Genomic DNA, 288,358 nt, shown 5'->3' on the forward strand with positions numbered 1-288,358 from the left:
AAGACCCAGTCTCCAAATAAGGTGACATTCTGAGGTACTGGGGATTAGGACTTCAATATATAAATTTGGAGGGAACATAATTCAACCATAACACAATTATCAATGTTAACCTTGGATAAGAATAGCATAAATTGGCAGATAAATTTATTTAACACTTATTTATTGAATTCCATTTATATGTCAGACATAAAGTATATCTTTAAGGGTCTTGTAGCCTTTTGGTTGAAACAGATAAATAAGTAACTAATTACAACACAATGTGTTCAGAGTTATAATAATGATTATAATTTACATATAATAATGATTATAATTTACAAAGTGCTAGCTAAGATGAAAAAGAGGGAGATGAAAAGAATAAGGAAAAGCATCTGCGAGAAGACTACTTTTAGGTTAAATCTTTGATGATGTGAAACAGCTTAGAAGATAAAATGGCAAATCAAATTCTAGCAGAGGGAACAATAAGAGTTATTTTGAGTCACATCAAGTTGTTGAGTGTGAAGTGCACTTCGAAGTAAAAGATGAAAAGCTTGAAAGATAGGTAGGGAGCCCATCAAGAAAGTCATGCAAATGAATCATTGAATCATTTGCAGTAGGAAAGTGAAATACAATGACTACCCCGAAGGCTGTTTCAATGATAGTTTGGAAAGGAATAAAGCAGGAGCCGAGGCGATCCAAGTAAGAAAGCATTGTACTAGTCAAATGAGAGACCCTGAGGGCCTTGATGAAAACTGTAATAGATGGAGAACAAGATATGGAAAAGAGAGAAGTTAATACTAGGTGGAGATGACAAGATTTAATGAGCAAAGTGTGGAATTGCAAGGTTGTTTAAAATGACTCCCAGATTTCTAAATTGAGTAACTGGGTAGATATGTTGGTATTAAATAAGATAAGGGATATAAGAATCAAGATTTGAAGATAAAGATAATTAACAGTTTTTAAAAAGATTTTTATTAAAAATAGCTAATATACAATATTATATTAAATTCACATGTTGAGTTTGAGATGCTTGTGAGGCAATTAAATGGAGATGTTTAGTAGGGAGTAAGAAACACATATTAAGTAGATCGGGGAGAGATATAGAGTAGAGATTAAGATTTGGCAATCATCAGCATACATATTCACTTACTTATACAGCAAACATGTATTGCGTACCTACTAGATACCAAGTTCTGTGCTTTTGGTGAGTATTAAATCTAAGAGACTGGATTGCGATATCCTAGTGAAAACATGAAAACAAAATATGACCCAAGCTCTGGAAAACACCAGTATAAAGAATAACACAGAAAGAGGGCCTGATAACATAGATTGAGGATGGGCAGTCAAAAAGTTAAGAATCCAAGAAATTATAGAATATCAAGAAGGAAGAGATGTTTAAGAGAATAAATTCCATTGTAAGACAAGTTTGACAAGGACTTGAATCAGTCAGAGTTCTGCCAGGAAATAAATGGCCCCTTCAAATGGGATAATTAAGAAGCGTGTGTGTGTGTGTGTGTGTGTGTGTGTGTGTGTGTGTGAGAGAGAGAGAGAGAGAGAGAGAGAGAGAGAGAGCTGTAGAAGAGGGACTCCTGATGTATACTTCTCAGATTCTGATATTCTGGCCTCCTACATTTCATCCAACTGGTTGCCAGAATTAAAAAAGGAACTGTTGATGTAGTTTATATAGGTCAGCTTCCCTGAGTAGTAAGCAGGATGGGGAAGAGTGGAGAGTAGATCTGGTGGGGTAAATGGAGACTATTCTGCTTAGGTTTTAAAAGAGATTATTATACTTGGCAATTTGGTGATCAAAAGTATCAAGGGTATTGTGAGAGAAATGTTGTGGAATGAAAATAAGAGCCAGCTTACAGTAGGCTGAGGGGTTAATGAGAGGTGTGAAATATAGATATTTCTGTAGGCTTTCAAAATGCCTAAGAAAGAAAGGAAATAAGTTTATTAGCTATAGGAAGATGCAGTCCTCAAGAGTTAAGATAGGAGAGATTTAATGACATATCTAGGTTGAGTGAAAAAAGTGAGTGGGGAGATGCATATTTGATACAGTAATGTCTAAGGGGACCTGAGGGTTTGGTGGCCCTGAATAGGAGGAAAGAGTTACTTATGACCTCTTCCTGGCCAGGTTCTATATTTATGAGATAGATAATTATGAAAATATAATAGAAAATAGGACAATGGAAAGCTCCTGGCCCCATGGATGGCTGTGGCTACCTCCTTGGAGCACTTTACAGCCAGGCAAACGTGGTCATTGTGGTCCCCAATGATGACAAGTGCCTGGAACCTGACCCACTGCCTAGCACAGGTCTTCTTTTGCACAGACATAACTTTCGAAACCTCATTCTTAAGTGGCATCCCCAGGACAAAGTCAGTGATCTCAGGTTCCTTGATGAGCAGAGAGATGCAACTACTCTATTTTAGATGCTGCTCAGTCATCTGCTTTTCTCTATGCCCTTGTTCTCTCTCTCTCTCTCTCTCTCTCTCTCTCTCTCTCTTCCCCCCACTCCCCACCTTTCTGTGCTGCTCTCAAAATTTACCTTTTGTTGCTTATCTTACTCATGTTACACAATGGCTGTTCTAACCCTTGAGTCCACCTGACCTTACAGCTTCACGGCTCACCACCAACTGGCATTTTCTTCTATACCTATTGTTTTTTAGCTTTCTAAGATAAATCTGACTGGCTTGGCTATCTGCTTTCTAGGTGGAGTCTTTCATACCAAGTCAAGGCTCAATGTGGTATTACCTTAGAATTAACTGTTGACCCATTCTAGTTATCTGTAGGGTGGGGAGGTGGAAGCATAGGGCCCTATTGTTCACTCAGAAAAATCTGTGAGCAACAGAAGATTTTCCCAGGGGGTATGACTAGAGAAGGCATTTCAAAGCACCATTTTTTTTTTTTTTCGAAGGAGAGTTTTAATTTCTGCTTCAGTTTATCCATTTTACTCTGTGAACAGTGTTATTTTTATTTAAGAAGTTTCACTAATACTCATATTAACGAATTGATTGAATTCGATATTGTGTTTTCAGGCTTGGTGCTGTGGTATATACATTCTAATGCATCTCAATTTTATATGCTGAGCAGTGTTTTAAAATGGTCACATTCACAAAATCTCTGTGTAGTCAAAGCCATGAATGTGTAAGATTTTGTTACTGCAAAATAGTAATGTAGCACTGTGGACAGTAACATAACAATTCAAACAGCCTAGCATATATTTAAAGTTGGCATTGCATATTGGGTCTCTTTCTGCCTCACTTAACGCTGGAATTAAGATTTGAACTTGATCTCCTTGTCCTTGAGTTTATCTACCTCTTTTCAAGAAAACAAATGATTTCTTTCTAAAGTTAATTATAATTTACATGCAGTAAATTTTACTAAATTGCTTCCAGATCTGCCTGTTTGTTTTTTTTGTTTATTTTGTTTTATTTTTAAAGAAGCAGACTAAGAGGAAATATTTGTTCTTTAAAAAGAATCTTTGTGTTTATCTAAATGTACATTTTTTAAAGCTACATATGTTCAGTTAATTCTCTTTATGGCTGAAAATGGTGCATAGAAAACCTTGAAAGACTTAGAATGGATATCGCTTTCTCAGTCAGCAAATTGGTTTGTAAAAATTGGCAAAAACAGAACTTTCTGGGAAAGCTTTTGCCATGACCCAAACTTTGGCAAATATAATTCATCTCCTGTTTCGATTCTGATTAATTGGCAGTGGCTGCCTCAAAGCTGTGTTGAGAAGAATTTTGAAGGTGGAGGAAATGGCTTACAAGGAGCTGTTCTGTTAATGATCTCTGCTATATGCAAGGAGTGCTGAGTGGCATTCATCCCAATATCAATGCCATATCAGAAACAGGTGAGTAGCATTTCTGCTAAAAATAAGCATGTCTGTAACAAATGAAATTTAGAATAGGAAAAAAAAAGCATGTATGACTATATATAATTTTCTGATCCATTTAATTATTGGCTATCCAATAAGTTATCAGAGGTATTTGAAGTTAGACAAACATACCCTCACATATCCTACCTCCACTCCTGGGGTTATTTGGAGATGAGGATCATAGGGTCTTGCTCTACTCCTTTTCCAAGTGCAGAGGTTAAAACAGGACTCCCAATAGCATACCAAGACCCCAAAGTTGACCTGATCCCAAATGCAAAGGAAAAATAGTCTGTTTAGCAATGGGAAGGTAGAGTGATACCTACCTTCTATAGAATAGATCCTAATGTTCATGTATCAGCTCTTGGGCAAGAAATTGAAAAAATGAAAGTTTGCACTGTACTGTATAAGATATAAACAGGAATGTGATGATTAGGGCAGGTAACCTAAAAGCGAATATAGGAGAAAGCAAAGAGACCAGGCACCATGTTAGGGGCCTGCACCTTAAAGATAAATGTAGTCAACGGAGAATTCCTGATTTTGGGGGCAGTAGAAGAACTTTTAACAATTCTAGTTTTTTTATTCAATGATGTAATGTAAACTCTCTTCATCTTCATCTTTATAAACAATCAATGTAAAACTACCAATACATTTTTTTGGGGAAAAGAAATTTGTTTGTGTAAGCTCTATAAAAAACCCCAACTGTAGTTGTTTTTTTGTTTGCTTTTAGTTATATTTGGTCCACCAGTTACTTTGCTTCTGATCACTGCCTAGAAAAGTTAGATTTGTCTTTCTTATGATATGGTGCAACTGTTACCCCATGGATGTCAATGCAGTGGTAAATTTGGGAAGTCACATTTTCCCAGCATTCCCCACAGAATCCCTCCACGCAAGAGTAGACAGGTATGGCATACTTTTTTTCCTTTTATTTGTCTAACATACTATGCATTGTACTAACTTTAAAAAAATGTATTTTTCTCCTTCAACCCATTTAAAAAGACAAGTATGCATGTTCATTACTATATTTTCCATAATCTAAAACAGTCTTTGACACATAATGAGTATTCAGAAATATTTGTTGAATAAAAACCAAGTAAAAATTGTATAAAATAAGTTACTGTTTTTTTTACATGCAATATAATCTGATATAATCTAGTCTAGTCCCTAGACACTTAATTTTAAAAACGTGAATCAATAATTCATTAATTTGGTTATATGACCCACAAGTGGTCTTGACCCACAGTTTGAGAAACACTAATTTAAACAATAAGGACAGGAGTTCTGGGTCCGGCATTTTCATGTGAGCAGACAGTAGCCCATATTTCCCACTAATTACAACAAAAATATCTGGGGGAAATAAAAAAGACTACCTGAGGACTCTGAAAAATAACCAAATTAGGAAGAAGGGAGTCAAAAGTAAATGCATAGGCTGTTTTCCTTTTTTTATTTTTGTTTTTTTGTTTTATACTTTGCCCCAACTGTGGGCCCCACCATATCAGCAGCAGATGCCTGAGGGGCAAAACTTCAATAGAAAGCTCATTTTTAGAATCAAAGAAATCAGCAAGGGAGTCTCTAGGAGCTAGAGAATGAGGAGAGATTCTCAGAACAAAGAGATCAATAGAAGAGGATCCCTTAGTTCTGTTATGAACCTGCAGATATCTCTGTCTCATGTTTTTTTGTGGATAGAGAAAGTGTTTTTTTAAAACTGAACCAAGATTTGAACCACAACCTACAAAAAACAAAACAGAATTTGTGGTCTGAACCTAACCATGTTGATTGCTTCCTAAATAAAAATCAACATGCTCCAGAGGATTATAAGAGGAAGTAGAGTCTAGACAACATTCACAATGTCCAGTATATAATCCAAAATTATTCAGCATAGAACCAGGAAAATGTGGGCAATTATCTACAGGAAATAATCAACAGATGCTAAGATACTGGAATTATTAGACAAAGTTTTTAATGCAGCCATTATAACTATGTTTTATGAAAAAAACCTACTTCAAATAAATCAAAATATAAAATTTGGCAGCAGAAAAATAGAAACTTTAAAAGAATTCAATGGAAAGATCATAACTTAAAAAAATAGAATCTAAAATTAAAAAAAAAAAAATACTGAGTGGGCTCCATAACAGAATGTAGATGACAGAGGAAGTTGACAATAGATAAGTAAATATTGTTCAATTTGAAGAACAGAAAGAAGAGTAATTAAAAAAAACCATGTGTGACAATAACAAAATATCAAACATGTGATTGGAGTTCCAGAAGGAGAGGAAAATGAGAATGGGGTAATAAAAACTTTTGAAGAAATAATGGCTGGAAATTTTCCAAATATGGGGAAAGATAAAAATACACATATTTAATAAATTCAGAAAATCCCTAAACAAGATAAAATCAAAGAAAATAAAATTTAAACAGATTATACTCAAACTTCAGGAAACCAAAGATTTGTTTAAAAACCTTATAAGTAACTGGACAAAAATGACACATTTCATATAGGGAACACATTTGAGTGATGGCAATTTCTCAATAAAAACATGAGGTCCGAAGACAATAAAACAAGTTTAAAGTGTTTAAGCAACTATCAATCTAGATTTCTATATCCAGTGACAATATCCTTCAAAAATACTGGTAAAATAGGAGACTTCCAGTTTCTGATCTGGCATGTAAGGAGCTCAGACGTGCCACTGTGTCTTAACAAGAAGGAAAAAAAACCAAACACAAAAAAACTGAATGTGGGGACAGAGCCATAAGTGCAGTTTCCAGGCTCTCAGCCTCACATAGAAAGGTACTGGCTCAGGTAGTAAATGGCCATCAACTGTGATTGGATGGCCATCAGCTGTGGCTTGTTGGTTGTCAGCTGTAACCAGTGAGCCATTGGCCACTAATACAACTGCTGTGGCTATACTAGCAGAAAAATGGGGGCTAGCAAGAAGATGGGGGCTCAGCTAGCAAGCACGCATTGCAGTTAGCACGGCAGATTGCAGCTAGCAAGGGGAGTCAGTCAGTTGGCAGAAAAGCAGACAGCAGGTCTCATGTCGTGTGAATCCAGCCTCCAGTGAGACTATGGTGGTGTGACACCCCAACCTATGGCTCCGTGGGTGTTCCTTTTTGGCCTCACCATATCCTGTGTTCTTATGTGGGGAGCGGGACTAGAGACCCCAGAAGAGACCCCACAGACCGCCCCACATGACACTGAACAAACTGAAAAATCAACAACTCTTCTTAGATCCATCAGAGAAGTGAGGTCACAAGGCAAACTGATGTCCCCAGAATTGTAGAGATAGACAGGCAGATACAGAGAATCATAATTTACTGGAGCATAAGCCAGTGAGCAGAAACTTCCACAGATATTAGTGCCAGGGTAAGAAAACTTGAACTTTAATTGACATATTGCTGCAGACTCATTGTAAATAAGTCTGAGAATTAAAATATCCATGAGAACCCAGTCATAATGGAGCCCCATGCTTTTGTCAATTTTATCTTCAAGAGCTCTACCAGGTCCTCACAGTAACTACTTCCAGTAGGGGGATAAGAAAATATACCATTTTGAAATACATCAGAGTACTCTCAAATAAACTATTTTACTAGGGAGTCAACTTATGTGGGTTTTATCAGAATTTAACCTAGCTGGGGGAAGGAAATACACAAGTCCAGTCAGCTCTAGCCTTTCATTTGAAAGAAAGGAAATGCCCTGTTTTAGATTACTTTATCCTTCAAAGTGGGGAAAGGGAAAAACCCCACTCCTGACTTCTCTAACTATCCTGTCCCATCTAAGGGTGTGTGTATGAGGGGGGATTGAAAAGCATTGGTGAAGTTCAGAGGCCAGGAACACAGACTCACCAAAACACTGAGACCTAATCATAGGACAATAGGATTCTTCCCCTTCCCCCATACCTTAACACCATATTACTAAAGACCTATTTACCAGAATTCCTTTCATCCAGTACATAATTTACACTTCAACAACAATTACAAGCAATTTTAAAGGGCAAAAACACAATTTAAGTGACTGAAAAAGCATTAGAACCTGAGTCTGATATAGCAGGAATGTTGCAATTATCAGGGCAGGAATTTTTTAAATGTATGGTTAATATGTTAAGGGCTTTAATGGAAAAAGTAAACAACATGCAAGAATAGATGGATAATGTAAGCAGAGAGATAAAAATTCTAAGCAAGATTATAAAAGAAATGCTTGAGATGCAAAACACTGGAACAAAAATGAAAAATGCTTTGATAACCTCATTGGTGCACTAGACACAGCTGAGGAAAGACTGTCTGAGCTTCAGGACAGCAGAAACTTGCAAAACTGAAAAACAAAGACAGAAAAAAACAGCACAGTGGGACAACCACAAAAGATATATAACGTATGTGTAAAGGGAATACCATTAGAAGCAAGAGAGAAAGGAACAGAAGAAATAATGACTGAAAATTCCTACAAATTAATGGAAGGCTCCAAACCACACATCCAGAAACTCAGAGAACACCAAGTAGGATAAATGCCAAAACAAACAAGCAACTCAACCCCTAGGCATATTATATTCCAATTCCAGAAAATCGAAGATAAAGAAAAAAATTCTTGAAAATATCCAGACGGAAAAGAACACCTTACCTAAAGGAGTGAAAGTAAGAATAACATCCAAGTTTTCCTTAGAAATTGCACAAGCAAGAACAGTAGAGTGAAATATTTAAAGTAGCAAGAGAAAAAATACACCAACCTAGAATTCTGTACCCTGCAAACCTGTCTTTCAAAAGAGGAGAAAAACTTTCTCAGCCAACCAAAAAACGAGAGAATTTGTTACAAATAGACCAGCCTTGCAGAAATATTAAAATAAATTATTTAGAGAGAAGGAAAATAATATAGACCAGAAACTCAGTTCTTCATAAAGAAAGGAAGAGCATTAAAGAAGGAATAAGTGAAAGTAAAATATTAATTTTTATTTTTCTTACTCTTAATTGATCTAACAGATAATATGTTCAAAATAATAATAGCAATAATGTTTTCTAGTACAAGTATGTGTGCTATGTAATATATATATATATATATATATATATATATATATATATATATATATATATATATGTATACATATAAGTGAAATGAATGACAGCAATAATACAAAGGACAAGAGGGTGAAATTAGGATTATGTTGTTTTTATGAGATACTTGCACTCCTTGTGAAGTGGTATACAGTATTATTTGAAAGTGAACTTAGATTAGTTGTAAATGTGTATTGCAAACTCTAGAGTAACACTAAAAAAGTGAAAATAAAAGAATAATTGATATACTACAAAATAAGAAAAATGAAATCATATAAAATGCTCAATTAAACCTCCCCTCCTCCCCCAAAAAAGGCAGAGAAAGTGTGGAAGACAAAAATACAAAAGAACAAAGAAAAAGGACAAAAAATAGGAAAGAGTAACAAACACGGTAGTTATTAATCCAACTATATCAGTAATCACTTTAAACCTAGTTGTCTAAAGACACCAATTAAAGCATTGATATTGTCAGAGTGGATAAAAAAAAAAACATAACCCAGTTATATATTGTCTACAAGAAACCCCTCTTTCAATATAAAGATACATAGAGATTAAAGTAAAGGATGGAAGAGATATACCATGATACCCTCAACCCAAGGAAAGCAGCAGTACGTATGTTAATTTCAGACAGATTATATTTCAAAACAAGAAAAGTTATCAGGGATAAAGAGGCAATTGCATGATGATTAAGGGGTCAATTCTCCACGAAGGCAGAACAATCCTTAATACTGGGGGTGCCAAAAAATGTATACACATGACTTGTGTTCATGTTTTGTTATAGGAATATATTATTACAATTTTAATACAGTTTTTTTCTTTCTTAAAGTGTGTATACATTTTTTTGGCACGCTCTATATGTATGTACCTAACAACAGTGCACCTAAATATGTGAAGCAAAAACTGTTGGAACTGTAAGGAGAAATAGGTGAATCCACTGTAATAGTTGGAGACTTGAACAACTCTGTATCAGAAATGGACAGATCCAGCAAGCAGAAAATCAGTAAGGACATAGTTGAACTCAACAACACCATCCCTGAACTGAGTATTATTGACCTGTAAAGACAACTTCATCCAGCAACAGTAGAATATACATTCTTCTCAAGCTTACATGGAACATTCACCAAGATAGATTACATCCTGGACCACAAAACACACCTTAACAAACATAAAAGAACAGAAATTATGCAATGTTGGCTCTCAGATCTCAATGGAGTTAACATAAGAAATTAGTAACAGAAAGATAGCAGGAAATCCCAAAATACATGGAGATTAAACAACACATTTCAAAATAACATATGAATCAAAGAAGAACTCTCAAGAGAAATTGAAACAAATATTTTGAACTAAATGAAAATGAAAACACAACCTATCAAAATGTGTGGGATGCACTGGAAATAGTGCTTGGAAGGAAATTTATAGCATTGAATGCACATACAAGTATTAGAAAAGAAGAAACATCTAAAATCAATAATCTAAGTTTCCACCTTAGGAAACTAGAAGAAGAAGGGCAAATTAAATCAAAAGCAAGCAGAAAAGGAGAAATAAGAATTAGAGCAGAAATCAATGAAATTGAAAACAAAATTAATAGAGAAAATCAATGAAACCAAAAGCTGGTTCTTTAAAAAGTTGAATAAAATCTATAAGCCTCTTGCCAGACTTTACATACTGTATGATTCCAACTATATGACATTTTGGAAAAGGCAAAACTATGAAACATTTCGGAAAAGACGCAACTATGGAAACTATAATAAAAGGGCCTAATGGAAGGTGAAAAGATGCTCAAAGTTATTAGTCAGAAGAGAAGTGTAAATTAAAACTACAATGAGATAACCTAACCCACATAGTATAATGTCTAGCATTTTAAAAACTGATCTTAGTAAGTTGGTGAGATGTGGCTTAAATGAACTTCTAATATATTGCTGCAGGGGATGTAAATGGTAAAACTACTCTGGAACAGTTTGGTACTTTTCTTAAATGAACATACGCATACACATACAATATCACCTGATCTTTTAATTCCTAAGGATATAATCAACAAAAGGTATATGTCCATAAAAAGACTTACACATGACTATTCATAACAGTTTTATTTGTAAAAGCCCTAAACTAGAAACAACCCAAATGCCCATCAAAAGAATGGATCAACAAATTGTTGTATAGCCAGACAATGAATACTACTGGACAATAAAAAGAAACTGTTACTAATACACACTGCCACATTGGTGAATCACAAAATCATTATGCTAAGTGAAAAAAGATGGAAAAAAATAGAGTATATACTCTATGATTCCATTTATGTAAAATCCTAGAAAATGCAAACTAATCTATAGGGACAGAAAGATCAATGATTGCCTGGAACCAGGTGAAGGATTGGATGGATTACCAAGTGGCACATGGAAACTCTTGGAAGTGATGGACATGTTTATCTTGAGTGTGGTAGGGGTTTCACAGGTGTATACTTATGTCAAAACTGATCAAATGATGAACTTTTAATATGTGAAGTTTATATACTTCACTTATACCTTAATATAGTTATAAAATAAAACAATATGGATGGATATTCCCTATAGTTCTAAGCAAAAGCAAAACCTGTTTTCTCCCTTAGAAAATGAAATGGAACTTGATATTAAAATGTTAATTTGACCTGACTTTCCTCCCCTAAAAATATACATACACATGCATGTCTGAATATATATATGTGTGAATATATATATATATATATATATATATACACACATATATATATATATATATTCCCTATTAATATAAATATGTGTATTTTTTAGTGTTTACCTTGTACATAAAGTTCTGAACCTCCTGGGAGGTAAGAACCATAACATTTGCATCTGTATCTTCTGCTGGCTTTGTGCAGTGAGAATAATGGGCTCTTAATCCTTTTTTTATGAAAAGATCATTTCTTAGACTCTAGAAATGTTGGGGCAGATTCTCCCACCTTCTCTGTTTAAGCTGTGCTGAAAATTGTTTAAAAGAGGGAAAATGCATAAAACACATGTTAAGATGAAGAAAGAATGAGGAATTACCCAAAGCATATCAATAGAACAAAAATATATCTCTGCTAAGAAGACCATTAGTATACTCTCAGGACATACCCTTATAAGAGACTTTCAACTGAAATGCACACACACACACACACACACACACACACACACACCACTTTTATCTTTGCAATAAACGAAAAAGAGAATCATAAATTGAAGACCCTTTACACTGTATTTAAAAGCAACCTACAATTAAGTTTGGAGCAAGTTACTTTATCCAGACTAACTGAAGGGTAAAAGCTTTGAAAAAACCCAGCTGCTCCAGTCTGTGCTTCCATGCAGTTAAGTAATGGGACATGCTTAGAGATGCTCTGTGTTCTGCCCTACGCCAAGAAAACCTGTGTTACACTGCTATGTGAAACGCTAGAACACTTGCTAAGTTTGAATTTCAGTTGGAGATCTCTTAGTCACTTGAAATTTTCTCCTAAATTTTTTGTTGTTACCCTTTGGCTGATGGTCCCCAAATTCAAACTCCTATAGAAACTCTGGAGCAGAAAATTTCCACCTAATACTGACTGGAGACATTATCCATTTGTTGATTTTTAATTCCTCTGGGTGGCAGTGGAGAGGCTGAGGCTACTGGATTTGTCTCAAAACAGAGGGTATTTGTATACCGTTTAGTGGTACATCAGACACTTCAAATTCCAAAGTGCTGTTATAATTTTTAAATAATACATCACTGATATTTAGTGTTAGCTAGAACATTCCAGTCCTCCACAAACATTTATAAGCTCCATTTATTTCTGCTTATTAAACAGCAATCTTTCTGGCACGTACATAGTACTATGCATCCTAGCCAAATAAAGCACTGTCAGATACAATGAGTGAAATCAAATGCATATTTCATGGAAGGTTGCAAACAAATTAAGTATGCACCTTCTATTTATAAGATCATTTGAGGTTAGCATGTGAAACTTCAGACATCTTGAATTTTTGAGTCTCAATAATTCAATTAAATGTAGATTTGTTAAGGTATTGCACATTTTGATTGTCATTCAATCTAATGATATCATACACAGAGGCTATTTTGCAGCTGTGGAAAGGATTATCAATAGTTTTGCCCTGCCAACAACTACTGAAAGAGCATGAAATATTGCAGTTCATTGCTCTGTGTGAACACAATCATGTTATACTGAGCTGCCTTGTAAAGAATTATGATCTTTGAACTTTGGGAGTTGCTCAGGCTCTGCAGAAATGAAAGAGCCATTAAGAGGGAAAGTTTTAAAATCAGCATTGCAAAATAATTTTCCTAAAATAATCACACTGAAAGAAAAAAGAAAAGGAAGGAGCAACACCCTTCCCATTCAATTCTCATTCTTCTGAGACTCTAAGAATAAAATTACAAAATTAAAAACTTAATTTTTCTATCAAACTGTAAGCATCTAGTTTGGAGTTATTAACAGAGTTCTCACTTATGCTTTCTATTTCCTCGGCTCCCCTCATTCACATAGAAAATATGAGAAAAGGCAAGTGGTATGCTCTGTGCTCATGGATTTGCTGCCAAGCAGCTTCTGTGTAAAAACAGAGAAGTCTTCTCTCTCTGGTGAGGGCTCCCAGGAGTCCACAATGTCTCCTGAAAACACCCTTCATATACTGTGGAATCCCAAGCTCACTGCTGAAATTTAGCCTTCCTTGTTACCAGAGGAGGTTCTGATCTGCCTATGGGAAAATACTGACTCACTTAGAATGCTCACATAGCAGGAACCACAACCATGGCAGGAATTTGTCAGTTAAACTGATCTCATTTGTTTATAAAGAAATAGCTGCATTTATTCAATCAAGCAGTTTGGAACTATTACATCCCACCCTTCACCTCAGATCCCTTCATATTCCTCCTTTTCCTATTCATTTATTTCATTTAACCCTGATGTTATTTTTCTCTTTAAAATCGTTGTCATGATGAACCATAGAACAAAGAGTTGGAAGGGACTTTAAAGATCATCTAATCCAATATTCTCATTTCAGCTGAAGAAATGAGGGTCAGAGACATGAAGTAACTCACTTATTATTTGCTAGATAGTGGCAGAACGCAGGACTACCTCTTGAGTCCCCAACTTGTAGTTTAGTGTTCTTTCTATCACATTCTACTTGCTCTCAAGAAACATGACTTCTTCTTTTTTTGTTATTTGGACTAGTTTTTTATGTAAGCAGCCTTATGTGGTATGATTGAAAGCATCAATAATTCTGCTTGAAGCAACATATCTTCACTGCTGGCCAGCATGTGGGGAATTCCCACCGTTAGACCATCAAAAGAGATCTACTGTTACTTATGAATGGACACTAGGTCCAACACAAAGATTTGCCCTATTGAAAACTCCTACAATGATTTTGGCAAGTGGATGTTCTATCCTTTCATCCCAACTCTTTGGCATTCCTTAATCCTGACTCATTACGTAAGATACAAGGAAAATTGTACTCACACTTGCTTAGGATACTGGTTGCCAATCCTGAAGAATACACAAAAGAATTTCTTATATTATACTTCCTAAGTATGTAGATTGCACAATGGTTTCAACAAAGAGATATTTATGTGATATTGTATTAATGGTTTACAAGTAGAAGGAAGGAAGGGAAGGAGGGAGGGAGGAAGTAAAGAAAGAAAAGCAGTATGAAAAACTCTTAGGAAAGAAGGATGACTATATAAGAAGGAAGAAAGAGAGGGAGAAACCAAACCATTGAAAGTCTAAACACCATCAATTGTTATAGAGTTGAGTTTTTCCCAATCCATAGATAGCCAAGCTGACAAGTTCTGTGGACAGATAGAGCCATAGAAGATTTGTACAAACTAATAAAGGAGCTCAGAATTGGAGCAAAATTTTATTAGATTATCAAATGAGACTCTCCTGAGTTCATAAGGATAAAGGAACTGGAATAAGGGTTTTTCTAAAAAAAGGAAAAACCGTATAGAGTGAACAGAGAACTCATGAGCTGTAAGCATTGCTAGAAGATGCCCTTATGTGGTACAGAAGTGTCTTTTGGTCATAAATGGGTTTATGAATCCTCATTGCTACCCTCCTTAGAATAGGTTGAATGGCAAGCACAGATGCTTAGGTAGGATGAGCTCCAATAGGAATAACCTTGTCAATGCAAATACTTTAAGATTGACTTTCTTTCCCCTAAACTATACTGGGATAGGCTGCTCATTTTCTTCTGAGACTATCATTAATACTTCATGATTGATCAATCTTCATTTAGTTTGATAATTTATTGCTTAATATAATTTAATACAGTGCTTCTCAAACTTTAAAATGCATTAGAATCACCTAGGGATCTTGTTAAAATACAGACTGTAATGCAATATGTCTGGGATGGAGCCCCAGATTCTGCATTCCTAACAAGCTCCCAGTTACAATTCTGATCAATTTTGCATAGCACTATTTGAAGTATCTTACAGATGAGATGTTTGGAAGATATAGAACTTGTTCACCAAATCAATAAAGAGAAGAATGACTTCAGGGATTTCTTGATTTTAATTTTTTAAAATAACTTTATTGAAGTATAATTATGATTTAAAACATAGACTTGATTTTTATTTTTAAAAAATGACAATCACACTATAGTTACATTTTGCATGCTTTCAAAATTCACCCTAACAAAGTTCCACTTGACTGTTAGTACATATTCAGGTGGTTTTAGGGGTGATATTCCTTCTGTAAACTCAATATGCACATGGCAGCAAATAGTGTCTCAAATTCAGGGAAATTATAAATATGTGTTTATGTCCTGTATATGAAATAAAAAGGGACCAATTGTTCTGTCATTTAATGAAAGAAAAAATTGAAACATAGATGCTCATAATCTAGGGAAAGTTATATAAGGAAACCTGGGACTCAAAGTCTTCTTGGTTTACTCTTGTGACTTTGAGTTACTCTTCTGGACATGGTAAGTGTTACCCACTTTTTGATCTATCATGGAGCCCTGAGAAGGAATAAGTGAATGATCCTCTCCTCATCTCCTTTGTGCTTAGTTATCTTTTAAAGTTCACATTAATATTCTCTCCAGATTAAAATTATATATTAAAAGGGATTTTGCCTAAGTTGGGCCACTAATCTATAAAGAACAATATATGAAGTATTCTAATATAAGCATCATGTAAACATATGATATTTAATATAAGCTTATGCCATACCAATATATTTACATAAGCTTATGCATTTATATAAGCCTCTTATTTTTGCTATTTGTGCCAGTGGGTAATTTAATTGCAAGAAACATTACCCAAATATGAAGCACCACAGGGCAAAGTACGTTCTGCATTGTACATTAATTTGTATACATGAACCAAAACCAAAGCCTAGTTCCTTCCTCACAGATAATCTTAATCATATTGCCAGCGTTTATAAATATCTGAAATGATCTCCTTTATTGTTGGTTTATTTTTGTCTCCTACCATGCTCATGTAAGTTCCTCAGTGCAGGGTCTTATGATGGTCTTGTCCCCAGCTGTATCCCCAGGGACTATACCTACACAGACTAAACACCTAGTAAATATCAGCTGAATAGATAAATAAATAAATGAATATATGAATGAATGGATAAACGAATGAATGTTACTTCTCAGGATTTCAGCATCTGGAGCCTGGAAGATACCTACATCTTCCTTCCAACCCTTTCATTTTATGGTTGGAAAAATGGAGCCTGAAAGAGGTATAGGTTTCCCTGTTGTCCAAAAACAGAGCATCCCTGTGAAACCTTTTGTAAGCCTAAATGGCATTAAAGCAAAGAAGCAGTTACCATTAATTTATATGGAAAAAGTTTTGAGCATTCCATGACGCCCCAAATAACCCACCAAATCATACCTAGTAACACATAAAACCTGAAATAACACTAATATATAGTAAAAGCTGTAATGATATAATAAATACACACCACGCTTTGTACACCCATAAACCCATTCAAGCAATAGGCTTTCCCTTTCATCCATTACTGGATGCCATCTAAAAGAGGCCACTTTGCTACTAGCAGAACCAGTAGTAACTTTGGCAGCTTTCAAGATTCTTTCTCTCTGCATGTAAATAGCACAAATTGTGAACTCAGGCAAGTTTAACACATGCACAGTGTCTTTATTTCAGTCCCCACGATTGAAATGCTTAATTAGGTTCAGTTTTATGCTAAGGATAACACCTTTATAAGACCTCTTAGGTTTTTCTGATACCTTAGGACACATCTTGCTAATGGATGCACAAAATAAATTGAGATAAAGCACAGATGCTCACAGACATGGTTCAGAACTCTGGTGCCTTGATTCTGAGATGCTGAGTGTAATTCCAGGGGAAAGAGCTTGGCAGTGTCACTGTCACTGCCTGGGGTGGGCTGCCTCTCTAATGGTTCACTGCAAAACAAGTGCTGAAAGCTATTTTTGCCTTTTGTTTCTTTTCATCAAAGAAAAATCTTCTTTGGGTTTCTTTTGGTTAGCGAAAACAAGTGTATGTTCATGTAGGTCTTTCATAAAAGTGAAATGGCCTAAAGGGATCTTTTGAAAAGCAGGGGATACCTGTAATATCGTTTGCAGCAGGCTCCTTGGGATATTAAAGGTACAGCTGGGACTAAAATATGGTCTTTTGATTCCTGGTCTAGTGTACTTTCAGATGCAATTCAACTAGATTATGAAAAGTAGTGATTTTTGATTTATAGGTGGTAAAAATTCCTTCTCACATCCATCATTGGTCCAACAAGAGATCCTAATTAGAATACATGTAGAATTAGAAAGACTATACAGGAATATAAGCATATGGAGAAATAGTAAATAAAAATACAAATTTGAATGTACAGCCTAATAGCTATGCAAAACATATCTATGTCAATTAATAGGAACCACTGGTTATAAATGTTTATAAGTTGAAATATATTTGATTTTTTTCTATTAAATTAAAATTGATAAAAAAGATCATTCTTATTTTAACTCTTAGAACTTCTGACATTGACATTTCAAAAATTCATGATCTCTTCTGCTTCCTCTTCTTCCTCTCTGATCTGACATTTTGAAAATCAATCTACTTCAGATTTGTATTCCTTCTCTCAACATTCTTACTTCTTTTTAAAGAGTTGTTTTAAATATTGCTTGGAATTATTTGTTATTTAGTCAAAGACCTGTACCACAATATAAACCTCCACATAAACATCTGCTCCCACTGTCTTCTGAAAAATCAGTCCCTGGCCTCTTTGATATTCTGATCCTGTTACTTTTAGGCTTTCTGTGCAGATGTCACTCCCCCAACCCCAACCAAGAAATATACTGTTCTTATAAGTTTTGAAATATTCATTTATATTTTTTACAGGAATGGATCATTAAAAATATTATTTTATTGATTTTTTTCAGTCACTAATTATAGGTAAGATGGAAGGAAAAGACTCTGGAGTCTTTCAAGTCTAAATCTTTCCACGGTGGAATAACCGAGAGAGAACCTCATGCTGGAAGCAGGGTTCTATTCTGAGCTTACTCCAAGACTTGCATCAGTTAAAACTTCTTTACTTTGAACTCTTGCTATATAGTTTACTAGCAGACCTTACAGATATATTCCGAATTGGCTGGAAACATAGTATAATACTGTAGTGCCCGGGTTCAAGACAGGAAAATATGCATTATATATCATTTTATTTGATTTTTACTTTTGGATATTTGCGCTAAATCAGTAATTTGAAAATAAATACTTGAAGGATCCTATGCTGAGAAAACAAAGTCCAAATTCTTCTGAATGTCTTTCCAAACTTTACCTGCTGTGTTTCTTCCCTCTGTTCCTTAGGTTCCCACCCAGGGGAGTCATTTGCCTTCATCCATCATATCTCATAGTTTTTTCCACAATCTCTGCCACTGTTTGTGCGATTTTCTCTGCTTAAATTGTGCTTCTACTATTTCTGTCTGAGACGCTCCTATTTATCTTATAATACCCAATTGAAATATCACCTCCATGATACCACTATTTTATAACTTCTCTCTGTTCCCCACAAAATATTTATTACTTCCTTTCTTGCCATATTTATCTCTGATCATACTGTGTCGGGATTGGGAAAAAAATGTAGTAGTACCCTGGTAATAGATTTAATAAATCTATTAGAATCAGAAACTGAGCTGTTTCTCTTTCTGCAGGGTCTAGAATAATACTTGGCACACAGTAGGATCTCAGTAATTACTGAGTGAGTATGGGCATGTGAGGGAATTGGTTAGCAACATGAGTCAAATGACTTATTATTTGTATTAATTTGCTAAATGAGAAAAGCTTGGTAAATAGTTTTTACCATATGGGAGATTCCCCCCCCCCCATTTGATTTAAATAGCCTTATTTAGGAAAACAATAAAAACCTTTGAGGAATATATACAATGCCAAGAAAAACTTAAAATTGTTCCAGCTTTGCACATTTAAGCATAACAAACACATGCTATGATTTAGTAACTTAAAATAAGGTGAAAATTAGACAGGATACAACCATCTGTTTTTATGAGAAACTTTAGAAAATTGTTAGAACTCACTGTCCTCAGAAGTTTTAGTATTGTTTTTATAGTAAGAATAAAGGTCAAGATAGTTCATTTCAGTTTTCTTGACATCATATAGATTATTCAAGCATATCTGTTGGTAGATCTAAAATTGGAATGTGAATGAGATTTTGCACAGTTAATTTATAGAGTGTCTGCTTTATTTCATGGAACCTTTCCTCACTCAATACCTCTCTGTCTCTTTCACTCCACTTCCCACTCCCTATTATATAGATGAATTTCATTCTCTTTCACATATGTGTTCAATATGGAAACTAATTATTTTTCATGATATATGTAACAGATGATGTATAAGGATATGTATTCATACACACACGTTTGTACACATACATGTCTGTGAATTGAATACTATGAGTAATATGTAATAACAATAGCTTTTATTTATTAAGTACTTAATATATGCTAAAATTTGTGTCAAGAGAATATTACACTGAATCTCATTTATTTCTTATAATACCCCTTCAAGAATGGTATTATCCCCATTTCATAAACTGATGCTCAGAGGCACTATATAACCTCCATGGGGGAGGTGCATTATATAGGCATGTCAGTGGTATAGGCAATAGCACGTCTGGTTGAACTTTAAAATTTTTTTAACTAGAGAAGAATTCTTTAAAAGTTTCTCACAGTTTTCTCTATCTGGAGGTGGAGCTGTCATTCCACTAGTGGGAGAAACTCTGATTTGGTGGTGGAGATTGTGGGAGTCACCAGAAATGGAGCTTAAGATACACAAGTGTAGACAATATTGACCTATTATTCTTAGAGAAAAACGTGAAGCAACCATGAACTTGAAATGCTTTAGATGAAATGTTAGAGCTTTTATTTAGTAGTAAGTATTCAGTAGTTTTTAGCAGGACCATTCCACACCAAAGACAGAGAATATCTCCTCTCTCCCATCAAGTTTGGTTTTAAGCTGCCAAATGTCTGAAATCATTGATTATTCTTGGGAGAGATAACTATTCTTTATTATTATTATTTTTTTATTTTTTAGTGTGTGTGTGTGTGTGTGTGTGTGTGTGTGAGTGTGTGTGTGTCAGAGAGAGGAAGAGGCAGAGACAGAGAGAGAAGGAGGTGGAAACAGACGAAGAAGAAGAGGAGGAGAAGGAGGAGGAGAAGCAGAAGGAGCAGGAAGAATTGTTATTATTTTCTTTTTGCCCAAGCATTGTTGTTAGGTAGTCATGATACTAGCTTGCAGCAGAGAAGAAGTGCAGACGCAATGTCTTCATCTTACTGAAGGAGAAGCTAACAAAGTAAGCAGGCTACACATCACACAACACTATCTTGACTTCACTTTGGCATCCCACAAAGGGTGTTACTTAAGACTAATTTAGCTGGCTGTGGGAAATGTGCTGGATTGAGCGCTGTTATTTCCTCGCCTGGGCCATGGGGGCCAAAGCACATTTGGTAGGTGCAAGAGGAGGTTTATTCCTGAAGGAATATGTTCCCACTGTCATGTTCCCATGGGGAGCTTGAGGGAAGAGAAGGCAGAGGCAGATATGAAAGCTGGGTGTGGAGGTAGGAATTTGAAATCTTTCTGTTCTCCCTTGTACTATGGGTTGACTTAGGAACTGAAGGTGACATTGACATCTAGAGTCTCCTGTTGGTGGGTGGGAGTAAAAGGAGGTCTGTTTGCCTTAGCCTCTTCCAGTGCTGTGTCACATTCCGCTACTTCAAGGAATTGAACAGTTCTGTGGAGACCTAGCTATGCCTCCCCTCGAATGGAAACAGAATGATGTGAGCACTTTGCCAACAACCTGGGAGGAAAAGAGGGGTGATCTGCAGAGCCCTGGAGCACAAGAGGGTCTGAGGGAAGGGCAAACACAAATTTGCAGAGCATGTAAGCATTGCTTAGTACGATGGTCTTACATTGTGTCAATGCAGCCAATCTGAAACAACATCCAAAATCCCCTTTTCTGTATGGCTCCAGGTTAGACTTGCCCGGGTAGAAATTTGTGTGAGTTTTGGAAGGCATAAGGGAAGCAGCAGTAATTATGCTCTAAATATCAGTGAAGGGTACACTGGGGAAGCTGTGTGCACTGTTGATGATCTGCTCACCCCATTTGTTGCTGTGGGGCCAGCTGGCCTGCAGCTCCTATGGCTCCCCCCACCAAGTCTTCCTTCAGCTTCTTAGAGTCCTGGGCTAGGCAGCTTTGCAGCTCCATGGGGAAGGGGATGATCCCTTTCCTCAGGTCACCATCATCTCAAGTTTGGAGACAGTAAGAGACAGATGTGGGTTCTAGTCTGTACTCATGATTTCCAGTTTGTCCTTTCAGGTACCAGTTTGTCCTCACACACCCCCACTTCACGTGTAGGCTATCAGCAACGTTCCCCCACAGTGACTTCAGGCTGACTAGCAGAGGCAGGCAGAAACAACGACCTTCCCCAAAGTTCTTCATCAGCTCCCACAATTTTATAAGGCACAATCGCTATCAGTGATAGCATTTCAACTTCCCTGATCAAATCCTTACCCTTGGGGAAACCTGAAGACTAGAGAGAGGCATCTGGACTGCATGTGTATTCAGTCAAAATGTTTGGGAATACTGTGGCTGTCTGCAATTAAAAAGAATGATTAATAAATTTATGAATTGTGATTCTATTATTCCCTTTGAAGGGTAATCATTTATCATCTTGAATATGACCCTATATTATATGTGTCAGTAATATCCAATGATAAGCCAGGGACATACTGCAAATTCAAGTGACATTATAGCACAATTATCAAGTTCAAATCCAGATATGCTATAACTTAAATAGTCACTAATCAGTCTGAGTAAAGATTTTAGTTCAAATCCACAGATGATTAGTGTTCCATTCTATTCGATATTTTTTAACACATTTTCTATTCCAGGAACCGTGTCAGATGCTAGGAATGTAATTATAGATAAAAAGACATAGCCCCTGACCCCAAGATGCTCACTACCTAGAGAAATTGACCCCTCACAGCCCTTGAAACTAGCCAGTTTGGCCATTCATCACCATGATTGATAGCTAGAAATGAGATGCAGAAAGCCACATCTGTTGAGATCATTTCTACAGGCTCGAGCTCTTGACTCCCAGGATTTCAAATCCCTGTCTCTATACTCTTGTATTCCAAACCTGCTTCTGCTCCTCCCATTTGTTTGGGGACCTTTGATTTTTAGCTTGTTGGATTCCAACTTTGCACTGAGCTCTTCTTCTTCCTTGCCTCTGACATCTTCTGAAGCCTTTTCCAGTTCTGGCTGAAGGAATTCAAGGTCATCCCCAGCCTCTCTCCTTGCTGAAGGCATGGAATTCAGATAAATGAGGAGACAAGAGTGAAATACAGAATTGAATACAATGAAACAAGTGCTATACTATTCATGTATGAAGTGCTACACATTCATAGGTGGTGATGTAATCAGCTCCATAAAGTGTGCCCTCCATCAACTTCCTGCCCTTATAGCTAACGCATCTATCTCTGCATGCTGTTACTCTTTCATTCATCCTACAAATATTTATTACGCAACCACCATGTGCCACCCACACTCAGTGCTTTCCCTCCATCTTACAGATGTTTCTTCTGCTGTTTCGGGCTACCACCCAGGCTTCGGAGAAGCAACATACAGCAGTTATGAAGCAAGTGGAGTTTATCTGCCTGGGTTCAAATCTTGACTCTCACTGCTATATGCCTTAGTTTCTTCATCCATAAAATGAAGATAATCACAACACATACTTCCTAGGAGTGTTAAAGTTAATGCATAGAATGCATTGGAGCCCTACCCCAGTGCCTGGAATGGTTAGGTAAATACTCAATGTGTGCAACTATTATTACCATTAATGATCTCATCTTTTCGTTTCCTCTAAGACCAGTTTTTCATTTTGCCATATTTTCAATCTTTCTTTACTGGTTCCTTCTGCCCATATAGTCTACAAATATATGCTTATGTCTCATATATCATTGAATGTCCTTAATTTTATATATTTTTCTAGCTTCTACACTGATCATTCTCCTTTTCTTTAGAATAGGATGCTCAGAAGTTTTGACACTCACTGCTTTGATTTTTCTTACATCTGATTTGCTTCCCAGCCAATCCAATTATGCTGCTGTTCCTGTCTAATAACCCTATTAATTTCCAAGTCCAAATATCATTGTGGTCCTCAGGTATTGAACTTACTCCAGCATCCCTGAGACTTCTTCTTTCTTTGGCTTTGGCACACTGCTCTTTTTGGTTCTTCTTCCACATTTTCAACCATTTCTTCTCCGTCACATTTGCAGATTCCTCTCATCCGTATAAAATTGGTTATAGAATTCTGCCATTTCTAAGTTCTTAACATATCTTTTATCTTTCCCTTCTATTGCTTTTGCACCATAGTTGCCTTAGCCCAGATCCTTATATCTTATCTGAATCATTTCAACAGACCTCAAGCTGACCATACTGCTTAGTTTTTGCCTCCACTCTGTATTTCCTCTACAGTGGTGATCTCTCCAAAGTTCAAATGTAATACATTGTCCATTTCCCAGCAGAATGGAGATAAAAATGAGCTCAGTATCAATATCAAAATAGCATTTCTCTCCCCAAACTCATAACCCAGTCTAATCATGAGAAAAATATCAGAAAATGTTCCACAGGGGGTACTCCTATGACATGCTTCTCAAAGCTGTCAGGGTCCCTGAAAATAAGGAAACATCTGAGAAAATGTCACAGCCAAGAGGAGACATGCCAACTAATTGTAATGTGGCATCCTGGATGAGAGCCTAGAGCAGAAAAAGGACATTAAGTAAATACTAAGGAAATCTGAATGAACTATGCACTTTACCTAATCATCGTGCTTTAAGATTAGTTCATTAATTATAACATGCACCATACTAACCACTGCAGGGCGTGGGTACGTAGGAACTCTGTACTATGTGCTCAATTTTTCTGTAAACTGTAGTATTACTTTTATTTTTTTTTAATTGCTTTCCTCTCCATTGAGGAATGTCTAGGTCTCTCAAATTCTTCTCCAGTATGGGAGCCTGCGGGGTTGATGATGTGTCATGTGTTTCTGAAGTAGTCTTTTCTTCTCTTTTGTTCTGGTTCGTAAAGGAAAAGAGAAATGGAAAAAAAAAAATAAACTTCTGCTGAAATATCTGGCATCCTTGCCAGAGCACTGATGCCAATGCTGGTGGCCAGTGTTTCAGGGGCCAATGTCCTTGCAAGGCAGCCAGTACTTTTCTTCCTGCCAAATCTACTGACTCCATTGCTGTTGATTTGATGATATTGTCTTGGGATCTGAGATTCTCATGGGAATCTTGTGAAATAGTCCTTTTAGATTCCTTGCTTGTTACTGCAGTTCTTTCTTGTTGGGGCTCTGGCATCAATCCATAGGGACTGGGAAGAAGGTTAATCACAGGGGCAGACTCTGCCTTGCTAAGTTTAAAGGACCTGTTCTTCTGTTACTGTCTCCACAAGGCCTAGAACTCTTGCTTCTTATAGACTGACATATTTTCCAGGACATTTCTTGACTCTTCATGCAAACCTACTACGGAGGGCCTGGGCCACTAGCCCTTAAAACCTGTCCAGACATGTACGGATCTGAGAAAGCAAATAGCACAGACTCAAGTTACAAACGTAGGATCATGTTGTGCTGTTTAGAATTCTCCAATGACTCCTGTCTGCCATTTACATGGCCTTACAAGGCACCCTCATATCCTGCTTTAGTAAATCTCTCCTGGCTCAGCCAGAGACAAATTCTCCTCAGTATCTCTAGTCTAGCCACATTGAATTATTTTAAGTACCTCTATTTCTTGAATTTGCCAGGCTTCTCATGTCTCCATGCTTTACCTGTAATGCCCAGGTTAGGTGGCTACTCATCCTTACTACCACCCCAAAGTATCATGCTATTTTTTGTGTGTTTTCACCACTGCAATTCTCCATCTATCGACGTTTAACAAATTACCCCCAAACCTAGTGGCTTAACAAACATTTGCTGTATGACATGGGTCATGGCTTAATAGGGTCGTCTATCTCAGGGCCTCTTCTAAGGCTGCAGTCAAGGTGTTGGTCAATGCAGTGGTGTCATATGAAGGTTCAACTGGGGGTATGTCCACTTCGAAACTTGCTGACATTGGTGTTGGTGAGATTCAGTTCCACATAGGCTCGTGGACTGAGAGCCTCAGTTGCTGCTGGCTATTGATGACAGGCTGCCCTTAGCTCCTTGTTATGTGGCCCTCATAGGATACCTCACAATATGGTAACTGGTTTCCATCAAAGTGAGGAAGAGAACAATAGAGAATGTGCGAGAGGTAAACTGGAGTCTTTTGCAATCTGATCTCACACTCATATCCCTTAAAAGTGATAGAATAGGTCACTTCTGATGTATCCTATTTGTCTGAAGCAAATCATTAGCCTTAGCCCACATTCAAATAGAGGGGATCATACAAGGTACAAGGCCATGAGCATCAGGAGGCCGGGATCACTGAGGTTTGTTTTGTGGCTGCCCTGTGGAGGGCAAGAAACCCCTGTCACGTAATGGTTCACATGTCAAGACCGATGATGCCACACATAAAACAAGATGGTATGAAAATATTTATTACTCACATAATGAGACTTTCTGAAGGAAGTAGGGCAGGCAAATAAAAGCCAGTCTAATATGTCTTGAAAAAAGAGAGAATCTAGTGGCTTTGATTTTTATTGTAGTGAGGGGTCAGGGTCTCCGTGAGAGTTCCTGCGGAAATCGATTTTGGGCGTTTGAAGTTTCCCACAAGCAACAATGGATGGAGCCCCAAGGCTTTATTATTGTCTTGCCTGATATGGGCAAAAGAGAAAAGGGGAGTTTAGGGGGTCAAACATCAACAATGTAGTTGGAGTCAGACTCCTTATTGCATGTGGCTATTTTAGAGGCTGTTTACTACATACATTGTAAGAACCTTTCTTACTTGCGTGAATGTCTTTTACAAGATAAAGAATGCACTTTACTTGTCTTTATGTTCTCAGCACCTAGTACAGTGCCTGACATATAATGGTACTCAATAAATGTTGGTTGAATGAATAACTGAATAGACAGACTCTGCTTCCCCTCTTGATTATTATTTATGCCTTATTGTATATCTAGTGATCTTCCAAGATTCAGCTCAAGTATTATTTCATATCTAATGCCTTTCTTGATCCATGTCCCCACCTCTCTGACAGAATCGACCACCCTCTCCTTTCTTTGTGCTCAGTTGCACTGGATACAGATTTCTGTCATAGAGCTGTCATAACTAAGTGGCATTTATTGCTTTATAAGACTATATCCTTTACTAGTCTGAAAGCTCACGGAGGGAGAAAACTTCTTTGGTTATAAACATTTGTACCCTCATATTTAGTATGATATCATATACAGATATTCAGTTAATGTTGCACAAAGGATTAATCAATTCGACTATGGAGAAAGGAGTAAGATAAAGGAAAATATAGAAGGGGATATTTTATCTGGATCTTGAAGAATAAGTAAAAGCTTCACAGGAAGAGGCGCAGGGATGGGGAGGCTTTCGAGAAAGAATGATCTAGATACAATTAAGTACCAAAAGCAAAGACAATGAGTTACAAAAAATAAAAAATAAAAAATCGTGGTGCATTCAGGTAAGATCTAGTTGGTTAGAGATGAGGCTCAAAAGGCAGATTCACGTTCAGTTTGTGAAAGTTGGTAAGTTATGCTAAGTAAGGTGGACCTTCGCTTTAAGAGAATGGGAGCTAATTTAAATTTTTAAAAAGACTTGGGTGAGGTTGGTAGTCTAAGTAAGTCTATTCTGGACAAATTCTGATGGCAGTGTAGAATGGATTTGAGTAGGGAGTGACCTGGAATCAATCAGGGATGGGAAATGGGTGGTTTTACTGGAACAACATGAACTCTACCTGGGAGAGATCAGAGTGTAAACAGAAGGTAAGTTTTAGCATTCTGAATGTTGCTGATAGGGAACCAGAGGTTTGAGATTTGGGCGCAGTGAAAAACTGAGAAACTTCCAGTGGAAGGATGATGAGGCTGTGAAGACCACAGAGATAAAGACAATGGAAGTATCAACCAAAGAAAGATTAACTCTAAATATATTGATGATTAATCAATTGCTATCCCTTAGCCTACTTTCAGTTTGGGGCACATATATTTTAATGTAATGCTAATGAAAGAAAAAAAGAGTAAAGAAAACAAAGCCTATCATACATTACAATGGATACAGAAAATAATTTTTCCTGTCTTTCATGGACTAACTGCATGGAATTATATTATCTCCCAATACTACTGTGTGTTTTTTTAATTCTAAAAGAATAATCACAAATTTTATTTATGTCAAATCTCAAAACTATTTTCTAACATGGAATTTCATAGCTTACACTTGATGTTCAAAGAAGAATGTGGCAGTTGTTACAGAATAGACTATCTTCCTAGGTAATTCTGAGAAAGAAAAAAATATACCTTTTAAGGTCTTTAGTGATCCTAGTTTAACTTGAGTCTGCAGGCATTATGGTTAAAATGCGTACTCTTATATACAGTAATGGTCACCCTTGGCTGGTGAGGCAGGAAAGAGGCCACAGGACAAAGAGGTACCTATTAGCGCTATTTTAAAATTTCTATAACCCTTCGAAAGAGCAACCTAAGAATTTTCATGGAATTTGTTTTCCAAGGATTGTTAGAATTTAGAGCTGGCAGTAATCTCCTATGTCACCTAACATTTTAAGTGAGACCTCTCACGTAATACCAGTTGCAATTTTGCTATTGGATGATTAATAAAAATGCAAAGTAACAAAATGCTTTTTTGAATTCAATAGCCTTTGAAATGAACTTATATTTTATTAACAGCAATAGCATCTGCACACAGTTGAAGACATTAGTATTACATGTGTTAGTGTGATAGTATTAGTATTTATCCTGTTGTATGTTTGGCTTATCTGACCCTTTTTAGTAACTCCATGGCCCTGAATAGGTTTTTGTTGTTGTTGTTGTTGTTTGTTTGTTTGTTTTAGTTTCAGGTGTACAGAACTATGTAATAGACATTTCACTTCTCACAAAGTAATAACCCTCTTCCCTAATCTATTGCCCCTCTGACATCGTATATATCTATTACAATTCCATTGACTCTATTCCCTATGCTGTACTCCATATCCCGTGACTATATATATATATATAAAATTATAGTTGACATACAATATTATTCAGCTCCAGCTTCAGGTGTACAGTGCAGTGGTCAGGCATCTACTCTGTCCAGGAAGTGGTCTCCCTAATAAGACCAGTGCCCATCTGACACCCTACAAAATCTTTACAACATTATTGATTATATTATCCAAATTGCCTTTCATATCCCCGTGGCAATTTGTAGTCACCATTTTATGCTTTCTAATCCCCTCACCTTCTCCTGCATCTCTACCCTACTCCCATCTAGCAACTATCAGTTTTCCCTCTATATCTCTAAGACTACTTCTGTTTACTTTGCTCATTTCCTGAATAGGTTTTTGACCCACACTTTAAACATGGATTTGGTTCAACTTCCGTGATTTACAGGTGAGGGAACAAGTGATTTGGAACAGGTCATTTACATGAATTGCTCAAGGATACACAGAGTTCTAAGGGCAGGGTAGAACCTAGAACACTGACTTTTACACCAATTAATACAATTCCAAAATAGCCAAAAGCATTAGACCTAATAACACAAAGGCAAAATTAAATTATAATGCAAATGCTAAATGCTGTGGTTTATGAATTCCACTCTTCCAAAGGCACTCTCAGACTTCGAAGTTTCTGGCATATTTGACATACAGTATTGAGCTGTGTATTACTATTAAAAGTTAAAAATTATTTTCCCAACTTTCATTATTTGAAATAAACAATGCAGAGTTTAGAATCTTATGTAGGATAGATTATATCTATCTGTTTATCTAGATATGCCCAAGCACTTGGTACCATGGTTCAATTTCTTTCACATTACTTCTTCCTCACTGAAAGTAGAAAAGATGGAATAAAGAAAATAAAAGCCACAGTGGCTTGGCATGCAGGAAGAGGAACTAAGAAGGGTCAGGAGGGTAGACGTTTGAGATGGGTGCAGATGGCTGTGTTCCACCGATCCAGCCGAAGGGGTGTATTTGAAGTGGCATAATAATTAGGCTCAAAAATTCACCCTCAGTGTGCCCTTCAAAGAAAAAGCTTGGGTTGAACCTTGGGGCAATTCATTTCTGAGTTTTCGGCCTCTGTAGAGTACAGCTGCAGATGAGCCATCTCAAGGAATCGGTTTTCTCCCCTTTTAGAACTAATATGTCATACTTTCAGTTTAATCAGCGCTGGTGAAAGCAACTTCCCTTTAAATTCATATCAGCTATTCATTCTTTATAATTACAGCCATTACTCTCAAAACTACAGAATAAAATTATAATTAGGCCTCATTTTCCTGAACTTACATATTTCTTAAAAACTGTATTATTGTAAAATAAAATATCTGTGGACAGAAATTTAAAGTTATCATACATAGATTTGAAACTCTGTGTATCTTTTCTTTCAAATAATGCAAACCAGGAAAATGATGAACACATTGAATAATTAAAATGCAGTTACCCCTTCTTTCATTAAATATACACATTTTTTTTCTTGATCTGTGGATGAGTTTTATAATTAATATAAGTTTGATTCAGATGAGATAAAGCTTTGGATGCTATTGTTTGAGAGCACATTTAACATATAATCTCATATACAACAGACACTCCATTTTGTCAATCAAAAGGACTTTAAATATTGTTAAAGGAGATGGATTTAAACAAACAGCCACTTGCTGACACTTAAGATAAGCACTTTAGAAGTGTATAAGGGAGTGTAATGTTATGTTCTGGCATGGAGCCAGAATGTTTTATTTTCTTACCAACATTTTATTTCCCTGAACTCTAAAAGAAGTGACAGGTTATTTTGTCTGTAATGGTGGTTATTTTCAACTTCAAAAACTTTTCTGTGATCTTAAAACCTTATAATTTGTTCACAGTTACAAGTTAATACAGGCACTGAGCAGCATCTGTATGTAATTTTAGCTGAGAGATATAGTGGGAACTTCTAGCCCTTCCAAACTTATTTCATTAGACATGCATTGTCTAGAACAAGTCTGCTGCAAGTGGAGTACTGAGTTAGCTTTAAGTCCAATTTATTGTTGGAAAGGTGAACACTTAATGTCTGTTGGGGTCTTAGCGGCATCTCACATCAGTCTTATTCTCTGTTACACAGTGAACTCGGAAGGTGGAAAGAAAGGGAAGAAACACTTGGAGAAGAGCTTGTGATGCCAGGCTCTGTAGTAGTGCTTTCTTAAGTCTGAAGAAAAGCTCACTTCTCCTTTGACACTACACCTTTTCAGTTATCCCTTTGTGGGGTATCGCCATGACACTCTCTCTTTGGGTCTGCCCTTCCTGGACAGGGCTGGCCCCTTCTGGCTTCTCCCCTCATCTCTCTTCTTCCAGGCATTTCCCTGCAGCATGACTGGCTATCTAGAGATGCAGAATTTAATATAAAGTAGTCTGAGAAGAGAAAAAATAATAAGTATTGTGGGCAGGGCTCCTCAGATTACACCAAGAGGAGCCTGGCTTCACGTAAGAAATTAATCCCACAGATAGTCCTGTTGAAGTGAGGATAGAAAATTTTGAAAAGAAACAAAGGAGTTTCTTTGCAAATAAGAGTTAATTCAGTTTATGTTGAAATCTCAAATATATATGTATATGTATATATATATATATATATATATATATATATATATATATATATATATATATATATATATATGGAACGAGTTAGAAGGTATTAAAGTTTGTAATAAAGTTAAAATTGGAGAGAGTCTATTATTTATGTGACTTTAGAATATATGTGGGCAGTATCAATTTAAAGATTACAAGTTAGAGAGAAATGACAGGAATTGTATGCATTTTCAAGCTATCTGCTTTATAATAGCTAGTATTTATATTTGCAATTGTGCCTAACTGTGAAAAAAATTATTAAAGCAAGTCTTACCTGATGCATTATTAGACAAATTGATTAGATAAAAACCCTGGATGGAGTAGCTTTTTTGTAGAAGTGGAAAGGTGACTATTTACCACTTAAAAGCAAACGCAGGGACTCTGCCTGTTATTTTCCATGCAAGGTTCTTGCCGACTGGCAATAGGGACAGAGAGTGGGGTGCTTTGTGGTGGCAGCAGAAGGCTGGCAGAGAAAAATATATAACAATGCCTCTGTTATCTGTTTCCAATTCTTGCAGCATAGAGCTGGAATCCAGAAAATTTGCCGCCTAGAATAATTCAACTTTTAAATCTGTTAGTGGTTCATGACAATTGTGATTTACTTTTCTTTAGTATTTCATTCTTTGCCTAGTTTTCATCCCTAGGTTTTTGGTTTTTTTTTCCCTCTGCCTTAATTTCTTTGATTTTAGAAACAGAGTAGAGCTCTGCTTTAGAAATTATTAAATAAGACTAGTCAGAAACAGGACATACAAAGAAAGATATATGAGAAAGAATAAAAAACAATTTCTAAAATAAGGAGAAGTCAGCCTGAATTTTACAGAGCTTTATGATTTTATGACTCTCTGACCCCACTCCAATGTTCTAGAAGAGCTTTAAAGCTCACTTCTTGCTCAGACTCTCCTTTGTAGATAACAGGCTTGACATGCTTTAAATATTTATAGTGGGACTCAAAACAATGCAGCTTCTAGCATATGGACTATGAAGCTAGAATCTCCATTAGTGTCACACATGGTGCTAGAGTGGAAATAAACAGTCCAATATAGGCAAGCCTGGCAAGGCTGAATCAGCTAAATGATGAGAAACATTCACGTGTGTCTTCTCAATATGTGTTGTATTATGTGTGTGTGTGTGTGTGTGTGTGTGTGTGTGTTAGTGTGTGTGTGTTTTAACGATTTAAGAAAATAATGTTTGTTTAAACAGCCTGAAAACGTTAATAAAGAAAACGTAAACTGAAAAATATAGTTACTACTTCTTAATAAAAGTGTTCTGCCTCTGCTTCTCCCTGTGTCTCTTTGTCTCTCTCTGACAAACCCCCCCCCCCACACACACACACCCTGCTGAGCTTGTCTTTGCCTTCAGTCTCTCCTCCTTCAAACTGTCTTTCTCTGCATGACAGTGAACATGGCTGAGAGCAGCAGCCCCAGAGTTGTAAACATGATAGTTTCATGAATTTGAAGAAAGACAGGCTTTCTCTCTGCCTGCTTCTGTATATAAAACACGCCTATGGAATGATGCTGATTAGCCAAGTTTCAGTCTCGGGGGGCACTCCTTCACACCAATCCCTGTTGCAAAAACAATGGGACCCTTTGAATGGTGAGTCTGGTTCATGTGCCCGTGACTGGCAGCCTCGCTAGTGTCAAAAAGTTAGAGCAGGGAAGATCAGTTCCCCATCAGAAGAGGTTGCATTTACAACAGGAAGGAGAAGGGGGCATGTTCAGCAAACAAAGATATCAATATCTACTCTATGAAAAATTAAGGAGATAGTGAGAATTACCAGATACGTTGTTTTACAAGAACTGGTAATGAGATCTTCTACAGAAGATGACAATGTGTTTATATGTATTCAGTAGACTTAATAGTGTCTACATCTGTAATTTTTTACATGCAGTTTTTCCTGTGCTGGGATATAGGAGTAAGAAGTAGGGGAAACTCAGATCCAAACCCCTTTTCTTGGTGGAGTGGTTTACACATGCTTCCGGTGACTTTTAGTGTGTCCTCCTGCAGCCACAAGGGGTTATTTCTGTAATTTTGAATTAATTCTGTAATTCATCAGAGGCCACTGCTGCTGACACTTCACAACGTCACATCCCAGCTACCCTGGCAATTCCATTTTCTCTGTGCCTGTGCACACACCCACCCCACACACAGTTTGCCACTCAGCCTTTCACCTCATTCATTTGGGCTGATCTAATCATGACTTGGGGGATCCCATCCTCCCTTTGCTATGATGCACATATTCTCATGCTTGCTAATACTTCCACTTTTTCTGTCACTTTGATAGTTAGCTGAAGTAGGAAACAGCCTTCTTTTCTCCAATGAAGTAACTCTTAACTGGTTGCCAAATAGCATCCTTTGCAGTGTCCTAGAGATAAAATCCTTTATTAGTCTCACTTTCTTAAAATGCTTCACCTGAGGCTTCTAAACACAATTGTTGGTAGGAGTTGGTATTACTTACTGTTGATCTCACAAGTTGTTTCTAGGACACTTCTGCCAGAGCCCCGGGAATGAGTCCTAGTACCTCTGCACTGATTGCTCAGGTTTATCTCAAGACCTTACTCCTCACAGCTTGACCCTGGAGTTGTTCAAGGATCTTAGTCACTGCTCTTTCAAGCAGAGTCTTTGAGCTTGCACACAATTAGAATCTCAAAGTCCTTTTCTTTTATTCTTTGATATGTCAGAAATTTACAGTGGATGTAAATTTTGGTAGTTTTGTCTTGCACCCTTTTGCTACATGACTAACTATAATATGAAACAGAATGAAATAAGATCAAAAACAAAAGAATACAGAAAAGGTCAGGGGAATGCAGACAAAGGACTAACTGATTCCAACTGGGGGAATCAGGTAACAATTTTAAGAAGAGGTGATATCTGAGCTGAGCTTTGAAGTGTGGATTAGATTTTGATCGGAGTTATGGAACGTTTCAGATTGAAAGACTTCTATCAGACATAGAGTGGTGACATCCATAGTAAGTTTGGAGAAATAAGAGTATACAACCACAGAACACTGGGGGACCAAAATATATTCTCAGAGATCCATTAAATTTTGTTCCTTCATAGTGGGTCCAAACATTAGTCAAAATGGAATAATTGGAGAGTGAATACAGAGCGAGGATTATTGAATCCCCTCACTGAATACTGAAGAGATCAGTCTTAATTGGGAGAGAGCAGGTATCATAAAAAAAAAAAACCTGAGCAAAGAAGTAATATGTTTTAGAAAAATGTTGAAAGCAATGTAAATGTGGATAAAGAACTGCTAGATTGAGGATATGGTAACCAGCTAAGAAACTACTGCAGGTTGAGAGCAGACCAGTTTATTAAGTCATCCAAATTCAGAGGAAATGGATCATGAAATAATTTTTGAGGTCAGGAGGAAGGAAAGGGCTGTTCTTCTTTGACTCATACTGCTGTTGTCACCTGGCTGCTGGTGCCTCCTGTAAGGCACCTGCTCAAATGTGGCTCTTCCTCTGATGGAGGCTCTTTTGTGGCTGCCTCTGAGACCCACCCCCATAGGTCTGAGGACTTCTACATTGTACCATTCTCTGTCATGGACAATGATCTCTCCAGTTTACCCTTCAGGCTTCTTCCTGGAAGTAGACCCCACTAGTCTTTTTCTGCTGGATCTTCTTCCCCCGTCAGCTAACACTCTTAGGCAGGGGCTAGGCAGACAACTCTCTTAGTCTGGAATCTGGCTTATTTTATTGATATTTATTTGGTCCACCCAAACTCATGCCTTTGGGTCCTGCCAAAGTTTGGAAATGCAAGCTGGCCTTTCCCACTACTGCCCTCTTCTCTCTACTCACCTGGTAGCCAGAGGCACCTGCAGCCACACATCACCTCCAGACTGCTGCAGGTGAGAGTCACTTACCTAAACTCTCTGCCCCCCAAACGCCACAGATTCGTTAGGTTCTCTCAAGGACTCACACTTCACCCTTGTATTAGCCCAGGATGAGCCAGAGTTTATGCAGATTAAAAAGGAGATGCCAATTGACTTTCCCTATGAGTATGCGACCCCACCGATCTATCCAAAGATTCCCCCTTGCCCTCTATCATTAATGGTTCATCCTACTAATTCCCCTAGAAGGAACTTCTCTTCAATAAATCTCTAGCCTTATCTTCCATAGACTGTTAGAGGTGAGGGCTTCCGGAACAATATGAAACCTCTTACGCAGTTAGTGCCATGACAGTGTGCCTTTTAGCTCGTAGATGTGGCACTTTTTATCCATTGTCCTCAGATCTAAGGCCTCAGCTGAAAATTGAAGAAAATAAGAGAAGTCCTATTCAACATTTTTTATATTAATGAGTGTGAATATGAATACAAAGTTTCTCAGGAGTTTGAGCTATGGAGCCAGAGAGCTGAGATTCATTTCAGAGTCTGCCATTTCCTTTTTTCTCAACCGGAAAAGGGGAATGCTGATTGTATCTATTTTCTGTGGTACAATATTGTGAGCATTACAGGAGTTAATACAATTAAAGAGCTTAGGTATTATGTGTTCATACTAATATTTAGTTAGATACTACTTTTTCTGGTTTTAGTATTCTCCCAAATTCTTCTTGTTGTGGTCTTTGCTTCTGGCTTCTCTCACATTACAATATTGGGGGAATAGTGAAGATTATTTGAGCATGATTTCTCTCAAATAGCTGAGTTAAAATTATATTCTCTACTTATGTGATGAATTAAATAGATCCATTTCAGTTTGGTCAGAAAATTTAAGATGTAACTTAAGGGTAAATTTCATTCATTGAGTCAATGAATTTGAGTTGGGCAAAGTCTCAAATACTAGGAATGAATGTATCTGGGCTTATGGCTTTCAAGAATGGATAAGAGATTGCTAGGCTGGGGATGAAGAGAACTGCTTTCAATTTATGGTTGGACTATTAACAGAGTGTGTGAATATAGATGACTAACTTTATTCCCTGGGCCTTTATTTCCACATTTGACAAACGAAGGGGTTTGACAAATGGATGGGAAGATAATGTGCTGAAGAGTGTGAACTCTAGTCACAGAGAGAACTGGGTCTACATTAGTTCTGCCACTTACCAGATCTGTAATCATGAGCAAGTTATTTCACCTAAGTATCATTTCCCTATATGCAAAAAGAGGATGTTAATAATAATACCTGTCTCTTAGGGTTGTTGTGAAGATTAGAGATTTCACCTAAGTACTCAGCCCAATGACACATAATAAGCACCCTGGCATGTTATTTTAATAATAAATAACTACTATTAGTTTTGGTTTTATGATTAAGTCCAATAAAATCAACTAAGGCTGTGAGATCTGTGTTTGTACTGACTTTATTTCCTGAGGTCAGCCCTCTGTCATTTGCCTACTGTTGCCTTCTACTGCTCACCTGCTACATGAATTAAATATAATGATCTCCTTTTAGTAAGTGTACGTGGGTCTCTTAAATACATATTCTCATGAAAAAATAACCAATTGAAAGTACATTTATGTCTTTCCACATGCAATTTGCCAGTAAGTAATCTAATTTTACTTTATGCTGTATTTTATACTGACTTCTTTTGTCCTAAACACAAAGATGCCAGGGTTATATTTTCACAGTGGATTGAAGAAATCCACCCATTTAGCATTGATTTCAATAAATATTTATCAACATTTATTAAGTCAGCTACGTGCGTAGCCCTATTAGTTCCTTGAGATAAATGTCAGAAACACATGCTCTCAGCCCTCAGTAGGCTTACAGTGATATTATCCATAAATATGAGAAATTTTGGGTGCCCTTTTGAATCTTTAGTATTCATGTATTTAAATTGGTCTTAAAGATTGGCAAAAGCTATGCAATTTCCATTAAGTGGTATAATTTTAGGAATCCTTAGAAGTCCATTTTTTCCTCAATATCTTCTCTGCTAGGTGGCTAAGTCCCACTGAAGAAAATGGCCTAAACATGAGTCTGCTGCTACCACAAACTCTTCCAACCTTAGATGGTTTCTCAAGACTCCATGGCCATCCTAAATATTTTCCCCATTATGTCCCTCTGGACCAAAAGACCTATCAAACCTTCTCAACTTACCTGAAACATATTACCTCCTTCATTGACCTTTCTTTTGAGAAGGTAACTTAGTTACCTACATCACAGAGAAAATAGAAGTCTGAAAGTGGAATTCCTTCAACTTCTGGCCACTGCATTGACATATTTATTTAAATTGTAGCCCACCCTTTTAGTAGCTGGATGTCTCTTCCCCTCCCGACCCTCACCCCGACTCCCACAAACCAATACATCCACCACTTCCCAGGATCCCATCCTTGCTCCCTTTTCTTCTCTCGGTTTTCAACTGCTTGCTCTCTACTGGCTCTGTCTGATCAGCTTTTAAATATGCTCAAGATACTTCTGTCTTTAAAAAGTTTAGAAAACACAAGCCCTTTTCAATCATGTATCTCTTAGAGACAATTCTCTTCATAACAACGTTCCTTGAAAGAGTTGTCTAAGCTTATTGTCTGTACCTTTTCACCCCCCGTTCCACTTTCTTTTTACCAATGGCTCCACCAAGGTCATCAGTGACTTACTTTTTGTGAAATCCAATACATATTTATCACTTCTCATTTTATCTGACCTATCCCCCCTCCTCACTTGACTATACCTGTCCTTCTGGAAATACTTTGACTCTGAAGTAATCTAATTTTGTCTCATATTTCAACATTCTCTCCTGATTCTTTAAAACAACATATTGAAATGAACCATCCTAACAGCTTTCCCCCCGATTCCAGCTGTGATTAATCAATCCCATAGAGGTGGGCATATCTCTATCTTTGCTGTTCCATTAAAAAGAAAAAATATGGCACGTGTGCGCATGAGAGAGCGAGCGAGAGCGAGAGCGAGAGCGAGAGCGAGAGCGAGAGCGAGAGCGAGAGAGAGAGAGAGAGATTTCTTTGAGTTGCTGGGGTCAAGTTTTGAGAGAATTGGCTGGTGGGGATTTGTGGTTACATAGCACTTAGGGACTACTCTGAAAATAATAAAATCCTAAGTATTATATTAAATCAAAAGAGAGACACAGTGAGAGGGGATTAAAATAAGTTCACCTGCAGGGCTTTTTAATAATAATTGCAGAATCATGCTTGCCAGTTCTCACTGATTAATCATAGATGTGGTTTCCATGGTGATTTTATACATAGCTCAGACTCCCAACTCAGCTCCCCCTACCTCCACTATAGCTTATGTTAAATGAAACAAAGCACAAATAAGAATAACTAATAAATATTACAATGTTGTAAATTCTGGTCCAGATCCTGGGAAATCACTGTCATAAATAGATAACTTAGCCTATTATTCCTTACTTTGTATTTATTCAAAGAAATGAGGATCTAGATATTTTCAAATTTTCTGAGTCCATATGGTATAAGCTCAGTCTGCGTGTTAGAATTTTTGTTTCCTTCTGGAAGAGTGGAGAAAAGAGGATGCTAATAGATGATAATATCTGGTCTATATTTCAGCAACAGTTCTATTTTGGATACCACAATCTTTGTTCTTAGCATTATCTCAAAGGAAGATAAAGTTAGAATAGCACTTGTTTGTATTTATTTAAAACGATGTGAAAGAAGAAAGACTATAAAATACATGGTTATGTGACATTTTTCACAAAACTAGAACAAATAATCCTAAAATTTATATGGAACCATAAAAGACTCTGAATAGCCATGGTGATCTTGGGAGATATCATGCTACCCGACATCAAATCATGCTACAAGGCTATAATAATCAAAACAGCATGGTATTGGCATAAGAACATATACATAGATCAATGGAACAGAATAGAGAGCCCAGAAATAAATCCATGCCTATATAGTCATTTAATCTATGACAAAGGAAGCAAGAATTTACACTGGGGTAAAGACAGTCTGTTTAATAAATGGTGCTGGGAAAACTGGACAGATACATGCAAAAATATGAAACTGGACCACCTTCTTCACCTTCTTACACCATATACAAGAATAAACTCAAAATGGATTAAAGACTTAAAAGACCATAAAACTCCTAGAAGAAAATATAGGAAGTAAATTCACAGAATTACCCTTAGTAATATTTTTACTGATACCAGAATATCCCTTCGGGCAAGAAAAGCAAAAGAAAAAATTAACATGTGGTACTACATCAAACTAAAAAGTTTTTTTTACAGCAAAGAAAACCTTCAACAAAACAAAAGACATCCTACTGAATGGGAGAAGATATTTGCCAATGATACATCTGTTGAGGGGTTAATATCCAAAATTTATAAAAAACTCATACAACTCAATACCAAAAAAACAAACAACCCAATTAAAAACTGGGCAGAGGACATTTTTCTAAAGATGACATACAGATGGCCAACAGACATGAAAAAATGTTTGTCACTAATCATTAAAGAAATGCAAATAAAAACCACAATGAGATACCACCTCACTCCTGTCAGAATGGCTCTCATCAATAAATCAACAAACAAAAAATGTTGGTGAGGATGACGAGAAGAGGGAACCCTTGTGCACTGTTGGTGGGATTGCAAATTGATGCAGCCACTATGGAAAACAGTATGGAGATTCCTCAAAAAATTAAAAATAGACTCAGCAATTCCACTCCTGGGTATTTATCCAAAGAAATCCAAAACACTATTTCCAAAAAATATATGCACCCTATGTCTATTGCAGCATTATTCATAATAGCCAAGATATGGAAACAACTGAAATGCCCATCAAAAGACAATTGGATAAAGAAACTGTGGTATATTTATACAATGGAGTATTACTTGGCCATAAAAAAGAATGAAATCTTACCATTTGCAATGACATGGATGGACCTAGAGAATATTATGCTAAGTGAAATAAGTCAGACTGAGAAAGACAAATACCATATAATCTCACTTATATGTGGAATCTAAAGAACACAATAAACAGGCAAAAGAAACAGAAATAGACTCAGCGATATAGAGAAAAAACTGATGGTTGCTAGATGGAAAGGGATGGGGATGGGGAGAAGTTGAAAGGATTAGAAAGTACAAATTGGTAGTCACAAAATAGTCACGGGGATATGAAATACAGTATGGAGAATATAATCAATAATGTTGTAAAGATTATGTAAGGTGCCAAATGGGTACTGGAATTATCAGGGGGATCACTTCTTAGACTGTGTAGGTGCCTGACCACTGCGCTATACACCTGAAGCTGTAGTAGAATAATACTGAATGTCAACATATATATATGTATACATATACATATATCTATATCTATATCTATATCTATATCTATATCTATATCTATATCTATATCTATATCTATATCTATATCTATATCTATATCTATCTATATCTATACACATATATAGTCACGAGACAAAGTACAGCATAGGGAATATGACCAATGGTATTGTAACAGCGTATACGATATTAGAGGGGTAGTAGATGGGGAGGGGTTATCACTTTATGAGAGGTGTAAATGTCTAATTATTACATTGTTTTGTACACCTGAAACTAATAAAAATAAAATAAATGGTTATGATTTTTGAAAAATGTGGTAATGCATATTGGAATTTAAGAGCCCGTATGAATTTTTGCTTGGTGTCACATTCTCCTGAGAGCAGACATTTGCTTGGCTCTTTGCAAACACACGACTAGAGTCTTATATTTAAACCACTCAATCATCATCATGTTAGCCTGATACATTTCCAGGGACCTCTCCAGCTAAAATAGACTTGTATTATTAGCTCCTCCCATTGCTTCCAGAGTTTTGTAATTTAAGCTGGACAAAGAGAGATTGCTTCTTTCTTCTTCTGCTCTTGGAATCATGCCATCCTTCCCTTCATTGGCTTGCCAAATGCTCCTTGCCTTATTTTCACCCCATCTTGGTGGTATTTCACCTTATTTTGTATTCAATAATGTCACTGGGGTAAACTTCAAGCCTGGCTCCTGTGTTGTTTGATTTTCTGCCCCCTCCTTTTTTTCCTGGCAAAGAATTGTACTGGTTAAATGACAGTGTCCATTTTCAATTTCACCCCTCCTTAAAAGAAAGTTATTTTTGCTTTTCCTAAATATAGTATATTATTGCCTTAGTACAGAATTAAAAAAAAAATCTTAGTGGTAATAATTCTTTAGACTTTTTCTATCCCTAATAGATTACTAGAATTTTATCTCATTAGCAAAATGAAATGCAGAATACATTACTTATTAAATATTTTGTTTAGAAGGAAGCATTTTATTTATATGGATCTTAGACCATAAACTATTAAGAACTTGTTTTCAGCAATATTTGGCAAAAAGACCAATTTTCAGGAGCAACACACATCAGTTCATTATATTTTGCAGAATACAAACATAAGACCATTTAAACAGCAACAATTGTGTAATTATTTAGAAAAACTTATTTCCTATTAAAGGTGTTGACTCTTCAAATTATATTTTATTTTCATGGACTATTAACATTATTCTGTATAGAAAGTCAATTGATGTATTCAGTGTGAATTCATTGTATCACAAAAATTCTTCTATCAAATAATTCTATAATATTTGCACATCCAACAGGTTATGGACCTTAATATGCAGTAGAGTATAAAAGGTCAAAATGTTACAAACAAGATGTTAAATGATGATTAGACCCATTGGAATTCTACATTCTCTTGGGTAAACTTAGCACTACATAGTTTAAAAGAAAACCAATGAATTAGTAATGAATCCTTCAAAAATCAAAAGGAAATTATCGTGTTTCCTTTTTCCCTCCCTCCGTCCTTCTCTCTCCTTCCCTCTTCCTTTCCCCTCCCTCCCACTTTCCTTTCCTTTTCTAACTCATGAATTCAATACCATGTAGTATTTTAATTAAATATAAGTATGTTCTTTGGAGGAATATGTATATCTCTTCCCTTCCTTTTTTATTTTTATAAGAACAATTGAATATCTGGTTCAGGGACTGATAATAGCCATGGAAGATATTTTTGTTAGAATTTTCCTGATTTTTTGACTTGTGAGATTTTAGATATAGGCTCTAGTTATTTAATTAAATTGTGTCTGGAAATAAATATTTTCCCCAAAAAGACTATTCCAATATTTAATTACCTGAGGTTCTTTTAAACTTTTTCCATATAGTGAAACAAAACAAAACAAAACAAAACAAATTCAGTTTTTTGTAGTAACATATTTAAATTAAAAAAATGTTTTTATGGCATTATACACACATATACATAGAAAAATGATACATATCATATCATTATGATATGAACATACATAAGAGTGCAGAGGTATTAACTTTCATAAATCAAAACCACCTTTACTACTAGAACCCAGATCAAAAAACGAAATGTTATCAGCATCTTAGAAGCCCACTCATCTTTACTCCAATCTCTATTCTCTCCACTCCAAGGGTTAGCCACTATTTTGACTTCTACCGTGTTTCCCCCAAAATAAAACCTAACCGGAAAATAAACCCTAGCATGGTTTTTCAGGATGACATCTCCTGAAGATAAGCCCTAATGAGTCTTTTGGAGCACAACTTTATATAAGACCCGGTTTTATTTTCGGGGAAACAAGGTAATGACATTGAGTAGTTTTGCCTGCTTTTGTATTATTGCATATAGATTGAATCATGTATTATGTACTCTTATTTTTTTTGGGGGGGCGGGTCTGAGTCTTTCTCTAAAGATCATTTTTGTGATATTCACTTATTATATATATATATATAGTTGTAGAGTATACATTTTCATTCTGTCTAGTATTCCATTGGGTGCATATACCACAATTTGTTAATCTATTTTATTGTTGATAGGCTTTTGGGTAGTTTCTAGTTTACGCTGTTATAAAATAGTGCTGCTGTGAACATTCTTGTACATGTCTCTTCTTAAACTTACAGATGCATTTCTTGTGAGGATATACTCAGGAGTTACACAATGCATATGTTCAGCAGTTTCTAAAGCAGTTGTAGCAATTTGCATCCCCACCAGCAGTGTCTGAGAGCTCCTATTGCACCACGTCCTTGTAACCATTTGGTATTTTCCATCTTTCAAATTTATTCATTCAGTGGGTGTCTGGTTGGATGGATAAATTTAAAAGGGTGTTTTTTATTTGCATTTCCTTGATGACCAATGATGTCAGGCACATTTTCCTATGTTTATTGGCTATTTTGATATTTTCTTTTACCAAATGTATTTCTAGGTCTTTTGACTATTTTTCTATTTGGTAGCCTATCTTTTTCTTATCTGAGGAAGTTTTTTCCAATATATTCTAGATAGAAATTTTTGTGAGATACATGTATTACTAATAATTTCTCCTACATTTTTCATTTCTTAACAGTGTCTTGAGCAGAAGTTCTTAATTTTACTATAATTCCATGTATCATTTTACCCATATACTATATTTAGAAACAAGTTCTTTGTAATATATATGAATTGCAAATAGTTTCTTTCAAATTCTTTACTCTTTTAATGCTATCTTTTGATTAATGGAAATTATTAATTTTACTACAATCCAGTTTATCATTTTTGGTGGACACTTGTATCGTTTTAAAGAAAGTTTTGCCTACTTTATGGTCATATATATGTTATCCTATGTTTTCTTTAAAAACTCTATTGCTTTGTCTTTCACTTTTAGATCTGCCATTGATATGGAATTGATTTTTGGGTATGGGTGAGGTAGAGGATCACAATTCATTATTAATTTTTTATTTAAATTATTTAAAGTATCTATTATTGATAACATTATTGAATATTATTATTTACATTATAATAAAATATAATTATATTAATAATATTAAATATTTATCATTAAATCACCATTTAATTATTAGAACTTAAGGAATACATGCTCATTGGAGAGAAAAATGGAGAATAGATACTACTTATGATCTACAGTCCAAGAACACCACGTGGTGTGCTTCTTTCTACACACTATTTTTGTTATTAATTGTTAGTTTTATTACTTAGTAGTACTACTGTAAAAGTTATTTTTTTTATTCCTCTCAGTTATATAAACTGTGGAAAAGATGTCTAGTTATTTTTCTTGGGACCTCACCTTCATCACCCATGACAAAAAAACAAAACAAATATCCCTAGGATAATATAAGTACCTTTTTATTTTAAGCTTCATGTGTTACAGGCTAACTTCTCAAGTAGACTTTCAGGTTTCCTTCCCCTGTGGCAAATTTTCCCACCAAGGTCAGTGAAACACATTATCTTTAATATAACTTGAGGGCCTACAGTTTGTTTTCTAATTCATTAATTTCTACTTGTATGTTTATTAATTCCTTTATTCTGCTTTCCTTTAATTTCCCCCCAATATTTGAATTATTTGCTAAATTTAATTTTTCATGTCTTTTTGAAAGTGATCTAAAATTTTAAGGTTACAGATTTTCTTCTGAGACCTATTTATCTCCATCCCATATATTCAGATGTATAGCTTTTGTTTTGCTGATCTTCTAAAATATTTTTTCAACATATGTTTACATTTTCTCTTTGACGCAAGCTGGTTTAAAACTTTCTCTGAAAGAACCTTTACTTTTTCTGCTTTTGTTATTTTTTAGTTTTACTATACTATGATCAGAGGATGTTTTTTGAACTAGTTATACTTTTTGGTATTTATGAATGTTACACAAAGACTTTCACAAAAGGTGTATATTCAAGATATAACTATTTTATTAATTATACTACTTACATCTTTTATATTCTCACTTATGTTTTTGCGCTTTTTCTGTCATGAACTTATAGATGTGAATTTAAAAATCCTACTACTAATCTGTTCTTTCCTGCATCTCCTTATAATATGCATGATTTCTGCTACTTGGAGATGGTTGCTATGCTATGCGATTATATACTATTTATAACTGCCATATATTTATGTCTTTATTTTTCATTTTACTCTATAAAATTTGTATTCTGTTCAGTTATTCAACATTTGTTTCAGTATTAGCTCTAAGTTAAACTTCTGAACTCACCATCACTCATTTTGCCATAATTTACCCTTTCCTTGGTTGGCAGCATTTTGACTTCCAGAAAAATATTCTCTGAGTTCTTGCATATAGTCTGAACTTGAAGGACAGCTTGGCTAAATACAATCTTTGGCTCACATTATTTTTTCCTTGAGCATATGTATTAAGGATATCATTCCACTGTCTTTTGATGTTGAATGTTGCTGTGGAAAATATGAATATAACCTAATTATTTTATCCTTATAAATAACGTTTATTTTGTCTGACTGGCTTAAAAAAAAATCTTTATTTTAAAGCCCAGTAGCTTTACTAGGAAATGTCTCGATGGTGATCATTCTTGGTCAATTCTTTTGAGTCCTTCCAATATTCAGATTCAGGTCTATTATTTTGACAAAAGCATAATTGAGTTATAACTTTACATTTGTTCTGTTCATTTGTTTGGTCCTTTTTCTTCAGGGTCTACTCCAAATATGTGTATATGGATCTCCAATGCATATGTTTTCTATTTATTTTATTTCTCCTTGGTCTGTCCTCCTCCCTCCCTCCCTCCCTCCCTCCCTCCCTCCCTCCCTCCCTCCCTCCCTCCTCCTTCCTTCCTTCCTTCCTTCCTTCCTTCCTTCCTTCCTTCCTTCCTTCCTTCCTTCCTTCCTTCCTTCCTTCCTTCCTTCCTAGCTTCTCCCTTCTTTTCTTCCTCTTTTTATTTCCATTTCAACGTGGTCACTTTTCCCATTTTCCCACATTCCTTATTGATTTATTCATATTTTCTATTCTTCCTTATGCTGTTTTTAATTTTATTTTTATTTTGTGAAGGTGTCCTTTCTCCTTTACTTCTTTTCTGAGTTCTACTAGATCATATTTTATTTCTTCCTGTTGTCTTTCTATATCTTCCATACGTTCCTATATTTCTGATTTAAGGTCTTACTTCAAAAATAATCTCTTTATTTATTTATTTTTTAATCAATCACAAAATGTTTGGCCAAAATTTAGATCTAGTCCATGGCAACATTTTTCTGGTGCTTTTACCTGTTGGTAAGTTTTGATGTTCTTTCCTACATTTGTTTCTTACAGTATGCAAACAAAACAAAACAAAACAAAAAAAAACAACCCCCAACTCATGCTTGAATTAACTGGATTTTCCTGGACCACCTACTTGTTGGGGCTGAGAGGTACAGAGTAGCTGTCTAGCCTCTCTATTTCTCTGCTGTCATAGAAAGACACTTCCTATAGCTCTGGCTCCTCCTTGTTATTATTTGCACAGCCTACTTCCTCTGCTTCTTTGGAAAAACACAGTCCAGGAGGGCTTCTGCTCACATATTCAATCTCTTATTTCCACACAAGGACTATCGCTTTCATAAAACAAGGTGAGCACTCACCTTCAGAAAGTGTATTGTTTTTCTGATGTTATTTGATATCTACCCCTGCTGAACCTTCTGTCTCCTTTCTGAATATTGCCTTTACTTCCTTTACATGGCTTCTACCTCATTTGTTTATGGTAAGTGTTACACAATCTGTGAGTTATAATTCTCTCTCTCTCTCTCTCTCTCTCTTTTTTTTAAAGCAATTTCTGGGAGGAGAAGGTGAATTATTCCAATGTATATTCCCCGTAGTGGGGAATAATTATCCCTACATTGAACACTGCTTTACTCTCACTTAATAAATCTTAAAAGCAAGACCAGAAAGGATCTGTTTCCAAGCACTTAACTACATCTTTAAAGACGCGTACTATAAATCCTAGGGCAACCACTTAAATAACAAAAGAAAGAGTTATAATTAACAAAGGAGATTAAATAGAATGATGAAACCCATTCAGTTAATCCAACAGAAGGTAGAAAAAGGGAAAAAAAGGAACAAATATGATAAATAGAAAACAATAGCAAGATGATAGACTTGAATGTCAACATATTATATTAAATGTAAATGGTATGGATATCCTAATTAAAAGACATAGATGGTAAGATTGGCTTGCAAGTTCCCCAATTCTCCTTAGTTATATAAATTATATTTTTAGTACGTATTTATCCAATGAATTATTTATTTCTATTCAGTGGGGACACAGCATTTGGTACTGTGGAGAATGCCTCAAACAGGCTGTCGACAGTTCCTCCTCACATGACCCTTACAATCTGGTGTTAAATGCACACAAGTAAATAGACAATAAGAAAAGAGTGTAATAACAGAGTACTTGGGCAGAGGAGTTTGACGCTTCCCGGCATGCCAAGAAACAATAATGCTTTGAAATTAACACAAAGACCACAGCTTATACTATTTTAGCTACAATGATGGATAATTTCCCACACCTGCTACAATATATAAAGTATTTCTACTAAACAATTGGCCATTTGTAATTAAGACTAGAGCAACATCTATGAGGTCTCCTGCCAAACCCATCTTTATGTATTTACCAATTCCCAATTTTCTCTACCTATTATGTCAGTGGGTCTCAATTTGGGCCAGTTTTGCTCCCAGGGGACATTTGAAAACGTCTGGAAATGTTTCAGGTTGTCACAACAAGGGTGGGGTACTACTGGAATTGAATGAGTACAGCCAGGGATGCTGCTAGACATTCTACAATGCACAGGGCAGCCTCCCATAATGAAGACTCACCAAGCCCCAAAAGTCACTAATGCCTTGTTTGAAACACCCTGAAGTTGGATGACCAATTAATCTCAGTTTGCCCAGGACTTCCCAAGTGTTAGCACTGAAAGCCTTGCGTCTCAGGAAACTCCCCAGTTTCACGTAAACAGTGAAACTTGATCATCCTACTTCCTACCTACTAATATTAGAAAAGCAGACTGTATTCAAATAGTTGTTCCTTTTGGTATGAACATTCAGTCCCCTGTTGTAATGCAATTAATTCATAATCAGCATGAGCATGAATTGAGCACATATTTTCATATTTTGTCCAGTATGATGCCAAGTATGTTACCTGTATTATCTCTTTTAATCACCTTAACAATTGTATGATATTGCTATTACTACTTCCATTTTACAATTGATAAAAAGTAGGCTTATAGAGTTCAGGTAAATTGTGGAATGTTACATGGCTGGTGATGGTAGAATTAAGATAATAAAACAAGGTCTATCTTGGGTATAATGAGTATAGTTGGCATATACTTGCTTTGCAAGATTTAAAATATTTTCTCTACACTGTGCCAACCTCATAGCATAGCTTGTATTTATAATGATGATTGTCAGAATTATAATACAAACAAAATTACATTTGATATAACTATGGCTTTCTTTTTCTGAGTTGCTGGTTACAACAGTGCTGCATCAGATTTGAGCTGGTATGAAGAGCACAATTTTCTCTTAAAAGTGTGGAATTTAAAACCAGAGATCTGAGTCTAACTTGATATGTGAGCTGAGTGAATTACCTAATTTCTCTGAGTACTATGGGGAAAATGTGCAAATTAAATGGGCTAACCTTTCTAAGTCCTTGTATACTACCTAGTCTGTCACAGAAATTTCAAAAGCGGTAGTTATAATTATCAGTTTGAGGAAATTGCTTGATTTAAATGGTACAAATTAGCTTCTTGGTGACATTTTCAATAGTAGGAAAGCAGAAAGGAAGAGAGACAGACAATGTGAATACCCTAACAGTTGTAGTCTACTACAATGAAAAGGTGTCGGAGTCAGAAAGGATTTGTGCTACTATATGAAAATGTAACATTTATCTTCTCTTAAATGAGGAAAACAATGCTCGTTACTGAACGTTGTAAAGATTATGACATAGAATACACATCCTATACATTTTCCCATTTTAAAAAAGAAAAAGCAGCCCTATTCTTAGAACAGTATTTATAAATAGAGCAGGTTGAAAATCAAATACTCCATTGCAAATACTACTTTGAGTGACAAGTATTCAGTGATGGAAATGAAATATCTGTTTTTACTACAGCCAGCATTCAGATAGCCAGTTAAACAGGTGCAGCTCTATTTTGTTATGTATATGAGGGAAGGTATGGCTCCTAATGTAAAGATGTATTCAGAGCTGCAATGTAATTAAAATGACTCTAAATTATAATGTACTGAAGGTAACTACTAAATAGACAGGTGTGAGTAAAGTCCGCTTTTGTTTTGTTAAGAGTAACAATATGCTTAACGTAGGAAAACACCACTAGAAGTCCATAATTCTGTGATGAATGAAATGACACTTGTGAAGAAAGGGTACAAAAGAAGGGGATTGATTGTGGAAGAATTACCATCACCAGGCTGGACAATTTCCTGGGCAAAAGAATGATTAAACTCTCCCTTCCCTGAATAAAACTGTTTCACATTTGTGGTGAACAACACATGGACCAAGTGTATAATATAAAAGTAAAGAGGCATACCTTGAGAGGTCAATTCAAAATGAACAGACATTTCATTATGGAGAGCTCAGAGGAGGAAGGGCAGCCAGGAACCATAAATAAATTGAGAGTGTATTCCTTCTTGTTGGTGAAGATTTACCCCTATATTCCTTTACCTTGTCTCTCATATTCTTTTCTCCTTTGGTTGGGTTTCAAGACAATCTGACTCCCCCCTGCCCTTTTGTTATCATACTGGTTATCTAGAGAAGCAATTATGGAATCTACAGGTCAAAAACAGGGTGTTTGGGGATATGGAAAAGTAGTTCTGAAAGGATGACTGCTTTCTGCTGCCACTGAGGTTCATCCAATTTAACAGACACCAGGTGACACAACTGGATTTAGAGCTACAATAATTGCTTAGGAAGACAATTACGGATATGTGGGGCTCATTTGGATATTATAAACGAAGAAAATATTATCAGTTAAAAAAAGTAAAACTATCAGCAGAAATTCTCATAAAATAATGACTCACAGGCAGGGGCAGATTCAAGTATTGTGGGGCTTGACATTTATATAATTTTTTTATATATAATTCATAGTCCCATTAAGTCCAAACAATGAACACTAAAGGACAAAATCACAGTGAGTTACGAGGACTTTGGAGACTGAAACTGTTTTCTTCTCGAATGTCTTTAGACAATTTCTAGAAATTCTCACCCAGAAGTGTTTGCTAATTGCAGCCTCTGCTTCTCCTCTTCATTTACAACAGTGAAACTCCCAACAACTCCTAGGACACACCGAGGCCTGGCTATTAAGCTTCATTCGTAGCATCCTCTGCCTACAAGAACTTCCCGCTGAAGTTTATTTTATCTTGTTTGAGAAGCCTACAATTACCGTGAAACATAAATAACAGAAACTTTCCATCTGATGCTTTTTATTTCATTATAAGAACTGAAAACCTCACACACCTATCACCTATCTGGACCTCGGCCTCGCAGCTTGTATCAGTCCTGGGTTTTACAGGTACCGGGATGGTGTCCAGCTGGGCCTCGGGCTGCTCACCATGTTGCATGCCCACAGCTGGAGCCCGTGGGGACCGCACTCCGACTGCAGCTGGGGGCCGGGGGCCGGGCTGCAAGCTGGAGGGCAAGCCCGCGCCGCGCCTCCGGCTGATTGGCGGGGCCCGGCCCCTGGGGGCGGGCTCTACCCCGCTCTGGCCCGGCCTGGGGTGGCTATATTGGCACCGTTCCTGCTAGGTTAAGACGCTTCCTTGCGCGGAGCTGGACCTAAGGAGAGGGCTTCTGAGGGCGGTGCTGGCGCAGGAAGCGGAGCGAGGCTGCTGAAAGCGAGCAGGGAGCTGCGGGGCTGTAGTGAGATGAAGCAGCGGCTCAGGGAGCGGAGGCTGGCGGTGTGGCGAGACGGGCCGGCCCGGGGCTGGGGCTGCTGCTCGGGAGGCTGCTGAGGCGCCGCGGCGGCCAGCGCGGAGAGCGGCGTGCGAGAGAGAGGAGAGGCAGCGGAGCGAGGGGGAAGCCGGCTGGCTCGGGTTGGCCTCCCGGGTTGGGATCCCCCGGGTGGAACCATGCGGGTGGCCAAGTGGCTGACGGGGCTGCTGTACCAGCTCTCGCTCTTCATCACCAGATCTTGGGAAGTTCACTTCCACCCCAGGCAAGGTAAGGTCACCGCGCGGCGCCTTCAGCAGAGAGGTGGGGGCGCGGGGCCCGAGTGGGATAGGCGGACGGGGGTGGGCGAGTGAGCGGCTCTGCCCGTTGGGGGACCCTGGTCCTGCAGGGGCTCCCGGGACTCCCAGGTTAGTTAGCCCCCAGCATCCCGAGAGGTTGCGGCTGCGTCGGGTTTCGAGGAATCGAGCGCGGGGTACATGACTCCCTCTCGGGACCACGCGGTGGGGGCGCGTGGGGCAGGGTGGCGCGTTCGCCGGGAGGGCACGAATTGGCGGCGGCAGGGAAGGAAGAAGGATGGGGGAAGGAGGTGGGCTGCTCAAGGCCATGAGTGCCCTGAGTCTTTGCTTGGGGAGGGTGGAGCAAGTCGGGGGTGTGGGAAATCAGAGCACACACACAGAGCGCACGTGTGTGTGTGTGCGCGCGCTCGCCAGCCTGTGTGCATTTGTCGCGCCCCCGGGTGTATCCGGACCTGGGACCTTGAACCTTTGGCGGGACGTTTGGTTGAAGAAGTTTGCGGTTGGGGAGTTGGAAGTGCATGATTGGGTGGGGATGGGACTCAATGGCTATATCCCTGTGGTTGCAGAAGCGCTGGTGAGGACTCTGGCCTCGTACGAAGTGGTGACCCCCGCGCGGGTCAATGAGTTCGGCGAAGTGTTCCCTCAGAGTCACCACTTTAGCCGGAGGAAGCGTAGCTCGGAGGCGCTGGAGCCCACGCCGTTCAGGACCCACTACCGAATTAGCGCCTATGGGCAGCTCTTCCAGCTGAACCTGAGCGCGGACGCGGCCTTCCTGGCGGCTGGTTACACCGAGGTGCACTTGGGAGGCCCCGCGCCCGCGGCGGAGGAAAGCAGCGCGGTGCCCCCAGATCTGCGCCACTGCTTCTATCGCGGCCAGGTCAATGCTCGGGAGGATCATACAGCTGTCTTCAGCCTCTGTGGAGGCCTGGTAAGCGCCCTGGGGTCCTTTGGCATGATCTTGGGATCTAGTGAAGAGCTGCGTTCAGGCAGCCTTGCAATGGGTTTTTCCGAGTTGGTTGGTGACTCCAGATCAGAGTGGACCACCCGAGGGATTAACACCTAGATTAACTCAAGCCAGAGGCCATTCCTTCCTGCAGTGAGAGAGGTTGGGAGGAACAGCATGTCTACCTGCTGGACAAAATAGTTTCTTCTGAGCAAAGCTGAGACTTACTTAAAAGTGTCAGACAGAGGCTGGGTTAGTGAGTCAGGGAGTGGCCTTATGAGGCCTCTGTTACAAATGAAGTGTGATTTCACTCGGACACATCCATTTCTCACCATCTATTGAGGCAGAATCTCCTGCATTTACTTAAATTTGTTCTTTGAATTTAGAATGACAGAAGGAAAAGAACGAATACACATAAAACGAAAAGGTTTAAAAAGGAAGAGTTGGTTTTTGATAGTATGGGGATGGCTATTAATCTGTGAGGTACAGAATAGAGAAGAGGTTGAATATGCCTGTTTAAAATGCAGTGTTTCAAAACGTAGAGAACCTACAGAGGTCTGATGCCAGTGAATGGTCATTAGAGTGACAGAGTGAGAGATGGAGACTTGGTAAAAACCTCATTGTGGAGAGAGAAAATAAAATGGAAAAACTGGGTTGTATTTGTTTCATTTGTTTTCCTCTAAAGCCGAGGTTCTAAATTATTTTGCTATGAGCTTCAGCAGTCTGGGGAAACCTAGGACCTCTTCTCTAAATTCTTCTAAAATAATAATTTTTGTGTTATTTTACACATTTAAAATTGTGTAATTGGCTTCCTTTTAAATGCTAATAGTAATCAACAATGTTATAACTACTACACTTTGTGGTGTGATCACATATACTTATTTAATAATGCATTAGATAATATCTATTGGGGAGGGGCCTATTTACTACTACACTTTTTTACTAATGGGTATGAAAGATCCAGATAGCTACATCAACTCTAATGGGATATAAAAGTGCCATTTTATTGGTAACGAAGTCACAATGTCTGTGGTTTTACCTACAATCATAATTGAAGGAAATTTAAGTGTCAAAGGTTAGTGAAAATGAAGATGTAATGCTTTCCCTTCCAGGTTCATAGAACCCCAGATACATAACACTTCTGTTAGAACAAAGATGAGCTCACTTCATCATTAACTCCTCCAATACATATTCAAGAAGAAACAACTAGGATTTCAGTTACAGGATTCTAGTGTTTTCTCCAAGTATTTTAGTTTTGGGTTTTTTTTGTTTGTTTTCAGCAAAATTTAAAAGAGTAAATTCAGAACATCAATAGTGCCTATTCCTTAAGTAAAAAATTGAAAGGGATCAAATATATGGTGATGGAAGGAGAACTGACTCTGGGTGGTGAACACACAACATGATATATAGATGATGTATTACAGAATTATACACCTGAAACCTATGTAACTTTACTAACCATTGTCACTCCAATAAACTTTAAAAAAAAAAATTTTTAAATTGGTAACAGTTCTCACCAGGCCAAATTTAATATTTCCTCTTAGGTTAATTGATGTAAGATGTCTTCCTGGGTGTGAATATTGATCATTCCTAAATGTGGAAAGTCACTTTGGTCTTTTTCATGCTGTTATCTTGAGCTGTATTTACATGGAATGCCTTGAACAATTTTTTTTTTTTCCCTTTCTGCTGTGGGTAAATGTGAAATGCTTGTAGCAGAAACACACTAATATTTACATGGCCACCTAAACATCAAAGGAAAGAAAAATACTCTTTTTCTATAACCTTTCAATATAATGTTTAGTTTGTCTGGAAAAGTCTATATTTACTATCCCACATTTGTCATAGTCAATATGTTTTCTTGATTTAGTATTTTATGGCATGGAAAAACATTCCAGATGGGAAGCATTATTAGGAGTGATGTTTCTGCTCATGTTGATTCATAATGTTGGCGTAGTTCAAATTATTATTCAGTGTCCCCTTTTGAAATCAGAAAACAGTTGGAAATGTTTAAGTCTTAACCGGAGTTCATCCTTTCCTGTCACTGTCAATTTGGATGTGGTGGCTTAAGTCACTATGCATTATTAATCTGATTTATGTGTGCACTTTGATTTTTGATAGACTTATTGATATATCAGAGTTTAACATTTTAAAAAGTTATTTTTATACCGATGTAACTTAGTTTTATCTTAATTTCTTTGTATCTGGAAGACTACGTCAAGGACATTAGTCATGGTAGAGGTAGAAAAGTTCCAGTAATACAGCAAATAGAAGTACTGGGATCTAAACTTTTTTTTCAGTAGTGTGATCATGACCAATTACAAATCTAAATGATTAATGAGGTTAGTCACATTTCTTTGATCCTATTTTTGATATTAGTACTAAAACGCAGACACACACATATATATTGTGTATTTTATTTCTACCCTGACTCTGTCATTAATTTTTGTTAGATTAATCGTTTCATCAAATAGCAGAACTTCTGGTAGGTTTTAGAGTCCATTTGTCATTGTATCAAATTCTTCTTTCTAGTCTCAGGTTAGACTTTAGATAAAATTGTGGTACCCACAACCTGGCCCGGCTGTGTTGTTTGCAGATCAGTCTTGATACAGTGCCCCAGAAGTCAATGCCAACCTACTGACCTGGCTCCTGCTTGCTTCCCGACTTACCTTTGGGATTTTGTGTCTGCGACAGTGATGATCTGGCTTTGACCTCTGTCAGGCGATTAAACCCTAAGGTTGATGTTTACTGAAGGAGTTTTCAAGTCAGTCTTGTTAACTTAAGAGTTCTCTTTTTTTCTAGTTGCTCTTTGCTTTGTTTTAGTTTTGCTTTTAATCATGAAGGGATGTTGTACTTAATCAAATGTTTTTTCCTGAACATAATGAAATGAGCATGTGATTTCCTCATTTTTTCTGCTAATGTGTGTTATACATCTCTGGATTTAAGCATGCATTGACCATTGATGAAAATTGACCCCATACAGGGCCATTACGTGTTCTATCTTTGTATTGTGTGGGAGGGAGGTGGGAAAAATCATACTGTGCTCCAGTTTCTCTAGTTTCTGATGTCCTTCGTGCCTTAGTCTCTTTGTCTTTCTGGCACTAGCAGCTGAATTGTGGACCTGAGAACTTGTGGCCTTTCTTTGCTCAGTTAGGACTCACTGACCATTCCCTCCTGGGCTCTCACTGGTAACGCATATCCCTCTGAGTTCTGCTTGCAACATATATTTAATTTCTTGTCTGCTTGATGCATTCGTTGTGCAGACCTCAGACATAAGGGTCACTTTGCTCCTGCTGCAGCACCCTCTCCGTGTGGAGTGGTTTCGTGATGCTACTGGTAATCTCCCAGACCCCTCGAAGGGTCGGAAACCCTCCATGGTCTTTGAAAATCAGGGGACATTTGGTTTCTCTCTTTGCCAAATTCTGCCACACCTGTAATTTTGGTGTGTGTGTGTGTGTATTGGGGGGGGGGTGCTTTTTCAGAGGGTCCCTCCCTGAATCCCACATAGCATGCTAAAGCACTTGTCTTGGCAGTCCTCTTAAACTATCTAACATGCTTTCTGTTTCCGGGTCTTAACCTCCACTAGAGAAGTTAGCACATATGCATCTTTCCAACTGTTTGGTTTGCCAACATCACCCTTTTCTTCCTGGAATCCACTGTTTCCCGCTCACATCTCATTGACTTAACCTGTTCCCCTTTGAGGAAGGGTAGCATCTGCCCTTCCTCTCTCTGGTGGCTGCTGAGGAATGTAACTTTTAGAGGAAAAGGATGAAATTTTTTTTCAAAATATCCCTTTACATACAACCGTTTTAGAAAATTGTTTCCATGGCCATATTAATGATCTTTTCATAATGTTGGTATACTTTGCCAAAGTAGAAGTCAGTGTTTAACAAGTTGGTGTATTTTTGGCATATACTTGTCACGACAGCATGTATCAATTGTATAGAGGCTATTCCCCACAACCCTGTGCTCTACTCGCCCTCTTCTCATGTTACCTGGTGGGTTCCATTCTTCCAGAGGCCCTCAGGGTCTAACCTGACTGCTCAGACAGTTAACTTCACTATTTCTTGGTGGGATTTTAAGCAGTACAGTCTTTGGTTGAAAGAAACAGTTTCCAGATGTCATAAAACCAGACATTGCATCTGGATTATACAGTATTCTCATAGAGTAGCTTGCAGTGGCTGTGTGTACTTTTTTGAAGTTTCTCATATGAACCATTCTACAGCATGTCAGGCACTAATGCTCTCTGATGACTGATGATTGAGTTGCTCTAGTAACTTCTTGTTCAGACAAGAAATAATTGTATGGAAACTATCAGTAGTGTCGTTACAGGATTTTGTCTATTCTGGGAAAATTTTATTTTCTATATTCCTATTTGTCCAGAACTAATACAGCCCCAGTCATTACACATGCCATTCTGTATTCATATTTATTTGTTGGAAAAATTCATAAGGACCTCCTTTAATTTTTCATAAACTCATTCAAGTATTCAGTCAAACAACATGGGAGAATGTCTTATGCCTCTACTTTTAACATTCTAGTGTTAGTCTAGGGTCTTCCAAGAAGCAGATGGCAAGAGGGGATTAAGTGTGCAAGGATCTTAGAGCAAGTATCTGTGTTAGAGCAAATAAAAAGAGAGTAATGAAGTCTGAAACAGGTGAAGACAGAGGATGAGCATGTTGCGTAGGAACATTCTAGGCTGCTGGGCAGTCTAAGTAAGACTCACCAAAGCACGCCTCAAGACATTTGGTTGGGAGAAGAGTCCCGTGCCTCCTAATGAGTTTACTCTTAGCATCCTTGCTATACTCGGGTACTGACTGGGACTCGCACTTGGGACACAAACACTGTGATGGATTTCAAAGCCCAGCACCTGGGGCCCTGGGCCAGTTATGCCCAGCATTCTCAGGGCCACCACATAGTGACACCAGGCACACAAATACTTAATGAAAATAGTGAAGGAGTGCAAAAAGTGCTATGTGAACTTTGAGAAAGGAGTGATTAAGAGTGTTATGAGACCTGTATTGGACAAGGCTTCTCGATTGGACTTTGAGGGATGAATAAACATGTGACTAGGAAAAGGGCTTCTTGTGGGTCTGTGTAGCTGAAAAGTAGGGCAGGTTAGAAGGCGAGGGTGAAAGGTAATGTTGGAGTCAGATTGTTGAGGCCTGGAATGCATTGTGAGGGATGAGGGCTTGAACTGCAGATGGTGGGCTAGTTTGATGTGTTAGGAGAGGTCTTCCCTTATGCGACATTGTGCAGGGTACCAGGGAGGAGTGAGTCACTGAGGACTACTGCTGTAGTCTCAGGGTAAGGAAGAGAGGCCACTTGAAGTGTGTGGTTTTAGTGGTGAAGAAGAGTGGGTGCCTATGGAAGGTGCACTACTGTAGACCAGTGGTTCTCAACTGGGAGCAGTCCCCCCTACCCCCCACCCCCCACCCCCACAAAAGGGACATTTGGCAATGTGTGGAGACATTTTTGGCTGTCACCGTTTATAGGGTTTCTGGGTGGGAATTTCTGCCCATTCTCAGGATTTTTTTTTGCTTTTCCTTTCCCGAATCCTGAGAAAAGTTGGTTGGGAAATCGGGAAAAATTGGCTCCTTAAACCCAGGTGGTTGGTAGTATCGGCCATCGCTTTGCGGAAATGATTCATCGTGGAGAACAGAAAACAGTTTGTATCTCAGGATTCTGGAATGGGAAAGCGAAAAAAATTCCTGAGAACGGGCGGGAATTCCTGCCCGGAAACCCTAAAGATGTGCGGAATAGGGAGAGGGGAAGCTATGTAGAAGCTGGGGATGTTGCTGAACATTCCACAATGCATAAAACGGCTTCCTACAACACAAGTTATCAAAATGTTGGTAGTGCTGAAGTTGAGCAAACTTGCAGGAGAACCACTAGAATTTTGGACTGTAAGAGGAGACCAAAATGGTTCTAATGACTCTGACTTAAATCACCGAGGGATCCTGTGGCCTTTAAGAAAGGTAATGACAGAGAAACAGATGGCAAGAAAGGGATGATTCTAGAAACATGTGTTTGATTCTATCATAGGTTTACTTTAATCTTCATAATTGTTTGAATGTCGTCTAGAACGTCCTTTCCCTTAAACTGCCACTCATCCATCCAGATCCATTTAGAGCCTTCTTTTCTTTCCCCTGTTCCTCTCTAGACAGAGCTGACCAGGCCTTTTTTTGTTTCACCACTGGATGTTTTATGCATAATATATTGAATTGTAGTTACTTGTCCATAATTCTATCTCATTTGTAAGTTTTAAGTGTAGGGATGATATATATTCATTTTAGCATATATATATATATATATATATATATATATATATACACACACACACATATATATGTATATATATATATACACATGCGCACACACACAATATAGCATATAGAAATTTTCAATATGTATATGAATGAATGAACTAAAGCAGCTTTTACTAATATGTACCAAATAATTAGGTTAGCTCTTCTTTACATCAGTCATTCAGTAAAGGAAAATTGTATTAGCAATTTTAGTTGACGTATTTGAACATAAAATTTGTATAGATTAAATCTTTTTCAGATGATATCTAAGTTGTGTTCCATTCATATGGGCTTACACTGCACTTTTGTTACTTGTAACTTGATTCTTGTTTTGCTAATAACTACAGTTTTCATAAAATATAGTTAATTAAGCTGTCAAATTCATAATATTCAGAGGAAGAAATGGATTGTTCACTCTTTTTCAACAAATGCTGATCAATCATTTATGTACTAATCACCTTTAGATATTGGTGGTACATAATGTCCTATTACAGCATTAAATTTATTAATTAAAAATATTCATGAGCTACATAAATGACTTATTACCACAGTAATAGCATGGAGGAGGCATACGAACTCTTGATTGCCTCAGTCCAAACGTGTACTCTCAGTCCAAAGAATGGACACCACTTCTATGTACATTCTGTTGATGAAAACCAGTTGCCTGGCTCTAGATTCAGAAGGCTGGAAAATGAAGAACAGTGATATGCTCAGAACAAAGACGGGAGAGTAGATAATGGTGATCACCAACAGTCTTTACCACAGGACATCCTTCTGTTCACCAAATATCTCTTTGCTCTTCTCTTCCTACACATCAAACATATTCATCTTCAGCCCTGGAGGGACAGTGTCTCTGGCTCAAAGTCCAGGATCTCTGGGTAATACAGTCTTCTCCATAAAGTTCAGATGTGGCTCTTTGTGGTTTAGCAACTAATGAATTAATAGGACAAATTATCTGCACCTCCCCCAAGCCAATGTACAGCCTAGTCAGCATGACTGCAGCCCTAATGTTAGCCTTCTACAGCGAGAAGGGGAGATACCCAATAGTCACTGATTTATACAATTCTGGATTTCTTCTGGGAGAGACCAACTAATAAGCAGGAGGAGAGTTTCTTGATTATCATCCTTGATTCATCTTTCTGAGAAGTCCATCAGTCACCAAGGTTCCTGGCTCTGGTTCTCTCGGAGGATCTTGCCCATCCTCCATGGCCACATTTGAAATCGATTCTGGGGAAGATGCCATGAGGGGGTGGGGCTTCAGGAATGCTAGCGTAATTCTGAGAGTCTGTAGATTACAATGAAAACAGTCAAGGCTTCTTCAGTCCAGGCTCATGGTTTCTTTGACCATATAATCAAAAACCTAGTTGACTTCTGATGGCAAATCAAGTTTTGCTAATTGCTTCAAGTTAGTTTCCTGTGACAGTTGCCAAAAGCCTAAAAGGTATTTATGTTCAATCCAAAGGCCAAGAATATCTTATAAGGCAAAACAAAATACTGGATTCTCGTCCTACTGGTAAACCAAATAAAATTCCTATTGTATTGAAAATGTAGAAAAACATGTATTGTAATATTTAGGTAGGTAATGCAAAGGGAGACATAACAAATGAAAAAATGTTTGCCTAGATAATTGAAGGGTACCATATATCTAAATAAGTAAGTTAAAAGATAGAGTAGGAAAATATAAATATGATAGATGGTCTGGCGGGTATATGGCATTGTGTACTTGTAGATATTATATATACATATATCTTTTAGAGTAATGTTGACTTATAACATTTGGCAATATATCATGATCATATTTCCATTATTTACCTATGAATTAGTTCTTAATGATTTATTGTTAAATTTCTAGATGCTATAATGACTTCAGATTTTATGTCTTCACAGATATTTTAGTAAGAGGTTGGGAGAGGCTGTCCTGAGAACCACTTCCCAGACCCCACAAGAATGTGGCTTTTCTTTGACAGTTCTCTCCACTTTCAGTGAGTTCATATGACTTGAAAAACACCCTAGTGCTTACAAGAAAGAGAAATACCACATAACTTAGTCCTTATTATTGATGTAGCTCAGACACTATTTGAACCTGGGTCATTTAGCTACATAAATCTTGGGTAGATAAGTCTCAAGTCTTTGTCTTATTTTCACGATCCTCATGGGCAAGGACTTAGTGAGGGAGCAGTCTCTTTTTAAGTGAGGTATCAGTAACATTTCCTTTTTATTGTCCCCTCTCACTTTTACACTGGAAACCTGGAATTGTCCTGTGGAATGGGGAATGAAGAATGCTGCTAGAGGAGAAAAGAAAGACTCATCTTTTTAAAAATCTTGCAATAAATATTCTGCTTTAGACTTCTGGAGCCAATTATGTTTTCTTCATATCATGGATTCATTCATTCAGTGTGTGCGTATATATGATACAGTATTTCCTATGATCAGTGAGTGGTGTTGTAATGAGAAACTGTCAGGGAGACAAACCTTTTGAACTGAACAGAGTATCCCAGAATAACGATGACGCTCAGAATTAATCTTCATGACCCTTTTTACATAGCAATTATTTTCTGCCTAGGTTTAAAGGGGCAGCTGAAACATTGGTTTTTATGGAGAATTTTTTAATCCTATTTCAAAATATATTCAATTTCAAAAGTTATTGACATTATTTTAACATGCATTGTATTTCTCAGGAAATTAGGTAGATAGAATTATTTCTATTTTGTTTTACATGTCATGGAACTTGAGGTCCAAGATATGAAGTGACTTGCCCAAGATTCCATGAATGCAAACCCAAGACTCATACTTAGGCTCTCTTATTACAAATAACATCAAACTGTTTCTTATTATATGACATGATTAAAGATTGAAAAACTAAATTTGTAGACATCATGGTACCATGTTTCCCTGAAAATAAGACCTAGCTGGACAATCAGCTCTAATGCGTCTTTTGGAGCAAAAATTAATATAAGACCCAGTCTTATTTTATTATAAGATTGGGTATAATATAATATAATACTGGGTCTTTATTAATTTTTGCTCCAAATGATGCATTAGAGCTGATTGTCTGGCTAAGTCTTATTTTCGGGGAAACACGGTAGTAATTACCAGTGATCAAGCTCTTAAGTGAAAATCCAATTTTATTAATAGTTGGGAGCAATTTGTTACTAAAATTTCTCAGTGTAGGCTTTAATTGCCTTATTCAATAGTACCTTATTTTTTTAATGTTGTTCTCTAGTTACCTTATGTAATAACTAAATGATCTGGGGAAAGAGTACAAATGGTTTATGTTTTGTACTTGTTTTTATCCTTCAATGAAATCTGAGAGTACACTATTGGTTGTTGCTATAGTATAATACATGTGTTTGTCATGTATTCAGGAAAAAAACTATATGGACGGATGCCATGATACTGAAATAAGAACATTTTGGAAAAACAATTGTATAAAAATCCTCTAAACATATAAAAATGTTGGCCTATGAGAGTAAATTGAAACCAGTTGTACAATCACTTACTGCCTTTCCAAACCGCTTGGCAAATAGAACATCATTGCTCCAAGTAATTGGGAAATCCTTGCCCAAGTGAAAACTAGTTTTGCTGCTTTTAATAGTCATCAAATGAAAGTGTTTGGAATTTGATTGGCATTTCTCCTGAATCAAATTGCAGTGCCTATCTGCAGACAGGGAAGTTGCTAAAAATATGGCATGATCTAAACATAATTCTATCAACCACCTGTTAAGTCTTCCAGTTCCTTACCAGGTTCCTTTCCAAGTTAAAAAAAATAAATGCTTCATTAGGAGCCTTTAGACGAAGCTCTAATATTTTTATTCTTTGAACAGAAAGTCTTCTGCATATAGTAGATTACAGAAAAATTGGTAGAAGTAAAATTCTTTTAACTACTTCATTGATAAATACAGGGAAGTCACTCTGAGGACGAATTATTTGCCATTTGTTCTTGAACAAATTTTAAAACATAAAGGTTTGGTTGAAGAAAAGGCCTTTGAGTTATAAAGGCAAATTCTTAGCACAACTTACAAGCTGATGGACTCTGGATAGAACTATATTTGCTTTTCACCTGGGAATACAGGTTGGGCCCATGTGCAGTTTTATTGGAACTTTATAATAGAAGTAACTCATAGTCAGGTTTTGGTTTAAAGGAGTACAAAAAATTTTCCAAGGTATAAATATTTTCAGTATTCTTTGGGAAAGTATGCCATTATTCAAAATAGTTTTGTAGGTGCATTTAGATTAAGTAACAAGTTACCTCATGTCTATTTGTATCTTTACCAAGATGCTATCCATCTCCCATCTTCAGCATGCTTTTTAAAAAAAGGCAGAAAGAGATTTTCCATGGGTCCATTTACTGGGATTTCAAAACCAGTGTCTTTGTAATTTATTAATATAGCTGAAATTATCTCTGGGAGCAGAGAAAGCTGGAATTTTGGTATATATTAGAAGTGGGTGTAATTATATCTAGAAAACACACTGGTGGAACTAAATAATGCAAGCGTATATAGAGGCCACTGGAAAAGTATTAAAAAATAGATGAATGCTGAATATATAGCTTTTTATTTTAAGACTATAATTTCAGTATATATGATGGAATTTCATTAATATTTAAGCTTTTGAAAAATATGTAATCCTAACATATTAGCACATTACCTAACCAAGAGTGGTTGAACATTTTCATTTTCAGCATTGAAATAAAATTATGTAAATATCTCAGACAAGTCTGCAAATTGCCATAATTTAAAAATGTTAGAGGGAAAAAAAAGATTACTAAAGGGTATATGGGGAGAAAAAGCCAGGTGTTCCGTCATATTTGTTGCAAAAATGTTCATTTCTACAGCTATGTATTGAGTGCTATGTTCCAGGCAATGTTTTAGGTTTTGGAACTGTAAAAATAAAAAACCCTTTGTTATCTTTTGAGGAGAAATTGATCTAGATAATTATGAGGGTAAAGAGAACTTTATGACTGCAATTGCCACAATAATTTAAATGGCTTTAAATGATTATTCAGTTAAAAGTGACATGAACTGTGTTTATTATTTACAGTAAAATTTAAAGCAGTGATTTCAAAGTCATCTCAAAATCATTTTAAGGTATTTGTAATTAAAAAATGGAAGCGGTGCCTCATTCCCTGAAACTGGGCTTATACTATCTATAACTGAGTAATTCATATGTGTATTCATTTCTGAATTGGTTCTTCGTAGAAATACGCTTTTCTAAGTGGAAAATTGCAAGGTTTTAAATGTAGATAAATGTATATCTGTATATTCTGAAGTGTGATGAGTGCTTTTCGATGTCAAGCATAATGTGTGGCCCTGTCTGCCCAGCTGCTTTTCCTGCATACCCCTTGCTGGCACAGCTTCAGCCTCACTGTACTGTCTCATTTGAACCTGCCAAGCTTTTCCCATCACTGGGCCTTTCAGTCACTGCTCCTTCTGTTTGGAATATTCTTCCGGAGTTTTCTGTGGCGACATCCTCATTATGCTAGCTTCACCCTCTACCGTTGCCTCCTTACCTTATTTTATTTTCTCCATTGCACCTATTAGCACCTGGCATATTATATTTTCGTTTATTGTCTGCCTTTTCCTCTATAAATTATTTGAAGGCAGGGATTTTGTCATGTTCATCTCTGTATCTAGCTCCTAGAACTGTGCCATGCACATAGCATAGGTTCTCATTAAGTATCTGTCAACTGTTTTGTAAGATTTATAAATGTTGGTGTATGATGACTAGTACAATGTAATGGAGTAATGCGTGAATCGTGGAGCCAGGCTACCTGGGTTCACATCTCCGTCTTGTCACTTACCAGGTAGAAGACATGGACAAGTTACTTAAACCTCTGCTCCTCATTTGTCTCACCTGTAAAGTGGGGATAATAATATAACTTACCTCAAAGAGTTATTGTTAGGTTGAAATAAATTATAAATATATATAAATGATGTCTGCTGTACATATTGGAGTTAGGTATTAATATAATTATAAATGCCTACCCTTGATGATTTAGCCTTTCCAGACTAGAGAAAGGGATCTATCTACAAATGCTGACCATCCGAAGGCTTCTTTCCACTCTCGTCACCACCAACAGATGTACGCCCTTTGTAGTTCATACCTTGATGGCTTAAACACCCCCCTTGCTGGTCTTCCCTTAGCTACTCAATGATATTATTTAATCTTTCAAAGTGACTGTGACTGCCCTCCCTCCTTTCACTTCTCTTCAAACCCTTTAATAATTCACCAGTGGAACCCTTCTCAGAATGTTTTAAAGTGTCTAAGATAAAATACCAAATCAATTATAATGAAATATAGTTATCAAAATATTAAAAAATAGTTATGTAAATTTTCGCTTATTAGCACATCAAATGAGATCTAATGGCAGATCTGATAACTATTGCACATAAACAATATTTTGAGATCGCAAACATCTTCATGTGATGAAAAGATCTTTCTTTCCACTGGCTGTATCACAGATTTGTTGCCTACATTTATAGCTGAAGAAAATGCTAAATTTCCATTGGAGGTTAATGATAATGATGTAACTTTTTTTCACCCAAGTTCATGGACTGTCTTGATGAACACATCCCTGTATGCAAGAGTTTCTGTACTCTAGCTCCGACCTGTGAGTCTAAATTTGTCCTATGTCTGCTCAACGCAAGCTGAATTTACCAAGAGTAGGAAATAATAGCTTTTATGCTTTGACCAATATTTACTGTGTACCATGGCTGCTACGTATTAAGTACTATGTTAAGCAATACAAATTCAGGGCTAGGTCTCTGCCTATACGAAGCCCCCTGTCTAATGAGGGATAATAATTATAAATAGTAAACAAATGTATAACTACATCATAAATGCTTTGAAGAAATCAAACTAACATAAAGAAGTAATATATTTTCAAGAGTAGGGATGTGGTTACTTAGATAATTGGTCAAAGGAAACCTCTTAGGTAGTGGCTATTTAAGCTGAGACATGAAGGATAAGATGGAGCCAGCCAGGTGGAGAGGGATGAGGCAGGAATGTGAGGTGAAGTGTGGGAATTGGAATATTTTAGGTACAGGGAACAGCGTGTATGAAGCCCTTGAGGTAAGAAGGATGCGATACCTAGTCTTTCCTGAATCCACCTACTTACTCCAACCTGTACCTGTCCTGTTTCTAATAAATTCTTCTCGAGTTTCTTTAGTAGCAACTAGGCAAATAGAAATTTTGTTTCTTTGTTACACAAGTAGTAGTGAACTATACATCCTGTTTTACAGTTTTATATTTTGCATTAATAATTGTATTGGAGGTCTTTCCATATTGCTGCATAGAGTGTTTATTTTCCTTTTGTCTAGAACCACAAGATTTTCCAGTGTGTGGGCTGTACCATAGTTTATGTAAACAAATCCTGTCAGTGGACTTTTGAATTGGTTCCAGTATTTTGCTATTAAAAAAAAATGCTATAGTTAATAAGCCTGTGTTACTTCACATGTGAACAATATACAGTATCTGTAGGATAAATTCTCAGAAGGGCAATTGCTACACCAAAGGGCTAATGCATTTATAATTGTGGTAGATACTATCAAATTGCTTTGCATTGTGATTGCATCGATTTACATTTTTAACAGCAGTATATGAAAGTGCCTGTTTTCCCAGACACATTTGATGTTACAAAACTTAGATTTTTCCAATCTCATTTGTGAAAAAGGTTCCTCAGTTTAGTATTGATTTCTGTTCTTCCTGAGTGAAGTTTAACATTTTTTAAATGTTAAGTTTAACATGGGTTTTAAGTAATGGTTAATTACTTTTAAGTAATGGGTTTTAAGTAATGGTTAAATGTGAAGTTTAACATGGGTTTTAAGTAACGGTTAGAATAACCTGTCCTACTCCAAAGTTATAAAATAATTCTCTCATGTTATCTTCTAGTGATGTTAAGGTTTTATTTCAAAAGTTTACATCATTGATCCTTTGAAATTTATTCTGTGGGATATGGCCAAATTATTTTTCCAAATGTCTTCCCACTTGTTGCAATGCTATTAAATACTCAGTTTCATCATTGATTCGAGATACTGTTTATATACAATAATGTTAAGTCCTGTATGATTGAGAATTTATTGCTTGCCTTTCTATTCAGTTCATTGGTCTGTTGGTCTCCGTGTGCCAGCATTATAGTGTTTACTAATGTGGCTTTATAATATTTTAATATCTTCTAGTCCTAGTCCCACCTCATTGTTTTCTTATCATTATCTTGGCTATTTTTATTTTTTTCCACATGAACTTTAGAAGCAGTTTACATGCTAAAATATTTGTTGGTGTTTTGTTCAATTGGGATCTTATGTTTATAGATTCATTTGGGGACTCTCACCACTCAAGAACAAGGCAAGTGGTTCCATTTAAGTTTTCTTTTGTAGTTCTCTCGTAGTGCTTTAACATTTTAGAGACCTAAAAATTTCTAATTGATTTTATTCTTTTAATCTTTTTATTTAATCTTTTTATTTGTAAGTTAGATTGTTTCTTCTATAATACCTTTTAGTTGTTGTTTTTATACGTGTGAAAACTATTGAAGCCTGTATATTTTACCTCACTGAATTCACTTAGTGGTTATTATAGTCGTTTTTCAGTTAAATTTTTATTTTTAAGGTATATACTGATTACGAAGATGATAGTTTTAATGCTTCCCATTCAGTTTTTTATAGTTCTCATCTCTTTTATCTAATTCTTTTAGTACAAGTGATTCTGGGCATCCTTATGTTTCTGACCTAAGTGGGTCATAAGAAAGACACATACTTTGCACATGTCTTTCTTATGCATGATGCTGTCTTTGGGCTATGATTTAGTTTATCTTGTTAAGGAAGCGTCCATCTATTTATATTTCATTGATATTTTAAAAATCAAGATGTTTATTGGATTTTTTTCAAAAGCCATGTGATTTTTTTCTTTGTATAAGTGATTGCAATGAATCATATCAATTCATTATATATAATGAGTACAATTATATAATAGTTTCCCAATATTGAACTGTACTTATGTTCTTATGATAAACTTTATCTCATCATGTATTATTTTTTTCATGTGTTGCTGAATTTTATTTGCTAATACAACTTAGGACTTTTATCTTGATATTCTTACATGAGCTTGCCCCGTATATTTTTTGTTTTGTTTTGGTGCCGTCTTTATGATGTTTTGTTGTAAGTTCACACAAGCTTCATAAAAATAAGTTGAATGCTTTATTTTTTACATCTTTTGGAACAGTTTAAATAACAGTGGAATTATCTGCTCTGTCAAGGCTTGGTGGAATTTCTCTGTGAAATCATCAAGGCCGGGAGATTTTATGATGTAACTCTGATACCTTTTTCTGTTCAATAGAAAAGGGATCTGTTTAGATTTTTAACATTTCTGGCGTTATTTTAGTAAATTATATTTTCCCAGAAAATTATCTCTATCATACATTCTTTCTCTCACTATCTGTTTTTCTGCTTTCCTCAGGTATTGGCATCTTGCAAAACCTTTCTGTTCTAACTGTCCTACCATCACTGTCACCATAATTCAAGTTTTCTTACCTCTCTTCTGTGTTATAGCCTCTGTCTTATAACTGCTAGTATTTTTTTTGTTGTTACTGTCCATAGCACACAATGTTACTAGATTAAATTTCATACCTTACAGTCTTACTCATTATCCAACATCTGGTATGTGGTAGGCATGAGAAGCATGCAGAGAAGAGTACAGGCAAAGCTCTACTCTCGTGGAGCTTATATTTTAGTCGATTGTATCAGACAAGTAACATAAATAAAAATACATCAAGTAACGATAACTGCTATGAAGGAAAATGAAACTGGATAAAAGAGAGATAGGAGACTGGGTGCCATTTCCTATAGGGTGATGAATGGTGAGTAGAGATGTGAAAGAAACGATCGTGAGCCATCAGGGAGAAGTGCTTGAAGCAGAAAGTTTAGTTAAGTAGGAAGGTCCTAAAGTGAGAGTGCGCTTGTCATGTTTGAGGAATAGGAAAGAAACCAGGAGGGAAGCTCTGCGAGCTCTAGAATGAGCCACGGTGCAAGCAGGAGAAGATGAAGTCAGAACTACTGGTAGTCTGTGTGCTTGGAGGGACGGGTGGGGCAAAGGGGTAGGCAAATCGCACAGGACATTGTTGTAAGAACTTGGATTTTACTGAGTGACATGCAAAGTCATTAGAGTTTTTGTTTTTGTGTTTGAGAGTGACAGGATCTAGACTTAAGAGAAATTACTGTGACTGTTCTCTAGAGACTAGACTCTAAAGGGCCATTGATTTAGTTAAGAAAGGAGATAATGTTAGGTTAGATCATGGATGTAGTTTTAAAGTTTGGGAGAAGTGGGTGGTTGTCAGTTGTACCTTAAAGGTTGAGGCATCAGGATTTGAAGATAGATTGAGTGTGAGATGTGAAAGAACCAGCCTCAATTCCTCTCTAAGGATTTTTGTGCTGAGCAATCTGAATAATAATGTTCAGGTTCTGAATATTCACTTACTGAATATTCATTTACTGAAATAGAGAGCATTGCAGAAACACCAGGTTTGGACCAGCAATCAAGAGTTTGGCTTTGGACATGTTAAGGTTATGAATGGTACTAGTTATCTCAGTGGAGATGTTGAGTAGTAAGTTGGATATTGGATTCTGGAATTCAGAACACAGGTCTTTGTGAAAACTCTTCAGTGGCTTTCCATTGTTTACAAATTCTAAATTTTAACATCTCTATTTTTCTGACCCCGACCTACCTTTTAAGTTTTGTCTCACACTACTACCTTACGTAGGCCAAGCCAAACAGGCTTTCTTATTTCTAGAATGTGCTTGACTTTTTGCCATTTTGATGCTGTTGTGTATGCCATTCTTTACACGTGGAGTGCTTGTCATCTCAGCTCTACCCATTGGAATACCAGCCAGTGTTCATGACTTTATTCACTAGAGTGAGAAAAGTGAGCCATGGAAAGGGAACCCTGTGTTCAGTTGATGACATTCAGTGAATAGACTCCTGGATCTTGCTTCTGTGTGTTCATTTTAACCTACGGCATGGTGTGCTTTCTCTTAGTGACGAAAACAAAACTGTTAAGTTTTATTATTTCTTTTAATTTTCAGATGGGAACATTTAAAGCACATGATGGTGAATATTTCTTAGAACCTCTAATGAAGGCAGATGGGAGTGAACATGAAGATAATCATAACAAGCCACATCTTATATACAGACAGGAATTAAAGAGGAACTATTTTCTGCATTCTCATAAGCCTTGTGATGTTTCAGGTAAAGTATGAAGTGAAAGTATTTGGGTTAACTTATACTATTTAAATCTTTTTATAGGTCAGAATTTGCAAATTTCCCTTAAATATTGAAGTATGATGTTTCAAACACATTTTCTTGACCTATGAGAAAACCATCTAATGTCTGAATGCAATTTTGTGGTAGTAGACTAAACTTAAATCCAAAAACAGTATTCGGTATATGGGATTTGTAGCAATTAACCTTAGAAAGTTTTCACCTCAATCGGTGAGTCACACTAGTATGATTTAATTTTTCTTAGCAGAATTGTAGATAATTAAACAAAACTGAACTTAAGTAGTAATAAATAACATGGTCAATTTTGCATGCTTTTTTACCTTATATAAAGGAAGTGTTGTATATAGTTTTCTGTGATTACCCGTTTTGCTCTGTCTAGTAACTGAAGTTCAGCTATGTTGACCCATGTAGCTGCAGTTCACTCATTTTCATTGCTGTCCAGTGTTTGTGTATCACAGATCTTATGTCCATTTTCCTGTTGATGAATTTTGGGTTGTTTGCAGTTTTCATAATTATGAACAACACTTCTGAATATGTTTGTCCTCCTCTCCTCTGTTTGAGAGTTTCTCTAGAGTATACACATAGATACTAGATAATTCCACTATGTTTTGGAAAGTGGTTTTTATCAATGTATGCTTCAGCAATATATGAGAGAGGTATGTTTTCATCATTTTTCCTCTAAAATTCAGACTACTGAAGATTTGTAATGGATTACAATCTAAGAATCATGCATTTCTTTAAAGTATAAATCTGTTGCTAGTAAAATGCTTGTACATTGTATCGAAGTCATATTAAGAGCTGTGTCCATGTATGTGCATGTATCTTCACCATGTCATTGTATGTCATTCTGTGAAGTATGGAGAAAGGCACCTGCAGTTATCATCAAAGTACAAAATCTAGACAAAAGAGTGGGATTAGAAAGGATTTATTGGAGATTGTAGGTGTCCAGAAGCTATAGTTCCAAGCACTGAGATGCCATCTGTTTTGGGATATAATGATATGTAGGCCTTTGAAGGTTTTCCCTGGGAGTGCACTTCTTAACCTTTGCTATTATAAGAGTGCCATTTTGCAGTGGTTCTCACTGTGTCTAAGGCCGTGTTTTAAATCTATTGACATAATAGATGCCTTTCTTATGCTTTTAATATGAGCATAAGGGTTTCATTTTTATGGCTTCAAAGAAAACACAAATGGGTCCAGCTTCACAATAGACGTCTACAGAAGGCAGCTTATGCTTGTTCTGATCTACCATTCAGGGGCAGCTTGTTTAATGAATTGTTTAGCTTAAGAAGAAAACCACCAAGTAGACACTCTGAATGCGTAAATGTTTCACATAATGATATGCAGGGGTTTGCATTCACAATCAGTGTTCATTATCAGAAAGAAAATCGTTCATGAAAAGCCAGGCCCTTTTGTTTAAACAAAATTGTATGCTAAAGATTTGTTATAAAAACTGCAAATAAAAAGCAAATAGCAAGCTATAGTTTTCTTTTAATCACAATGTATTTTTCCACAATACTTATCTACCAAAATGTTAAAGGTAGTATCATTCTTTTTAATGCCTGAACCACCTCCATTTTTAGGTACCATTAACATACATATTTTTAATCACTAAAAAGGGCAATCAATTAATGGCCTAAGTAATTAGCTGCTACTCATTATTTTGTTCATAAAAATGGAGAGTTTTGAATCTATTTATTAATAGTAAAATGTTATCAATGGCTTTTTTTTCTTTCCTAATTCCCATGTCAGAAATAACTTACAGGATCTTACATATTCTAAAGGTGAACCTTCATTCAGGAGAATTTGTCAAATAGGTGGGCCTAGAGATTTAGCACATGAACCAAAAGGGTTAAGTGGAAAAGGGAAAGTCATTTTTTTAAAAAAAATATTTCTACTGACAGTTTTAATTTAGTATGACCCTAAAATGTTGCAATTCGTTGTGGCTTCAGCCTTGATGAATTAGATTCCATTTTTTTTCAACATCAGACTTCACCCTGTGCCTTGAGGCCATACAAATGATTATATTTGGTAGCCAAGCCAAGCCGTTGTGGATGCCAGGCTCCCAGCTAGACATCAGACACATTCTAAGTAATACCCAGTGGAAATGGCAAAACACGCACACACAAAAAACCTACACAATGAACAAACAGCCCACACATACTAACCAAAGTAAAACCAAGGGGAGGGAAGCCCTGAGAAGACGGACAGGAATGAAACAGTTCTCTGGATTCTGTTTAATAATTCTGCTCTTGCTTACCCTCCAAGAGCATATCAGAACCGGGCTGAGTTCCTCAGGGGACCTGGTCTGCCTTGCTCCCTTTCCTCCACTGCCACTCTGTCCCTCTCATCTCGGTGTCCTGGGGTAGGAGTGTAGAACATTTGTAGAGCAATGCAACAGAGGACTTGATGTGAGTGAAAATGAAATGTCTTTCAATGGGTTTTAGATGATGTTGGCCAGTTTTAGAATTTCTGTACTTCTCATAATTTTTTTAAAAAATGTTTCATTCTTATAGTCTGGGTCCCTAATATGTGTAAAGAACTGTATGAGGTATAAGACTTAAGTCTTTCTTTTCATTCAGGTTCTCAAAGCTCAGTGGGTGTAAAAGAACACAAAAACAGAAATGTTATAAAACTGAGCCAAGGCTGCCTGAACTGTCTTAGGAGCAATATGGTATGCAGCTCAAGGGGTTGAGAAACAGACTGCCCTGGGTTTTACCGGGGAGGTGATAGTTAAACCATTTACTCTCCATTGCAAAGGATTTGTTGGCATTTTCTAAGGAAAAAAAAAAAAAAAAAGAGGGGGAAGGGCTTGTATTAAAAATGTACCCAGGATTTGTTTTGGTCAAATATGGTAAGGTGACAGACATGGAGATAACTGCCTTGGAAAGAAGAATTGGTTACTTAATCAGTTCCCTAGAGAAGGGGACATGCCACTGCACACCAGCCCACACAGGGAAGCATCTGACATGGTTAGGAGACAGGAGTGAGGGGAGAGCGTAGGTAAAAAGGCTTTGTTACTACAGTGGTGGGAAGTTGTTAGGTGGGGATGTCCCCTATTGGGCAGGAAGTAAAACCCAAGTATTGGTGTTTTGTGGTTGAAGGGGCCGTAAGGTGATTTTAGTGTGCCTGTGAAAGCCGGGCTGTGGGGGGAGATGTAAACAAGTTTGGCTGTTAGTTTGGACTTGTGATTACTGGATGCCAAATCATCAATTGCAAATTCGATAAAAATAGGCTAGAACAAGGTAGAACAGGTAGATGAAAGGGAATAGTATTTGTGTCTTCAAAGTCCTGCTTTGAGAAGGACTGTGGGAAGCAGGGGAAGAGGAGGCTATGAAGGCAGCTTCCTGTCTACCTTGATTAAAACACAGGCAGCTCTGAAAGGACTTGAAGGATTCTGTAGGCTATCGCATATGCATTGTGGAAACAGAAGTTTTAAAGCAGAGACATCATATGATCTCTTACTGTTACATTACTCAGCTGTCAGCTTTATTTTTTAAAGATTGTTTTGGATTTGAATGAGAAGAGACTGAAGTCCAGGGAGACTGAATCAAAGGAAGCAGCTATTTTGTTAACAGAGGATTTAAATGTCAAACAAGTAAGGTGCACATAAAGAAGTAAATTGAAGATAATTTCCTTAAAGCTTTTCCTTTAACTTTGACATGCATGGTACAGGTATTTTGTGTGTGTGGGTAAAGATTTTTTTGTATGTGTGGGTAATCCATTTTGATAACATTTCTGTGAATGCATAAGAACTACCTGTTTAGTAAAATGGTATTTATATACAAATTATTTTCTTTTCTTTAAATATGATGATTTAATCAGCATTTGTTTTTGGAAAATCCCGTTGTCTTTAGTGTCAGCAGAGGCCACAGTTCACTTAGGAAGCTGGAAGTCAGGGAAGAGTTCTACTTCTGTCTCTGCTACTAACTGATTTTGAGATCTTAACCGCTCTGTGTTTTAACCTAGAGTAGGTAGTAAATACTTAATGAATTTAATGTTTGCTATATAAATGTCAACTTTAGGGGTTTCTAACTTCGATACCTCACAGCTACAGGGACCAGGAAGTTACCAGAAGTGAGTGAAGTGAGGTATCAGTAGGATATTGAGGTATCCACAGGGCAATGGAATATGAGTATGTACTTCTTGCAAAAGGTGAATTGGGAATGTGAGATCAGTATTAGCAGATCTTTTGTATTTTATAGAGAAGTTGAAAATGTGGGAACAAAAGTTCAAAACATAAAAGCTGAAATTTGACTCATTAGTTACTGATTTGCAGTCTCTCACTAAATGATTTCTAGGTCCTTGTTGCTTAAAACATTTTATAAATTTGTGGGCAAAGAATGAGGTGCCATCAATTAATCTAGAGACAGAGGATTATAACTATGGCCATGGCTGTGGCCAATATTCTTAACTAATAACTTGTTAATGGTGTTTTCAAGAGGTAGCTCAAGCTTCTAAATATGTATAGAAATGTCTCTAGAGATCTCACCCTTCTATCCATCCTTTACTAAAATTACTCTGTCAAAGATCACTTATGACCCACTTGCCAAAAGCAATAATCTCTGTCTCAGTGTTACTTCATTTTGGGGGAACATTTCTCACCATTGACCAACTCCACCCAGTTGAATTTTCATCTTCCTTCGGCTTCTCTGACATACTTTGCTGCTTTTCTTCCTTTTCTTTTCTTACCATTTCTCCAATTTCTCTTCCTGGTGGTTGTTATTGCTTTCCTATCTTGTAAGTATTTTTTAAAAGTGTTTTTCTTGGTCACCATTTTACACCATTTTTTTAATAGTTTATTTGATTTATTTTTTCTACTTTCCTAACTTTAACTACTAATTTAACTGATACATAATTTTAAAAATGTTTTAACTTCACCTTATTTTAAGATGACATCTCAGGTCTATGACTGTTTGATGCTCATGTTTTCTTGGATTTCCTAGGGGCAACCTAGATTCAGCACATCGACTCTAAAGCCATTTTCTCTCCTCCACCTCCCTCTTCATCCGTTCTGCCCATCCCACCCAGAAGTCTTTTTATTTTGGTGTCCAAATTTGTCTAATTCAAGCAACTGCTATAATGGAAATTTAAGAAATATTATTTTTTGAAAAAAACCCTACTCTATTAAGTAGAGAAGATTGCTTTAAATTTGAATAACAAATTTACCTCATCTACTGAAGTTGTCCCCTTTTGCTTTATTTGTTAATCAGTATTTTGAAGAGCATGAAAGCAGTTTTTCTTAAGTAGCTACTTTTCAGTCGTATTGTATTAGTAATGTTCTTGTTAAATTTTGTCCCAAACCAAAGAAAAATACTAAACTGTGAAATTTGACCTATTAGATTTTGAGATTGTAAATCATATGGTATTAGAACTACCTCATACATACAAATATTGTGAAAAGCTCTGTACTTTTTAAAAAACACGCTTCATAGTCATATCTCACTGATTGTTAGAATAAGTCTGTGAAGCAGTCACCATCAACTTACAAATATTTTCTGTGAGGGGAAGAAACCTAGTGGTGTTGTGACAGTTGTTCGTTCTATGCAGACTGTGTTATCTTATTAGCCAACCTGTTTTTACCAGATGTGCTCTGTTTGCTGTAATAGTGAAATGTAAATGTATTTAATAATGCATTACAATGAGAAAAAACAATCTTCCATATGTGATACTTGCTTTGTGTTGTCATTTTGTCCGTGGGCAATGTCCCAGAGCTTTGAAGTCTTATTTGTGAAGTTTTATTATCTAGTTTTGTTTATGAGGTTGATGATTCCCACATTGAATGAATTACGTGAAATGGGTAAATGAAGAAGGGAGCCAAAATGCCAGGAACCAGAGGGTATGTTTATCCAATCAGGTATATTTTGAAAAGATGTAAAAGGGAAGGTAACTTTTTTAAATGCCTTACATTTTAGGTGTGATAACAATATTTCTTCTAGGAAGGAGTACCTGTCTACTCTAAAGAATTAAGTTTTTAAAAGTCTTCTTTATACTAGGATTATGTATTTCACACTACGTCAAAACTGGAGAATGTTTTGCAGGTAGAAATGGTTCATTTTTTTCAAGTTTTGAAGGCAAGGATTTTTGTTTGTTTCCTTTGTGCTAGCTTGGAAATAAATAGGAGAGAATTATAAATCTTGAGGTATAATAGAATCTACTTGCATTCATCAAGTCTACTGTTGAGGAAGGATTGAGACTATTATCCCTTCTTTGAAATATACCGTGCATCTGTTTTTCTGTTCTACCGCCTTTAAGAATTTTTCTGTCTTTGCTTGCTATTGGTCCACTTCCGGTTTTGAAATTCTTATGTAGGGTTTTTAGTCACTTTGCGACCTGGTAAAGTTCCTATGATTTTTACTAGACAGCAATGTAAACCTCCACTGCTAGAATTCAATAATCTCCATTTACCCTTTCTTATAAAAGGACTCGCTCTTCAGTGATCTATCACCTTGTATTTCCTTTGACTTGTTTCATACTCTTAAGTCACTTATCCTTTAAGAAATTTCTCCTTACTCTTTTCCTTCCACAGTGAGATATGTCTCCTCAAATTAAAAATAAAAATTCCTTTGCTCTAAATGAGTGTATTTAGATTCTTAAGGTGTTCTTCGCTTATACAGATAAAAATGTGGAATCATTAGTTTTTAGCTGTTTTACTAATTTTACCTTATTACTGACTCTTGCTCTACTGAAGATTGCTATTCTTTTGTTTTAGTTAGCCTCTTATTCGTTCTCCTGTGGTTAATGTACCTGCTCATAATTTTATCAAATTAAGAGTGTGGGCTTAAGAATCACTGGCCATAGACTATCTCACAGTTTTGGGGCAATACTGTTTATTCTGCACATAATCTACACTCTTGCATTGTTTTTAAATTTGTTATATGCCTCTGCTATCCCACCTATTAGTTTTAAGACTTTGTGTTTGTTCCTTAAAGTAGCAGGTTACGTTTTGTTTCATTTTTCACATCCTTTACAGCAACTAATACTATGGTATGGCTACAACTGCTGTATAAGTAGTTAAATTGTTAGTGCCAAAATAACTTTTTTGCTCACAGACAGGTGTGTAAGACGAGGTTCATTGAGAAGATGATTTGGGGCCTCATTGGAAAATCTAGCTCAATGTGGGAGTCAGAGAAGGCTTACTTGAGAAAATAACTCATTACCTGAGACCCAAAAGATGAGTAGGAGTTAGGGAAAGGGAGAGGGTAAGAAGTATTCCAGATGAAAGCAACAGTATGTGCGAACACCTGGAGATGGGACAGTGCTTGAACTACTGAGGGTACTAAAAGTGCTTAAGAAAAAGTGTGGGATGCCAGGAGATGGCAACATGATGTGATGCTGGAAAGGTAAGCAGGAGCAAACTAAGGAAGGTCTCTGCTAAGCCCTGTTAAAGGATTTGGGTTTAACTTGATGCCAGTCCAGTAGGTACTGGAGTCATCTCCCCCAGTAGTTCAAAGTAAGGTCCTGGAATAGGATCTGATGACTGTTTTGTTTGGCCTGAGCTAATTGCTCTTTTTGGAGGCAAAGCTGTAATCAGCCAGACCCACCCTACTCATGGGGTCAGGTCAATGCAACCAGAGAACCAGAGCTATAAGAATGGATGAAGATAGGTACCCACAGAGAAACTGGGGACTGCTGTGAGAAGTTACATGAATGGAGGCTGGATAGAGAAAATGAGAACACAAACAAAGGGTGGACAGTTGTGATGTTGGTGTTGAAAAAAATGTGTTGGAGATGCCCGCAACTGAGAAGTACAAAGAAGGGGATGTTTTTGACATTAATAGGTGAACAGCTAAATTTTGTGTTGAGAAAGAGGGGTAGAATGGATGGAGGACTTGAGATATTAGTGATTAAATACAGGCTATGTTTACCATAAAGAGAACCAGTAATGTTATTCTTAATGTAAAACTGCCCAGAATTTTCAGTTAACTCATGATTCTACTGCTGTGGTATTCAATAATTTTGCATATATTCCAGCACATTGGGATTATCTGATGACCACCTCTCAGTTGTTGTTGTTTTTAATTTAGTGGTGGGGAGGGTGCAAATAGAAAGGTCAAGGTAATATTAGGTTGTAACTTTCAAGATCTGATGTACAACAAGACAATGGAAGAAATTTCTGAATAATCTCTCCTGTCTATACACTTCTAGCTCTGGAGGAATCAGTTCATAGCATTCAACTGGGCAGAGAAAATTATGGTATAGGGTCACTAAATCAAAAGCCTATTTTTTTCTGTTTCCCACCTCATGATTGGCCAGGAGAAGAAAGGAGAAGGAAAACAAGAGTGCATTGGTGTAAGACTTGTGTACAGGTTATCCCTGCTTTACATTCTGGGGCAGGGTTGGGCATTGAATAAGAGAAGAATAAAGCTGACTGCTAAGACTCTTGTTCCACATTAATAACTCTGGAGGATGTGAGGCCTCAACCTTGCCCTAACATGGATTTGTTTATCCGTTTGTTCATTCATTTATAAAATATTTGAGTACCTCTTTCACTGGAGTTACAAAGGTGCTGGGCCTGCTTAACATGTCCCATGACCAGCCTGTACAAGTACAAGTGCGGTGAGGGAGGGAGAGAGGGTAGCAGGAGATGAAGTCAGAGTGGTAGTGGGAGGATAGGTCATGTAGTTATGGATGAATCCAGGTGTGGGGCCCAAAGATTAAACAAATTGGAAGGGGGTAAGAAAAATAATAGAAAAATTATGAATACAAAATTTATTTTGTCTGGTATAAGTGTTGCTACCTCAGCTTTTTGTCTGTTTGTTTTATCTTTCTCCCATCCCTTTACTTTCTGTGTGTGTATTTCAATCTGATGTGAGTCTTGTGTAGGCAGCATATGTAAAGGTTTTGTTTTCTTATCTATTCAGCTCTCTTATGTCTTTTGATTGGAGCATTTAATTCATTTACACTGAAAGTAATTGTTGATAGATATGTAGCTACTGTGTTTCCCCAAAAATAAGACCTAGCCAGACTATCAGCTCTAATGCATCTTTTGGAATAAAAATTAATGTAAGATCCAGTCTTATTTTAATATAGCATAAGACTGGGTATAGTATAATACCAGGTCTTATATAATATAAGATCGGCTCTTATATTAATTTTTGCTCCAAAAGACGCATTAGAGCTGATGGGCTGGCTAGGTCTTATTTTCAGGGAAACACGGTATTGACATTTTATTATTCATAATTTTGATTTTTTTTCTTTCTTTCTTTCTTTTTTTTTTTTTTTCCATCTTAAAGAAGTCCCTCTAATATTTCTTGTAATAGTGGTTGGTGGTGATGAACTCCTTAAGCTTTTTCTTGTTTGGGAGGTTCTTTATCTGTCCTTCAATGTTAAACACTAGCTTTGCTGGGTAGAGTACCCTTGGTTGTAGGTCCTGCTTTTCGTCACATTGAATATTTCATGCCAATCCCTTCTGCTCTGAAAAATTTCAGTTGAGAAATCATCCGACGATTTTATGGGAGCTCCCTTGTAAGTTACTAGTTGCCTTTCTCTTGCTGCTTTTAGGATTCTCTTTGTTTTTAACCTTTGCCATTTTAATTATAATGTGTCTTGGTGTGGGGCTGTTTGGGTTCATCCTGTTTGGGACTCTGTGCTTCTTGGACTTGTGTGTCTATTTCCTTTGCCAGGTTAGAAATGTTTTCAGTCATTATTTCTTCAAATAGGTTCTTAATCCCTTGCCTTCTCTATTTCCTTCTGGTACTCCTATCATGGGAATGCTGTTATGCTTGATGTTGTCCCAGGGGTCTCTTAAACTATCCTAATTTTTTAAAATTGTTTTTTCTTTTCGTTGTTCCAACTGGGTGTTTTCTGCTACCTTGTCTTCCAAATCAGTGATTCAGTCCTCTGCTTCATCTAGTCTGCTGTGATTCTTTCTAGTGCATTCTTCATTTTGGTTATTGTATTCTTCACTTCTGACTGTTTCTTTTTATTGTTTTTATGTCCTTTTTTATGCTTGCTATCTTTTTGTTGAAGTTATCACTAAGTTCCTTGAGTATCTTAAGCAGTTGTTTTGAACTCTGTATCTGGTAGGTTGCTTGTCTCCATTTTGTTTAGTTCTTTTTCTGGAATTCTTTCCTGGTCTTTCAGTTGGTATGTATTTCTTTGTCACTTCATTTTGGCAGCCTCTCTGTGTTTGTTTCCATGTATTAGGTAAGTCTGCTATGTCTCCCAGTCTTGGCCTGGTGGCCTTATGTAGTAGGAGTCCTGTAGGGCCCTGGTACAGTCTCCCTGGTCACCTGTTCTGGGTGCTCCAGGAGTGTCCCTTGTGTGGGTTGTGTGTGCCTTCCCATTATAGTTGAACTTTGATTGCCATTGGCACATCAATGGGTGGTATTGACCCTCATACTGATTGGCTGTGTGGTTTGGCCACATCCACAGTTTACTGGCTGCTGTGTGAGGGGCTTACCCCACTGAGTTGGATTCTCCCCAGCAGGCTTTGGTGCCTGTTGAGACTGCCCTTTATTTGTGCTACTTGTGGGTGTATTTGGGTGCTCTGCTGTGGTCTGAAGCAAACCTCCAAATATGTTGGTTTTGGGGCCTCTTGGGAGGAGCTCCAGTGCAGGTCAGGTCACCCACTGCCTGTGATCAGCTGTGGAGTACTTGGTAGGAGGTACAAAGTGATCCACAATTGTTTGCTGGCTGTGCTAAACTTGGAAGCACGTGGGAGAGGCCATGCTAGGAACTGAGGATGTCTGCCACTAGTACTGGGTACTGGTATACCTCCTCAAAAGTCAGGACACCCTGAGGCCTGCTGTCAGCTCTCTTAAGGTTTAGCCATTGATAAAGCCTTGTACAGTACACAAGTTGGGTAAGGCTTGGTCTCATAGAGTAGGAGGAGTTATGGTCACCAGGTTAATGTAGATTCTAGTTTGGTGCCAGTAATGAGCCAGGAGCTACTCAGGAAAAGTCTCAGAGCACACAGAGGTCAGTTTCTGCCTGCCTGGGGCCAATAGACTCCAATAGTTTTCCAAGAAAGGGTGCAATGTGAGTGGGGCTGGCTGCTCACTGAGAAAGTGCCTCTGGTGTTAGGGGATTTGGATTGGGTGAAGGTCTCAGGGACTCAGCAGGGTGGAGCAATGGGGCTCACCAGACCAATCAGATTCAGATTTGACCCTGTGGGGAAGAGCTCAACACAGGAAAGATGGTGCCCACCTGCCAGCTGCACTGGAAGAAGAAGACACACAGGGAAAATGCTGACTGTTCTCCAGCCCTTGCATCGAAGGCACACATCTCAGTCTGTCCCCCTTATGCCTCTGACTCCCCGAGTCACCATCCCTCTGCCAGAGCCCAGGGTGAGTACCTGCCAGTGGTCTATAGGCCCTTTAAGAGGATATCTGGGTTTCCCGCAGCTTTCCATCCCCCCCAGATGGTCAGAATCCCCACTGTTTTTCATGGCCAGATGTTGTGGGGTCTCCTCTTCCCTGCACCAATACTCTGGGGTGGGGAGCCTGGTGTGGAGCTGTGGTCCTTCACTCCTCTGGGGGGAACCTCCATGACCCAGATATACCCCCTGATTCTCAACCACCACACAGAAGTTTGGGGCCAGCCCATTTCATGTCTCCACCTCTCCTACCAGTCTTCTCGTGGCTTATTCTTTATATCCTTTGTTGTAAAACTTCTGTTCAGCTAGGCTTCAGATGGCTGTCCAGGTTGATTGTTGTATAATTTAGTTATAATTTCAGTGTATTCATGGAAGGAAGCAGGCACAGCTTTTTTTTTTAACTTATATGCAGCAACTTTCCTCATGTATTCTAATAGTTTATCTGTTAATATTTTGGTATTTTGTGCATGAACAATAATGTAGACAGTTATTTCTTCCCTTCCAATCTTTCATTTATTTATTTATTGCACTGGCTAGGATTTCTATTAATAAAACAATGTTGAATGGCAATGGCAATAATGAAAATCCTTGCCTCATCACCAATTTAGAAGGAAAGCTTTCAACCATTTCTCATATATACAATGTCTATTGGTTTTCCTTATGTACCTTTTATATGGTTAAGGAAGTTGCCCTAAATTCCTAGTTGAAGAATTTTTATTATGAATGGATGTTGAATTTTATGAAAACATTTTTCCTCTGCGTGTACCAAGGTGATCATTTATTTCCCCCCTTTGTTCAGATAATTGATTCTCAAATGTCCAGTCTGCATTGTGTTCTTACCAGTCTGGGTCTGGTCATATTTTCTTTAGAATTTTTGCATCTATGTTTGTAATTTTTTTCCCTTGATTGCATAGGAAAAGAAAAAGGAAGAAAAGGGCCTATTGGAAGGGAACAATTAAAATGATGGACCATAGTATATGAGCTCTATAAGAAAATCATTGTTTCTGTTTTATACGCTTAATATTCTTTTAGATTTACTCATCAGGTAAAGGAGAGAAGTGAAAATCAGTCAATGTATTTGTAGAGAGTAATACATTAAAATTTTCTATCTTAAGTATTAGATCACTAATCAGCATATAACTCATTTTACAATTTTTCTTTGGTTGGGCCTGACAAATACAACTTAATTGCAAATGCTTAGCGAAGTAAATATTAATCTTTGGCTCCCTACTGCTTAGCCATGTGATGCTTTCCTCATGAAGAAGAAGCAAAGATTTTAATTATTTGCAATTAGAATCTGATTCCGTATGGCAAATTCAAAAGCAGCCTTATTTAAAAACATGGAGACATGAGACTGGGCTGTTCTCACAATGAGTACAAATGCAGGGGAGAACTGCACAAGGATGGTCCATGTTCTTGGCGGCTCCCAGCCTGTGTTCCAAACTTTATGAACATCATTACTGCTGGACAGAGGTAATTGAAGACAGACATTATAGTTAATAACATAATAGGAGATGCTCATACTAATATTTCAACAAGTTGCTGAGTAGTGTAGAAAAATAGTCTATGCCAATATTTGAGTTGATAGAGCAAATAGGTTATCATACTTGTAAATCCCCACTTTGAACTAATTTGGCATTTTGGGGGAAGTATTTTAGAGTGCTTACTATGTAAAATTACCTCGAGGCATTTTGGGGATGATTCCACATACAAGAGGCAGATTGTCAGATAATATGGGAACTCTTCTAGCTCAGGAGCAGTTCATGTAAAAGTTTGAAGAACAAAGGGAGTTATATGTTTGTTAAGTCATAGTAAGTGGACCTAGTTTAGAAATGGATTGCTGTGAAGGCTTACCTGAAAATGGGAAGATAAGATTTATAAGGTAGCGTTCTCTACTATTGTCTGTTTGAATAGCCTTATGCTCTATTCTAACTTCAGCAGCCACACACACACTTGCAAAATAAACTCACTAGACATCAGTGTTCACCATGAATTCTGAATAACCAATTTTTCTTTAAAGAATGATATGTTATGTTTTCTTTACATGTTTAGATGCTGGGATATAAATTTATCTCGTAAGATTTTCAAACATATCTTCTCAAGAAGTAGTAGAGTAGTAGTCAGAGTATCACATTGTTATATGTATAATTGTCCATCCAAATACTTCTGACACTTGTGTTATTTGGTGAGGTTCTCAGTCTCATTTTGCTTAGAATTTCTGACAAGGTGTGGGAAAGCACTTTGTAAAATGCAAAGGGCTACACAATTTCTCTTCTATACTCTTCAAGTGTAGAGGATAGGATACCAAAAGCTGGAAAGAGACAGCCAGTGCACATTCCTTCCCACTAATAGAAATCTTAAAGGTTTTGAATTCATGAGTGAATGTGTGCCTGTTTGCAACTCATGATCTATGCAAAAATCCTTGATACAGCTTCTTAGGAAAATCTGTCTTACACATCTTTAGAGCAAGCCCCACAGGTTGGCTTCTTGAGAATGTGGAAGAAGAAAGGATATTTACTCTGTAATATTTGACCAGTGTGTCCTTTGCCCTGTCAGCACACAAACAAAAGAGAACTAGAATTCTTGCTGGGTGTAGGATTAATGGGAGTAATTTAGGGGTTTTCAGTTCCCTCTTTTTTTTTCTTTTTTTCTTTCAGAGCCAGTAGAGGGAAAGGATGGTATCAGATCTTTCTCAAGTCTATGCAAGATAGAGCTAAATGCATTATATCCAAATCTTGGCTCAGCTCTATATTTCTGTAATACAAGAAGGAGTAGACCCATATTTTCATAAATATTACTAGCTAGGTCCTCTTTTAGTTTTGTAGGAGGCAGCACTTTCTATTATGATCCTGGCTACTAAATTCTTAACATTCTGCATGTATTACCACATGTGACCTTTAGGTGGGTCATGTGATGTGGAATTCAGATGTAATAATTGATATTGAGGAAATCTGAATTCATTTCTTTGTTATGCCACTTATTCAGCTGGTAACTGATGAAATTTCATGTAACCTGTCACATGTCTGTCTTTTAAAATGTGCACTGTAATAGCAACTGATTCAGGGATGCAGTGAGGACAAATGATGTAATGATTCTTTGATGATTCAAGTTCCAGCCAGCTACAGGCAAGTCCATCATCTTCTGCACATCTATTAGTCATAGGTGGGGTTCTAATGATTAACTTGTGGATGTTTTTGAAATAAAACTACAAAGTATTTTATAAACTATGTTTCATAATTCCGTAAGAGTGGTTGAGATTTCTAATAATATTGACAAATCGTAGAGGACCATAGGTTTTCGGTCATAGAATATTACTGTGTGTGGGGGTGGGGGTGGGGGGTGGGAGATGAGGGTAAGGGAGATCGAATATATGGTGATGGAAGGAGAACTGACTCTGGGTGATGAACACACAATGGGATTTATAGATGATGTAATACAGAATTGTACACCTGAAATCTATGTAATTTTACTAACAATTGTCACCCCAATAAATTTAATAAAATAAAATTAAAAAAAAAACAAAAAAAAAAACTTAATAGGTTCCAAATTGTATTTTATTATGTGACCATGGGCAGTTTACTTAGCCTTCCTGTTCCTCACTTTCCTCATTTATAAAAGGAGGATAATAACACATACCTTGTAGAGTTGTTAATAGTAAAGAAATAACTTAGGTGAAGTATACCGGTACTTTGTACATGGTAAGCACTCATTAACTGTTATATTTGTCATTGTCAATAGTAGTATTAGTAATAAAACTCAGTCTGGCAAAATAGGACATATAGTAGATACAGAAAATGGTTTAAACCAGAAGAAAGCATAAGTTAGATTTAACAATATATCTGATATTGTCACTCTTTATTTCAAAACACACTAATTCTTTGAGCTGGGCGTCCCGTTGGGCATTTAACAAGTGGTTTAAATGTCAATGGTCTAGAATATGCTTCATTTAATTTTACCCCCTCATATTTAGAATAGGTAGTTACGTGCTATTGGACAAGTATGAAATTTGTTTCCTCATCTGGTCAAACACAGAGCGTTAGTATCCATTCCAGTCTCTGTACAGAAACCTGAGTAAATGTTGTGCTTGATATTAGAAAAGTCAAAGGCAACCTCTTCACCTTTGAATTGCTACTTTTGTACATTGCAATTAGAGTTACACTTACTTTGAAGTTCTGGTCTGATAAACCTTCTTTTGTCTGGTTCCTCAGTATATTCCTTTCTTCCATCTCACCCCTCTCTGTCTTCTTTTTTTCCATCTCCTTCCCAACTTTCCACCATCCTTCCTTTCTTCCTCTTCATCCTTTTTGCTTCTTTTCATGAATATGTACCGAGCACTTACCAGGGCAGAATACATTGCCCAACAGTGTTCTCAGTCTTTAGAGAGTTCATAGCTTGATGGTGGTGGTGATGATGAGGTGTGTTTAGCGAGGCTGGTGGGCAGGGGCTTGCACTTTATTGTGTGGGCAGCGAGGATCCATGGAGATTTCTTGAATAAGGCTGAGATAAAAGGGGTTTTCCTAACATCAAATCATTTTGGACATAAAAAAAGGATGAATGGGAGGGATAAGCGATGGAAGATGGTGGGGCCATTTGGGAGACTCTGTCTAATCTGGCATTCAGAGTTCTAATGTTCCAAGGTGAGAAAGACCTGAATGAGTTCAGAGGCAAGGAAATAGTTCACAACAGGCTCAATACAAGGAGCATTTTGAAGGAGAAATGGCAAAACTTGGTGAATAGATACAAAGAGAGAAGGAAGGATAAAGAAGAACCCAATGGTAATGCGCAGTTTAGTGGGAGTTACAGATGCCAGGAGGTTATTCATATTAATAGAAACTGGGACTAGGAGAAGAAAATGATGGATTCAGTTTTGAATATTTTGTATACAAAATATACAGTTTTGTATATGAGGTGCTAGTCGGATATTCAAGTAGAATGATAGGTTTTTAATCTTACAATTTTTTTTGACAAAACACATTCCTCTTTTTTTTTTTTTTAATTTTTCTCCATCTATACAGTAGATATGTTAATGATTCTTTCTTCCCACAATGGTGAGAAGTGAATGAAGGGATGCAGGAAAACTTGAATAGATTGCTTACACCTAAACTAAGCAATCAGTTATATTAACTATTAATATTGTCATCAAGTCATTAAGCCAGAAGCATAGAGCTAGTTCAATTTGTAGTGTATTCCATTTTAATGTTAGATTCTAGCTCAGTTCCAGGCTACTGATGGAGAATTAAGGCCACGTTTCAGGGTACCACTCTGATAGAATACAATTAGGAACGTTATTTCATGGATTGTAACTATTTAAAGTTAGCACACGATCCTACACTAGCTTAAAGAAATTTGTTCAAGCAGGCTAACCACAGTCCTGGTCTAGGAGAGTGGCTGGTAGCTGTCTCATGCTAATGGTGACATGCCAGATCCATGTTCATCAAAGAGTCCATCTACCACGAGATAAGGATCTCAAACATACTGCCCTCATTATCATGAGTCTTGCTGTAAAAAGATTGTCAGCTGAACTTCATAATACATTGAATTCCATATGTAGCGGAACACAGATTCCCCAAACTAAGATAACTGAAGTGTCCAGTTTCTTTCCTTTTTAAAACTTTTCTATTTTAAATAAATGCAGGTCCATTTTTAAATTACATTGATCAGATGTTTTAAAAAATTGGTCAGAGGACTTTTTCCCCCCAGATGTGACACATTCAAGTAGAATTCTGTTTCTAATTACATTATTATTTAAAAACTTTTTAAGTTCATATTTTTTATGGATTAACTTTTAACAATCTCCTTGCATTCTACAATGCACTATGCTATTATAAGGGTGATAGTCACTAATGTAATTTTCAGTATTTTATGTTCTAGTGGTCATCGTTGTGGCATGATGTTCGTGATTTGACAGTTTGGTTTGTTCTAAATTAGTTTTAGGTTATAATACTCTTGTTATTAACAAAGGACAAGACATCATTTTAGCATTTGACTTGATGGAACATAAATAGAAAGACAAGCATTGCATAGAAATGATGTAATTGAATTGGCAAATAGGCTTTGAATAATGCCCATTTATTTAGGGTATTTAGAAAGGTCACTTTATCATCATGGGTTACACTTCTTAAGTATAAATATCAGAAAAAGGTAATGAGATCAACTGGTTAGCCTATAAAATAGTTATAGAGGCGTTTAAAAAAATACTGTAATTTAAAAAATTATAGTAGTACAATAATTAAATTGTGATGATTTAAAAGGTCCTGAGATGTTAAAGAGTTTGATAGTTTTCCTATCCCACTGTTCAGTTACACCTGTTTAATACAGCCAATGTTAAGTGAATATTTCCATACCTTTTTGGCTCATATACATTTTTATGAATATATATTTGTATACTTTGTGAAAGTTTTTATAAAAATAGGATCATGCTATACATATTACAATGCCACTTATGTTTTTTATTTGAAAACGTCATGGACATTTTTCTGTATCGAAACACATAGACCTAATTCATTTTTTTCAATAACTGCATAGCATTCCATTATCAGTTATTCCTGTGTCAAGGATTGTTAGTTTAAGAAGTTTTAAATTGAATCTCTTGGATGTTTTTAATTATAAAAGCCATTCATCGAGGAATGATCTATAATATGTAGCATCTTTCAAGTCTAGTAGGCCACAGAACCTTCACTATTTGTTTTTTCATAGAAAGCGTATTCTAAAATAGTGACAGATAGTATTTTTATTTTTCATTAAATTTATTGGACTGACATTGATTAATAAACTTATGTAGATTTCTTACCAAAGAAGTCTAGCAGAAAAGACATTTGTTTAACATTGTCTAATTTAGTATTTGCTTATTTGACCATGATATTCTTTCTCATTTAGCTTCTACTAATATCCTATGTGTAGCTGTGGAATGCTGTTCTAGCATATTTATTCCATAGAACCTGTAGTTTTAAAAAAAAATGAATGAAGACCAATTATTATCTGAGCAATGATGGTAAGTGTAAGGCTTTAGAAAGTAATCACAATAAAATACTTGAAATATATTTTAGTACTGGCAGAAAGATTAGGCAACAAATGCATTTTGTGCAACAGTCTAACACATCTTCTGAAATCATTCATCATGCCTTCAGTGATTGCATGAGGTGAAATTGGTTGGTGCTTTCAAACCACTAGGCTGACCTGTTTTTTTGTTTTTTAATATGCATGCTTTTTGTTCTCCAGCCCTGTGAATAAAGTTTCAAAAGTTTCTTAGGGTGTACACATAGTAGGAAAAAAAAAAGCCATTCATCTTCAAAATCAGATCAAAGGAATGAAAAAACTTTCTAATAATTCATAGTGTATATTTCATTTTGATGTCTTACTGCTTTAGCTAACAATACTGAAACAATAGCAGTTGATAGGAATGAGAGGTGTCATAGTGTTTTAATAGCAATTAGTTTTGTATGTTACTACTTTTATATTGTTAGTAATATTTGTCATGAATATGAACCAATAGGAAAGATATGAACTGTAGGACTTGGACAACAACCCATATGCAACCACATAATTCTCCTAACTGCCCTTCCATTTTGTCCACCTGCCTCCCCTCACCTCAGGCAACCATTCTAAATCCATTTGTCATCGCCTTGCTTTCTTCTTATATAGTTTATTGTATCCATATGTATTGGTAAAAGTATATATTTTTATTTTTGCTTTTAAACTACATAAAAATGTTACATTTAACTTTTATCACTTTTATTTAAAGTGACAAGATTCATACTGTCTTGTGTGGATCAAGTATGAAATTAGTTTCCTTCTAAATTAAATTATTTTGACAGTTCTATAGAATATTACTTCATTTGCTATGGAGATTGAACTCTTGATATCTATATTGATAACATTGTGTTTGTTCTTAAATATTGGTTCCATTTCTTTTTTCCCTTTAACCTTCATTGTCAAACAATATCTTTTAGTGGTTAAAACCGCTGAGTCTGGAACCAGATCCCCAGGATTCGAATCCCAGATGTGCTACTTATTAATTAATATGTGACTAGATTTTATTAACCCATTTCTATAAGACTTTTGTTTTTTGGTAGGCAAACTTAAACCATTCACCTTTATGACAATAAGTGACCCATTTAGTTTTTTTTCCTTTGTTTGTTTTTTGTTTTTGTTTTTTCTGCCCGCTATCCTGCTGAGCTAGTTGTTTTGTACCCACCTTTGTGTTTTGTTTTGTTTGAAATTAGTTTCAGGTGTACAAAACAATGTAATAGTTACACATTTATCACGAAATGATAATCCTCCTACCCCAATCTACTATCCCTCTGACATCGTTCCTTTTATTTTCACTTTTCAGCTCCATCAATGATCAACTGTGTTTGTGAGTTCCTTTATCTCTATGTGTTGTAGATCCCTCATCTATAAAATGGAATTAACAATAGTACTTATCTCATATGGTACTATTAAATGAGTTAATACAAATAGATTTTCCAGAAATGTACTTGGCTTACAATAAACAATATGTGTTAAATGTTATTTATATCTTATATTAATGATGCTCTAATGTTGTGTTTTCCCCCTATTTCCTTACCTTTGCTGATTTTAAAAAACATTCCCCCCTTCTAAAATTGAAAATTCTGCTGAGTATCTCTGTTTTCTTTTGGTAATTTGCTTATTTTTGAGTTATATATGCACACTTAGGTATTAAGATTTAAAAGTATATGTGTGTGTGTGTGTGTGTGTGTGTGTATATATATATATATATATATATATACATACACACACATATACCTACATATATAAATGTATATATGTATATATATCCCTTTTGCACTAAGCTATGTGATCGATACCAGTTTCCTTCTCCCTCACTGAAATTTTCCAAAGTGAATGTGCCAGTTTTCACTGTTACCAGCAGTGTATGAGAGGTTCATGTGCCCACATTATATTACCACGCCTTGTTTTGTCAATATATTTCATTTTAGCCATTTAGGTGGGTATATAATCATGATTTATTGTTTATATTTGCATTTTCCTGATTATCAATAATCTTTTGGCACTATTTCATACATTTATTGCTTTTAATTTTTGTCTTTTGTAAAGTATTCAAGTCTCCCTTATTTTTATTTGTCTTTTTTCTTATTGATTTGTAAGGATTAATTATGTAACCTCTATATAAGCCCTTTATTGTTTTTACATATATTGCAAATATCTTCTACTACTCCTTAATGGTGTTTTATGTTGAACACAATTTGGTCTTAATTTCGTCAAATGAATAGTTTTTATGGTTAGTGTTTTTTTTGGTTTTTTTTCCATGTCCTAAGGAATCCTATCCCTTTCTTTCTTTCTTTGTTTCTTTGTTTCTTTCTTTCTCTCTCTTTCTCTCTCTCGTTCTTTCTCTCTCTTTCTTTCTCTTTCTTTCTCTCTTCCTCTCTTTCTTTCTCTCTTTCTCTCTTGCTCTTTCTTTCTCTCTCTCTCTCTCTCTCTCTCTCTCTCTCTCAAACAAACATCATGAAGGTATTCTGTTACAGTATCTTCTAAAAACCTCATGGAACAAGCTTGGGATTATTTCATCTCTTTCAGTTCTTAGAGGAGTATTTAAAAAAATAGTGTTCTTTAAATGTTTAGTGGTATTTATTGGTGATGATCGCTGAGGACAGAGTTTTTTGGAGAAGAATTGATTGGGATTCAATTTTTTAAAAGTTATATAGGTATTTAGGCTTTATAATTCTTTACAGGTCAGTTTTGATTAAGATATTTTTTTCAGAAATGTTCTAGAACACATGCCTTCTAAATTTGTTTGTATAAAGTTGCTTATAATTGTTAATGTCCATAAGATCCTGATATTTGCTATTTTTTTTCTTATTTTTATTGATTAATTCCTCCAGAATTGAATCTTAAATTTGAAATTTATATATTCTTTTGTTCTAGAGACTTTTTTCCCCTGTGCTACGTTATTTCCTTCATCTTGTCTTCATTCCAGTTTGGAGTTCTTATTTGTTCTATTATTTTAACCCTCACAGATCCATCGATTCTGGCTTTGTCAATCTGACTCCTTCAGTTGACGTTGGCTGTCTTTCTAGTGGGACTAAAACTCTAGGAAATGATACGTGCATGCCATTGGTAAATTGAGGGCCAGACTTACCTATTGAGAAAAACATAGGGACTCCTTGATTTTATTTTCTATTGAGTGGTTAATGTTTGTTAATAGTCATTGCTGTTAAAATAAGACTTAATACCATTTTGTTAGTGTCTTATGAAAATCTGAACATCGTAATACGAATAGTGATGCTTATGATAATGCTGTATAGCACTGTTTTAAATAATAATTTTGTGTCCTTTTGTTCCACACTGGAAGCAGATGTGTAAGTATGAAATATTTTTTACTATTTTGTGTCACAGTTTTAGTCATAAAATTTAATGATTTCACCTTCTATTCTTTTTGCCCCCAGAAAGTCAAATAAAGAAAACCACTGTACACTTTCAGAACTACAGCAACATTAATGAAGATCTTAATATAAAGAAGGAATACCCTTCAAAAAATGGATCACTGGAAAATGAAAGAAGTCAATTACATTCCAGGAAAAAACGTTTTTTGTCATATCCAAGATATGTGGAAGTTATGGTTACAGCTGATGCTAAAATGGTTCATCATCATGGACAGAATTTGCAGCACTACGTACTAACTCTAATGTCAATTGTAAGTAAACTTAACAAGTTCTTTATATTTCCTATAATGTTTGACATAATATTTCTCTCACATTTAATTAAAACAAACAAACAAAAAAATGTTTCCTGAAACTCTAGATGTAAGCGAATTGTATCTAGCTTTAAGGCAAAAAAGAATTCATTGAGATTCAGTTTAGTTAGATGTATAGCAAGTATCCAATTCTGTTACTTGGACAATTTTCAAAACATCTTAAAAATGTCTGAAACCAGTCGTAGAAAATGCTTGAATGATTTATTTCATCACTTGAATGGCTTCTGCCCCCTAGTGACAGGGAAGATCCTAGTAGTGTTGATGTTTTGTCCTTTAAATCTGAATTTTAAAACTGGACCCTGTTTTAGCACAGAGGGGAGGGGCTATTATTTTTACTACTGATCCAGTGGCCAAATTGGAAATTAGGACTCATGATACTTTAAGTTATGCAAGTATTTATGGGGATAAAAGCATAGGCTGTTACTAACAGAGCTGCTTTAGCAAATTTGTGATATAAAAGTCACAGTGGCTATGAGTCCCTTATGTGATGTTTCTATCTCTGCTGAGCAGTGGTGGTGCCAGTATCCATAGAACAGAATTCTAGTGCCAGTGAAGAGCACCTGTTCTGTGTTCGTGGTCACACTCTCTGTGTGATAAATACACACACATACACACACGTACATATGTGCATACACTCATATCTACTGTCTGGGACATTCCTGGATTCAGGCCCGCTATAACTAAAAACCTCTTTTGCCCTTTATACTCAGAAGTGTCCTGGTTTAGTTGATGAATTATGTGGTCACCTATTTATGCAGGTTCAGGATAATGGAACATAGTTCATGGTTGAAACACATTTATTCACATATAGGGAATTCAGGTCCACTTGGTGGAAAAGACTTGGCCAGGACATATCTGAAGGCCACTGGCAATTTTCCTTAGCTAGAAATCCCCACATAAGTTCATTGTGACTTTGAAGATCCAAGACCCTATTATTTTCCTTACACGTAACATTTTATCTTAAATTCTTATACGTGCTAAGTATGCATGGTCTTTTTTGCCTAAACATAATGTCTGGTACAAAGTATCTGACATTCAATGAATAGCTATTGAAAAGAAAAAAAAAATGAATCGGTAGGTAATTAAAGTAATACTTTTTTTGTAATGCATGACATTGTAATAGACAAAAAAAAGATGCTCCAAAATGATTTTCTGAAATTTGTGTAATATAGACACTTGTTTTGTTTACTTAAATTTTAAAAATGACAACAGAGCGATACATAGAAATTTAGCCCGATAACACTTTTTTACTTCTGAATCTGAGTAATTATCTAGATGTGGGTAATTATTAATTACCCACATCTAATAATTAGGTAATTATCTAGATGTGGGTGTGGCATGCTCATTATGAAGGAATTTTAATGAGAACACAGGCATGGAGGATGTCAATATGTAGGAAATTGCATCAATTATGTGAAACACTGTGGGATAAACTTTGCAGTTTTCAGTGGTTAAAAGAAATGATATTAAGAAAGTTGGGGAGGCGGGTAGAGAGAGAGTGAAGAAAATACTAGATTTTGAAGTATGTTAAATGATACATAACTCTGGTATCAGTGCTTTGGAAATACTGACTAGTGGGAGTAAAGGAACACAAATAATTTTCCAAGGGTAATTTGGAATAGCTACATGCAGTTTTGGTGATAATGCCATCCTCAGAAAAGTTTTATTATCAGTGTCTTACACTAAAAATCAATATAATCACAGCTTAGAAGACATTGTGACATGCTTTGAGATAATTGAAGTTGTCCATGGGAGTTTTCAAGCCAGAGTTCAGCAAGGGGAAAGGAGACTTTTTGACTTTGTGGAAAGTAAATCTGCTACTGAGTTTGCTTGAAACAACAGACCAATGCATGCACATCTCATTTCCTAGAGTTTTAGTCCCACTAGAAGAAGAGCCACTGTCCAGTGAAAACAGGATGTTTGTAGATGCAGTCAGCTGTTTTGTGTTAAGTTTTTATCCACAGGGAGATACATACTGCAGCAAGGTTGAGGAAGAGGAGAGCATTCCAAATAAAGATGGGGTAGCAAGGAAAATTTAGGAGGACAAGTCCCCCTTTTGAGGTGGTTTAGATTGTATATGCTTTCTTTTCTCCTTCAAAAGTAAAATTTTAGATGACCTCTAAATTACTCGGGTTTAGTGCTTTCTTTTTTCTTTCATTGAAAGAATGTTCAGGTAATAATATAGGAAAGTTAGCAGACTTTAGCGTTCTGTACATCTATTGTTTTTTTATTAGTGAAACATTGTGATCACAGCAATGTGTAAAGATATAAACAAGTTAAAGGTGAAAGGAAACTTGGAGAAAGAGTGACACTTTTCTTGCTTTTTTGGGACTTTCTAAGTCTTCTGTCTCTGGAAACCTTCAGTCCCGGGCAAACTGGGACAGTTGGTCACACTACATAGAAATTGTAAAATCCAGTCCAGCTTGTTTTATCTCCACTTGTGACGTCCATTTTCAAAATTGCTTAAAGAGGTAAGAGGATTGCTGTCTCCACCTAAGTGTCCCCAGATGTTAGTAGCTGAGGAAGGGGGCAATTCAAATTTTGCATATTTTGTCCTAATTTTTAAGAAGGCATTAACTGCTTTTATTCAAACATACACTAAGGATAGTGATAATGTTCTTGGTCATAGTAATTTAGGAAAGAAATAAGAAAATGTGATTTCAACTTAGAATATGATTGAGAGCCATTTAAAGAAACGTTCAAAGTGATGAAAAAGAATTTCTGTGTATTGAGCTTCAGATATAAGGGGGAAATTGCTGAATGCTTTCAGCATTGAACAAATGAATAATGTACATAGTTTAGAGAGAAGATTATCTATCCTTACCCATCCTGCACAAAGTAAACAATTGTTCTGTCTTACAGTTTTTCTTTGCTTTTAACAATTTAACAAAGTGTCTGTGTGCAGTGCTATACAAAAAATGTGTGTGATTTAATTCACTTTTTAGAGTGCTTTGCTCATAAAAAATAGCTTAGTGATCTCTATTCAAAGGGTTTTCAAATTAACATTAAAATTAGTTGGGAAGAACACAGTTGCAGTGTGCAGTATATTTAATGAAATAAGTGTGTTAAATGAGCAGTGATGTTTAATTATTTGCTATTCTAAAGCTTTTATCCTTAGAGAATTTAAGTGACTTTATAGCATTAAAATGGCATTTACATATGCATTATTAAACTACCAAGGTATGTATAAACCAAAGCAATTACTTTCTTCAACTGATTTATTTTGATATTCGATGACTTTTTAATAAACCTTGAAAATTTGTACTATGTCAGAGACCTCCACAATCTATTGTGCTTACGAAGGTTTGACTTTATAATATTCATCTTCTTATAGATTTAATGTAAACTTAAGGAGCATCACGTGATACTCAGGAATCATCCCTATTTATTAAAACATAGTTACTGTTATATAGCAGCATTTATTAACTAAAAATCCTCACTTGCATTACACTGACTTAATAACATTGCTTCCAATTCTTTGAGTTGTCTTTACTGATGTTATTCAGGCTAGCGATAACTTTCAACCACACTAAAATAAAAATGATTTGCTTTCATACTTTATGACTATTTATGTTAGATTTTCCTTTCTTCACTAAAATAAAAACTAATGATTTACTTTCATACCTTATGACCATTTATGTTACAGTTCCTTTTCTTCAACTCAGTGCTCTGCTTATTCTTAATTCTTTGCATGTATTTCCTTTGTACATATGTGGAATGTCATCATTTTCTAACTTAAAAACAGAGAGGTCTTTCTGACAAGAGTAGTGATTTTTGTAAACAAAATTTGTTCACTTGTTAAAATCAGTTTTTTTTACAGATGACTTGGAAGGTAAAGGTGGTCAACAGGTATAAACTTCCAGTTATAAGATAAATTAGTCCTGGGGATGTAAGGTACAGCATGGTGACAATAGTTCTGTACTGTATATTTGAAAGTTACTAAGTGTAGATATGAAAAGTTCTCATAAGAAAAAAAACTTGTAACTATGTGGTGATAGATATTACCTTAACTTACTGTGATAATCATTTTGCAATAAATACATGTAGCAAATCATTATGTGTTATACTCAAAACTAATACAATCTTTAAAATTTAAAAAAAAATGGCTAAATTACCATTTAAAAATAGTAAAAATGATTTTAAAAAATGAAGGCAGCCTCTAAACATGTCATGTGTGAACATTTGCTGAAACTCTATATAGAAATTATCTCGAAATGGTTGGTTAGTTAATGGTGATAGCAATTTTTTTCATGCTTTGATTGAAGTGTGTTTTGCCTAGAATTTTCCTGAAAATATTTAAACAATATAATTCATGTGATTTCTTTACCTTTTGCTAAAAATCTATGAAGTAATGCTTACTATTTTGAGACATGTAAAGAAATATGAAGTCTATATGCCAGGGAAACACACTTAAAGAATAAAAGATTAAATACATTTTAAATCAATGAAAATTCTAATACCTAGCACTCTAAAATGTGATTACAGTGATATATGACAATATTACACGGCCATGAGGTCATCCATCTGCCTGATTCACAATTCAACTTAATTGAATAGTTATTCAATAACATCACCTTTAAACATTCAAGTAAACGAAAAGGTACATATATCGAGTATGACCACAAACTATAGAGGTCTGTACCTAAAGCAATAGAAGGTGCATACAATTAAATGCACAAGATGGCCTTTTTAATTAAAGAAACATCACTTTAATATAAAAGCAAAATATCAATCGGAGGGTTTTTTTGGGGTGTGTGTACAGAATTATTTAAATTGATACATCTCTTTTTGTATCCTTTACCCCCAGAAGGATGAGTCTTTAAGGGGAATAGCTCATGAATTTTATCTAGTAAGCAACAGAGTGTTTGACAGGCAGATATTAGTAAATATTTCAAAAAATAATGAAACTGGTGTTCTTAGATCCTTTGCTTTACATTTGGGCATACCATGATAACTAATTTGAAACACATGAACTAAAACTAATATTATCTATAATGTATGCCTTTTATTCTGAAAAAGATTTATAAGTAGTAATAACTACCATTGATCCCTATGACCCAGGCCCTGATCTAAATGCTTTTTGTGCATCATCTCATTTAACACTGTAGCAGCCTAATAGGTAGTAGGTATTATCACAAAGTGGCAGTTAGAATTTGAACCTGGGTCTGTTATAGTTAGAAGGCCATGCTTTATACCATTACCCATATTGCATAATAATTACTTGAATTACCTTTTCCTTAACATTACATTTTAAGGAAATTTTGCAGTAGTAATAGACTTAAAACTATACTGTCAGAACACTGGGAATATGTTGCCAAATTCCACTCACCTGGTAGGTTGGTCATTTTTCAATAAAGGTGCAGCATCGGTTTCCTCCTGAAACTGAAAATATTTTTGTGGTTATATATTTTATAGCGAACACTACAATAGCCGGATTGTCGCTTGTAGTCAACATATTTGGAGCAGTGAGTAGCGATATTAGCCATTTAGATAGTTCATAGTACTTCAGTTCTTTTCTCTGGCATACCGGGCATGCATGACCACCTGTGACATAGACGTCTTCACAACTGTTTTATTTTTAGGGGAAAACCTTTGTGCACATCTTTGAGGTGCACTGCTTACTTTGTAATTTGACTTAGAAAAGCATCTACTTTTAAACTCACAGAACCAAAGTATAACTCTGAGGTCACACCTATGGGTATACTTTGTTTTCTACCATAGATGTATTTTTTAAAGTTGTATGGAAAATAAATATTTATCAATTCAGCTATAGATTTCCACAGCTCTCATTTTAAAGGGAACAATGCTGCAGTGTTAACAGACCTGCTTGAAATCACCCATCATCTGATTGGCTCAGTCTTAACTTACAACCCCACTGGAGCGACCACTGCTCTTGCCAAAAAATGCCACCCTCATAGCCAAAGGCAGGGTAGAGATGATAAACCTGTACTTATGGATGCTCAGTGAAAACCACAGGAAAGGTGCGAGAATGTGTAAGTGCATGCTGACCCTGCAGTGTTAGCATTTCCAGAGATGCCTTTAGCTTTGGTGCCGGCGGTGCTGTTTGTGGCACTGGAAGCTGTAGCAGCTGCAGCTGAAGCACTTGGGCTGATGGAATGAGGGTTCCGCTACTGGTACTTCTAGCAAACTATAATCTCTCTCTCTCTCTCTCTCTCTCTCTCTCTCTCTCTCTCTCTCTATATATATATATATATATATATATATATATATATATATATATATATATATATACACACACACACACACACACACATATGTGTGTGTGTATATATATATATACACACACACACATATATATATACACATACATACATATATTTTTAGAGATTTGTGAGCACATACATTCTGGATCATGACACAGAATAAAGTAAATTATTTGCTGAATCATCCAGGACAGTATTTTCCAAGCTCTAATGCGTGTTCAATTCCCTTGTGGATCTTGTTAAAATGCAGGGGGCGGGGGGGTTGGCCTGAGATGCTGCATTTCTAAGCAGCTCTAGGTGATATGGGTGCTGGTAATCCATGGACAGATCTCAGTAGCAAGGGTTAGGATACTGGTTATCAAAGTTGGCTTCATACTGGAATCATCAAAAAAATAAGGAATTATGAATATTGACGGCTGGGCCTCAACCCTAGAGATTCTGACTTAATTGGTAAGGGATGTGGCCTGAGCGTTAGGATTTGTGAAAAACTCCCTACGAGATTCCAATGCACAGCTAAGTTGGAGAATTGATGCTCTTGGACTGGTTTTAATTTACTTTTGAGAAGCAATATTCATTTTTAGTTTCTAATCCTACGTGGTTTTTTTTCCCTTGCAGGTTGCAGCAATCTACAAGGACTCAAGTATTGGAAATCTTATAAACATAGTAATTGTAAAATTAATTGTAATTCATAATGAACAGGTAAGAAACAGTTCTAAATTAGTAATCTTAGTTGTAGTAGGCTTCTAGCGCAACTATATTAGTATATAGATCACAACACTCTTATTAGAAATGAGATATTTTTAAAATTTGTGTTTAAAAAACTTGATTTGCAAAGGAGTGAGATTAACCTTTCTTGTTGTGATGGAAATAAAATGGAATAATAGCACAGGAAATGACAAGCATTAATAAACAATTTATAAATTCAAGGTTAGAAACATCTATGGGTTCACTTTTTATAATTCTACTGTTGAAGGATTTAAAATATGGTAATTTTTAGAAAGTAGTTTTTGATCCTAAATATTGGAAAGTTTTATTGAGAAGGCCTAATTAGATTCCATTTTGATCATAATGTTTTAAATATTGATAAAATATTTGAGATATGAGGGAGAAATAATGCCACTTCATTTGCCTGTGAAAATGCTATTTGGTAAATTACATAGATGCTGAGAAGCTTTGAAGGAAAAGAGGCCATGAATGTTTTGTCGTAATATTGAATTGAGCATTTTTTTTGTGCAGGAAGGACCAGTCATCAGTTTTAATGCAGCTACCACGTTACGCAACTTTTGTTTATGGCAACAAACACAGAATGTTCTTGATGATGCTCACCCTTCCCACCATGATACTGCTGTTCTTATCACTAGGTACAGTTTTATAAAAATAACCCTTCTAGCTGCAATTCTTTACCCCTTTTCTCCTGCGTGATCACTGATACTTCTTGATACCTTAATTCTTTATCCATTATATACACTAGTGTTCTATAAGGGCTTGTATTACTAAAAGTACTATTGAAGGAAATCATTCTTCTTTCAGACTGGAACACTAGTTGATTCCTTTGGAAGTTAACAGTGTTAGGTCATGAAGTAATGGTTTGACCTAAATGTAATAATTACCTTATTACGTTAGTGACAGAATTAGGAAAAATAGAAATTAACACAGTTGTGGAACTGAGAACAGGTTTTATTTATTCCCCATGGATCACCTGGAAAGAAGAGCTTTTGAATTTAATTGGTTGTCTAATAAAATGGTCCTACTTTTAAAAATATGTATCTGTTTCTTGTTTTGATGCTCAATGCAAGTTTTAATTACTAGGCTGCTTTGCTAGGGTTTTTCCTCAAACTTATCTAACTATATGGAAAGCAGCTTCTGCTTTATAGAATGATTATCTATTTTACAAGTACCACTATACGTTGTTTTTCACACCTTTGTTTCAGCAACACTGATGCTACCAGAATACTTAGATCCTAGGTTGGTTGGTTTTTTGTGTTTGCTTTTTGTTTTTTGGATGGTCGGTTAATCAAAGGAAATAAATCTCTCACTTGAGGGTCAGACTTGGAGAAATCTCAGCTTTCTAGAATCCTGAAATAAAAACCTTTAGTTCATATACAACTGGGCACATAAAGTCCATGTGCTTTATCTCTTTACAAAACTGAAGCAGAATTGACTTAAATTTATACACAGTATTCTATTATCAGCCCATGGTTCTGCCCTGGATTTTTGTAGTTAGATGCCAAACAGCAAAAACTGGAGATAACAGATTAAAGATAGGAGGGAGAAAAGGGCTATAAGAGACCATAAGGAAAAAGACAAGAGAACTGTCAAATTGAATGGTTAAGGATCAAATAATGCAGAAGCAAAATACCTTAACCAACTTGATAACATCTGAGAACACTATTTTGCAGCAGAGATTAATCGCTGAGGCTCATAAAACATTGAGATATCAAGAAAAGAGTAAATTATTTTACATATTACTGTATACGTAAAGGCAGAGAGGTTAAAAATACACTTGGAAGGCTTTTCATTGGACTTGGTTAAGCTTCAACTATTTATAGTAATCACTTTTATATAGCACCCGTTGCTTATTGATAAACACAAATGGTGCATCACTCTAGATTTAAATTTATTAAGAGCTTAAGAACTAGATTTTAGAAGTCAGTTTTGGTAATAGTCCCATCATAGTTAAAGCTTCTTTATTTTGTTTCGACTTGTTGCAAAAATATTTTCTGAAAATGCTTCAAAATACATCTTTTGTTTTAAGGGAAGACATTTGTGGAGCTACAGAGAAATGTGACACATTAGGTAAGTTATTTTGTAAATTAAATATGGCCTATATAATTGTTTAATGAGTTATTTAAGGTAGTGTTTAGATTATTTTCCTTTTGCATTTTAATCATTTTGATCAGTTATCTTGATTATAATTATAGTTGTCACTATTATTTGATTCTGCTTCTGTAAGTATCAATTGCTGCACAAAGCTTGACATATTTTAGTGTTTTATTATGTAATATTTTATTCATACCAAATAATACATAATAACCTCTATGCGAATTTAAAGGAAGTAATAAAATGAATAGCCATGTATCCACCATCAGATTTAAGAGCTATAACTTTATCAGTACTATTGTATGGTCTGTGCCAAGTCCTTATTGTAGTCCCTTACCTTTCCCCAAGAGCTGGCCAGTACCATGAATTTTGTATGTGTTAGTTTCTTCCATATTTTGAAAAATGCTTTTAGTACATATGTAGGTGATCCTAAAATAAATTGTTTGGTTTTGCTTCTTTTTGAACTTTGTACTTAACAGTTCACACGTTTTTGCTTCTGTGTAATATTATTTTATCCATGGTTCACATGTCCTATATCCTGTCAGTGGATATTTGGGCTGATTACAACTGTGCTCTATTATTGACTTTACTGTAAGAGCTAAGGCATATTCTTATGATTAGAATTTAGCAAATGTGCTAATTAGAAATTAGCAAATGTGCTAATTTTCAACTTTATAAGATTTACCAAATTATTTTCTAAAGTGGTTGTATCAATTTAACCTTTATAAGTAGTGTATCAAAATTCCTTTTGATTATATTCTTATCAACACGAGGTATCTTCAGATTTCTCACTTTTGCCAAGCTAAATGTAATATATTTCATTTCAGTAGTAATTTTCAGTTCCATGATTACTAATAAATTTGAGCATCTTATCATATATTTATTGGACACCTCTTTTTCCTTTTCTGTGAGGAAGAAATGAAAGAAACATTGTATATTTTTCTGGTGTGGTGTTTGTAATTTTCTTACTGCTTTTTAGGTGTTCTTTATAACTTCTTCATACCAAACCATTTTTTGGTTTATATGTATTGTAAATATATTTTTAAAAATGTGTTGTCTTCATTGTGCGTGTGTGTGTGTGTGTGTGTGTGTGTGTGTGTGAGAAAATGTGTAATGTAGCTGAATTTTAGAGTTAGCCATTTTGTATCTTACTTAAACTCTTCTACAACTCAAAGTCTAAACACATCCTGTTTTCTTATAAATGTTTAAAAATTTGTCCTTTCACATTTAAATCTCTAAACCATTTGGAAATTTTTTAAAAATATGCTATTAGATAGGGATCTAGTTTTCTTATTTCCTTTTCTATTTAGATAACCAGATTCCTCAGACTATGCATTGAATAGTTCACTTTCTTTCCTTAGAATCTTCAGTGTCGTATATAAAATTTCTGCTTGCACTGGTTTGAATACATCATCCTGCCGTTCCATTAGTCAACGCTTTTTATTTAGTCCATGCACAGTATTTTAAGTTTTATAGCCCTATACTAAATCATAATAATTGATATGGTATAGAATTCCACCTTATTTTCTCTAAGAGTATTTTGGCTGTTCTTGGACTTCTGCTTTTCCATGAAAATTTTAGACCAGCATGTCAAGTCATTATAAAACAATTATTTGTCCATTTATGTAGGTCTTTTACAATGTCTCTCAGTAGTATATATTATTTTCTTTCAAACCTGTCATGCAAACTTTTGTTAGACTTCTATCTTTTATTTACCTGTAAGTTTTTTGTTTTTTTTTAAAATTGACAATTATATTATTTGTGAATTATGGCAATTATCCTTTCTCTTCTTTTAATCCTTGTAATTTTTTTTTTCTTTTTGTCTTACAATAAGATAAAAAAAACCTCTTGTGGAATGTTGAATAGAAGTGATAATAGTAGTCTTTTTCCCTTGGACTTTAAAGGGAATACTTTTCTTCATATAGTATTACAATTTTTCATTTTGTCTATTGTCAGGCTAACATTCTTGGTACATATAAATTTGAATTGAACAATTGTGTAGTGACTCTATTTCTAATAATCCATTTTAAAGAATAAGTACAGTTATATATTTAAAATATTAAGTCTGACAACACTGTAGGTACCTCAACTTTCTCTTGTGTAGTATTTTCTGGATATATCTTTTCTTTCAGTTTTCCAGTGCTCTTGAACTTTAAGTGTTTTTCTTGGAAACAACATATAATTGGATTTCTAAAATAACATCTATAATCTCTATTTAACTGGCAAGGTTAATCCATTTATATTTATTGTAATTATTGTTATATATTGACTTATATATACCATTTTGTTTTTTCTTTCTGTTTATCTGTTTGGTTTTGCTGCTTATATTTTACTGTGCTTCCTTACACTTCCCCACCCCACAGTTTTTGGCTTTCTTTGAGTTATTATGTTTTTTAATTAGTTTTCTTATTTTGCTTTTCCCTTTGCAAGTTGAAAATTGTATATACTATTTTATCATTTTTGAGGTTACTTTAGCTTTTTACTAACATATTTAAATGAACTTTGTCTAAGGCTCTCTCCTAAACAAACAATATCTTAGAGTACCTAAACTTTGTTCAACTTACCTTACATGATATTGTTTGTTTTCTATCATTTTGTTAACCTTGCATATTAAAGGATAATGTTTTACATTTAATATTTTTTAAAAATCTGTTTATTTTACAAATTTTTCATAATTTCTTCTTACATCTCAAACCTTGCTTCTGAGGATTTTTTTTGTTTGTTTTTTGTTTGTTTTAGGTTTTTTTTGGCCTGAATTATATCCTTTGAAAGTTCCTTTAGTGAAGATATATTAGTGAAAAATTCTTTATCTTATTTTTTCTGGAAATGTCTTTACCCACATTTCTCAGTACCAATTCTAGGTTGATAGTTATTTTCTCTATATATTTTGAATATATTGTATAATCTATTTAGTTTTAGATTCTTGGTGGTCTGTCATTCTGGCTGCTTGTCAGAACCTCTCTTTGTCTTGGATATAATGCAGTTCCATTAAAATTGTGTTTTAATATAGATTTCATTTTGTTAATTCTTCTGGGGATATGTTGTGATTCCTAAGTCCATTGATTAATATCTTCAGCAATTCTGAAAAATTCCCATTCACTTTTTTTTTCTTCAAATTTTGTCCTTATATTCTATCTACTCTCTCATGGAACCCTAATTATATTTGTTTACATTCTTTTTATATTTGTCTTATTTGTAATTGCCTTCATGATTACTTAAATATTTCATCTGGAGTAATTTTATATCCATCTCTGACAGTTTCCATATCTTAAGCACTTGAAGGCCAAATAGGTGGTTTCTGCCAATTTTCTCTTGCATTGACTTTTTTTTTGGTATATTTGGTGAGCTCATATTTACTAATATTAATCCATGATATTAGGGGTGGGCAGTTTAAAAAGTGTGTACTTTTCCTTCAGAGAGGATTTTCTGTTTTTGTTGTAATACAAAGGATGTTATAATCAGGTTCCCTGACTTAATGTGGAAAACTCAGGATCAGATCCTCCACTTTGAAGCTTCCTTTAACAAGTTCTTAGTCGCTGGGTCATATTTCTTTTATCTGTATTTACTCTCAAAGTAGTGTCCATCCTTGCTATTCATTGCTTATCACTTAGGACTTAGCTCAAGGTATAAGTTTGTGTGTGTGTGTGTGTGTGTGTGTGTGTGTGTGTGTGTGTGTGTATGATATGGGAGGGAGCAGGGAGAAAATAAGTGTGTTAGAATTTAGAGGTTGGGACTTGGCAGTTATTGTAAATCATGTGAGCTCAGTATTCATTAACAAGTAGTTTTTATTAATGATATAATTTCTTTGTGTTAGGAGGACTCTTTAGAAATTCTAGTCTTCTACCAATGTGGAAATAGACACCTGCTACTCTAATTATTACAACAGACTTGTTCTTCTCCCTGTAAACTGTTCTCTGGCCTTGTTAGGTATATCTTATTAGTCAATCATTGAATATATTGTTTTTCGTAAATTATCTATAGTCTGTTGTCACATATTTACACTAAAAGTTAAATAGGAATATGTCTGCCATATCTTCCTATTTTTAAATGATTTGGTGCTAGACATTCTGGACATTCATGTAGAAGCAGGTGGTCTCTTAGTCCGCATTCATATTTTGTAGTTTTCAGCCACTCCTATGCACATAAATCAGAGTGACTTTTAGAAACATACTCATACACTATTAAAATGAAAGCATTCTTATTATCTTTTGTTCAGTCAAGTGTGGTGGTGATAACGATAGCTAATATATCTGAATGGTTTCTATATGTTATATACTATATTAAAGTTTTACATCATTTAACTCATTTAATCTTCACAACAAACCTGTAAAGAACAACTATTATTCTAATATTATAGATGAGAATAAATGATTTCCCCAAGGCTACACAGCTTGTATTAACAGAAGTATTTGTATTGTATTTTCTCATGTGGGAAAATGACAAACTAAGTATACTTATTAATGAAACAAAATGTTGGTAATAATTACTAGGTTTCCTGATATATCTACTTTTGCAGGTATTATTGCCCTAGTCTCTGAACATGTTTTGCAAAGTATGTTGAAAAACGGTTTTGATTCTTCAAGATGGCTAGACTAGGTGACCCCTAAGCTTGCACCTCCAAACACAGAGACCTGTATCAAATTTGGGCCCATGCTACTTTATCTCTGACCACTTTTAGAGAACCTAATATCAACTTGAGTGAATCTAGGTAAAAACCATCAACTAACTGCTTAGTACATCATATACATTCACTTTGATTTTTGTTGGTCTTGCCTGTTTATGGGCATATTTGAGCTTGTTCTCTATTCACATGCAAAGCATAGATCTGTTATGTGACTAAAAATTTCAGATTAGAATATATCCATCTTTAAGCGTGAAACAAAGTTGGGTGGTAACGGGGACAATATTGTGTTGCGAATATCTACATGGCCCTGAAAATGAATATGTTGGAATTTGAGTCACTTGACAGTATGAAAATACTAATGAAAGCATGGGGAATAGCAGGATATTCATGAAAAAACAAACAAACAAACAAACAAAAAACTGTGTTCAATTGTAACTTATTCTGACAACAGAGAAATATAATATTGACTAAAACTGACTAAATAATTTCATATACAATATTTATTTCATAATCTTAAGGAAAACAATAATTCCCTCATACTTGGGACAAAGGGTTGTTAAAGATGTTTTTCTTTCCTTTTTTTTTTTGCTTTATTTTAGTTTGATTCTAACTCAAGGCCTTTTGGCTGTGGGGTCAGAAAGAGAACAAACCTTTCCTTTTTGTTAAAAAAAGTATTGGCTAATGAACTTGTTAGTCTGAATTTTTCCAGCATTTTTATATTTCTCAATTTAACTTCTATTTCTTTTAAAGAACAACAAAAGCATTCTAATTATTAGGACTTTTACCATAAATGCTAGGAAAAATGACTGTAGTTAACTTTTATGAGTAAAAGAATACATAGGAGTAGAGAGCTAAAACACAGTAGATAATACAAGTCTACTCTATATTAAGACATTTCTAAATGTGAAAACTTTACAGTAATAAATTGGTTATTTATATATGAAAAAACTCTTCTATTTTATGAAAGGAATCATTGTAGGAGAGCAGATAAGTTATAAGCAAATATTGAAAGCTAGTAATAGCCCAAACCATGGTATTACATTAAATTGAAAAGTAAATAATTGAAATCAGACTTAGTTGATGGAAGATGGATTGTTGTAATGAACAGTTATTTTGCGTTTCTTATTCTAAATTATTTTTAAAGGACTCTATCGACTGTAATTATTGTTGTGTTTAGTTTCCGTCCAGTTCATACCATCTCCCTGTTTCAGCAGCACTTTCATGTTGCAACTTATTCTTTATATAAGAGTGATTAGATGTTAACATAATACATTTTCTGCGGAATAGTTACAAAATTATTGAGTGCTTATAATAATTTTTATGTTATAATATATTTAACTTATATTGAATGCCAGGTGCTATTCTAAGCACATAACATATATTTACTCATATAATTATCATGATAATTGAATAATTGTATGCTGCCTGAAAACTTTACAGAATTAAAATTCATAGATTTAAAGTGTTCCATGCTATTTTCTTTATTAGTTCTATTACCAGTTTAACCATTCACTGCCTTTCTTACTATCCACACTAATGTAACCTAAAACTTTATCCTTCCTACAACAAATACTCCTTTCCTTTTCCTGTTTTATAAAAATTGTTTGCTCACCCCATATTTTTGGATTATTTTCTTTAGTAAAGGAATCCAAACATTTGCTAAAAAGACTTCAACTGCGGACAAATCACTTTTTTTTCCTTCTTCACCTTATAATACGTTCACGCACTAACCACCAAGTCTGCTTTCATTTCTCAGTATAATGCCAATGGTAAAATGCTTTACACTTTGATTTTTACTTTATGACTTCTATTTCCTGTTTTGATGAAATACGAACATGAAATTTTTCAGGGTTAGCAGAATTAGGTACCCTGTGTGATCCTTTACGGAGCTGCTCTATCAGCGAAGAGAATGGACTCAGTGCGGCTTTTACCATAGCTCACGAGCTTGGGCACATGTAAGTACCTTCTGTCACCTCACTAGTGTGCCTTCTAGTCATTCTATTTAGAATGCCTAAAATCCCATCTTCAATTGAATAATTAGCACCTCTACATCTTTAAAAAAAAATATTTTTAGTGTAATTTTTACCCCTGAAATGCTAACTCTGGCTCTTTTGTGATCTATGTTAGGTCAGACAGGCTGCACAGATCAACAGACTAAACAAAGAACTAGAACTTGGGAATTCTTTTATTTCATTTACTGTATTGGATTACATGACAAGCACTTCTGGCCTCTATCCCTTGTTATCCTATACATGACCAGGTACTGTCCTCTACCATCTTATGGGAGTGCCTACAGGGGATCCTGGTTTTGGGCAACTCCCCAAAATATTTACAACACCTATTCATTTCTTGCTCTTATAGCTCAGAGCCCCAGCAGAGAATGTGTCACATGGGAATTTGTTAATAATTAAGATTTTTTTAAAAAAGTGTTTCTCCCAGGTCTATAGTTTTTTGTAAAATTTTGGGGTTCTCCAATCTGATCCTGCATTATTAAAAATTCTACTGGGGTTCTATGCTCTAAGAATGGAGGCCATGATTTCCAGTGACACCTTGGGAGCTCCCATGGAAAGTCAGAAACCCCTATACAAACTCATCCTCTGAAAAAATGATTCCAAATGTACCCCCAGGATTCCTGGGATTTCTTTGGTACCTGCTAATAAGGAATTGAAGCTCGAGTTGCCTCTTTTAGTTTGACTACATTTCCTTTTCCTGGTCATGGCTTGACATCATTAAAATTTTCATCTGGAACAATTCCAAGTGGAGATCGTTTTTATTAAATTAGTGCCCCTTTAATTCCCTTTTAAAATGGTTATAGCTCATGAGCATCAGCAAGATGCACACTCAGATTTTTAAATTGTTTCTTAAAGTGGGGAATAGGATTAGGAGCATAATTGAGGGCCATAGATGCATTGTAGTAACAGCTGAAAAGCGCTATTTGCTGGTTTAGAAGACTTTTCTTGCAGAGAATACCATCTTAGACATTTATTTTCTTTCTAAAAAACTCTCTAGATGTCTTTAGGATATGGGTAAGTAGATTAATTAAAAGACTGATTTAAGTACACATTTCAGCAGGCAAAGACTTAAATCTGGTGGTTTCAGTGTTCCTTCTAACTGAGAGTTTATACTTGGGTCCTCAAAAAATACATAGGATCTGTTGCTGGTCAGCTAATTATTTAATATCATTGTTCTTGTGAAGATTTGGTTGCTTTATAGGAATGTTTTTATTATTTATTATTCTGGTTTATTGATCATCACTTACTGATTATAGACCAGAAACAGTACTTAGGCTGTTTCATATAAAATAGACAGATATTATAAATTGGTATGGAATTAAGGATTAAAGAAGTCCTTTTGATATTATAGGAATAATCAATGGTCTAGAATTTAGTGTGGTATCACCTTTACTTAGTATTTCCCCACCTCTCCTAAGATATAAATACATATTGAAAGCTGCAGGTATTTTTATGTGACTGCTTTGTCCATGTGATGAAGTGATCCAGGATCCAAATATTTGATTGTTTAGATTCAGATACCATATCAACAGACTGTGCTACTTATCAAAGTTGTAATCTAGTATTTCAGAGATGATGTGCTTCTAAATATAAAGGTAACCTAGTTTTATAATGCCTTGTGAAGAGATTAAAAGTAAAAATTCTAGTGCAACTGGATTTATCTGCATTTACATTATAATATAAATATAAGAGATTTGTAACTGCTGTATATGTATTTTAGTATTCTTTTCTAAGTGTTTGTTTTTACTTTTAGATTTAATGTTCCGCACGATGATAGTTTTAAATGTAAGGAAACTGGAATTAAAAATCAATATCATGTGATGGCTCCAACTTTAAATTACCACACCAGTCCTTGGACCTGGTCAAAATGTAGTCAGAAATATATCACTGAATTCCTAGAGTAAGTCTGATTTTGTTACTTTAGTTAAATTGTTGAACATTTATTAGGCTATAAAATTTGAAATTTGTATGTTTTTCAAAGCGGTTCAATTTTTGTTTAGTTTTTCATTGTTTAGATTTAAGCTTACTTTCCTTGTGCAAAATGGATGTTTAAAGATATGGAAAGAGTTGTATGTATTTCACTCCTAAACAATTTTTTTGGGGAGTGTGTAGTTCAGACCTACTTATTAAGTTGGGCTGTCAATTATGAAAACTCCTTTTCGGGGGAGACTTAATAGGAATCACAGCTACCTTGTATGTGTTTGAAAATTTTTGGAAGCTACTAGGTAATATTTTGAGAGGAATTTGAGTGTCTCATTTGAAGTGCCCTTGCAGGACAGAAAATGGCTAATGCCAAACTGTGAAGACTCCAAATAGCTCTCTAAAGCCACAGGGATGTGAAGGGAGTCTCTGGGTTTACATATTCTTTTGGAGGCTCCTCCTAGCTCTGCAGAGAGGAGACAGCTCTAGATTTTTCTGCCTCAATTCTCCATTTCCCACCAGGTTTCTCTACTTCCAGACTTCTTTTATCCAAGTGGTGTTTTTATCCTAGTTACTAAAACTTGTCCAAAAGACAAGGCCAAACTCTTTGCAGGTAATCTTTCCTCTATAAACACAAGACGCTTTCATTTCTTCTACTACATACTCTAATCACCAACGCCTGCAGTTTCTACTTCTCTCTCTTTATGAGAACTATGGGATAAATGAAACCATGCTCTGGGATATATGTTCATAAATATGTCCCATAATTAAATCAGCAGTGATTATCCTTGTTTGGGAGCTTGATTTAAAAGCACAACATACAGTTGCTGATCTATACATGATTTGCGTGTAGCTTTGTTCAATGGCCAACTGAGGTATTGATGAAAAATATCAGTGGATATGCTCGTTTTTGGAAGGAGGGTATTGTGATTCCAGGGGGAATTTTAAAAGTTACATGTTAATTTTTTTGACAAAATTTGATATGTCCTTCTAGCTAGTAAAAATTTCCAATTTTTTTTTTTTTTTAATTACTGCAATGGAACCAATTATTGCTTTTAACTCGACTGGAATGACTGAACATTTTGACAGGTATTGCCTGACAAACTGAGTAACAAAAACACATTTCCCCTGCTATTTACCACTTTTCTAAGTCCTTTAAATATGTTACATATTCTAATAGCAACTTACAAAGTAGATACTATAATACTTCTCTCAATTTACAGATGAGTAGACTTAGGCTCAGGGAGATTAGATAACTTGTCCACTGCCATGTGTCCTAGGAAGTGGTGGAACCAAAATGCAAACTCCCAAAGCGGGCATGTTATACTCCTTTCTTAAAAAAAACTCTTTGAGGTGGAAACAGCATAATACTTTTTGAAGTTCCTTTGTTTGTTGTTGTTGTTTAGAACTATAAGTGTACTTTTTCAAATGATTTGAAAAATTATATTTTGACTATTTGGGCATTAGATATAAGGCATTACTGTTGGATAGCAAAGTAGACTGAAAGTGTAGTATGAGCAACATATGAACGTATGTTTCATAAATTATATTCTGATGGATTTGTCATTGTTTTTTTTAAAAAAATTATGTCTTCAAGGAAGTGGGGCTCAAATGAGAACAAACACATAAAAAGTCCTTTGTAAACTGAGGTTTTCTTACTGATTTTGATATAAGCTGAGTTTTAAATTGAGAAAAAATACTGATACTCTCTTTGAAAGTGTAGAGCTACAGAAAAATGTGACAAAGAATCTTATACTGAAATGCATCTATATGTTCACAATATTTTATTTTCTGTCATTGGTACAGTACTGGTCATGGGGAATGCCTCCTTGACAAACCAAATGGAAGAATATATGATCTGTCTTCACAACTTCCTGGATTAATGTATGATGTAAACAAACAGTGTGAGCTTATGTTTGGTCCTGGATCACAAGTGTGTCCCTATTTGGTAAGAAAAATTCTGTCCTTTTTGTTTGAAAACTACCATCAGCGATAGAATATATTTCAAAATGTGCATGTATTCTCTTGAACTGAAGGGGAACTAAATATATCTTAAAAGTTTTTAACTCCTAGAAAAATTTGGTGTTTGCCAGAGAGAGGTTAAAAAAAAAGGGAAACTGAAATTTATTGAGTATTCATTATATCCAGGTACTGTGTTGGGTACTTAAAAATCATCTTCATTAACTCTCACAAAATCCAATGCAGTATTCCTATTTAGAAAACAAAGCCATACAGAGGTTTTTGAAAATTAAAATCATTTACATATTTACTTTCAAATGATATTATTTTGGGGATGGGGGAGAAAAATCATGAGAGACACTTTTGTGTTTTGATAATGAATTCTATTGAAGGCTCCAGGAATATAATAGACTATATTTTAATTGACGTAGATTTGAATTCAAAGAAATGAATTTTGGGGCCTGTTGTTTAGTTTTCATTAAATTATTTATAAATTATTTTGAGGACTTTCATAGGTTAGATACAGTAGTAGATTGTGAGGGTCATTGAACCAGAAATGCAGCCTTATTTATTCATTTAATTAAAGGCATATCCCTATGGATCAGTTAAGGATCTGCCACATATGCCATAGAATGAATGCTTGTTGAATGAATAAGTGAAAGCAATAGTGAGTGCCGAGACATACAAAGCATATTCTGCATGATGAATATTGCTCCTAAAATCTCAAATTTATAATCACAAATTTTAATAGGCCTTTAAACATAAATCTGAAGGGGGAGATTTGCCTTAATTTTTTGTTATAAAAGATACATTTCTTCTCTACTTGATTTAGACGCTAAATAAACTGTGAATTTAAATTCAGAAAAAGAAAGGAACTATCTTGAGTATAGCTCCTGTGAGCCTCCATGGATTTTCGTTTCTTGTGAAAACTTCAGAACCCTTTGTTCAAAAGTTGAAAGTCTGCATTATATCCACAAAGAAGGAAACCAGTATACATTATACAGTATTTCTATGCACATTATTCATACATTCCACCATTGGATCACAAGGGGCTTTTGGAGACTCCTTGTGAATAACTTAACAACAAAAAGTCCTTTAGAAAAATGTCTTGCAAAGACAGAAAAATGTCTCACATAATTTTGAATATTTCCACTCCAGTTCATCTCTCCCATTGTTCAATGTATGATGAAAGTCTAAAAGTTTTTAGAAACTAAATGTTGCCATTTTATGTGTTCAGGGGGAAATCAATGATGAGAAGAACTTAGTAAAGATTTTTTTGCTGATTATTTCCGGCTCTGACCATGAAACCAGGAACTTTATAAGATCAACTTATAAACGGATGCATTGTACTGAATTGAACTTATGGTTGTGGCATTTTTTTTACACTTGCTTGCCTGCCTTTTGTTACTGTGCAGAAACAATGCAGGCGGCTCTGGTGCACGAGTGCAGAAGGAGTTCACAAGGGCTGTCGCACTCAACACATGCCACTGGCAGATGGAACAAACTGTGGTCCTGGGATGGTAGGTTTTCTCGAAGGGTGAGTCTTGTATCAAGAGAGTATCCAAGGATGTGATTACTCTGCATTTCAACACTCTTCATTATTCATTGTCCACCGTTGTTGTACTAGTTCAGCTAATATTGTCGTCATGTGTGTCTGATGTAGTATGTCAAGTAAATTAAAATTTTAATTTCACTCTTTTTTCAAGATCTAGCAAATTAATATTAAGCTTATATATAGTCATATAAATAATTACATAGATATAGAGTTATCTAAGTAACTATAGCCTTGTTATTAAAAATGACTACAGACATACAGACATACAGGTCCTAATATTTCAGCAAATCCCCATATTCACGGATATTACCATGGCCCACATTTTCTCCCATAAAATTCAGTTAAGTACAACTGAACATCTTAAGTGGCTTCTTTAGATCTCTATTAGTTCTAAACATATTAACATACAGTTTACCCCTGAAATAAACTACCCACCGTACTCCATCTTTACCATCCTAACATCAGTCATGAACTGATGTAAATCCGCCAACACGATGTTGAATGATCGGGCTCACTGTTCCCTTGCAGGCTGGTGCTGTCGGCACTGAGTCAGTGTTAGTCTCTTAGCCTCCTCTGAGCCACCCCAGGGAAGAAGGAACACATCATGGGCAACGGGTGGGTCAGTACTGCCTGAGTTCAGTTCACTGGCTGCACTTGTGCCTTGGCCACCTGTTGCTTCATTGAAATGTTTGTACCAACTACTGCCCTTTTCTTGCATCACTTTTCCATCAAAAGGCATGTGTTGGCCACGATCACTCACATCACACGTGAATTATTAAAGTTTGGAACGTCAGCAATGTTTGGCAGTAGCTGAAGCACTCATTGAAATGGTTTAGCACTCAAATTATTTTGAGATCCAAATTCTGCTGGACTTCTTTAGTTCAGAGATTTAAGCTAGAACGGAATTTTAAAATGTATCTTTCATTTATCTAGCATTTCTATTTTGAGGACAAGAATTATTAAAATACTTTATTTTTCTTCACTTCTTGTGACCACTACTAGTATTTGCCTTGGGGGTGGGAGGCGAGGCATTTGCTAGAGTTACTGATTATCTGAGAGTGAACAGAGAAAGAAACCTCTTTGAGTTTGAATACTACGGGGCTGCTGATATTAGAAGACTTACTCCAAGATGCTCACCTGATGAAAATCTAGGATTGGGCCTTAGGGCCTTAGCCAATTTTAAAGTTACTGTATGCCATAGATCTTCAGGCTTGATTGCATGTGGCAAAATTAGTGAGCGATATGTTTATAAATATCAAGAGATGATACACTATTTATAACTGATTCGTTGAGCAGTCTCAATTCAGTTTGAGCATAAACATGATTTTTAAAAATTTGAGATATATGAGTAAAATACACTGATCTTAAGTGTACAGTCTTAACAAATGTAGATGCTCCTAGAGCCAACATCCTACTCAAGATGAGAACATTCCCATCACTCTAAAAAGTTCACCTTTTGTAGCCAATTTCCCTTCTCTCTAGAGACAACTTCAGTTCTTGTTTCTATCTCCATAGATTAGTTCGTCTCTTCTTGGTTTAATGTAAATGGAACTATACAGTATTCCATTTTTTTTTTGGGGGGGAGGGTGAGTTGGGTCAGTCTTCTTTTGTTCAGCATAATGTTTTTGAGTTTCATCCATATTATTGTGAGCATCAGTACTTCATTCCTTTATATTGCAATGTAATTCAGCTGTACAAATGCACCATAATTTGCTTATCCATTTTCCTGTTGGACTTTTGGATCACTCTTAGTTTTTCCAAAGCTGCTATGAGCATCTTTGTACAGGTCTTCTTGTGGGCATATGTTTGCATTTCTCTTGGGTAAATAGCTAGGGTAGAATTGCTGGGTCATAGTGTAGGTGTATATTTAACTTCATAAGAGAGTACCAAACAATTTTCCAAAATGTGTGTGCCATTTTAGACTTCCAAGCAATATACGAAACTTCCAGTTGCCCTGCATTCCTTTCCAATTTTTGATATTGTGAGCGTTGTAACAAAATTTTAGCCATTCTAGTGAATGTAAATTGGAATCTCATGACGATTTTAATTTACATTTCCCTGATTATTACCAATTTTAAGCATATTTTCCTGTGCTTATTAGCCATTTTAGTATTTTCCCAGGGACATGGTATGGTGGGCATGGATTTGTTGGAATTAAGATAACTGTGATGAGACACTGAGACCTACTTTATAGTCCATGTATTAGGGTAGTGCAAAAGTAATTGCAGTTTAAAGGGTTAAAAAAAAAAATTGCAAAAAATGCAATTAGTTTTGCACCAACCTAACAGATTAAAAGCAGAGGTGGTGTTTGGGGTAACAATGTGTGGATCATGACAGATTTAAATTCCCTTTTTAAAAATTAATTGAAGATAATGAGCCCCTATGCATTAGCAGTATCCAAGAATTAAATGGACCTTTTATTCAAGGGAAATTTTAAACAAATGTCCTGTAATTTTGCCTTAACAATCTTCTTTTGTCCATTTATCTTGTGACTATCTTACATGTGAGCCTATCTGTTAAATGCTTTTGCTAATAAATTGATTTGTATGAAGACATGGTGAACCCATCTGACAGTGAGTTTACTATATGATGAATAGTATAACATTGTATCTTTTTCATGCTCTGATCTCTCAGACACACAGTGAAGGAGAGAGGAAAAGAGGGAGGGAGAAAGAGAGGGATGGAGGGAGAGAGAAAGAGAGAGAAGATGCAGGGATTATTGACATGTTTCTGGAAGATGGTCACAAAATCACCACACACACAGTACACTCTATTCTGAGATTTTGTTTTGTTCACTCCTACTGTGGCTTTCTATATTGCATGATTTGTTCTAATGGAGGACACAAAGTATTTTTCCTTCTAATAAGCTTGCTTATAGGATTCATTTATTCAACAAAGATTTCTTAAAGGCCTGCTGCTATTTGATCAACTTAGATCAATTTAACAGAGTTTGAGGGGGCGGGGTGGGAGTTCAGTGTGGCGGGGGTTGCTATGTTTGAAATGTTTATTAGACATTGAAGTGAAGATGAGGAAGCAGCTGTATATATAGTATGCAGTTCGGGAGAGGTCAGGCTGGGAGTGATTTTTGATAGAAGAATACAGTGCCAAGATCTGAGCAAGGGGACATACTAATATTAATATTAAAAGGTAGGAAGGAAGAAAAAACAGCAAAGAAACTGAAAAAGTAATCGTTAAGGAAGAAAGAAAGCCAAGAATGCGTGGAGCCCTGGAAACTAAGAGAAAAATAATGTATCAAGATGAAGAATTATTCTCAACTTCATATAATTTCACTGGTATGTGGGATATAAAACTGAAAACAATGAAGGAACAAGTCAAACAAATGAAGAAACAAAAACTCATAGACACAGACAATAGTTTAGGGGTTACCAGAGGGTAAGGAGGGAGGGGGGTGGTAGATAATGGAAAAGAAGATCAAATATATGGTGATGGAAGGAGAACTGACTCTGAGTGGTGAACACACAATGTGATATATAGGTGATGTATTACAGAGTTGTACACCTGAAATCTATGTACCCTTACTAACAGTTGTCACCCCAAGAAACCTTATAATTAATGACGAAGAAGACGAAGAAGAAGAAAGAAGAAGAAGGTCTATCACATACCGCTAAGTCAATGAAGATGGAGGCTAAGAACCGGCCGTTGGGTATAGCATTGTGGAGGGCCGTTGAGACCCACATGTGAGCAGATTCCTGGAGGCTCGGGTATAAAAGCTTGGCTTGCGTGAGGTTATGAGACGATAGGCAGAGAGAGTTAGACAATGAGCATAGACAACCCTTCCAAGGAGAAACAGGACAGTAACTGGTGAGGGAAGCAAGTTCTAAGGGGAAAAAAAAATGCTGCTGTTGTTAATGTGGGAGCAACGAGTATGTTTATATGTTAATGAGAATATTCTAATGGAATACTTTTCAAACTGTCTATCGTTAAGAACCAATTTTCTGTTTTTAAGAGAAAGAGACTGATCTCTTCTTTTGTACAAAAAGATAAAGATTGACTAGGAGACTGAAATAAGACATTCAAAATGTAAGCCAGATTCTCCCATAAAACACAAAATGGCGGTTCCTCAAAAAATAAAAAATAGAATTATCATCTAACCCAACAATACCACTTCTGGGTATATATCCAAAAGAATTGAGAACAGGGTCTTGAAGAGATATTTGCACACTCATGTCCAAAGCAGAATTATTCACAGCAGCTAAGAGGTGAAGTAACTCAATTGTCAATCAACAGATGAATGAATAAACAAAATGTGGTATATACATACAATGGCATACGATCCAGTCTTTTTTAAAGGAAGAAAATTCTGACTGATGTGACAATGTATATGAACCTTGAGGACATTGTGCTTAGTGAAATAAGCCAGTTATAAAAACAAACAAACAAATAAACAAATACCATATGATTTCAATTCTATGAGCTATCTAGAATAGTCAAATTCATAGAAACAAAATAGAATAGTGGTTGTCAGGGGCTGGAGGGAGGGGAGAATGGGGAGTTACCGTTTAATGGGCGCAGAGTTTCAGTTCTGTGACTAGATGGTGGGGACAGCTGCACAACAATGTGAATGTACTTGATGCCATTGAGCTGCACACTTAAAAAATGGTTAAGACGGTAAACTTTGTGTTATAAATAAAAATAATTAAAATTAAAAATAAAACAAATCTAAGCTAATTTTTAAATTAACTTTAATAAACATAAAATTACTGTCAAAGTCTTATAAAAGTTTCCCAAAGCTTAGTCTCAATTTCTGTTCTCATCTCCTCACAGACTGAGAGCCACTAGTTCACAGATTGGCTTCTGTGCAGGAACCACATTAGTTTTTTTGTAGTGGAGACTGGGACAGTGATGATAGAGGAGAGATAAGAGAACTGCTGGAATGATGTTTTGAGTAGTGAGAAGGGATGAGATTGGCGAGAATCCTGGATTTTTCTCGTAAACAAATAGGCAGGAAGGCCCAGATGCTGCTGGGTGAGTAGAAGGGGTGGTGGGATATTGTGGCAGATTCGTCCGTAAGTTCTATTTTCTTGAAGAAAGTAAGAAGCAAAGTGATCATTGCATCTCGCATTGATATGGAGTAGAAATTTCCCTACAAAAGTGACAGAGTGATAGATAACTTTGCATAAAAAAACAGAAGCATGCTGTACTAATCTAACACATACTGTATTGATCTAATATTTGCTTTTTAAAAAACATTTTTTATTTTACTAGCTAAGTTTTTTCCCATACGTGTAGGTCTTCCCTCTCCTAGGGAGACTCTAAATCTTAAAGGCAAAGTAACATTTTTATTCCTTTTGCATTCCGTAGATCTTAGAGTTTCCTGGTAGATACTCAGTAAATATTAATAACATGTTGTTAAATGTAATCACATCTAAATTAACATTTTGCTTTAAATTGTATACATTTTATTCTGTTGATCTTTATGCTGCTATTTTAATTACTGTGAAGTTCTGATTAGATATGCATGAATCATTTCTTTTTGTGTTATTTTTATAGCATTGCCACCATGGGCTATGTGTAAACAAAGACATGGAAACACGTCCTGTAGATGGTGAATGGGGACCATGGGGACCTTACAGTTCTTGTTCAAGAACATGTGGAGGTGGAATCAAAAGCACAACCAGGCTCTGTAATCGCCCCGAGTATGTCTTTTTTATGTCACTGTAAATTAAGATTATCTCAAGGCACCAGAAAATAAACAACAGTTTCATTCACTTCTAAACTGGAGGTCAGTCTGTAAGTTTCCAAGATTCAGAAAACTTCTGGAATACTTTAAGCCACATTACTTTATATCTTGGTAGATTCAGACCTTAAAACAAAAAACAACAAACTAGAGAAAAATAATCTAGAATCTGAGTTGAGACAGAGACATTTTCTTTCTTTCTAATTTAGTGTAAATTTGAGAAATAGTTATAATGACAGTAATATAATGGCATTTTTAAATTTTGAAAGATCCTTTTTCCTTTCAACTATGTCTTGGCTGTCCTGGGCAAGACATGTAGTTTCATTACTACTTTTTTATTGTTTCGTGTAATTTGACATGTCATATTTTCTCTCTGCTTTTTATGTTATAGCCTCATCAGTGTCTAGCTTGAATAAGTACTGAAGTGTATCCCCCCCTCATTGCTATTTAAAATAAAGATTCCATAAAGATTTTTAAATAATGTTTCTGTTCTTATACGGTATACAAATTGGTAAGCCATATGACACTTTTCAGTTAAAGTCTATTAACAAGATTTTTTTTCTACCATTTCAGCAGGTGAATCTTGTTTATTTTGGCAGGTGAACTAGTTACTCCCTGAAAAGCTCTAGAGTTTCACCTTGCATCATTACACACAATGGAGATGACTAACAAGATTTTTTAATGCAGAAATGTGACATACTCGGAATAAAATCTGAGTTCATTTGAATTTTGGAATAGCTAATTATGCTAGAAGTCTTTATATTTAAAAAAAGCTGAGAACAGAGTTTTTATTTTCCAGCATAAGTGGAAATAGAAATGGGTGAATATAGATTGATACCATGAAATGCTTTAAACTGAGTGATAAATAGGATATACATGACAAAGATGCATATATATTTCTTTTTTTTATTTAACATGATGTTATCTTTCTTTGTTATCATTTTTGGCTCATTTTTCTTTTCCAGAAAATTAGCAAACCCTATTTTTAAGTTTTAAAATAAATTCCCATCATTAATTAGTTACTTATTAGTTAATCAAGTCATAAATAACATTTCTACCCTCCATGCCACAGTCTCCACTAAATTTTTTAGTTTATTAGCCATAGAATTGCTTAAAAACTGTTTTATACATCTGTTATATATAAAGTGTTAGTGGGACATCAGTGATTTTCCAGAACCTGGAAAAGAATGGAACAGTTTTAGAAGTAAATGGCAGAAACAATATTGTACTGATGTGCTTTAAAATGTAATAAATTTGACTAGGCCAAGAAACGGAGGAAAGTACTGTGTGGGCCGCAGGATGAAATTTCGATCATGTAATACTGATTCATGTCCAAAAGGCAAGCAAGACTTTCGTGAGAAGCAGTGCTCTGATTTTGATGGTAAACATTTCAACATCAATGGTCTTTCCCCTAATGTGAGATGGCTTCCAAAGTACAGTGGGAGTAAGTAATTAGAATATTTTTTGATGTAAAACTTTTTTGAGACATAGGAACACACAGCTGTACTATTATACCTCAAAAATTTGACTTTTTCTTACAGTTGCCATAAAAGATCGCTGTAAACTCTATTGTCGGGTTGCTGGAACTACTAACTTCTACCAATTGAAGGACAAGGTTGCCGATGGTACTCCTTGTGGAATTGAAACTAATGACATCTGTGTTCAAGGCCTGTGTCGGGTAAGTGAACTTCCTGCATTTAAAGTGACTTTCAGAATACTGTTGCTTCTATGAGGTGTGATCAAGAAATACAGTGAATGTTTAAATAAAACAAAAATGTATTACAGTAAAAGACACATTGCCATTAGTCCCCCTCAAAATACTCCCCCTCGCTCAAACACACTTATCCCATCGTTTTTGCTACTTTCTGAAACAGTTCTGGAAGTCCTCTTTCGTGAGTGTCTTTAGTTGCGCTGTTATGGCTGCCTTGATGTCCTGAATCGATTCAAAACATTTTCCTTTCACGGTCATTTTGACTTTAGGGAAGAACCAGAAGTTGCATGGTGCCAGATCTTGTAAATAAGGAGGATGAGGACACATCGTAATGTTTTTATTTGACAGAAATTGCTGTACCAGAAGCGATGTGTGACATGGAGCATTGTCATGATGGAGGATGAAGTAGAGACACTCTCGAAAGAGGACTTCCAGAACCGCTTCAGAAAGTGGCAAGAACGATGGGATAAGTGTGTTCGAAGTGAGGGGGAGTATTTTGAGGGGGATTAATGGTAATGTGTTCTTTACTGTAACACTTTTTTTTTTAAACATTCACTGTATTGCTTGATCACACCTCATACTACTTCAGAGTACATTCTTGTAAATTCCAATATGGCAACCGTTGATGATAGTCTTACTCTTCATAGGCGTATCATTTAGTAGATGATTTTCTGCCATCAAGAGTGACTCATGAAGCATTAAGATAAGTCTGCTGATTTTGTTTTGCTTGTGGTACTCAAAATCAAGATAAGGGATGAGGTCAACTTCCTTAAAAAAAATATCAGGGCAAAGAGTTGTAAAGTTCTTTTGCTACTTTAAATGTGACCTTCTGTAGTGATGTTTTTGTCCCCTCTGTGATAGAAGTGATGATATCCCCCCTCTCTCTTTCTATTCCTGTCTCTTACTTCTTGGGTACATCACTACCTACCAAGATGTCAGAAAAAGGGATGGAACAGAGTACTAACCTCCAAGGTGGTCACAGATTTGTGGGGGAGATTGACTGGTAAACAGATTACAATGCTATGGGATTCTTGAGGAAGGAATGTCTTATTTACCGGGAGATGGGTAAAGATTTGGAGAATACTCATGGAAGGTGTGAGGCTTGAGCTAATGAGTAGATTTTAGAAAGGTGAGGAAATAAGGGACCAGGTTTGGGGATAAACGCTAGCTGATGGTTCTATGCATTTTTTTGTTTGTTTTTTCTGAAATCCTTTGAGATCCCTAGAAGAATTTGGAGTTCAGCAAGAGATGTGATTTGATTTGCATGTTAGAATCTTCAGAATGTACTGGGTTAGGAGAAGAGTGGAGATAGGTGGTCCATTTACCAGGAGCCTCGGTGAGAGCAGATGAGACCCTGAATTAAAACACACATTACAGATAGAGAACTTAAAAATGGATGGTGATTTTGAGAACCAAGCTTGTGATTGCTGCCTAAAGAATGTACATGTCATCTTACAAACTCATTCCTTTGGTTAGGTTGAACTTAATAGGACCAAGTTCTCCCTATAACCAAACATCTATTACCAGTTGCCCAGGTGATAAAAGGCCTGGCACACAAAGTGCTAATGAGATGCTCAAAGAAACTTAAAATAACTTACACATTGGAAATAGCTTAAATACTGGAAAAGCGCGCTACTCAGTAGCCTGAAAAACTTGTTTTATCTAAATTTACAGCAGAAAGTCTTATACAATGCAAAAATGACAGTTATCTGACCATATAGATACATACTACTTGCAGAAAATACCTGGTTGAAATGATCAGTTTGGAAATATTTTCCTTGTGTATAAAAATTCATGAGGTTTATGAAATTTTTTTTCTGATTACTAACTTTAGGGGCGTAGTCCAAAGCACTAAAAATTATTGCCATGTATGCAGAAGACACCATCTGCATGGAGAGAAGCTGCACCTGTCTCTTAAACCCATGAGACAAACCGTTTCCACGTTTATCTATGTGTTCAGTCTTTTCATAAACACTGCATATGCTGGATATTAATTCTGGAGAAATAAGCTATTCCTTTTAAATGTACTCAATTTATTCCCAGAGTTCTAATATCATGAGTTTAAAAAAGAAATGAATTGTGAAACACATGTTTTTGTAGTTATTTTAATGTTACTTACATATCATACTTTTTGTCCCCTTTGAATTACATTTATTGAATAATGGCTTTCAAATGATGGACATAGGAATCACCGTCAGTTTGTTACAATGTAGATTCCTAAGTTTTACTTCCAAGAATTTTGATTCAGAAAATCTTGGAATCTACCTTTTTAACTGCCACCCCATGTGATTTTGATGCAGGCAGTATGAAATGACCCTTTGAAAAACACTGCTTTTTCACCCCGGTGAACAGATGTGTGAAAATAGTGATGTATAAGAAGATCAGTGGAACTGAAATAATCCTGCTATATTGAATCTCCTATCGAAAGAGTATTTGTGTGAAGAAATTTGTGAAGCACCATGTGTATTATTAGTCACTTTTATAATATTGATTGTGATTATTGTATTTTGAAGCAAGCTGGCTGTGATCATGTGTTAAACTCCAAGGCCAGGAGAGACAAATGTGGAGTGTGTGGAGGGGACAACTCCTCATGCAGGACAATGGCAGGGGTCTTCAACAGCGCTCATTATGGTAAGCTCTGTGTGTCTAGGTTTCCCTTTTATTTGATGTAATAATGGAGTATATAACGAAGGTATAATAGGAATGGTTTTATTAATGTTTTGTCCACTCTATACCCTTACTTAGAAATGATGGTTAAAAAAAAAATCGTAAATATAAAAGATTAAATCTTATACCAGAAGTATCCTTGAATTAATGAGTTTACTTGCTCAAGGCAAATCTGATTTTAAAAAATTTACTAGGACCATTTTATTAGAGTAAATCCCCTTCTAGTTGACAATGATATTAATGATGTATTTTTACTGCTGTTCCTATAATCTCTGATGTATATATTTATAACTTTGCCAGGAAACTTGCTTTTAATTACTTTTCATCATTTGAACCACATTTTTTTGTACGACCTGGTCTATTTGTTATGTTTCTTATTGATGATATATTGAAAATGTTGATTGAAAGTAAAAGATGAAGCCACTAATTTAAATGTGTATTTGTAATTATTATTATATTTGATTTACCAGGAAGTAGCTGGATTACAGATATAATTGATATTTGGCCATTTCATTTTTCTTCAAAATTCTTAGGAAAATATAATATCAGATATTTTCCATTCTGAAATTTTCTGGGAAACATATTTTTTTCTTTTTATGGTAATAAAAGCAGACCTTTAAAACTTTCATTGAAAAATAAAAATGTATTTTTTACTGTTTTATTGTTCATCTTTAAATTATATTCACATGTGTTCGAATAGTTAAGTTAGTATGAATTTCTTCAATTAAAGCAGTTTAATTTGAAACAAAATTTATATTTTTATATTAAAAGTATACATTTCACACTTTGGTGATGCTTATGAATCTGAGTTATTAGATGATTTGACATATTTTTCCAGTTTTTATGTTTCATTATTTCATGGGAGCCACACATATTTGACCCCCTTTCATAACCAGTGGCACACAGTTGTCAAAGTCTGGTCTGTATTCACTGAAAAATATTTTTTCTGTATAAAACCATATGCATCAAATTAGGATCATATATTTAATCTTGCCAAAACTGTATTATGAATTCATCAGTTTGCAGATAGAAAGATGTTAAACTCGTTTGCCTGGTCTGAATAGCATTTGTCACATTACTGCCCCCTGGTGGTAGCCTTCATCTTGTCACTTTTGCCATGGCTAAGAATTACTTTCTTGAAAAAAATATAATAGCCAAGACAAATAGTGGAGATTGTAGGAATTTTTTTATCAAGAAAATATCATGAATTAAAATTATCCCTGTAGACTGATAACCTAAGACCATATCCATATAGTGTATGCAGATTCATCAGACCATTTATCACCTTATATTTAAATGTGTTACTTTAGAGAGGTATAAATAAGGCTGTTCTAGAAACATGAAGGTAATTTCATGTCAGCGGTTAAACTCTTAAACTTCCTCTTTTTAAGTTTATTCAAATTTATCAAAGTTAGTGTATAAGACAAATTTCAATTCCTTTTTTTTTCATGTATTACATAGAAGGGAAATATCCTAATAAGGAAAAGGAAAAAAAACATAGAATAACACCAGTATGGGAGTATTTGGACAACTATGTAACATAAGTGTTTTTAGCATTGGGAAAACCTTCTTTTTTGCTTAATATATATTTAATACAGTGTTTCTTCGTTTTCTGAGCAGTGCCAGTGTTGCTGACTTTGGTCTCATGAAATAGAAATACTGTTTTCATTTCTCTCAAGTAAACTTTACTTTTCTCGACAATTTGTTGGTAAATTTCAAAAATAATGTAAAATTTTGGGGGTGGCTATAGGGATTTCTGCTTACACTAGACTAAAAGCTTAAGAAAAATAGGTTTCTCATTAACTCACAGTATTTTGCTATTTACTGAATCTATTGTACACATTTAGCAATGACCAGCTATTTTGATACGTTCTGGATTTGTGAATAGCATTTGGCATCCTGTATTATAAATAGCCATGACGAAGCATAAAATATAAAAGTATTAGTCAAATTTAAAAATGAATGTATGTATTAAATATCTCAGGAGTTAAAATACTAGCTTCATTCTTACTCTATATTCAGAATTTTAGGAGTAAGAAAAATTAGGAAATATACTTAAGAATCCCAAACTCGGTATGTTTTGAGACAACAACCATTTTTTCTTAATCCCTAGTAATTAGTATAAGGCATTGACTAGAAAAGAATAAGCACTGGTATCAAAGATATTTATCAAAGATAAAATGAAATTAAGTCTGACTATGCTATTGAATGTTTTCAATCATTCAGTAGTAATAGCCTTTTGGCCATCTGTTTTTTGTGAAAGTTAACATGTATAAAATTACATTGCAGGTTATAATGTTGTTGTAAAGATTCCCACAGGAGCAACAAACATTGATATTCTTCAGCACAGCTATTCTGGAAAACCAGAAGATGACAATTACCTTGGTAAACATTTCTAGTAAACAGCAGCCAATATGTGGTTCATGTACGATTTCATGGAGGTCTGTGGTTGTAAATTCTTGGAAGGCAAGAAGAGCCCCTTGAACAAACATGCAATTTCAGTTCATACTGAGCTTGAGTCCTCTGACTCTCTATACATGTTTGCTTCTTGAGCTGTACACTATAGCCTATTTTAAAAACATGGAACTAAATTCTGAAAAGTTAAAGTTTTTCCCATGAGAGAGTTTTAGATAGCCAAAAGTTATAGTCAGTTAAAGTTGCATGTGTATTTAGAATGAAACCCTCTTGTATCTTTTTATCTAAAATTAATTACAGGCCTCTTTTGGGGTTAGATGTTTTGAAGAGTTTTCTTAATTTTTTTTTTTTTTTTTTTTTACCATGTAGCAAAATAATTTAAATACAGTTTTTAAAAAGCTCATATTAAAGACAGAGAGAGAAAACTATGGTTTCATATTTTTAGATGTTAACAAATACTGTCATAGAATATTCTCTTTTAGCCATTTCTAGAGTATAGAGTTCTTTCGTTATTTATTTTTAGAAATTAATGTTTAGGTTTAAAGAGTTTCACTGAAGTCCAAAGATGAAAAGAATTCTTTACAAACCTTTTCCTTCTGCCTGAGAAATACTTTACTATTGACTGCTTTATAATTCACCAAGCTAGAGTATGTGATGTAGAGACGACATTCAGAAATTAACTGCTTCACCTTAATGAAATCTGAAATACTGGCCCAAGTAATAAATGCTTATAACTGAGGATCTGAATCTGTAATAAAAGCTTATTTCAGAAATGGCATTTGGCCTTATGAAGTCAAATGTAGAGGCAACAACTATTTAATGGATGCAGGGGGTTTTTTTGGGGGGAGGGTGTTGGTGATACAAATGTTTTAGAACTAGATAGGTTGTATAACATTGTTAATATACTAGATGCCATTGAAATCTTCACTTTACAATGGTTAATTTTATGTTATATAAATTTCAGCTTTATAAAAATGCAAAAATTTTCAAAATCAAATGTCAATATTTTGATAATCCTTTGTACTTAGTTGTAATTATTTTTCTTTTGCTAAAAATATCACCTAGGTGCATATCCAGAAGTATATATGCTAGTATATTGTAGATGGATAATTTAATATGTCTCTTTTAGGTTCCAAGTGTAGACATTTGTATCTTTTTAGGAATTGACAGGTTCTGCCCATATTTAAAAGTTAGAAATGTTCACCAATAAAGTAGCAATATGCTTTATAAGAGAACTGCTAATGACAATATCAAAATCTAAATTGAAATGAGCAAAATAAACGTGAAATCACTAGAAGGGATTTATAAAACATCTATATTTATGAAATTTGCTTTGTTAACTAAAAATAGTGAAATGTATACAGTTTTTCTCCTAAGTTCTGGTTATTTCTCTTATTTTTAGTGTAACCAATACTCTCTTAAATAGGCCTATGCACTTTTGCTAAAGTGCTGATTTGCACAGAGGAATTTCCATTTTGTAGGATAAATATAGAACTTTATTGATTTTTCCTTGAATGCAGTCTAGTTTTTAAAGACAGTCATAATAGTCCATATGGAAATAGAAATATCAAATTTATTTGGCAATAATGCCGTTCAAGGTTGCTTTTTCGAGAGCTGTAGTATTTATGCATATTACGAAGTTTAGCCATAGGTGACTTGTGTACTTTGGGTGGGGTTTCCTAGACCACACAAATGTTTTCCAAAAAGGTTATTGTTCCACTGAAAAGCACAATATAAGTAAAGCAAACAAAAAAGTATTTGATTAATAGGGAGATTTTTTTAGTGTAAAATTTAAAATATATCCTCTAGAAAATTTTAAAAAATGATAGTGCTTTATAGTTTGCACACAGTGATAGAATGCCTCTCAATGGAAAAACTCCACACGTTTATAAAGAGAATCAATAGTCATTGCATGCCTTTAAGAACATTGACTCTAGAGTTTTAAAGCTTTGTACATTTTTTCCAAGATAAGCATAAACGAAATGTTGCTGCAGCCTGGCTGCTCTTTCCTTCCTTGCCATTGATGCCCAGGATTGATATAGCTGATCTGTCTGCTGGGTACATGACTTCTTTCTCTTTTCCCATTTCCTGTATGTCCCTCCTGAAGCTGCAAGACATGGGGAAGATGATGCCCACCTCAGATAGAAAAGCATAGGGTGAATTTCTTTTTAATAGCTTTGGCGAATGTGCTAAAGTATCCCTCCTTATGGGCTAGACATCATATTACCGTAAAGTAAAATTGATTGCCTCAATATTAATTTACATTCTTAAGTCAAAAAACACTTTGAATTTAAAAAATTCAAAAAGTTTCTGTCCTGTTGACTGGTGTTTACTATTTCATGAGTTACTAATCTTTTACAGCATTATCTGACACTCAAGGGAACTTTCTTTTGAATGGAAATTTTGTTGTAAGTATGTCCAAAAAAGAAATCAACATACAAGGAGCTATTTTTGAATACAGTGGTTCAAACAACTCAATTGAAAGAATTAACAGTACTGATCGGCTAGAAGAAGAACTTGTTTTGCAGGTAAATTCTCAGTAGTTGTTTATCAAACAGCTTTAATCATATTAGTAAACTGTGATGTTTACTAATAGTAAAAGTGCTTTCCATTTATTATTAAATATAAAATATCTTCTGAGAACATCTTGTATGAATTAATTGTATGCTCCTTTGTATTTTTATTGAGGTTTTGTGTGTGGGTAATTTATACAACCCTGATGTACATTATTCCTTCAATGTCCCTGTGGAAGGGAAGAGCGACCTGTTCACATGGGATCCATATGGACCATGGCAAGACTGTACCAAAATGTGTCAAGGTACACTGGGATTAAATAAAGGAGACAGTTTGTGCATGCTGGTATAATTTGGGGTACTTTTGAGTCTGGCTTCCACTGTCTGGCTGTGGAATTCTCCCCACTGCCCACCTACATATATACCACTCAGACATACAAAGCTTTTCTATCTTTTTTCCCCTTCTTATTTTCCCACTCATTCTTTCTGTTTCTTATACTTAACAGCCTCATTTATCTCTACCCATTTCAACATTCTCCATTACCACTCCTTTTCTTTCCTTTCACATTCTCTTTCTCACGGTCACAGAAAGTTTCTCTAACTTGGATACTGTTTCCTCGTGAAATACCCACCTCCTCTTGTCCACTCCCCTCCACATACTTTCCCAGCCCCTGACACCTTTTAGTGTTGTAGTATCAAATGTTCTCCCGTTCTTTTATTTTCCTTCTGTAGCCACAAGAACATATGCTTGTACTGATGGCATGACTCACGGAAAGAAGTGTAGTGGGAAATGGACAAGCAGAGAAATTTACAGTAGAGAAAGAAAACGAAAAGACTGCAGTCTTTGGGCAATCTGTAATGAAAGATGCTTAATTGTGTAATACTGTTTGTTCAAATCCGTCACCATTTATTGAGGGACTATTTGTTTCAAATTATTAATAAGCCCCCCGATCCTGCGTTCAAGCTTTAAAGTCTAGTGGATGAAACAGATTCAAAGTAGATTATCTTAATTTATAATGGCAAATGCAGTGCTACAGGTAAACACAGAGAGGACCATAGAAACGGTGGAGGGAGTAGCTTGTGAGGAGATAAAATATGAAGGTGTAGGGAAGTTTGCATAGAATGGAAAAGTTCTTTTGCTGACATAGAGGAAGGGTTTGGGAATTAGGGGAGCAGTGGGCCAGGGGAGAGGATGCTCCTAAGAACAGTATGGAAATGTGCCGAGAGAACATGGGTGGCCAGACCAGGGACCGTAGATGATGGGAATGTGAGAGACAGTCTAACAAACTGAGCTCAAGGTGCCAAAGAAAGTGTGGTTTCCCATTTAGAAAAAGGTACAGACTGAATCCTGTGGTGTTGGTACAGTGGTGCCCAGAATGACTGTGTGGGAACCAGGCGTTCCTGTTTGGGCAGTGTCTCAGGGGAGGGAGACTACAGTATATGATACCAGGCCAACCAGCATAAATGCTAGAAGTAGGAACAAAGAACTTTGGTAACACAGGAGCAGGAGGAATTCATTTTAACAGAAACTCCCTGGTAATGCTTTACAGAAGAGAATGGAGGTTTGGGGATCTGGGGCCAGCTTTCAGGGATTGAGTAGGTAAGCTGATCTGTGGCAACGGATATGGGGAGCTAGGAACAAATCCGTGGAACAGATGAAAGAAGGAACATTCAACAATATGGGGAACACACCAAGGAAAGAATAACAAGATCCAAAACGGAAGGTTGGACAAGACACAATGAGATGGTTTGGGAGTCTGAACCAGGAGACGTCTCTTGTGTGCACGGGCAATGACTAATATTCTCTTATTTCTGTAACTTCTGGTTTCTCTAAAGTTAAATTTCCTCAGTTCTATTTACTTATTTTTCTGTATACTGAAGGTATCAGTCCCCAAACTTTTGGTGAAAACTGTCAATTTGGTCTGTCAGTTTAATCTATCAATTTTAATTTTTCTTCATTTTTTTCTTCATCTGTGCTACCGTGGTCCTCTTTTCTCTTGCTCTAATTTGTGTTGCTTTTTAGGCCTGTCATCTCGTGCTTCCCTTCATTATTACCTAGGGAAATCGTTTCAACTTTCATTTGTGTTGGACTCCCTGTTTTCTAAAACCCATGAATTCCTCGTTTTGATTTATATCCCCCATTGGGTGGAACATATCCCTCAGTATTTTCCTAAGAAAGAAGGTAGTTTTTGGAGACCTTTCATATCTGTAAAATGGCATTATTCTATTCTCACACCTCACACCTGATCGTTAGTTTTGCTGGTATAAAATTCTACATTAGATTATTTCCAAAATTAGATTAATTTTGAGAGCCTTGTTTTCTCACTTTTCAATTTTGTGCTTGTATGTGATACTTTTTATTGTGGATCCTCTTTAGTTCTAGTGGTGGGAAATGTCAGGACAATGTGCCTTGATGTGGGTGTTTCTTCCATTTATTCTCCTAGGTTATTAGAATGCCATTCCAATTTGGAAACATTTTTTTTTAATTGAGAAATTTTATCTCATTATTTCTTTGATACTTTCCTCACATTAAATTTTCACTTCTGTCTTTCTGAAATTTGTATTTAGATGTTCGACCTCCTGGACTGATCACTTATTTTCAAATAATTTCTTCTTTAAATTTACATCATTTTTAAAATGTTTCTTCTCATAGCATCTTGCTTTTGTTTCATGGATGCAATATCCATGTCACTGAGAGTATTAATCAGTCTGTAAGTTTCCTTCTGCCCCCTGACATACCTTTTTCATTTCTATTTTGGTTTTGTTTACTTTGGTCTCCTTTGTGTTAGTGGCTTTCCTAAAATGTCTGCAGATCCTTTGCTGTTTTTTCATATTTAAGACTAAAATGCTAAAAGTCCAGTGTGGGTCAGACAAGTCAAACAGGAGCCTCATTTTTGAGTAATTGGGTCACTAAGTAACCTTTTCATGTGTCATTAGGGGAGAACTCAGTTGATCTTTTTTCTTGGGCTGAAGAGTCTCCCAAGAGTGGAATCCTCCCACCTTCTGAAAAGTCAAGGAGGGGACCAGGGAGCCAGTTTGAATTTAGAGGGAAATGAAGAGTGTCCAGGGGGACTGGATCTTATAATGCAGTGTGAAGACTTACACTTAAGCCCCCCATTTTTAGTATAGTGCTTCCTGAACTTCCCTCAGCTGTGTCTGTGTCCTCAACTTCTCTAGAGTTACGCCGTCCAATATGGTAGCCACTGGACACCTGTGGCTAGTCTATTGAAGTGTGGTATCTGAAATACAATGAATTTTGAAGACTTAGTATAAAAAATGTAACATATATCATCAAAACTTTATATTGATAATATGTTGAAATGATCATATTTTGGATAGAGTTAAATATAAATATTAACTTCACCTATATCTTATTACTTTTTTATTGTGACTACTAGAAAATGTAACATTACCTACATGGCTACATTCTGTTTTTTACTGGACAGTGCTGCTTTTGACTGGAAAGGTAGAAGTCTAACCATTCTTCATAAATACTTTTCAGTCAATTCTTCATTTTTTCAGGCCTACCCCCTCACACATTCACCTCTTCAAAGGAAGCGGGTGTTTTCCATTCCTGGGCTTTTCTTGGATTCTCTGGCATGAATGGTTTGTTTCTTATTCACTTTTCCCTTCCACAGGCTTAAGTGTCAGCTTCCTTGGCTTTGTTAAACAGTTATTTCCATCCACTTTTCATATTCAGAATTTCTTCTTTTTGCCTACTGTGTTTTTTATTCTTTGTATTCTCTTAGGTTTACGCCTTTTCAAAATTCCTTGTTATTTCAAATGGTATTTAGGAAGGCACCGAGATACACATATATGTTCATGTTTAGCTAACTGGAAGTCTGCACTTGAACTTTGATAAAACAGAAATTTGATTATGTCACTGACTGCTTAAACCCTTTCCTGTCTCCTCATTGCAGAAAGTGTGAAGTTTAATCTACACCAGCCTATTATAGCCACTTAGGTTCCTTTTGCTGTGGTTATGCCACATACTAACACACACCAAATCTCAGTAGCTTAGAACAAAAAAAGTTTATTTCTCACTCATACTATGTTTTGGCTGCTTAATTGGCTATGACTCTTCTTCAGTTTGGTATCTGTGTTCATGTCATATTTTTTTTAAAAAAATCAATCGATTTTGTCTTTTAGAGCAATTTTAGGTTTATAGAAAACTTGAGCAGAAAGTACAGGAAATTTCCGTATTCTTCCTTCTTCCACTGCTCTCTTCATTCCCCTATTAACATCTTGCATTAGTGTAGCACATTTGTTACAATTACTGAATTATTATTAACTAAATAGTTTACATTAGGATTAACTCTTTGTGTTGTACATGCTATAGATTTTAACAATGTATAATAACTTGCATCTACTGTTACAGTATCATACAGTATAATCTCACCGCCCTAAAAATTCCTCCCTCCACCTCCCCTTGAACTTGTGACAACCACTGACCTTTTTGTTGCCTGTCCATTCTTTTTCATTTGTGATTCCAGGCTGAAAGATCAGCCCCATCTGAGAAAGGTTGTCTTAAAGAGACAGAGGGGAAAGGGAAAGAGCTGGCAGGACTTACAGTGGCTTTTAGAGCTTCTGCCTCGAACTGGAATAGGTCAAAACCCCTTACATTGGTTGGTCTAAGCCTGATATCAATGGGCAGGGACGTGTACTCCTCCCGTGGGAAGTTACAGTACCATTGAAGGAAGTGGAGATGTACAGTTTTCTTACAGGGAAAGGGGAAGCAAATAATGGGGGAACGATAACACAGTGTACCCTATAGCATCAGTGCCAACCCTGGCCACTCAGTTCTCCACTAACAACGACTCCATCCATACTTGTCCCACCTTCCTTCTGTCTCTTCACTAAGCAAACTTTTCTATATTTCAGGATTCAGCTTACTTATTGTATAGTGTCATTCTTGACTAGATTAATATGCTAGCCTTTCCTGTATGCTGCATTGGAATTTTTTGCTTTCTTAACTGAATCCTTTATGCTCTTACCAGAATTAAATAATTAAGGAACATCTACTTATGTGAATTTTCCTTTCATTTTTAATTTTTGTTTGATTTTGGCCAAGGTCTTCATAGAAGAAAAATTACCTGCATACGTAAGAGTGATCATATGATAATGTCCGATCAAAGATGTGACCACCTGCCACTTCCATTGTTTGTGACTGAAAGGTGCAATATAGACTGTGAACTAAGGTAAAAGAGGAATAATGTATATTATAACCAGTGTATAATGTAACCAGGTTAAAATCAATACGTGAGATAAGATATAAAGCATCTCATGCAGTACCTGGCACACAGTGGACATGTAATTAAAGTCTGTCCTCTGTCCCTACCATTATAAAATATCATGTTCACTAATTTATTGTGAAACTCAGCACTTGGTTTGAGTTTTTGTTCATAGTCTTTCCTGAATACCAGCAGATAGGCCTCAATATTTTGTATAGGAAATAGAAACAAATTTGCCTTTAAAATAAATACAGGTAAACTCTAAAAATCTATGGTTTAAAGATCTGAAATAATAAATCTTGTAGCATGATTCTGTAATTCCCATTGAACTTATGAACCAATAAACTTTTAAAGTTTCAGGATTAGAGAATCAATAGATAGAGAAATCAATTTTGTCAATATTCTGTCCATTAAATGTTAAGGAAATGAATCTAGATTATGGCAGGGAAGTTTGTACTTCTAACCTAAATTCCTTGTCATTAGGTTTCTTTGTCATTTGTCTTAGAATAAATCAAAGAACAATAACCCCATCTAGCGAGTGACAGTTAGCATTCAGGGATGGAGAGAACCTTCTCTTAGCAAGAATGAAAATTTTTGTATTTTATGATGTTTGAAGACATATAGCGAAAGCCTCGTGGTAAAATTGCCTGTATAAGTTGCATCACCGCATTGTAGAGGAATGAAACACAACAAAATCCTTGAGATGCGATTGGGCTGGAAATGAACTCCATGAATTCTATGCTTTGTTATACGGGTGCATCAGGTTGTCTGATAGCTTGCGGGACTATATTGGAGTCATTTGGCTACCACTGCAAATTTACTTGTGGAAAACATGTTTTCCTTGAGAACATGGCTGAAAATAGATTACATTAATTAACGAGAAAATGTGATATGCTTGACAAAAATCTAGTTTGCCAACTTTTAAAGGCTTTATCGATGTAATCAGATCCCCAAATATTCTGTGATCATAACAACTATATATAGAGAGAGACACTACCTGGTTACAAGTTAAATGTATTCAGTTATAGACTTCAATCTGCCACTAAATAATTGGGCAATCTTGATCTACACCACTTGTTTTCAAAGGTCTTTGGGGAAGCTTGGGGTTCCCTGGACATAACTCCGAAGCTGCCACCAAATGCCAAGATAAGATCAACAGACAGAGTGCTGGCTCTCTGTCTCCAGCTTTCACCAGATCAGCTACTCTTTTATATATTTGGAGAGCAAGTTCGAATTTATTTGGGGAAACAAGTAATGTGTCTAACAAAAAGTCAAGTGTTCACACTATTTGAATACACAACACCTCTGGGTTATTTTCTCATCTATAAAATTAAAGTGTGGGCTATATGAGCACTAAGAACATTTCATCTCTAATACCATGATATGTCAATATTTTCAGACGGCTTCTTTATCAACTATAACAGACTTTTAAAAGTTGAATCAGATGCACAAGTTTCTCTGAATCCAGTTTGGAAATTGCCTTAATTGGCACACCTGCTAAGTGGGATAACATTCTCTTTTCCAGGTGGCACATCATTGGCAAAAGTGAATGTTCATCCCGTTGTGGTCAAGGATATAGGGTCTTGTATGTCCACTGCATGAAGTATTCCATTCATAAAGGACAGACTGTCCCAGTGGACGGCCACTACTGCAGTGACCAACCTAAACCTCCCACCCGAGAACCCTGCCATGGTGACTGTGTCTTAACAAGATGGCACTATTCAGAATGGTCCCAGGTACACATACAAAGTATTGTTGAAGAAAAGTTACCCTCTTGTTTTCTAGTTAAATAGTTGTAACTCTTAAAGTATATTTTTCTTAATTTTTTTTTCCATTTGTCACCCTTTTTTTTAAAAAAAAAAAAAAATCAGTGTTCCAGGAGTTGTGGAGGAGGGGAAAGATCTCGAGACTCTTATTGTATAAATAACTTCGGCCACCGTCTTGCTGACCGAGAATGCCAAGAGCTTCCCCAAGTGACAATAGAGAATTGCAATGAATTTTCCTGTCCCAGTTGGGCTACTAGTGAGTGGAGTGAGGTAACATTCATCACATGAGGCTTAGAACTGTTATGATATTGTATAGCAAAGCTTTGCAATCTAAGGCTTTATGTAATTCTAAAATATTAATGCTTTTGTCATTTTGTAAATAACTTTATCATCAAGGCAATAAAAATTAATGAATTAAAAATTAATAAACGATTTACAGTATCTGGTTAACAGTAACCTTAACTATTGTTCAATCTATAACCACTTTCGTAAGAAAGTCCCACTGTTCACACTTGCCTGAGATACATACTTATTCTAAGGTTAGTTTTGTACCTTTGTTTCTAGGACAAATGGACATCATATGGGATTCAGGAAGCAACTTTGGGGTGGCTGATCTTACCCAGTGAATATCTCTGGTTAAGTGAAGGGAAATGTCCCTAGGAGTTGTCTTTCAACTTCATTTTAATATACAAATTGATCATTGTGTCATTTTGTATGGCATTTCTGTTAATACTGAAAATAAATAACCGTCAGTTGTGTTCTTACAGTGTCTTGTTACGTGCGGAAAAGGAACAAAGCAGCGGCAGGTGTGGTGTGAACTGAATGATGATCATTTGAGCGATGGCTTCTGTAATCCAAGTACCAAACCTGAATCTCTGAGACCCTGTGAGCTGCGTACATGTGCTTCCTGGCAAGTAGGACCATGGGGCTCTGTGAGTATATGACTAGGGTTTTTCTGATTTAATCCATCTTTACAGAATAGTACACATGTGGTATATTCATTTTTTTGTGGATGCACCTAAATTTGCATCGTTTTTTTTGGAAAAATACCACTGACATAGTAAACCCTGTACTACAAAGTGTGGTCAGTACTGTTAATTTTGCTATGGTAACTATTTCAGCTTCATTTTTGAATTTACTTTTGTTGATCAAAATGCTACAAATGTATGCTTTTGTCATCCTTGTTTAACCTGTAAATATTTTCATGTACTGTGTCTAAATATCTTGACTGTAGTTAGAAGAGGCATTGTTGAGAAGTTTTGCCAAACAGGCAGCTAGGAATCTGAAGGACAAGCAGTGGTCAGGCTGGCTGAAGGTGGGCAGCTCATGATCTTCTGGGAGGTTACCACAGTTGATGGGGAAACTTCTCTTGTTTTTCCTTTAACTTTATCGCGTGCTCTTCCTTCTTTATCTCTTTGAAATTGACATGCCATTGAGCAGGCTCCGATTTTGCATCTCTCTGAATGGGTGGTGTCCACACTGTCCTGTCCTCAGCAGCCCTGCTCAGGTCCTGGAGACTCATGCCTATGGCTTCTTTTATGGAGTCAGTCATCTCATATGTGGTCTTCCTCTTGTCCTGCTGCCTTCCATTTTTCCCAGCATTATTGTCTCTTCCAAAGAACCCTACCTATTCATGATGTACGCAAAGCAGGACAGCTTCAGTTTTGTCATTTTGCCTCCAGTGACATTTCAGGCTTAATTTGCTCTCGGAACCACTTGTTTGTCTCACTGGCAGTCCAGGGTATCCATAGAGCCATCCTCCAACACCATAGTTCAGTTAATCAATTCACTTAGCATACTAAACGACAAACATATACCAGGTACATTTTGAAAAGTAGTTTCCCTAAATTGTATTGACTCTGCCTCCAAAGTATTAGGTCTCCATTGATATTTTTACATGATAATATTTTAAAGATATGATAATAACTGTCCATTTTAACATCAATATTGTATTAGTATCTATAACAATTTGAATAAATACCGGGGTGCCAAAAATAATGTATACAAGTGGACACTTTGGTCAACGTTGCTCAAGCAGTAGTTTGCCGTAATCAGAATTGTCTAGACGCTGATGGTAACCACTTTGAGCACCTCTTGTAATTGCAGAAGTCAAACGTGACTGGTATTCATCTTTTGCTATTGGTATATATTGAGTATTACAATTTTAATAGTTTTTTTCCTTTCTTAAAATGTATATACATTTTTGTGGCACCCTCTGTATATAGAGAGAGTAAATTTGCTAATGTTAAGTCTGGAATAGGTTGTAAAGAACAAATAAAAAGATCTACTGAAAACATTAACTTTATTCATTAACAAAATTGAGTTTATGTAATTTTTGAATAATAATGGTGTTTGATATCTGTTTATATCCTTCAGTGCACAGCCACCTGTGGACATGGGTATCAGATGCGTGCTGTTAAATGTGTCAATGAGCTTCTCAGTGCAGTGTTAGATGACAGAATGTGCCATGAAGCTAGTCGCCCTAGTGACAGGCAGGTAAAGGACAGCTCTTCCTGGATTATAAACAAAAAGATTTATGACACAGGCGGATTATTGATGTGTTAAAATTATTTCTGCATGTATTTTTTCCACTTAGACTTATATGCGTTAAAAATGTGTGCATGTATGTGCATCAAAGAGAATTTATCGTTCTTGGTTTTCCCAGCTTCATAGTTTTAATTAATGACTTTTTACTCTTTATCTACCATTGGATCACTGATTTAACATATATTTCCATCCACTGAACTGCAGAAGAAGGATATCTATTACTATGAATATCATGAACTTTTAAAGTGTGTCGTCTTGTTTAAGGTAGTGTCTGTGTTCATTCAGAATGCTTCGGCTTAGTGGTATTTTTGAAGGACTACTGCTCTTTCACTTTTCAACTATGAAACAGAATGATCCAAAGTTTAGGATTCGAAGCCATATTATATACTTCAAGCCCTTACAGTACTTTGTATTTTTAAAAAATAAAAAAATTTACATTGTTTATTTGTAATGTAATATGCAGCTGTTTTTGAATTAAACATGTAGAAGAAGAAATGAAATATAGGATTTAATGTAAATCAGAGTGATTAATCAATTAATGTTTAATGAGATCCCCTTTTTTTTTAATAGGACTGTATAGTGACACCTTGCCCAATTATCCCTAAAATTGGGGCGACTTCATTACCAGCTGTTCCCATGGGAAAGATAGCACAATGGCGACATGGTTCTTGGACCCCAGTAAGTGAATTCCTATAAGACGTAGAGTGTTTGCATTATCAGAAGCTTTTAGACATTGACAAAATGGTTGCTACAGATTTGCCAAATTGATGTATGGATTCATTGTTAGGTAGTTTGGTGGTGTGGAAGGAGTTTGGGGTTTAGAATTAGGTAATTTAATGGCCAGATCCTGCTGTGCCTTTGAAGAACTTTATGTCTCTGGGCAAGAAACTTAAGTTTTCTGGGTCTATTTCTGATCTACAAAATGGGGATAATATTTATGTCACAAGTTTTTATGAGAAGCAGATGTGTTATTTGGCATTTTATCAGCCTTTATTTAAACTACCAACAGTTTCATGTCATTTTTCTAAACTGAAAGGTTTGCTTCCACAACTGTATGTGGAACATATTTTTAAGCTTCGCATGTTTTCTGAATATTTAATTAGAGGGTCATATCTACTCTATTAAGTCTTTCAAGGATATTTTAAATATCTTAAGATTCTCTTATATAAAATGCTTTTCATATCTTTAATTTTGTAAATAACTAATCAGTATTCCAGGAAGTTGAGTGTTTTGTTCTCATTATCGTAAATATTTGATTTGTTAAATTTATTATTTAAATTGAGTGAGATATTCACTGTCCTGCCATTAAATCAGACATGATGCCCCGTGATATCATTTACAATTTGTTTTTTCAAGAAACTTTATATTTTAGAAATGTGAGCAACAGCTATGTATAAAGAAAGTGGGAGAGGTACTATAATAACATCTTGGTATAATTCAATTTTAAGTGCTCTGCCTCTTGTGGAAGAGGTAATCAAGCCCGCTATGTAAGCTGTCGAGATGCTCACGATGGAATAGCAGATGAATCATACTGTGCCCATTTACCTCGACCTGCTGAAATAGCTGTCTGTTTTAGCCCTTGCGGGGAGTGGCAAACAGGGAATTGGTCACCTGTAAGTATTTTTATGATTAAAAAAGAAATGAAAAATTTAAATATAATAGTTGATAGTATAATATTGCAGTTTATTACATTATAAATGTTGTCTAAATGTGTGATCAGTGTTCAGCTTCCTGTGGCCATGGAAAAACAACTCGACAAGTTTTATGCATCAAGTACCATCAGCCAACTAATGAGAATTACTGTGACCCTGAAGTTCGCCCTTCGATAGAACAAGAATGTAATGTGGCAGCCTGCCTACCCACGTACAGCAACTTTCCGAGTTCCTCTGAGCAGCCAAACCGTTTTCCAGGCAGGAATTTTCCATTAACTCACAAACCAGAAGATAATCAAAATCAGGGGGTCCATCCGTCGATCAGAGGAAACCAATGGAGAATAGGACCATGGGGATCAGTAAGCTGTCATTGAGTTATATTAATTCTGTAATTTTGTTATAGTAGCCTTTTAACAGATATGTTTGTAATAATATCAAATGCTTTTAATGCTAGATTTATCTAAAGATCAATAAATTAAATCTTAAAAGGATTAAGCAATCTTTGAGCAGATTACAAATCCCTGGAGTTCCTATTGAATTATACACTAATGTGATATTATGATTACAGAGGAATGCACTTAAAAACAATCAGGTTACAGTCCACTGTAATACAAACAAAAGAAAATCTTTTAAGAGGTAAGACTATAAATGTTTATGAAAAAAGAAATCAAATCCAGAAATTACCATGATAGAAATGTAGTAAACTGGTGTATATTCATGCTAAATTACAAAAGGTACAATTGTAATTCATATTTTACATGATATTAATGACATAAAATAAGGACAAACACCAATATAAAAATAAGTAACTTAACAATACCTCTTATTCTTTTTATTCCTTCAGTGACACCTTAAAACTTTAATTAAGTATTAAAGTATTAAGTAGTAGGACAAAAGTGAATTTGCTATTTTTTACTTAATTAAGTATTAAGTATTAGGACAAAGGTGAATTTCCTATTGCAAGCTTTAAAACTTCACCTTTTTATCAGCAAATTGTAATGAACCCCCTAGTAAAACTCAAGTGTTCTTGATTCAAATTCTGATTCCAAAGAGGGAGATTTTAATGTGGAGTCTTTGAAGTTCAGTCCAAATATTACCTATTATTCCCCATGTAATTTTCTGATGTGGAATCTGTAGTTTTTGTGTTTTATCGTTGTCAGTGCTCTAGCAGTTGTGCTGGAGGTGTTCAGCGTAGAGTTGTGGTCTGCCAGGATGAAAATGGAGAAAGCGCCAGCTACTGTGATGCAGCCTCCAAACCCCCCGAGTCAAAGCACTGTGATTCAGGACCTTGTCCACAGTGGAACTACGGAAGCTGGGGAGAAGTAAGTCAAAATGGGTCTTAAACTTGTGGAGATTATGACATCTCTGAAGACCGAAATAATCTTACCTCACTATACCATAAAGATTTTTTTTTTAATTGAGTTAAAACCATGCTATTTTCATCGGTCTTCTGTCATGGTATATATCACTCATTCGTGATAGGAAATATGTACTCCATATTTTTTAACAGAATCTGTTTGGTCGGTGCAAAAGTAATTGCGGTTTTTGCAATTATTTTTAACCTTTTCAACTGTAATTACTTTTGCACCGACCTATGCTAGCCAATATATCTGTGAACCTAATACCTTTCTAAAAGTAGTATGTTAATGTTTTAATTTCTTAGACAATTGGACTGATGCAGAAGATAGAAAAGTAGATTGATACATAGACATTTTTTTTAATATCCTTTTACTGAACCATTCATTTAGTGAATCTTTTAAAACAGTTGTCAATTATTGAGCACTTTCTTCATGCCCTGGCATTCTTCTACCGTGTTTCCCTGAAAATAAGACCTAACCAGAAAATAAGCCCTAGCATAATTTTTCAGGATGATATCCCTTGAACATAAGCCCTGATGCCTCTTTTGGAGCAAAACTTAATATAAGACCCAGTCTTATTTTTGGGGAAACACGGTAGGTACTTCGGATATGAAGATAATTTTTTAAATACTAATCTCACATACATTATGGATGAGAAAGAATAAGAAAGACTTATATTGGATGAATAAACAGCCTAATTTAATTAGTCAAATATTTTTGCTTAATGATTATCAGTACATATTTATTCTTCATAGGAAATTTAGAAAATCATTGTTTAAAGATACATTTCTGACCAGGTGCTAATAACAGTCAAGTGACATTTTAAAAATGTACTTTTGCTATTTTCTAAAATAAAAGTAAAATTTTTATTTCTGAATTTAGACATGCTTGTGACAATTCATATCATATGAAAAATTACATAGAAATAAGAATTTTTAATATATTGGTACATTTCCTGCCCGACTTATGTTCCATGTTGGTCCAGAAATAGGTTCATATTATGCATGCTATTTTGCCACATGCTATTTTTATGTAATATATACTGAACATCTTTCCATGTTTTCAAATTTAGATCAGCTTTTTTAGCTTTCATTGGCTACTCTATTGAGAGGATACCACACATTATGTAGTTAATACTTATTACTTAAATAAATCAGTTTTGTTTCTGGCTTAACCTGCCAGGCCCTTAACCTACCAAGAGTTTATCTTATACACTCTTGATATCTTAGTGAAATATCTTATGGTACTAATTCTCAAAATTTTGTCTAGTTTTTTTGTTTTTTGAATTATGGAAGTAATACTTAGATTTATCTTTTTTTTACCCCAGAAGAAATGTTGAGACTTGTGAAAAAAGGATAAACTTTAAACTCTAGCATTACTAATTACATGTTAAACATTGAGAAAAATGATATAAAGATTCTTTTTAAAACAGCATTATTTTGAATTTTCTTCTCATTTTTAGTGTACACAAACATGTGGAGGAGGAATAAAATCAAGATTTGTAATATGTCAATTCCCCAATGGTCAAATGTCACAGGAGCAAAACTGTGAAATCTTAAACAAGCCACCTAGTGTGGTTCAGTGTCATGTGCATGCTTGCCCTGATGCTGTATCATGGCATCGGGGACCATGGAAATCGGTACGATAATCTTCTTATTTTTACCTTTTTGTTTTGTTTTACTATGTCCCTTTTCCTTTAATTTCTTCTTTTTATAAATTGTGTTGCACACTATCTTCTCTGATACTTTTTTTTTTTTTTTTTTTTTTTTTTTTTTTTAAGCACAGCATTGGCCATGTTGGCTTGTGTTGTTACATTTGATAGTTTGGAAGAAGAATCCATTCAGTTTCAAGGACTGTAATATATATATAATAGTTTTATATGTATTTATTTTTTTAAGTGAAATTTGAACCATAGCACTATTCTAATGGAAATATTTTTCTCCAGTACATCTTTGGCTTGCCCTATTTACATTTGTATATAATGTTAACATTGTGCTTGTAACAATGGCAAATTAAGGCTGTGTCTTGTTTGAGTGTATAACTGTATGTGGCTTTCTGTTGTCTGTCAATGTCCAGTAACTGATCCAAAAGCAAATAACGTTCTTTAAAACTTTGTATTTAATCGTTGTTAAACTTAGTATGTTGTTTGGAAATGTGAAATTATTAAAAAAAAAAAAGATAGAAATTTACTTACATAAAGTAAATTAATTGTTTACAATTTGTTACATACATCATGGAAAAGTATGATTTGTACAGTAATTTATATGAATATTCATTTCTTCCACTATGTGGAGTTACTATGTTTTGGGGATGTTTTAATTTCTGTTTATTTTTTTGGAGCCATAGACAAAAGTCATAAATATTGCTTGTGAATGGTTTATTTTTTCTAGCATTTTCAAATACCTTGGCTTTGAAGAATTATATATATATATATATATATATATATACACATGAATTGAAATTAGCATTTTGGTCACTTTTGATAGTTTAAGTCATGCATAACCAAGTATACTTCCTTCAGGTGAAAACTGATTTGAGTCTATAAGCTATTTATAATTAAATTTATAAAACTAAACAGTTCTTCATTTGGAAAATATTTATAACCCTGGTTTCCTAAACAACCCTGATGTTTTGCTTTGCCGAAGTCAAAGTTTACAATGATGTGTAAACCCAAGTTTCATCTCATGTTATTTGAAAAGTAGGTCAAGTTCTAGTTCAGGTTGAAATTCATCTTTATAGTCAAAGTGTGACTGATACAAAACAATAGAACATTTTAACTTTATAGGAGGACCTTAAATTGCTGCCTCAAAGAACCATCACTTTGTGGGAATTAACAAAAGCATATTTTACCATAGAAAGCATTCACATATTAATGTTTGCTGCCCATCTGTATCCTAGGCACTGTGCCACAGAAATAATAAACACATGCTTTTTACCCCTATCGAGTGTACAGTCTAGTTGGAGAGATTTGAAATACTATAGAATCTCACCACAAATAGGTATCAGTTTTTTGTTAGCCACCTGAAATTGGAAATTCACTTTCTCTTTACTATATCTCTGTTACATTTTCTTTCATTTTATTGGTTTTAATTTGCAAGCCTAGTGTTCAATAATGCTATGGATTGCCTTTTGGAATTTTGCCTCAGTTAGGAAAGCAGACTCCTAAAGCTTTGTAATGGCATTTGTTTCTGAGCACAAAGTTTTTGTTTTCCCTACTCACCCATGATTTCATTAATTCACAAAGCATGAAACATTTACTATGTCTCCTGCTTTGTGCTAGGTATTAAAGAACCTAAAGTGTTTTTGAATCAGATTTTCTATTTAAGGGGTCAGCAAATTATGGCCAATGGATTAAATCGGGCCCACTGCCTAGTATTTTTTTTTTTGTAAGTAAGTTTTATTGGAACATAGTCATGTACATTTTTCATGTATTACTTATGGCAGCTTTTGCACTATTAAGCAGAGTTGATTAGTTGCAATACAGACTATATGGCCCTCAAAGCCTGAAATATTTACTATTTGGCCCTTTGTGGGAAAAGTTTGCTGACTTCTGTTCTATTTAATAAACTTGATAATGCTTTTTAAGTTCAGCATAAAATGTACTGACAGTTATAGAATATTTTAATTACAAGTGTTCATTTGGGGTCAGTTTTAGATATCTTTAATCCTTTGTTTAATATTTTTAAAACATTTTATGTTTTATCAACCTTCTCTATATATTCACTATGGTATTCACACAAGTTTTTTCCAACTTTACTAAGATGTAATTGGCCTATAATGTGTAATTTTAAGGTGTACAGCATCACACAATATTTGCATTGTGTTGGATGTGTCTAATACTGTAATCCAATGTACTGTATCACACAAGTTTTTGTATGTAAATGATGTCATATGTGAAAAACCTTGAAGTTCATTAAAGTCCTGGGCATAGATGACTTTTTCAGCCTCACGAAAACAAATAAAGAAAACAATAACCACAAATTACAAAATAGGAAAACAGAAATACACGAGTCATTGCTTACTACATGTCTATTCCAAAAGCAGTTCATGGAATAATTCAGTCTTTGCACTAGTGAAGAACTATAATTTCGATTTTTCTGATAATTTGAATATAAATTTTTTAAAAATCACAAAGGTTTATATCAGAATTTTTACAAACTTATTTATTTACATTTTATGTGTATAAAGAACATATATATCATTGGAGAGCTTGGGTTTGTTATATGAAGGATTTTGTTCCTTAAATTAGCCTTTTATATTAAAAGAGTTTAAGGGATCTGAAGTTTTGTTAAAACCAGATATAACCTTTTACCTCTTTCAGTGTTGCTATATATTAGCCAAACTTCAGAATACCTCTATTGACATATCAGGTTAATATTCTTTCATATATAACTTTAATTTCAACAGGTCCAATTCACTAGGTTAGAACATTAAAAATGTGTGTGTGTGTGTGTGTGTGTATATATGTATGTACATACATATATATATGAATGACATGAAATTTCAGAAACCTTTTTCATTTTAAAGCAAAATTAAAATATGAACTGCTACATCACTAAAGTGTAACTAAGAAGAAAGTTAATATACATTTAAATATTCTCCACGTTGTGGAAACTCTTGTAATAATTTATAAGCATGATTAAAGAAAGGAATAAATCTTAACCTATGTCTGTTAATTTAATGACTGTATTTTTGTGATTAGTCGTTGTGAAATGATTGTATTTTAACCCGTGCTTATTAATGACATGTGTTGTGGCTTTGTGCTTTGCATAATTCATATGTGTGTGTTGTATTTTTACTCCTTGGATCAATACCTAAAATGTTTAAAGTCACTGAACAGATATTGTATTGTAATGAATGCCTCTTTTCTTTTGCTGGTTTATCATTCTTAAATAACAACTGCTCATTTATTAAACATTTAACTGTTGAATAGCATGTTTTCCTAATTTTACTTAGTATATGTATATGCTACTGCTATTTTTCAGAGAATTCGGTTAGAAACAAACATTAGTGTTAATATATGATTTATTTAGCTATCAATTTTTAAATACTAGAAAGTTTCTATTTCCTTTTATATATTATAAATAATGAATACAAATTTATGATACACAGAAACTTATTTAGTAAGTTAAAAATAAATGTGCTTCTGACCAAGATACTCTTTAAAAGGTAAGTGAAGTTTTATTTTTCTCTGTTCTTTCATATAAAATAAGGAATATTACATGTAACAAACTGTTCCAACAAATGGTCTTTAAATAAATCTGTATTAATCTCTTTCAATTTTCCCACTAAGTCTCATTTTAAGTGATTCATTTTCCTAGAACGTTTTTATTGCCTACATAGAATGAAATCATATTTGGTAAGAAAACAATGTGTATTCCAGTGTGTTCTGGGATTGATGACTATCCAACAAAGGTAGAGAGAGTATTTTTTCCATTAAATATTGTTTTTTCATATGAAAATGAGAAAGTTGTTTTTAAATAATGAAAGATTGCATTTGAACTCTCTTGACTCTAGTGCTTTCCCCCAAAGTGTTTTGTTTTTTTTTTTTTAAAGAATACCCTTCTGTAGCATTTTGTGAAAAAGACATAAATACTATACTAAATCTCTACAAGGGAATGCAATAAACAGAAGCACTTCCGGAAGTGAGTATGCATTAGTAGAACAAACCCAGTAAATCTGCAGTTTGTTGATTTTAACAGCTTTGTGTAATAAGAACATTGAGAGTTTGAGAAGAGGGATTGGGCTGCTCCTTTTAAGGTAGTTTCCACTCAAGGTGGAATGTACTCAGAAAGAAACTTGTAACTGCCTCCATTACTTCTAAAGGAGTAACTGCCTCCAGGAAGGAGAACAAGGTAATGTGTGGGGGGAAATGGTGTCAAGAAACTGTTAATTTTTTGTAAAGGAAGAGAGTTCAGTAACAACATTTGTAGTAATTAGTTATAAACAACCAAAGTGTTCTTCAATAGATGATTGGATAAAGAAGATGTGGTAAATATACATAATGAAATACTATTCTGCCATAAGAAAAGATGAAATATTGCCATTTGCAGCAAGATGGCTGGATCTTGAGATTATTATGCTGAGTGAAATAAGTCAGACAGAAACAGTCGAGAACCATATGATTTCACTGATATGTGGGATATAAAACTGAAAACAACAAAGGAATAAGACAAACAAAAACTCATAGACACAGACAATAGTTTAGTGGTTATCAGAGGGTGAGGGGGGCGGTGGGTAGTAAAAGAGAGTAAAGGGAATCAAATATATGGTGATGGAAGGAGAACTGACTCCAGATGGTGAACACACAATATGATATATAGATGATGTAATACAGAATTGTACACCTGAAACCTATGTAACTTTACTAACAACTGTCACCCCAATAAACTTTAATTAAAAAAAAAAAACTTGGAAAAGACACACATAAGCAGAAAAATAGGCTGGAAATCTGATTCCAAATTTATTATAAAAATCTTTTAATAAGTTCTATTTATTACTTTATCCTCTGTTACATTCATTGATGCTCCCTCAAATTATGAACATCTCCTACATATCAGGCATTGTGCTAGTCATTAGAGATAAAGCAGGCACGATTCCTTTGTACAAGAAGTTTGCAGTTTAGTGATGAATGTACTAAACAGATGATTGGAATGCACTGTGGGATTTCTTTCTCATTTCAGTAACAACCATATGGTTTATAACATTGAAGATTCATAATATTGGTGGCTTAATAGGTTATAATTATCCAAGAATTAGTCATGAGAATTGTACTTGACAACATAATAATTCTTCCACTGGATCCTTTTAGAAAGCCTAAACTAGTAGGATATATTCCATTATATCCTGGCAAGAGATGAGCCGTCCTAAACCCCTACGCTAGAAGAATAGTTTAGCCTTTGCACATTTGCAGCATCTTCCTTTATTGCGCATACTGTGTTTCCCTGAAAATAAGTCCTTGACGGACAATCAGTTCTAATGCGTCTTTTGGAGCAGAAATTAATACAAAACCTGGTCTTATTTTACTATAAGACCAGGTCTTATAAAATTTCTGCTCCAAAAGACGCATTAGAGCTGATTGTCCGTCAAGGACTTATTTTCAGGGAAACAGAGTATAAGTATAGATTTCATGCCTCACCAAAAGGGAAAATGTGGATGGATTTATAGTTTGCCCTAGAAATGGTACCTTGAAAATAATTTTGGATACACAAATGGGCCTTGCAGGTTTGAAATATATGACCAAAGAAAAATTTAAGTAGATAAACTAATTAATGATGAGATCATGAATGAAGAGACTTTCTGTGAGTGAGTTATGTTGAATGAAGTTAGAACGTAGAGTTTAAAATAACTAAAAAACATCCTGACTCGAAATGGCGATATGCCATATTTTTCTTTATATTTGTATATTAAAGAAAATGAAAATGTTGATGTTTTCATGGTAATTCTATTTTCCAGGCATAATGCTTTGGAATGTTTAAGAATCTCTGGAAAAATAAAAGTTCATGTTTTAGAACATATTCTCAATTTTCATTGTGTTAATGCTACAATATCATTGTGTTATATGATGAGACTACATAAGATATATAGGCATTGTTAATATTAGTACACTTAGATACCCTAAATTTTTGTTATAATTTTATATCAACTTTCAGTAGTTTGAAAAAAATCATATTTTAGTTTCACATTAATAATTTTAAGTCTATTGCCTAACATTTTCTAGACAGTTGATTTCTATTTTTTGATCATATATACCATAGTAAATATTTTGAGCATGTACCCTTATATATATTTATTATATATTTGTACATTGTAAACAAACATATATATTTTGTGATTTATAGAACACATACAAACATGAATTTAAAAGGATAAGATGAATATATAATAAACATTTATTTTATGAGTAATACTTTTCTCTTTGAATACTTTTCTTTCATCTCATTTTTTCAAAGGTGGTAGAATGTTTCATTAGTTTTGAAAATCCTGGTTCAACACTGTTACAGCAGTTCAAAAATCTGGTTGTTTCTAATATCAGTAGCTTCCATAACTGAAAAAATTACCTTGCAAAAATGCATGCCTTTATATAGCAAAGTTTATCACTGGATGTTTCTTTCATATACTAGTAATTGACTTTAAATCCAACATACCAATTATTCAAAACTTTTGTTGAAATTTGTCTCACAAATTTTCATTTTCCATGATGTCATTGAGTTCTTGAAAAGTACTGGAAGGAGTTATATTTTTATATTTTAACAAATGGTATTAAATTCAATTTAAACAGATGAGAAAATTTCGCGTCAAAGTTTTAAAAAATTCACATTTCCGAGAGTTTTTATAGTTGGCATGTTGTTTATGGTGACGATCACAACACTAGAAATTAGTAGGACTTTTCAAAATCAGTTGCTCTCTCATCTACTCTTAAATGTCTCACTTACCTTAAAGCGTCTATTTTTTAAAATTATCCATTAGGTATGACATTTTTATCACTATTGTAGGGGAAAAAAAATCAGCAAATGTGGAACAAGCCCTTTTTGCAGTAGAAAAATTAGAAAAACCATAATAACGATAGCAGTAAAGATTGGGTTTGAAGACAGGAAAAGCTTGGACAATGAGTCAAGGAAATTTGAGAGGACGAGGATCGCAAACTGCAGGTTGAGAGGCCCATTTGATGGTTTATGAACTGATTTTGTACTAGTCTCAAGCGAGAGAACATAATCCTGGTTTTATCAAAAGAAATGTAAACTTTCATTTACCAAAAGAGTTTGAAGATTTGTTGTTGTTGTTGTTGTTATTATAATTTTGGAATAAGGAAAGGTTTATTGTATGCTAAGGCACCAACTGAGAAGCGGGGAGACCTGATGGTCCCTCAAATCCATCTTGAGAGCCCAGAATTCAGGCTTTTCTTTTCAGTTACTTTTTTTTTTCAGTTACAGTTGATATGCAATATTTTATATTAGTTTCTGGTGTAGAGCATAGTGGTTAGACACATATAACTTATGCAGCGATCCCCTGAGTACTCTAGGACCCACCTGGCACTATACGCAGTTGTTACAGTATTATTGACTATACTCTCTATGCTGTACCTTACATCCCCATGATCGTTTTGTAACTACCAATTTGTGTATCTTCATCCCTTCATCTTTTTCCCCCAGCTCCCCAACCCCCCTCCCCTCTGGCAACCATCAGTTCTCTGTATCTATGAGTCTGTTTCTGTTTTGTTTATTCATTTATTTTGTTCTTAGATTCCATACATAAGTGAGATCAGATGGTATTTGTCTGATTTATTTCACTTAGCATAATACCCTCTAGGTCCACCTATGTTGTCACAAATGATAAAATTTCATTCTTTTTATGGCCAAGTAATATTCCATTATATAAATGTACCACATCTTGTTTATCTAATCATCTATTGACAGGCACTTGGGTTGTTTCCATATCATGGCTATTCTAAATAGTGCTGCAATGAACATAAGGGTACATATAGCTTTTCAAATTAGTGTTTTGGATTTCTTTGGATAAATACCCAGAAATGGAATTTTGCTGGGTCGTAAAGTAGTTCTATTTTTAATTTTCTGAGGAAACTCCAAACCGTTTTCCATAGTGGCTGCACCAATTTGCAATCCCACCAAAAGTATTAGAGGGTTCCCTTTTCTTCCCATTCTTACGAACATTGTTGTTTGTTGATCTATGTCAAAGTAAGGGAGAATATGTAGGGCAAGAGGTGGTATTCACAGAAGAGAGGGAAATCTCCAAATCTCTTTGTTCCCAGTTGGTTCTTGACATACTTGAATACCGCTGAAAAGATACGTTATTCTTAAGCCTGCAGAAATGTTAAATATTAAGTCTATCCTAGATCTTGTGGTTGAGTGAGATGTGTTAGAATGCCTAGGTTTGAGCCAACTACTATTTAACTGAGTGGCCTTTGACAAATTACTTAACATTTCTAAGAGTTTGTTTTCTTAGAAATAGTAGCTATCCAAAGAGGACATTGTTTTAGGGTTAAATGGAACAATAGGTAAAGTGGTTGGCACAGAACCTGCTACAAAAAGGCTCAATATACTTTGCTTGTCATTATCACTTATCCAATAATAAATACATATTCCCTTTCCTCAAGGAAGTAAAAATCCAAATACAGTAGATAAAGCTAATAACACATAAAAAATATGAAACAAGATCCACTGAAGCAAGTTATACTCTAGTAAGAGAGAAATTAGTTTGGGCTGGAGTTTGAATTTTAAAACTTTTATGGAAATATAACATCCAGCAAAATTTCAATGAATTTTCCAACGTGAACACACCTGTGTAGACAGCACCCAAACCAATAATATCAGAGCCCCAGAAATGCCCGATGTATCCCTTTAAAGTTACTCCAAAAGGTCACCCCTATTCTCACATCAAATGGCATAGATAAATTGCCTACCTTTGAACTTCAGCTAAATGGAATTTTGCTTGTGAGAATCACAATACAGTGGTACCTCGGTTTTTGAATGTAATCCACGAGTTCTGATACGTTCGAAAACAGCCGATAGCTAGACCTCAGGATCTTGCACTCAGTGAAATCCATGTGACATGTTCAACTTCTGAGTTGTGTTCGAAAACTGAAGCATTTACTTCCGGGTTTACGGCGTTCATAAACCAAAATGTTCATCAACAGAGAGGTTTGAAAACTGACATACCACTGTATTAGGTTTGTGAGATTCATTCACATTGTGTGTAATTGTAGTTTTCTTAAATTTTATTGGGGACTATTGGGGGACAGTGTGTTTCTCCGGGGCCCATCAGCTACAAGTTTCTCCAGGGTTCTTCAATCTAGTTGTGGAGGGTGCAGCTCAGCTCCAGGTCCAGTTGCCGTTTTCAATCTTTAGTTGCAGGGGGGCAGCCCAGCATCCCATGTGGGAATTGAACCTGCAACCTTGTTGTTGAGAGCTCGTGCTCTAACCAACTGAGCATCTGGCCGCCCCTTAATTGTAGTTTCTCATTGCAATCCAGTATTAATTGTATGAATATACAGTTGTATGACTTGACTAAATATGATTTGTATGAATATTTTCCAGTTGACAAGGATTTGGGTTTGTTTTTTTAAAATTTGGGACTTGCAAATAATGCTGTTATGAACATTTCTCACATGTGTCTTTTGGGGATCATGTGTATGGAGATTGGGTGTATATGCATCCAGGAGTTGAACTGCAGGATCTTAGTGTATACATATGTTCAGGTAGAATAAATTCTATCAGACAGTTTTTTTTAAAGGTGGTTGTGTGAGAATTTTAATTGTTCCACATCCTTGGCAACACTTGGTATTATCAGACTTTTCAATCTTCGTGATTCCAGTGGATGTGTAGTGGTATTGCCTTTTGTGATGTCCCATTAAGTTGTGTTTTCATGTTTATTCCTCTTTTGTGAAGTACCTATTGAAGCCCTTTGCCCATTCTTCTGTTGAGTTTTCTGCTTTATTTTATTGATTTGTAGGAGTTAATTTTTGGTTCTGAGTACAAATCCCTTGGGGGGTATATATATTGAAGAATGTCACTGTTACATTTTGGTCTTTTACTGTCATTCATTCAGTCTCAGCCATAACTACTTAAAAGTAGCAATAGTAAAGGTGTTTCCAGTTCTCAATAAGTATCATATGTAGATGAGAGATTCAGAGAGAATTTAAGTGGACAAATACGGAGAGAACAGCATGGTTAACGGCTTGTGTCTATAGTGAAGATTTCTTTTTAAATGACTTAAAAGAGAGTAACTTGAGGAGAGGAAATTTGCTAGTACTTTGCTAGTTTAATTAAGAAAAGATGAGCCAATCCCTGTACCAGTTCTTAAAAAAAAACAAAGAAAACCACGATTTATAATCGTCATGAATTTCTTTTAAGTTTATTCATTCAGTAGATATCTACATAGCCATACAGTGTGTTAGTGGTATTTACATAGCTCTAGGTGTGGAAGATAAAAATATGAATAGATAAGTATATAGAGTTCATATTACAGCTGGTAAAAATATTAAAAAGGATATACTTAAACAGGTGACTATCAAATTATTTTGAGACAAATGTTCCCTTTACTGGGATATTAATGGCAAAAAAATACTACTCTAAATAAACTAGTTCCAACTAACAATTTAACTGCAAATACTACAGCAAGAAGTCAAATTTCTGGGAAAGAGAACTTGGATGCAATAATTAAATTTGTCAGAGAAAGGCCCACGAAGTATTTCTATAGCTAGCCTGTAATATCTTGGGGTGATATAAACATATATTTAGGAAAGTTTTCTTCTAATATAGTAGATTTTACCTACAAACAAACCCAAATATATTCGATAGGTAGAGCCTAAAAGCATTTTGTGTGTATAATGATTAATCATTCTGTTTGGAATGTTATTCAGTATAGTGTGAGAATTAAAGTGTGCAAATTGTGTGTAAATGGTAATGTGTGCTCTGTGAGAATATATTATTTTTAGACTGAAAGAATAAAAGGAAACTTACATTGCCACACTAACAAACAAATGACTCTATTCTGCCACCAGAGAGGGTTCACATCCTTTCATCTGAGGGAAAATTCTTCACTGTCTATTAGTTTACCTTAAGAGAATTTTCACATCTAAGGGAAGATAATCATGCGTGGCTCTTCCTTCACTTCTAGACATTCTTCAGAGTCAGGAAACAAGCTCAGTAGTAGCTTATATGGAATCCTGTCTCCATCAGCATTTCTCTGCTAAACTTGGCAAGATCTCAACCTTAGATGAAACCAGGAAGCCCTTCTTATCTCTACAGGGCACCCCATAGAATCAGAACAACAACAATACAAATCTTTAAGAAAGAGATCTGTTACATGAAGCTTTACTTGCTGTGTTATTTTTGTGGAACTAAAGATCATTCAACTCTACCTCATTCAGCTAAAACAGATTGCATATTTTAAAAAATTGTATATATTTGCTCATTTTTTTCTTCATAGCATTCATTCATTCATTCATTCAGTAAACATTTATAGATGTGGTTTCTGCCCTTATTAAGATTAGAATTCTCATTTATAATTCATTTCACCAACTATAGTATGTGGGCATATTGTGGTAGAAAGTCTAGCTCTTTTTGTTTTTACATAATTTACATGTGAAAAACATCCTAATATCCAAATTTCTATTGTGTTAAAAATAGAAGTAAGCCCTTTATGATTATATGGTCTACATTGAGGAGAGCGTTAGAGATATTTTTTGTGTGTTTTGAGGTATTAAACGCCATCTCCAACTTTTTCTGTCTCTCAAACTTTGAGCATTTTAAAAATAATTTTTAAGTCAAAACATGGACAAAACTGTGTTGTGAAAAAAACTCACTTTCTTATAGTTTGGGAAAAGGTTTCCTTATATATTTTTTAATTCTTAGGAACACTCTAGAGAACTTTTTAAAAGGGAAATTAGTTTTTAGCTTGTGGAAAGATTTTAGCTGTGGTTATAATAAAAAGATTCTTTTTTTTTTTGGACCTCAGAAACTAAAATTTGAAAGTCTGGGAATAACTTCAGGATTTCATTCAGATACCTGATGTCACAATAAAATATTTCCAAATAGGCTTATTGTGCTGTTTCCTCATGCATCCAAAAAAAAAAGACCTATTTTCTCTTACAGAGGATGAGAATTGAACTCTCTTATGTAGACCACTAATTCCACAATCCTATCTTCTGAATAAATTTTGATTAAGTCAATAGTCAGATTTCCTATGTCAGTGAGGAGCCAAGCAGTGTACCTTGAAGAACTGCTGCTTTTTTGTGCAACTCTGATTTACCTAGAGTTAATAATTGCCACGTTTAAAAATGTGCTTAGCTTTTTTATGTTCTAATCGTTATTTTTCTCTCAAGTGTTTGAACAGAGTTGTAAAATCTCTATGAATGGTTTTTCTAAATGCTCAGATATTTCTTTTTTCCTAGACTCCTCCCAGAGGCTCCGCACCCCACCCCCAATCTTCCTCCTCTGATCTGGCCTGGAAGAATTTAACCCTGCTGTACCATTCTCTCATCCTGGGAAGTCTTTTTGTTCATCTTTGATTTTGATGACTTTTTTTTGCATCACATGTATTCGCTCTCTCAAACTAAAACATTTTCCCTTGCATCTTCCTAAGAAAAAGAAAGTGAGAGGTATATTTTTTCCATCTGTCCAAAATCTGAAAATGTCTTTAGTCAATCCTCATGTTAATAATTGCTCTGGTTATAGAATTCTAACTTGAAAATAATTTCCCCTAATTTTTTTCAGTATCTTATCCTCTAGCATTCTCAGCTATGATGAAGTGTGGTGATCTGATTCACAGTCTGTTGTATGAGCCCTGTCTCCACGCCTGTGCCACTGAAGCTTCCAGTATGTTCTCTTCATTCCTGTCACTCTGATGTTTCATGATGAAATAACTTAGTATTTTAAAATTCAGTTTGCTAAGCATTTTGTAGGTCCTTTCATTAAGGAGACGTGCATTGAGAAAATTGGTTGCATTATTTCTTTGATAATTTCTAGGCAAATATTTTCTTTGTTCTTTTCTGAACTCTTTCTAGTTGGACATTGGGATTCTTGGATTGATCCTCTAATTCTCTTGTTTTTATTCTATTTTCTGTCTCTGTCATTTGGTTTCACTCGATGGGAAACTTAGTCAATTTCAAACCATCTATTGAGTTATTTATTTTAGTTATATTTTTAATTATTAAAAGATTTCCGTGCATTGTGATTGCTTTGGAGGTCATACTATTCTATCTTGTTTTATCCATACAACATCTACTTTCTTACTACTTACAGATTTTTTGAGGAATCTGTAATCAAGAGAATTATCCCTTGATTGTCGTTTATCTTTCAGACCCTTTCTTTCAGGTGGGGATGGTAGTAGTTTTCCGGTTTTCCTATTGAAGTTTTTCTTCAAAAGTTGATTCTCTGCAACTCATTCTTATTTGAGTGTAAGGCATTAGCTAATTAATTGTAAACTCTGAATTTGGATAGTTTAGTGACTGATGATTTTCCCTGTAAATCAGTATTTTAAGGTCTTTTGGAGAGTGAGTTTCTGAGCAGGGCTCTCTAATGCATAGCCTGTGAGGAAGAGTGGCATGGGCAGAGATACAACGAATCAAGAGTTCAGTGTGTAGAATTCCCTTATTCTTCCCCCAGCACCCCCAACTCGAGCCCAAGCAGTTTAATTTCTCCAGAAAATAGGCCCCTAATGGGGCTTAAAAGGAGTGGAAGAGTCGCAGCTACTTGCATCCAGGTGCTGAGCCTCTGAGGGGTTTTGCAGGTACAAGTTTGTCTTGCTTCACATCGGTCTTCTCCATTCTTTTTATCCTTTCTGCATCTTCCAAAGTTATTGAAATCTATTTTGTTTACTTTGACTTTGTGGATTGAAAAAAAGTGAAGAAGTGAGGAAATGAATATATACGGTCCTCCACCATATTAAACTGAAACTGGTTATTTTTTTTTTTTAACCAGATGTCTATTTGCCTTCTATTCTACTTTCTCTACCTTATTCTCACTCTGAAAATAACTTGAAATGTGTCTGATATGTTTCTCAGCACCTAGATAAACATTCCCCCCCACCGCCCAGGAGGGAATAAGATAGGATCTTAACTGGAATTCCACTGGGGTGATTACCCATCTTATTTTACCATTGGATGGGTTCTCAATGTATGAGTCTTAAACACTCCCCATGTTCCATTCAAGTATTTAGAAGAGAAATCTATGCCACGGGTTGTGTTTTCACTGTTTTATATTTCCTCAGGATTTGGGAAAAGAAGAAAAGGAAAGGGAAATGAAAGTTTAATATGCATTTAGAACGCTGAATCAAGCACTCTTTTAGGTTCATTTATATGTTATCTCCTTTAATCTCACACCTACCCTGAGGTATAGGTATTATGCCACTTTATGATGAGAAAACTGAGGACCAGCAAGGTTAAGCATCTAGCCCAAGGTTGCTCAGCTACTGACAGCTGAGAGTCAGATGTAAATGTCTGATTCCAAATTCCATGCTCTTTTTATTCTTCTGTCCTCTACTCTCAAGTAGTGAAAACTATGAAACCCCATCTTACATTTTAACATAAATAATTCATTTTTATCTGATTAAGTTCATTTTAAAATTAGCTTAAATTCACTGAACTAGTAATTCCTAAAACATTTTAGGATGTTTTAAAAACATTAACAAAAACAAAAAAACCCCACCATTTTTGCCTCAAAACTTGTGTTGCATATGATAAATAGACATAAAACCATACAATGAGTATTCTTTTAATTTTAACTCTGACGTTTCCCTTATTTATCAGAGAGTTCTATATTCATATTCCTCTTCAGGCCTTTATAACCCTACTTGAAAGCAAACTTCTTGGCTTTATTTCTGTTATCTCCCACAGCTAGCACAAAAGCATTTGTGGAAACTAGGAATGGTAAATCCTGCTTATTTTCCTGGCACTTGATTTTAAGAATTTTGTAAATGTTACCATAGTAGGTAGTGCTTTAAAAGTAAAAAAAAGTTTTAGAAGGTATACTTCAGTCATTTTTCTGATCTTTTTACTTTTTATGGTTACCCACACTGAATAGTTTCCTGTTTTGTTCCATTCAGAAGGCAGATGATCATGATTCTTGATGTAGACTCCAGGGGGTAAGACAGGAGTGGGGTTTTCAGCATGGAACGTACAAAAGAAACATCCCATTTGTTGCGATTTGTATAAAGACATCAAGGAAAAGTAAATTCACATAGCAGCCCCAAAAGAATTGTTAAAATTGCACAAGATTTATATTATTCTCATATTGACAATAACATTTTTTTCCAGTTACCTTATAATTGTAAAGATTTGTGCTACTCAATGAGTCAATAAAAACTCCAAACACGAACTCTTTAGATGAGTTTCACTTGCTGAACAGATTTTATTAGAGAAGTTCAAAATTTTCATTACTCCTTTGTAGTACAAACTATACTATTGGACAGAAAGGTATAAGAATAAATTACAAGCTTTAAATTAACGGCAGTTTTTCCAGAGTATTTTTCTTTTGCTACAGATAGTGCTTAATGTTCTGAATTAGAATTATATTTACTGTTGCTTCTAGCATAATAAACCAGAATTCAATGATGTTTGCTGGTTTGTAATGCTTATCAAATTTGACTATTGAAGAAAACGAATCCAATAATTAAATCATTATCAGTTATTAGTGAGTTTTTCATTCTGATTTTCTAATATTTATTTTATGTGTGGAAAATAGTATGGTAAGTGAAATTTTCTGAATAAAGTACTTGCATAAGTTATTGCAACTTTGCTTCAGGTTTTATATGTAAAAGTGAAAATAATCACAAAACTTTTCCAAAGTCATAATTTAGAAAATATTAACAATTATATTGTAGTAAATTTAAATGTTACTTCCAATTGAATTAGCCAAATATATTACATATGATTAAATAATCATATTTATTGATTAGCTTAGAATTGTAAATGCATTATGTTGTGTGTACATAAATATATACATATATACACTCAAAAATAAAATTTTAGAAATAGAAATTTCACGAAATAGAAATTAAAATTCTATGATTATTATAAAGATGGGAATATAATGAAAGCTTACCAGATATGTTTGCTATTAAGCATATATTTCTTGTCCTTTAAGTTGGAGCTCAGCATTATTGCAAATCAGTCTGACTTAAATTTTTTTTTAAACGCCTGAAGGTGTAAATTTTAAATATAATCAGAATGAAATATTTCATTAGTAAATATTGTTAAAACCAAACACTGTCTTGGTTCATTAAAGCTGTGTAGTCAGAGGATGTCTGTAACAGGTTAAAAAGGAAATTTTTAAACTCCATTAAACTTTAAAACTCTAAGTATAATCTTTCAGGAAATACTATGAATGGAGTCCCTGTTGATAGATTTAGTATCTTACTCCTTAGTGCGCATATGCATTAAATTAGTATTTTACAGAGCTGACTACTCTTACTATGTATATTTTGTCTTTTTGTTTGTTTGTTTGTTTAAACAGAGTGATACCTTACTCAACTATATTTTGGCTATTTTACTCTGACTACTTCAATGTTTTACTTCTCTAATAATTGAGGAGCTCAATTTAAAATAGTGTTCCACCTTGCAGGGAATACCCTTCATTACAAAGTAGTTGCATGAAACTTGTATGCTTACATACTTTTACTATAGTGAGGCTTTTCTCTTAGATATATAGGTATCATTGACTTCCTGAAGATTTAAAAAAAAACATGCTGTTTCCGAGGGTTAAATACAGCCTCTTTATTTTATTTAGAGAATGTTGTAATAGGCTCCTTAAAAATCAAAAAGAAAAACATACATGCATGAATGCATATACACAGTATTGTTTTATTCCACAGAATATCTAATTTTGGGTCTGTTTTGACCTGAAACTCTATCATTTCCCTATTTAATATATCATTTAATAGACTAATCTTTTGTTTCATAACGGTATTATAAATATGTTTAACATATCACCAAAACATCATTTAAAAAATTTCTTTAGCAAAATAGCTATAATCAAATGTTTCCATAAAAATTTTAACTTTGTTACAGAAGCATACAATTGCTCAGTTTTGAAAAAGATCAAAACAAAAATAAATAATACATGTTCCTATATTAAATTCATTGATACTTTTGGACTTTTCCTTAAGACTAAGGAATTTTCTTGAGACTAAGGATACTTTTCCTAAACACTAAGGAAAACACAACTAATCCTCTCAAATTATTCCAAGAGAGACACTTAATACCCGATTATGTTTTAGCTATTACAGTATGTTTGTTTTCAAATAAAAACCACTCCATTTTATACATTGTAAATTGATGCTTCTTAGTTACATTTGTCTTAATGAAAACGATTTTTGATTTGTAATAAGAGGTATATTTGGGTTTAGATTTGTACTGTGTAATGATTACATTTCTGTGAGCTGAGCTCTCCTAAAGCAAAAGTTGTGTGAATTCGTTTATCACTTGATAGTAGGTTTTTCTTGGTTGTCTGAAGAAATTAGCTAATACCTGCCATACAATGAGCAATCAAATTGGTGTGACACCCACCTATATGGGTCTGCGATTTTACATTTTTAATAGATGACTATCGAACTGCTGTCAGGAAGCAAAGAGATGATGTTATACCTAGAAACAAAGTAAAAAATGGTTATTTGTTTCTTCATCTGATTGTTTGATAACTTATTAAGGATTATGTTTTAAAAAAATAATTAGAAAATTCTGAATATTTTAAAAAATAAATCAAATTGATTAATAATACCACACTTACTTTTATTCAGTTTTGTATTGTTAGTCATTCTTTTGTTTGTTTGTTTAAAAGCAACATAGAAAACTAAGTCAAATGGTTAAGGGAGAAAAATTATTACTATTATATTTGTCTAGTTAGATTATTTAAGACAAGTGAAAAACTAAATCTCATAATTAACCATCCCTGAAATGGTTTGTGACAAAACAGTATTGAAAATGTTTACAATAGTGTTATCACATTTTGAAATACTCTGTTTTGTTGTTACAAGAGAACTTTAGTTCTGATTAATTGGCCTTGAATGACTGACCTCTGCTCATTTTATTTATAAAAATTTACTTTTTAATTATAGTTGACATACAATATATTAGTTTCAGGTGTACAACATAGTGATTAAACACATGTATCTTACAAAGTGGTCACCACAATATGTCTAGTATCTATCTGGCATCATACATAGTTATTAAGATATTATTGACTATATTCTTTATGCTGCACTTTACATCCCTATGACTTACTTTATATTTGGCAGTTTGTACTTCTTAATCCTCTTCACCTTTTTCTTCTATTTTCCTACCTATCTCCCATCTAGCAACCGTCAGTTTGTTATCTGTATCTATTAGTTTGTTTCTTTTTTGTTTGTTAACTTTGTTTCTTAGATTCCACATATAAGTGAAATCATATAATATTTGTCTTTCTGTCTCACTTATTTCACTTAGCATAATAATCAGTGTTGTCACAAATAGTAAAATTTCATTTCTTTTCATGACTGAGTAATACTATTGTGTATAGATACCACATTGATGAACACTTAGGTTGCTTCCATATCTTAGCTATCACAAATAATGCTGCAATGAACATAGGGTGCAGATATGTTTTTGGTTTCTTCAGATAAATACCAAGAAGTGGGATTGATGGGTCGTATGGTAGTTCTAGTTTTAATTTTTTGAGGCATTTCCATACTGTTTTTCACCGTAGCTGCATCAGTTTACAATCCCACCTATCGTGCACGAGCGTTCCCTTTTCTCCACATCCTCACCGACACTTAATCTTTATTGTCTTTTAGATAATTAGTCATTCTGACAAGTGTGAGGTGATATGTCAAGGTTTTGATTTGTATTTCTCTGATGATTAGTGATGTTGAGCATCTTTTCATGTGTTGGCCATATGTATATCTTCTTTGGAGAAATGTTTATTCGGGTCCTCTGCCCTTTTTTAAATTGGATTGTTCGTTTTTTTGTTTGTTTGTTTGATGTTGAGTTGTATGAGTTCTTTATAGATTTTGGATATTAGTCCATCATTGGATATATCATTTGCAAATATGTTCCCCCATTCACATAGATTATCTTTTCATTTTGTTGATGGTTTTCTTCATGGTACAAAAGGTTTTTAGTTTGATGTAGTTCCCATTTATTTTTGCGCTGTTGCCTTTGCCCTAAGAGTCATACCCCCAAAAGTACTGCTACGACTGATGTCAAATAGTTTAGTACCTATGTTTTCTCCTAGGACTTTTATGGTTTCATGTCTTACATTTAAGTCTTTAACCCATTTTGAATTTATTTTTGTGTATATGTAAGAAAATGGTCTTTTTTTTTTTTTTTTTTTTGCATGTATCTGTCCAGTTTTCCCAGCATGGTTTATTGAATAGACTGTATTTACCCCATTGTATATTCTTGCCTCCTTTGTCATAGATTAATTGACCATATAGGCATGGGTTTATTTCTGGGGTCTCTGTTCCATTGGTCTGTGTGTCCTTTTTTTATGTCAGTATCATGCTGTTTTGATTACTATAGCCTTGTAGTACAGTTTTATATCAGGTAGTGTGATACCTGCAACTTTGTTGTCTCTCTATTGCTTTGGCTATTTGAGATGTTTTGTGATTCCATATAAATTTAGGATTATTTGTTCCAGCTCTGTAAAAAATGCCATTGATATTTTGATAGGGATTGTGTTGAATCTATAGATTGCTTTGGGTAGATATTCATTCTTTCCTCTGCAGTTTCTTTTATCAATGTCTTATAGTTTCAGAGTACAGGTCTTTTACCTCCTGGGTTAAATTTGTTCCTCGGTAGTTTATTCTCTTTGATGCAGTAGTAAATGACATTGTTTTATTAATTTCTCTTTCTGATAGTTTGTTATTATGGTAGAGAGATGCAGTAGATTTCTAAATATTAATTTTGCACCCTCAAACTTTACTGAATTCATTTGTTCTGAAAGTTTTTTGGTGGAATCTTTAGGGTTTTTTGTATACACTCTCATCTGCAAATAGTGACAGTTTTACTTATTCCTTTTTAATTGGATACCTTTTATTTCCTTTTCCTGTCTGATTGTTGTGCTTAGGACTTTCATACTATGTTGAATACAATTGGGGAGAATGGGCATCCTTGTGTTGTTCATGATCTCTACTCACTTCGTTGAGAGCGTTTTTTGTCATAAATGGATATTAATTTTGTGAAATGTTTTTTCTATATCTGTTGAGATGATCATATGATTTTTATCCTTACTTTTGTTTATGTGGTGTATCACATTGATTGATTTGTGTATATTGAAATGTCCTTGCAACCCTGGAATAAATCTCACTTGATCATGGTGTATGACCTTTTTAATGTATTGCTGAATTTGGTTTGCTAATATTTTCTTGAAGATTTTTGCATCTGTGTTCATCAGGGATATTGGTCTGTAATTTTTTTTTTTTTTTTTTTTTTTTTTGTAGTGTCTTTGGTTTTGGTATCAGTGTAACGCTAGCCTCAGAGAATGAATTTGGAAGCTTTTCATCTTTAAGTTTTTGAAATAGTTTGAGAAGTATAACTATAAATTCTTCTTTGAATACTTGGTAGAATTCACCTGTGAAGCCATCTGGTCCTGGACTTTTTTTTGGGGGGTGGGGCAGAATTCTTTGATTACTGATTCAATGTTGTTACTAAAAAATGGTCTGATTCAGTCTTGGAAGTATGTATGTTTTGTGGAATTTATCCTTTTCTTCTGGGTTGTCCAATTTGTTGGTGTATAATTATTCATAATATTATTTTATAATCCTTTGTATTCCTGTGGTGTTGTCACATCTCTTTCATTTCTGATATTAATTGGGCTCTTTCTCTTTCTTTCTCTCTCTCTCTCTCTCTCTCTCATCCTCTGCTCATTTTAAACAATGTGGTCATTGCCAAATTTACTGACTGAAAGCCCATTTAGAGAACTAGAAATTATTTAGCCTATGTACAGAATTAATTTAGATTTAAAATTAAAAACCAAAAATCTATATAAATTGCTATGCTTTCATTTAAAATCCCTGCTCTCACTAATTGGTTGCTTATCTTGATAGTCATTAAAAACATTTAATGTAGAACTTACAATTGATGTTAGAGCTCTTTTCTAATATTAAGTGTTTCTAATATTAAGTAGTGAATATTAGTTTTAATACTTATTCTTGCAGAAGTTTAGCTAAAGTTTACATGAGGAATATAGAAACAAAAATATATGCCTTAATCCACAAATGGCACTATACAGCAGCAAGTGAAATAGACATTTCTAATCAAATTTCTAGTCTAGCTACTTTTTCAGTTGAACTTAATTAAAATACACTGCATGGATAATTCTCACTCTTAATTTTGACTTTACTTGCTATTCTGTAAACCAAAATTATTCTTTTTATTTGGTTTTCAAATACCTAGCTAAGTGATCTTTATAGCTAAAATTGACGATGATTATTACTATGAAAAATAACCATTACATTTAAACTGTACCATCTATAATCAGCTCATGTGCCACCAGTGGAATAGCTACTGTTATAGAAGGACACGGGTCAATAAATTAATGCAGGATCCTACGGTTCATGGTGCATTGGAATTATTTCCTCCTTTTAGAGTAAGAAATATAGAATGGTCTATAACACTCAAAATTAGGAAAAAGTAATACTGGGTTCTTTCTATTTTTTTATAATCCCCCACAGTAAGTCTGTCCTCGATAAAATTTATAGTGTGGCAGGGAAAAGAGACATGGAATAGACAATTACAGATATATTGAGATGTAAAAAGTCTGGGTTGGACATCAGATATGTTGCATCAATAAAGGAGGGAATGAGATTTAAAACTCAGTACTGAAAAAAATATGTAGGGCTGAAATGGAGGAAGGTATTGGGGTGAGTGGAAATGAGATGGACAAAGGTCCTGAGCTGGAAATATGCAGAGTATTTTCTAGGAAACAGTGTTCTGTATGTCATCTTCCCATTTTCTTTTGCATTTTGGGAGACATTTTCAAGTTTGTCTTGCATGTAATCAATATTATGTTTTGCAGGATTCTTTATTAATTTTTTTAAAAAATTTTGCTATAGCATTATAAATGTCTTTAGAGTTTCCTGTGTTTGGATATTTCTCTTTTTTTAAAAAAAAATTTTTCTTTACTTTTACCCAATATTTATATAAAATAGATATTCTTACCAATATTATATATGAAAAATGGAGTTCAGTGAGGATAAAAAGTTACTTATGGTTACTCAGTTTGTAAAGTCTATTAAAGGCATTTATACATGACTAAGTTATAGTACAATAGTTACTTTTGAGGGCTATTTTATTGCAAATTAGGGAACATATCAATTCTCTCAGTGTATGTTTCCCACTACTGTCAGGATAGAGAGTGAAATCAACACAACAGCTTATGAAAGCCTAAACACTCACACACACACACACACACACACACACTTCCCCCAGGTTTTTTATTTTCTAGAACTGGAGCTAAATAAATTTTTTATTTCCTTATTTTGTTTAGCAATTTAAGTTACCAGAATTAATCAACAAATCTCTCACAAATTAAGTCAATTATTTCACTCTTCTGTAGTTCCCTTACATGTAAACAAACAAAGCAATAATCCATACCTCAAATATCAGAAGTAATCTTATCCTGTAATTACATACAACTAAGCTTTATAAACAAGAATAGACTCATTCTAAAGTGAATTATATTAGACTCAACTAATTTCAACTCTCCACCTTGGAATTGCAAGTGCCAGCCAACCTGCATAGCTCTGGAGAGTCTATTAAATTTTAAGGCTTTCAAATTCTACTGTGTTTCAGTGTTCTGTGTGTGTGTGTGTGTGTGTTTAAGGCATTTGTCTTTGACTAATTTATAGGAATGGTCAATTCAGGTTACTTGTATTTAATGTTGCCACTCTTAAAGTGGGTTGCTTCCTATATCTGCTGTTCCATACTAGTTATGACAAAAATCTCAGTTTGACTATGTCAACTAAGGATAATAGAGGTGATTTTTAAGAAAAATTCTTTGGACAAGAATGCTATCAATGAATCATACAGTGTTAATGAAACATGAAGGGGGATAGGATGGTATCAGGGACACAAAATAGAGGTGAAAAAAAAGATTGCTGGATACCAGAGAAAAGACCTGCCATATTTGGGTATTCCTACCAATAGGGCTATTTTGTGGAATATTTGCAACTCAATTTATCATACTTCTCTTCAGATCATGGGGAAAGATAGCTTTAAAAGTGTAACCATGGCATAATTTGTTACAATTCTTTTGGATTTTTTGTTTCTTTCCTAGAGGAACTTGAGTTTATTAAGCAATAAATATATTTCATGGAATTTTAAGTGTTTTAATAAATTATTTTATGGTTTACTTAAAACAACTGAGAATTGCTTACACGTTGCTTAAGGATCAACATCTATTAATCAGCTGAGATTTATTGTACTTTCTGCTTTGTGAGTAATGTGGGTGATCTAAAAAGTCCTTGACCTCCAGAAGGCTGGGTACACACAGCATGTGACAAAAGTGAAAAATGATGAAGTGCTAAAACTAGAGTGAGACTCAGAAAAGTTCACAGAAATGAGACTGATATGTATTTACTCTAGAAAAGGGGTTGACTTAGAGCTTTAAGGATAAGTCAGATTTAGAAAACACTAGGGGAAGTGATTAGTCAAGGTAAAAGGAAATAATATCAACAAGGCACTGTCATTGTATATGTCACATTAAAGTGATTATATTATGCCTAAGTAGAGCAAAGGTTGCATGTTGGAAAGTAACAATATAAGGTATGCTGACTAAAATTTGGTGGATCAAGGAAGCAAGGAAGAGTATAATTTTTGGTTTACTATGAAAGACAATAGCTCTGAGCCATTGACAGTTCTTCAGAAAAAAAAAAAAAAGCCAATATGTTTAAAATTATGTTTAATAATAGTCTAGGTTACAGATTAGAATAACAAAGAAGAGAAAGAATCAGAGAGGACCTCAAGTTAGAGTATGCAGTTTTGTGAACAATGATTTTTAACTCTGATAGTGTACTATAATGTTCAAGTTTACAGTCAATACATAGATATTGCGTATAAAGGAAATATACTGCTAAATTCTAAAATAGAATCTTTAATGTCTCTTCTTATGTTACATAGTTCTATAAATGAATTGGTTATTGTTATCAGAATATCAACAATGTACTGCATATTTACTGAGTTATTCCTGGCACTGTTAAATGAACTCAGAGAATTTTACAAAACAGAGATACATGGGCAATGTTTAAATAAGGTATATCAAAATATATAAGCCCATCCATCAAAATTGAGTTTAAATATCACCTTCTCCTTTAGTACTTATTAAATATTCCAGACAGAAATGACTAGTTTTCATGAATTTCTTAATTCCATTATAGTTTTCTATTGTATCATTTGTCTTTAGTGTCTTTCAGTGTTTGTTGGTGTTTTTTTTTTCCTGATATATATTGGGTTTAATATTATTTAAGAATACTCTCATTCATCTAATAGATGATGTATCATTTAGATTGTAAGTACTCTGAGGATAAATCAAGGGCAAAAGCCAGAGATGTTTAATGAATCTGCAACTCGTGATGTATGGTAGAAAATAATATTCATAGAAGGAATAAAATATCATTTCCCCATCTTTTACAAGTACTGCTGTGTTGATATGAATATACACAATAATTATTTTTAAAACAGGCTAACAGAGTAATGAATGTTCTTTTGTTCAAATGGTCAAAAAAGTTAGAAAAAATAATATACACCATAGGAGAAAAACATTCTTTTGTGTGTGAACCTATATGTATACTCCCTGATAATATATGCTTGATATTCAATAATATATGATGTTTTGGGTGTAAAATGTTACACTCTTTGAAAAATAAACAGTGAAGTAAAGAAATAAGGAAGCGAGCAAGACAAGTGGCCAGGAAGAGTCGAGAATATTGGCAAATATGAGAAAGAAGGTTAACAGCAGGAAAGAATGTATCGTTAATACAGTTTAGGAAGACCCGGAGCAATTTTCACAGAATTAAGTGTGTTCTCTGTGGAATGTAAAGGCTGTATGTGTTCACGGGAAGAGAAGAGCACGTCTGATATGATAAGTCTTTTTTTTTTTTAAGATATGATAAGTCTTAATAATTGAAACACCAATTTAAATTGTCTACACAAATGGAATTTATACTGTAGATAGTATAAAATGGTAAATTATTCCCCAAATTTTTAAATTTAAAATATTTCAGCAACTAATCTGCATTAGTCTAATAGTCTTGGAAGTCATAATCTGCATAAAATACTTAATATATTACCTAATGTTCTCACAACCCAGTATGTATTTCTAAGTGATACCATATGTGAAAAGCTGTGTCAGATATGAGAGGACTGTACATCTTGTCTGAGAAGGAAAGCAATAGAAGAGGAAGCTTACATTTACTGAAGATACATCACGTGTAAAAGGGCTGGATTAGACATTTCATAGTCTTTATCTCATGTTAATCATATAATAAACCTGTAATATTAGTGTTATCCCCATTTTATAAATGAAGAACCCAGGGCTTGGACGAGTAATGAAATGTACCTAAAGTAACCCAGCTAAAAAGTGGCAGAGCCTAAGCTCTTTCACTCTGTTGTACAGGCCTCACTTATAAAATGGCAAGTGGCTGAAAAATGAATTCAAATCATTGTTTTATCTATATCTTTACAGGTATTTTAGTTATTTTTTTTTTTACTAAATAGATTGGAAGGTTGATGGGAAAGAGTTACGTCTTCCAGGTTAATGCAAAAAGACAAACCTGAAGTGCACTTTAAAGAAATACATTTTCTGCTTTCTGAATCACAGTTTTCTGAATTGAAAGATTACTGCATTTTTTTAAATGTCCAAAATATACTTTGCAGTGTGGAAGGCCACGTGGGGATAAAAACAGAACAGGTGGTGACTATATAAAATTGAAAGTGAATTTTGTTGAATTCTGTTCATAAAAGTTAACTGCTCATAGTCTTTCACCTTAAAAGATCTAAAAGCATTTATGTTCTAGAAATGTGTTTCGTATAATGTAGACAATAGTTTTTATAGACTCAATGGATACCTTACATCAACATCAATCCAGGACACATTGGCAACTTTTAAATTCCACTACTTAGAAATATCAAAGTACGTTTTAATGAAAATAGCAAAGCAATAACATTTTGGTTGCTTCATTGTGTACTTCTTGTCGATAAATTTAAGATAAAATGAATCAAGTGTATTCCTACTTGTTTTCTAGTGTTCAGCTTCTTGTGGTAAAGGTTTAAAGTACCGTGAGGTGCTTTGTATTGACCAAGTCCAAGGGAAATTAGAAGAAAAATACTGCAGTCATCTACAGAAACCTCGAACTCACAAAGCTTGTAGATCTGTCAGATGCCCTTCATGGAAAGCCAATAGATGGAAGGAGGTAAGGGATGTGTTTTATAATCATATATATATTTGCACTTAAAAATAATATCTTAATTCATTCTATGTACTTTCAGTAACCTTCAGAGTTTTACCCCACTAAAATGTGCTTTATTCTGTTATACATTTTTTGCACTAATGTCTGAATTAATATTGCACAGTATTAATATTTACTAAGTCTATAGATAAATCACAAGTTAGTCATTTGACTTTCTTGCGGCTGTAAACTTTACATCAAATTCTGTTACTGAATACTGGGGTTGAGGGGGCTACCGATAATCATAGTATTGTTCCAGGTAGTCTAACAGTGAAATATATATGATGATGTATTTAGTAATTGTCACATTCCCACATGAAAATCTTGTATTTGAGCTAAGGTTGCATCTTGGAAATGGGACTGGTAAGTTCCAGAAGGAATCTTAATTGGAGGTTGTTTGAAAGAGACATCAGAACTAGATGCCCAGGACTAGCTAAGGCTAAAATGCACACACACTTAGAAAACCTTAGCAAAAAGGAAGCGGATTCATAGAGGATGTACAGGCTGAGAACTCAGTTTATAAAAGAAAGGTGATCAATACCTGCCCTGGCATGCTCAGGGAAGTAAACTCAAAATCTAAATTTGGGGAGGCATGCCTTTCAACGTGGTTGTCAAGCAAAGACCCACTTGGGAAATACTGAAGAGGCAAAAGTCATGAAGGAAGTCATAAACATTAACTAGCAGAACTTCCCAAGGCCTGATTTCAGTGGGGTTAGACTTTCGACACAGCGTCTGGATAAGCAACACTTCAGGGTGCTTTTCCATTTCTACTGGGGACCTAGTCTTGCAAAAGGAAAAAGAAACCTATCTTCTGCTGATGGAATGTCCTTGTCTCTGTCCGCTGTTGGAGCTATGTCTGTTAGGAACAGATGGGTTCAGACAAGAGCTAGAAAAAGTATATCCCCCTGGGCTTCTAAGTTATCAGCATTCACTCTGTGAGGGCAGAGCCTTGGTGCAGGGAACCGACTTTCGAATGCCGGTATATCAACATGTCATTGGTACTGAATAAAAAGCTCCCAAACTGAGTGAGCATCTCAGATTTCTTTGGAGAAGAAGCAGCCCCTGTCAAGTGTTGGGGTGCTGATAATTGTGGTTAACATTTGACTGAAAACTAGGGGCAAACACATCTCTGTTATTTTATCTCCCCCCCTCCATTACATACAGTTTTTTTTCTTTTCTTGAGCCATTGCTTCTACATTTAATTTGGGTAAAGTAAATTACATTATTTTTACTAGTTTACCAGAAGCCATGATTTAAAAGATCTCCTATTAACCTATTTTATTTAGTGAATACCACTACTACCCTACTGAGTTGTTCAGGAAAGAAATGCCAGATAATTCTGTCTCCTATCTAGGTAACTCTTGAATGTCCACTGCAACCACCCCAGTCTAGTTCGTCGTCATCTGTGCTCAGGTGTACAATGGCCTTACATATATGTTTGCCATTATTTACTTGCATAGAGTGTGAACTCTACAAGAACTCAAATATGATAGTGTCATTTAATATCGTCTATGACTTACATTGTCTTTAGGGGGTAAGTCTAAAATCTAACCCATGCTTATTTCTTCAGCACTATCCCAGGCCACCAAGTCTTAGAGACAATGGATGCTTGTTCACTAGCCTAGCATCTACTTAATACTTCTTAGTTTGAATACTATGATTTAGTTGCAAAAAAGACTTGCCATCTCTTAATGTATTAGTTATATTTGTCATCTGTGGTTTTGCTTAAAGTGGGGGTGTGCCTTACTTTATCTGGACCTAGATGTGGCAGAATAATGGCAGTGGAGCTTTCCCCCAGAGGGTGGAACTCTGTGAAGGCACTGACTGAACCCAGCATGTGGCAGATCCCTCCTGATTCTAATATCAGGCGGGAGCTGCTCGCGGGTGGGAGTAGAAGTGGGAGAGACTTGGGGCTTCTTGGCCACCAGTGTTCCTGTTGACCTCAGGATACTTTTGCTGCTCTGCAGCTGCTGCAGCTGCTATAGTTGGTATTCATGAGAGACACTCTCTAAGTCTTGACCCCCGGCCCTGCAACAGTGAATCGGTCATCAGTGCTAACGAGTTGGCCTTGGCTTACCATCGCGTGTGAAATTCCGTTAGAGTCACTAAAGGAACGTATTTCAGGGGATTCTATGATACAGATATGAATACCCAAAGACTATAAAAAACACAGATGCTTTTGTACAAAGTCTGCTTTCTTCTCTTTGAATTGGTTTTCCTTGTCATAGAAATTAGCTTCATATGCCCACACAGTCCCAAATCTCTGCCAGAAACAAATGACCACTTGTGAAGTCGTTGGCTTTTGATTTATTCTATAAAAAGTACCCACATGAGGTTAACAATTGCAGGCTGTCATTGCACTACATATAATAATATATTCAACAGAAGTGTAATTTCAGAGGTAGTTACGAGATAATCACTGGGTGCTTGCTACTTTGTTCTGACTGCATAAATTGTAACATTGCTTTAATATAATCACTCACTATGAAATAATTTCATTTCATTACTATTTTACATTACACCTCATATGGAAAGACTCATTTGGCAAATTGCAACCACAGAGGTGCTCAAATGAGTTTTGAAGTAATATTCTTCATTTGGTACCGTGTTTCCCCGAAAATAAGACCAGGTCTTATATTAATTTTTGCTCCAAAAGACACATTAGGGCTTATGTTCAGGGGATGTCATCCTGAAAAATCATGCTAAGGCTTATTTTCCGGTTAGGTCTTATTCTCAAGGAAACACGGTATTTGATATCATGTTTTTTAATGAAAGGATTTAGTAATAATACATTTTAATGAGTGAACAGGGCCATTTGTCCTCTGGGTCCAGATGTATACCTTTTAGAGACAAATTAAATACTAAATTCATTTAAGTAGCAAAACATCCCTCTTCTTTGGAACCAAAAAGTTTTGTTTCCACTTAATTTTACCTATTTGGGAATAACAGCTTCACTTTGTAAATTCAAGTTTTCAAGGCTAGCATGGTGCTAGATTCTTCATTGTCTCAACCTCATCTACATATTTCAGTGCCATAGTCTTTATGTTAAAAAAAAAATCCAGAATTCTTACCTCCCCTCATCACATCAATTCTGGGGGACAACTTAGAAAGATAGGTAAGAATCTCATTGAATACCTACAGAATACCTTACTGAATCTAGAACTACATGGCATCAGCCACTTACGTAGTTCCCCTTCTCTGAGACCCATTATTTTCTTTCTAATATTTTAAGATCAGAGCTGGAAATGAAGGTGATACAAGTTCCAAAATCTCACAAATCTACTGGCCAGTGCTCCCTTTTCCCAAAGCCCCTAATTTGAAGAAAAAGAAAAAAAATGAAACTATATGCTAAATGCTAGCATGTTTAAATGATTTTATATTTCTGTAATTCCATATTTTCTACATTTCCAAAATACATACATCTATATTTCCATATTATCAAAAACTTCTGATGTATACATACATATATAAATTCCTATGATCTAAAAAGATAGTAAATCTTAATTAAGTCCTCATAGCCCCTGACCAAGAACTCAGAACCTCCTCATCTCTATGCTCAGGTTAAGAGATGTTTCTACCAGTGAACACGAGCAGAAGCCCAAGAAAAGGGAGGATGTCTTTGTTCTGCGGTTCATGGGTGGGCTATGCTTGTCAGCCTTTTGGAGCTAGTGCCAGCAATTCTGTTTTTGCGTTTCTACGCCACCTGTTACCTCTCTTTGTGTATCATCTTGATGTTTCAGATGGCCTTGTTTTGGGTGGGCTGAGATGACTAACACTTTTTGGTATGAGACATATATCAAGAAACTTTTCAAGGCAGAAATAATTGTAACACTGTGAGAGAAGTGAAAAAAATGGGACTAGGCCGGGAGCAGAAGGGGACAGTCACTTCCTGACACTGTGTGAGCAACTTCTGTATTCCTCACAACTGTAGGTATCATTATATTCATTCTGCAGATGAAGAAATTACAGTGTAAGAGGTTAAATAGTTTGTGGAGGTCATGAGCCAGGAAGTAGAGGGAGGCGGGGGACAAGCATTTAAACACTGGTCTATTTGAGCGTTCCCTACTGTAGTTGCTGCCATAATCATTTCATTATTATTGTACATTAGCTCATCCTTTACTTCCTTAGCAACACTGCCCCCCTTGCAAGGGCACCTAGAGTCAACAACTGCAGACTGTAATTACGCTGCACAAAATAATTCATTCGATAGAAATGTGATTTTTGTGTTGTGCTGAATTCACTGCAGGCTTATTTATGTTTTTTAAAACTCTGTTCCATAAATAATATATATATCTATATGTGTGTATAGATATACATCTATATAATATATATGTACATATATATACATATATATAATATATACATATATATATAACATATATATATATATATATATATATATATAGAGAGAGAGAGAGAGAGAGAGAGAGAGAGAGAGAGAGAGATTGATTATATGTCATGGGAAAATAACAGAGTTTAGTTGATTGCATATTAAATATGATATAGTTGCTTAAATCACTAGTTGCATATTGCATATTAGATTACACAATAGGTGAATAGTGTTCAAATCTTTGGCACTAATACATTCTGGTAAGATTTTTGGAGCAGTGCCTAATCTGGGACCCACACTATAAGAAAAGTCTTGACAAAGTACCAATTCCCCAGGGCAGTTTAATCAAATGATGACAGCTATTCTGGATCCCTTCCCTTGTATTCTGTTTCAAGTAGGAAAAGCCTTGAGTATTAGTGGCATAATCTCAAAGAAATTCATTGTCTGGAAACTGGAAGGTCACTGGTTTTAAGTATGATTCAGCAGCTCGACAATATAAGCGTGCTGGATTGGCATTTCTGTGATTCTGTTGGTCAACTCCTAACGGCCATAAAATAGCTGCTACAGTTCCAGGTTTCAGCTTCGTACTTTCTCACATGAAAGTTTGTATTTGTTCTATGTTGGTAAGGAGGACAGATTATGGACAGGGGATAAAAGTTTAAAGAAGAATATTTCAGCTCAATGTAAGACAGTATTTACTAACAAGAGTTATCCAAAAATGGAGTAACTGCTTTCAGGATCTAGTGACTGTACCCAGACTGAGGCTATAGAAGCACGGGTGGGAATGATGTTTATTTATTTATATTACTATAAAAAGGATTTCAGAGTTGAAGAGAAATTAGATACTCCCAGGGATTAGATACTCCCAGAGTCTTTTCTAACTCAAAATGCTGTACGACTACTGTTAATACTGCTGCTATTATTGACTCATGTGAAATAAAGCATGGTTACAAATAACTGACTATAATAACATCAAAACCTAAATTCATTAATAAGAAATTATAAATAATGCATCAAGAGAGAAGACATCACTATTTGCATTTTAAATAATTGTTTATTAAACAGCAGAGTAAGCCGGCCTTTGATAAACCTGTTTTTGCAATGTACATGCTAACATTTCTTTACCTCTGCTCTACAGTAGCTAACTTGACTCTAGTACCTCTTGATTGGCTAAAAACTACCGTCTCGACTCCCACTGTCAAGTCTTTAAAGTGCCAGTCTTTGCAGTGTTATATTTCTGTATAAATAGCATATGTGGCTGATTTTTCCTATCAGAATTAAATTATGCAGTGTTGGTGGGTTAGTGCATTCCGATCAATTATTTGTGTTATACTCATAACGATAGCCTCACATTGCCTTCACATTAGTTAGCTGGATTAAAAAAAATGTAACATGCTTATGAATATGTAGTTCTATAAGACTATTAAATAACAGTGCACATTCTGGGGTTAGAGGTGGACCCAAGAAGGTCCTCAGTAAGTCACTTGACTTAAGAGCAGGTGATCATATCTTCACAGCATCCATGACCATGAGGGATGGGCTAGGCAAAGGTAGTCAGTGCTACTTTGAAGTGTTGAAGTGCCTTGGACATGTCCATGTAGAAAACACATGAAAATTCTGGTAAATGCATGAGACAGTCTTGTAAATACATGAAAATATAAATGTAGAGCTTGGAATTACGATCAAGTCTAGAGAGAACAGATGTAGACATTATTGGTGCATAGAAGAAATTGCTGACAGCTCAGAGGATTTAAAGAGAAGCAAGTTATAAACAGAACCCTGAAACATGCTAACTTTTAAAGGCTGAGCAAAGAAAATAGAATCAGTTAAGAACTCTGAGGAGGTGCAATCTCAGAAGAGGAGACCACTGGCACCAAAGGGATTTCAATCACAGAAGCCACAACGGCTCGACAAAGTGGTCAGTGGTACTGAATGAGTTAGTGAGATTTAGAAAAGATTTTAAAAGGTTTTATTGGCAATTAGGGTTATCGATGATACCAGGCTAAGTAATATTTCATTTAATTCATAAATTCTCTTCTCTGTTCAAATCTAAAGTTGCATCAATTTACTCTTTCATACTCTTATCTCTTAAAAAAAAAACTGGAAAGCAAAAGTTACTTGTTCTCTTCCAAGCAGTAGTCCATTTTGTTTCCTTTCAGGGAAGAGGTCCACAACAGTAATTACCCATGGCCTCAGTGGATTGTTTTTAAACGTGTGCTATGATCAAAGGAGCAATAAACCATTGTGGTTTATTGAATTATAGAAAATTATATTGTCTGATAGAACTTCTTGCTAAGCTGTGTTTTGTGAATTATTTTTTTCCAGGAATTTTTTTTTTCAGGTTTAGAGGCAGGAAGTTTTCCAAATGTAGTTTATATTTCTGACATTATCCCTGGAAAATGTTTGCAGGAGCCTTATTTTGTAGGCTAAACATTTTCTCAGGAGGTTCAGATAAGCTAAACTACATACAGATATTTTGGTCTACTCGTTGGGCCCTGCACAAAGCACACATTACGATTGTCTTTATATAAAGGAGCTTTATGAGTTTTGTGAAAACATTCAATACATTGGCACAATTCGACTGCTTATGCATAAATGAGAGTCAATATAAGCTATGTTGACATGCATCATATTTTTTGTAGGTTAAAAAAATAAAAATTCTCTTTAAGTCAGTTGCTGCTTATACACACAAGATAGAAAACTACATTTTAAAGTATCCTTAGAGTCAAAATGCTGCAACTATCTAAGGATTTCGAGTCTTCCAAATGAACTAAATTCTTATCTTTTGTGGAATTTTAATTTTCATTCATGGTTGAAACCATATTCTGCAGCTATATTTTTACTGTTGTGGGGAAAAAATTACTTACTCTGGAACTCTTACAGAAACAGAGAAATTAGTGAAGAACCTGATTTTTAACCTTTATAATATCTCGTGAGCAACAGTGATGAGTCCCCAGACATTGCTCATTGTGACTTCCAATCCCTTCTGGGATAACAGAGTATAAAAAAACCAAGTTAGCAAATTAAATAAATATCACTGGTTGTTTTCCGCACTTTATTAATGCTGGCATCACAGCTTGGTTGTGGCCAAGCTCTGTTGTTATATGACCTGGCATTCTGAAAAGGCCGGGGAGGCTGCCAAGTCCTTCCCCATCCCCTGGCGGCAGCCCAGCGAGAGCTCCAAGTCTGGAGTCAGAACTAAGCTTCAACGTGCTTCACTATTAACTAGAGGGAGCCACTCAGGCAAATGACGTAACATCTCTGCATCTCAGGTCCTCAGCCCTGTACCTCCTTTGTAGAGCTACTGTTAGGAATAAATGTCTGGAAAGTGTTCTGCGAACTTTTACGAATAATATCAAGTCTTCTTTATACAGATAAGAACAATGAGACCTGGAGAGGTTAAGACAAGGTTGTCTGAGTGTAGTTTATACAACCAGCTTCCCAAAACACTTGTCCATTGAAATATAACCATAAGTCAACAAATTAGTAAATTTGTTCCTCAAAGTATAGTAGGTACTAGAGGCATAAAGATGAATATAATGCAGTTTTGGAAATTGTTTCTTTGAGGAAGACTATGCATACAGTGTAAGTATTTAAGTGATTGAAAACAAAGTAGAATAGTTTTGTTGTGTGATAAGTTTTATAGATATTAACTACAATTAAGTCAGAAGAGAGAGTTATTAATTGGGATGGAGTATCTGGTATGACATATCACATAACCTGTCATGGTTTCTTTAAGGCTTGAATAGATATTGCAAAATAAAATGTATATTTGGATAGATGCTTCACATCAGACAATCTTGAAAAATACTGATTGCGTGTATTTTCTATCTAATGCATGATACTATATCAAGTTCTGTGTAAAAGAGACAAGAAAATATGTCTTGGCACTATTTTGCTGTTTTTACATAGTTTGATATTTGTTGGCTAATGGTTCAAATCATTTGGGCTTCTTTGTAGTGCTCTGTGACCTGTGGCTCTGGACTTCAGCAAAGGGATGTGTACTGCAGAGAGAGAGGTGTTGGTCGGGCTGAAAAAATGTGTGTGATCGTCACACACAGCCTTTTTTTCAGAGGCAATGCTGGCGTCTGCACACAGTACCAGTGGGTGGCAGGAGAGTGGCCGGATGTGAGTATTGACAAGTCAACTTTCCAAGCCACTGCACAAAGGCATGCGTTTATTCATTTTGTCATTGAACTTTTAGTGTTCGACATCATGTAAGAAAAAGGAGACACATCGGCAAGTGAGGTGCATTGATGCTCAAAACATTCAAGTGAATGAAAGTTTTTGTGATCCGTCAACCAGGCCTCTGTCAATCAAGAAGTGCAGGAATCCTCCCTGCAAGTACATTGTGGTAACAGCAGACTCGTCTCAGGTGAGGCAAATAAAGGAAGTTAAGAATTTTTGCTCCTGGAAAACACATGTGAGTCTAAAATTTGATGCAGTTGAAACTAGGTCTAAATTTGAATGTGGGGACAGATAATGGTATGCATATCAGTCAAAGGGGAAACCACTGACAGTTGGATGTTGCAAATACCCGTAGAGTAATAACAACATAGATGTTAAACTCCAGTGCAGTTCCGAGGGCCAACTAGTGACAACTGTGAAACCCACTCCTTGGAACGATTCAGCAAACTGGCCCTGCAGAATTTCCTGCTTTTTAAAAACAGCTTTATAGAGGTGTAATTGACAATCATAAACTGCACATACTTGAAGCGTACAGATTGATAAATTTTGATGTATGGATACACCCATAAAGCTGTTACCACATTCAAAACAAAGGGCATCTCCATCACTCTTCAAAGATTCTCATGCTGCTTTATAATTCCTCCTTTCCCCTTCCCTCACCTCCACCCTCAGGGAACATAATCTGTTTTTAGTGTATGTCATTATGTTTGTTTGCATTTTCTTGAGTTTTATATGAATGGAATCATACGGCATGTACTATGTTTTGTCTGATGTTTCATAAGTATTTTGAGATAATTTATTGCTTTTTATCATTGAATATTTCACTGTATGGATCTCTTTAAGTCCACTAATCTTCTGTCATGTCAGATTTGCCATTATTCCCCATCCAATTTCCCATCTCAGACAGTGTAATTTTCATCATTAAAAGTTTGATTTCAGCTTTTTTATACCTTCCATGTCTGCTTAACTTTTTGAACAAACTACAGTTATTAATAACTTTTTAATGTGCTTCTCTGCTAATTCTAGCATCTCTATATGTGCATTTACAACTTAGGGAATTTTAGTATATTCATGTTTTTACAACCATCACCATGATCTAATGCTAGAAAATTTTATCACCCCAAAAAGAAACTCTGTATCCATTAGTAGCCACTCCTCATTTTCTCCTTCCCCAAACTCTAGGCAACCACTTATCTATTTTCCGCCTGTATGGACTTGCCCATTATGGACATTTCATATAAATGGAATCATACAATATGTGGTCTTTTGTATCTGGCTTCCTTTACTAGCATGCACTACAAATAGAAAATCAAGCCTGAATGTGGATGCTTTCCATCTATGGTACAACTCTGGGAAAGTTGCCTAATGTCTCTGAACCTTTATTTACTCATATGTAAATGAGGCTAATAAATAGGATTGTTGTGGAGGTAATATGGCATAGTTTGTGTTTATATATTTATGTGTGTGTGTACATATGTATGTGTGTGTGTATATAAATATATATAAAAATATGTGGTGAATATTAGGTCCTGGTTAAGTTTAAGGACATCTTCTCCCCCTTATAATTATTTTCCAGTGTGCAGGTAACTGTGGATTTAGTTACCGACGAAGGATTACATACTGCATTGGGATCCAGTCTACTGAGAAATATAAGCTCCATCAGCTTTGGCCTATAGACTATCAAGAATGCCCTGTGCTGCCTTCCCCACAGCTTCACAAATGCAATTTTGGGAGCTGTTTGCATGTGGCCACTTGGAAAGTTGGAAAATGGAGCAAGGTCAGTATACAATTACGAATTCAAAACCTTCTGAATGAGACTTTCTAGGGGAGGGATGCCTAGTAATTTGCATATCTAACTAAATCTCAGAGTTGTTTCAACCCCCTATTGTCTAAAAACTACTTTATCAGTTATTTGCATAACTATCTCTTTTTCTATGCTTGCTGTAACCATCTTACAAGGAGGAAATATAACTAATATTTATTTCAGTTCTTCTGAGAGCCTCTCATGGTGGCTTGCATTTTGAGTGGATGCTCAAAAAAAGATTTATTGGTGAAGAAGTAAATAAATCTAATACATGAGTAATAAAAGTTATTTGCACTATATTCCACTTCCACTTTAATTGATAGAAAGCATGTAAATATTGCTTTGCAAGCATCATGTAACAGTGAGAAAAAACACAGTAGTCTTAATAACCAACAATAATTAATGTTCATTAAGCATTTATAATATTCTGTGGATATAAGTATACAAAATAAATGGTAAGAAGCCAGTAACTGAGACATCATAGACTCAGGCTGATGCCTAAGATTTACTCCCACCTGTGATTGCCTAGCCTCCAGGGTATTTCTCCTTCTGCAGTAACTCTAGCCACTATTGATCATCAGTTTGTTCCAAAAGGACCTCGTCTGAGAGGAGGAGATAGGGATTCAATGGCTTTATTCAGTACAGGCTTTAACTTCATACTTTACTCTGTTCACAGTGCTCAGTCCCATGTGGAACTGGTGCAATGGAGAGACGAGTGGCTTGCGTGGCTGAAAACGGTCGGTCCAGTGACTTATGTTTAAAGCATTTAAAGCCGGATGCGCAAAAGAAATGTTACGTCAATGACTGTAAGTAATAGACTTCAGAACTCTACCTCGCACCTACGTGTTCCTAAGAAGTTTTAATTAAAATATGAAAGTGAATATTGGTAGTAGTCATATGTTCTACAAAAGGAAGTGTCTGTTTTTTCAGTGCATAATGTTTCTATGACTGAGTTCAATTCATGCGGTGCTTGTAATGTGTTCATTGTTGACAAGTTCAATTTACTTGTCTTTGAAGGTAGAACATTTACCAGTTGCAAAGAAATCCAAAGGCAAAACAACATTACCAAGGATGGTGACTATTACCTGAACATTAAGGGAAGAATAATAAAGGTATTATGGAAACAGTTCCTATTTGATTTTTAACACTGACCGTTGACTTTGGGAAAAGCTTTTCTAGATGTTTGCATTTCCCCTTTAGATTTATTGTGCAGGTATGCACTTGGAGAATCCCAAGGAATATATATCATTGGTCAAAGGTGAAGAAGACAATTTTTCTGAAGTGTATGGTTTTAGGTAAGAGATGTCTTTTGGCTTCTCAGTGCATTTTTATGGTCCTTCAAGAAAATTCTAGCATTCAGAGTGATACTTGGGTTGTTTACAAGTGGGACAAGTAATTTAGAAGCAGGTGGACATACTAGGACCTAAGTTAGACGTTGTCCTTTTTTGTGCAGTAATACAGACTTGAGTATTAACATGTATTGCTGAGGAGACTGACTGAGAAGGATACTGTGGAGAGCAGTGGGACAACAGACAAGTGGGGAATTTAAGACCTATGTGAATTTTCATAGAAATCATATTAACGCCAGTAACAAAGTAAGGAAAACTAGAGATGAATTACTTTTCCACAAACTTGTCTTGAATATGCCATTGCTAATTTCATTCGAGGTTTGACAATTAGGTTCATGAACTCATCCTAGAAAAAGTGCTACATACCTCATTGCTGAATATCACTACAGTCACCTTCAAAGTACTCCCCTTGGGAAGCTAGGCACCCACGCCAGTGCCTAGTCCACCCTTCCAACAATTTTGGAACTCTTTTTCTGGAATGGCCTTCAGAGCTGTTGTTGTATTACCCTTGATGTCTTGAATGTCATCAATATGTCTTCCTTTCAATATTTCCTTTATCTTCGGGTAAAGAAAGAAGACATTGGAGGCCAGATCAGGTGAGTGGGGAGGGTGTTCCAATACAGTTATTTGTTTACTGGCTAAATACTCCCTCACAGACAGTGTCATGTGAGCTGGTGCATTGCCGTGATGCAAGGGCCATGAATTGTTGGTGAAAAGTTCAGGTCATCTAACTTTTTCAGGCAGCCTTTTCAGCACTTCCAAATAGTAAACTTGGTTAACTGTTTGTCAGTTGGTACAAATTCATAATGGATAATGCCTCTGATATCAAAAAAGGTTAGCAACATCGTTGCAACAAGTTCTCGAACTTAATTGTCAGACCTCGTATGTAACCCTTTCGTAATTTTTACTTCTTTCTCATTTAACTTGTGGACACTGTCATACTGAAGAGTGTATCTTTTACCTCCCCACTTCCAAAGTTTACCATTTATCTACATTATGGGCTAATAGCTGTATCTAATACTAAAAAAATTCTAATGTTGTTCCAGACTGCAAAATCCATATGAATGTCCTTTTAATGGAAGTAGGAGGCAAGACTGTGAATGTAAAAATGACTACCTGGCTGCTGGACACACTGTTTTCAGCAAAATAAGAATTGATCTCACTTCTATGCAAATTAAAAGTAAGTGCTGAATCACTATTTACAAAATTAAAAACCTCGATCTGCTAATGGAACTCTAACAATATGTGGGTTTATGTAATAGGGTATAGCGAAGGGCCTAGCATTGCACAATAGTTACTTAAATTGTTTTTTTAAGTTATTACATACTTCTTCTGCAATGACATGGACCATGGGGACACTTAATAAAAAATGTAGTGGTAATGATAGTGATAAGATTTTACCATAATGTCTCTATTGATCTTTTTAACAACTAGTTGTTGCAAGTGATAAAATTAAGGTGCAGTTACAGAAGTTAAGTGCCTTGTCCCAATTCATACAGTTAGTAACTGGCATTGCAGAGAGATAAAGCCCTATCCACAGATCCAAGACTATGCATCTGCTGCTTATATATGAAGCGATTTATAATGCAGTCAAGTCAAAATGTACTTAGGAAACCTAATCTATACTCAGCAGCCTGCCATTCTAGAAGTTACGTACCTACGCAAAAAGGGGATTAGGTGCCTTACAAAAAAAGGAAAAATTACATCAAAAATCAAAGCTCTCTACCACATAAGAAATCAAAGAAAATAGCACACTTTTTAGCTGGGAGTTTTTGAATTGCCTAAATGAATTTATATATATATATATATATATATATATATATATATATATATATATATATAAATATACACACTCACACACACACACACACACATATATATGTATACATTGTATATATATACATATATAATCTACATATACACAGATACATATATATAGTATAGAAGCACTCATGTGTTGTTTTATCATAATTTATTTACCTTTAAATAATGTTTTTTTTTTCTGTAATTTTGCTCCTGACCTCACTTTAGTTTTAAACTTCTGGTTTAGTTACAGATGTGCCTGTAATTTTTAGGGCAATTGAAGAGGTGCACATTATTGTATTAAAGAAAAATTATTTGTTGAGAGTCTGATCTATGTTATGTACTATAATTATGAAGCATTTTTGCTTAAAATGTTGAATTAATTATATAAATATATTTAGGAATATAATATGAATAATGTATGTTTGACAATGAAGATTGGAAAACATAAAGTACTTCAATGCTAAACAGTTTTACTTTTTTATTTTCTAGCTACAGACCTTCTTTTTGCTCAGACAACATTTGGAAAAGCAGTTCCATTTGCGACAGCTGGAGATTGCTATAGTGCTGCCAGATGCCCCCAGGTATTTCAGAATTTGTTTCATTATTTTCCCCTCACTATGCAAAAAACATTGATACTGTTTCTCTTCATTCACGTCCTTCACCAGAATATTGCAAGAAATATAATAGAAAATGCAGACTTCCTATATGAATTTTGTTTCAAAGGTTGTGGCTAAACTTTGGGCGGGAAACACATTTTTGCCAATTTTGGGTTTGTTTAAACGGTGTAATAGCAAGAATTTTCATATGTTCAGATCCTATTTCTCCTTCAATGATGCTTTGTAATTTCTAACCTTTCCACGTAGTCTATGGAAATGACTGGATATTCGAGTATGTTATAAGGAATGGATCACAAGCATGTGATTTTCTACACTACCGCCAACATCAGTTATATTAATGAGCTGGGTCTGTAACATTCCCAGAATAACTTTCTATTTGTGAAATAGTACATTTCCATGTCTTTATTCTTGTTTTAATCCTTTATTTCCGGAGTTCTCTTCACATACCCTTTTATGTCACCTGTGATTTCCAGAATTGAGCGTGCTTCCTAGAATAAATGTACTATCTCATTTTTAAGAAGGAATTTTCTAAGTGAACAGCATTTTTATAAGATGGAGAGATGTAAGCTAGATGAATATAGCATTCTTAGGTAGATTCTTATCTAATTGAAAAACCATGCACAAGAGGTAGTAATTATATTATTGATATCATTTTGAATAAAATTAGCTAAATGTTTTGGCATAGCCCTCTGTTCTTGGAATTTCCCATTAACAATTTTTATCATATGATATATAAGGTATGCTTATATTAGAAAGAAAGGGAATTTTCTGTATTAGAAAATCAGACTTAAAGGAGATGAAATGACACTAGAACTATGGGCTGAAAAAAAATAAGGAAAGTTAATTGGAATAAACAATAAACTTTAGGTACAGAAATAACAAATAAAACCTGGCAATGTCTATGAGAGAGATGTAGGCGTTTTATTCAAGCACCATGAGTTCATTAGGAGTCACATAGCGCATGAGGTGATTTCTAAACAGCCTAAGATAAGCATCAGGTACCAAAACACAATATTGGAGACTAAAAGATTTATTTATACTTGACACTGGAATATTTACTTTAAAATTTCTGTTGGGAAAAATGAATTTTTAATTTATTTAGAGGTAGGAGGTGACAACCAGGGGGCAAAAGGACTATTTAAATCATGTTACAGAAAGAAAATGAAGAAGGTGGCTAGGAAGGGATAGATAACTATCTTTAAATAATTAAGAGCTCCATGAAAGAGGAGTGAGGTCAGTGTGTGTAACTCTAGGAGGCATTAATAGGGCAGCAGATTCTCTTTCAAGAGAAAAAAGGCTTTTGACAGGGAGGGTTATCCAATAAACAGACCTCCCCGCCTGGTAAATCTCCAATTTTTGCCTGTATTTTTAGAAATTGATATTGTATCCTACAACTTTGCTGAACTCATTTATTAGTTGTAATAGTTTTTTATTGGATTCCCAAGGATTTTCTATATATATGGTGATGTTATCAAATGAAGATAGTTTTACTTCTTCCTTTGCAATCTAGATACATTTTATTTCTTTGTCTTGCCTCATTGCCTGCGCGAAAACTTCCAGTACAGTGTTGAACAGAAGTGGTGAAAGTGGATACCCTTGCTTCTGATTTTAGGGGAGAAGCATTTAGTCCATCATCATTTAGTCTGTTAGCTGAGTGTTTTGTAGATGCCTTTGATCATGTAGAGGAAGTGCCCTTGTATTCCTAATTTAAGTAGTTTTATCATGAAAAGGTGTTGGATTTTGTCAAATGCTTCTTCTGCATCTATTGAGATGTTCCTGTGGTTCTTGTCCATTCCTATAGTGATATACTATATCACTGACTGATTTTTGTATTTTGAAACAACCTTGAATTCCTGGGGAAAATCTCACATGGTCATGGTATACAATCCTTTTTATATGTTGCTAGATTTGATATGCTTTGTTGAGAATTTTTCATCTGTATTGATAAGAGATATTTGCCTACCATTTTCCTTTCTTGTGATGTTCTTGTCTGGCTTTGGTATCAGGAAAATACTGGTCTCACAGAATGAATTGGAAAGTGTTTCTTCCTCTCCTATTTTTTGGAAGAGTTTGTGAATAATTAGTTCTTTGCTTACTGTTTGGTAGATTCATCAGCAAAACCATTTGAGCACGGGTTTTTCTTTGTGAAAGTTATTTTAATTAGTAATTCAATGTCTTTACTTATTGTAGATCTACTCAGACGTTCTAGTTCTTCTTGGGTCCATTTTGGTAGTTTGTCTTTTTAGGAATTTGTCCATTTCATAAAAGCTATCTAATTGGTTGGCATATAATTGTTCATATCGTTTCCTTTATAATTCTTAATAGTCTTATAAGATTCACAGTCATGCTCTCTCTTTCATTCCTGATTTTAGTAATTCGAGGCTCCTTTTTCTTTTTTGGTTTATCAGTTTTTGTGTTTGTTTGTTTTTTCATAAAAACAACTTTTAATTTGGCAAATTTCTCTATTATTTTTCTATTCTTTATTTCATCAATTTCCACTCTATTATTTATCATTTCTTTTCTTCTGCTTGCTTTAGATTTAATTTGCTCTTCTTTTTCCAGTGTCTTTAGGTAAAAAATTAGGTTATTGATAATGAGATCATTTTCATACTTAACATAGGCATTTGCAGCTGCATATTTCCCTTTAAGCACTTCTTTTGCTGCATCCCTGAAGTTTTGATGTATTGTGTGTTAATTTTCATTCACCTTATGGTGTCTTCTTTGACCCACTGGTTGTTTAAGAGTTTGGTGTTCAAATCACCCATTTGTGAATTTCCAAATTTTCCTTGTTTTTGATTTTTACTTACATTCCACAGTGGTTGGAACACACTTTGTATTGTCTAATCCTTTTAAATCTACTGAGGTTTGTTTTATTGCATACCATATGGCTATTCTGGAAAATGTTCAATATGTGCTTGGAAAGAATGTATATTGTGTTGTTGGGTGAAGTCTGTTTGGCCTAGTTGATTTAAAATATTGTTTAACTCTTCTTTTTTCTGTTGATCTTCCTAGTTCTATACACTGAAGCTTTGCAACCACTATTTTTGAATTGTCTGTTTCTCACTTCAATCTTATTGCTTCATTTACTTTGGGGTTTTGTTGCACATGATTATATGTTTACAATTGTCATAATTTATTGATACATTTTCCCTTTTATCATTATAAAATGTTCTTTAGCTGCAGTTTTTCTATGTTTTAAAATTCAAAATGAATCAGATATTATAAAGACCTCTCAGCTTGTTTACAGTACATGGTATATATGTTTTCATCCCATTTACTTTTAACATATTTATATCTTTGAGTATAATCTATTTATATCTTTGTCTCCTATAGGAAGAACTTTGTTGGACCTTTGCTGTTTGGTTGCATTGTTTAATGTCATTACTAATATGTCTGGATTTGCATTGGCCATTTTGCTTTTTTTTTCTATATGTCTTACGTTGTTTTGCTTCTCTGTTCCTTCCTTACTACTTTCTTTTTGATTCATTGAATGTTTTCTAGTATAACATTTTAATTTCCTTCATAATGTTTTCTTTTTATATTTTTTGAACTGCTTCTTTAATGGTCACTCGAGGGCTTACAATATACATCTTAACTTACCAGAATCTATTTCCGATTTATACTAAATTTCAGTGAAATATAGAAACATTAGTCTCATATATGCTCTATTTCCTATTCCCTTTTTTGAGTTACATTTGTTAAACCTATGCTATCTACATATAATAAAATCACAATACATTTTATAATATTACTTTATATACAACTTTGTCTTTTAGAGAATGTGAGAGAAGGAATGAGAGAAATTATATGTCCATAGTTTTTCATGAACCTTTTTATTTAACATTTCTGTCTCTCTTCATTTCTTCCTGTATATTTGATATTGGCTGGTGTCATTTTCTTACTCCAAAACAGCTTTGTTTCTACCTGCCTCATTTGTGCCATTTGTGATCAAATGTACTACATTTCTATATATTACAGGTTAATAATGAATTTATATTGATTTATATAATTCCTTTTTAAATCAGTTAACAGAAGAAAAGAAATATTAATTATACTGTCTTTTATAATTACCTTTACTAGTACTCTTTCATTGTTTTGCGTTGATTTGTATTAAGGCCTAGTGTCACTTGATTACAGCCTATAAAACTTCCTTTAGTCTGTTTTGTAAGACAGTCTACTTACTAGTAACAGATGCTCTCAATTTCACTTATCTGGGAATGTCTTTGTTTTGCCTTCATTCTTGAAAGGTTGATTTTCGTGTTACAACATTCTTGATTTACAGTTTTTATTTTCAGCACTTTAAATATGTCATCCCACTGTCCTCTGGCTTCTAAATAAACAGTAGAAGTCAGCTATTTATCTTGGGGTTCTATGTATGTAATAATGTTTCTCTTGTTGCTTCAGATTTTCTCTTTCTTTCAAAATCTTGACTATGGCATATTTGGATGTGGATCTCTTTGTGTCTACTCAATTTGGAGACTATTGAGCTTCTTGGATGTGTAGATTAATGCAGTCACAATTTGAAAAGTTTTCAGCCATTATTTCCTCAAAGAGATTCTTTCCTTCTCTCTCTCCCCTCTCCTTTTGGTACTCCCATTATGCTTCTCTGAGCCTCTCCTCATTTTTCTTCATGCTTTTTTCTCTTGTTTAGATAGTATCATCACTATTGATATCTTTTCACATTTGCTGATTCTTTCTTCTGCCAACTCCAATCTACTGTTTGAGCCCTCTAGTGAAGTTTTTTGTTTTTGTTTTGGTTTTGGTTATAGTACTTTTTAACTCCAGAATTGTCCTTTGGCTCTTTTTGTAAATATAATTTCTATCTCTTTTTTAAATATTGTTTTTTATTTTTCAATTACAGTTGACATACTATATTAGTTTCAGGTGTACAACATAGTGATTAAATTTATGAAGTTATCACCAGATAAATCTAGTACCCATCTGACACCATACATAGTTATTACGATATTATTGACTATATTCTTTATGCTGTACTTTACATCCTCATGACTATTTTGTAACTACAAATTTGTACTTCTTAATCCTTCCTCCTTTTTCACCCTGTCTTTTGATTGGAGCTTTTAATTCTTCTGTATTTAAAGTAATTGTTGATAGATATGTAGTTATTGTCATTTTATTATTTATATTTTTTATCTTCCCCCCCTTCTCCCTAAAGTAGCCCCTTTAACATTTCTTGTCATACTGGTTTGATGGTGATGTACTCCTTTAGCTTTTTTTTTTGTCAGGGAAGTGCTTTATCTGTCTTTCAATTCTAGATGATAGCTTTTCTAGGTAGAGTAATCTTGATTGTAGGTCCTCATTTTTCATCACTTTGAATATTTCCTGCCAATCCCTTCTGGCCTGAAAAGTTTCTGTTGAGAAAACAGTTGACAGTCTTACGGGAGCTCCCTTGTAGGCAACTGCTTTTCTTTTGCACTTTTAAGATTCTCTTTTGTATTTAACATTTGGCATTTTAATTATGATGTGTCTTGGTATGGGCATCTTTGCGTTCATCTTGTTTGGAACTCAGCACTTCCTGTGCTTATATATCTATTTCCCTTACCATGTTAGGAAAGTTTCCCAGCATTATTTCTTCAAATAGGTTTACAATTGCTTGCTTTCTCTTCCTCATTCTAGCACCCCTATGATTTTTCTCCTTCTGGTACTCCTATGATGAGAATGTCAGTAGGTTTAACGTCCCAAAAGTCCCCTTAAACTATCCTCATTTTTAAAATTATTTTTTCTGGTCTGATTGTTTGTTTTCTGCTATCTTCTAAATTGCTCATTTGATCCTCTGCTTCCTGTAATCTGCTAATTTCCTCTAATGTATTCTTTATTTCAGTTATTGTATTCTTCATTTCTGACTGGTTCTTTTTTAAGTTCTTTATCTCCATTTTTATGTTTCCTGACTCTTTCTTAAAGTTCTCACTGAGATCATTGAGCATCCTTATAACCAGTGTTTTGACCTCTACATCTGGTTAATTATCTCTCTCTCTCTCTCTCTCTTTTCATTTTCTAGAGCTTTGTTCTGCTTATTTATTTGGGACATTTTTCTTTGTCTCCCCATTTTGGCTGCCTCCCTGTGTTTGTTTCTATGGACTAGGTAGAACTACTATGTTTGTGGTCTTAGTAGAGTGGCCCTATGTAGTATGTGTCCTGTGGGGCCCAGCGGCATAGTCTTCTTGGACACCTGAGCCAGGGTTCTCCAGGTGTGTCTCTTGTGTGGGTTGTTTGTGCCCTTCTGTTGTAGTTGAGCCTTGGTTGCTGTTTACATGTCCATAGGAGGTATTGACCCTCGGGCTGATTGGTTGTGAAGACTGGCCTTAACTACAATGTAGGAGCTGTTGCACAAGGACTGACCTTACAAAGCAGGATTTGCTTTAGCAGGGCTCTGGTGCCTGCCTAGTCTGCACTTTGGGTGTGCTCTGGCTTGATTGAAACTGTCATACGGTTTGCTCTGTCTTGATTGAGGCTGCTATCAAGGGTGCTTCCCCTCGGGCTCCTGGGAGGGGAATGCTTCAGTCCATGTTCAGCCGCAGCCTGTCTCCTGCCCAGAGCCACCTGGAATGTGACACAAAGCAAGCCACAGATGGCTCCCACCTGTTCTGGGCTTGGAGGTGCCCAGGGGAAGCCAAGCCTCGAACCAAGGGCTGCTGCCATAGATGCCTGTCTTAGCACTGCTTAGAAAGAAGTACAGGGCATGCCAAGGCCAGATGCTGCATGTTTGGGTTTTGTCAACCTTTGAGAGATTTTAGGAAAGTCTGCAGCATGAAATAAGATAGGCTGTTTGTATGGAAAAGCCACTGGTAGCAGCTTTGGTGGGTCTGCAACTTGGATGGGGCAGGATTTCAGGGACCCAGGGCAGAGCAAACTGTGTTAGCCAGGTTGATGGAGACTCAGATATAGTGCCAGCCTAAGTCTGCAAGCTGGGTGGTGGGTAGGTAAGGGTTGAGCAAAGGTACAATGGTTTCTGCCAGCACTTCTGTCTGGGAGAAAGCTGTCCCTCCAGCACTCACCCTGCAGCCAGACAATTGAGTTCCTCTGTGTAAGTCCCTGGGGCCTTTCAGCTGCTGCCTTCGTTAGTACTGGAGCTCAGAGTGAGTGAGTCCATCAGTGAGTAAGGCTGTGTGCTGGCCCTTTAAGAGGAATACCTGGGACTCCAGCAACCTTCATCTCACTCAGCCACAATCTCCACTGGTTTTCACAGCCAAAAGTTGTGGGAACATCTCTTTCCAGCCCTGGAACCCTGGACTGGGAAAACTGGGTGGTGCTGTGACCCCTCATTCCTCAGTGGGACTTCTGCAGCCAAGATATTCCTCCTAATTTTTAACTGCCACATTGCAGGTATGGAATCTGCCCATTCTGCATCTCTGCCCCTTCTACCAGTCTCGAGGTGGCTTCTTCTGTATCTCCTAGGACTTCTGTTCAGCTAGACTTCAGGCAATTCTCAATAATGTTTGTTCTATAGTTTAGTTATAATTTTGATGTGGTCATTAAAAGATGCAAGAAAACTTAGCTTTAACAGGGATCTGGGGAATATAAAGTCTTGTGTTCTTAGCTGCATTCACGAGAGTATTACTATCTTCCTGGTGGGAGGAGAGGACAGGTCATGGTTCAAATGTCACAGATGCTTACTGTTCTTATCTAGAGTTCATAGATTTTCTTGCATAAATGTTTCTTTATTTGTTATATAACTTTAGGACAATTTCAGAGACTTTCAATGGTTACTGTATCTTATAATTTTTACCAATTATGGTTGTTTTGCTGGAGAGAGAGTCCACAGGTTTCCTCAAACTGCCATTCCAGAAATGCCTCTCTCTTGGCTATGTTTTTAAAGGTAGATAACTTTGCAGAGGAATCTCATTCAACCTTTGAGGCTGGTTAGTTCTATTCATGTCAATTTTTGTCCTTCCCTGCTTTAGTCATATTAATCTACCAGATGATTGATCCACCTCCCAGATAGTGACTCTCTGACCTACGTCTTCTATCCAGTTCTCTTCCCAGGACTGTCCTTCCCCTATGTGTACTCCGCCTTCTGAATTTTTATACTGTCTTTTCAAACACCTGTTCTAAAATTTTAGCATCTGAACAATCTTTTTCCCAACATATGGATTTTTCTTTTTTAAATAACAGTTTCCTCTTAAATGGAGATTATTCATTCTCCAATGACCAACCCATGTCAAGACTGGGTCACCTTTGTCCACATCCTATCCTCCTTCTAATTTATACCTTCTCGTCATTTACTTGATGTGATTAGAGAGAAGTAATTGAGAATGCCACCTAGAGATGTGAAGAGTGTGCTAAATGTCTCACAGATGCCATTACTTTGGAAAAGTCACTAAGTTCTGGGAATCTGGTCCTTTTCATTACTTGTTGAATTGAGGTCTGGTTGATGAGACATGAACAAAATTCATAGGAGACTGATATGCCAGTAAATTATATACCTGTCAAGTGGAATCAAAACTCCTTTTATATCATTAGTGAACATTTTTTATAGGAAATATCTTAACAGAAAGCTAACTACTATAAACACAATATTTCTCAATTAGCATGGAATCTGAATAAGAGGTGTTAGCACAATCAAGTTTTTAAACAAGTCAAGCTATTTCCATTAATTTCTAATTCTTTTCATCCAACTTCTTTCATTTTCCTCCTACAAGATCTTGAGAAAGTTATACAGTTGTAAACTGCTTAATCCCAATTTATAGTTGTAGAAACAGACAGTCCATGTTAACAACCTGTACGAGATAGCTGAGAAAATCAAAGGCAGAACCAGCACAGAACAAAAATGCTCCTCTCTGCCCTTCAAGGTAAGATGCCTCTCTCAGATAGTTTTCTAGGCATTTACAGATCACTAAGTTCTAGTTCTTAAATTAGATGTTATCGGGCATAGGTATGTGCTGCCAAAAGCAGTTATGCTTATCTTTATTCAGTCTGTATTCAACCGTCTGAGGTTACTGTTACCAAAAATACACACTGCCTGTATTCTTGGAGATGTCCTGTCAAATATATAAACCAGATTCTGTGTTAAGTTACATAACATTTGCATGAATACTCTCCAGATGTTTGATGTCACAGAAAGAACTTATTCTGTTGTTTGGGATTCATCAAAACCACATCCTCTGTGTTTGCATATGAGAGGGCACCCCAGGATATTAATGCTAAAAGAGAGAATGGACACATATGGCACTCTTTAGGGAAAATAAACTTTGCCACATTGCAATATAAGACAGCATTAAGGAGTGTGATGTGACTTTAGAGTACATATATCAAAAGTGAAGTAAAGTGTTTGGTACTTTTTACAGAGCCACAAAAATTAAAAACAAAAACCCAACTATCTCTTCAGCTGTTTTGTAATTAATATTGATTACATAAGAGCAAGAGAATAACCACATTTAGCCAATGTCAGTGGAGCATGGAGAGCATTCATTTTGAGTATTCAGAGCCAGTTATGAAGTATTTTGAATGAGCATTCTTTATTATCAGGATGCAGAGTTTGTATACATATATATATATATATATATATATATATATATATATATATATATATATACACACATATATACACACACACACATATATACATATATATATATATATATATATATATATAAGAGAGAGAGAGAGAGAGAGAGAGAGAGAGAGAGAGAGAGAGAGATCCATGAGCTCTACCCTTTTGATTAAGATCATCTCTCTCCTTATTTTTGCCCACTTTCTGTCTTGCTACTAAAAGTGATACATTAAAACTTCCTATAATTAGGGTGCTTCTATGTCTCCTTGTATCTCTTGTAGTTTTGCTTCATAAAAGTTGCTGTATTATTTGATGCATAATATTCATGTATTATGTCTTCATTGTAGGTTATGGTTTTTAGCACTTTGTCATATTTTCCTAATTTGAGATTTGAATTCTTTGTTCTTTATCTGGATTGCTACCTCTGCTCTCTTTTTTTATGCCATTTGCCTGGTATATTTTTTTGTGCATCCTTTTAATTTTAGTCTTTATCAATCACTTTGTTTTAAGTGTGTCTAACATATAGCATGTGGTTGGGTTTTGTTTGCAAGCCAACTATTAGGCTGGTGCAAAAGTAATTGTCGTTTAAAAGGTTAAAAATAATTGCAAAAACTGCAATTACTTTTGCACCAATCTAACAGAAAATATTTTTCTCAAAACAGAAAGAGGCCAGAGTATACAAACTGTGCTATTTAACCCAAATTTTATAACACCACAGAGATTTATGTTAGAAATTATGTGAAGTGACCTGTATAAATTTGTAGGAAAAAAAAATAAAAATTCAGAAAGACTGGGAGCAAACTAGAAAAGGCAAGAACTTTGACATCTACTGTTTAATAGCCTCTCATAAAATGCTAATTTTCAAAATACTGTTTACTAGATTTATTTTTGTTTCCTCCTATATATATTGCTGAATATTAAAAATGATTTATTAATAATATTCCTCAGGGTATCTGATTACTAAAATGTAGCTAGTTAGCAATGCTACAACATAATCTTATATCCAAGATACTGTCAGAGAAAGAATTTTGGTTTTACACTGTAATATATTACCAGAATAAGTAGACACTGTTGACATTATTTTGTTTGGTTTTTGTAAATTCAGATGAAGATTAAGTGTTTCGGTTTCTGGTGTATGCCTATAGCGATATTAAAAGCTGTTATTTTTTGGAAAAAAAATATTTTTTTCTCTAAATAGATGTCATGCCTATTCACCTTAATTTAAAAAAAAAAAATAACATCTGGCAAAATTGCCGTTTCTGTTATACAGTTTTAACATATGTACAGATTCATGTTATTATCACCATAATCAAAATATAAAAGTGTTCCCTCACACTCAGTGCATGGAGTCAATTCCTCCCTCCCACCTAACTCTTGGTAAACACTGCTCTGTTCTCTGTTGCTGTAGTTTTGCCTTTTCTGGAATGTCATTACAAATGGAATCATATAATATGCAACCTTTTGGGGTTAGCTTCCTTCACTCAACACAATGCCTTTGAGATCCATGTTTGTTGTTGCTTTTCATTGCTGAGAATTATTTCATCATATGGATGTGATAAAGATATCCTACATTGTCCATTCATCTTTTGGAAGAAAATGGGTTGTTTACAGTTTTTGGAGATTATGAATAGAGCTAGTATGCACGTTTGTGTAGTTTTTTTGTGTGTGAGTACATTTTCATTTATCTAGGATAAATATCTATGAGTGGACTGCAGGGTCATATGGTATGTGTATGTTTAACTTTATAAGAAACTGCAAAACTTTTATAGAGTGGCTGTGCTGTTTTGTATTCTTACCAGCAAAGATTAAAGTTGTAATTGTTTTGCTTCATTGCCAGCTTTTAGTATTGCCAAGTTTTTTGTTTATCTGTTTCCTCATCTTCTGTGGTACTTCATTATAGTTTTAATTTGCATTTTCCTAATGTCTAATGATGTTAAGCATCTTTCATGTGTTTATTTGCCATCTGTATATTGTCCTCGGTGAAGTGTATGTTCATGTCTTTGCCCATTTTTAAAACTGGGTTGTTTCCTTACTGTTTAGTTTTAAGACGTTTTTATAATTCTGGATTCAAGTCTTTAGTTGGATATGACATTTGAAAATAGTTTCTCCTGATCTGAACCTTATCTTTTATTACTCTTAAGTGTATTTCACAGAACAAAAATTAAAAATTTTAATGACATCAAACTATTATTTTTTTCTTTATGGGTTGTGTGTTTAGTGTCATATTTAAGAACTCTGTGACTAACTCAAAGTTACAAAGATTTTCTCCTGTTTTCTTCAAAAACTTTTTTTTTCAGATTCATCCTCAAAACTTTCATAGTATTATGTTTTATATCCAGACCTATGATTGATTTTGAATTAATTTTGTATGAAGTCTGAGGGTTTTTGCATATAGACATCCAATTGTCCTAATAACATTCATTAAAAGAATTTTTTCTCCAATTGCTTTTCTACCTTTGTCAAAAATCAACTATATATATATATATATATATATATATATATATATATATATATATATATATATATGATATACACACACACACACATATATATGAGGCATGGAGCACTGTTTCTAGGATGAGTTGACGAACTTAATATAGTATATGAGGTCAGACAATTAAGTTCATGAACTCATCCTAGAAAAAGTGCTCCATAACTCATTGCTGAATATCACTAGTCACCCTCGAAGTACTCCCCTTGGGAAGCTATGCACCAATGCCAGCACCTAGTCCACCCTTCAAAGCAATTTTGGAACTCTTTTCTTAGAAGGCCATCAAAGCTGTCGTTGTATTACCCTTCATGTCCTGAATGTCATCAAAATGCCTTCCTTTCAATATTTCCTTTATCTTCGGGTAAAGAAAGAAGTCATTGGGGGCCAGATCAGGTGAGTAGGGAGGGTGTTCCAATACAGTTATTTACAGGCTAAAATCTCTCTCACAGACAGTGCTGTGGAAGCTGGTGCATTACCCTGAGGCAAGAGCTATGGATTGTTGGCAAAAAGTTCAGATCGTCTAACTTTTTCATGCAGCCTTTTCAGCACTTCCAAATAGTAAACTTCGTCAACTATTTATCCAGTTGGTACAAATTCATAATGACTAATCCCTCTTTTATAAAAAAAAATTAGTAACATCATTGCAACAAGTTTGTGAACCTGTCAGAACTAAGTGTGTGTGTATATATACCATATATACACACATAATGCCATTGTAGTTTTTATTTGTATTTCCCTGATGACTAGTGATGTAGAGCATCTTTTCTGTTGGCCATCTGTATGTCTTCTTTGGAGATATGTCTATTCAGGTCCTCTGCCCATTTTTAATTGGATTTTTTTTTTAGCATTAAGTTGTATGAGTTCCTTAGATATTAATATTTTGGATATTAGTTCCTTATCAGATGTACGTATCACTGGCAAATATCTTCTCCTATTCAGACTTTTGTTTTGTTGGTTTCCTTTCCTGTACAAAAACTTTTTAGTTTGATGTAGTCCCCCTTTTTTATTTTTTCCCTTGCCCAAAGAGACATTTCCAAAAAGATATTACTAAGATTGATGCCAATGAGTTTACTTCCTATGTTTTCTTCTAGGAATTTTATGATTTGGGATCTTGCATTTAAGTCTTTAATCCATTTTGAGTTTATTCTGTCATATGGTGTAAGAAAGTTTCATTCTTTTGCATGTTATCTGTCCAGTTTTTGCAACACCATTTATTGAAGAGACTATCTTTATCCCACTGTATATTCTTGCCTCCTTTGTCATAGATTGACCATATAGGAGAGGGTTTATTTATGGTGCTCTAGTCTGTTCCATTGAGGTATGTGTCTGCTGTTATGCCAGTTCCATGCTGTTTTGATTATAATAGCCTTGTGATATAGTTTGACATCAGGTATGCTGTGATAACCTCCAACTTTGTTGTCCTTTCTCAAGATTGCTTTGGTTATTTGGGGTCTTTGGGGGTTCCACATAAATTTTCGTATCTTTTGTTCTAGTTCTCTAAACAATGCCATTGATATTTTGATTGCACTGAATCTATAGATTGCACTGAATCTATAGATTGCTTTGGGTAGTATGGACATTTTAACAATGTTAAGAATTTTGCTTCTTATGGTGGCATCTTCTAAAATATGTCAAGAGAGTAGAAGAGGAGGTAAACTTCATACTACTTTTTAAAAACACATTTTTTTTTAGCAGCTCCTATGTTGAACTAAATTTTCAAGTTAAGAAAGGTACACATTTTAATCTTAAATGAAGCATTGGAATGGAAATAGTCAATACATTTATTCAATCATTTATTACTTCTTAAGTTCTATGGGAACATACTCTTATAGCACCTATACTCTCTACATTGCATTAATTTGTGCACATACGATATTTCACTTATTTATCATAACATTGTATTACCTTAAGGTGTACAACATAAGGTGATTTGATTATGCATATATTGTAAATTACCACAATAGGTTTAGTTAACATCTGTTACCTCATGTAGATACATCTTTTTCCTGTGGTGAGAACTTTTAAGATCTACTCTCTTAGCAGTACACAATACAGTATTGTTAACTATAATCACCATAGCGAACATTACATCCCTAGAATTTATCTTGTGACTAGACGTTTCATTGTTTGACCATCCTTACCCATTTCCCCCACCTGCCTCTGGCAACCACCAATCTGTTCTTATCAGATATACAGTGAGTTTCTCATAGTACTTGACACCGTATCTGTCATTCAATTTTGAACAAATGAATGAAATGCATTTTTACCTTTATCAATATCATCCCAAATTTTAGATGAATTGCTTTATCATTTCTTTGAGACTGTATTATATTGCTTTTTAAAAGGACTAAGTACATAAGTAAATTTCATGAAAATTAGTCTGGGAAAATGGAGAAATAGACATTTCTAGACTTAATTGACTGTGTTAATGACTACCTAAGTCTCTCAGCAGTCAGTCAAGGTTCGTTCCTTTCACTGCATATATATATATCCTTTCACTGTTATATATATATAACATTGAAACTGGAGAAACATTAAAGTCTGGTATTAGTCCATGGAAATGTCTCTTCTGGCAAGACCAGTATATGGCTACAAGATATATATATATATATATATATATATATATATATATATATATATATATCCATCTAATGTGTCTTGTGTTAGTGTCACTCCTTATCATGGAGTATGATTAATTTAAATATGTATTTACGTATTGACTTTTATAATGCTGGACTTAGTTCATTGAAAAACACAATGAGTACCTAATCCTCTTCTGGGACCTGGGAATACAGCAATGAAGCAAACATGCAGGTCATGTTCTAAATTTCATACTAACTTTTCATTACAAATGATATTTATAATAAGACATTTTCTTTGGAATTTTACAAATTATTTTTGTTGTGGGGAAAATTCTCCATATATTATCATTGTATTAAAATGTATTTGAATCTCTATTTTGGTTTTAAATCAGAAATATAAGATTGCTAACAAATCAAAATAAACTATATTGATATGTAATTGTTTTTAACACTTGTAATAATTCATATTATAAATATATTTGAAAGTCATTTAATCTTTGCTGTTATGACAATATTTTCATTCACATAATATAGTCCCCAGTGTTTTATATCATCTGGCTCCAGACTCATGAGTCTTAGGCTGTGGGATATTGTGATAAGATTTAAGAATTCCTTAATATTGCTCTGAATCTATATATATATTGAACATTGGCAGTAGCCAATCTATGTATATATTGAACATAAGTAGTACTTAATTAGCATGAAGTATTTCTACTTTTCAGTACATAATTCTGTATTGCATGATCATGTAAATATGACAAATTTTACCCATTTCAGTCGTGTATTTTCTCAAGATAGTTCAATGTTAACAGATATTTTGACTTAAACATGGTTCTGTCTTGAAAAGAATTAGATCATAAAGCCACTAGGGGGCTCACTCACCATGTCTGTAAACCATGTGGCGTCACAAGTCTACATACCCTTCTAGGTACTTGAAAAAGACATGATGCTAGAATAATACCATATTGAGTTGTTTTGTGTGATGGGTTAAGAAGTAATATTCTAAACACAAAAGGGAAGTACACAGTAATGGAAGATTGTAGAAAATTCATTAGACAGGTATAACTTATCTGGGAAGTTAGCAACGAGAGGTCAAAAATCAAAACTGGAGAAACATTAAAGTCTGGTATTAGTCCATGGAAATGTCTCTTTTGGCAGGACCAGCCTGTGGTTACGGGCACAGTAGCTCTAGCTGTCAAGCCTTGGAGTCCACGGGTTGGACAGAATTACTTGTGCACAAATAACGTTGTGTGGTATGAATTCAGTTGTCTCTTGTACAAGCAGACTTATTTATAATCAATTTGAAAATGTTTTACCTGGTTCATTTTCTTTACAGTAAGGTTGTATCAATATTCTTTCATTTTATAAAAAGGAAGACCCTCAAAAAGCAACTTGAGTCCTTTCTTATATAATTCACATTCAGCTGTTTCCAGCCAAGACCATTCTTAAATATTTTATAAATTCCATCTATTTTTATTTTGTTTTGTTTACAATCCAGGGCCAGTTCAGCATTAATTTGGCAGGAACTGGGATGAAGATCTCCAGCTCTGCGAAGTGGCTAGCTCAGGGGAGCTATGCCTCTGTCATCATACATAGATCACAGGTAAGTCCTGCTGCACCACAAAGCCCGTTTGAAATACTTCTGTGCTCTGGCCTAGCATCAAAAGTCCTCTCCCTTAAATTTAGAATTATGTGAGGTTAGTGACTAATGAGTTATTGCCTATAATGGGGTATAACATTAATTTATGGATTTGGGCTCATCGTATTTACCCAAGACTATGTATAAGAATACATATTCTTATACAGGCTACAGCTATCGCTACAGCTATCTGAACATGAAATATCAAATGCCAGGGCATTGAGATCTTATCTAGTTCAAGTTTGGGGCTAATGTCTGGGAATGCAGATACTGCAGAAAAAGGTTGTGCTTTTAGCTGTACTTTAATTATTAAAGGTTTACAGGTTTTACTATTTCAAACTGGGGTAAATTTTCGATTTATATACGTTACCGCTTTGCTTTTATGATTGGGGTGGTGGTAGAACCACTTGTCATTTAGCAAAATATCCTTTACAATAGTTTCTTTAAGAATTAGGACAATTTTTTATGGTTGTACACATATTTTCTCCTATCTTTAGCTCGATAACAATGTTATTTGGCTTTTCCCTCTAGCACATGTACTCTCTAAAGTAGAATCCATTTCATTTTGCTGGTGGTGATGGTGTACTATCACTTTATGAGATGGCTCCTCTTATTTAGTTAGTGTCTTAGATAGCATGACTCTCCCTATAGTAAATCAGGGTCTACAGTATAAGTCTTCTTACCTGTATTGCACATAAATCAGTGCCATTAACAGCTCCTGCACACTCTGATATTTTATGATTTTTCTGACTAAAGTGACTTCTATTACACTATTTATATGAGTATTACATGAATATTATATTATTTGTAAGTGAGATTCAATTTTCTGATATTAGACTTTAAAACATTCTATTTCTGAAGACTGAAAATGTTTTAAGTAATAAAACACATAAGTGAGTAGTAGGCTTTTACAACAAATAGCTATTTTTAAATACTTAACTGGCATCTTTAGGTCTAATCCCTTTTGGTAGAAGAATGGGAATAAATTAATTACTTAAAGTATATCCTGAATGCAATATTCTCAAGCTTTTTGATCTTTTGATTAAATGTAAAAACTAAACTCTGTCTGAGGTCATCAGTAGATATGAATGTCTAGTACAATCATTCCTTTTGCTCCTATTTAAGTTCTGTTTTAAAGATGAATTATTTGAGTATTTAATTGAGAATTTCTACCTCAATCAAAAATGTTGCACATGAAAGTCTTTCCTGAAGTCTGATGCCTAGTGTGAAATTGAGACTTGTGAAATCCAAATATACTTATGGAAATACAAACATATTTTCATTTGCTAGTAAATTTAATCAAAGTTAGTGTTTTTACTTAATCTGTTTTGGAAAGGAATGTATATAAATTGGAATTTTTACTGCCATTCTCCTGTTTATTCAGATTCTAAAGAGTTAAAAAACTTCTCAAAGAAAAAGCAACTTCCAAAGCCACTGAACTCAAAACATTCATCCCCAAAGTTTCCTTCTCTACCCTCCCTCCTTAGATTAAAAGAAAAGCCACACATACGTACACACACACACCTTACCTTTCTAGAAACTACAGGAGTTCAAACTATTTTTGCCTCATCCTATCAAAATGTTTGCATAGTCTTTTGACTTCTGGACTTAAAGATGGAAGGCCGTCTAGAAAGAAAATCTATCTTGTCCTTGCCACCACTCCCTTCCTCTGCTTTTTAGTTCTTTTCTAATTATAATTACTGCTCTCAGTCCAATTTTTTGCCCCTTCTATACTTCAGGCTATGTTTCTAATAGTGTGGTTTATAACCATCAAGTACCTAATGTGAATTTCAGGTTATCTAATTCCTGTGACCACCAATTTCATCCAATTCTGAAATGGTCTGATCTTTGACCTCAAATGTAATTGTTACAGGAAACCTCAGCTAATGATTTCAGCCACATGAATCAAAGCATTTGTTTTTTCTGACTTGTGCATGCAGATATATAGCTCATAGCAGATTCTCCTATATTTCTGCCTCTTCCTATTTTCAGGATGGAACCAAACTCTATGGCAGATGTGGAGGGTTCTGTGGAAAGTGTGTTCCCCACCTGACTACTGGTCTCCCAATTCAAGTAATATGAACATTCAGAAATGCGAAGTATGTCCCAAAGAGGAAATATTCTCCAGAACCTGCAAATAACCGGTGCTCATTTCTTTACTCTTCCTTCCCTACGATTTTGCTGTCTAAAATGTCTCTGCCTTTTTTTAGGGTGCTCATCGGGGAGTAAAACTCCTGCTTTTCTCAAGGTCCTCAAAAAAAAACCAAAAAAACCTTAGATACATGAGTGTGATCAGGATATTTTTCAAAAGGACTTAATTTATGGTAGAGTATACATAGGGATGTTTGAATGACTAATACCAAGATAATGTTGCTGTTCATAGCTTGGACTGGGCCACAATTATACCTATAAACACACATGTATAGCTCTACTTAGTATACTACTGTACAATGAAATGTTTCATTCTACTTGTTAAAATAGAGCAAGTAAGAATTAAGAAAATGAACCTATTTAAAACTACCATAAGCATTATTTAGTCAGGTGAATACTAAAATAATAGTTACATCAAAAAAGTACATAGCCATTATACTTTCTACTGATACAGCCTACATACCTTGTCATATGTTTTCTTTAATTTTTCATTGTGGATTATGGTGCTTCAAATAAAAAAATACTAAAATTGTGGTGTAATTTTGTGTTAAAAATATGTGCTTGGGTTAAATACTAAGTAAGAAGTTTTGTGGGTATAATACAGAAGAAGATATAATATAGTAAAATTTGACTTAAAACACCTACCTCTAATTTAATTGTACTTAGAAAAGCACTATGTTTCTCTAATGTTTATAGTCTATGTCTTTATAACTTTTACATATATATGTCTACTCTTAAAATTCTATTTCCTCACTTATGTACAGTATTTTATTAAAGAGAAGTGAGAATTATTTCAAAGATTATGATAAACATAAAATTATGTTTACCTATGCAAATTTGTTATTAGCAATGTTCAAGTTATTTTATAGCCAAGGTTTCTCAAAGACAGAACATAAAAATAGTAAAATTAACTATTCATGGACAAATTCTCAGGAATTTATATTTTTTCAGGTAAATAATTGTGTATTATATAATAATGTGGTTTTAATCAAATATTTTTCTATGGAAACCTACTCTGTAAATCAAAAGAAACTGAATCTACAAATAGGTATTTACCAGTAAATCATGGTGTATTAATTTTACCCACAAAGTTTTTTTTCCCCAAACATTTATTAGGGGTATACTGTACCATATAAGGTACTAAAGCGATTTTGTGCCAATGTGGTTAAACACTTAGGAGGATCTCTGTATCAGAAATAAAGTATTTTGCACTATGTGCCTTAAATCAGTTGCAAACATTAATATGAAATGTATAACATTTTCTAGAAATGTTTTCATTCATAATTTAAACTTATATAAACATTTAAATAATAAACATAATTGTGTGATATATTAACACCTTGTTTTCATTTTCCTTACTTTAAAGAATCCTTCACCAGAAATTCTAAGTTTTTTTTTTCAAATTATTACAGTTAGGATGGAAAGAGTTCCTGTCTGATGTATACCCTTCTCAGGGCAAAGAGAATGTGGGCAGGGGGCTGAAAGAAACTTACACACCTTTAAAAGCTTCTGTTCATACAAGGGGTACTCATATTCAATTGGCCAAATCTAATCACATGGCCAAATCTTAGTCAATGGGGGAGGGAAATAAACTATATATATTACATATATATTATATATCTATATATATAATGTATATGTATATAGTGTATATATATACTATATAGTTTATAGTTTATATACAGTTTATAGTTATATATATATATATATATATATATATATATATATATATATATCCTTAACCTATCACAATCTACCTCAAATGTTATAATACTCCAAATAGATTTCTATATAAATTTGTCAAGCATCTTAAGATAATATAAAATTGTTCTTTATATATCTACCTACTTATTAGGCATAGTTCCTGCTCTCTAGTCTGAGTTTCTATTATCATTTCTCTCCAGCTTGAAGAGTTTCCTCTATTTTTTATAGTGTGAGTCAGCTGGCACAAATTCATTTATTGGAATGTCCTAAATTCACCGTCATAAATGTTGAAATAATTTAAAACTTACAAGAATTTTAGTACAAATATGTCCTATTACTGGAATCACAGATTTTTTGACATTTTGCCACATTTGCTACATCATTCTCCCTTTCTCTGTGTGTGTGTGTGTGTGTGTGTGTATATATATATATGATTCTTAATAACTTGAGAGTAGGTTATCTCATGACCTTTATGACCTTTTACTCCATAATACTTTAGTATGTATTTCTTAAGAAAAAAGATAGTCTCTTACATAACCATGGTACAATTATGAAATTTAAAAAAAATTCATCACTGAATTTCCAAACAGACTCAAACACGATTTTGGACGTGCTAGTTGTAGAAATTATGACAGGGACAAATGCCATGATTAACTGGCTTTTCTCCTCTCATACCCCACTCTTTCTCTACCTTAAAATTATTTCACATTATTCTACACTTTAAATGTTAAATTTCTCTCAAGTATTAGCCTATTGTGACCTCTTCCATAAATATTTCCTAGACCATTCTGATTAAGATATTTTATTTTTAATTCTTCATGTATTCCATTCCTTTATTATGTCACTTGTTTTCTACTTTGTATGTGATTAGGATTTTGACCACTCATCTTACCTCTTCTCCAAGACGATTATTTCAGTAAACAATAGCACTTAAAGTTATTTTAAAGATTCAATTATATACGGATGTAAAATGTCACTCAATATCTGGCATAAAATAGAAGCTAAACATCTCTATTTTAAAGATGATTTTAGGTAATAGCAGAAATTTTTTAGCATAGTGCAGATCTGTCCCAACACACAGTCTTTCTTTTTATTCAACCGTATTTGCTTAATGACAAACTATACTTTATTCTGAATCCCTCATAGCAAATACTAGAGTGTTGGCTACACAGTATAGATTTGATATTTTATTGTGAATAAATTAAAATGTTTAGGAATTCACTTCCACATGAAAATATATTATAGGAGCTATAATTTATAGATATTTGGTGGGATTGATGTTTTAAAAACAATGAGGAGCCATCCCAAGAATATGTTCAGGAAGTTACAGGTATTCCTAGAGCATTTAATCATGCCCCACTGTGGAATTTGTGAGGCCTGACTAGAAGTAAATAATAGCCACCATGCATACTTTTTCTCAAGGAATAAGTTATGTAGGTGTTCTTTCATTTGTGTGTTTTAAATTAGTTCTAAAACACTTAACACCTACAAACATTGATGGGAACAGAAGACAGAAACAATAAATTTTGCAGTGACAACTCATTCACAACTGAGTATAGGTTTGATAAATACAAAACTTTCATGCTGCCACAATAATAAAGAAAAGGAACCAAATTGATTATTTACTCTTCCTTGATGTCACTCATCAGGATAGGCTATATCTTTGCGATTAACTATAGCTATCAGTCAACATTCTAATTTCTGAACACGACTATTATTTTCAAACACAGAAGACTCACTGTTTTCCTTGTTAATTATTTCTACTAACTTAGTTCATGTCTTTTAGTTGCCAAGTATCTAATTAGGTGTTCTGTTTAAAGGTAAATAATAATATCCAATTATGCATTACTTTTGCCACTTATTTTGTTAAAGATAACATGATTATTTTGTCACAATTTACTTACCACTTATTTTTCTGTAATGACTCAGCTTGATGAAACCTGAAAAATTATTTACAACTGACAATAGTGGCATCTGCTGGCCACTCCTAACTATTCCTCAGTAGGATAAAGAAAAAATGTCAAACTGACTTTTCTCTGCAATTTACTAAAGAGCTTGAGGAGCAACTGCTTGCGATGTAAAAGGCAATCTGTCTTTGAGTTATCCTTAATCCAATTTAACGTTAATAGCTTTATCCATGTAACATCCATATCTATATCTGTCAGACAAACATACATGTGTTCGTTTCATTACTTCAGTCTGAGAACATTCTTAACAATATAAAACCTTCCTTGGTCTCCAGGAGCAAATAAAGAAGTTTTTTAATGCAATAATTATTATTATTTTTTTTGGTGGAGGGAAGAATCTTTATGCTATAAACAGAAGACACTTGAATGGGAAGCAAGTGCTTGGGCACACCAGCTTTCTAGACCAGGCTCTAATAGTGTAACATTAAACTTTAGCTTTGTTTCCTCAGCTGTAAAATAAGAGATTTGAAGTCAATAACTTCTAAGGTACTTTTCAGCTCTATACGCTTATATGTATAATTTGTGTCTGGTGTATTACTTTCAGTTACTATTCGTTATGTAAATAAAGCTATGTAGTACTCAATGCAAGTAAAAAACAGTTCTTGGAGGGGGTAGATTGCCACTCCACTCTTTTACTATATGGAAACTGTTCAGTTTACCAAACAAAGCAAAGACATACTCCTTTCACAATTTAATACCAAGTATTTCATAGTTAAGAAGACCTGAGCTTTTGACATGCTCTGCCATTTCCCAGCTGTGGGATCTCATAACAAAATACACCATCTGAACCTCAATATTGTAAATTGTAAAATGGATAGGAGAAAAATTGCTCTGCTTACCTTCCTAAAATAAAAATTATGAAATTAAATGACCTATTTGTGAATATGTTTTAATTAGTAGAAAAGTACCAGATTAGCTACATTCCTTAATTTTCAATATAGAAAATAGTTTTGAAAGCACTATAATGAGTAGAAGAAAGGTTCTGGGGGTCTGAACTCCAGCCCTGCCACTGATGTAAGCTCTGTGTCCTTGGAAAAGTGATTTAATCTTTCCAACAAGCAAAAACTAAAGGAGTTCACCACTAAACATACTTACTAGAAATATTAAAGAGTCTTCTTTATACAGGAAAGGCCATAACCAGAAATAAGAAAATACAGGAAAGAAAAAATCTCACAGGTAAAGGCAAATATGGAATTAACACAGTAAACCAGCCACTTAAAAAGTTAATATGAAGGTTAAAAGACAAAAATAACAACATTAAGTATAACTGTAATAAGGGATACATAAAGCAAAAAGATATAAACTATGATATCAAAAACACAAAGCATGGAGGGGGGGTAAAAATGCAATGCTTTTAGAATATGTTTGAACTTAAATGCCTATTAGCTTAAAATAGACTACTACATATGGGTATGTATGAACCTCATGGTAACCACAGACCAAGAAAATACAAAAAAAAAGAACCCAAACAAACTATCAAAGAAAACCAGTAAACCAAAAGGAAAGAGATAAAGAAAGGAACAGAGAACTATAAAAACAACCAAAAAAACAAAACAAACAAACAAACAAAATTAACAAAATGGCAATAAGTACATATCAATCAATAATTACTTTAAATGTAAATAAACTAAATGCTCCAATCAAAAAGATAGGATGGCTGAATGGATTAAAAAAAAAAAAAATCCATCTATATGTTGCCTACAAGAAAGTCACTTCATCAAAAGAATACATACACAGAAAGTGAAGGTATACAAACAGAAATGAAAGGAAAGCTGGGCTAGCAATATTTATATTATACAAAATAGACTTTAAAACAAAGACTGTAGAAAGAGACAAAGAAGAGCATTACATAATGATAAAAGGGTAAATCCAAGAAGATATAATCATATTTGTGCACCTAGCATAAGAACACCTAAATGTAGAAAGCAAATATCAATAGATATAAAAGGAGATATTAAGAAAATACAATAATAAGGGACTTTAACACCCCTCTAACATCATTGGACAGATCACCCAGACAGAAAATTAATAAGGAAATAATGGCCATTAATGACAGACCAGATCAATCTAACATTTATACAACACGTTGTCCAAACACTGCAGATTACACATTTTTATCAAGTGCATGTAGAACATTCTGCAAGACTGATCACCTTTTAGGCCACGAAACAAATCTCAATAAATTCAAGAAGACAAATCATATCAAGCAGTTTTTCTGACTACAATTGTACGAAACTAAAAATCAACTGCAAGAAGAAAACTGGGAAAAAACCCCACAAACACATGGAGACTAAATGATTTGCTACTAAACTATCAATGGATTAAAGAAGAAATCAAATAGGAAATCAAAAAATACCTTGAAACAAATGAAAATGAAAACACTGCTCCCCACAATGTATGGGATACAGCAAAAGCAGATCTAAGAGGGAAGCTCATAGCTATACAGACCTATCTTAAGAAACAAGAAAAGTCCCAGGTAAACAACTTAAATTCACACCTAAAGAAACTAGGAAAAGAACATTAAAAAAAAAAAAAAGTAAGTAGAAGGATGAAAATAATAAAGATCAGAGCCATTATATTTCAAAAAAGCAGTTTACTTAATTTCCTTTTTGAATAGTTTGTTGTGGTGTATAGAAAAGCAATTGATTTTTGTATGTTCATTTTTATATCCTAAATTTGTTTATTGAACAGCTTTTTTGTGTGTGTAGAGTCTTTAGGGTTTTCTACATATAAGATAGTGTCATCTGCAAACAGAGATAATTTTACCTCTCTTCCAATTTGGATGCCTTTTATTTCTATTTTTTTACCTAATTGCTCTGGCTAAGGCTTCAAGCACTACGTTGCATAGAATAGGCATTCTTGTCTTGCTCCATATCTTAAAAGCTTTTAGTTTTTCACCATTAGTAAGATGTTAGCTGTGGCCTTGCCATTTATTGTCTTTATTGTGTTGAGATAAGTTTCTTTTATACCTAATTTGTTAAGAGGGCAGTTTTTATCATGAGAGTGTTGAATTTTGTCAAGTGATTTTCTCTGCATCTACTGAAATGATGAGATCATTCCAATTCTATTATATGGTGTCTGACATTGATTGATTTGTACATGTGAAACCATTCTTGCATCCCAGAGATAAATCCCACATAATCATGGTGTGTGATCCTTTTTATGGGCTGTTGAATTGGTTTGCTAATATTTTCTTGAGGACTTTTGCATCTGTGTTCATCAGGGATATTAGCCTGTAGTTGTGTAGTTCTTTCTCTGGCTTTGGTAAAAGAGTGATACTGGCCTCATAAAAAGAGTTTGGAAGTTTCCCCTCCTGTTTTATTATTATTTTTTTGAGGTGTTAATGCTTCTTAAATGTTTGGTAGAAAACACCAGTGAAGCCATCTGGTTCACTGAAACATTATTCACAATAGCCAGGACATGGAAGCAACCTAAATGTTCATTGACAGATGAGTAAAGAAAGAAAATGTAGTATATACATACAATGGAATATTATTATGCCTTCAAGAAGAAAGAAATTCTGCCATTTGCAACAACATGCATGAGCCAGGAGGACATTATGCTGAGTAAATAAGCCAGACATGGAAGGACATGATATCACTTATATGAAGAATCTAAAACAGTCATCGTACTCATAGAAGCAGAAAATAGAATGGTGATTGCCAGGGGACAGGGAAATGGGGAGGCATTAGTCACAGGGTACGAATGCAAAATGAAAAACTCCTAGAGAGCTACTATACAGTTATACAAGATGAAAAACTTGTATAACTAGAGAGCTACTATACAGCACAAGTTTTGTATAATTAAAAAGTTGTATAACTAGAGAGCTACTATACAGCACAAAAAACATACTTAAGAATACTGTTATAGACTTAAAAATTTGCTAAGAGAGCAGATTTTATGTTATGTATTCTTATCACCAATAATAACAATAAATGAAGAGGGCAGAAGAAAACTTGTATGTGATGGATATGTTTATGGACTAAATTGTGGTGATGGTTTCATGGATGTAAACTTATCTCCAAATTCATCCAGTTGTATACGTGAAATATATACAATTCCTTGTATGTTAATCATATTTCAATAAAGTGGTTTCAAAATTAGCTTTAAACACCACTTCATTTTCATTCCAAAATGGCATAAAATAAGGAAATAAAAAGCACTGGTAAGTACACCAAAGAAGGAGCGATCCAAACCTCGTTCAAATACTTAAGGAAGTTGGTGCCCCTTTGACACTCTGAGCCACAGACAGTAGAGGATGCTGTTGCATCTTTTATAAAGTGCCTTTTCAAAGAATACTTACCAGGGCTGTGACCCTCTAGAAAGGGCAGGAAAGGAAAATGAAAGTGAGTTGCAGAGATGGGGACTGCCTAGTGAAATGATTCACACAATTTTACTCCTTGCTGAGCAGAACAGCAAGGACTGAAAAACAAAAACAAAAACATGAAAATGCAAGCAGATGGAGGCTTTGGTGCCAAAACTGTCCTGGGAGTAATACCCTAAGGTGATTTTAAAGACAAGGAAACTATATAATTGACGTACTTGTACGCTGCCATCTCATTCAATATATGATTTAGTCACCATAGGAGTCGACCATTCCTGGATTTCTGGAAGCTTGCTCTTAATTAAACAAAGTTGCTCTAACATAGGACATGGGTTAAGACCACTTCTGATTTACGCCATTGCTTTTTGACTTTTTGACATGGTCAACAGGGTGTAGTATGGTTTGCAGCATTTTCCCTATTGCTTAGATTGTAGATTTCTCTCATTGATGCATGGAGATGTGTCTTGGAACATGTTTGCAAAAAATACGCTGTTTACCCAAAAATATGACCTAGCCAGACAGTCAGCTCTAATGCGTCTGTTGGAGCAAAAATTAATATAAGACACAGTCTTATACAAGATGCGGTTTTATATTACAGTAAAATAATAACAGGTCTTATATTAATTTTTGCTCCAAAAGACGCATTAGAGCTGACTGTCCGGCTAGGTCTTATTTTCGGGGAAACACGGTAATAGAAGTCATCAACACAGACATTTGAATAGGACACCCTCGAGGTGGCATAGTTATATAGTTGTAAGGAGTGCGGGAGCAGGTCGCTACTGGCCAGGACTGAGTACCTGTTCCACCTTCTCTAGCGTGCTTTGTGAATTCAAACAAGTTGTTTCATTTCTGAACTTCAATTTCTTTGTAAATTATTCACCACAATGGGTTACATAGAGTAAACCCTCAATATGTATTTTTTGTAAGTTGTTTCCCTTGTTTCATTTGATTTTCACAACAGTTATGAGGTAGGTGAACAAAGTATTTTTGTTCCTACTTTAGAGATAAAGAAAAGAGGTTTGGAGAGCTTGAATTGCATGCTGACATTCCCACACCTAATAAATAAGAGTGAGGGATTCCAGTTCAGCTTTGTCTGACATCAAAAGCCATGGTCCTTTTTTGAAACCTACACCAGCACTTCTGGTGTAATCGTTAATGGGCCTGGACAATCTGTGGGTCCTGGTGAAATGCAGCTTCCAACTCAGTGGGACTAAAGCGAGACCTGAGGTTCTGCATTTCAGACCTGCTCTGAGGTGGCTAGGAGGCCAACAGCATCTCCTGGGAGCTCATTTGAAATAAGAATCTTGACCTCAGATCCACTGCATCTGAATTTGCACTTTCACAAGATCCTGGAAGATGAATTTGTTCAAGTTTAAAAAGTACTGATCTAGAACAGGAGTCGGCACAGTTTTACTGTAAATGGCCACACAGTAAATATTTTAGGCTTTGTCATCTCATGATTCCTTTGCACATTAAAATCTTACAAGCTCAGGTTTAATCCACATTTCCCTCTTCCATGAAAGCAGAGTAATGTCTGATGAATTAAGGTCTCACTAGGGACACACGAGTACTTTTTCCCTGGACAAGTTCCATAAACATCAAGGTTCTCAATTTTTGCCTGAAAACAAGATGCCTACTAGTGGAAAAGCACCTACGTCTGTGGCAACAGAAACTCCAGCTGAGTGGAAATGTCTGACTCCATGTGAGTTTTATCCACCATTTTATGACACCTCTTTTTAAACTCTTAAGTACACCACAAATATACTACAACAAGAAACTTAAATGCAGTGTTCATAGGAACAATGTGGGACTCTTGATAGAAAGCAGATGGGATCTATCACAAGAGAGGACTGGAAGTTCTGGGTAGAACCCCCGAGTTTTCCTTGCTTCACAGGTGATTCTGAAGCAGGAGGTTCAGGGATATCTTGGGAGACCCTGGCCCTAGCTAATCTAGCTGAAACTGGATTTGGCATCTCTGATAGAAGAGCTTGAATGAAGTTTCAGAAAGAAATGACAGTGGAATTTAAAATGATGTCCCTTTAAAATCTGATCAGATCTCCACAAGTTTACAATATTGTTGGATGTATCCACTAGAGGTCATGATTGAGTCTATAGCAAGGCCAAATTATTATTAGAGCGTCCGTTCTCAAAACTTCTGGTTTCAGAATCTCTTTAAACTCTTAAAAATTAATGAAGACCCTAAAGAGCATTTGTTTAGGCAAGACATATATATATATACATACATATGTATATATATAGACATATATATGTGTAACTATTTATACATAATACTATATATAGTATTAGAAATAAAAATTGAAAGTTTAAAAAATATTATTGTCAAATAACTATAATAAATCATTACATGTTAATATACAGATTTTTATAAAAATGACTATATTCTCCAAAACAAAATTATTGTTATTGAGTAGAATGGCATTTGTTTATGTTTTTATAAATCTATTTAATGTCTGACTTAAGAGAAGACACCTGGATTCTTATATCTGCTTCCGCACTTAATCTTTTGTAATGTCACACATCATGGAAAACTCCTCTGTAAACTTGTGAGACAATGAGAGTGACAGTGAATATTAATATCTTAGTATTGTTATGAAAATAGTTTTGACCTCAGGGACTCTCTGAAAGTCTCATGGAGGCACTGTCCCCCCAACCCCCCAAGGTTCCCTAGACCACACTCTGAAAACCACTGCCTAGAACAATAATAAAGCCAGGGGAATAAAAGTTTAACCTCTATCTTAGCATTCTCAGATTTTCAAAATTTGGCTCAATCATCCTTTCTAATACTCATCTTCCATTTCTCTACTACCTCAACTGTATAGTCAGAACAGTTACTATTAATATTCTTATTTATTTTCCTACTTTTGAGTCTCTGCTCATTTTAGTTCCTCTCACTGGATCACCCTCTTTGAAATCTACTATATCTTTATCATACCCTAAGATTTTCAAATTTGAACTTTCTCTATTCGGAGTAAGTTGCCTTTTCAGAAATAGCTTTCTTGCTTTGTGCTTGGGTTAAATGATGTCCTTAAATATTGATTGTTATAATATTTACTTCGGCATAAGTTTTATTTCCCTTTGCTAAGTTAAAGGTTCTTCGAGAATGCCTTTGTATAGAATCACACTTAGCATGGGTTTTTACTTTCTGAATATGATCGCTATTCCTATTTTAATGGATGAATGAAAGAAACGTATTGATTTTTTTATATGAAAATGCTGCTACTTAAGTATTTTAAATGAGGTTTCCAAAAGAATAGTCAACCTTTTATGTAATTTCTTTAAAATACTAGAATTTCAAAAATCAGAACGAATCATATGAAAGAGTTTATAATACTTATATAGAATCAAAGCTGATAATTTGTTATTTAAAAGGTTACTTAATTCTCAAAATCATATTCTTCCTATGGCAAAAGCTGATGAGCTAAAAAGTGGAACTAAATTCAACTGTGACAGCAGAAATTGGGAAACATTTTTAATAGATATATTTTATATAGAAATGATACTGATTCTAGGTAAATATTTTATAACCTACAAAGTCATTTGAAAATAGGTTCACAAAGACAAGCTATATAGTTCACGATAGTTTTCTTTTTATTCAAACTATGTAACTAATATATTTATAACCAATTCCATATGTTTATGTGTATTTCTTCACCATGCCTGAGGAAGACATACACAAAGTCTCTTTATCTGTTTTGTAGTACCATCTATTAGGCTGTCAGTCTGAAAAAGTACCAGTTCCAAACGGTTGGGTTGAAACAACAAAATATACTCCTAGCAACTAACAGAAAGCAAGAATGAAGTTCCCATCTTCGGAAATGTTACTATCCTTCCTATTGTGTCCAATTATAAGATTTTCAATTGTAAACTTTTAAGTTTGAGTTTTCTATGAATAGAATATTTGAAACGGAAACATCTGAATCATTTGAGCTCTTTCCCATGTTAAAACTACAAGAGAAGAACAGAACCTACACTAAATTGTTCATTCAGTCCAGCTAAACATCCTTTAAAAAGTCCACATTGTAATTTTCTCTTAGAATGGAGAAAACTTTGACATTTAACCAAGATTTAAAGATCAGTTTCAAATCTTTGGCAAGTTAGTACAGATTTCTGAGACTGTTTCCTCTTTAGTTTAAAACAAAAAATTATAGTAATATTTACCTTGCAAAATTTTGATCACTTATTCAAATGATAATAGTTATAATTTGTGGAGCATTTATAGCATTATCTTATTTAATTCATACAACAAACATATGCAATAACCACTGTGATTCTTTTTCCCCTTCTTACAGGAATGCTGATTCTTAAACAATTTTTTCTATTTTAAATATAATTTATATAAAATAAAATCCACAGATCTAAGTGTTCAATTAAATGGGGTTTAACAAATGTTTATACTCAATAACCAACACCCCAATTAAGGTAAGTGATATATACAAATTGTGATTTTAATTAACTTGTTTAAGGCCACATAGTTAGTTGTTGAGCAGGGGATTTGAATACAGGCAGTCTGTTTTCAGAATCCACACTCTTGAGTCTGCTGTTCACCTTCAGCTGGTTTTCAATTTAATGTTGGAGTTTATAGATAGAGAGCATGTGTTTTAAAATTATGTATATCATAACATATATTTTTATTTACATTATTTAAGTTTATTAAATATAGGCTGCACAGCTTCTATCAGCTATTAGTTTGCCCATTTTTAAACTAGATTTACTGAATTAAGTACTTTTTTCTTATATAGATATAACCAAAAAAGCTTATATCAGATTATCCAGTGATAGAGATACCTCCTTTTATAATCTTTCAACTATGTTATCAAGTAGTTCAAGCTTGAGACCTTTGCACTTGTTTTCCTCAATTCCAAGTCCACATAGGTGACTGATGGGCAATGATAAGCACTTGTTGAAAACTCATGACTCACAGTTTTATAGAACATGATAACTGATCATTTGCAGGCAATAGAGAAGGAGTTGATGCACAAATAAATGTTTCTCTGTGTCATTTGTAAAGTTTCTCATTGATGCTCTTTTGTTCCAAATCAGGTTTAACAGATCATTTTACCCAGTTATGTCATGTATTTATTTTCACTCTAAAACTAAGGATCTTCACTTTGAACAGTTTTATTTAGGGTGGGACGTTTTCTGGGAAGGATTTGTAGAAATGTAAAATATCCAACTACATGAGTAATAAGCATGATCTCATAAACTGAAAAGCTGAAGATAACATAATAGTACTTTGTGTTTGGATTATGGTATGCGTCTAAGTTGCTGAAAGCACTCCATGGACAAATACTGCATTTTAAAACTTTAACACTGACTCGTAAGTTAAGAAACAAACATATTATGCTGAGTAGAGTAATATTTTGTACTTGCTCCAAATCATGTCTGGCTATACAGAGGCTTTGAAGGTGATCAAACTAAAACAGAAAAGACAAGAAGGATGTTTACTTTGGTCGCAGCATCATTACAGGTCATCTAAATACCTCCCACCCCAATATCGCAGAAATAGGATGAAACACAAAGCGGAGAAGGGAGAGAATAGGTTCCCACATTAGAAAAACTCTCCATATAATTCAACGTCAGCTTATTTTTGATCACTTATGTAACTCACTCTTTTGTTCATTTACAAATGTTTATTATTCTTTGTTGTACAAAATGTGTTTAATAAAGGTATATTTTACCAGATACAGCAACAGGTCCCTGACCTCAAAATTTTACATGTTTAGTAGTGGAGATACTCAAATCAATACAAGGTTGCATAGAATTTAGTGAGTCCCAAAAGACAAGTTAAAACTATATAACAAGAAGATTTAGAAGCAGACAGAATCATGAGCTCTTGTTAAGAGCATAAATGAAGCTTTCACGGAAGAGGCAGCATTTAAATGGTGACTTGAATCCTAGGTAGGGTTTCTACAAGCAGAAGTTTAGAGGTAAAATGATTAAACATAACTTGTCAAGTGGAGGGAGTAGCAGGGACCAAGGGCATGTAGTGGCAATTTGTGAAATACGTTCGTGAAGCACTAAACAGTTTGGTTTGGGCGAAGCATAAGCAATAGGAATCATAAAACAAGAGATACCTTGGGACAAAACTTTGACATGAAACTATGGCAAAAGCCACAGAAACATTCTAGCTGGAATCATGGTTAGTCTCCATAGGCGTCTAGTGGGATGTCCAGGAGAGAAACCAATGCAATTGTCATCACCTTGGAATAACCACTCTAAAGTGGTGCAATGTGGCCATGGAAAGAAAAAGACAGAACACGATCCAAGCAACTTTGCAGAAACAGCAACAATGAGAGCTGGCAGCTGAATGGATGAAGGAGAAAGGGAGGATTCCTAGATAACTGAGACTTCTGGTCGGAGTAGGACGTAGGACGTCACAGCAAACCAATGCTCCTACTGTAACAACAAGAAAAGCTGGACAACTTTTTTAAAGCCTATTTTTTAAAGACATCAGACATCAGATAGCTATATAAATAAGAATTTCAAAGAAGAACCTTCCTAAAGTGAGCTGAAGGTCTCTAGTTGCTTTCTTTGTTTCTGCTAGGAGCTTCTGGGGTTTCTGAGCATGGCCATAGGCACACTCAGTCAGGGCTTACCCGAGCAGAGAGTGTATTTGCTGAATCCTGCTCTGTTTAGGAGGCCGGGGGTAGGCCTATAGGCTTTCAAGGTGGAAGGAATATATTACAGGATCTTAGGACTCAGGAAACAAAGACCTGCTTCAAACCATTCCACAGGCCTCCTCCTCAAGACACTGGACAGATTTTGAAGCTACTCTGGGAAGGGGGCTGCAAACACTGAGCAGCAGAGCTGGATTTTCAACAGTCAGGGTTGAGGTGACAGACATGTTAGGCTTCTATCAGAGGCGAATTCTTAGGACAGGGGAGAACCAGAGAGATAGGTGAATCTGGCAGAAGTAGAGGTTGAAATTTCAGCCCAATACATTATCTGGCAACCCGGCAGGGAGGCTAGAGCAGGTGTTATCAGAGCTGTCTTGTCTTGCATTGAAATGGCCAGGCCTTTAGAACTTGCTCGATCACCAGGTGCCTACTGCACTGGAAAAAGCAGAAAGGCTTGGAGGTGAACTGCCTCTTTACAGTTGAAGCAGATGCTGAAGGAGCTGACAGAAGCAGGCAGTCTGCTGATAATGCTCCCACAGCAGGGCCAGACCTTTCTGAAGGTCTGGTCAATGCATCTATGCGTCTACCAGTAAATGGACTAAGTACCTCAAGTAAAAGAATAAGATTGTAGGTTGGATAAAGAATCAAATGATACTTGTAGGCAGTTTATACATGACCTCTTAAAATATATGTACACAGAAAGTTCAAAAAGAAAATGATGGGTAAAAAACTATACCATACAAACACTAACCAAAAAAATCTGACGTGACTATACTTATAAGAGAAAATGTAGATTTTTAAGGCATAAAGTGTTATTAGAGATTAATAAGAATATTTCATAAATATATCTTATAGCAGAAAGATGTCTCAATCATAAATCTGTATACATGCAATAACAGTTTCAAAATATGAATACACAAATTTGCAATCTTAGTGGGAGACTTTCATACACCTTTCTCGATTAGATAGCAAGGTATAGAACATGTAATTTACACACATAGAAGACAACATCCCAAAACAATAAAATGACATTTTTTTTCAAGTACACGTGGTACATTTATCAGAATAAAATCTAATGGAAATGCTAGAAATAAAAAGCAGGACAACAGAAAAGAAGACTGCCTTGATGGGTAGACTCAAGAAGCTAAGAAAAGTATTAGTAATAGATAGGTAAAGACATTACCCAAATGGAAACACAAAGAGAAAAAGGATTGAAAAGAATAGACCAGAGCATTCAAAAACTATGGGACATTAGTCAGTCTAATAAACATGGAATTGGTATGCCAGAAGGAGAAGAGAAAAAGTTGAAATAATATTGCATTCATTAGCAAACTATTCTTGGTCATAAAATGTTAATTTTTTTGAGTTACTAATAAGATTTTTTAAACAAATATTGTATTTATAAATTATTCCCTGTATTAAAATATGAGGTGGGCCTACAGTTTTCTCTCTCCCCTTCACTTTCTCTCTCTGCCTGTCTGTCCCTCCCTCCGTCTTCTCTCTCCATTTCTTTCTCTCTCTCTCTCTCTCTCTCTCTCTCTCTCTCTCTTTCTCTCTCTCTCTCTCCTCTTCCTCTTTTTTTTGGTACTGAATCAGGTTTTGGTATTAAAGAGTCTAGTTTGATCAAGTAAACTAAGACGCTTTACATTGTTTCACTACGGTCTGGGAAAAGCTTAATTTATCCTGAAATCATCTGCATATAAGATGAGAGAAAAATCAGCTGTGAAACCTTCTTGTATGTGTGCCCTTTATGACAGAGGAACTTGAATAATGTCGGTGTTTGCTTTTAATGCTTACATAACAAACCAACCCCACATTTAAAGATTTAAAACAATGTTTTATCCTCACGAGTCTGCAGAACATCTGGGGCAGTTCTGCTTATCTCAGTTGATCTTGCTTATTCATCTACACATTTTTACTGAGGATCACTGATGTCTGCTGGCCTTGGCAGGCACCTCTGCATCACGTATGTGTCTGTCACATGCTCCTTAGAGAGGTGGCGAGCTAGCGAGGGCGAGAGTGTGTGTGTGTGTGTGTGTGTGTGTGTGTGTGTGTGTGTTTCATGATTATGGCAGAGGTAAAGAGAGGCAGCAGAACCACCCAAAGCTTTTGAAGGGCAAGGCTCAGACCAGCACACTCTCCTTTCATCCATGTAGTATTGGTAAAAGAAAGTCTCATGGCCAACCTCAAAGCAGAGGTGAAAAAAAAAATCAAACAAAAAAAACCCCACAATGATTAGGGTGTGGATGTATGTAGCATGAGGAATCTACATCACATATTAAATTCCTTCTTTGGTAATCAGTTTATTCAAGCATTCTACTCCTTCTTGGGTAAATTTTTATATTTTGCAAAGAAATCCTTAATTTGCTCTGGGTCTTAAAAATGACTATCAAAAATTGTAAATGGCATTCTTTTATAATTCTCCTCATTTCTAAAGTTGTATCATTTTTCTTTCTGTATTTTTCCTTTACTCAAGCTTGCTAGGATTTGTTGTTTTCTTATTGGCCTTTCAAATAATATAATTTGTGTATACTATCTATACTTAAATATTTTGTTTTCTATTTCTCTTTTTAGAATTTTTGCTATTAATCTTGTTTATGTATTTTATTTTGCTTAATTTTGCCAGTCTTTTTCTAATTTTTACACTGTATTTCTTCTTTAAACTTGAAGGTATCCCAGGTTTAGCTATATCCCACAAACTTCGGTATATTATCTCTTTAAACTGCATATAGTTTTATAATTTTAGTTTTTAGCTTGTGACTTAAAGGTTCTTTGGAAAGATAATTCTTAACTTCTGGATAGTTCCATATAAGTCAGTTTCCATTAGCTTTCTTACATTTTATTTTATTAAATTATAATCAAAAGATGTAGCCTGTAAAATCTCTTACTATTTTGATTTTATGTAGGCTTCCTTTGTGACAAAGTAATTGACTTTGCACCTATACCAGTAAAATGTAAAAACTACAAATTGCCCAGTATCAGGAAGCAGCTTTCCCTCTCATGCTCACTCTCTACACACACACATTAAATCAAGCAGGTTCGTTTTTTAAAACAGTTATTTTCTACCATTTCTTTCTTTGTTGAATTCTATTAAGTATATCTGATTCTGAAAGAGTTGTATGAAATCTGTCACTGTAAGTTCATTTTCTATCAAGTTCTACACATATTTCTTATATTTTTGTTTTGCATACTTATCTGCACTTTGGGAGGATATATATGGGTTATGATTTTTAGTTAGTACAAGATGTCACTATCCCATTTCATAACTTTAACTTTAAATTCCACCTTGTCTGTTTTCTGTATTGCTATTTCTATTTCTTTTTGTTAATACTTGTCAGATAGGTTTTTTTGCCCATTCCATTATTTTCATCATTTTGTCATTAGCTTTCAGTTCATTTCACCTAAAAAAATATGTGATTGCTTTTAAACCCAATTTCCCAGTCTCAGTCTTCTATGAGGGGAATGAATCTTGATCACTTTTAGCTTTTCAAATAATATATTTGGTTTTATTTCTCCCCTCTTTACATTGCTATAGATTTGACTTTACTATTTTTTTTAGCAGCATTAGAATTCTTCTATTAATTCTACTAGCAATCTTTATCATGTTTGTTTTAATGGGTGACGCTGTTATTGCTGGAGAGATGCCAACAGAAGAAGATTCAAAATGTCTTTAATGACAAAGAATATGGAATATGAAAGATATCACTAACAAGGAGTAAGGATTCCACTTGGCATAGATCCTCCTTTTGTAATTCTTATCAAGGGAGGGCTTTCTTGCTTGTTCTCCCTCACATCTGGCTATTCTGAAGACTGGCCCACTCATCAGAGGCAAATGGATGATATAAACAATTCCAGCACATTCCTGAACGTTTACTGAGATTTGGGGTAAAACAAAGATCAATTTCTCAAAAACCCAGAGCACTCCTCAGCAGACTCAGGCTTTGGTGTGTCTGAAGTCAGCTCTTTCTACTCATTCCAGGACCGAAAATTCCACCTGTGTCAACTTAGCAGGACTTTTCTTCTCTTTGTTCTTTGTTTCTTTAATACTTTTCCCTTTGTTTCCTTAATATTTTTCACATCTCAGCAAGAATATAGGGAGGTGGATATAATCAATTAACCATAGGAAAGTATTTGATCACTGTTATTAATGGAAAGATTTGTCTTCTCTGAGCCACATGTATTTTTAGAAGTTGGGCACTGATCTCTTGACTCTCATCAGTAAGTATGACTTTTCTCCAGCATATTTTATATTTTGTCTTTTCCAAGGATCCTCATGGACATGTAGCTTATTACAGGCCCAACCGATTCCAATTAGCCCCCTTTTCCAGAAGGTCATAAGTCATGTTACTACTTCCAATTCAGGTAAGTTTCCTTTTTACCTTGCTCTAATACAAGAGTTCATTAATACATTTTCCCTCTTTCCACTAAACTTGGTACGTTAGAACTATCAAACAATGTGTTGAAAGCAATGTTTTCTCCAATTTTAAATAGTCCATTTCCCTTTTCAATGACCCTGGAGTTGGATTTAAGTGTGTTGTTTCCATTAAGTATGTTAATTCTGTGTGAAAAGTAAAAACTAAATCTCAACCCTCTCCAAGGGCACTCCAAATATTACACAAGCATAGAATGCACCGTATCTCAGAGAACATTCTGTTCAACAGACTAAGGAAATGAAATGGACATTACAAAAAACACAGTTCTTCAGATTTTACCTAAACCTCTCCCCTACATATTCATGTTCATGAGCATAAAAGTCATTTTTTTAACTTTTATCTTACGCAGTTTTAGTAGTGTGCTCTAGTTTCTTAAAGACTTCTGTACACTTGTAGTTGTAATTATTAAGAATACTTTAATCAGAAGTATGCCTCAGTTCAGTCAAAACCAATTATGAAAGAATGCTAGAAAGTACAACCAAATTGACATTAAGAAATGTCAGCAATGTTTACAACTTTGCCTAGAGTTCAAACGAGGGCAATTTCTTTAGGTCACAATATTTTTATATTGTGTTCCACCAGAGGCAGCTCATAAAAGACACTAGGATATTTAGATTATGTACAGCTGTGGATGATACCACCCACAGAGTGAGGATCTGACCAGGTGTGAAAAATTCCTTTTTGCCATTCCCAAAGGGGATGTAAAGGGGTGGGGTCCTGAACGCCCACCACTCTTCCTGACCTGCCTGTTCTGCAGACTCTGGCCACATGCCTGCAGTGAAGGTCAGTTTCCCAGAAACACGCTACTTTTTTTGACATTTGTAATCAAACACATATTTCTCCACTCTTCTACAAAAATAAGATATTGACCCACTGCCCACCGCACTAAGGCAATCTTCTTCCCAGCTGTGTGTCTCCTCATGACAATAAGACTTCGAGCACATTTTTACTTCCCCATGTACCCTCATTGACAGAGGAGACCTGGAAGTCTATTTTACTTCTGCCCTCTCATCCGGCCATATCCCAGCAACTTATAGATCTTAGTAAACCAGCTAATGTTTTTCATTTCAACCTACTACCAGGATTTCCCTTTGAGTATCTATTTCAAGTATTATGATTAAATATTTGATTGAACCACTTGAAATGGTTGATATTCAGACATTTTGAAATACAAAGATGACAATTTCATATGGTTTAATCTAACATTTGCATTAGGCATTTCCATTCACTTTACCATTTATTTATATTTAGCTACATAATCTAAGATATTTTGAGCAACTTATTTTAGTCTGACATCTCTATTTATTTTTTTTATTTCAGTCCTTTCTTGGAGTACTCTCCTCTGTTAGGACATAAAAGACATTTACTAAGACAGGACATTGTTATGTAGTGACTGAGGACACAGACTCTAGCGCCAAATACCAGGGTTCAAATCCCAGCTCTGCCAATATCTAAGTGTATGATATACTACAAGTTCCTGAACTTTAGTAGAATGAGGATAATGATGGAATCCACCACCTTTGGGTAAATATTGCTGAAGCCCTTGAACAATGTGTGACACAGAATAAGTACTGCAGAACTATTTTATATGCATATGGAAAAGCAAATTATCTTTATTTTAACCTACAGTTTTAAACAGTTTTTAAAATACTGACAGCTTATCTGTACCTTGTCTGAATTCTCTCATGAGATGTCTAGACCTGTGAGATTTTAGATATTCAGGGATAATGGTTCTGCAGTGACCCGCTTCTCCTGAAACCATTGGGAAATCTAGAGTATGTCTAAGAGGTATGCTCCATTTATTATTCATACTCATGGGAAAATGAGGTCGAACCAAGAATTCAAAACATCATTAACGTAAAGGAAATGGAAAATGCAAATAAGCACCCTGAGAAACTCAGTATTGTTTATGAGTGGAAATAAGCCAGATATAAAATTTTAATTAAATAAAGATTCCCTGTAGTAGTTAAGTTGTAGAATGTAGAAAATTCTCTGTGACATGTTCCTGCTGTTTTATTAGCACTGATGTCTCACTGAGTGGGGTATTAGGATGAAATCCTAGGCAAATATTTACACTATTTGAAGAACAACTCTAAATCAGTTGTTGGGGGGAAATGGATGATATAAAGAAAGGAAAGAAGTTCAGGCTTTTGTAAGTTGTCTCTGCCATAAATGGGTAGGAATTTGAGAATAAAAGAAGGAACTTGAGAATAAAAGAATGATACAAGGACTGCTCACTCAAGAAGTTATATTAAGGGTAGACTATAGGCTTGGTGGGTGGTCCATTAAAAGAGAAGTTAACATCGGAAATAGAGATAAGTAGCAGAGAAAAAGTACAATTTGGAAGAAGTAAAAGTTTAGAAAATATATAATGAGTAAATTGGTAAATCCACCAAATAAAAGAGAGATTCAAATCAGTTTCAAGAGAAAACTTGGAATAAGTTGTATCCTTAAAACAGGGGCAGGGGCAAAGCTACCATGGAAAAACCGATCGTATAGAATTTTAAAAATCTCACTGCATTCAAAACTGTCTAGTTTCTGGGTTTTGTTTTGTTTTTGAAAGCTATGACTAGTAGTTTATTCTTTCAATTTTACCATTTGATGTTGTAGGTTAATGGCTGTACTGATGAAGGAAAGAATATGGTGTAATGGCAACATAAAGAATTCTTAGAATGTAGATGTTCATGAATGACCAACACTGAATAATTGAGAAAGTCTAGTCGTGTTGGACTCACTAATAATTAAGGGAGTTGTCACTATTGGGGTAAAGATGATACGTATTTCAAACAAGTCCAAGTTGAATTCATAGATTCAATGATATCTTTGTAGTTTGGAAGATCAGTTTTTTAGGTAGGGAGTTCTATTTCTTGGAATGATGGAATAAGATTCTACCTAGGGGAAAAACAACAACAACAAAACATGTGCAGAAATGAATTATAAAACCTGGAGTAACACATGAAACAATTACCTAAACATACTGGGCGGTGAACAGAAGACAAACCTTGTGGGGAGTTCATGCTCAATTGGAGTAAAGAACATAGGGAGCTCCCCACATAGATTCCCCTCTCTACAGCTTTTATCCTGAGTTAACTGCAGTCCAAGGGCTACACACAGAAGGGGTTCACATAGAAAAACCTCCTGGCCAGGGGAATTAGAAACATGTAGTCACAAAGCCTGATCCACTGAAGAGAGCAGGTAAACCTCACAAGGGTAAAGGCAAAAAATGGGATTCCCAAATTCTTTCTGCCCAATTTTTGACTGGCCCCTGAACCATGCATGCATAAAGCAGACTCAAAACAGTCCAGCTAAAGGAAAAAGAACTGAACTGAGAATGGAGAGGCCACTCAAGAAATCCAGAAGAGGTTGAAGTTCAAGACCACTTGAAAAAATTACTTGTTAAAACAAAATAATGCTCATCAGAGAAAAATACCAGAATCCAGAATCTTAACTTAAATTTTATAATGTCTAAGATACAATCCAAGATTTCGTAAAATATGAAAAACCAAGAAAAACAATCTCAAGAGAAAAAAAAAAATTATCCAGTCTGAGCCTAAGATTAATTACATGTTGGAACTATAAGACCAGGATTTTAAAGTGATATTATAATTATCCTTAATAAAGGAAAATAAAAAGAAAAGGAAAGGAAAAACCAGGAAGACATGTTTTCAGTGGATGGTAATCTCAATGGAGAAATGGAAATTCAGCAAAGCAATGGAAACCGTAAACAGAACCAAGTTGAAACTCTAGAACAGAAAAATATACTTTATGAAATAAAGATGAACTAAACAAATGGAGGGATATTTTCATGAATTGCAAGATTATTTTCATGAACTGGAATATTCAATTTTGTTAATCTGATAATCTTCCCTGAACCAAATATAGACTTAATGCAATTCTATTCAAAATCCTAACAGGCATTTTTGAATGAACTGATAAGCCAATTAAAAAACTTATCATAGTTGCCTGATTATTACCAATATTACCAGTCCTACCTCCCTAACTGAATGGATGATGTAGATTTTGCTCTATTGTGTTTAAAGTGGTTGTCAACACACACCTAGCAATATCAAATTAGTCATTAAAATATCAACTCTTTAAAACACCTACTTTCAATATTCATTTGATTGTATATGTGTCTCAGGAACAGAAAACTAAAATCCCACAAAGGTTTTATTTCACAGTAAAGATATTCATATACAATTACAGAAGAGTCAATGAATGATGAACTACGCAGTGTCACAAACATTTTGTTTTGGGCCCTATCCTCTGACATACTGGCCAAGATACTGTACAGTCCCTTACCCGAGTTACAAAAGTAATCAAGGCAAGTGATTTCCAAGCTGATTAAAAATAGGAAAGAACAGGGTAAAGTAAACTATTTGAAAAGCAAGTTGCTGGGTAAAATTTCTTCCCCTTTACTGTATTGGTTGAAATAAAATTATTTCCAGTGATGCCACGTATGGAGTTCTCTTCACCATCTGCTCACTTAAAAGTCACATTCTTATGGGACCAAGAGGACTTTCCTTTTTGTTTTTGTTATGAGAGGCATAACCTATTAAATGAATAAGGCTAAAAATGATTAGTATACAGAGTGCACACCTTTATTATTGAGGTGTTTTAAGAGGGTGTGTGTTTCATCTTTCATGTGAACCTCCACTGTTAAATATCATTCACTGCGAGAAACAATAATGTCTTCATCTTTGCCTTAGCCTTTGGGACTCTGTCTTGAATGTCCAGTGAGCCTGTAAAGCGTGCCCATTGGATGGATGTAGAACAGGTGTGCGAGCGTTATTCTCATGGGCACTTTATCCTCCAGCTGAAAAGTACTCAACCTGTTCTTGTGTCACTGATGCAAACCCATAAAACCTGAGAATGGCGGTCCTACACATTCATGGAAAATGATTTAAACCAAGCAATTAGGTCTGGAATAATGACAATAGCCTGGATCTCAAAATTGGCATGCTATCAGCTGTGAAGTCCTCACAAAGTTGATAGTCATTAATATTAAAGATAGGTTTATGTTGACAACTTCCTCCCCTTCAACGACAACAAAGTAGTTAGGGCCTCAATGAAAACAACAAAGTGACCCCGGAAACAAGAGCATTAAAGCGGAGGACAGGAAGAGCTGCTATGTATTTCTAAGCCATAGTCAAAGAAAAACTCTGCCATGGATTTCCAGATATGAGTAGCTTGTTTTGCTTAATCTCAGACCACCTACTGAAACAGTGTATGTTTTTTAATTACTAAATTATAGAATTAGTTTATTCTTACTCATTTTTGTTTCTCTTTTAATGAGGAATACAAGACTTTCAGAAACCAGAGAAAAATGACTAATGATACAATATTTACCAAATATAATTTAATAATTACTTTTACTTCAAGTGGATTTATGTTTTGCCAGATACACTAAGTAGATTATTTGACTTCAATAGATGTCACAAACATTTCTTGTTTTGTGACACAGAAAAGCTAAGTTGAACTATATAAATCCCTCCCTCTTTGAAGAATTTTTTTACTGTGAGGCAAAATGCAGCTTGAATTGAAACATTACATTTCTATTTATCAGTATATCAGTACAGCTGGGCAGAAAATAAGAGTGTATTTTAGAAAATTGGAAAATAACCCAAACACATTCTTTTGTGATTTACTTTTTATGAAAGAACATTTGGGGAAAACATCTGTTGAATAAAGAGTTGTTATGCTCATTAGGGTCCTAAGACAATCATCAGAAATTGATTCAGGTCTGTTAAAGCAGTAAAAACAATTTATTTAAAATATTTTGAGAGATACCAAGCATCATGTGGAAGAGTAGAGAACTGGGCCCCAAAAGGAAAGGGAGGCTGGATAGCTAGAACCCCAGGCGAACCATGTCATGTCACTAGGCCATTACGATAGCAGGATTACACCACAGAGCACTGGATGCCCGGCTTGCCTCAGTGATGCTGAACCCTGGACATCACCCCTGTAACTTAGGACACTCCTCTTACTTCACTCCTAGAAATTGAATACTCACTGCTTCCAACATTACTGCCTCCAAAGGAATTTGCCACTGTCTCTGCACGGGGGCCTGAGTGAGTATGTAGCTCTTTTAGATTCTATAGTAGCAGACAATTAGTTCCTTTCTCCCCATAAAAAAGCCAACAAATATCTACTTCAGTCCATTCTAGCACAATATTAAGATCATCCTTTTTTTTTCATACATCAAGTTTTTAAAAAATTACTCTTTTGTAAACAAAATGCACCATTGCTAATACAAACCCAGCCACTCTCACCTTCTCAACACATGGAGCATCTCAATTTCTCATTAGGGGATGCATTCAATTCCATGTTCAGAATTTGAGGGTGACAGCTATTCTTACAGTAGTCTAATCAAGGTACTGATTCAATATCATACCAGCTAGGAACAAAATTATAAAGTTAATAACTATCCTAAAATGTACCATATACAAATATTGACAGAGGAAATATTATGAAGTTATATGCATGCACATACACACATGCACACACACACCATACATATATACACATATATATATATATATATATATATATATATATATATATACACATGTATACATACACATATGTTGTACATAAATTTATATACACACACCTAAGGATGTGACTATCTAGATATATCTGCAAGTGTATATATATGCATGTAAACACACACACACACACACACATAAGAAGTGACTATAATTGTCATTTCCACAGTATGTCATGGCTCTTCACAGCATATTTGACTTCTCTTTTCTTCTTTGTATTCCAGGTTCCTTTAAACTTGATATACTTTTCAGTTGGTTGAGGATCTAACCCTCTTGTACTTTTCAACTTTTAATACCAGTCATGGCAGTAAAAAGAAGTGTCCCCAGAAATTACTCATGTCCCGTCCAAATCCTCCTGTCCTTCACTGGATACCAGCAATCCCATCTGTCCCTGATAGTGGGGATCAATGACCCCATCAACATTATAAATCTGCATTTGCCCATTCAGTTAATGGTGTGAAAATCCCTAAATGATAACCTGGCAGGTTTATCTTACTATTCAATAGTCATTGTGTGTCACTTGGTGAAAAATAAAACAGAGCCAACTTTTAGTCAAGATGGCAGACTAGTAAAGGTTGTGCTCACTTCCTCTCATGACCACATCAAAACTACAACTAAATTATAAAACTATCATCCGTGAGAACCACCTGAATGCTAGATGAACACAGGTCCTATAACTACAGATAGAAAGCAGCAGCTACAATGAGACTGATAGGAGGGGCAGAGACATGGAACAGGCAGGTCACAAATCCATGGTGTGAGGATTAAGAATGAAGAGGGAATCTCAGTTGCAGAGACCCCCTGAGGAGCAAGGGGTCACTGACCCATGCCAGGCTCCCTAGTCTGGGGCACCAGTGTCAGGAAGAAGTGTGCCCATAACATGTGGCTGTGAAAACTAGTGGCGATTGCATTGGAGTGAGATGGAAGACTGCTAGATTCCCAGGTGCTTCTCTTGAGGACCCCATGCATGAACTTTCTTGCACACAAACACTCACTCTGGGCTCCAGCATAGGGTTGGTAGCTTGAAAAGTGCCAGGGACATATGAGGAGGAACTCAATTGACTAGCTTCAGTGCAAAGGCGGGAGAGTCAGGGGCCAGGGAGCTCTTTCTGGGGATAAAAGTGCTGGCAGGTGCCATTGTTCCCTTGTTAAGTGTTCCTCCTACCAAGTCTACCGGTGCAGGCAAATCTGTGCTTTCCATTAATTTGGCTAAACAGCCCCACTCTGGTGATTCTCTGAGACCTCGCCCTGCCCTACCCAACTCACCAGCCAGACTCAAACCTCTTTCAGCAGTTTTTCTACACAAGCAATGGACTGCCTTGACTCACACTGCAGACTCTCCTAAAATCTCTCAAAGGTCCAAAAACCCAAACAATTAGCGACTGGTATCAGTGTGCCCTGTACCTCTTGCTGAGCAGCCCCAAGCCTGACACAAGTGGCAGCTGGTCTCAACTTGCATTGTAAAACCCATTAGGTGGCCCTAAGACTGGCATAATCTGTGGCCACTGCTGGCTTGGAATGGAACATCAACTAAGTGACAACAAGCCTGTCACAAGTGGTGGCTAGCGTCAGCTCACACCAAAGGGTCCCCAGCCTGTCATTAGTGGTAGCCAGCCTTAGTTCATAGCATATCCTCTCCCAAGTGCCTCCAAGCCCAGCACAAGTGGCAGCCAATCACAGATCACTCTGAAGCTCCCATTGGGTGGCCTCAAGTCAGGCATAAATGGTGGCTGAACTTGGCCTGCACTGGAGACCTGGAGAGACGCTCCAGAACAAACACACACATGGCCAGCTTCAGCTCACATGAGACCACCACCTATTCAGCTCCACAAATGAAAGGCAGACTCAACTGGCACCAGAACTCCACTAAAGCAACTCTCGTCATGGATTCAGCCCCCACACAACAGCTAGTCCACTGTAGTCATGTCTCGCTCTCCCAGCCAGTCAGCCTGAGGGTCAATCCCACTCACTGATGTACCAACGACAATCAAAGCTCAACTACAACAGGAGGGAACACACACACACACGTACACACAAGGGACACCCTTGGAACACCTGGCTCAAGCGACCAGGGAGACTGTACCACTGGGCCTCACAGGACACCTGATACATAAGGCTACTTTGCCAAGACTGGGAGATGTAGCAGATCTACTTTGTACACAGACAACCACAGGGAGTCAGTCAAAGTGAGGAGACAAAGAAACATGCTCCAAATGAAAAAAACAGGACAAAACTCAAGAGAAACAATTAAACAAAATGGAGACAAACAATCTACCAGATACAGAGTTCAAAACATTGGTTATAAAAGTGCTCAATAAACTTAGAGGAAAACTAGATGAACTCAATGAGAACACCAACAAAGAGATAGAAACCATAAAAAACAACCAATCAGAAATTAAGACTACCATAGCTAAAATGAATAATACAATAACTGAAATGAAGATTACATTAGAGGGAATCAATAGCAAATTAGATGAAGCAGAGGATTGGATCAGCAGTATGGAAGACAAGATGGTGGAAAACACTCAATTGGAACAACAAAATGAAAAAAAAAATTTAAAAATGAGGATCATTTAACAGACCTCTGGGACAACATCAAGGGTACCATTTGCATCATAGGAGTCCAGAAGGAGAATGGAGAAGGCAATGGATTGAAAACCTATTTGAAGAAATAATGACTGAAATCTTCCCTATCCTGGCAAAGGAAATAGACACACAAGTTCAGGAAGCACAGAGTTTCAAACAAGATGAACTCAAAGAGGTCCACATCAAGCCACATCATAATTAAAATGTCAAAGCTTAATGACAAAGAATCTTAAAAGTAGCAAGAGAAAAGCAGTTAATTTCATACAAGGGAGTGCCCATTAGACTCTCAGTTGATTTCTCAACAGAAACTTTGCAGGCCAAAAGGGAGCTACATGAAATATTCAAAGTGATAAAAGGTAACGACCTACAACCAAGATTGCTCTACCCTGAAAGGCTATCATTTAGAATCAAAGGAGAGGTGAAGAATTTCTCAGACAAGGAAAAGCTAAGGGAGTTCATCACCACTAAACCAGTATTAGAAGAAATGTTAAAAGGACTCCTTTAAGTATAAAAAAAAAAAAAAAGATTAAAAATATGAATAAGAAAATATAGGAAAGAAAAAAAGCTTACTGACAAACAAAAACACTTAGTGAAAGCAATTGATCAACTAACTATAAAGCTAGTTCAAAGGTGAAAGGCAAAAGTTGGAAGACCACGTGTAATTACAACAATAAATTAAGGGATACACATAAACACTAACATGGAAAAACAGACATAAAAAAGACTGCTATCAACATAGCTTGGTACATATGAAGCATATGATAACCACAAACCAAAATCTACAAGAGAGATACAAGAAATAAAGAAAAAGAAATCCAAACACAGCACTACAGAAAGTCATCAATACACAAGAGAAGAGAAAAAAGAAAGGAACAGAGAAGAACTATAAAACAATCAGAAAATAATAAAATGTCAATAACTACATACCTATCAATAATTACTTTAAATGTAAATTGACTAAATGTTCCAATCAAAAGACATAGGATGGATAAATATATAAAAAAACAAGAATCATACGTGTGCTGCCTATAAGAGACCCACTTTAGATCAAAAGACACACACAGAAACAAAGTAAATGGATGTAAAAAGATATTTCTTGAAAATGGAAACAAAAAATAAGCTTGGGTAGCAATACTTATATCAGACAAAATATACATTAAACAATGACTGTAATAAGAGACAAGGAAAGGCATTTCATAATGATCAAGGGATCTATGCAATAAGAAGATATGTTAGGTTGGTGTAAAAGTAATTGTGATTTTTGCAATTTTTAATCTTTTAAACTGTAATTACTTTTGCACCAACCTAATAACTCTTGTAAATATCTATGCACCAATGTAAGAGCACCTAAACATATAAAGCAAATATTGACGGACAAAAAGGGAGAGATCAACAATAATACAGTCATAATAATGGACTTTAATATCCCATTGGTATCAATGGATAGATCATCGAGACAGAGAAACAAGAAAACAGTGGCCTTAAATTACATGTTAGACCAGATGGACTTGACACTTTTAGGACATTTCACACAAAAGTAACAGAATATACATTCTTTCCAAGTGTACATTTCCCAGGAAAGACCATCTGTTGGGCCACAAAACAAGTCCCAATAAATTAAAAAAGATTGAAATAATATCAAGCATTGTCTCCAATCACAATGGTAAGAAACTAGAAATAAATTACGAGAAGAAAATTCTAAAACACAAACATGTGGAGGAAAATGATATGTTACTAAACAATGAATGGGTTAACCAGGAGATCAAGGAAGAAATGAAAAGATACCTTGAGGTAAATGAAAATGAAACACAATGACTTCAAAATTTATGTGATACTGCCAAAGCAGTTCTAAAAGGGAACTGTATAGCAATATGAGCCAACCTCAAGAAACAAGAAATGTCTCAAATAAGCAGTGTAAACTTACACCTAAAGGAAGTAGAAAAAGAAAAACAAAGCCTAAAATGAGTAGAAAGAAGGAAATAATAAAGATCAGAAAGGAAAAAAATGATTAGTCTAAAATAGAAAATAAATAGTCTAAAAAAAAAAAAATAGAAAAGATCAATGAAACCAAGAGCTGATTCTTTGAAAAGATAAACAAAATTGATAAACCTTTAGCCAGACTTATCAAGAAATAAAACCAGAACAGAAAAAGGATAAGTGACAACAGATACCACAAAACTACAAAGGACTACAAGGACATACTATGAATAAATTATATGCCAACAAATTAGACAACCTAGAAATAATCATTAAATTCTTAGAAACATACAATCTTCCAAGGCTGAATCAGTAGCAAATAGAAAATTTGCACAATGGCAACTACTAATGAGAACAAATCAGTACTCAAAAATTTCAAACAACCAATAGCCCTGGATCAGATGGCTTCACAGGTGAATTTTACTAAACATTCAAAAAGAATGCCTATCCTTCTCAAACTATTCCAAAATAACTAAAGAGGAGGGAAAGCTCCCAAACTCATTTTACAAGGCTAGCATTACCAATACTCAAATCAGACACTATAAAATAAGAAAATTATAGGCCAATATCCCTGATGAGGCAAAAATCTTCAATAAATACTAGGAAATTGAATTCAGTAATACAATAAAAAAGGTCACATACTATGATCAAGTGGAATTTTTTCCCAGGATGCAGGGTTGGTTCAATACCCTCAAATCAATCAATGTGATAAAACACATAAACAAAATGAAGGCTAGAAATCACATAATCATATCAATAAATGCAGAAAAAGCATTTGAAAAAAAATCCAACATTCACTTAAGATAAAATCTCTCAGCAAAGTGGGGATTGACAGAACTTACCTGAACATAATAAAGGCCATATATGACAAACCCACAGCTAACATCATACTCAATGGTGAAACCTGGAAAGCTTTTTCTTTAAGATCAGGAAGAATTCAAGGATGTCCACTTTTACAACTTCTATTTAACATAGTATTGGAAGTTTTAGCCACAGCAATTAGACAAGAAAAAAAAGGGCATCTGAACTGGAAAGGAAGAAGAACTGTCATTATTTGCAGATGACATAATACTATGCAGAGAGACCCTAAAGATCCCACCAAAAACAAACAAACAAAAAAAAACCTACTAGAATAAATGAATTCAGTAAAGTAGCAGGATATAAGATTATTATACAGAAATCAGTTCCATTTTTACACACAAATAATGAACTGGCAGAAAGAGAATTTAAGAAAACAATCTCATTTACAATTGTATCAAAAAGAGTAAAATACCTAGGAATAAGTTTAACCAAAGTAGTAAAAGACTTGTTGTTGGAAAACTGTAAGAGATTAAAGAAAGAAATTGATGAAGACACAAATAAATGGAAGGATATACTATGCTCATGGACAGTAGGAATTAACATTCTTAAAATGTCCATACTACCCCAAGGAATCTACAAATTCAATGTAATCCCTATCAAAATACCAATGGCATTTTTAATAAAACTAAAATAAATAATCATAAAATTTATACGGAATCACAAAAGACCCCCAATTAGCCAAAGCAATCTTGAGAAAGAAGGACCACGTTGGAGGTATCACATAACCTCATATCAAACTGTACGATAATGCTATAGTAATCAAAACACCATGGTACCGGCATAAAAACAAACACATAGATCAATGAAACACAAAAGAGAGCCCAGAAATAAACCCACACTTATATGGTCAATTAATCTATGACAAATGAAGCAAGAATATACAATCAGGTAAAGACAGTCTTTTCAATAAATGGTCCAGAGAAAATTGGACAAATATATGTGAAAGAATGACTTTAGATCACTTTCTTACACCATATACAAGAATAAACTCAAAATGAATCAGACTTGGAAGGAGAACTGACTCTGGGTGATGAACACACAATGGGATTTATAGATGATGTAATACAGAATTGTACACCTGAAATCTATGTAATTTTACTAACAATTGTCACCCCAATAAATTTAATAATAATAAAAAAAAAGAATCAGACTTAAATGTAAGACCTGAAATCATAAAACTCGTAGAAGAAAACATAGACAATAAACACTTTGATATCACTTTTAGCCATACATATTTTTTAATACATATCTTTGGGAAAGGGAGACAAAAGAAAAAAAAAATAAACAAGTGGGACTACATCAAACTAAAAAGTTTTTGCACAGAGAAGAAAGCCATCAACAAAATGAAAAGACAATCTACGCATGGGAGAAGATATTCAACAATGATCCATCTGCTAAAGGGTTACTATTTAAACTAGGTAAGGAATTCACAGAACTTAACACAAAAAAAATCAAACAATCCAATTAAAAAATGGGCAGAGGAACTGAATAGACATTTCCTCAAAGACATCCAGGTGGCCAACAGACATATAAAAAGATGATACTCAACATCATTAATTATCAGGGAAATGCAAATTAAAACCACAATGAGATATTACTTCATATCTGTCAGAATGGCTATCATCAATAATTTAACAAATAACAAGTGTGGAGAAAAGGGAACCCTTGTGCACTGTTGGTGGGATTGTAAATTACTGCAACCACTATGGAAAAGAGTATGGAGGTTCCTTAAAAAATTAAAAATAGAACTGCCATATGATCCAGCAATTCCACTTCTGAAGAAAACAAAAACACTAACTCAAAAAGATGTATGTATCCCTATGTCCACGGCTTACAGTGCTAGCCTTTCATGCAGTGGTAACAGGCTGCTTAAAAACAGAAAAAATAGGTGACAGTCTAGATTTAGCCTGTAGGCTATAGTTTGCCAGCCACTACCATGTTTCCCAGAAAATAAAACCTAACCAGAAAATAAGCTCTAGCATTATTTTTCAGGATGACATCCCTTGAACATAAGCCCTAATGTGTCTTTTGGAGCAAAAATTAATATAAGACCCAGTCTTATTTTTGGGGAAACACGGTAGTCTATATCACTATGTAATCCTTGGGTATCCAGTGAGTCTCTCATAGATATCATACAGTTGGATCATGTGATTTTTATCCATTCTGCCAATCTCTGTCTTTTGATAGGAGAGTTTAATCCATCTACATTTAAAGTAATTACTTATATAAAGGGACTTATCCTTGTCAATTTGCAATTTTTTTATACACCTTATAGTTTTGTCCCTCATTTCCTGCATTATTCTCTTTTGTGTAGTAAAATGTTTCAGTTCCTTTCTCATTTCCTTTTGTGTGTATCCTATAGCTATTTCCTTAGTGGTTACCATGGAGGTTTCATTTAACGCCCTAAAGTTAAACCCTCTAATCTGAATTTATACCAGCTTAATTTCAATAACACACAAAAACTCTGATTTTTCACAGGTCCATTCCCACCTTTTTTGATTGTTTATGTCACAAAATTACACCTTTATATATTGTGTGCCTACATAAACAAATAATGCTTTTATTAATTACCTCTTTTTAACAAAAACTGTACTAAGTCATAATAAAATGTTAGTCCACACCCTCAAGGAGCTTACAGTCTGTTGGTATTGTCATTATTTTGAGCCACCGAAATAAAATCCATACCTAAAAATTGCAAACCATCATTCTAAAGCTATGGTTTTTAATTTAAGATAATTTTGTACTGTAGGAGACATTTGGTAAAGCCTGGAGATATTTTTGTTGCAATTGGAGGATGCTACTAGCATCTTGTAGGGGAGAAACCAGGGCTGTGGCTAAACATCCTAAATGCACAGGACAACTCTTCTCCCCCAACAACAAAGAATTGTCCAGCCCCCAAATCAATAGTGTTAGTAAATCTTTTTTTTTTTTTTAATTAAAGTTTATTGGGGTGACAATTGTTAGTAAAGTAACATAGATTTCAGGTGTACAATTCTGTATTACATCATCTATAAATCCCATTGTGTGCTCATCACCCAGAGTCAGTTCTCCTTCCATCACCATATATTTGATCCCCTTTACCCTCATCTAACACCTCCCACCCCCCTTACCCTCTGGTAACCACTAAACTATTATCTGTGTCTATGAGTTTTTGTTTCTCATTTGTCTTGTTCTTTTGTTGTTTTTGGTTTATATACCACATACAGGGAAATCATATGGTTCTCTGCTTTTTCTGTCTGACTTATTTCACTTAGCATTATATTCTCAAGATCCATCCATGTTGTCACAAATGGTCCTATTTCCTCTTTTCTTACCACTGAATAGTATTCCATTGTGTATATATACCACAACTTTTTTATCCATTCATCTATCAAAGGACATTTTGGTTGTTTCCACATCTTGGCCACTGTAAATAAAGCTGCAATGAACATTGGAGCACACATGTGTTTATAGCTAAATTTTTCAGATTTTTTAGGTAGATACCCAGGAGAGGGATTGCTGGGTCATACGGTAATTCTATTTTTAATTTTTTTTGAGGAACCTCCACACTGCCTTCCATAGCGGCCGCACCAGTCTGCATTCCCACCAACGGTGTATGAGGGTTCCTTTTTCTCCACAACTTTTCCAACACTTGATACTATTTGTCTTGTTGATGACAGCCATTCTAACTGGGATGAGGTGATAGCTCATTGTGGTTTTTATTTGCATTTCTCTGATGATTAGTGATGTTGAACTTTTTTTCCTATGTCTATTTGCCATTTGTATGTTCTCTTTGGAGAAATGTCTCTTCAAGTCCTTTGACCATTTTTCAATTGGGTTGTTTGTTTTTTTGTTGTTGAGTTGCAAAAGTTCCTTGTATAGTTTGGCTATTAGCCTCTTATCAGAGACACTGTTTGCAAAAATCTTCTCCCATTCAGTTGGTTGCCTCTTTATTTTGTCAATGGTTTTTCACTGTGCAGAAGCTTTTAAGTTTGATATAGTCCCATTCATTTATTTTAGCTTTTACTTCCCTTGCCTTTGGAGTCAAATTCATAAAATGCTCTTTGAACCCAAGGTCCATAAGTTTAGTACCTATGTTTTCTTCTATGCAGTTTATTGTTTCAGGTCTTATGTTTAAGTCTTTGATCCATTTTGAATTAATTTTGGTACATGGTGACAGATAGCAGTCCAGTTTCATTCTTTTGCACATGGCTTTCCAATTCTCCAAGCACCATTTATTAAAGAGGCTGTCTTTTCTCCATTGTATGTTTTTTGCTTCTTTGTCAAAAATTATCTGTCCATATTTATGTGGCTTTATTTCTGAGTTCTCAATTCTATTCCATTGGTCTACGTGTCTGTTTTTCTGCCAATACCATGCTGTTTTGATTACTGTTGCCCTGTCGTACAAGCTAAAGTCAGGGAGTGTGATACCTCCAGCATTGTTCTTTTTTTCTTAAGATTGCTTTGGATATTTGGGGTCTTTTGTGGTTCCAAACAAATCTGATGATTTTTTGTTCTATTTCTTTAAAAAAAATGCCATTGGGATTTTGATGGGGATTGCATTAAATCTGTATATTGCTTTGGGTAATATGGCCATTTTAACTATGTTGATTCTTCCAATCCCAGAGCATGGAATGTTTTTCCATTTCTTTGTGTCTTCTTCAATTTCTTTTAAAAATGTCTTGTAGTTTTCAGCATATAGGTCATTCACATCCTTAGTTAAGTTTATTCCTAGGTGTTTAATTCTTTTTGCTGCAATTGCAAAAGGAATTGTTTTTTTTTTTTTTTCTTTTTTCTTTTTCTGAGATTTCATTGTTAGTATATAGGAATGCAATGGACTTTTGTATGTTGATTTTGTAGCTGGCAACTTTACTGTATTCGTTGATTGTTTCTAATAGCTTTTTGGTGGAGTCTCTAAGGTTCTCTATACAGCATCATGTTATCTGCAAAGAGTGATAATTTAACTTCTTCATTCCCAATTTGGATGCCTTTTATTTCTTTCTCTTGCCTGATTGTTCTGGCAAGGACTTCCAACACTATGTTGAAAAGCAGAGGTGATAGGGGACAGCCTTGTTGACACGAAATTTTGCTTAAAAAGCTAACAGTATCTACCTGACTCATCCTTTTAAAGCTTAGAATTTTGCATTCTTTATTTTCTTACTGCCATTTGGAACATCTACCTGGTATGTTGTTTTACTCACTTAAGTGAAGGAAAATAATTATATCCTTGTTACTATTATTCCATCTTCTGTAAGGTGGAATTAACACTTCAACTGTCTTTGCACTTAGACTAATACTAATCACCATCTCTATCTTCTGAGTCTCTGACTTTCAAACTCATAATCTGCTGAGTATTTTTGTGCATATGCACAAATCCATTGTATAGGTTCATCAAACTGTTGGATTCAAGTTATATTTTTCAAACTTGATTTTAAACCAGGCTTAACGTCCTCATATTCTTCACAAGATCTTTTAAATCTTATAATAAAAAAGATGGTATTATTTTAACCTAAAGAATTTAAGATTCACTTCTGGTCAAATTCTTAAAAGATTTATTTCCTCAAACAAATACAGAGCTTAAAATAAAAATACTACACTCTTTGGGAAAGCTTCATGATGAAAATGTGTTAACGGATTAATGGTTGCTCCAGGGAAAGGTGTAATTCACCTTCTGAGAGGAGCAGCTGTTCCATGATGAATGTAGTGGCGGTTACGCTTCTGGCTTTTGATACCAGACAGAACACCTGATTGACATATAGCAAGAACTGATCAGATCATGTTTTTTGGTTTTTGTGTTTGTTTCTTACTATACCCTAGAATATGGCTAGCTATATTAGACTGCAGAGCCTGATCATTATGCCCTTCACATAGCAGTGATATTTCGGCTGGTATTAATTTTGTTGTCAAAGATACAGCTGTTGTAGGAAATATTTTGAATGTTTAGTGCCATCTGGTGCACTGAAGTAATGCTCGAGCATTGGCATCAATCCACTTTCTAAGTGGGTAATACTAGTGCTTCGGAAAAGGGGCTGTCAAAATGGGATATGAGAGTGTCATTAATGTGAACTGTTCATCTTCATGTTGCATTACAAATACTGAGTGACACCAAAACAAACATATTTTGTATATGTGCATGTCAACAATTCTTCAGAAGAGCTGATCATTTAGATATTACATTGGCATTAATAGTTCATGTCCAGGAACTTAAATATCACACTAAAATAATAAAGTTGAAATGGTAGCCACCAGTGAGGAGAGACAGATGTGTCAAGGTTGGGTTACACCTTGTTAAGGGAGGTGATAAATTGGCCCCCAGTTAAACAGGCTTTCTCCTCCATCACTCCTTATCTTATTCAGATGTTCACTGAACTCCCATGGTTTCCCCAAAATAGGTATTGAGTTTGTATAAACTAAAAACCATGCAATTACTTATGACAATTAATTTTGCTTCAAAGAGTTGGAATCCTTTTTTGCAATGATACTTTTCAGCACCTGAAATTTCCCCCTGACATCAAAATATAGGAGAAATAAGATAGCCAGGTATCTGCCTAGGACACAGGCCTATACAGGGTACTAAAATATCATTGGGGCATAGTACAAGTAATAAAAAAATTTAAATGTATATACCAGAAATCCTTATACAGAGTATGAGTGATAGAAAGGACTCCTTTGATGTGACTGTTTAAGTGTAAGATGAGGAACATTTAAGAGGCATGCTTAAATAATAGACTCCTATTAAAGTGATTTTTAAGGTAAGTCTATTGGCTTTTGTTTATAGAGTGAGATATGTGTTAAATCCAAGCCTACGTGTTTAAAGGTAACAGTTTGAATGATGGTGGTTTATTTCTGTTCATTCTCATGCAACACTCATGTTCTTCTCCAAATAAATGGTAAAAACTTACCTAAAGAATATATCTTTGAACAAGAACAAAATGGTTAGCTTCCCAGGGTACTTAGAGGTTTCATAATATCCCAGCTCTGAGAGATACGAATTGTAAAGTTATAGTGCAAGTCCCTATAGGCTAAGGGGTATATGTGAGGCCTAAAGTGCTATGGAGTTTTAGAGGAAAGCAGACTTTTATTCAGTTGGTCAAATAGGCTGAATTAAGAAAAATGCATTATAGAAAATTGGTCATTTTGGGTAAACCTTAAATAAGAAACAGTATTTCAATCATTAATTTTAGTGAGAAGAAATGTCCAGATAGAAGAAAAATAAGAGCTAAGACTCAGAAGAAAATGCAGGATGTCTGTAAGATAGCTGGTAGTCTAGTGTTGTTGAGCTATGAAGTCCTTGTAGGAGAATAACGGAAAATAAAATTATAAGGGTCAAATGTTAACAGGACATGGATGGGCATAAATGGTGAGTTTGACTATTTATTGGGAAACTTCTAAAATTTTTGAGACACCATACGGTCATGTGGCCACAGGTGGCAGAAGAGATGCTGGCAAGGGATGAGCGAACAGAAGCGGATACCTCATTAGGTGGCTACTGCAATGATTTAAAGTTGTGGATGGTAAAGAGATGGTGATGACGTGCATAAAAATAAATGAAAACAGAGACAAATATAAGCAATGTTTTGGAGAAAGAAGAATTAAGACTTAGTAACGGAGTAGATGTTGGAATTCTAGTGGGATGGGGAAATCAAAGAATGGAAAGTTTACAATGTTAACTGGAATAAAGCAATCAGGAAAAGCTGTCATGGAAAAATACTGAGGATGATATGATGAGTCGAGTTTGGTACATATTAAGTTGATTTTAATATGATTTAGCACCATTCCCTTATTTATAGCACATCATGATAGAGGAACAGCTGATGAAATAGTAATATCTACCGTGTTTCCCTGAAAATAAGACCTAGCCAGACCATCAGCTCTAATGCGTCTTTTGGAGTAAAAATTAACATAAGACCTTATGTTAGATAAGATCCGGTATTATGTATTGTATTGTATTGTATTGTATTGTATTGTATTGTATTGTATTGTATTGTATTGTATTGTATTGTATTGTATTTTATATTATATAAGACTTGGTCTCATATTATACTAAAATAAGACCGAGTCTTATATTAATATTTGCTCCGAAAGACACATTAGAGCTGATGGTTCGGCTAGGTCTTATTTTGGGGAAAACATGGTACCATTTATTGAGTGGCTGTAATTCATCAGTTATAATGCAAGATGTTTTACAAATGCATCTGTCCTAAACACTGAAACAACTCTGGAATACATGTTCACCTATCCCCATTTTACAATGATGAAACTGAAATTCTGATAGGTTAAATTAGTAACGTATTGATTAACCTATGAACTAAGGAAGAAATGTGAAATTTGAATCTATGTCTGTCTGATTTGACCAAACAGAAGAATTAAAATGTGATGGAAGAAAGATAGTCTTGGGAGACTAAGAGGGGCAATTACCTTTATACAGGGGAGTTTACCTGAGCTAGAAAAGGAAATAAGGAAAATAACAGACTAAGTAATTCTCCTGAAAGATGGATTTGTTCTATACAGTTAAAATCGGCATGACATAGTCTTCTGATTGATGGCCAGTAAGCTGTCAAGGTTTTCCAGTAACTGGAAACATTAAATCCTGAAATAGGCACCTTAGAATTGAAACTGTATTGCATTAAACTATGTTTTACGAAACTATATTATATGAGGTTGGCTATTATTTTCAGATTGATATAGTCTGTTACCAGAAGGAAGTTTCCTTTTATTCTTTGCTTAATAGATTTTATTTTTCTATTTTTGTTTTTAAATAGGAAGAGATGTTAGATTGGATTAAACAATTTTATTACAGCTTTTAGATAAGCATGTATTTATTATTTTCTTTTACTTCTGCTATCCTGCCACCCCTTACAGTCGATCAGTCATGGCTTCCCAATTTTACCTCTTCCTAGATTTTTCTCCTAAAGCTCTCCATTTGTCCCAGTCTTCAATTCTATCCTTTTCCCCAATCTACTCTTAGTCTTGAATGCCTTCTTGCTGTTTTACAAACCACTATCTACACTGCAGCTCTTGCTTAAATCCCTTCAATATATTCACACTGCATTTGAAATAAAGACCAAAATCCATAAAATGACCCAAATTAAAGCCTGTGTGACCTGGGCTCTGCCAGTCTTTTCAGAGTCAAGCATAGACAGAGGATACATTAGAGTCATGCTGCATTTTTGGGATTGTTTTTCTTATTCAGGATCATGAAGTGTGGGCATATAAGTGGACGATAAAAATTCTAGAAGAAAAAAATTAGAAAATTACAATTACTGCCCATTTCACCTGGATTTTTGACACATTGTTCTCTCTTTACTTCTTAGAATTGATTCCAGTTTTGGTCTTTAATGTGTACATTGGTGAACATTTTAACTGGAAATCAAGGTTTTAACTGGAAAGTTAGGTTTCAGAACTGGGGTCTGATTCTCCGATTCTCCATATTAAACTAGAAATCTTCATTGTTTCAAAGACCTATAGCAGTTTTAAGTCTTTGGTAATCATGTATTAAGTCGTACTCAAAGAAAAGTGTTCAAGGTAATGGTTCCAGGGAAGTTAACTTTCTTCTCTCACCACATTTCTCTCTTTGTGGTTTGAGAGTCATATCCAAGCTGTCAGGGTACACAGACTGGAGGGAATCATATTCCATAAAAAAGCCAATATAAGTCTTTGCTCAGCTAAGACCTAACTATGTTTCTGTACACATCAAACTTTACAGCTCACGTGTATAAACAAGGATGTCACACATTCAGGTTATTATATTTTATTATATTGCTTACACATCTACCTTGAACTCAAACCATGAAAGCATCTTATATTTTTATGTGGAAATATTTACAATCTGTACAACCAAAGTAACTTACTTTATTCTATGTTCAAATTACTTTCTAAGGTTTAAACTCACCAGAACATAAAGAGAACCTACATTAGAAAAACATAACTGAAAAAAAGGGGGGCAGCAGGAAAATGGGACTAGAACAACATAACCAAACTTTAAAGTTATTTTGAAGGGAAATGCAACACTGAATTAAATTCTCCAAAAGGAATCTACCAGTGTTTCCTCGAAAATAAGACCTACCCGGAAAATAAGACCTAGCATGATTTTTCAGGATGACATCCCATGAATATAAACCCTAATGCGTCTTTTGGAGCAAAAATTAATGTAAGACCCGGTCTTATTTTCTGGGAAACATGGTAGCAAAACATTGAATGAATTAGGCATGAGTATCTGAAGAAATTCACCACCCTCATGCTTTCTGGGTTGAACAGAGCTTCTCCTTGTAATACTCCTTCTGATAATAATTTCCCAAATGGCTTCCTTTCCCCCCTCAGTATGTTTTGTGCCCATTTATTCTGTATGGGCATCTGCTAGTCTTAACAATATAAATATTAAACTAAACAATATAAATATTTTAGCAGTTTCTAATAGGTTAATATTTCGCTCATTCGGACTGAACTGCCATAACTCAAACAAGTTACTCTAACGGTGCTTATTGGAGAACTCTGGCAGGCCAGAAGGGTGATTGGGGCCTTCAGTGTTCATCAGTAACCCTTAAATCACACACGTAAGCAATTGCTTAAGCAGACTATGGAAAGTCACCCAGACTTTTTTGTTCAAAGACCTCTGCCATATACTAGCTGTGTGCCCTTGAATGAGTAAGACACTGGAGATAGAGACTAGTGTTCCAGAGGATCTGCTAGCTATACTATTTCTCTGCCCACATCCAGGACAATTGACTACTACTGGCATTGCATGATTTATGGGAAACTATGTAAACTTCCCCTCTGGTTGGTCCCAAATTACACACATTCCACCCCACCCTACACTCCTTCCCGGCTTGTTTGTGACTGAATCTCAAATTCTAGAACAGAAGTTTCATTAAATACTCATCTTTGCCATGAAAATTCAAATCCAAATTTTAAATTTGTAAACATCTAGGAGAGACAGCATATTAGATTACTAACAACAGCGTAGTATTGTGAGAAAATTAGGTATCTAGAAAAGAACTTGGGGTATGTGGGATATGTCTCTACTTTCCTTTCCAGTATTGCTCCTCAGCCTAAACTTTGAGCCCAATATAAGATGAAATGTCCTTAGGTCCCTGGAGTCATCAGAAATCCTTAGAGAAGGGTGTGTGTGTGTGTGCGTGTGTGTGTGTGTGTGTATGCACGCGTGCACAAGTAGGGAGAGGAGGAATGGCACAGCATATATGTTTGAATTTCTGTTATCCACCAAGTCATTTGCCTCCTTAATGCCACAGAAACAAGAGTCACCTCTCGACAGTCCGCGCAGAAGATCCTTGTAACAGTATCTTAGGAAGCCTCACACGGGGCCCAAGGGTAGAAAAATAAATATAAGTGTAAATGCAGTTAGTTTCATGCAGAACGTTAGTTCAGCAAGCTAGGGAACAGACCTGTGGTTCGAACACAGCACTGAATATCTAGACTATTTCCTAAATTTCTAGGGTATAAATAGCACAGTAATACAAATATACATACTTTTTACTAATGGCACTGTTTACATACTGTTTACTAATGTCAAAGTGGACTCCAGTTTGAAATGAATTTGAAAGTGCAATGTATTTGTTTAAGGAGAGTTACTTTTGGAAGCTTAATGAGCATTATGGTGAATGGGACAATGCTTTAAAATTACATTTAGATACAAAATAATATTGAAAAAGAATGTTTTTTAATTAATAATCCCTTATATTTTTATTTGTATTTTACACATAGATAATTCCTTCACAAATTAATATAGTAAGGAAAACAGCAATAGTTAACTAAACTTGGTTACCATTCTTAACCTGATTAAACTGATCTTGTTTAACAAACACATTGTTAGTTTAATCATGATAATGAATGATTGCAATGGTCTCTTGGATATTATTTGGAAATTTAGAAAATTGTTAGATGGCATAAAAAGACAATTTTAAAAGCTTTAATTTCACCACACAAAATATTGTTAACATTTTGATGTATTTTCTTCTAAAATTTTCCCTGTGAGTTTGAGTGTACAGTTGGTCTTCTGATTGTAGCTGTTATTATTATTTTTTTGGATTTGCATTATCTTGGTTTGAACAAATAAATTTGTATTTTAATTTTTGAGTCAATTAGCAAATTTAATCACTGGAAAGGTATTCGATCACATTTACTAATTACTTTAAGTATAATAATGTTATTGAAATTATGTTTCAGAGACAAAAAGTAAATGCTAGTACTTGGAATGGTATGATGTCTTGGCTTTGCTTTAAAATAATCCACACTGGGATGAAGTAATATAGGCTATGAGTTAACTATTGAAGAGGAGTGATGGATACATGGAGATTTATTATATTATTCTTTAATGAAACGTTTAAAATATTTTAAGTTAAAGGCTACGGGGCAACAATTTGTGGGGCAATAGGTTATATACACATTCATAAACACCTTTAACTTCACTAATTATATAACTTAAATTTTCTAAATTCATTTATTTTTATGCCAGTCTGACTTGAAAGCTGAAATAGATATGTAATGTTACTCAAACAATTGTGTTTGGTTAATTTTTTTCTATTTTTTTATCCTGGAATTAGGTTTTTCATTATATTAATGTATGTCATTCTTTCATTTATGTGTTTACATTTTATTGACATGTCTCTCTAGTCCCACTAAAGCTTTTTGTCTTACATTTGAACTTCCACACCTTTTTTTTTCCTTTTTGTTTCTCTTTGCTAGATAATTTTTGAACATACCTTTGTTGTTCTGCTGGTGGTGGTGGTTGTTGACCATTCTCTGACATTCTGTCTTTAGAATATCTACTTAAGAAGCATTTAGATTTTTAAAAAATGAATTATCTTTATTTAATTGAAGAGTAAAATCAATTGCTGTTTTATTTCATAAATTTTATGTTTAAAATTATAGTTCTCATCCTGAGTTTAATTTTTTTTTACTCACTAGTATGTATGTGTGGATGGATACACACATATACACACATGTACAAACATATGGACCATTTTTATTTTCTTTCAAATGCGGCAGAAATTTGGTAGTTATATAAATTGCTTTTAGTTCAACTAGTAATAAAATTTAAGTACTGCAAAAACATTCTTTAACCTCATTTCTATATTTGAAAGCCAGGAATGAAAAGGTTTAGCTTAACTACCCTATATAAGATGAGAAATTCAACATTACTTTCCTGTCCACACCCTGCCCATTTACTATTATCTGTTGATGTAATATGGGGTTTGGTTTCAAAACATTGTTATTAAATTGTTTACACAAGAGAGCTTCTCTTCAGGTTGTTTTGATTTAAATGCATTTCTGTAGATGGTATAATAAACATGTCTAGATAACATGTTTTATTGATTTTAATGTTCATCCATAATTTTACATTATGACATATATTTTTATATGAAACATTAGTATGTGTATATTGTAAAGCATTATAAGACACAGAACTCCAACATCATTTTATATTGTTTATTTCTAAATCTATAGCACTAATATAATTTATTTGCTTCAAATGATCCTATGAAAAACTGTAAGAGGAGGAGACACTTCCCTACTCATTCTGCGAGGCCAGAAATATCCAGTTACCAAAGCCACTTAAAGACATTACAAGAAAAGAAAGCTACAGACCAATATACTTCGTGAACTTAAAGGAGAAATTCTTAAGAAATTTAGCAAATGGAATCCAGAAATACATTTGATCAGATGATATATCATTACTAAGTAGGGGGTCATCTCAAGGATACAAGTTAGCCTGATCATTTGATAACCAATCAGTGCAATTTGCCATATTAACAAAATAAAGAAGAAAAAACATAAGTGTGCCCTCAGTAGATACAGAAAAACCATTGGCAAAATTCAGCACTCATTCACGATAAAAATTCTTAGTAAACTAGGTATACAAGGGAACTTCCTCGTCCTGATAAAGGCCATCTAACATAAACTTGCAGCATCACACTTCATGGTTTCTTTCTATTATCAGAAACAAATCAAGAAAGTTGGCTCTCATCCGTTTTATTCAATATTGTACTGGAAGTCCTACTTTTACTTCTACCTTCCTAATCTATCTTTATTCATAGGCAATATAATAATCTAAATAGAAAACCCTAAGGAATTCACAAAAAACTACTAGAAATAGAGAATTTAGCAAGTTCATAGAATGTAAAATAAACATAAAATCCTTTTTTTTTTAGGTACTAGCAAAAATTGGGAAGGAGAAGAGGGGGCGAGGGGGCAAAAATATAGTATTATTTTGCCTACTTCAAACTTGAGTAACTTTAAATAATACTATAATAGAAGCAGGACTAGGAAATAGAAATAAACTAATTTATTAATATCTAATAAATTTACCAAATATTTATTGAGTAGCTACTATGTATGTATAACAATATACAAGATAATGGAGATACAATAATTAATCAATAATAGCATTTACTTTCCTACACCTCAAATTTTAGGTGAAAAACAGACCCATAAACAAATAATTGTTTACCAGGAGGGTGAATGCTAAAAATATTTGGGAGTACAGTGTGACGGTAGTAGACACAGTTGGGATATAACCTTAGCCCATTCTCCATTTTCCTAGGTAACTCAATAAATATTTAGCTATCCGTGGATACAGTTCAGATGCTCTTGACTCAGTCTATGTACTGTCCATGTGTTAAATGGAGCAATACACCCCATTTAAGCACTGATTTCTTGCAAATATTTTATTTTCTCTGAAATTAGTTGTAACTCCTGTTATTAGTTGGAACATGTCACCCTTACCTCTCATTTAATAGGACAAAATTAACAGGAGAGTGAAAATAGGAATAAGACACAAGATAATTGCTTTACTCTTGGATGTAAACATCTCCACTTGCTTTGGGTTTTCATAGGCAGCAATTGGTCATGGTGATAATATTTAGTTGACATTATCACTCAGTTCCCTTCGTTGGGGAGAATGCCCTTGACACTGGCTGCCACTGTGCTGCCTTAGACTCCTTTCTTTGGGCTCTGAGGTCTTAGCATTCTCTTTGATCACTACTCCCAGCTCTCTTCCCTTTCTCTCCATCCCTGATCAGGTGTACTATTCCATCCATAGAGAATTTACTGTTGAGTCTAACAGCTTTCCCTGCCCCCTAGAGAAAAGTACCTTTCTCTTCATGAAATAACTGTCATAGATTAATTCCTTCCTCTTTCATTATAAAATTTCTTGGAATGTCAACTGTATTGAGGAGCACAAGCTTTTTACATCTTTTCAGTCATAGGGAATGGAGAGTCCTAGCAGGCTGCAGACTTCTTCCCTACTTGCTCTCAGCTTTGGCAAATTTAACTTTTCTCAAGTAGTTGAGTGATGCAACCATGTCAATTCACATAGAAAGTAAGACTCCAATATTTTTTAAATCCTTTATTCTAGCCATAAAGTGTTTATCTTTCTTACAAATGTAACATAGAAAGACATTTTTGAAACTATCATTCTTTCTTCTCTTTGTTCAAATGAAATTATGTCATATACGTTTTGTATATTTCCGACTATTGGTAAGTAAACTTACATACACACATTTATCTTCAATATGAATAGCTTCATATCGTGACCTCCAAATTCAGTCACAGTGCTTTTATTTTTTAATTTCTTTGATCCTTACAAGCCATATTAGCAGGAAGTCCTACTTAACGTTCCAAAACCTCTAGGGACTGCTGTAGAGGGTTTACTCCATTTGATTGTCTCTCATACCACGTGCTGTTTTATTCTCCCAAATATCCTGACAGATGGTCCTTGTCCTCTGCCCTGAAGGATGACTCCATTTGATTAGTAAACTAGTAAAGGGTGTCTCACACGTGAACTCCCAAGGGTGCAGCTTTAAACACTCATCTCTTTTACTTCAAATTTCCATCAGATCCCACCTCCTAAACCTGGCATCACCATACACATTTTCTTTCTGGCAATCACATGCATTCCACCAGGGCCAATCCTCATACCCAAAACTCTGCACCTTAATATTGCTGGAATTTGTTCTGATTGAGAAACACACACACACACACACACACACACACACACACACACTTAATTGCTGCTGGGACAATCAATGCCTTGGATGGGATTTCTCATTATTTGCAAATGGTAAGGTATTATGGAGGTATATACCAATACAAAAGACAAACACAAGTCATGTTTGATTTCTGTAATTACAAGAGGTGCTCAGAGTGGTTACCATCAGCGTCCAGACACTTCTGATTATGGTGAACTGCTGCTTGAGCAACGTTGACCAAAGTGTCCACTTGTATACTTTTTTCGGCACCCCTGGTATATTTGTATATATGCACATACATATGTATAATATGTTTGTATATAATCTACATTGTGTGTTGGTTTAAGCTCACTGATTGACTAAAAATACTCATTAAAAATAATGATATTACTAGCTACTGAATACAAAGAATAATAAGGTATAATCTCTCCAAGAAATTAAGGAATCTAACAAGAAAACATGAAACCATGTGTTAAGTACTGTTTCAGAGTTATGCATGAAATATAGACATTTTGGGCAACACTCAAGGACAAATGTTACAATGGAGGGGCAAATTCAATTGAATCATGTAACTATCAGCAGATTTTAGTCCATAATTAAGCCATAATTTTATCTTGGATTGCTGATATACCCAAAGTTGTTTTGTGTTTGTTATTTTTAAGTTTTATTTCTAACAACACACATTACATTCCAGATATAGAGAAATACATACAGTATAATTTCAATAAGCATGTATTCTATAAAGCTTGAATGAATGGACAAATGGCATTTTTTATAATGATGGTGAGGGAACCTGCATATTTGGGTAGAGGCATTTTGATCTAAGCGTGTTCAATTTAATTAAAACTTCTGGCACTATGTGTTATCCTCAACAAGATCACTTGTTAATTCATGGGCTGACCTCTACTTAAAAATATGAAGTGTCATGTGGCCGTGTAATAACAAGCATCGAGAAGTAAGCTTATCTTATTCTTTCTTTTTTCTTCCGTACTACATCCATAATTCTACATAACATGCTTGTAGTGGCAACCACAGCAGAAGATCCAAATGATGTCAGTCCTCTCCACATACTGACACGCAAATTGATCAACAAATTTTGGCTATTACTGGGATATTTTGACACGTGAAATTTTGACAAAAATTGGAAACCTTGATGTGTTTTAATTAGTGTTTTTAGCAGCAAATTCTTGTTGCTTTTAAATGTTTTATTCTAGTTTGGATTTTTATTATGAATATTTAAATTAAAAGGGGAGAAGAGAGAAATAGTAGGAAAAAACAGTTTATAATTTATTAGTTCGTAAGTCACCAAAAGTTACCAGCCTCGGCTGTTAGGTTGTACTAGGGGACTCCACTTCATCAGATACTGAGCAAGACCAGAAATATTGTGGAAGCTGTTTAGCCCCCCTCTTGTTGTATGCAATTGCGTGTGAGTGTGTCTGGGTATAAGTGTGTCTGGAATCACTACATTAACAGGTCTTTACATTTAAAAAAAATGTTTAAATGACTATGTTAATTGGGCAGAACTTGAATACAATTTTGAATTGAATAAATAACTTAATGAACTTCAGAGAGTGTATGATGTTATCTGGGGTGGGTTTAAGGAGTTTGGGAGGAGATTAGACAAATTTTGACCTCCACAATCCTTAACCTAATACCTTGAGTTTAATAATAATTTCTAAAATATGAAAAAAGGTGTATTTTGTCTATTGTGGTTACCTCTTGAAACCCTTAGTTTGATGGGTACGTATTTTGCAAGGAGGAACATTGCTGGAGAAACAAGAAGTGTTCCAGTCACAAGCACTAATAAAACTATGAGGTCAGAATGGACATGTGTAGGCAGTCTTGGGTATATGTGTATGCACCAAGTTAGAAAATAGTTTTTGACAAGGTGGTAAGGTAAGTATTGGGCAACATGTTTTTAGAATTTGCAATAGAGCCTCCAGGAAAACACCAATTGCAATATTTGCCCCGAATTGCTTTTAACTCTTTTAAATTTCTCCTTTCATCTAAGAAGAGGTAAATAAAGGTATTTGGTATTTGTTTTGTTTTAAAGTAACTACCTTGTTAAACCTCAAGTTTGACAGTGTGGGTTGTATGTGAGGTGATATCAGTCAGCTTTGTCCCTTTTAAATGGGAATAATTCGAAGAAAATCCCTGAGGTAAAGCTCAAAGTGAAACCAACTTCCCAAAGTACCAAGAAATATTACTCTGAAAAAATAAAACTGCAACATTTGGTACAACTTACTTTGTCCATCTTCTTGAACTATATTAGTTATATAGTATTAAAAATTATGGTTGTGTCAGTTCTGCAGCTGATAGTGGTTTGGTTCAAACCAGATTCAGTGGCAGCTGCAAAAATAAGGAAACATCTTGTCTGTTGCCATGAGAGGATTAAAGCATAACTCAGAGCAAGCCAACTTTACGCAGCCTACCTCAGGTTTATCATGTAAGAATCAAAGTCACATGTCTCTACATGAGCCATATTAGCAGAAAAACTTCCAGCCTAATAAGCAGAAAAATGTAACCACAAAAACCAAGAGACTTCCTGCGTTTAAAGGACAAATGAGTGAGGCATTCTCTTCTCACAGAGCAGTTCCTACTACAGATGCCTGTCCCATTTCTGCAACTCTCAACTGCCTCCTCACCCCCCATCACAGATTCTCCAGTGAGAAATGGGTACAGAGTTTCTTCTGACAATATCGGTCTCTCCTCTAGGACCACTGCCATCTGCACTTCTTCAGCATCTACTGCTAATTCATAACCCCTAGACTAGAGTTGCTCAAATTGTTTTGAACTCATAATCACAGCAAAAAATCCATTTTCATCTCAATTCAGTATAGTTATACGCAAACATTTCATGAAAAATATTTATCCTTACTACATGTGATACACTTGGATAGTTTCTATTTCATTCTGTTTTGTTTAATTTTTTATGGTTTTTGCACATCACCAAATTGACTTCATTATGCAGAAATATGTCATGACACATAGTTTATAAAACACTGCCAGAGTTCAGTACTTTTCATGTTCATCTGTGCATCAAAAGGATTTTTAAAACAAGAAGCCAAGACTGGGAGTGGGAAATGGAAAGTTCTACTAAATGAAGGGTGAGTTTTCCCTCATTATTTACTTTATGACTTTGGATAAATTACTTAACCTGTCTGAGTTTCAGTTTCCTCACCTGTCAAATGATAATAGAATCTTCCATATAGAGCTGTGTGCATGAAATAATAGCAGCAAAACATTTTGATTTAAGTCTGAAACATGGTAAGAAGGCATTACTGTTATTCTTAATAATCTTGCAACCATTCTATAGTTGGGTTGCATTGCTGATATCTAACGAGGATTTTTCACATGTCCTAATCTGCCTTAGCGCTGGGCCTTTGCTAGAGCCAAAAGTGAATGAGAACTCAGTCACCTCATTAATACCTTGTCTGGCTACTAAACTGGAGGTACCAAAATAAGGTAGTAATGAGGTGACGGAGTCCTAACCTGATTTTGGCCCCCACTAAAGATATTAATGAGGTGACCAGGTTTTAACCTGTTCTTGGCCTCATGTACATGTTGGTTTTCAAAGCAGGTGGGAACCTGTTTTTAAAAGGCTATTAAAACATCAAATCATGAGCCTAGCTGTGTTCTCTTCTTTTTCAAGGAACATGAATGAGAAATATAAAGGTAAGAACTAGAAACCCATAGTATTAATCTTCCCCATTATCCTATACTGATTTTCCTGAAGAACTACAGTGGATTGAAGTTCACATTATTTAAGCAAACATTTGCGCCTTTTCAGTGAATTATTTTCAATTTAGCACAATATTCTAAATCCATAGGTCCTAAATTGAATCAAGTAACAAGTGATTATTGAAAAACGAACACTAACCACAATACATTAAGTACTAGGAGGATACCAAGACGATTTGAAATGTAGTCCCTTCCCATAAAGTGCTTACAGTCGGCTTGACAGAAGCTGCTTTAAAAGATACTGTATTAGTAGAAATTTTAAGGTGTAGTAAGGCTAACAGATCAGGAGACTATTGAAATTAAAAAAGATAGATTGTTACTCACAGTTCCCAAGCAGAAGGGACACACCACGCCGTGAGAGCTCACCCAGGGAAGCATCTGTAAGGAGGCAGAGCGAGGGGCATTGTGGGTAAGAGCCTTTATCGTGGTTTGCTTGGGAAGGAACAGGTGAGGCAGGGATAGCAGATTTAGGATTGACTAATTAGCATATTTAAGACAGGAGCTGTGCCTTATAGTCTGGTACCTTGCCCAGGGACAATTAGGGCAAGTGGATAGTGGCCATAGTGTGAGAACCTGATGTAGGAGGTGGTTGGGGTGTGGGCTCTGGATTGGTTGGGTTGTATTTAAAAAGCACTCTTGTAGGTCAGTCTTATACTATCTAAAGGAATTGGTTAAGCCATCGGAGGGATAGTCCCTCCAGGGTCAACAAGCACCAGATGTCAAAGTACCAGAAAATAGAAAATAAAAGACATAGTTAACGCAGAAACAATGCAAAACTTGGTACATATTAACAACAAAGTTTACCACTGATATCTGTATCATATACCAAAAGAATTGACAGATTTAGAGAAATGGTTTTCAACCTTGGCTGTACATTGGAATCACCTGGGGAATTATAAAAGTACTGATCCTGAGTCCCCATTGCAGATTCTGACTTAATTTGTCTAGGGTGCAGAAGAGCATCAGAATTTTTAAGATCTCCCCAGGTGATCTTAATGTGCAGCCCAGGTTAAAGACCACTGACTTAGAACAAGAGTGAGCAGGAAGGACCCGTGAGGACAGGCATATTTGGATCTTGAATGCTCTAGAACTCGCCAGTTTATGCCTCCTCGTCTATAATAGAGAGGAGGGAAACGCGGGGAGAATAATAATAATAAAATAAAGAATAGTGCATCTAACATGTATTGAGTATTTCTTACACATCAGGTCCATTTTAGATACTTCAAATACATTATCTAATTTTTTTCTGTAGAACCATAAGAGAAAAATATAATAAAAAATTCCTTAACTTTACTGCAAGAAAATTGAAAGTCAGAAAGGGTAAATGATTTGCCTATAATCCACAGCTAATATATTGATAAAATACATATATCGTCTCTTCCAAATTAGAATCTAGTTATTTTTTATAGAGGAAAAAGTGTTTCCTCCCCAGGTAACCAATATTTTTCCTATAAATTTTTTCCTTTGTATCCAACTTCAAATCCTTCTTGCCTTGACCAAATACCAATTTATTACACTTGGGTAGAAATATGTGAATCCTCACATAGTTATGTTTATAATCTTTTTCTGTCCAGCATCTCAATTTCTATTTGGCTTTTGCCCCACACCCATCTGGTCTGGTTATGGCTATCCTGAGAATGACAGTGTAGGCATAGAACTAGGGACGATCCACCCATGGTACTCCAATATTTTATCTATAATGATTGGTCTAAGGGATGGTTACATGAACTAAGTTGGGCCAATCAGAGTGCATCCACTGAGATTCCAAATATAGATTCTGAGGAGTGTGTCTATTTCTTATGGATTGCATGCTATAAGTATAATGACCTGAGATTCTTTGACAAACTAAGGCATAAAAGAAGCCAACAGGAACAGAGACAAAACACAAATCGATGTTTAGATAGATCCAAGAGATGGCAAAGCTTCTATTATTGTTTGAGCTTCTGGATTTAATCAGACTATTTAAATGCAAACATCTCCACCCATGGACTTAACAATTGTTATGAGCCAATAAATTTCCCTTTTACTTAAGATGTTTTGAATCGGGTTGCTGTCACTTGTAACTGTCACTTACACAATCAGATGTCTCCAAAAAGTACACATTTTGGGGGGCACAGGCCTGTTCCATTTAATGAAGGTATACACAAGAATAATTTGAACTAGGGTGTACTTTTCTTCTTATATGGACGAATACTGCTTTGCAGTGTGTAAGTTCTCCACATCAAAGTGTAAAATAAGGCTGTATTGCAAGTTCAAAATCAATAATATATTATTTTGGAATGGTCCTTTAGAGAAAAAGACTGGGATCTCAATGACAAATTAATTAGTCAAAACCAATTACTAATCATCTGCTGTGTATCAAGAAATATGAAAATTCAAGGAGGCTCCAAGATAAAGGGGACATGGTCACTACTTGTTGGAAAAATATAGACCCAAAATAACCAATACTATATGGTAATGAATACATGTTAAGTTGTTCAATGAGCATTACGAAAATATTTTAGGGCTACATATGTTTTAAAAAATGAGCTGTTACATGGAGGTAATTAGGAAAACTTTTCTTTTTTTAGAGGAAATGTAATCTGACCTGTACCATAAAGAATGGGAAGATTAAGAAGAGAGATAATCTTGCCTACAAAGAGAAAATTCCACATAACATACCTGGGCTATAACAAGAGCCCAATACTAGACCAAAAGAAGTGAAATTTAATGCGACAGAAAACCATCTCTTTATATCCACCCACCATATCATTATTTCTTGATACTTATTATTAAAAATGACATACTGATATGCACTGCCATGATTCTTGTCCATTAGGGGTTTTAATCTATTTAGAAATTTCAGGAAAGTAATCAAGCCACAGTTTTGAATAAGGCACCTAACCCAAGTTAAGGAAAGTCAGAGCAGGATTTTTAGAAAAGCTAGCATCTAAACTAAAACCTTATTAAAGGCTGAGTGGAAGTTACCAAAGATTCTGAAATGAGAAAAAGTGTGACAGGTATGTTGTAAATCGAAAGACGTTCAAAGAATGGAAGATGCAACAGATGAGATTAAACTACGAAGAGGAAAAAAAGGCATTGAGCAGATTTTCTCCAAGAGTATAGACCTCTGGGGTTCTTTGATACACTTTTAGAGAGTCTGTGAAGTAAAATAATTTTTGTAATAATGCTAGCATATTATTTGTCTTTAAAAGCTCATTTTCTTATGAGTATAGAGGATTTTTCCACTGTACATTTGGGAGATCTACATAAAAAATGAACCAATGCGTTCTAAATAACAAATCAAGATGTCATAAAAATCATGCATTGGTAAAAAAAATACATGCAAGGTGCAAGATAGGCCATTGTAACAGGCTACAGAAAAGTTCATGAATATGGTTTCAGATTCCACAGGGAAACTAATCTTTAAGAAACTACCATATTTTGAACTTTGATATAGGAAAAACAGATATTCATAATTATCTAAAATGGCTATTAAAATACTTCTCCCTTTTCCAACTCTGTGTGAAACCAGATTTTCTTCATATACTTCTACCAAAAATAACCTCAACAGATTGAATGTAGAAGCAGATATGACAATATTGAAACTTTTTTTGATAACTTTTGTTAAGCCAGACCTTTAAAAGATGTTCAAAAAGTGTGAAACAATTCCACTCATAGAACTAATTTTTTGGGGGGCGTGGGGGGGTGGGGGACAATATAGTTATCTTGCATAAGAAAATGTGACTTACTGTTATTTAAAAATAAATTAATAAATATTTTAATATTTTTCAGTTTTAATTTTGATTATAGTAAATATAGACATATAACTCACAGAAGCTCTTTAGTGTCCTCATAACTTTTAAGAGTATAAAGGGATTCTGAGACCAAACATTTGATAATAATGGCCACAAAAAGTGACATAGGGATTCTGTTTCTTAACTCTTTTTAGATCTCTTCTTTTCTTGACCTTGTGTGACTGGTGAATACTCAGTGAGCTCCCTCAATAAATGTTGAGTCACCTCCACTTCCCTTCACTCACTGTCTCCAACTGCCCATTGTAAGCCTGAATGGCTAAATGGATCTTGTGTTCATATCACTACCAGCTTCTTTTTGTCCTGAATACTCATTTCCCATTGATAATGTGTCAGAAGTAATAGCTGCTGTTAGGACAATTTAAGAAAATCATGTAAAAATCAAGAAGCAACAAGATCAAACTCACAAATGTATCTACATCTCTGAAGAGCACTCAGTCTTGATAAATACTTAAATTGACTGGGGAGACAGTGCTGTTTCCCTGCAGCTTTGAGTATTTTACGTTCTAAAAGGTAAGACTTTAAAAGATAAAAACATTCGAATATTTGAAGGTAGCAACTCTGAACCACGTACTTGTGGAAAATGTTATAATGAATAATCCTTTATCTTTGGAGGAGGGGGAAATGTCTGATTTCTTTCTTTGCTTTGAAGTTTCTGATTAGTTCTGGCTGTTTACCAACATATTTTGATCTTTGGATAAGGATGCTGTTTCCCAGTCTCCTTTCCTTGTGAGGTCCACCAGGAATATATTCTGAAGGCTTTTACTGGAATTTTATATTTAATAATTGATGGCTGAAAGATTTCAGGAAAAGTGTAAGCATTTGCTCAGATGTAAAGCTCTACAATCTACAATCCTCTGCAGGAAGATGGTCTTGACAGGAAATAGAGTGGCGCTGGGAGCAGGAAGTGACAGCTGTAGCAAGAAAACAAAGAAGGCTCTCCCTCTCATCTTCCTCCTGATCTGTGGCATCACTGTTCTTCCAGGTTCCAGCCTCCCCTCAGTGGGCTGCTTCAGGGGAAGCATTAAGTTACCCTTTGGAAAGGGTACAGTCCTCTCCTTAGAACTGAGTTGAGATGACACCATTCTTTTCAGTTATATATGCTGGCAATTATGATTCCATGTTATTAGTCAGAGAACATTCTTTTCAGGTCAAATCTAACTTCTGCCAAATTTTGATTAAAAAGAAGTCTTTCTCATTCTTTTCAAATAGTATTATTTTAAAATGCTTCCTCATTTCAGGTTGAATTAAAATCAAGCTTAGCAGAAAAGGTTTTTAATTTGTTCTTATTTGAATTTTCTTGTCAAATTCCTTTAAAGTGATATACAAAGTATATATACATAGTAATCTTCCAAAAATTCTCTTTTCCTATCTGCTTTTATTGATTAAAAAATGGTATGATTTTACAATGTTATTTATTAATTTTACATTAAAAATACCTTTTAAAAAACCTTTTTAAAAGGCATTTAAAAATAAATTAATAAATATTTTAATATTTTTCAGTTTTAATTTTGATTATAGTAAATATAGACATATAACTCACAGAAGCTCTTTAGTGTCCTCATAACTTTTAAGAGTATAAAGGGATTCTGAGACCAAACATTTGATAATAATGGCCACAAAAAGTGACATAGGGATTCTGTTTCTTAACTCTTTTTAGATCTCTTCTTTTCTTGACCTTGTGTGACTGGTGAATACTCAGTGAGCTCCCTCAATAAATGTTGAGTCACCTCCACTTCCCTTCACTCACTGTCTCCAACTGCCCATTGTAAGCCTGAATGGCTAAATGGATCTTGTGTTCATATCACTACCAGCTTCTTTTTGTCCTGAATACTCATTTCCCATTGATAATGTGTCAGAAGTAATAGCTGCTGTTAGGACAATTTAAGAAAATCATGTAAAAATCAAGAAGCAACAAGATCAAACTCACAAATGTATCTACATCTCTGAAGAGCACTCAGTCTTGATAAATACTTAAATTGACTGGGGAGACAGTGCTGTTTCCTGCAGCTTTGAGTATTTTACGTTCTAAAAGGTAAGACTTTAAAAGATAAAAACATTCGAATATTTGAAGGTAGCAACTCTGAACCACGTACTTGTGGAAAATGTTATAATGAATAATCCTTTATCTTTGGAGGAGGGGGAAATGTCTGATTTCTTTCTTTGCTTTGAAGTTTCTGATTAGTTCTGGCTGTTTACCAACATATTTTGATCTTTGGATAAGGATGCTGTTTCCCAGTCTCCTTTCCTTGTGAGGTCCACCAGGAATATATTCTGAAGGCTTTTACTGGAATTTTATATTTAATAATTGATGGCTGAAAGATTTCAGGAAAAGTGTAAGCATTTGCTCAGATGTAAAGCTCTACAATCTACAATCCTCTGCAGGAAGATGGTCTTGACAGGAAATAGAGTGGCGCTGGGAGCAGGAAGTGACAGCTGTAGCAAGAAAACAAAGAAGGCTCTCCCTCTCATCTTCCTCCTGATCTGTGGCATCACTGTTCTTCCAGGTTCCAGCCTCCCCTCAGTGGGCTGCTTCAGGGGAAGCATTAAGTTACCCTTTGGAAAGGGTACAGTCCTCTCCTTAGAACTGAGTTGAGATGACACCATTCTTTTCAGTTATATATGCTGGCAATTATGATTCCATGTTATTAGTCAGAGAACATTCTTTTCAGGTCAAATCTAACTTCTGCCAAATTTTGATTAAAAAGAAGTCTTTCTCATTCTTTTCAAATAGTATTATTTTAAAATGCTTCCTCATTTCAGGTTGAATTAAAATCAAGCTTAGCAGAAAAGGTTTTTAATTTGTTCTTATTTGAATTTTCTTGTCAAATTCCTTTAAAGTGATATACAAAGTATATATACATAGTAATCTTCCAAAAATTCTCTTTTCCTATCTGCTTTTATTGATTAAAAAATGCTATGATTTTACAATGTTATTTATTAATTTTACATTAAAAATACCTTTTAAAAAACCTTTTTAAAAGGCATTTTAAAAAAATAAATTAAGGATTTTTAAAATCAATCCTTTAACAACTGAAAAAATTATGCACAATTATATATAAAATACATGAGTGCCCTCTCTTGTCCACTTCAAAGTAAAACAGTTTTAATAATAAAAGAATTTTCTCTCTGTAGTGGTAGGAAACAAAGTTAGCCACCTCTAATAATATAAATTATTTGTCTTCCTTCTTTGAAAATTTGATGTATAAATACATGACATTTCATTAAGAAGAGAGGAATTCACTGGGAGAAAATCAATTTTAAAGTGAACAGAACTTTTTTAAGAAGTTAAAATGATAGCCTTTATAACAGTGATACCAGTATTCATTTTTTTTCATCTCAGAGAGTACATTGAATTCAAGTAAACCTGGCTTTGGAAATGAGTTTTATTTTTATTTTGACTGAAATGATTACACTGTAAACAAGTTCTAATTTCTCAGAGAACTAAATCTATATACAACAATATTCTGATTTTCATCTTTTTTTAAACGACTGAAGGAAAAGCAACAAATATGACTACTGTTTGGAGGCAATAATTTGTCATATTGCTGCCCAGTAATGGAGCTGCACAACAAGACATACTATTGTACTATTCATTTTAAAGAACATTTACTTACCGTTTCTCTAGCCCTACTCTCTTCCTCAAGAGGTTACTGAACTGGACAGAATGTACATAGGTCTCTGTGCTTGGTACGAAAGGCCAAATTGCAGTAGAGATTTCTTGTAGATCAGAAGAAATTCAATGAACGCACTATCATTCATCCCATATTCAATGAGGGTAGGGAGGAACACTGTGCTATGACTTCAGGAATCTTATGCCATTCCAGTTGCTGTTCCTTGAAAGTTTTAAGTAAGTAAAAAGCACTGGACCCTGCGTAGTTGCCTCCTGGAATCTCAAATGAAGTGGTTTTCACCATAAATCTTTCACATCCTATGAAAAACGTTTCCTGAAGGCATGAAGGGAAGTTATTATTTATAGAAGGATTTTTCAAAAGAGCAGCACAGGTTTCTAAATCTAAACAGCCCCCCGGCCCCCACTCCCATCTCCCACCTCACCAGAATTTTACATTCTTGTCAAATGTGCTGGTTGCCAAATGAAGCATTTTGGTGCTACTACCACCGCAAACGCTGCAATGACTTCCAACAGGTGATAGAAATACTGCTAAGAACCAGATCCAGCCACACTGCATATCGGAGGAGAGTCCCTCAAAAGGTGGCTCTGGCTGTTTGCAGAGTCCAGGATCACATGGGCAAAGATGATCCGGTGTTCATTTCCTTCTGAGATATATTGTTAGTGATGTTATCTGAATAATTTCAATATTTCATTTCATTAAAGAAGCTCTGCCAAATATTGCGTGTATGAGATCACCATTTAGCGGAAGTGAACCTGATCGTGTGCCTTTATCAGGAAAATCCATGCAGTAAGTAGAGTTATCATTACAACTGCCCTGCAAAACAGAATCTATTGTCACCTCCATTTTACCCAGAGTAATTAAGTAGCTTCACCAGTGGCCAATGGTTAATGACTAGATTGAGCTACAATTGGAACTTAGGTGTCCAGCTCCAGAGTCTAGGCTACACCTTATTCTAGCCTTCTCACCACATTTACCTTCAAGGCTCTGTTCATAAACTACATCCTCTCTTTCTTGATTCTCTTCACGAATCATAATCTCTCTCTTCTGATCTCTCACATACGATCTTTACTTTTTCTCTAATGCCAACTTGCTGCTCGTGTTTTTATTATTTATGTCGTTTTTCTCCACCTAAACTGTAAGGTCACCAGAGCGGTATTCATATGTAATTAGCTTTTGTAGGAAAGGGCACTTACAAATTTGGCAGTATTTCACAAAACAGCATTTTAAATTTATTAGACTTACAAGCTCTCAGCAATGAATTCATCCATTCTACTAACATTTAGTAAGATCCAATGATATGGCAGACCTCTTTGTAGGGGTTCATGTGATAATTCAAATGCCAGACAAATTTTTATGATATAACTAATGGATTAAATGTTATGAGATTTCTAGTCACGAGTCTTCCATTAATGCACGTTCTGATTATTAATGGTCAGTTATTAATAGAAATGAAGTTCGCTGATCTTCTTTACATCATTACTGACAGAATAACTCAGAGACTACTGTAAATAAGGAGCTTTCTGAGGAGCATTTTAGTATAAAATGTAGAGGCATTACAGACAGAAAAGGGAAACAAATAATTTGTACAATAGCAATGGACTCAAAGTGCAAAGAATATTGAATTCTCTGATGTTTGAATATGGGTAACCACTTGGATTCAGTTTCAGATAATATTGCAAAAAAACAAACAAAAAACTAGCAGAAAGCATACAGAGACATGGAGTTCTTAAGAAAAATGAACCAGAATCCAGTTCTGTTTCATTTGTCCAGTAGATCAAATATCTTCCTCCATGAGTTCAACTTGACTGGGAAAGATGAAACTTAGTTAGCATCATTACTTTCTGGGTTAAGATTTTTTTTCCCCTGAAAAACTCTCTTTTTTGAAAGGTGCTGTCCATACGTGACAAATTTGTTCATCAGATTAAATTAAACCAAATAACCTCAAGTTGTTTTGACTACTGATTAATGAGATTTGGAAATGACAGTCTGGAGTAATGAGAAATTGCAGTTACGTTGAGTTGATCGTGATTTTGTGTGGTACACCACTTTGATTTCTTCTTCTTGGCCCATCTCAATGGATAACTTCTGGCAAATTCAAATTTGCAAAACAAACAAAATAATCTGACAGCTTGTAAGGGTGGGAAAGGATGTTGGTTCATTTCCCTAAAGACTTATCTCATAGAAAGGCCATATATTATACAAAAAAGAAATATACCGTAATTCAGCATTTCTCTGCCAGAAAAGACAGCCAAAATTTTTATATCATTCCGGGAAGAAAACGATCTTTCTGCAATTTCCATTTACTCCTTCCTTACCAAGGCTAGGACTTTACTCTTTTGGAGATGGAAATGGTATTGCAACATTTTCAGGAAGTAAAGCTTTAAAGTACAAAGAAGATTAATTGCACAAACCCCCAGCCTCCCTCCTTTTTCTCAGTTGAGACCCACTGTTGTCTGTAGCTTCTCTGCTCTCAGTTTTGGCTTCCCAGTTACCTACATCATCTGTTTCTCTGTCTTGTCTGACTCTTCACCAGAACACTGTGGTATTCATTGTAATAACATGTGGGCCAAAATGAGCTCACACTGATTAACATAGTGTGTGCAATTCCATAGGAATTTTATTATAATTGACCAATAATTCTTGTATACCTATTTTAAAATTTTATCTGGAAAGCAAATTATAGTAGAGTATTTCCCCAAGGCTCTTAATAACATCTATTTTTAGGAATTTTCTCTCTATGCTGATGCTCTAAACTAATTAGCTCAATAGCCTTAACAAGAAAAACGATGAAAGAGGTAGAGCTTTTTAAAAGTTATTTTTACTTCAAATCTGGATTTATTAGTAGCAGTATATTCCTATTGTGCCACCCAAGGGCATCCAATATAATTGAAGTGGAATAGATAGGAAATTAAATTGAAAACCAACAATCTGCTAAATACATAATGCATTTCTCCATCACTTTACCCTACCCCAACGCTCTTCATCTATTCAGGTGTAGGTAGAATAAGCATTTAGTTCTCCTGTTCAGTAGGTTACTGTCTATTATTTTCTTGTTGGTTTTGTCCAGGATAGGTTGCAGAAATGGATGGCTATTCAGAGTAGGTCTCAGCATAGAGAGATGAAAAAGGAATTAACATTTATTTGTTCCTATATAAATAATAAAATGTTTTTTACATCTATCCTCTTACCCGCGAATTGGTTAGTATTGCCTCTTGTAAATAAACAAACTGAGTCTTCAAGAGGATAATATATCCCAATCCACAATTAGTAGTTTTACCTGTTTAAATGCTACAGTTCCAAACAGTGATTTATGAAATAGAAACTGTTTTCTTCTCCACTCTACCCTGTCCTTAAATCACTATCCCCACACATGTACACAAAGACACACACACACACAAGGGACACCCTTGGAACACCTGGCTCAAGCGACCAGGGAGACTGTACCACTGGGCCTCACAGGACACCTGATACATAAGGCTACTTTGCCAAGACTGGGAGATGTAGCAGATCTACTTTGTACACAGACAACCACAGGGAGTCAGTCAAAGTGAGGAGACAAAGAAACATGCTCCAAATGAAAAAAACAGGACAAAACTCAAGAGAAACAATTAAACAAAATGGAGACAAACAATCTACCAGATACAGAGTTCAAAACATTGGTTATAAAAGTGCTCAATAAACTTAGAGGAAAACTAGATGAACTCAATGAGAACACCAACAAAGAGATAGAAACCATAAAAAACAACCAATCAGAAATTAAGACTACCATAGCTAAAATGAATAATACAATAACTGAAATGAAGATTACATTAGGGAATCAATAGCAAATTAGATGAAGCAGAGGATTGGATCAGCAGTATGGAAGACAAGATGGTGGAAAACACTCAATTGGAACAACAAAATGAAAAAAAAAATTTAAAAATGAGGATCATTTAACAGACCTCTGGGACAACATCAAGGGTACCATTTGCATCATAGGAGTCCAGAAGGAGAATGGAGAAGGCAATGGATTGAAAACCTATTTGAAGAAATAATGACTGAAATCTTCCCTATCCTGGCAAAGGAAATAGACACACAAGTTCAGGAAGCACAGAGTTTCAAACAAGATGAACTCAAAGAGGTCCACATCAAGCCACATCATAATTAAAATGTCAAAGCTTAATGACAAAGAATCTTAAAAGTAGCAAGAGAAAAGCAGTTAATTTCATACAAGGGAGTGCCCATTAGACTCTCAGTTGATTTCTCAACAGAAACTTTGCAGGCCAAAAGGGAGCTACATGAAATATTCAAAGTGATAAAAGGTAACGACCTACAACCAAGATTGCTCTACCCTGAAAGGCTATCATTTAGAATCAAAGGAGAGGTGAAGAATTTCTCAGACAAGGAAAAGCTAAGGGAGTTCATCACCACTAAACCAGTATTAGAAGAAATGTTAAAAGGACTCCTTTAAGTATAAAAAAAAAAAAAGATTAAAAATATGAATAAGAAAATATAGGAAAGAAAAAAAGCTTACTGACAAACAAAAACACTTAGTGAAAGCAATTGATCAACTAACTATAAAGCTAGTTCAAAGGTGAAAGGCAAAAGTTGGAAGACCACGTGTAATTACAACAATAAATTAAGGGATACACATAAACACTAACATGGAAAAACAGACATAAAAAAGACTGCTATCAACATAGCTTGGTACATATGAAGCATATGATAACCACAAACCAAAATCTACAAGAGAGATACAAGAAATAAAGAAAAAGAAATCCAAACACAGCACTACAGAAAGTCATCAATACACAAGAGAAGAGAAAAAAAGAAAGGAACAGAGAAGAACTATAAAACAATCAGAAAATAATAAAATGTCAATAACTACATACCTATCAATAATTACTTTAAATGTAAATTGACTAAATGTTCCAATCAAAAGACATAGGATGGATAAATATATAAAAAAACAAGAATCATACGTGTGCTGCCTATAAGAGACCCACTTTAGATCAAAAGACACACACAGAAACAAAGTAAATGGATGTAAAAAGATATTTCTTGAAAATGGAAACAAAAAATAAGCTTGGGTAGCAATACTTATATCAGACAAAATATACATTAAACAATGACTGTAATAAGAGACAAGGAAAGGCATTTCATAATGATCAAGGGATCTATGCAATAAGAAGATATGTTAGGTTGGTGTAAAAGTAATTGTGATTTTTGCAATTTTTAATCTTTTAAACTGTAATTACTTTTGCACCAACCTAATAACTCTTGTAAATATCTATGCACCAATGTAAGAGCACCTAAACATATAAAGCAAATATTGACGGACAAAAGGAGAGATCAACAATAATACAGTCATAATAATGGACTTTAATATCCCATTGGTATCAATGGATAGATCATCGAGACAGAGAAACAAGAAAACAGTGGCCTTAAATTACATGTTAGACCAGATGGACTTGACACTTTTAGGACATTTCACACAAAAGTAACAGAATATACATTCTTTCCAAGTGTACATTTCCCAGGAAAGACCATCTGTTGGGCCACAAAACAAGTCCCAATAAATTAAAAAAGATTGAAATAATATCAAGCATTGTCTCCAATCACAATGGTAAGAAACTAGAAATAAATTACGAGAAGAAAATTCTAAAACACAAACATGTGGAGGAAAATGATATGTTACTAAACAATGAATGGGTTAACCAGGAGATCAAGGAAGAAATGAAAAGATACCTTGAGGTAAATGAAAATGAAACACAATGACTTCAAAATTTATGTGATACTGCCAAAGCAGTTCTAAAAGGGAACTGTATAGCAATATGAGCCAACCTCAAGAAACAAGAAATGTCTCAAATAAGCAGTGTAAACTTACACCTAAAGGAAGTAGAAAAGAAAAACAAAGCCTAAAATGAGTAGAAAGAAGGAAATAATAAAGATCAGAAAGGAAAAAAATGATTAGTCTAAAATAGAAAATAAATAGTCTAAAAAAAAAAAAATAGAAAAGATCAATGAAACCAAGAGCTGATTCTTTGAAAAGATAAACAAAATTGATAAACCTTTAGCCAGACTTATCAAGAAATAAAACCAGAACAGAAAAAGGATAAGTGACAACAGATACCACAAAACTACAAAGGACTACAAGGACATACTATGAATAAATTATATGCCAACAAATTAGACAACCTAGAAATAATCATTAAATTCTTAGAAACATACAATCTTCCAAGGCTGAATCAGTAGCAAATAGAAAATTTGCACAATGGCAACTACTAATGAGAACAAATCAGTACTCAAAAATTTCAAACAACCAATAGCCCTGGATCAGATGGCTTCACAGGTGAATTTTACTAAACATTCAAAAAGAATGCCTATCCTTCTCAAACTATTCCAAAATAACTAAAGAGGAGGGAAAGCTCCCAAACTCATTTTACAAGGCTAGCATTACCAATACTCAAATCAGACACTATAAAATAAGAAAATTATAGGCCAATATCCCTGATGAGGCAAAAATCTTCAATAAATACTAGGAAATTGAATTCAGTAATACAATAAAAAAGGTCACATACTATGATCAAGTGGAATTTTTTTCCCAGGATGCAGGGTTGGTTCAATACCCTCAAATCAATCAATGTGATAAAACACATAAACAAAATGAAGGCTAGAAATCACATAATCATATCAATAAATGCAGAAAAAGCATTTGAAAAAAAATCCAACATTCACTTAAGATAAAATCTCTCAGCAAAGTGGGGATTGACAGAACTTACCTGAACATAATAAAGGCCATATATGACAAACCCACAGCTAACATCATACTCAATGGTGAAACCTGGAAAGCTTTTTCTTTAAGATCAGGAAGAATTCAAGGATGTCCACTTTTACAACTTCTATTTAACATAGTATTGGAAGTTTTAGCCACAGCAATTAGACAAGAAAAAAAAGGGCATCTGAACTGGAAAGGAAGAAGAACTGTCATTATTTGCAGATGACATAATACTATGCAGAGAGACCCTAAAGATCCCACCAAAAACAAACAAACAAAAAAACCTACTAGAATAAATGAATTCAGTAAAGTAGCAGGATATAAGATTATTATACAGAAATCAGTTCCATTTTTACACACAAATAATGAACTGGCAGAAAGAGAATTTAAGAAAACAATCTCATTTACAATTGTATCAAAAAGAGTAAAATACCTAGGAATAAGTTTAACCAAAGTAGTAAAAGACTTGTTGTTGGAAAACTGTAAGAGATTAAAGAAAGAAATTGATGAAGACACAAATAAATGGAAGGATATACTATGCTCATGGACAGTAGGAATTAACATTCTTAAAATGTCCATACTACCCCAAGGAATCTACAAATTCAATGTAATCCCTATCAAAATACCAATGGCATTTTTAATAAAACTAAAATAAATAATCATAAAATTTATACGGAATCACAAAAGACCCCCAATTAGCCAAAGCAATCTTGAGAAAGAAGGACCACGTTGGAGGTATCACATAACCTCATATCAAACTGTACGATAATGCTATAGTAATCAAAACACCATGGTACCGGCATAAAAACAAACACATAGATCAATGAAACACAAAAGAGAGCCCAGAAATAAACCCACACTTATATGGTCAATTAATCTATGACAAATGAAGCAAGAATATACAATCAGGTAAAGACAGTCTTTTCAATAAATGGTCCAGAGAAAATTGGACAAATATATGTGAAAGAATGACTTTAGATCACTTTCTTACACCATATACAAGAATAAACTCAAAATGAATCAGACTTGGAAGGAGAACTGACTCTGGGTGATGAACACACAATGGGATTTATAGATGATGTAATACAGAATTGTACACCTGAAATCTATGTAATTTTACTAACAATTGTCACCCCAATAAATTTAATAATAATAATAAAAAAGAATCAGACTTAAATGTAAGACCTGAAATCATAAAACTCGTAGAAGAAAACATAGACAATAAACACTTTGATATCACTTTTAGCCATACATATTTTTTAATACATATCTTTGGGAAAGGGAGACAAAAGAAAAAAAAAATAAACAAGTGGGACTACATCAAACTAAAAAGTTTTTGCACAGAGAAGAAAGCCATCAACAAAATGAAAAGACAATCTACGCATGGGAGAAGATATTCAACAATGATCCATCTGCTAAAGGGTTACTATTTAAACTAGGTAAGGAATTCACAGAACTTAACACAAAAAAAATCAAACAATCCAATTAAAAAATGGGCAGAGGAACTGAATAGACATTTCCTCAAAGACATCCAGGTGGCCAACAGACATATAAAAAGATGATACTCAACATCATTAATTATCAGGGAAATGCAAATTAAAACCACAATGAGATATTACTTCATATCTGTCAGAATGGCTATCATCAATAATTTAACAAATAACAAGTGTGGAGAAAAGGGAACCCTTGTGCACTGTTGGTGGGATTGTAAATTACTGCAACCACTATGGAAAAGAGTATGGAGGTTCCTTAAAAAATTAAAAATAGAACTGCCATATGATCCAGCAATTCCACTTCTGAAGAAAACAAAAACACTAACTCAAAAAGATGTATGTATCCCTATGTCCACGGCTTACAGTGCTAGCCTTTCATGCAGTGGTAACAGGCTGCTTAAAAACAGAAAAAATAGGTGACAGTCTAGATTTAGCCTGTAGGCTATAGTTTGCCAGCCACTACCATGTTTCCCAGAAAATAAAACCTAACCAGAAAATAAGCTCTAGCATTATTTTTCAGGATGACATCCCTTGAACATAAGCCCTAATGTGTCTTTTGGAGCAAAAATTAATATAAGACCCAGTCTTATTTTTGGGGAAACACGGTAGTCTATATCACTATGTAATCCTTGGGTATCCAGTGAGTCTCTCACAGATATCATACAGTTGGATCATGTGATTTTTATCCATTCTGCCAATCTCTGTCTTTTGATAGGAGAGTTTAATCCATCTACATTTAAAGTAATTACTTATATAAAGGGACTTATCCTTGTCAATTTGCAATTTTTTTATACACCTTATAGTTTTGTCCCTCATTTCCTGCATTATTCTCTTTTGTGTAGTAAAATGTTTCAGTTCCTTTCTCATTTCCTTTTGTGTGTATCCTATAGCTATTTCCTTAGTGGTTACCATGGAGGTTTCATTTAACGCCCTAAAGTTAAACCCTCTAATCTGAATTTATACCAGCTTAATTTCAATAACACACAAAAACTCTGATTTTTCACAGGTCCATTCCCACCTTTTTTGATTGTTTATGTCACAAAATTACACCTTTATACATTGTGTGCCTACATAAACAAATAATGCTTTTATTAATTACCTCTTTTTAACAAAAACTGTACTAAGTCATAATAAAATGTTAGTCCACACCCTCAAGGAGCTTACAGTCTGTTGGTATTGTCATTATTTTGAGCCACCGAAATAAAATCCATACCTAAAAATTGCAAACCATCATTCTAAAGCTATGGTTTTTAATTTAAGATAATTTTGTACTGTAGGAGACATTTGGTAAAGCCTGGAGATATTTTTGTTGCAATTGGAGGATGCTACTAGCATCTTGTAGGGGAGAAACCAGGGCTGTGGCTAAACATCCTAAATGCACAGGACAACTCTTCTCCCCCAACAACAAAGAATTGTCCAGCCCCCAAATCAATAGTGTTAGTAAATCTTTTTTTTTTTTTTAATTAAAGTTTATTGGGGTGACAATTGTTAGTAAAGTAACATAGATTTCAGGTGTACAATTCTGTATTACATCATCTATAAATCCCATTGTGTGCTCATCACCCAGAGTCAGTTCTCCTTCCATCACCATATATTTGATCCCCTTTACCCTCATCTAACACCTCCCACCCCCCTTACCCTCTGGTAACCACTAAACTATTATCTGTGTCTATGAGTTTTTGTTTCTCATTTGTCTTGTTCTTTTGTTGTTTTTGGTTTATATACCACATACAGGGAAATCATATGGTTCTCTGCTTTTTCTGTCTGACTTATTTCACTTAGCATTATATTCTCAAGATCCATCCATGTTGTCACAAATGGTCCTATTTCCTCTTTTCTTACCACTGAATAGTATTCCATTGTGTATATATACCACAACTTTTTTATCCATTCATCTATCAAAGGACATTTTGGTTGTTTCCACATCTTGGCCACTGTAAATAAAGCTGCAATGAACATTGGAGCACACATGTGTTTATAGCTAAATTTTTCAGATTTTTTAGGTAGATACCCAGGAGAGGGATTGCTGGGTCATACGGTAATTCTATTTTTAATTTTTTTTGAGGAACCTCCACACTGCCTTCCATAGCGGCCGCACCAGTCTGCATTCCCACCAACGGTGTATGAGGGTTCCTTTTTCTCCACAACTTTTCCAACACTTGATACTATTTGTCTTGTTGATGACAGCCATTCTAACTGGGATGAGGTGATAGCTCATTGTGGTTTTTATTTGCATTTCTCTGATGATTAGTGATGTTGAACTTTTTTTCCTATGTCTATTTGCCATTTGTATGTTCTCTTTGGAGAAATGTCTCTTCAAGTCCTTTGACCATTTTTCAATTGGGTTGTTTGTTTTTTTGTTGTTGAGTTGCAAAAGTTCCTTGTATAGTTTGGCTATTAGCCTCTTATCAGAGACACTGTTTGCAAAAATCTTCTCCCATTCAGTTGGTTGCCTCTTTATTTTGTCAATGGTTTTTCACTGTGCAGAAGCTTTTAAGTTTGATATAGTCCCATTCATTTATTTTAGCTTTTACTTCCCTTGCCTTTGGAGTCAAATTCATAAAATGCTCTTTGAACCCAAGGTCCATAAGTTTAGTACCTATGTTTTCTTCTATGCAGTTTATTGTTTCAGGTCTTATGTTTAAGTCTTTGATCCATTTTGAATTAATTTTGGTACATGGTGACAGATAGCAGTCCAGTTTCATTCTTTTGCACATGGCTTTCCAATTCTCCAAGCACCATTTATTAAAGAGGCTGTCTTTTCTCCATTGTATGTTTTTTGCTTCTTTGTCAAAAATTATCTGTCCATATTTATGTGGCTTTATTTCTGAGTTCTCAATTCTATTCCATTGGTCTACGTGTCTGTTTTTCTGCCAATACCATGCTGTTTTGATTACTGTTGCCCTGTCGTACAAGCTAAAGTCAGGGAGTGTGATACCTCCAGCATTGTTCTTTTTTTCTTAAGATTGCTTTGGATATTTGGGGTCTTTTGTGGTTCCAAACAAATCTGATGATTTTTTGTTCTATTTCTTTAAAAAAAATGCCATTGGGATTTTGATGGGGATTGCATTAAATCTGTATATTGCTTTGGGTAATATGGCCATTTTAACTATGTTGATTCTTACAATCCAAGAGCACGGAATGTTTTTCCATTTCTTTGTGTAGTCTTCAATTTCTTTTAAAAATGTCTTGTGGTTTTCAGCATATAGGTCATTCACATCCTTAGTTAAGTTTATTCCTAGGTGTTTAATTCTTTTTGTTGGAATTGCAAAATGAATTGTGTTTTTTTGTTGTTTTTTTTTTCTGAGATTTCATTGTTAGTATATAGGAATGCAATGGACTTTTGTATGTTGATTTTGTAGCTGGCAACTTTACTGTATTCGTTGATTGTTTCTAATAGCTTTTTGGTGGAGTCTCTAAGGTTCTCTATACAGCATCATGTTATCTGCAAAGAGTGATAATTTAACTTCTTCATTCCCAATTTGGATGCCTTTTATTTCTTTCTCTTGCCTGATTGTTCTGGCAAGGACTTCCAACACTATGTTGAAAAGCAGAGGTGATAGGGGACAGCCTTGTTGACACGAAATTTTGCTTAAAAAGCTAACAGTATCTACCTGACTCATCCTTTTAAAGCTTAGAATTTTGCATTCTTTATTTTCTTACTGCCATTTGGAACATCTACCTGGTATGTTGTTTTACTCACTTAAGTGAAGGAAAATAATTATATCCTTGTTACTATTATTCCATCTTCTGTAAGGTGGAATTAACACTTCAACTGTCTTTGCACTTAGACTAATACTAATCACCATCTCTATCTTCTGAGTCTCTGACTTTCAAACTCATAATCTGCTGAGTATTTTTGTGGATATGCACAAATCCATTGTATAGGTTCATCAAACTGTTGGATTCAAGTTATATTTTTCAAACTTGATTTTAAACCAGGCTTAACGTCCTCATATTCTTCACAAGATCTTTTAAATCTTATAATAAAAAAGATGGTATTATTTTAACCTAAAGAATTTAAGATTCACTTCTGGTCAAATTCTTAAAAGATTTATTTCCTCAAACAAATACAGAGCTTAAAATAAAAATACTACACTCTTTGGGAAAGCTTCATGATGAAAATGTGTTAACGGATTAATGGTTGCTCCAGGGAAAGGTGTAATTCACCTTCTGAGAGGAGCAGCTGTTCCATGATGAATGTAGTGGCGGTTACGCTTCTGGCTTTTGATACCAGACAGAACACCTGATTGACATATAGCAAGAACTGATCAGATCATGTTTTTTGGTTTTTGTGTTTGTTTCTTACTATACCCTAGAATATGGCTAGCTATATTAGACTGCAGAGCCTGATCATTATGCCCTTCACATAGCAGTGATATTTCGGCTGGTATTAATTTTGTTGTCAAAGATACAGCTGTTGTAGGAAATATTTTGAATGTTTAGTGCCATCTGGTGCACTGAAGTAATGCTCAAGCATTGGCATCAATCCACTTTCTAAGTGGGTAATACTAGTGCTTCGGAAAAGGGGCTGTCAAAATGGGAGATGAGAGTGTCATTAACGTGAACTGTTCATCTTCATGTTGCATTACAAATACTGAGTGACACCAAAACAAACATATTTTGTATATGTGCATGTCAACAATTCTTCAGAAGAGCTGATCATTTAGATATTACATTGGCATTAATAGTTCATGTCCAGGAACTTAAATATCACACTAAAATAATAAAGTTGAAATGGTAGCCACCAGCGAGGAGAGACAGATGTGTCAAGGTTGGGTTACACCTTGTTAAGGGAGGTGATAAATTGGCCCCCAGTTAAACAGGCTTTCTCCTCCATCACTCCTTATCTTATTCAGATGTTCACTGAACTCCCATGGTTTCCCCAAAATAGGTATTGAGTTTGTATAAACTAAAAACCATGCAATTACTTATGACAATTAATTTTGCTTCAAAGAGTTGGAATCCTTTTTTGCAATGATACTTTTCAGCACCTGAAATTTCCCCCTGACATCAAAATATAGGAGAAATAAGATAGCCAGGTATCTGCCTAGGACACAGGCCTATACAGGGTACTAAAATATCATTGGGGCATAGTACAAGTAATAAAAAAATTTAAATGTATATACCAGAAATCCTTATACAGAGTATGAGTGATAGAAAGGACTCCTTTGATGTGACTGTTTAAGTGTAAGACGAGGAACATTTAAGAGGCATGCTTAAATAATAGACTCCTATTAAAGTGATTTTTAAGGTAAGTCTATTGGCTTTTGTTTATAGAGTGAGATATGTGTTAAATCCAAGCCTGCGTGTTTAAAGGTAACAGTTTGAATGATGGTGGTTTATTTCTGTTCATTCTCATGCAACACTCATGTTCTTCTCCAAAAAGATGGTAAAAACTTACCTAAAGAATATATCTTTGAACAAGAACAAAATGGTTAGCTTCCCAGGGTACTTAGAGATTTCATAATAACCCAGCTCTGAGAGATACGAATTGTAAAGTTATAGCGCAAGTCCCTATAGGCTAAGGGGTATATGTGAGGCCTAAAGTGCTATGGAGTTTTAGAGGAAAGCAGACTTTTATTCAGTTGGTCAAATAGGCTGAATTAAGAAAAATGCATTATAGAAAATTGGTCATTTTGGGTAAACCTTAAATAAGAAACAGTATTTCAATCATTAATTTTAGTGAGAAGAAATGTCCAGATAGAAGAAAAATAAGAGCTAAGACTCAGAAGAAAATGCAGGATGTCTGTAAGATAGCTGGTAGTCTAGTGTTGTTGAGCTATGAAGTCCTTGTAGGCCATCTGAAAACTGTTAGACACAAATACTAATAAACTTAGTTCTCCTCAAAAATAAAACTTCTTGTTAGTACTATTGTTTAATCTCCATTATTTCTTTTAAAGATTTAAACAAAAAGTGTAAGTTCAAAGCAAACTTCTAAACATCTTCAATGATTTTTAAGAGATAAAGTTTCCCTGGTGAGATTTATTTTCTCTCCTTTATTGATATTATCAGTGAAATAATTCCATGCAATGAATTTGCTACTGTATTTTCTCACATTTACTGTGTTGGGAAAACATAAACCTGACAAATGGAAATAAGTTTAACTATATCATCCTGCATGGTGCAAAGAATTCCTTTGAGACCTAAGAGATTGCTTAATGGAACAAAGCCACATAACAAGTAATTTCGGAAACTAAGAGTCATCTCAGGGCCATCTCAATCCGATGCTGGAAGTATTAACTACTACACATACAGCCAAGTATCAAACTATCCAAAAAATGTTTCATGGAAAAAGGGAAGCTCTGAAGACAGTCAAGCCTTAACATACTGAAAGCTTGGAAGTTGGCATACATACATCAATTTTTCAAAGTAAAAGTTCTTCAGGAGAGATGTAGGAAATGCTTGATCTTTAGGTCTAATTTTCAACTCTTGTGTGAAGGATATCATCTTAAACTTGTTTCAGAGTTAACAAATGAGACACTAAGTACAACCTATTTTAAACTTCAGAAACGCTCTCAAGTGTTAAATTCAGAAGTTTTTTGGAAAGACCATAAATCACAGCCTGGTAAGATCATGGGTTCTGCAGTCAGACAGTCCTGGAATGAGTCCTGCCTCCATCTTTATTGAATCTGCTCTTAAATGGCCTCATCTTCAAAAGACTGCTGTAAAGATTAAATGAAGTAACATATGTAAAGTACTTAGCACAGTGCCTGGCCAAAAACTCTTCCCCTAAATCTTCTGTTTGCCAGCTGACTGATATGGGGTAATTCACTTACTTTGCTGTGCCTCAACTTTAATTCTCATGTAAAAGTAGAAAATATAATCCAATTTTGAAGGTTAGTTATGAGGATTACGAAATGTGCAAAGTTTCTAACATTTAGAAAGTACTTAATAAATGGGAATTGTAATTAGTATTAAGTCTCAGTTCTGCAACATATATGTGTTATATTGTGCTATCTTTAAATTTTGCTCTACAATTTTTTAAAGGAGTTGTTGACAACGCTCTGATGAAGAGGGATGAATAACTTGAACCTCTATGATGTTGATGGGTATTTGAATGAGGAACATAGTTAAAGAAATCCTGTAATTTTAGCTTAAATTTGTTCAGATGCAATCAAACTGTAGTCCCAGACTAGAAGCTGATTTTGAAGGTGAGTCATCCAATGATTTCTTTAGTATCTTTAGAAATTCCACATTATAGAAGGGGCACAAACTCCTCCTTTTTGGTGCTGAGTTTGTCAAGCAGAACACTTTATGATTTGAAAAGCAATTTTCATATTTGTATATTCTGGATGTTCCCTTTTGAATTCCTTTTCTTGCTTTTGTCCCTTTGAGCTATGGTCAATATTACAATGACTCCAGTAAAGGAGGATTTCTTGAAGTCTTTCTTGTCTTGTTTTGGTTTTACTACTTCTCAACCCAATGTTGTTTGGCAATGAGCACCCTCTGATTGTGAGAAACTATTTTTAAAAGCTTGCTAGGTTGTTAAAGACTATAGGAAAGATATTAAAAATTTAACTTATAAAAATCAAAAGTCTATCTATGTCCTCCCCAAACATAAGCAAACAAAACATACATGCAAGCTGGTATGGTTTCCTTGTCAGTCCCTATGTGGACACAAGATGGCCACAGCAGGTCCAGATCTTTTATGTCCGTCCAGAAGAGTGTTTCCAATGCACAAGGTCCCTACATACACTTAGATCAGGGCTTTATTTATGGGTTCAAGTCACATGCTCATTCCTGAACTTGTGCTAGAGGGATGGACTTTGCTCACTGGTTCAGGCCTAGGTTACAACTCCATTCTTAACTGGGCAATGGGGTCCATCAAACCACATGGTCAGAGAGTGGCAAAGAGTTGGATCCCTAAACCAAAACTAGGGGTGACTGCCAGACGACGAGTAAAGGCCCCAGGTTGGCCAACAATCAATGTCTATCATTGAGCATTCATGCTATGTACGAAACCAGTTAAAATTTCTCTCCCATGACTAGATGGTCACTTCGCAAGGGCAGGGTTTCCACCACAGCCCCTGACATGAAAGACATTCAAACAGTGTTTCAGCAGGCTTTGTTCCTCTTTGCTTTCTTCTCAACCCAGCAGCCAAAGTAATCTTTTAAGGGTTTAAGTCAGACAACGTCAATCTCAGTGTCTTTTCAGTTCATGCCAAATAAAAGTCAAATTTATTGAAAATGGCTCAAAGAGCCCTTCACAGCCTGGTCTCCTCATTACCTCTCTGTCCTCATGTCCTACCCTGTCTTTATCCTGCTATCTGGCCTCTTCACTGTCCTCTAAAATGCCAGGCCTGCCGCTGGTCTCCCTCTGCCTGGAGCACTCTTCCCTCAGATAGGCATGAGGCTCACTCCTTCTTCTCCTTCAGGTAGGTACTCAAATTGCCTTCAGTGAATGCTTTCCTGGACAACCTATTTCTTTTGCATCTACCCCATGAGCTCCTGTACCCTCTTCCCTGCTTGATTTTTCTCCAGAGCCTTTATCACCATCTAAAATACCTATGTTTTTCATTCTTTTTTATTTATTTTTTATTCTGTTCCCATCACTAGACTCTAAGCACTATGAGATCAGGGGTTTGACTTCATGACCCCAGCACCAGAATAATGTCCAGCACAAATGGATGCTCTATAAATATTTACTGAATGAATGGATGATGTCCCACTTCTGTTATTCAGGCTTTAGTGTGAGAAATGTTCTCTGGTGCTCCCTGGCTGGGAAAAGTGAGGGACACCAGTTCTGTATTTCAAGAGCACTTTGTCCATCAGTCTGGGCTCTAGACTGCAGGTGCTGTTAACCTCACTCTTTCTTATTTCCCTGATGCTTAGCACAGAAGATATGATCAATGAATAAGTAAATAAAGTTGAGTGAATGATCAATGGCCTGAGTATGACACTGACAGTGAATGATCACAAAGACCTCAGGAAAGCTTACATTATATCAAGCTGCCAGTTATTCCAGAGAGAAAAATAGGCCCATGTGTAATCAAATTTGATTATGTTATTATTATTATTATTATTATTATTATTATTATTATTATTTTGCTATTATATCCTCCTACTTATGGTAAGTTAGGTATTCACCCTGACAAGCCTATTACAAATCAAACCAAAGATGAAAACTTTCTTTAGCCATTCATGTTTTCTATCTTCCCTTCAATGCACTCACCACAACATGCAGCACACGCGCGTACATACACACACACAACCTGAGACAATTTATCATCTAGTACAGCATATCATACCAATATATTCATTAACATACTATATATTCATGAATATACTAGCAGAAATTATAAGACTTCTAAGTATCTGTTTCTCTCTCAAAGTGTTGTATGGATTGGAGTAAGAGGCAGAAGCCTGATCTAACACAGGGGAGGGTTTGAGGGAGGAGGGAAAGTCCCAGAGGTGATGCAGTTCCACAGACCTCCAGAGCCCTACTTTGGCCCAGTACACTGGGCTGGCCTCCAGCATCTACTCCAGCATGACTCAGTTTCAAGCCCCCTCAGAAGACTTGGCTAAAGTTACTTCCTGCCCCAGTCAGACTTGGCTCAACAAATGAAACAGGCCAAAGCCTGCTAAAGAGCCCATTAGTAGATTCAACAGTCAGGATCTGGGGGAAGGGAAAGAGGAAATAAGGCGAGACCTGAAACCTGTTAAAACAACATTAATTCCCCATAAGTGTCATCCTTTATCAACAGAGCTTACATTGGAGACTTGTGAAAGATTTAAAATTCTAAAAAGGATTTTCTGTGCTGGACACTCTTTCATATCCAATACAAGACCCAGAATAATGTTAAATTTCTAACAGTTATGAACCTGAAGATGTCAGAATCAAAACTTCAGAAAAATGAGAATCTGAAATAATCTGACACTATTAGTCTCGTGTACCAAGACTATATGAGTGATTTGAAGAGATTGTTTGTTTGGCTATTTGACTTCATTTGTAGAGGAGAAATACATTTATAAATGTGAAAGAAATTGGGACAAAAGCCAGATACATATGAAATCACATTGAGAAACGCAAGTCGGTAGTTCAGAACATCAGCCTCCAACACTGTTTTTAAGAGCTTCTAGGTAAATATTGATTTTAAAAAAAAATTGCAATACTACATGCCTGGAGTATCATAAAACTTCTTGATTTTCTCTGATAATGATAATAATAATAATAATAGAGTTGATACTGAGTACTTTCTCTATGCCAAGCAAGACATTTTAAAATGTTGTAGATAACTCATTCAATCCTCATGACAGTTCTATAATGTAGGTATATTTATACAGCTGAGTAAATGGAAGTACATGGAATTTAAGTAGCTGTCCTCACACAGCTAGCAACTTGCAGAGCCAGGATCTAAATCCACACTGCTTGGCTCCTGAGACCACAACTTTAGCTATCTCACTGTACTTCTTCTCAGAGAATAATAGCCATTTTTAGCAATTACTCAGTCCTTCCAGAGTAATCTTCTTTTCAGACCCCTCAAAGGTGTAACCACCCTCAGGGGACCATTTGAGATCTTGCTTCCCAGCATTGTCATCAGATTGGCTCAAATAAACTCAATTTGACTCTTATAAAAATTCTCTACAGGTTTGGGCATTTTTATGTTGACACTAGAAAGTTAAAGGCTAGAATCATGTACAGATAATAAAGAGCTTTGTGGGCCATGCTAAAAAGTTTAGACTTTTATATTATTCCATCCCAAATGCTCCAAGTCCTAACATGGTTTCTTTCCAAGGCCTAGCCACGCACTTATACTAACATTTGATAAAGACTCTCTCCTTTACCAAACTTGAGTCAGGTTCCTCTGAATCCTTTTTGACTAGACCCCAACTTGGGCTCAGTCCTTGATCTGCTGTTCAGTTTTAACAAGAATCCTGCTGAGTCAGTTTAATGAAAATCCCCCACTCTTTCTATCTTACTACTCTGGCCTACCTTCAGCAAAAATCCTGTCAGGTTAACCAGAATCCCCTTAGCTTTGATATTACTCATGGTAATTTTACATCTACTCACTCCCACCCTGTTCCTTGGCTATAAATCTCCACTTGTCTTTGTTGTATTCAGAGTTGACCCCCATCTCTCTCCCCTACTGCAAAACCCCCACTGTGGTAGTTCCTCTTGAAAAAAACTCTTCCTTACCATCTTTAACTAGCATCATGAAAATTTTTTCTTTAACACTTTTAAATGCCTTCTTTTCTGTTTCATTAAAAGTATCTTTTGGAATCAACTGATTTTTGTGAATTTTTTGTTATTCACGGCAGATATGCCATATGTTTCTGCAGAATTTTAAAACTTCATGCCATCACTTTTTCAAGTACTCACAAAAACCAAAGTAAGTCGACTTTAAAAACTACTGACTCAGTAGAATTACAGATGCTCCATGATTTACAATGGAGTTATATCCAGATAACCCCATTGTAAGTTGAAGATATCGTAAGTCAAAAATTCATTTACTACTATAGAGTATTGGCTGTTTAACCTTGTGATCCTGTGGCTTGAACCATCATAAGTCAGGAACTATTTGTATTCCTAGCAAAGCTTCTCAAAACATTTTATAAATATATGGCCTGAAATCTACCCCAGAATGAAACTTGCAAATGAACTCATAATGAGTCTCAGTTTTCTTTGATAGAGAAATAATACTCAATGGTATAAAAAAAAAATCAGTCTATAAATAATTTAATTAAAAACAAGTAAAAGAGCGAAGCGGCTTTAATTTTGAAAAAGAAATAAGAAACGTGATCAGTAACCATTAGGGCTCAGATCAACGCGTAACCTTACACCAATGTTCTTAACCATGTTACTGTTGAAGGAAAATAGTTTAAAAATCTCTTTAATTTGAGAATTTTTCACATATTAAAGATGTTTTGAAAGCTATACTTCACTCCAGAAAGTGAGATTTATTATAATTATACTAAGAAGTATGATTTCTTGTTACTAGAAGGTATTTTCATGTTGCCTTTTTTTCTCACTTTCTGAATATACATGTTGGTAGGTTATAACCGGGATGGACCAAACCTAGAGAATGTAGATCAGTTGAATTGTTAACATTCCATCCTCCAGCCTTCATTTTATCATTTAGATCATTCATACAAAGGTCCTAAACCACATTAAAATTATTACCTGGAGGGCATTTCTTAGGGCTAATGAGATAAACAGGATATGTCAGCTGTAATTGTAAAAGTCTTGCATAATTTAACTATGATTTCTGGCAGTTAGTTTACCAAACAGTTTTTAGACTCTAGCATTAGACCCCTTCTCCCCACCCCCCTCCCCCTTCTCTACCACCTCTTCTTTTTCAAGAACCTCATGAATAGGAGTAAACTCATTCTATATAAACTCTCTCTAAACTTTCCCTTTACTGCTGGCATAAGTTGGGCAGACCTCTCTTTCAAGGATATTATTTTAGGGGTGATTCCAACTTGCACAGCAGGGAGCAGTGAGTAGATTTTCTCCAGGTAAGCAGAGGATACAGAAGAAACATTCCAAAAGATTTTGGTGTGTAACTTCCTAAAATCATAATTTAATGTTTTTATAATTATGAAAAAATCAAGCATCAAATATAAAGAATAATGATCACCCATGCACTCACAACCCAAATGTATTAGATGTTGGCAATTTGCCATAATTATTAAAAACTTTTTATTTAATAAAGTGTTTCATATTGTTGAAGCTCACAGTGTACGCTTTCCTTAGATCACATTCTTTTCTTCCCAGATGTAACATTACTTTAAATTTGTAGCTTATTATATCCATAAATATATTATACTTTCATCACAAATGATATGTTGGTTAACAATGTATTGTATCTTTTGCATTTTAAAAATTCTATTTTGTACATATAATTTTTGTCCATTTAAACAATTATATGCTGTATATATACTGTTCCATGGTGTTTCATATCCATTTTTCTCTTGATGATGGACATTCAGTCTTTTTTCCAACTTTTTCCTTTTATAAATAGTTAGACTTGGTGTTCTCAAGTTGAACATAAACAATTTCACGGAACATCAACATCAAACAAGGCCATTCTGTGACTGATCAGGACAAAAACCAGGGGTACTATGTAATCATGTCTGAATATAGACAAAAACATGAACATCGTTCAAACAACAAAAATGACCAAACATCCATCTATCCTGGTTAATATGAGTGACTGCTTCTTCTTTACCAATTATAGCTTTAAATTTATTCTAGACTTCCCTCTTTCTAGATAAGCTTTAATAAAATAATCATACAATTATCCCACTTCCAGACAACGTTCAATTCAGAGCAGAGCACACTTCTTATATCATCCCCCAAATTGCCCCCAGAAGCCCAAATCTGTAGCAAGTTCTTTCTGATCCCCTCTCACTGACCTGCCTCACAGTTCACCATAGTGAGTATTTTCCTTCAATGCAACAGGAAACCCAAATCGTTCAAACTTAGATGTGCTCCTGGTGGCTAGAGAACATGGACACTAATGAAGTTGAACAACTTTTCTCATGGACATTGGTCAGAATAACCATTGAGACTACGCATTAATTTTGTCTCCAAGATATTCAGAGGGGCCGAAGCTTTCTGTGATCGCCTCATGTTTTGTTTTGTTTTATTTTCTGCATTACCTTTTTGTGTCCATTTTTCTACTGCATTGTTTTTCATTCTGTTATATACTTATAGTTCTTTATATTTTCTGTATATAAAAACTTTATAGATTTTACTAGAAATTGGTATTTTTATATAATCATCTTCATTGATTTTTTTTTAACGGTTTGTGATCTTTGTGACCTAGGCAACTTTTTTCTTATATAAAGGTGATAAACACATCCTGTTTTCTTTCTATTTTTATTCTATTTCTCATAATGAAGTTTTGCTTTTTTTATACTTTGGGTACTGATCTCCTAGAATTTATTTAGTGCATGGTAAGAGATATTAATATATTCCATATTTATCCCAGTCTGGATAGCAAACTATTCCGATAACATATATTGGAGCATCTTTCCTTTCCCATCCATTTATAAAGCTATACCTGACATTTATCAAGTTTCCAAATATGTGTGGACCTGGTTTCTTTTTTTTTCATAATATTAATGTTACTAGTAAATGCTTATATATTGAGTTCTATGGGCCAGTGTATAATCTATAAGTACTTCATATTAGCTCAACTAATTCTCCAAATATCCTGTGGGGTACATGCTCTTATAGCTGTTTAAAGATGAGGAAACTGAGATACAGAGAATTTAAGCAGCTCTCTTAAGATCACTCAGCTAGTATGTGGTTCTAACCAGCATAGGGTTCATAATTTGGAGGGAAGGAGAGAACTTAAATATCTGTGTTTATAGCTTATCTTATATAGATATTGCCAATTCTATATTTCACATTATACTTCTAACCATATTATTTTTATAAAGATAATTTATTAATCACATAGGGGATATTCGGGGATAGGTCTTGCTTCATTTGTGGAAATTGTAGAGTTGGCCCTTCCAAGCCTGCAGAGAAATCCTAAAGGAAGAAAGATCCTCTCTCTTTTAGGATCTGTGTATGAAAGGTGTCACAGTCACACAGACACAGATACACGTTACCATTTCTTCTCTGAATTAACTGTTTTCTCCACAGTTGGATGTTCTCAAGTGTTCAACAGAAAAGCTTCCTTTTGCATTCTATGTGCTGGGCACCAGCAGATGAAATCAGAAGAAGAATCAGCTACCACCACTAACCCCACTAACAAACTTCTCTGCCTTTAGCATAGCTGTTAATCTCTTTTAGAAGATAGATTTTTTTAGCCTGCTCTTTAGGTCTTTGTACAATGAGAGTTGGTGTTGTATTTAATAACTTCCTGTTTTTAAGCATACATTATTTTAATCAAACAAATTACAGTCTTCTCTTACTACCCAAAATAGTTACAGGCTCTGTCAGGAAGAGCGGGTTCCCACTCATTCGTCCTTCAGAAAAATTTAAATTTCATATCTATCTTTCAGTTGAGATTCCTCATAATCTCTGTGGTACTGATATCCCTGTGATGTTATGGACTTATTTTCTTTAGTACACCTTTGCTGTCATTTCATGAGGTTGAGGAGGAAGGTAAGTGAAATACACGTGCTGCATTTGCCATGTTGAACTGCCAGTCAGAATGGAAATAATTTATGAATTCTTGAGAAAGATTTCAAATTTCCCCAGATATGTTACATGAATTTTATAGGTATAGAAAAATTAATTTATAAATGAATACCCTACACAGAGCTATCTACTATAACATATCTAGAAGTATGCCAAAGATTACAAAATAGGTAGTATTTTGTAGGAGATTTTCTTGATTTCTCACTTGCGGGTGATACATTCTGTCATTTGTTCTCATTTGCTGATTTCATGGTGAAATCAATTCTCCATGGTAGTGTAATTTTTTTTCCAGATAAGTGAAACAACAATTTTTTTTGGTAAAAATATACAAATATTATATATATATGTATATATGTGTATATATATATATATATCCATAGCCCTTAATATAGTTAGTTTGATCTATCAATCTCAAGAGAAAGTATAGGAAATCATTTTTTAATAACTTCTGTTTACTGATGGTAAAGTGGTTCATGTTCATTACAGAAAATTGGGGAACACATACAAACATAATGAATGAAATAAAAATAAACATATCCTCTAATCCTCTCATAAGAATGAGGAATTTCTTGAATCTTAAAGTGTTTAATAATGGAACCAAGAAAGGTATCAAACATTTTGTTCATCTGGTCTTATTAATGATCAGTTAGTAATTTGCTTTTTCAAGGCATACAGAAAGCTGCCCTAATGAAAAATTTAGAGTTACTTTTTCTTTTCCAATGCATAATTTAGGCTCTAAAATATTTGACAAATTGCTATGTTTTTTATACATGCTCTCTTTACTTTTTTAATTTTTTTGGGGGGGGTCAAAATAGGGATTATTCAGCCATTCTGTACTGAGTTGAAAAGTCAGCAATTCCAAACCTGTTTTGTCTGTATTTTTTCTCATTTTGTTTGTGCAAGTAAGACTTGAAAAATGCATGTGGGTTTCGAAACTCCTGCTGCGCCAGCCACGATTTCTCATAAAAGGGGGAACATTTATTTGTGTATATGAAGTCCTGGACAGCAGTACTTGGTCAGACGTGAGACAGATGTATGTGTGCACAGCTGTTTGTGTTTAAGGACAGAATACAGACATAAATAAGGTTAGATATCCTTGGTTTGATGCTAGAATATTTTCATACACCATATTCAAAGGAATATCTGTCATAACTGAAAACAAGGGGAAATTTATCAGAAACAGAGCACAGACCCCTTCCCCAGAGCCAGGATAAACAAAACCAATATGGGCCTATCAAGCTATGGTCTTGTAAAATAAACTTCATTGTGCAAAAGAAAACCACCTTATTTATTCATAAAAATATTGTCAGATATTTCCCCAAAGTCAGATAGTACTGTCTTCTATGAAATTCAAGAGCAGAGGTAGATTTTTCTGGCTTGTCTGTCACTATCAGAATTGCTGCAATGTTTAAAGCTAGTAACACTAGAAAAGAATGCTTCGTGATAGAGTATCACTGCTGTCTTTTCCATTAAGTTCCCTCCCCTGGCCAAGGCAGACTAGCAACCCTTTTCTTTTCTATGAAAAAAAACCTTATATTGAAACAAAACTGCCACTTTTGTAGTACATTTCAATGGCAAAATTATTCCCAGAAAGATCTTTTTCTCTGCTTGATACCAAAAGCACAGAATAAAAATTGACAAATGTGAGACCCAAGGTCACAGAGATTCCTGGAGAGAGTCTTTGAATTGTATTGCTATGATGGCCTAGAAGTTTGAGAAGTGCCTCAGGAAAAAGACTAACTGGGAATTTTGCTAATTCCTTTATTTATTTTTATACTAGCTCTTCAGCCAAATCCAATTAAGAAAAATCATTTGGATTATATGCTATCTGGATAAGATAATTTATTTGTAAAGCAAAATTTATTCAAATAAATTTTTATAATAGATGGTATAAATAAATACTCATTCTCACACTATCTCTGCCAAGATTTTCACATCTCAAACCCTCCTTTACCTCTCCCCAGGTCTTCCCTCCAAGAAAAATCCCTTTAAAATTTCAGAGCGGGCCTTCAAAGTAACTACATGCTTTGTTTAGAAGGTACTCTTGTTTTGATGAAAATCCTAAAACAACTCCTTTAAAGGGTTTGTTTAAAAGAATGCAAGACACAGAGATATCCATAAAACTGAAATGCTACACTTTATTTACATAAGTTTGGACTTTGAAGAAGTGTTTTGTTTTGTTTCCTTGTCAACCCAATAAATCATATTGGGAACCGTGGGTGACTTACAATGTTCAAGACCTGAAGAAGACAACTTAGAGTAGTCTGTCCTTTTAACCTCCACCCCGGTAACTGGGCCATTATTAGCTTAAGTCATATGATGACAGAGGACTGAAAAACAGAATTTGCTGTTGCAGTCTCTGCCTATATTATTAAGTATTCCACACTGTATTTAAAAGTGGATATATTTGTGAAGACTTTTACAGGTCTTCAAAAATTATAAAATCTCTTTGATATGTATTCTGTATATAGCACTATTTAACATAATTTTTATATTATATATTTTGTGTCACATGTACAGAGAAATGTAACAGGAAAACAATGGAAAGAGAACAACATTATGGAGCAATGAAAAGTCCTTTTCATTCTTCTCATATACTTGAAATTAATACATAAAGCAGTGTTAGAAAGAAGTTTATACTATAAAATAAAATGTGCTTTTTATTGCCATGGATATGTATGGTAGTGTGATCACTTAGAGGGGGAAAAGAACCCTAAAGAGTTATATATTTTCAAGAGGAAGCTTTTCAAATTAAATTATATTTTGTATAAATTCTTTAAAGTGTTCATTTTCTGATTTGATTATTTTATTCTCAATCTATTTTCACTCAGAGTATTGCGTCAAGAATAAAGACGGAAGGCTGAAAGAAAATTTTTACAAGACTTTTCTTGTGTTGCCAGTCACAAGAAAAATTATGCAATATCTGGTGATACAAACGTTGTTTCTAGCACCTGCTTAATGCATGCCCTGCCCACCTGCATAACACCTACAACATTGGATAACATGGGCATATTTTCTTGTCTGCCGCTACCCCACCCCTGCTGGACTGTGAGCTCCACAAGGGAAGACAGGACCATATCTTAAGTCATTCTTTTATGCCACACACTTAGACAATGTTAGTTTTGTAGAAGAAAGAGTCAGTTGTCCCACATGGAAAATAAGAAAAACACATGCTATTCCATCTGTTGGTGTCACCGCACCTGAGAGGGTTCCATGTGTAGCCCTTAGACTCAGGCAGTCTCAACGTCTTCTTGGTATCACAAGAGCATCATCACTCCATCCTGTTTCCATAAATACGCATGTCACAAATAGATTCTCTTCTTTAGTCTCTCCCCGTGTTGTTCACCCCAACACACACACACACACACACACACACACACACACCCCATTCACTCTAAGGTTTCTAAGTCACTGAGCAGAATAACTAGATTAGGCACAGACTTCTCCCCACTGCGCCTGAGCAGCACTCTGAAGCCCACCCATTGGTGCATTTGTGTCTAGACTCCTGTCAAGGGGCTGCTTTCCTGTCACAACCCCTCAGTGGCTTGATCATCCAGCTCCTGACCAATGAGATGTTGGTGTGGTAGGAGAGAGTGATCAAGAGCTGTGCCTATCTTACTTTAACTGAAATATTCCAAGCATACAGAAAATTACAGATAACGATATGAATATCTATCTGTAATCACTACCCAGCCCTATCAACTCTCAATATTTTCCCATATTTTTTTCTGATCTATTTTAAAACATAGAATTGATATGGTTAGGTTAAGTTCATTATGTCACCCACTTTGAATCATTCCACCCCTGCCCAAGACATATATGAAGATCAACACAATCCATATTTGGTGGGTTTTGTTCCCTTGCATGGCTCTGTACCTTTGCTATATCTGAATACATCCATAAACATTGTGTAGTATTGACCTGCTTGTTTTGCACACGTATATTAGTATCATATTTTAAATTTAATTCTACAATTCTTTTTCTTTCAACATCATATGGTTGAGATTTATAAATGTTGATTTTGAGTTATCTCAATGTTTAGACTCAGAAGTGTATAAATAATTTAGAACCCAAAATGTGCTCTTTCTAATGTTTACACATTCTAGAAGGAATACTTTCATTGTAAATAACTAAAAAATTTCCCAAAATATTGTATAGAACTACAAAAGCACTTCAAAAATATGCCTTATTACAAAATTGATAAATTAAACTCCACATTTTCCCAGCAGACATGCAATTACATGATAGATTTCCTCAAGAATGAACAAATAAGTTGACATCCGACACTGCATGACATATTCTTTCCTTACTTGTAAGATACCTAGATTCTGGATAACTGCAAATATTCATCAGAATAACTTATAAAGAAGAGTTTTCTTCAACAAAAATGATTTTGTTAAGCAAACAGGAAAAACAGAAACCAAAAAATATGCAAATACAATTATGCTAATAATATTCTGAATGAAAAACATGACGGCATTAATTTTAATGATTGAAATGCTGTCTGACAGAAAAAATATAATGAACTTACCACAGTTTATGAAAAATTATGTCTAATATTATTATTTTTTAAATAGGGAGCAAACAGCTTAGCTTTCTTAAATCAATTGTAAGACTTAAAACCACAAGAGGGAGTCTTGAGTGAAAAATCCACAGATTCACATGCTTTGTTCCTTAAATTAGTGAAAGGATAGTAATGAAGCAAACATAAGAAGGAAGTGTGGATAGAAGGTAGAATATTGAATCAGCTATTTTACATGTTTCATTAATGCACTAAAAACTTATACATTGTCAATTTTCGACCAATATTTGTTACCTAGGCTTAGAAGTTCCCTTTAACATGTAATGTATTATTAGCAATGGCAATAAGAATAAAAGGTATATGTTATTAAACTTTTAATATATGACAGATACTATACATAGTGTATAAATAGCATACTATAACATAGAATGATTGCATTATATAATAAATGTATAATTTTCTTGATAATCCATTAAGGTAGATTTTTGTGGGATTTTTTTTCTTTGTTGTTCAGTTGGGTTTTCATTCTTTTTGCTTTTTCTTATAGTTGCTGCTTCATTTTACAGTTTGGGAAATTGAAGTTTAGAGAGGTGAAGAAAATTTTCCAAGGTGACTCAATTAATAAATGGCAGATCCATACCCAGACCTATCTGATTCTAAAGTAGGGTTGTCAAATTTAACAAATACAGTTATGTAAGAAAAACAGTTATTTTGAAGTTCAGATAAACGACAAGTAATTCTTTCATACATGTATGTGTCATACAATATTTGGGATATATATCAGGGGTGCCCCAAAGAGTATACTATGACTTGTATTCACCTTTTGTTATTGGTTTATATTATTACAACAGTCATACAGTTTTTTCCCTTTCTTAAAGTGTGTATACATGGTTTTGGCCCTCTGCACGTATTAAAAACTATTTGTTGTTTATCTGAAATTCATATTGATCTGGGCATTCCATGTTTTGACTGGCAGCCCTACTCTAAAGCTTATCCCGTGCCTTAACTCTCTGTTATTCTGACTCTCAAGAACTTGAAAGTCTGCCTTGGGATGAAGAAGGGGACTATTATTTTTCTGGACAAGTCAAGGTCAATAATTACTGTCTAGTTGCCTCTTCAGTATTACCTAATAGTTCAATGAGTCTCAAGTTCTACTGGGTGTCAATATCATCTAAGTTTCTTATTGGAAATACGTGTTCTCCACTAGAATCTTTGGCTAGGCCTACAAGTGTATAATTTTAACAAGCACTCCAGATGTTTCTGAGGTAGGCAGTCCTTGACCTGTTCTCTGAGAAATACTGAAATAGCTGCCCTCCTCGAGAAAAATGTAATAAGGTTGGAAAATGTGCTAGAAAAAGTAAAAATTATTTTAGTAGGCAATGCAGGCTTCCCTATGAAGTCCAGCAAAAGTTATTAGGAATGTAGTCTGGAAAAATATAAGCTGAGGAAAGATCCAATTGAACTTCATGTTGTCCCGATACCCAGAGGTCAATCATATATTTTTTAAATGGGATAAGTAATTAAACCCAATGCACATTTGATAGTTTACTACTGTTCTTCTGGACACTAGCCATGAGAATTAACAACAAAGTCCTTGAACATGCTATATATATTAAATTTTAATATTCCCTTTTCTCCACTGCTAAGTTACTCATTTCCATTCAAAGCCACACTATA

The 288,358-nt window shown here is 35.0% G+C and overlaps 1 protein-coding gene across 1 annotated transcript; it reads left to right on the top strand.

Annotated features, from left to right (window-relative positions):
* Positions 1-50,527: 50,527 nt before the first annotated feature.
* Positions 50,528-201,972, top strand: ADAMTS20 (ADAM metallopeptidase with thrombospondin type 1 motif 20). Its single transcript, XM_019748447.2, is given in 41 exon segments — positions 50,528-50,963; positions 51,556-51,917; positions 69,310-69,472; positions 91,250-91,497; positions 98,397-98,480; positions 99,018-99,142; positions 100,537-100,577; positions 107,075-107,180; positions 108,991-109,137; positions 110,964-111,105; positions 112,532-112,636; positions 118,183-118,328; positions 119,632-119,813; positions 119,911-120,047; positions 122,594-122,711; positions 125,037-125,132; positions 127,524-127,690; positions 127,851-127,980; positions 132,747-132,873; positions 134,432-134,642; positions 134,778-134,942; positions 135,440-135,604; positions 137,049-137,168; positions 137,790-137,897; positions 138,668-138,832; positions 138,940-139,230; positions 140,032-140,193; positions 141,692-141,868; positions 167,965-168,132; positions 176,459-176,528; positions 176,531-176,585; positions 176,587-176,626; positions 176,703-176,873; positions 178,263-178,463; positions 179,167-179,296; positions 179,508-179,602; positions 179,691-179,785; positions 180,886-181,019; positions 182,135-182,226; positions 198,345-198,449; positions 200,478-201,972. Coding segments are annotated over 41 exon segments (5,727 nt in total). The 5' UTR covers positions 50,528-50,872; the 3' UTR covers positions 200,568-201,972.
* The last annotated feature ends 86,386 nt before the right edge of the window (positions 201,973-288,358 follow it).

The sequence above is a fragment of the Rhinolophus sinicus genome, linkage group LG02, assembly GCF_036562045.2.
Source record: "Rhinolophus sinicus isolate RSC01 linkage group LG02, ASM3656204v1, whole genome shotgun sequence".
Taxonomy (NCBI): Eukaryota; Metazoa; Chordata; class Mammalia; order Chiroptera; family Rhinolophidae; genus Rhinolophus; species Rhinolophus sinicus.